Source organism: Cnephaeus nilssonii, assembly GCF_951640355.1.
Source record: "Cnephaeus nilssonii genome assembly, chromosome: 3".
Classification (NCBI taxonomy): Eukaryota; Metazoa; Chordata; class Mammalia; order Chiroptera; family Vespertilionidae; genus Cnephaeus; species Cnephaeus nilssonii.
Window position 1 is genome coordinate 46399975 of NC_137074.1, and position 288358 is coordinate 46688332.

General features: G+C 39.9%; 1 protein-coding gene across 1 annotated transcript; it reads left to right on the plus strand.

Moving 5' to 3' along the window:
- Positions 1 to 1303: 1303 nt before the first annotated feature.
- On the plus strand, positions 1304 to 221663 carry TPRG1 (tumor protein p63 regulated 1). The gene is made up of 6 exons (XM_079766616.1): positions 1304 to 1410; positions 134415 to 134638; positions 139236 to 139327; positions 158004 to 158180; positions 207214 to 207367; positions 220801 to 221663. The coding sequence occupies exons 2-6, from the start codon at positions 134417 to 134419 to the stop codon at positions 220993 to 220995; spliced, it is 840 nt and encodes a 279-aa protein (XP_079622742.1). The 5' UTR covers positions 1304 to 1410; positions 134415 to 134416; the 3' UTR covers positions 220996 to 221663.
- Positions 221664 to 288358: the final 66695 nt, after the last annotated feature.

Below are 288358 nucleotides of genomic sequence, written 5' to 3' on the forward strand. Positions count from 1 at the left end.
GTGGGTAGACCTCTGCCCTTCTTAGGTGTTGAGTTATGCACAGTCTGTGTGGACACAGAGAACACCATCATTCAGTAAGGTCAGGTCTGCTGCTCAGGGCTGTTGCACAGATCCAATGATTGAGTATGTGAGGCAGAGCTAGCTATTTCCCTGGGAAGTATCTAGGAAAGTTTTCCTGGCTTGAGTTGTAGGGGATAGTTTTGCAGGGAATTCTTTATGTCAAAAACCCAGCAGGGAAATAGAGTGAAAGGGGAATGACTCATCTGACCAACCAGGGAAAATTGAAAGATTGTGTAACAGAAACATCACAACAGGGTTGTTAAGGCTTCTCCATAAGATTTATTGGCTTCCTTTCCAAAAAGTTTTAAGATTAAAGATACTTTCCATTATATGTTTCCTGTAGTGGAAGCAACCCAGAGAAGGTAATTTTTGTTTTATGACTATTAGCCAAGTATTTCAATGGCCTCCCTCATTACCACCTCAGACTATCATCAAGAAAAAGCATGAATCTTTACTGAACCCAGAAGGGAAGAGGAACAGTATTGGAACCAGTAAGACCCCTGTTTGAGGCAGAGGAAGATATTGGAATTCAAGCAGCTTTATTTAATTTTTTTTTCTGAAAATACAGATATGGTTCCTTCTGTTAAGGCCAATTAGATGGAGAAAGATGCTATAAAAATTAATAGGGAAGTAAGAGATTTACCAAGAAGTGTGTGTGTGTGTGTGTGTGTGTGTGTGTGTGTGTGTGTTTGTGTGTGTACGTAAAAATATATATCTATTTGCCTTACCAAAACTGTCATTTAAAATGAAATCATACTTGCCCTGGTAGGGTGGCTCAGTTGGTTGGAGCATCCTCCCATACACCAAAAAGTTTGCAGGTTTGATTCATGGTCAGGGCACATACCTAGGTTGTGGGTTCCAACCCTGGTCAGGATGTATAGTTGGGGGGCGGAGGGGAGGAAAATGATCAATGTTTCTCTCTCTCTCTCTCTCTCTCTCTCTCTCTCTCTCTCTCTCTCTCTCCCTTTCTCTCTGAAAAATAAATAAAAATGAAATCATATTTGGAAAATAGTTATATAGTTCCTTTGAACTAAGTTAAACGTTTTGTGTATGGACACTTAAACCAGAAATAGGAGATACTTTTCCAAGATTACCATGTAGCTCCAGGATAACATCTCCTTACTCCCAGTCTAAAGGCATCGCTGCCACAGAAGACTGCTTTAGTTCAAATGTCATCTTGCATTCCATCTTCTTCTTTATAAAGACTCTGTTATGTTTCCTACATAGGTTGGAGTCCTTGAAGCAGACCTGAGGCAAGAATTCATATGTAAGCCAGTTTTAAGGAAGTATTCCCAGGAACAACTACAAGGGAGCAGGAAAGAGGAATCTGAAAGAGGAGACCAAGCCAGGGTATTGCATGCCTACTTCCATTATTGTTTCATCAGACAGATTCTTGCTGTTTTTTTCTCTTTTACCCTTATTTGGGTGCAACTCCTCAGTGAAAAGTTGGGCCCAATAAATAGGCTTCAGTAAATGTTGAGCATATGAATGAATACAGCTTTAAGCCTCCTTCCAGTTGCAGTAATCATTCTCTCCTTTGAGCCCTCTGTGATTATGTCATTTTCCTTTGAATCATAAATATTTATATGTACTAGAGACCTGATGCATAAAAATTCATGCACTGGAGCAGGGGTCCCTCAGCCTGGCCTGCCCCCTCTCACAGTCCAGGAGCCCTCAGGGTCAGGAGGCAACCCAGCGATCGGGGGAAGGCGACGCCCCATCACACCTCTGCTGCTGCCACTGCCGGCAGTGCAAGCCTTGGCTGGCCTTGGTTACCTATGCCTCGGGCCAGCCCTGGGTGGTTGGGCAGCTGCCATCTGAGGCTGGCCTGCACTTCAGGCCGGCTCTGGAGGGCTTGGAGGCTGAGGGGACTAGGGGACTCTGGAGGCAGGCACACAGAGTGGCCTTGCTCATGTGAGGGCGGGCCTGGCCTTGCCACATGCCTGCTGCCCAGCAGGGCTGAGGGTTCTGGGCACCACCATCTTATGGCTGTGGGCGCCACCATCTTTGAGGGGGGCAGTCAATTAGCATATTTCCTCCTTATTAGATAAGATGTGCTAAATCCCCTGATGGTTTATAAGCAACTTGTGGTCAAGAATCATGTTGGATTGCCATGACACAACCTAGTGTGTGTGTTTGAACATGGTAGGGGATCACAGAATGTTAATTGGAATGGTTGAAACATTCTACCAGTGTTGACAGATGAACAGATTGAATACATAGTCCCAGACCAGAGTGGGATTTTTAGTTTTTATTCTTGTTCACACTTACTCTTTCAGGGCTACACTGTCTTGGGCTACTAATCAAAGTGATGGCAGAACCTTTGGAAAGCATCAGTGCCATGTGAATATCAAAGATGTGTAATCCCAAGCGCCTGATATGTTTAAACCCACTCATTCTTTTTTCTTCCAATGGCATCTTGAGTTTTTCCCCTCCCCAGGGGGATAATTTCTGATGTGTAAGAATTAATCACTCTTGCTTCCTCCTTGAAGCGTTGCTAAATTAACAGTTTGACATCACATCTATCATGCTTTCTCTAAGCTCTCTAAGGCCCATTAAGATTGGGTAGTTGCTGGGAACATAGTACAGGCTAAGTAAGGAAATATTCCTTGGGAATCAGTGAGTGAATCAAAAACTGTTCCATCCACAGTGGCATTTGAGGCCCTGGGCTTATTACTGTGTATGTTGCCAGCACATGATGTATGTGCCAGCCATGAGGTGCTTACTTGTGTTTGCAATGGTACCATATCTCTCCAGGTCTAATTCATTAAAGTGGAAAACATCCCCTCTGGGCTATAACATGAAAAAGATTTTTGGATTGGAAATCATTTTGTAAACCTCCAGCAGTTTTATTTTGTCTAGACTGAAGGTAATAAAAAGAGGGAAAGTCATCAGACATGATAATACAATGGCACGTGCAAGAGGGTGCCTTGATTCTTTTTCTTTTTTTATAACACATTCTGTGGCCTTATTCCTACAATCTCATCATCTTCTGATACTTCTTCAAACACTCTTCTTTGTCGTTCAAGGGAATACATCTTAATGACTATGAGCAAAACTTTCACTGAAAAAAATTAAATAAAACACACACACAAAAAAATGACCCACTGATAGAAGGTAAGGGGGGTGCATTCTTATTTCTGAGGCACAGTTCATATTGCTATATGTATATTAACAAGAGAATATATGTATGTCAGGAATTTCTTCTCAACCTCCAAAGTATTTCTTTGCATTGTGAGTTAATTGAAACCAATTTAGTTTGGGTGACCCATTACCTGGATAGTGAGTTCTGTACCCATGGACTTTTGGCCAGAAAGGGGCTTTAGAGATTATCTAAGATCCCCCACCTATGTGGCCCTTACAAGAAGAATAATGGCCCAGAGATGACATTGATTTAAATATTTGCTGGGGTCTAGGTTTTAACCTAGTACCTTGGGATCTTTCTACCACCTGGTGTTTTGCTCCTGTTGAGGCCTTCTCTGACCATTTTAAAAATAGATCTCTTCTGTGTGACCAAGGACTGTAATCCTGGGACAGAAAGCCTCCACAATGTAGTCCTTGATGGATGTGTAATAATGAGGTAGAAAGTGAAAAATTTAGATGGTTATTACTACATGGCACCAAACACCCAACCTAACGGAATTATCTTTTATTCTGTATATTTATAAATGTCTATGTATTCCCTTGAGGGGCCATAAAGCATCCCATTAGATGCATGGATTTGGAAGAGTCACAGCACTGTTAGGATTAATACAGTGTCCACAGGTAAGGAGCCCCAACAAAGAGGCATGCATCATAGAACTAAGAAAACAATCTTTAATGCTTGCTTCTTTAAGCTGATGCTTTCTTGGGAAAGCAGTAGGTTGTCTGTAAAGGTGATTTACCCAGGATGTGGCTAACTTACAACAGCTGTATTTAAAACACACACTTGGCCTTTATCCCTGAGGCTGGGGATGATTTATGTTTTTGCTGCTAAGGCTGAATTGGTGAAATGGACCTCAAAATATATTAACTAGAAGGCACACTCAGAGGCATTGAGAAAGGTCCATATGCTCAGAGATCAGTTCAGAAGCAAGTTGGAGCAAGCCCAGACTGAGGAAGTCTCATTTAGACAATGCTCCTTCTGTGAGCACATCTAGTTTTGTTCCTCTGAGTCACACTGAGATTCCAAGGGTCATGAGGGTGTCCCAGGGCAGACAGGTACCAGTTTTGGCTTTATTACCTACTAGCTTTGTGATCTTGGGCAGGTTAATTAATCTCTTGGAGTCTCATTTTCCTAATACCTAAAATGTGGATACTGATATTATCTAATTCATATGATTGTTGTGAGGATTGTATAAGATAGTCCCAGGCATCCAGCTCTCAACTATGTCAATAAGAATAATTAAGTTTTACCAAACACTTTCTATGTGTTAGGCATAGTTCTAAGTACTTCACATGGATTAACTCCACTAAATACTAAGCGTGTCATCTCACATTCCATCTTATTTTTTCTAAAAAAGAAAGAGAGTGGAGTACCTCAGCTAGGGGCACAGTTTCTGGGAATTGCACTAGCAAGAGTCTTCACACACACACACACACACACACACACACACACACCACACCACACAAATAATCACAAGTAAAACTGGGAGAATATGAATAAGATCGATAGATTGTACCAATGTCAATATCCTGATTGTGATATTATACTATAATTTTGCAAAATGTTACCACTGAGGTAAATGGGAAAAGTATCTGAGGGATAGCTCAGTATTATTCTTAGAATTGAATGTGATTCAACAATCATCTCAATAAAAATTTAAATTATAAAAAATGTAGTTTAAAGAGAGAGAGAAAGAGAGAATGACAATATAGTTTTGCTAACACAATCTTTTCTTGCTTTAGCCTGAAATCTAAGATATTTGAACACAAAGTTATTCCACTCTTACAGTGCTAAAAAAGCAGATTTCCCACCAGTCTTCAGTTAAATGTGAATAAAGGCAGTGACCCGAGAAACATGGCAGGAGATTGAATTAGGGCTTGGAGGTTTGATTCCCTGGGTGGCCATTGTTTCAAATTGGCCTTTGATACAGACCACAAAGCTGAGTGTGAAGTGGGTGAACAGAAGCCTGTTGCTAGGAAACAGAAATTCTCAGACCAGCTTCTGGGTTCAAACTCATATGGTGACTTGATAAGATTTCTGGATTTATTATTTGCTCCTGGAATTGCTTGGAAGCAAAGAGACTCAAACTCAAAAATGAAGAGTGCCTTGGAGAGAGCTCAGTGGAGGCACCCAGATCTGCTGACTAAAGCAGGTATCCCAGGCCATTAAATCCTGGGCATTCCTGCTCAGCAGGGTTGATATGTGCTGAAGAGCAGTTACGACCAGGTGTGATTCCCCTCTTCCCACTTCCGTTTCCCAATTGGAAATTTTCTTTTTACTTCAACTTTTTTAATAAATGAAATTCTTGAGGGAGTAACTTTGGTTAATAACATTATATGAGGAGGAACAGAAGATAGCTGCTGACAGGAAGGCAGAGTGCAAGATAGTGTGTGAGTGAGAAAACAAAGGGAGAGTGTGTGGTCACATGGGGAGTGTTTGTTGGTGAGTTGAGGGACAGCTATACTCCAGGAGACTGTGGGGGGCTGTTGGATGGGCTCCCCTGACCGGGCAGCCCCCACTGCTGCTGGGTTCCTTCCCAGAGCGACTGGCTCGGACATGGAAATTGCGCCATCTTGAAGGGGAAAGTGGATGTTATCGGACGCCTGAAAAGCCCGGGGAATCTACAAATATGGCACCCACTGAACAGCTGCGAACACCGGTCCCCAATTAGTGCAAGCATGTGGATTCAGAGGAGCTCTACACTCCACCACGGAAAGGAGAGAGAGAACTACATAACCAGACACCTGGAGAAGAGAGACCATGGGGAGACAAAGAAACAGCCCGCATATGAAAGAAAAGCAGGCATCACCAGAAAAGGAAGTAAACGAAATGGAGGCAAGAAACCTGTCAGAGAAAGAATTCAGAGAAATGGTCATTAGGTGGCTAAAAAGAATGGAAGACAAATTTGACAATATGAGTAAGAACCAAGAGGAAATGAAGAAGAACCAAGAAGAAATGAAAAATGACATTGCTGCTGTAAAGAACTCAATAGAAAGCATCAACAGTAGACTAGAAGAAGCAGAGGACCGCATCAGTGAGCTAAAAGACAAGTTAGAAAAAAATACCCAAGTAGAGCAGCTTCTAGAAAAAAAAATTAAAAAGTAGGAGGAGAGCCTAAGGGAACTTTGGGATAACATGAAACAAAACAACATCCACATAATAGGGGTTCCAGAAGGAGAGGAAACTGAGCAAGGAATAGAAAACCTGTTTGAAGAAATAATGACAGAAAACTTCCCTGATATAGGGAAGAAAAAACCCACACAAATCCAAGAAACTCACAGAGTCCCAAGAAAAATGAACCCCAAAAGACTGACACCAAGGCACATTATAATTAAATTGGCAAACACCAATGACAAAGTAAGAATCTTAAAAGCAGCCAGAGAGAGACAGAATGTTACCTACAAAGGAACTCCCATCAGACTAGCAACGGATTCTCAACAGAAACTCAACAGGCCAGAAGGGAATGGAATGAAATATACAAAGTCATGCAAAAGAAGGGTCTGAATCCAAGAATACTGTACCCAGCAAGGCTATCAATCAAAATTGAAGGTGAAATCAGGAGCTTCACAGACAAAAAAGGACTAAGGGAGTTTATTACCACCAAACCAGCAATTCAACAAATGCTAAAGGGTCTGCTGTAAAAAAAAAAAGAAATAGGAAGAGAAGAAGGAACACAGGGGTAAAAGAATAAAAATGGCGACAAATAAGTACCTATCAATAATAACTTTAAATATAAATGGATTAAATGTCCCAATCAAAAGACATAGGATAACGGATTGGAAAAGAAAACATGACCCATATATCTGCTGTTATAAGAAACCCAAGTCAGAAAAAAAGATGCACACAGACTGAGGGTGAAGGAATGGAAAAAGGTTTTTCAGGTGCATGGAAATGAAAAAAAAGCTGGGGTAGTAATACTTATATCTGACAAATTGGATCTCAAAGTGAAGGACATAAAAATAGATAAGGAAGGCCACTTCATAATACTAAAGGGAGAAATCCAACAAGAAGAAATAACTCTGGTAAACATATACACACCTGATACAGGAGCACCCAAATACCTAAAAAAACTCCTGGAGGATATCAAGGGAGAGATTAATAGCAACACAATCATAGTAGGAGACTTTAATACCCCACTATCACCATTGGACAAATCCTCTAAACAAAAAATCAGCAAAGAAACATCAATCCTAAATGACTCACTAGACCAGATGGAATTGACATCTTCAGAACATTTCACCCCCAAACCACAGAATATACATTCTTCTCAAGTGCACATGGGTCATTTTCAAAGATAGACCATATATTGGGTCACAGGCAAAGTCTCTTCAAATTCAAGAAGATAGAAATCATATCAAGCATCTTCTCAGATCACAGTGGCATAAAACTGGAAATCAACTATAATAAAAACAATCCAAAAAAATCAAACACATGGAGACTAAACAGCATGCTATTAAACAATGACTGGGTTACCAGAGAGATCAAAGAAGAAATAAAAAACATCATGGCAACAAATGACAATGAAAATACAACAACCCAAAATCTATGGGACACAGTGAAAGCAGTCTTGAGAGGGAAGTTCATAGTTCCTCAAAAAACTAAAAATGGAACTCCCATTTGACTCAGTAATCCCTCTTCTTGGAATATATCCTAAGAAACTAGAAACACCAATCAGAAAGGATATATGCACCCCTATGTTCATAGCAGCACAATTCACCATAGTTAAGATTTGGAAACAGCCCAAATGCCCATCAGCAGATGAGTGGATTAGAAGACTATGGTACATCTACACAATGGAATACTACACTGCTATTAAAAAAAGGAATTTTTACCATTTGCAGCAGCATGTTAAGTGAAATAAGCCAGGCAATGAAAGAAAAATACCACATGATCTCACTCATTTATGGAAAATAAAGAACATTATAATCTGATGAACAAAAAGATAGATACAGGGGCAGTAAATCACCAAACAGACTGTCAATTTACAGCAAGAAAGCAGGGGAGTGTTGGGGAGGAGGGAAAGAGATGAACCAAAGGACTTGTATGCATGCATATAAGCACAACAAATGGACACAAGACACTGGAGGGATGATATGAGGGCATGCGACAGGGGGTAGGGGAGGCTGGGGGAAGGTCAATGGGGAAAAAATGGATATATATGTACTACTACATGTAATACTTTAAACAATTAAAAAAATAGAAAAAATAACATTATACGAATTTCAGGTGTACAATTTTATGACATTTGTATATTCTATTGTGTGCTGACCACTTGAAGTCTAGTATCCTGTCACCATATATTTGACTCCCTTTACTCTCTTCACTCCCATACCCAATCCCTCTGGTAACCTCCATTCTACTGTCTGTATCTATGAATTTGTTTGTTTTCTGCTTTTTATTTTATATCTCATATATGAGTGGCATAATACAGTTTTTATAATTTTCTGTATGACATTTTTCACTTAGCATAATACTCTCAAGATTCATCCAGGTTGTAGCAAATGGCAGTATTTCATCTTTTCTTATGGCTGAGTAGTATTCCATGGTGTATACGTACCACATCTTCTTTATTTTTATTGTATACTAGGGGCCCAGTGCACGAATTCGTGTGCCTTGAAAGGAACTGTGGGCCGCGAGGCTGCTGTGGGCACGGGGGTGGGTCTCAGCCCATCCTTCATGCCCCCACTTGGCCCCTCCCGCCACGGCCTCTGGTCCACTGTCTGCCTGCAGCCCTGTTCCCACAGAAGCTGCTCCCATGCACTGATGGTGCAGAGCGATTGGGGCCAGCACCAGCAGCAGGTGCGAGCAGCGGCTCCGGCACTGGCTGTGAGTGTGAGTGGGGCCATCCCCGGCAGCGGGTGCGAGAGGTGGCTGCCAGCCCTGATTGCCCCTCAAGAGCAGGGGGAGGTAAAGAAGCCCTCAGAGGTGATCCAGACCGGCAGCCGCCCCTCACAACTACTTGATCGGGACCAGCGCCAGGTGCTGGCAGTGGGTGACAGCAGGTCTGGTGCAAGCAGTGGGTGTTAGTGGTGGATCGGGCACCAGTAACAGGTGCAAGTGCCAGGCAGGACTGAGGCACTCGGGAGCAAAGAATTTTCAGTAACCAACAGAGGCTCGCCCTGATGATAGCGACTAGCACCCTGCCTTGGTCTGGCACCTCCACTCACCTGCTCCACCATCCTGCCATGGCCGACACCTGCCATATTCTGTGCACATCCCCCAGTGGTCAGCACAAGTCGTAACAACTGGTTGTTCAGTTGTTCGGTTGTTCCGCCATTCAGTCTATTTGCATATTAGCCTTTTATTATATAGGACTAGAGGCCTGGTGCATGGAGGGATCCCCTCAGTCCAGCCTGCACCCTTGCCAATCTGGGACCCCTCGGGAGATGTCTGACTGCTGGTTTAGGCCCGATCCTGGGGATCAGGCCTAAACCGAAAGTCGGACATCCCTCTCACAATCCGGGACCACTGGCTCCTAACTGTTCACCTTCCTACTGGCTTGATCACCCCTAACTGCCCCCCCCTGCCAGCCTGGTTGCCTCCAACTGCCCCCTCCCACTGGCCTGGTAGCCCCCAACTGCCTCCCTCTGCCAGCCTGGTTGCCCCTAACTGCCCCCCTGCCAGCCTGGTCATCCCAACTGCTCCCGCCAGCCTGGTCGCCCCTCACTGCACCCCTCTGACAGCCCGGTTGCCCCTTACTGTCCCCCCCACCAGCCTGGTCACCCCACACAGCCTGCTGTTCAGTCATTTGGTCATCCCTCACTAACCCCCCTGCCAGCCTGGTTGCCCCACACAGCCTGCTGTTCAGTTGTTTGGTCATCCCTCACTAACCCTCTTGCCGGCCTGGTCACCCCACGCAGCCTGCTGTTTGGTTGTTACTGTGAGGGTGTCCCAGCCAATTTGCATATTACCCTTTTATTAGTATAGATATGTCAAAGGGCAGTTAAGGTTTTTCCATGTCTTGGCTATTGTACATAATGCTGCAATCAACATAGAGGTCCCTATATTTTTATGAATAAGTGTTTTCAAAATTTTCAGGTCAATAATCAGAAAAAGGATTGCTGGTAGCAATATTCTTAAATTTTTGAGGAACCTCATACCAATTTTCATAATGGCTATACCAATTTACATTCCACCAACAGTGCATAAGGGTTCCCTTTTCTACACATTCTCTCCAACTCTCATTATTTCTTGTGTTATTGATGATAGCCATTCTAACAGGTGTGATGTGGTATCTCATTGTGTTTTAAATTTGCATTTCCCTTATAGCTAGTAATGTTGAGAATTTTATCAAATAAGAATTTAAATCTAACCCTGGACAATTCAGTTAAATGAATCAATAAATTTCATTTTTGCTTAACAACTTTTAGTTCATTTTCATGTCACTTGTAATTAAGAGGTCCTTAATAGATACACTGAGTGTCCAGATTATTATGATCTCTGAACGCATAATAATCTGGCTACTCAGTGTATATCCTATATAATAAAAGGCTAATATGCAAATTGTTCCCTTGACCAGGAGTTCAACCAGCAGGCCGGCCGGCCAACCGCCCATGTCCCCTCCCCCTGGCCAGGCTGGCCGGACCCCACCCATGCACGAATTCATGCACCAGGCCTCTAATATCCTATCTAATAAAAGAGTAATGTGCGAATTGACCATCACTCCAACACACAAGATGGCTGCCCCCATGTGGACACAAGATGGCTGCCACAAGATGGCCAGCAGGGGAGGACAGTTGGGAGGGACCACGTCTGCAAGGGAGGGCAGTTGTGGGCGATCAGGCCAGCAGGGGAGGGCAGTTAGGGGTGACCAGGACTTCAGGGGAGGGCAGTTAGGAGTGACCAGGACTTCAGGGGAGGGCAGTTAGGGGCAAACAGGCTGGCAGGGGAGCAGTTAGGCATCAATCAGGCTGTCAGGGGAGTGGTTAGGGGGTGATCAGGCTGGCGGGCAGAAGTGGTTAGGGGCAATCAGGAAGGCAAGCAGGCAAGCAGTTGGGAGCCAGCAGTCCTGGATTGTGAGAGAGATGTCCAACTGCCCAGTAGGATCGGGCCTATACCGACAGTCAGACATCCCTTGAGGGGTCCCAGATTGGAGAGTGTGCAGGCTGGGCTGAGGGGCACCCGCCCCCCCCCCCCCCCCCGCGTGCATGAATTTCATGCACCGGGCCTCTAGTATACACACACACACACACACACACACACACACACACACACACACACACACATACGGAGTGGCCAGATTGTTATGCATTCAGAGATCATAATAATCTGGCCACTCAGTGTATATTGTTCATCTACCTTATACTCAACAGTGTGTAGGTAATATACCTGCACACGTAGAAGTATAGCAATGCAGAGGCATTATCAATAGAGGGATGTCCATTTACCTCCATAGAGCCATGAACCTATACCTACAAACACCAGTGTGCATCTGTACACACACACATGAACACTCACACAAGCAACCACACTACTGAAAGAGGCAATCACACAGGTACAAAAAAAAAGTCATTCACAGTGGCATATATGTGTGCATGCACAGTAATCTCCCTAGAAGAAAAACTATTAAGAGTCATCCTCTGCATCATACCTTTGGCATATCATTAGCCTCAGATTATTCAAAAGCAGAGATGATGAAGTTATTGTGATAAATTAATGAAGAGAGAGAGCTACTTTCTTTGAGCATTGGAAGATGATGTGGGATTATAACATAATGAAGGTTTCTAAAGTTCAAAATCTGCTAATTAGGTTGTGTTCTCAATTCAATACAGCTTCGGTTTCCAAAAATACAATTAGGACTTGGATGTCCATGAAGGGGTCTCCCTGGAGCTGGGTTCAGGCAGGTTGCAGAGCGTTTTTACAGCCTGGTATCATTTCTCTCCTCCTTCGAATATGAATGAAGAATGAAGCTAAGCCTCAATTAGTTGAAGGGTAGTGATTAGGGAATGTGAAATGTGGGCCATACTGGGCCCAGGCACCAGGCAGACTAGATGGTGATGCAGAGGGAGAAACGCATATTTAATGTTGTCACTTAACTTGGATTCTAAAATATATGGAGGAAGAGGCATAACAAATGGGTCTGTCACTCAAGGATTCTCATTCTTTCATCAATGTCTTGAGGAAATGTAATATTGATACAATACTTTTATCAGCAAATTATATTCCAAAATTATCAATTGCCCTATAATGTTATCACTGCTATTCCCCGCCCCACCCCAGTTCAGAAGCCATGTCTCTTTATTTTCCTTTAATCAGGAACAGATCTTCAGCTGTTCTTTGCTTTTTATGTCACTGATAATTTAGAAAAATACAAACCTGCTGTGTGAAATATTGACCCTCAATGTGGATTTGTCTGATGTTTCCTTGGGATAAAATGCAGATATTATTTTTTGGCTTGTTTACTCCATAAATAATATTGTGTCTTCCTTGGGGCATTACATACAGAGGCACATGCTCTGTGTTTTCTCTTCATTGGTAATGTTAATTTTGATCATTTGGTTAAAGTGTTCAGTTTTTTTCTTTTAAAATTTATAAGTAATTTGTAGTTATATACCTCTAGACTTTGTAAATATCTTGTTTTCTCCTAAAAACTACCTTCCTCTAGCTGAGATCCATTGGGCTTTTTTGTTTATTTGTTTGATTTGTTTTGTTTGTTTGTTTTGCCTAAATTTATTTTTTAGTACAATGGTTGTTAATCATTATTTTTTAAATTTCATCATCCCTTGTATATTTATTAGTTAGCCTTCATCCATAAGGAAGCATTTTTTCTCTTTACTCCCTCCCCAGATCTTCTATCTACCTATTTATTATTAGTACAGACTCATGGACTTTTATTGTATTTAACTGGTTATAATCCACAATGGTCCTTATTAAGTTTTACATTGAAATTACCCTAGATTCTAAAGTGGGATCCTTTTCAAGCAAGATTCTGTGTTTATGGTATATGATTCCATATTTTTAAGAGACTTTTTAACTTTCTGGCACAAGATGTCCCATACTTATCTTAAGAACCTTCCTAGCCAGTTCTTGAATTAACCATTTTCCCAAGGAGCACTCGCTTCTTTAATGGGAATGGTTTTTAGAAACCAAGACCTGGGTACTAGGTATGTTCATTTCTCTGGGAGTGTCATTATTTTAAGATATTTTAGTGGATAGATTTAGGAAATTGATACTATGAAAGCATGAGTTAAAACTGGTTGCTTCAATTCCTCTCCACCCCACAGAGCTCTTTGTCTACCTCTTCCCCCATTCCACATTTGTATTTCCTTCCCTCAAGTAAGAATGCTAGCTCCCAAAAGTATTAACGTGTTTACTCTTTAGTTCAATCCTGTAACCCACAAAAATTATTTCAATATTGCTATACTCATAACACTCTGAAAACAAACAATTTCAAAAGAATTACAGATTTTCTTATGGTTCTCTCTTTTTTTTTTTTTTTTTGTCTTTAGATGAAAGTTACATAGACAAAGAACAGTATTAAAAATTACTTTAATAGTTCCTTTTTCTTCCCCATTTAGTGTGGTTATGTTATTTATTTGACTAGAGGCCTGGTGCATGAAATTCATGCACGGGGGGGGGGCGGGGGGCGGGCTCCTCAGCCTGGCCTGCACTCTCTCCAATCTGGGAACCCTTAGGGGATGTCCAACTGCCTCTCGCAATCAGGGACCCTAGCTCCTAACCCCTCACCTGCCTGTCTGCCTGATTGCCCCTAACTGCTCCCCTGCTGGCCTGATCGCTCCTAACTGCCTCTGCCTTGCCTGGGACCCAGGATTCCCTCCTCCAGTCAGTTGTAGGCACCCAGGACCCGGGCCAGCTCCACCCAGGCTGGCTGCAGCCACAGGGGACCATGGGCAGGCGGCTTCACCCAGGCCACAGCCACAGGTGCCTGGGACCATGGGGCAGGAAACTCGTCCTGTTCCTGGGCCACAGCCCCAGCTGCTGGTGCCTGGGACCACAGGGCAGGCGGCTTGTCCCTCTCCCAGGCCGCAGGTACAGGCGCAGACGCAGCCACTGGTGCCCGGGACCATGGGGTGGGCAGCTTGTCCCTCTCCTGGGCCGCAGCCTGGCTGGTCCCCATTCCTTTCCCGTGGGCTCATTTGTGCCTGGCTGGTCCCCATTCCTCTCTGCCCAGTGTTGAGTGTCTGATCCATTATGGCATGATGGCATGAGAGCGTGATGACCATTTGCATATTAGCTCTTTATTATATAGGTTATACACTTATGCTCATTTGTTTCTTTTTGTACTTAATTTTACTGTTCTTTTTCCCATTCTTATTGATTAATGGTTGTTTTTTATCTCTATATATAAAAAGGCAGCTACCGTAATGGCCATAATGACCTATCAACCAGTCTCTATGATGCCCACTGTGGCCAGCGAACCGACCTGATCAGGGGGTGGGGCCGGTGGCCAACCTTGCAGCCCCTCTCCTCTGCCAGCCTGCTCCTGATCAAACTCTCCCACCCTGATCAAGAGCAGGGCCTGCCGGCCAAATGTCCCCTCCCTTACCATCCCCCCCCCCCCCAACGGCCAACCTTGCCCCTATCAGCCTGGCCCACCACAATAGGCCCACAGCACCTTCCCCCAGATGGCCTGCCCCTGATTGCACCCCCCCACCCCAATAGGGGGTGGGGCTGGGCGGCCAACCTCCTGCAGCTCCTCCCCCTGGCCAGCACCACCCCTGATCGCCACCTCACCTCAATAGGGAGCAGGGCTGGACGCCAACCTCCTGCAGCCCCTCCCTCCGGCCAGCCATGCCCCCAATGGGCTCTCACCACCCTGATTGGCCTGCAGCCCCTCCTCCTGGCCAGCCCTGCCTCGTATTGCCACCACACCTCAATAGGGGGCAGGGCTGGCCAGCCAACCTCCTGCAGCTGCTCTCCCCAGGTATACACCCCATTGGTCCTCCACTATCCTGATCTGCCCACAGCCCTTCCCCAAGGCCAGCCCCACCCCCAATTGGCCCCCCAACCCCAATTGGGGGTGGGGCCAGCCAGCAAATCACCTGGGTCCTTTCCCCCCACCTGGTCCGGCCCTGATCAGGGGCCCTGATTTGGCCCCTGATCCGGGCGGGCCAGCTGGCCAACCTCCCACCATCTCTTCCTCTGACAGACCCAGCCCCGATCCGCCCTGATTGGGGCTGGGCCAGCTGGACCCCACCTGTGCACGAATTTGTGCACTGGGCCTCTAGTTTAAATATAATTATCATGATCCCATATGTTAAAAACATTACATAATAGTATCCTCATAGAAGTATCACATTCTCCCCTAAGCTTTAATACCCCATGTAGGTAAGCCATTTCATTACTTTCTGGTTTATCCTTTCAATGTTTCTTTTAGTAAAAATAAGCACAACAGTGTGTTATTTCTCCTTCATTTTCATGCAAAATGCACACAAAATTAATATGTATGTTGTTATGTACACTAAAGATAGGATATATGCTACCATTATTCTCGTTGGTATTTGAGGTTTCACGTTGGTATTTGAGGTTTTTTTTGTTTTGTTTTTTTTTCATTCTAAGGACTTATATTTTAAGTCCGGAAACTTCTCTGGTCTTTTACTTGATTTTCTTCCATTCTCCTCTTCTGTAACTCCTATTAATTATGTTGAAATGTCTCAATTTATTCTCAATGGCTCTTATTTGTTCTTTCTTATTTCTATTTTGTTATTTATGTGCTGTTCTATCTTCAACCATGTTCATTTATTGATCCTATTGTCATATCTACCTATTCTTGCATTATTTATGCTTTTTTTATATCTTTGAATCATTTCAATTATGTTATTTTATCATTTATCTCTGACTATGCTAACATTCTTATTTTAAAGTCTTTGTCATACTGTCTCTTAAAATTAATTTCACAAGAAATAAATTAGTATTCTAACTGTTGATTTTATCGGTTGTCTTTCTAAGCTCTATGATTTTATAATTTGGGCCCATTTTGAGTCAGAGGGATTCTCTCTCTTCCACCTAGTCAGTAGTTTTGTAATTTTGCAGGCATTTTAAACTATCTCCCTATAACTCCAGTCCTGGGCTAATTTTATAATGGCATTTTGAGGTTTCAACTCTATAGTTATTTTAGAGACATTGAGATCCAATTTTTGAGTCAGTGGGTTGTCTAACTTAGATCCACATCAGACTCTATTTGTGCAATCTTACTTCCTTGAGACAATAGTTTTCTATAAACCATAGCCTTGGGATAACATTGGCAATCTTTTTTTCTATCCCCTTTTATGCATGAGGATGCCTTCACCATAACAGACCCCTAGCTTCAAGCAGTGAACCTAGTTTTTGTCACCCACCTGCATGGAGCACTTATACCTCATTATTCTATGACTGGCACTTCTAGCTGCTAGTTCTGGAGGACAGCAGATGCTCTCTCTCAAACCCCCTTCCCAGTTTACACTTATGCTCTGTTTCTGTATATAATAATGTAATTATTATCTTCAACCACAATTTTCAGTTGAGTAGATTAAAATAGTCAGTTGAAATGACTTGTCTAAAGCCACATGGTTAATGAGTGAAAGTGCTGGGACTCAAATTCAGTTTTCCTGGCTTCAAATTCCATATTTTTTTAGTGACTCCAAGTAACCTTTCTGTTAGCTTTTATTTTTCCATTTAGTATTTTTCTAAAGTTCTATTGATTTTGGACTTTCTTTTCTAATTTAGACTGTAAATGAATGAGAGCACTTTTCCTCTCTAAAGGCATCATGACTTGGTGGAAGGGATGCAATTAAAATTACCTGGGTTCTATTCTTAGCTGAAAAATTAGTTAAGTCTCTGGGCCTCAGTTTTCTCTTCTAGAACATTATGTGGTTTAGTTGAAATGAACTTTAGGTTCCTGCTCAGCTGTAATAGTCTTTCAGTGCACATTGTATATGCCCCATTCTCAACAAACTATAGGTTGCTCATTGAACATCACTTATATTTTAAGATATTATTATGTATTTAAGTATTAAGTATTATTTTGTTATAGAGACTGTTCTTTACCAAAAGCAACAACAACAAATAACCAACTTCATAATAAAACAGAATGGGTTCACAACCATGAACAGCTGGTTATTAAGTGGTTTAATGATTCCATATAGAAATTTGCTATTAAGCCCTGGGCTTAATGGTCTCTCCTTTCCATTTTTTAAGTGCATAGTTTATTCCCGGGAGTGATAAAGTCATGTAACTAAGTAAAACATGCCCGATAGTTTTCAAGAAGACACTAATCGGTCTCCTAGGCAAATCTATCACTAATTATTCTGAAAATGATTGTTGAATACCTGAAGTATAAAATTAATAGTCAAATATTATGACATTGAATCAGGTTGGAAAATAAGTTAAATTATTCTATGCAGACAAATGGGAAAACACTTCACAAAATTATATATATATATATATATATATATATATATACAGCTATTAAGGACATGAGATGGTGTTTATTGAAAAGTAAAACCACAATAAAATACACTATAAATGGCAAAAAGCAAGAAGACTGACACTAAATGTCAGTGATAATGTGGAGTAACTGACATTGCTGATGGAAGTGTAAAATGATATATGGCTATGAAGATGTGTCTGAAATTTCTTATAAAATTAAACCTGCATGCAGCTCATGACTGAGCAGTTCTACTTCTAAGTATTTACTCAAGACATTTTAGAACATAAGTGCACAGAAGACTTAAACAACAATGTTTCCAGCAGTTATTAATAAAAACTATAATCTGGGAACAGTGCAAATGTCCATCACAGGATAATAAATATATTGTGGTAATTAGCTCAATAGAATACCACTTAGCAATAAAAAATATAAACTATTGTTATATACAACAACATGGACAAATATTAAAATATTATATTAACTGAAAAATCTAGATATAAAAATACATGCTATATAATTTGATTTATTCAAATTTTAAGAACCAATAAAACTAATCTCTGGTGATAGAAGTCAGAAAGTCGTTGCCTCTGTGAAAAGCATTTACTAACAAGGAATACAAAAACTTCCCTGGGTGATGAAGACATTCAATATTTTGTTTGGGAGAGTGATTATACAGGTGCATAAAATTGTAAAACCTTATTGAATGGAACATTTAAGATTTGTGCATCTTGTGTGTTAATTACACCTCAATTAAAAAGTGACTACAGAGAAACTGCTATTTTCTAGGCTTTGAATCTAGTCATGCTTATCTATTGCTAGGAAACTTCCACACCTCACACTTTTAAAGCACTCAATATTGGGTTAGATAGTTATCAATCTGCATAGAAAAGCAAAGTATATCTTACTAGATGTTGGACTTTTAGTTGAAGAACTGAGAAATGGCACTGTTGGCTTTGTACCTGAAGTTAACCAAAAGTACAGTGGCTCAAATTCAATGTAGTGAGCCTCAAGGCATATTCATGACAGTGTAGGGAGGCCAGACTGGGTAGATTAGGAAGTGCATGTTGAATAGTCCTGGGATTAAACTAGTCAAATAGGGTTAGATCATAATATGGTGTGCTTTGATAACCAGGTAGAGAGCATGAGAATTGTTAAGTAACATTCTATACTCTTTATGCCCCACTATTACCACATACACTTTCTGGTTTTTGTAAAAATGAACCAAATATTTATGGACCTGTAGTACATGTACTCAGTGCTTCAAGAACATATTTAGGACCTAATCTCTGAGGCCAAAAAGTTTAAATACAGAATAGTGGCATTTTCTGTGGCATTCACTTGACCCTTAACCAAGTACTATCTTATCCTGATGCTGAGTTGTTTGTGGATAACTTTTCCTACTACCAAGATTATAAATGCTTTGTATCCGACACCTTCTTGTGCCCTTTTTCAGACTTCAAGACCTGATGTGGTTGAATGTACATTGGATAGCTAATAGATATCTGTTGAATGAATGATAAATGAGAAAAAATATTGCTCGATTCTAGACTGTATGCAATAAAGGGTTACATTATGTGGTAATGAACAAAGCCTGGCAGAGCTAGAAAGGATATTTAAAGTCATCTACTTCAACCCTCTTTAAATCTAGACAGGGAAACAGAAACAATGCTAGATCTCTAAATAGAGATAATTTTAATGTGAGAAATTGGTCATACCTGTGATAAAAGAGCTGACAAAACAAAAAGAGATGGTTAAGGCAATCCATTGAATGAAAACCACCCCTAGACTGAAGGACCAAAGAAAGGAGGAACTGTTTCCAGAGCTCAAAAGTTGGGAATGTTCATGGGTGCTGGCGTCATAGGGGAGACATAGCCATTGTTGGAGACTCCACAGAAAGCATAGAGAAAAAAAAAAAGAAAAGAATAAAAGAAAAATGCTAGCTTTTCTTCTTTCCCTTGAATAATTTCCCATACATCCTGTGGGTCAAATCTACCTAAAAGCTAGAGGGCCTAGGAGCCTTGTTCCATTATAGTGATATATAGAGAGCAAAGGAAGAGAGGGGAGGGGACTGAAAGCAAACTTGCAATTTGCAAGCAGGCATTCCTAAAGAAAGAAGACCATGGGCCAGGTCTTGAAGGATAAGTTGAATTTAAAACTTGAAGGGGCAAAAATGAAGCCTTTGTGAAAAACAAGACCCATATGAGCAAAAACAAAGAGGGATCAGGCATATTCATGGCAGTGTAGGGAGGCCAGTCTGGGTAGATCAGAAAGTGTATGTTGAGTAGTCCTTGGATTAAACTAGTCTAATAGGGTTAGAGCATATGGTGTGCTTTGAAAACCAGATAGAGAGCTTCAGAATTGTTAAGCAAAAAGAGAATCAATAAAGACATTTGATAAAAACGGTGTTGAAGGAAGACTTTCTGGCAGGATCATGCAGGGTGGATTGGAGTGAGAAGAAACTAGGGACAGGAAAGCAACAAAGGAAGCCACTGCAATAATTCACTTGTGGACCAGGAAATCTTGTTAATGTCATGGCAGCAGGTATAGAGAAGAATAAACATATTAATTATTCAGCAAAATTTTAAAATTATAGGAGGGGAAGATGAGCAACAAGTTAAAAATGATGCCAATGTTTCAGCCTGGATAACTGGAATAATAATTATTATTGAGATGAGCTGGTAAGAGATATTTAGTTCCTCTTTAAATGAGTTGTATTTGAGATAAAGGCAAGATATGAAAAGATAAATCTGGGAGAACAATAAAGACATATAACTGGAACGTGGTTGAAAGAACAGAGATGGGGAAGTGGTTTTAGAGGTAATAACCCAGCCATGAGAATGGATGAGGAGGAAGAACCCACAGGACAAGGATTGTGAGGGCAAAGGCCTAGCCTTGGCAAATGCCACTGAAGAGGTAAGAGACAAAAGGAGGAATAGGAGTCTGTGAAGGGAACAGAGTACAATTAAAAGGTGGAAAGGCAGGTAGAAATATAAATAGCAAAGAGAAAAGACAAGTCAGGCGTGTTGGGGAGTCAATGTCTTACAGGGTCAGGAAATATGGCTCCATTGGCAGAGTCCACTCACATAATGAGCAATCCAAAATTTGCGCTTTAATGAAAGAATAGAAGAAATAAGTATAATCTAAAGTGTTTAATGATATGGAAACATTGATGAAAATGCAGACCAAGAAAACCCCTCCCTAGGTTCACTCTATCATTTAGTAACAAAGATTACTCTCTATTTTCAAGTTTTCTTAAAACAGAATGATGTTATTTCTTTCCATTAAAAATAAATTAATACACATATACACTTACCCAGTATAGCTAGCTTCTACTATTTCTTTCCTCATGAAAACAGTATGTCACAATTTATGCCATGTCCTAGAATATGAATGGTATTATCATTTTTTAGGTTCCCTTGTTTGTAATTCCATAGTGACGAAACTTTTTTTTGTAGTATTATTTATCTGTTGTGGAGGTTGGAATTTGCCTGGAAGTCATCTAGGTTCAACTCATCATTATTTTGAATTCAAAAGAGATTTAGGAGGGTGTTAAACTCATTTACAAAAAGTTGGGTGCCATTTGATAATAGGCTATACACCTGGCCTCAACTCTGTGGCAATAGCAGACCATATATCTGTCTCTCTGGAGAGGAGCATGTCAATGCTGAATGACAAGAGGAGGATACACAAGGTGAAAATATGAGAGGGCATGTCTTCTCATATGTGGAAAGATGGTTGGTCCAAACGGTGGACCAAGAAAGTATGTGCACAGGAAAGGCAAGATGTATAAAATGAGAAGACTAGGGTCCTTGCCTGGCTTTGCCATCCCTGGTGGCATGATTTTGGACAGATCATTAATTAATCTGGGCCTTACATGGATTTGGGGACAATTAACCACGATAACATAAATGTATGGAGCATGTAGCAGGTACAGTTTTTTTTTCTTTAATGTACTTCATCCAGGGAGACCAAAACCCAGAAGCATATTAAGCTTCTTAACAGAAGTCCAGACTGTTACCCACTGCTGAATTCTGTTGCTCAACTCCTCAAGGCTACAGGCAGTCTTCTGGGCTTTATCTGCACACACCTCTGTTAATGAAGTTCCTACAACTGACTCCAACTCCAGTTCAAGACCATGACATTTTATACTTGAGCACAGAGACAGGTACTCTCAGGCACCCTGCCACTCACAGCGATTTGGTTGGACTGATTTTGTTTCAAGCGTGACAATTTACCTTGACTATTTTTGAACTCAGAGAGATGAATTCCAGTGGTTAGAACTTTTATAAATGCAGTTGTAGCAGCCATTAAATGTGACTGACACTTAAAAATGGCAGCAAATTAATTCTAAACACAGCAGAATTTTTGACTGCTTACAATACCCCTGCTGTATTCACACACACACACACACACACACACACACACACACACGCACACGCACACGCAGCAGATGTTTACCTGTATTTATGTTCAGTCATATGCATACATGGGGGAAGAGTGATGAAGTTTGTGTAGACACAGAGCCTAGGACAAAGAAAGAAGAGAAACAGACAGAAGATGGCTCATTTCTTATATTTTTCCATTTGACTGGGTTTGAGTGCCTATAATTAGTGTGGGTTGCGGTGGGGTGGGGTACAGGCGGAGGCTGACAGATCTGTTTTAAAAATATTTTGTGAGATTCTTGGCATAAGCAGAGCCACTGGAGGCCAGTGACTAAGGGTGGCACTGAGCTGGGGAGGTGGCACTTCTAACTGGTGCTGCTTAGATGCCCGCACAGCCATGGGGACAGAGGCCTGGAAAGTTGTACATATCTGCCTCGGACGCCAGGTTCTGACAAGGGCAGGAGCAGCAGCGCGGAGGCTTCTGCTTGGCGATTTGTAAGCAGCAAACCTAGCAGAACCCAGAGAAGGAGAGAGAAGACCAGGGTAGATGTCTCATGGCCACTCTAGCTGGTCGACTAGTTCCTGGGCCTGGTGACTGGTTGTCCAAGGCCCTTCAGGAGCAGCTGGAGTGGAAGTAAGGAGACTTAGATTTTCAGATCAGCTTTGCTGTAGACTTACTCTGTTAACTTGAACAAGTCATCTTCCCCACTCCAGACCTATATTTTGCAGTCTATGAAATGAGGTTTTGATCTGAAACATCCATCTGGGTCTAACATTATACATCTCCTAAATTTATGATTCTATTGTCAGTTAATTAAACAAATATTTTCCAAGTGTCTGTGTCAAGTTTCTATTGATAAATCTAGACATGCAAATATAATGATGTTGTTACTTGTGATGTTTGGCAGATCCAGTTTCAAAATCTACTTTTATCATTCACTGACGATGAGACTTTGAACAAGTTATAATGAAAATAGTAACATCTCCTGTCAGGGTCATTAAAGAACAATGTACAATGCACTGGGCATAGAGTAGGCGCTCAGAAAGTGGTGCCCACTATTATTCTATTATTGATTAGGTATTCTAATAACAGGTCGTGTCAATCCATAAATAAAACATACATTAAAATTTATATACTCATTTAGTCATCACCACAATTGAGATATAAAACATGTTTATCACCCCCAAAATGCTTTGGCACTTCCCATACAGTATATCTCACTCTTTCCACTCCCTAACCCTCTCCAGCTCCAGGTTGCCATTGATATGCTTTCTGTCAATGTAGATTAGATTTATTTTTCTAGAGTTAAACATAAATGGAATCATGTAGCATGCAGTCTTTTATGACATACCAATATATACATTTATACATATTTTGCTATTATTATCTAGAGTTATTCAATACTTTTATTCTCTCCTAGATGACATAAGAACATGAGTAGTTTTTCTCTCTCCCCCTCTTTCCCTCCCATCTGTTACCTGCCACTTGGAGATTAGATGGGATTTTAGATATAAATATTTAGTCATAAATATTTTAATATTACACATCAAGAGTTATTTAAACCTACTTTAGGTTTTCTACTTCATTTAATCACCACTATTTCTTGCATCTTATGTATTATTTATTCTTTGATTTGTTACCTTTGTGCTTCATGCAATTCTTTCAGTCAGATACCTCCATCCCCCACTCCCCATTCCATCCCAACCCAGGCATGAGACTAGTAACTTTTCCTAAGTATATATTTATTTTGCTCTCTTATTTCAGTGGTAGTTTATATAATACATATAGGATTCTAATAAAGTTATGTTTTCCTTCATTTTCTCTTAAAGTCCAGTTTTGCCAATGAGAGCTCAGATACAGTACCAAAAGTAACCATCTCAACCAGGGCTTTTGACAAATTTTCAATTGTATTACAACTTATTACAAATCTATTACTGCTTTTCTATCCACCAATTTTCTTTTTAATATTCAAATTTCAAGTGCCAAGCCCTATAGCACAGTGTTCCACTCACATTGTGGGCACACAAATCACCTATGGATCTTGTAACAATACGAGATACTGGGGTGAGGCCTGCGATTTTTGCATTTCTGGTGACATGGACCACACTTTGAAAAGCAAAGCTCTGGCTGCCACCACTCCATGGACATGATGGCCTTTTTCAACTTTATGAAGATACTAATCATTAATCTTAAATGTCTGCCGCTGTAGCCTCCATTCACTCTGCTTCTTGAGTGTTAATGTTTATATTTCTTAAGTTTGTGTCTTGTCTCTTTTGGTATTGGTTTTCTCAAATATTTTTCTTTTTTGTCCCTTTCTTTTTTTTTCTCCCCCCACCCTCCCATCTTTTGAAATTTTTGGTTGTCAGTTACCTGTTGCTTATCTGCTGTTGTGACTGTGGGGGAGGAGTAGGCATGCCGCTCAGAGGGCACAGTACTTGAATAGCTGCTGTGGAGGTTCTACATCTAGCCCCCCTACTTCAGAGTTGACCTTCACTGCTTTTAGCCTCCGGGGAAAACCACTGCTACCAACCATTTAGCACTAGTGGGGCGAGGGGGGGGTGAAGGGAGGGAGTGGGGAAGTTGACTAGCATAGCTAATAATTATCATGATGATAGAAATGAAAGAACCTTTTTTTTTTTTTACAGTGAGGATATTTTTCCCATTGAATTTTAGAGAGTGGAAGGGATGGGGAGAGACAGAGAGAGAGAAACATAGATGTGAGAAAGACACATCTATTGGTTGCCACCGGCACATGCCCTGACCGGGGCCTAGGATCAAGCCTGCAACCAAGGTACATGCCCTTGACTGGAATCAAACCTGCAAACCTTCAATCTGAGGGTTGACGCTAGCCATTGAGAAAAACTGGCTAGGGCATGAAATAACATTTTGAGTGCTTAGGGCATGAAAGGCACTTTTCTAAGTATGGTGTGTATTAACTCATTTAATGGCTAGAATGTGTCAAACTTTGAAAATCTAAACCACATCAACCCTTTTTCTCTGTGTTTTTAGTGACATCTAACTTACTTAGATTGAGGAGCACAATTTATTTCAATCATATCCTCTTTTCTTTCTTCACTTCTGTGAGTAAATGGAAGGATGCTAAAGATACAGACATTTATCTGGATGAAATAGCCCAAATATTCCAGGTAAATTGGATAATACCCCAAAGCAAAACCTGTGTAATGAGAAGGGAACAGAGTAAGAATAATAAGAGAGGGAGAAAGGAAGAAAAGAAATAACAAATGAAAAAGTGAAGTTGGGAGGGGGATGTGCATAAAGAAGAAACAGGGAAAAATGGAAGGAGAATATGAGTGAAGGTAAAACTTTCACAACAGTGGAAAATTTAGCTGCATTTTGTTTGGTGTTAGTTTTGACCCTTCCTTAAATGCTTTCAAATTTCTGCAAACAAGAAGATTAATTGAGTAGCCTTCAACATTCAGAGAGGGAGAGAGAAACCTGGCTGTAGAGACCTTACAGACATCACTGAGGAGAACAGGCAGAATATTAATTTTGGCTCACAAAAAGGCAGACTTTCACAAGTTTATTGAAGAGACATTTTGTTCTGTGTTGTATGCATTGTTTCTATGAGCTGAACAAAATGCTCTATTATTTTATGGGCTTACAAGGATTGTTTTTTGTTTTGTTTACAAGAATTTTATTGGCAACATTTACTTAGACACCAAAGAGGAAGCCATTTAAATCTTGAACCCTGACTGATTTGAATATGCAACTTAATGTAATCTTCATCTCAAGGGTTTTTTCATAATTTTCAGAAAGTGGATGGACAATGGAAAGACAGGTAAAGCCATCAATTTTTTGGGTTCGGGCAACTACTTTTCCAGAGGTTGGTATCTAGGACATTTGAAGCTGATACTCTTCAAATCATTTCCCCTCTTTTTAAAGGTTTTGCAAAGCAAAGACAACATTCCCAATTTTCTATATTTATCTGGGTGTTTTTTTTTTAGAGTTTTATATTTAGTGTGCTTCCAGGAGCCACTCTAATTGTCTTTAATTAAGATCAGACCGTATTATTCTTGGTAAAGAAAGCAGCTTAACAGAAAGGACAAGGTCAGAACAGCCCTTGGGACATTAGCTTTGTTCAGGTCTACCTTGCCTTTTATCTTCTTTACTAGAGGCCCAGTGCATGAATTCATGCATAGGTGGGGTCCCTTGGCCAGGCCTGCAATTGAGGCTGGCCGGCCGGGGGGAGGGACCATGGAAGGTTGGCTGTGGGAGCACACTGACCACCAGGGGGAAGCTGCTGTATTGAGTGTCTGCCCCCTAGTGGTCAGTGCACATCATAGCGACCTGTCGACTGGTTGTTCCGTCAAACGGTCATAATGGTCGCTTAGGCTTTTATATATATATAGATTGTTGAAAGTATTACAGATGCCCCATTCCAACCGCCCCCTTGCCCCACCTGCAGGACTACTGGGACTATTTATTGTCTGAGTTCATGGTTCATGCCTATATGCATATAAGTTCTTTTGTAAATCTCTCCCTGCTCTCCCTCATCCATTCCCTCTGAGATTTGTCAGTATGTTCCATGCTTCCAGGTATCTGGATCTATTTTGTTTGACAGTTTATTTTGTTTATTATATTCCAAATATAAGTGAGATCATGTGATACTTGTCTTTCTCTGACTGGCTTATTTTGCTTAGCATAATACTCTCCAGGTCCCTCCATGCTTTCTCAAAGGGTAGGAGATTCTTCTGTTTTACAGTTGCATAGTATTCCATTGTGTAAATGTGGCATCTTTTTTATCCACTAATCAATTGTTCATGTTGCAGTTTGTCACTTGAGTCTCACACAAGTTTTAGCCTCTGAAAAAACTGAGCTCATATCATGTCCTAGGCTCTAACCCTGGGACACAAAGATAATTCCATCAAGTTCCCAGGTTTAGGAGCCATCAGAGCTCTGTAGGGAGGTAGATTGGGAAATAGAATGCACATTACATGTGCTGCAACAGGGCTATGTATATGTTATCATATGAGATAAGTGGATAGGAGCCTCGCGCCATCTGAGTAAGTGTAAGTCCATGATAGGCAACCTCCACCTATATCTCACAAGATGAACAGATGTTTCCCAGTATAATTACTCCTTTCTTTTTTAAAAAATATATTTTATTGATTTTTTTTTTACAGAGAGGAAGGGAGAGGGATAGAGAGCTAGAAACATCGATGAGAGAGAAACATCGATCAGCTGCCTCCTGCACACCTCCTACTGGGGATGTGCCTGCAACCAAGGTACATGCCCTTGACTGGAATCGAACCAGGGACCTTTCAGTCCACAGGCTGACACTTTATCCACTGAGCCAAACTGGTTAGGGCTAATTTCTCCTTTCTTATAATTTCTGAAACACTCCATAACTTCCCCCTCCTTCTCCTCCTCACTCCACAACCTTTCTAAATCCCCCAGTTGTAAAGCTTTGCCTATAAACAAAATGATCTATTCAAAGTGCTCTGATATTACCCTTTAAATGGCGCTTAGGATGTCTTGAGTTTACTGGACTGCTTCAAGTCCTTCTGTTTGGAGTTTGACTTGCTATTTATGCAGCAGAAATCCCTCTTCCTCCTCCGTGACTCCTGCTTATATCTTAAGTTTACGTCATTTGTTCTGATGAACATAGTTCTGTGAGTTATGACACCAATGTTTATCCAGGCATAGTTAATTTTCTCATGGTGTCACTTGCCTTGGCAGCCAATCCCCAAAAGGGAAGTGCTTTAAATGTGGGCATTTTTAGAAATGATGGGTGGGAATGAATCTCTGCATTCAGTACTGATAGGGGTGGTGAGAGACTACATAACACCCCCGTTTTAGGGGTGATGATCTCCTTGTTGTCATCCATCACTGAAGCCTTGCACTTTGCTCTGGTTGAGGCAGGAGCGGGCCCATCCATCCTGGAGAAGTGTAGTGCCCGACCTTGGGAAATGATTGGCATTAGTTTTGCAGATGTTCCCTCAGATCCAGGGCATCATATCAGTCTTTGTCATGCGTATTGATTGTAGTCTTTCTTTCGGAGATTCTTGTTCACGACCAGGATACCGATGCAATTTTTATGTCCCTGACTGTTGAGAGAGAGAAATGAGAGAGGCTGCATGAAGGTGAAACAGAGATTTGATCTGCAGTGGCTACCGTCTCATTTGTTTTGGATAGCTATAGGCTCTGTCTGCCATGAAGCAGAACACCTTTTACCTTTTGATTAGCAGTCCAGGGGAGGCTATCTGTAAGTAGCAGCTTTGGATGCCAGTGACAGTTAAGATTTCTAAGGGTGGAAAAGGGGAGAATGGGGAGTTACAGACCACAGCATATATAATGTGTGGCTTATTCAAAACTGGGTCTTAAAAATGGCTATCAGGTACATGAAAAGATGTTCAACATCACTAACCATGAGGAAAATGCAAAACAAAACCACAATGAGATGTTACCTCCCACCTGTTACCATAGCTATTATCAAAAGATTAGAGGCCCGGTGCACAAAATTCATGCACTCAGGGGTGGGGAGCAGTCCCTCAGCCCAGCCTCCACCCTCTTGCAGTCCGGAAGCCCTCTAGGGACGTCCAACTGATGGCTTAGGCCCGCTCCCCGCAGGATGTCAGTTGGACATCCTTAGTGCTGCCGCTGAGGCAGAAGAGGCTCCAGCCACCATCACTGCACTGGCCAGCTATGAGCCTGGCTTCTGGCTGAGCAGCACCTCTCCTGTGGGAGCCCACTGGCCACCAGGGGGCAGCTCCTACATTGAGCGCCTAGGATAAGAAACTAGTATCATTGAGCCTGTGGAGAAAAGGGAACCCTTGTGCAGTGTTAATGGGAGTGAAAATTGGAGCAGCCACTATAGAAAAAGAGTTCCTGGTCAGGGCACATACACAAGTTGCAAGCTTGATCCCTAGTAGAGAGCATACAGGAGGCAGCCAATCAATGTTTCCTTCCCACATCAATGTTCTCTCTCTAAAAAATCAATAACGATATTTTAAAAAAATAAAATCCTGCCATTTGCAACAACATGGATGGACATTGAGGGCATTGTGCTCAATAAAGTAATACAGAGAAAGACAAATTATGTATATTCTCCATTATATGTGACATCTAAAAAAGTCTAACTCAAAGAAATAGAGAATACAATTGTGGTTGCTCAGAGGCAGGGAAGTGGGGAGATGTTGGTTAAAGGGTACAAACTTGAACTATGAGAAAATTAGTACAGCATGGAGACTATAGTTAACAATACTCTAATCCCATCTAATAAAAGAGCAATATGCAAATTGACTGTACCTCCGCTACACCCACAAGCCACACCCACCAGCCAATCAGGAGCGAGTATGCAAATTAACCCAACCAAGATGGCTGTGGCCATGGAGAGAGCAGAAGGCTTGGGTTGCCCCTGGAGATGGATGAAGACAAGTTTCCCACCCGCCCTGGCCGTGTATCTTGCACTTAAAGTGGTTATTTTTCCCATGTATGATTTTGTTACACCATGCATTGGCCATTTGGAACTTATTGGTCCATTGACTTATACAAATATTTCAAATGTTATCACATTTCTTTCCAAAATTCAAATAATCACATCTTTCAATATCACCTCTAATCTAATCAGGAAAGAGTTATGTATTGAGAAGCTGTTAAGCTTATGGTGGTGGACATTTTCCAACATTCTAATTTTTTATCAAAAGCTTGAATTTATAACGGGTAAAAGGTATCAATTGTTCCCATGAAGTGACAGCCTCACTTCGTTCATTATTAAGAAGGTATCTGCCAAACACACAGGTTAACATAACAGTAGTGTAAGCCCTTCTTCCAGTAAAACTAGAAAAAGTAGCTAGTATAGCTTACAACTCAGTTGCATAACTACTTTTCCTTGAGATAACAATTATATTTAAGTATATAGCAGAGACACTTTATGCACATTACCCATTCGGTCATGGAATAGAAAAAAAATGTGTACTCAGGGTTTTAAACTTAATAAAGTAAAAAAAAAAAGTACCAGCTTCTTTAAGGGTATTCTTAACTGAAGTTAACTTTTATTAAAACTTTGTTCATGGCAATAAAGATTACAATGACTACCAGTCCAATTTGGTTTCAATGGCTTGATATGTGAGGAGGCACCCAGAATTTTACCCACAGTTTTAGCATCATCAAAAAATGTTAATATAGTGAAAATGGCAAATAATATCTTAGCATTATGACAAAAACAATTTTTATCTTGTGGACCCTCTCAAATGGTCTTAGAGATCCCCAGGGGTCCTTGGATACTTTGAGAACCACTGATCTACAGGGTTGGTTTCTGTATTTCTTTACCTTTATGTATTCATCTTCACTAAGGATAGAAAGATATGTTTTACTATTTCTATACTGAAGATTTGGTGAGAGAGACCAAGATATTTTTCTTGATTTCACTACTTACTGCAATATCATTTTTTAAAAAATTAACTTTTAATTCAATAGAAGCCAGGTACCTATGGAGAGGACCAAAAAGCTGACTGATTGATTGGGTGCCTGAGGCACAGAGAAGAAAGAGATAAGAAACAAGAGTGGGGTGAGGACAAGCATTCTTTCAAAACAAAAGAATATGAGAATGAAAGAGAGAACTAGGGAGATAAATCAGGAAGGGGAAAAATGAAAAAAAAAAAAACAGAGAGAGAGAGAGACAATAAGAGTAAATAAAATAAGACAAAGAGGAGAGGGGCTTCTGGGGTGAGAGAGGATGATGCATTCTGTTAGAAAGGCTCTGAGTCAGGAGATCTGGGTTCAGCAGAACCACATCTAGCCTTGATCTCTGCAATGGTCAACATCCTCTCTGGGTCTCATCTTTTCCCTTCTGCAAAAATGAGAGGGCTGATGGGGAAGGAACGATACTGGAAGCAGACAAGAATACCCACAGATGGGCTCCAGGAGTCCCTGCACTTTAAAAATTTTGAGCAAAATCTTGTGTGCCCCTGGGTTTAATTTTTTTTTAGGTCAGGGAGTGGGTTGTTTTTGTCAGTTACTCAAATGTCTCCTTACCACACTGGATGAAGAACCACTGACTTGGGTGGTTTACGATCTTTTCTAACCCTAAAACTTTATGATTCTTGCATGGAAGGAACCCTGTAAGCTGATACTAAAATCATTTTCTGGCATCAGAGGTTCACTCTCATTGTCTTTGACTGAGCAAATTCAATATGAAGTTATGACCTCTATAATATTGGTTTTTACCCCCCTATTTAGGAAAAAAATAAAAGGAGCAGCAATCCTTGGGAGTCCTCCTGAACCCTGACCCACTGCAGTGCCCAGGTGAGAAATCAGTCCCTGGGACCCCTGAGCAGAGTGGCATGGTGTGCATGCAAACAGAAAGGGCTTCCTATGTGTGCCAGAGCCCTCAGCTCCTCTGCTCTCAGCTTGTTGACTTGGTCCCAGGGAAGGAGCAAAGCAGGCCAAGTCCGATGAATGGCCGGCAGTGGAAAACCAGTGCTGCTGTCTGCTGGCAGACAGGGCGGCGGACGCCACACTTGGTCAGCTCCCCCCAAGCGGCGTTCCTTCCCCTGCCATGGCTGGCTTTGGCAGGCGCTACCAGGCCTGAGAATGCAGGAAGTTTTGGGTCACGGTGACATCTAGTGCTGATGCCAGATGAAATATGCTCTGGAGACTCTCCAGGGTCACATGGGGTGTGGAGCAAGAGAAAGCAGGGCTGCTGTTGCATGCAGACAAAGTGGATTTTGGCTCCACAATGGCCCCCAGGGAAGAGGAGGGGTGGAGAATGGAAAGGGGCAGGGAGGAGGCAAGGCAGTGGCATGAGAGTGGACAATAAGGAGAATCAGTCTTGCTTTATTTTAATCCCCTTTAGACTTTCAGGAAGCCACTTGCTCCTGGAGGTGGAGGCAAACACCAAAATCATTGGCACAGAAATGCAAGGGAAGGTTTTTGTGTTTTTGTTGTTTATATGGCAGGATGCGTATGTTTCTCGCTTGGTGCATGCTGGGCCTGATAGTTGGATAAAAGCTCTATAATATGTGTGGCTTCACTTGATGTTCCCTCAGTAGCTCAGCAGCTCAAAATCGAAAAAAAAAAAAAAAAAAGTAGATAATGGATGCTCAGGGTTCTGCTACTTTTTGCCCCTTCAGCCACTCACTGGGAAAATAAGGTCTTTGCTCTTTCCTTTCTGCTGAAATCTCACTTCACCTTATTCTTATAAGTTGGGTTATATAGTCATGTTCTTCTGATCCCCAAACTCCTAGAGGAGGCTCAGCTGTACCCAAATGAAACCTCTACCAGAAGACCAATGATGGACACCTATCTTTTGTCCCACATAGATCCATGGTGCCCTAAAACAATCCCTTTGCCTTGGTCTGGGCAGAGAGAATGGGCTTGGCTGCTTTTGCTTTCAAGAGTCAGGAACAGAGGCCTAAAATGGAAACAGCTGAGAAGAAAGAAGCCAAGTGAAAAACAAGATCCAGCTGGTGGAGGTCAGGCCTGATAAGCAGGCTGACCACAGGCTTGAAAAAGAGGTCAGGCCCCAAGAGCTGAGCTTGAGCAGTGAGGAGTGTTTTTGCCAAGGGAAGATGATGGCCTGTGAGGTAAATTGGCTATGTTCCCTTATCCCACACCCGGCTTAAGTTAGCTTCATGAGGCCTTGCCGGTTTCCCCTCTATTCTCTACTGAAGACCGAATTACCCAGGCTTAGCAGAAAGAGCGAAGGGAAGGATATGTCTGAGCGTCACGAGGAGAGGTATTATAGCGGAAGATGAAAGATAATTGGAAGGTCAGCTCCAATTTCACCTCCTCCAAGAACCCTTGCCGAATCGCTCCTCTTGGGTCTTGGCTCCACCTCTGCACCCCACTATTGACTTCATATTTTATTTCTAGTAGATATCTCTAACTGTCATGTAATAAATTGCTTGGTAATGGTAGTGACTATTATTTGTATGGTGTCTCTCCGTGAGAAAAGTTTCTTGCTTTTTCAGATATTAACTCAAAACTAGAGGCCCAGTGCATGATTAAATCATGCATGTGTAGGGTCCCCTAGGCCTAACCTGCCATCCAGGCCATATCCACTGCCCCACAAAGCCTAGCATGCTCCGCAGACACTGCTAGCAGCCTGCTCCCCGCTTTTGATGGCAGGGGGGTCCACTGGTGCCGGAGCAAACACACAGCTCCCTGCTTTCGATCGCAGGGGAGCTGGGTGCCTGTCTGCTGGTGCACCAGGCCTTTCAGAAGCCTCCGGAGTGGCGGAGGCTTCTGAAAGGCCTGGTGCACCAGTGGACAGGCACCCAGCTCCCACGCTTTCACTTTCCATCACGGGGGAGCTGGGTGCCTGTCCGCTCCGGCACCAGGCCTTTCAGAAGCCTCCGCTGCGCCGAAGGAGCAGAGGCTTCTGAAAGGCCTGGTGCCGGAGCAGACAGGCACCCAGCTCCCCCGCTTTTGATGGTCCACGGCAGGACATGGGCTCGCTGCCTCAGAGGCCCCTTCTGTGCCACAGCACAGCCATGGCACAGATGCTGAGCTCACATCCCTCAGCGTTCTGCCGGCCCAATTGGCCACCCCGGCCACCCCGACCACCCCGAGTCCCACCCCTCCGCGCCTCCTGGCCAATCGTGGGCATAGCGAAGGTACGGTCAATTTGCATATTTGTCTATTATTAGGTAGAATTTCTTTCTCTATAACGACCCTGAGAAATAGCCAGAAGAGTTACTGATAGTCTGCTTAGATAGAGCCAAGTGGTACAGAGAGCACAGACCTGGATTCCATCAGATAAGACTTTGAATACACCGTAGCTCTGTCATTGGCTGAGTGTGTGAGCTGGGACAGCTTGCCTGACCAGTTCAAGCAGCAGTTGGTGCCACCAAGAGAGCTCTGTGCCCTCTTATTTGTCAGTGGAGTCACTGTAGTTTCCACCAAGAGCTATGTTTTTCGTAAAAGAAAATTCAGCCCGACATACCCAGAAAAAAAGATTATTTTGGTGGTACCATATTTTGACCAACATACTATTTGGAACTCTGAGCAAATGCCATGGATTTCTAGCATGAAAACAACTTTATTACAAAGTTTCTTTTGGACATTTGAAGGAAGTGAACTCTGCCAGGCTTCCCATCACAGCTCTCCTTGGCAACCATGCCTTTGGGTCATTACTGCTTCTTCTAAGCACATCCCTGTCCTGCTTTGAATCCTCTCCCTTTTCCCTTCTGAGTACCACCTCTTCCAGCCCTTTGTGGTGCCCCCTTGGAGCTTCCCTGTCCATGCCCACAAAGTCTCTCCCATTTTCAGTCTCTTTAGAGTTCTTTCCCTATCTTCTGCCCTAACTGAAACCTGGTTTCCCCAGGGGATATAACTTCTCCAAAGGTTCCTTTACATGGGTTTCCAGAATATCTTTTAGCTTTTTTTAAAAAACCATCTTAACTATTTTTATTTATTTACTTTTCCTTCTTTTTTTTTTAAGTTTTATTAAGAAATATTCACAATACAACACTGTATAAGTTTAGGGTGTGTAGCATGATGGTTTGATTTACATATATTGTGAAATGATTACCACAATAAGTTTAGTTAAGATCCATCATCCATATAGATAAAGTAAAAACAAAAGAATAAAAATATTCTCCTTATGAAGATAAGTCTTGGAATCTACTCACTTAACTTTCCTATATGTCATATAGCAGTGTTAGCTATAGTTACTATGTTGTATATTATATCCCTTGTACTTATTTATCTTACTAGAGGCCCGGTGCACAAAATTTGTGCACGGGGGTGGGGGGTGTCCCTCAGCCCAGCCTGCACCCTCTCCAATCTGGGACCCTTCAAGGGATGTCCGCCTGCCCATTTAGGCCCGAGGGATCGGGCCTAATTGGGCAGGCGGACATCCCTCTCACAATCCAGGACTGCTGGCTCCCAACTGCTTGCCTGCCTGCCTTCCTGATTTCCCCTAACCGCTTCTGCCTGCCAGCCTGATCACGCCCCTAACTACTCCCATGCCAGCCTGATTGATGTCTAACTACTCCCCTGCCAGCCTGTTTGCCCCCAACTTCCCTCCTCTGCCAGCCTGGTCACCCATAACTGCCCTCCCCTGCAGGGTTGATTGCCTCCAACTGCCCTCCCTTGCAGGCCTGGTGCCTCCCAACTGCCCTCCCCTGCTGGCCATCTTGTGGTGGCCATCTTGTGTCCACATGGGGGCAGGATCTTTGACCACATGGGGGCAGCTATATTGTGTGTTGGAGTGATGGTCAATCTGCATATTACTCTTTTATTAGATAGGATAGAGGCCGGGTACATGGGTGAGGGCCGGCTGGTTTGCCCTGAACGGTGTCCCGGATCAGGGTGAGGGTTCCCTTGGGGTGTGGGGTGGCCTGAGAGAGGGGCCTGTTGTGGTTTGCAGGCCAGCCATGCCCCCTGGCGACCCAAGCAGAGGCCCTGGTATCTGGAATTTATTTACCTTCTACAATTGAAACTTTGTAGCCTGGAGCAGAGCCAAGCCTCCTGCTCACTCCGTGACCAGCAGCCATTTCTGTTGGGGTTAATTCACCTTCTATAATTGAAACTTTGTAGTCTTGAGTAGTGGAGGCCTAGGCTGGCAAGGGCAGGCGGAAAGCTGGCTTCCTCAATTGCCTGGGAAACCCAAGCCTCTCTCCTGCTCTCTGTGGCTGTAGCCATCTTGGTTGGGTTTATTTGCATATTCGCTCCTGATTGGCTGGTGGGTGTGGCTTGTGGGCATGGCTGGTGGGTGTCGCGGAGTTAGGGTCAATTTGCATATTACTCTTTTATTAGGTAGGATAACTGGAAGTTTGTACCTTTTGACCACCTTCTTCCAATTATCCTTCCTCCAACCCATCCACCTCTAATAACCACAAATCTGATCTTTTGTTTGTATGGGTTTGGTGGTTATTATTTTTTTAAAAATATATTTTATTGATTTTTTACAGAGAGGAAGAGAGAGGGATAGAGAGTTAGAAACATCGATGTGAGAGAAACATCGATCAGCTGCCTCTTGCACACCCCCTACTGGGGATGTGCCCACAACCAAGGTACATGCCCTTAACCGGAATCGAACCTGGGACCCTTGAGTCCGCAGGCTGACGCTCTATCCACTGAGCCAAACCGGTTTCGGCTATTTTTTATTATTATTATATTCCAGAGATAAGTGAGATTATACAGTATGTCTTTCTCTGACTTGTTTCACTTAGCATAAAGCTTTCAAGGTCCATTTATGTTTTCATGAATGGTAGAATTTCCTTGTTTTTTTAGTGACTAAATAACATTCCATTGTATATACCATAACATTTTTATCTATTCAGTCACTGATAGACACTTAAGTAGTTTTAATGTCTTGGCTATGGTAAATAATGCTGTTCTGAACATGGGGTTCAAAAACATTTTTGAATTAGTGTTTTAATTTCCTTTGGTTATATTTCAGAAGTGAAATTGTTGGAGCATATGGCACCTCTATATTTAAATATTTTTAAAAAAATATTTTCATTGATTTCAGAGAGGAAGGGAGAGGGAGAGAGAGAGTTAGAAACGTCAGTGATGAGAGAGAATCATTGATCGGCTGTCTCCTGCACATCCCCTCGAGGGTTCAAACCTGCAACCAGCCATATGCCCTGACCAGGAATCAAACCATGACCTCCTGGTTCATGCTCAACCACTGAGCCACATCAGCAGACCTATTTTTAAATTTTGAGGAATATCTATACCAACACATTTTTCTTGTCTTACCCTGAAGTTAGAGTAATGTGACCTTTTCCATATCTATACAATGTTGCTTCCAACTCATTACTATCTCTCTAATTTCCTGTTTCTCTTAAAGAAGCATGCTATTTGACTATACCATTTAATCCTCCACATTCTACTCCCACAACCCCCCTATCAACCATGACCCTCTTAGTCTCTCTACACATTCACTGAACACTTAGGCACATGACTTGCAGTTCTCTCTCCTTCCCTAAATCCCTAAATTCTGTGTGATCAATATCCAGAGTACCACTATCCAATCCCTTGACTTTCACAAATTTCAGCATTTCATTTTCTGATTATAACTCTCTATCATCTCATCTTTCATTACCTTCATGTGTTGTCTTATGTTTTTGAGATAGCTTGTGTTGTCTATGTCTTCCTTCCCTTACCTAATAATCCTCTGTTTTCCTGTTCAGCCTAGATGGCTATAATGTTGGCATCATAAATCCCTCCCAGGTCATTCCACATTCTGAATAAACTCCAGCCTCTATTTTCTCTACTCCTGCACTTAGACCACTGAGTCCATTGGGGAAAATTATGCCACCACATGTATTGGAGCCACTATAAATTCATGATTCCAATCTCAGTGTGGTCCTCAATGAACCCTGTATGTTATACCTTTTATGTCTCCAAACTTTGATCCCTACAACAAACGTTTAAGAATTTTCTAGCCCAACTGGTGTTTCTCAGTGGGCATTGACCCATGTTTGGGTGTTTCTAGCCCAACTGGTGTTTCTCAGTGGGCATTGACCCTGTTTCTCAGGTTGAGCATTGACCCATGCACCAAGAGGTCACAAGTTTGATTCCTGGTGAGGTTACATGCCTGGGTTGCAAGCTCAATCCCCAGTAGGGGTATGCAGGAGGCAGCCAATAGATGATTCTCTCTCATCATTGATGTTTTTATTTCTCTCTCCCTCTCCTTGCCTCTTTCCGAAATCAATAAAAGCATATTTAAAAAATTATAAATTCCCTCAAACATAACTTCTTTATCATTTACTTAATCAAATTTATTGGGGTGACATTGGTTAATAGGATCATATAGGTTTCAAGTGTACATTTCTATGATACATGATCTGTATATTGCAATGTATGCCCACCACCCAAAGTCAAATCATCTTCTGCACCATATTTTTGGCCTCCTTTTGCTTTCTAATATGTCTATTACAAATATTGCTTTATTTCTGTTGACTTACTTTATTTAGTCACTACCTTTGCAATAACATGTAGACTTGAAAGCAAATCAACATCCTTTTTTATAGAAATTCCATGCATTATAGCCTTTTCTTTCCTCTGCTAACTCATACTGCCCTTCTTTCATTATTTCAAATTAGTAAGGTCATTGTTCATTTTCCCACATTCAAAAAATCATAAAAATACCAGTATGGTCATATAACACTAACTTACTTTAAAGGAAAAATTGAGCATATCACTACAAAGATTTTACTGAATAGATAATATAATTTTAAAGTATTCTCTAATTTGTCGACTATCTGATTTATAACCCAAGTTATATAATTTCTGAATATGGAACAAAATTTATTTTTATTTTTCTAAGGAATCAGCCAACCTTTGATTAATTGAGGAAGACGACTTTTTCATAATGTAGTATTCTCTTCTAACTTCCTTGCAAAAAAGGGGAATTTCATAGAATCATAAGGTCTTATGGTAGCAGGAGATTTTATAGGCCATTTATAGCAACTGCCCTGGAATCCCCTCTGCTATATGCTCTCCAAAGTCATCTATCCCCTGCTTGAATACTTTGTGTGATGGGATGTCACCATCTCACTTCTATTGTATTCACCCAGGGGTAAACCTGGTTGTTGCCCATTCATCTAAATGTGATCCTCTAAGAAAGTCACCAGCAGGATGCTGGCTTGTGAAATATGGGGCTTCATTTATGTCTGAATAGTAGTTTCCATGAAAACTGAACCTCTGGAGAGTGTTCTCAGCAATCGGAGCTAGTGTGTGATAGACTGTCTGGTAGCAAGGCGGCTGACTTCATTTGAGGCTGGAGAAAGGGGCAAGTTGACAGCAGCTTTCAGAATATGAAGATTCCTGGCCAGCTGCTTGCTAGAAAGAGAATGTTTTAAGTAGGCTTAGGTTTCCAGATGTCCACCTCAAAAGTATATGATTGCCATTGGGGAGGATTAAAAAAGGAGAATCTATAATATGTAAATCAATTATTCTTTTTCACTGATGACTTTTTACTTAACATTTGGCAGCACAGTTTTTATAAATTTTATTTCTTAGTGTCTGTCTTTCTTTTTTTGTTTTAGAACAGCTGTCCGAAATGCTGATAGACTCACAACTCTTCTTAGTATAATTTTATGCACTTTCTTTTTCACTGGTTGATTCACACATTATTCCTTATATTCAAAAATCTTTCTGTTTCTGCATTCTGTAGAATAACATAATTCCATACCATTATGTTAACAGTCAAATACTAAAAACCCAACATTTATGGTACCTTGTGAATGGCATAGTTTGCTCAGGTATTTTCATATTATTATAAAAAAAACTGCCTTAAAAATAGCACCTTTAAAAGTTTGAGTCCCAGAGAGGTGGATTAATATTTTAAGATATCAATATGTTTTTTTCTTTCTCCCAGTGTTTCAATCTCCCCTCCCTCTCTCTGTACCCGCATAGTGTAGTTAACCCTTATGATGAGAAAAACAACTTTGTTTATATGAGTTGGTGCCTAGGCATTTTACAGGATGATAAACCTATTCACACCTAGAGTCTTGACATTTAGATAACTTTTACTATTTATTTATTTATTTATTTATTTATTTATTTATTTATTTATTATTGAAATGACACTGGTTTTCAAAATCATACAGGTTTTAAGTGTACAACTCAATAAAACATCATCTGTATACTGCACTGTGCACTCATCGCCCCAAGCAAAGTCTCTTTCTGTCTGTCTCCATTTCCCCCCTTTGCCCACTTCCACCTAACCTCCACCCCCTTTCCCTCTGGCAATTACCAAACTGTTGTCTATGTCTATGTATTTATATATATACTAGAGGCCTGATGCATGAAATTTGTGCAAGAGTAGGCCTTCATTCCCCCAACTGCCAGCACTGGCTTCCCTTTGGCACCCGGGACTTGGGCTTCCCTGGAAGGACGTCAAATCTATTAGCATATTATGCTTTTATTATTATAGATGTGTGTGTGTATATGTGTGTGTGTATAGATATATACATACGTTCACATGTTTTTTTGCTTAATCCCTTCACCTTCTTTCACCCAGTCCCCAAACCCCGCTCCCCTCTGACAGTTTTCAGTCTATTCCATGTATCTATGCCTCAATTTAGAGTTAAGCCCCTGAAAAGTTAGTGACCTTCACCCCAACCACCTTGTCTTATATGCTCTCTCTTTCCTGCTTACTTGTGACCGGGTATGGAGGATGGCTCTCCATAGCACCCCCTCCCCACTTTCTTGTTTCTGGGATCTATAAGTAATAAATCTTGTGACTCTACTTTGTGTGTGTGTGTGTGTGTGTGTGTGTGTGTGTGTGTGTGTGTGTGTGTGTGTGTTGAAACTGTACCTTCAATAGAAATGACCCTATAGGGTTCCCTTTCCCAAAGTGGGAGCCAGAATGCTGAGGAAACTACCTGCAGACCTCGCCCGAATGGGTGGCTTGTGCCCCTCATCCAGCATAATCTGCATATTCTTACTTCAGTACACTAGCTCCATCTTCTCAACAGAGCTCTGTATTTGATTGCCTCAGGGGAGGCAGTGAAGGGCTGAGTTCAGAAATAGCCTGCTTGTCTCTCTGACATATGTCATGGAAAAGCCTGAGCCCTCAGGGGAATTTTGAGAATTTTGTGGAGAAAGTAAAAGGTTGGTATTTAAAGGTATAGACAAAGTGTGTTTGGCCAGAAGCAAGCAAAGAAAAGAGCAGAGTATTCCTCTGGGAACTGTGTGTGAGTGAGGGTGAGGGTTGGGGGCAGGAGGGAGAGAGAGTTAGAGAGAAAGAGAGAGAATGAATGTGACTCAGAGAGCTCTGTAGTCCAGAGAGAAGGATCCTAATCCCTGCTTCCCTGCAATGCTGATGTAGCAGTAACTAGATCACACAGAGGAAATGGCTGCCTCATGCATGGAATAGAATGTGAAATTGATATGTAGCAGCCTTGGAGGAAAATTCCCTTTCCCCAAGAGTGACAAGGAAACCATGGGAGTTACCAGATATCTTGGGCCATGCAACATGGGAGAATGGACAGCAACTTGTGTGGAGCTATGACTATGAATCATTGCAAATATGCTCCCACCTTGCTGCTGCATGTGGAATCCTACCTACAGCATAGCTTTGGAGGAACGGGGATAGGGGATGAGTCTTAGGAAGAGCTCAGGATGTTTGTCCACCAATCCAGCAGAATAGAAACTTAGGATAGAAATATTACACTGCATTATAGAAAATAAATGTTTATAGTACATCTAAGTGTGTGATATAAGGGGCATAATTGCTATACAGTCAAGAACTATTTTCATCACTAAAAAAATTAAGGAAACATTTACATAAAATAAAATACATCATTTTAATACACAGTTCTGTGAATCTGGGCAAACATTTTGTCTGTAACAATATAGAACAACTCTCTCCTACAAATTCCCCAGTGCTCCTTGTGCTTAATTCCTCTCCCCTGGCAACTATTGATCTGTTTTTTGTCCCTATAGTTTTGACTTTGCAAGAATATCACATAAATGGAATCATAAACTATTGAAGCCTTTTGAGTCTAGCTTCTTCCACTTAGAATAATGCATTTATATTCATCCAAATTGTTGTATCAGTAGTTCAGAAATTTGTTCCTTTTTATTACTGAGTAATATTTGACTGTAAGTATGTACCATGTTTGTTCCCGTAGGGTGATTAGAAATAAAGCTCATATAAAAGTAACATACAAATTTCTGTGTGAACATAGGTTTTCATTTTACTTGGGTAAATACTTAGTTGTAGGATTGCTGCATTATGTTTAACTTTATAAGATACTACTAAATCCATTTCTAAAGTGGTTGTAACAATATGTGCACTTATCTGCACTGTTTGAGTTCTATTTGCTTTGCTTTAAATTGTCAGTTTTTATTTTATTTGTTATTCTAATAGGTATGCAATAGTATTACATCATGGTTTTAATTTACATGGCTTATTTGCCATTTTGTATTTTTGATAAATTATCTGTTTAAATAGTTTTCTCACTTTTAATTTTTCATTCAGTTGTTGAATTTTGAGAATTCTTTATATATTCTGGCTACAAGTTCATAATCAAACATATTACTTGGAAACACCTTTTCCTAGTCTGTGCCTTAAATTATTTTCTTACTGGGTGGCTTAAAGACCAAAAGTTTTTGCATTTGATAAAGTCCAATAGATCAAATTGTCTTTTATGACTTATGCCTTTATGTAATATCTCAGAACTCTGCCTGTTCCATGGTTACAATCCCCCCTTTTCTTTTAGAAGTTTTATAATTTTTACAATTATGTCTATGGTCCATTTAGAGTTAAGTTTTGCATGGGGTACAAGGAATCTAGATTCTTTTCTGTTGTTTTTGCAGATAGATATATAACTTTCCAGTAATAGTTGTTAAAAAGGTTTCCCTTTCTCTGTTGAATGGACTTTGTACCTTTATTGAAATTCAGTTGAGCACATATATGACTGTTTTTTGATTTTCTATTATGTTCCATTGATCTGTATGTATATTCTTTCTCTAATACCAAACTCTTTTGACTATTATAGCTTTACAGTAAGTCTAGAAATTAAGAAGTATAAATCCTCCAGATTTTTTCCTCTTTTAACATTTCAGCTTTTCTTGTTTTATTGCCTTTCTCTGTAAATTTTAGAATGAGCTTGTCAATTCAAAAAAAGTCCTAATGGGATTTTGACTGGAATTGCAATAAATTTGCAGGTCAGTTTAGGGAAAATTGACATTTTAACAATGTTGAGTCATCTGGTGCATGAACATAATATATAACTCTATTTATTTAAGCCTCCTTTGATTTTTTAATTAGTATTGTGTAGTTTTGCATAAAGGTCTTGCAGATAATTTGAAAGATTTATATACATAAGTATTTCATAATTTTTGCTGTGATTGTAAATAATACTTTAAATCTCTAATTATTCATTGCTAGTATACAGAAATATGATTGAACATATATCTTGTTCTCTTGCCTAAACTCATATATTGGCTCATTTTTGTTACATTTTTTAGATCGTCTCTTTAGACAATTATGTTACCTGTAAATAGACTCTTTTATTTCTTCATTTCCATCTTGTTTGACTTTTTTTTTCTTTGCCTGTTGCCTTGATTTGTGCTTTCAGTACAATGTTGAATAGAAGTTATGAGGACGAACATTGACATTTTGCTCCCAGTCTTAGAGGAAAGCATTCAGTGTTTTACCATTAAGTATGATGTTAGCTTAGCTCTTTTGTGGGTACGCTTCATCAGCTTGTAGAAGTTCCCTTTTGTTCCTAGTTTTTCACAATAAGAAAATTTGTCTGTTTAAAATGTTCACTTACCTGGCAGTTAAAGTACCCAAACCTCTTATTACATGAGGGAGCTTCTGTCAAGATAATTTTAGTGTCCTGTACTTTGAGAGATGACTAGCGAATGCAGTTCCTGTGGTGCCAGCTCTAAGGCAAGCTTTGATGATTCTGAAGGGGGGAAACAAATGGACCAGATCTTTAGAGAAGAGAGGAGTGCTATTTATTGCCTGTACTGCAAACTCCACACATTGATATGTGGGCTGGGAGCCTTGAGAAATAATCCCAAGTATTGATATTTGGAAGCTGACTTTTAAGAGAAATTGAACCTTACACAATAGATGGGCAAAAGGTGTAGGTATTTGATCTAGGTGCTTGGTAGTGGCTTATGTTTTATCCATAAAGCTGTGTTTGTATTAGGATGGATCTCAACAACTCGCCTTGGACCAAAGAAGGCATACACATGTCCAATGCGGTTGTGCTTCATTATACAAGCCTCTGACGTGTTAGTGGTTGAGCATTGGTTCCCTGCTCTATGTAGTCTGCCAGGATGGCTTTAAAACTACAGAAATGAAAACTAAGTTCCACAAAGTTATAGTGGATGAGACATAGTTTCTAAATTGTATTCAAGGTTAGCTGGTAGTATTAGGTAAACCTGCCTAAATTCTGTTCTTCTTTGAATGATCAGTTCTAAGGCCACAGAGAGAACAACAGAGTTCAAGTTCTTATCATCCTCTTTCTCTTTCTCTCTGAGACTTCCTTGGGCTCATTACCTATTTAATCTACTAACAACAAAATACTCTCTTTTAAAAATCCCTGTCAGGAAAATGCAAATTAAAACCACACGGAGATTCTTTCTCTCACCCAATAGAATGAATATTATAATAAAACAACCAAGAATAAAACATAAAATAACAAGTTTAGGCAAGAATATGGAGAAATTGGGATGCTTGTGCACAGTGGTAGGAACTTAAATGAGGGCAACCACTACAAAAATTGGTATGACAGTTCCTCAAAAAATTAAAAATAGAATTAACACATGATCCAGCAATTTCACTCCCGGGTATATACCCAAAGAATTGAAAGTAAGGTCTCAAATAGATATTTTTATACTCATGTCTATAATAGCATTATTCACAACAGCCAAATGGTGGAAGCAGCTTAAGTGTCCATAGACAGGTAAGTGAATAAACAACATGTGGTGTATAAATACAATGGAATATCATTCAGCCTTAAAAATAAGGAAATTCTGGCACATGCTACAACATACATGAACCTTGGGGATATCCTATATAATAAAGAGGTATAGGCAAATTGACTGTCATGCCCTCGCACAATATGGCCGCCCCCATGTGGTCAAAGATGGCTGCCCGCATGTGGTAACAAGATGGGCACCACAAGATGCTGGCAGGGGAGGGCAGTTAGGGGCAACCAGGCCTGCAGGGGAGGGCAGTTGGGGGTGGCCAGGCCTGCAGAAGAGGGCAGTTGGGAATGACCAGGCTGGCAAAGGAGGGCAGTTGGGGGTGATTGGGCCAGCAGGGGAGGGCAGTTGGGGGCAATTGGGCCAGTAGGGGGGCAGTTAGGCATTGATCAGGCTGGCAGGGGAGTGGTTAGGGGGTGATCAGGCTGGAAGGCAGAAGTGGTTAGGGGCAATCAGGCAGGCAGGCAGGTGAGCAGTTGGGAGCCAGCAGTCCTGGATTGTGAGAGGGATATCCGACTGCTGGTTTAGGTCCCATCCCTGTAGGGTCCCAGATTGGAGAGGGTGCAGGCTGGGCTGAGGGACAATGCCCCTCCCCCAGTGCACAAATTTCATGCACCGGGCCTCAAGTCTATATATATATATATATATATATATATATATATATATATATATATATGCCTAAGTGACCATTATAGCCTCTAGTCATATATATATATATGCCTAAGTGACCATTGACCAAATGACCAGTTGACCAGTCGCTATGACACACACTAACCACCAGATGGCAGATGCTCAACACAGAAGTTGTTCCCACAGCCAACCTCTTGCGGCTGGCCAACCTCCTGCAGTTCCTCCCCACAGTGGCCGGTCAGCCCGGATCAGCCCCGATCAGGACTGGGTAAGATGGCCCCGATTGGCCCTGATTGCTGGCCAGGCCAAGGGACCCCACCCATCCACAAATTTGTGCACTGGGCCTCTAGTTATGTAATAAGCCAGTCACAAAAAGAAAAATAGCCCTAGCTGGTTTGGCTCAGTGGATAGAGCATCAGCCTGCGGACTGAAGGGTCCTGGGTTTGATTCCCACCAAGGACACATGTTCAGGTTGAGGGCTCGATCCCCAGTAGGGGGCATGCAGGAGGCAGCCAATCAATGATTCCCTCCCATCATTGATGTTTATATCTCTCTCTTTCTCTCCCTTCCTCTCTGAAATCAATAAAAATATCTTTAAAAAAAGACAAATACTGTATAATTCCATTTATATAAGCTCTCTAGTATAGTGAAATTAATAGAGGACAGAAAATACATGGTGGCTGCCAGAGGCTGGGGGGAGTGAGAAATGGAGAGTCGTTTAATGAGTTTAGAGTTTCAGTTTTACAAGATGAAAAGAGTTCTGAAGATTGGTTGCACAACAACATGAATGTACTTAACACTACTGAGCTGTGCACTTAAAAATGGTAAATTTTATGCTATACATATTTTAACATAATTTAAAATAAAAATAATTTTTAAACCACTAAAATATTCCTTTCAAAAAGAAGTTAGACTTGGCTGTCTCTCTCTCTCTCTCTCTCTCTCTCTCTCTCTCTCTCTCTCTCTCTCTGTCTTTTTTCATATCAGTTAATCTGTCCCCCAAGATCTCAAACTTTCCCTTAAGGAAATCTCTTTCTCCAGTTCAAACAGTCTTGCATCCTTTACTTAAGGTAAAGTTTAATACAAATACTTGATTGGGAGATACAATCCCAGGCAGGGAGACAGGGAAAAGAGGATAAAGAGTAAAAGAGGGGTAAGCAAATACAAGATGATAGTTACTGAACTGGCCACATCTTTATAAAAATCACCAATGGTTGTTCAGTCATGCTTGTGTTTTTATCTTATTTTTTTTTTTATTTTTATATTTTAAGAGTGTAGAGTAAGCATTGTGATAATATTTGTATCTACTAACGTCCTGATATTTTTAACTAGTAGGACATAAAAAACTCTTGGTTGGATTAGTTTAATCTGTAAAATGTTTAAGGATTTACCCCTATTCTATTAGTTGAGAGCTCATGGTGGGGGTGATTCAGGAACCCAAGCTCTGTCAGAGTTCTGAGCCAACTAACCTCCTGTTTGAAATGAAAGATAAAAATAAATAGGAAAGATTATGTTTCTTGTCATAGAACTTACAATGAAAAAGGGCATTACTTTTTTGAATTCAACTTCTCTTTGAGAATTTGATAATGGAATGAAGTTTTTGTTCAAATCTCAAACATTTTAATATTGTACTTTTTATTAAAATCTTTACTTTGATGTTTAAACTCAACATATATATATATATATATATATATATATATATATACATATACATATTATATATATATATTATATATATGGGACTAATTTAGAAAAAATAGCATGTTTGGTTTAGAATATTGTATGAATGACTTTTCTTACCCATTTGAGTATTTTCTAAACAAAAGATAAACTGTACACCTTGGCCCTAGAAGGATACACAAAGGAACAGGTTGGTCATTTGGGGGAAACTACCTTTTGAATGAAGTTGTATTAACCCAAGAGTCTGCTGGTCTCTTCCCCCAAGGAAAATAGCTAGTCTGGCTTTAGGTGGCATGTAATGAAGATCATGAAATAGTTCAAAGTCTTTCACACACTGTAAGTGTGATAATAATAAACAATATCCAATTTGTATTACATACCACCTTATGACTTAGCTAAGACAAGGTTTGTTATCCTCTACTTCCAAAAGAGAAAAATAAGACATAGAGAGTAAGGATTTGCCCAAAGTGGTATATTGATTTTATGCTCTGTAGACTATTTATTAATATTCCTAAACAAGAATATGAAATGGTAGACAGACCAGAGCATACCTGAAGATAATATTTGAACCAATATGAACAAAAAAGGCAGATTTGAAGATGTAAAATTCTGTTGTATGTTCAATTATAAATCTATACGTTGTGTCTACATCTAATTAAAATACATTTATATGGTACAATATCTACAATACATATCCAGGAGTCCTACTATACATACAGCAGTGAACTAAGTATTGAGAAATATATTGAGACCAACCAGTCCTTGTCTTCAAGAGTTCACTATATAGTTAGAGCCATAGACAAAAATGCTATGAAACAGTCACATATATTCAGTGCTATGAAAAAGGCCCAAAACATTACAGGTATTATGATTATGGAATATGAGTATATAATAATAATAATACCTACAATACCTTGGGCCATTTTTATTATTTGAGATTTTTATTAATTTTTTACTTACAGTTGACATTCAATATTATTTTATATTAGTTTCTGGTATACAGTATAGTAGTTAGACAACATATAATTTACACAGTGATTTTTTGGCCCCATCCCATTATTTTAAGTATCCACCTGGCACCATATATAGTTATTAAAATATTAACTATATTTCCTTTGCTATATTTTACACTCCCATGACTATTTTGCAACTACCAGTTTGTACTTCTTGATTCCTTCACTTTTTTCACTCAGGTCCCCAAACCCCCTTCCATATAGCAACCATCAGTTTGTTCTCTACCTCTAGGAGTTTGTTTCTGTTTTATTTGTTTATTTTGTTGTTTTTTAGATTCCACATATAAGTGAAATCGTATGGTATTTGTCCTTGACTGACTTATTTCACTTAGTATAATCCCTCTAACTCCACCCATACTATTGCAAATGATAAGATTTCATTAGTTTTTATGGCCTAGTAATATTTCACTATATATACACACCACTACATTTTTATCCACTCATTTATTGATGGGCACTTGGGTTGCTTCTAGTATATTCTTTATTTTAGTTATTGTATACTTCATTTCTGACTGGTTCTTTGGTATGGTTTCTATGTCATTTTTTATGCTTGCTATCTATTTCTTCGTTGAAGTTCTCACTAAATTCCTTTATGATTCTTATAACCATTGTTTTGAACTCTGTATCTGGTAGGTTGCTTTCCTCTATTTCATTTAGTTTTTTGTCCCCCCCGCCCCCGGAGATTTCTCCTATTCTTTCATTTGGGGAATGTTTTTTGATCTCCCCATTTTGGGTGCCTCTCTATGTTTGTTTCTCTATGTTAGATAGATATGCTATGTGTCACAGTCTTAGTAGTGTGGCCTTATATAGTAGGTGTCCTGTTGGGCCCAGTGGTGCAGTCTCTCTGATCCCCTTAGCTGAGTGCTCCCAGAGTATCACATGTGTTGATTCTGTGTGCTCTCCCATTGTAGATGAGCCTTGATTGCTGTTGGCATGTCCATGGGTGTGGTTGACCCTCAGGTTGGCTAGCTGTGAGGATTGACTATGACTTCGTTATACAAGCTGCTGTGTGTGGGCTGACCCCAGAAAGCTAAATTTGCCCCAGCAGGGTCTGGTTCTTGCTGAAACTTCTGTTTTGGTGTGTACTTGTGAAGCTAATTAGGTGGTGCTCTGTTATGGTCTGAGACCAGCCACTGGGTGTGTTGGTTCTGGGGACTTTTTGGAGGGACTCTGGTGCAGGTCAGTGTCAGACACTGCCTATCACCAAACATACACTAACTGTTAAGATACAAAATCATCCATGTTTGATATCTGTCTGTGCTGGGCCTGCATACTTCTGGGATGGGCTAGCTACAAACCAAGGCCAGCTTCTACAAGTGGTACCTTATGACTGTCACCACCTGCTAGCTGCCTGTTAGTCTCAACTACTAAATATACTCAGGTGGTACATGAGTTTCGTGAGGCAGGTTCTCAGGGAGTCATCCAGTAAAGGCAAACAGTATTTTCCATGTTAATACAGATTCAAACTCATTACCAGTGCTGGGTCTGAAGCCACTCAGCAAAAGTAACAGAGTACACCAAGATCAGCAGTCACCCACCTAGGGCCTGTGAACCTTTTCAGTGAGGATGGAGTTAGTAGAATTCATTAGGTAAAGCAAATTAAGATTTGGCTGTGTGAAGGGAGGAATGGTAATGCCTGTCACTTAACCCAGGTCTTGTTGAGATCTCTGTAGTTTCAAGGGAATGTGGAGTGAATGGAAAAACTTAGAAAATAGTAAAGCATTTTATTCTGTAATGGGAAAGGAGAATACTTGTGCAAAAGCTAAAGGCAAATTATTAGATTTATAGTATTTTATGAGCAAAAGTATTTACTCCCAGAATAAGTTAGGTGACAATAAAGAGACAGATATATACATTTTTGTTTTCTTAGAGGATGAAACCACATGAATTATAGGAAAAGTTTAATTATGAATTACTTTTGTCAGTTAAGCAGAGAACTCTGAGAGTTTGTGGATCTTATGGCCAAAAACTGTCTTTAAATATGGTAGATAATCTAATTTAGGTATCTGTCCTAGGGTCATAGACAATGATCTAAGTTCACCACACAATTTTCTCTTCCTGGATGCACGAGAAGACTATATCTCTCCTCTTTCAGGTTAGATTAGGACTGAGTTTCTTGTGACTGAGTTTTGGCCAATGGGATGTGTGCAGAAGAGATGTAAACCACTTTTAAGATTGGCCTTTAAAAATGTCTCATATATTCTGTTTCCCTTTCTCTTTTTATAATGAATCTAGAAGATAATAATATACTGAATCTGGAAGACAATATACCTTTTGTAGCTAAAAAGCAGAAGCAACTTGAATTATTGAATTATGGCTTAGCAGAACTACTGAGTAAAACCAACTTACATCAGACTATTACATGAGCAAAAAGCAAATGTTTGTTATGTTAAGCCGCTGATGGTTCAGGGGTTATTTGTTATTGAAGTATAGCCTGATTTATTCTCACAAATGTACTTCTCCTCCTAAAGGCCTTTGCATGCCACCTTTGTATTTTGTGGGAGTTGTTTATGAGAGTAGGTCTTTATAACTTATTTGTCATAGAAAGTGAGAGAGCAGAAATTAAGAAAAGCTTTTGTGTTCTTTGATTTGTGTACATAAACTGGTGAATTAAGATGGAATTTAGATAAGCCAATGGAGAAAAGTAGGCTTCAGGATTACAAGTTTGAAATTAATGTTGGACATGTTATGTGATAAGGATTTAGCCTTGTATCATGGGTGATTTTATAAATATACTTGAGGGCAAATCTTGTTGTCTTATAAGTTTAATTCCCTGTAATATCTAGTATCTATATACCATTTCCTAGGATACAGGGTGGAAAAAAGTAGGTATATAGGTGTGAGTATGCAAAACACAGAGTTTATTCCTATATTAGTATTTACTAATTATTGTTTTATTTTCCATATGAACAAATAAAAATTTAGATCGATTGGCTAATTCTCTTTTACTAGAAGAAGTAACTGCTTTAAAGAATTTCTCCTGTAAAGAATGTAAAACCCACTTTTACTCCGCCCTGTATTTGTTGATGGGTTGGTTCCTTGACTGGATCAGCTGAATTCTGGAGAAAATTTTCTCACTCCTTCAGTCAATAAATTCCTCTGAGAATTGTGAAGATGCTTATTCTTTTTTGTGTTTGGAATTGCCTTGAGTTGTCCACACACTCAAAGGAAGTAGCTTGTTTATATTACAATAGCATATTTATGCGGCTTCTTTTCTTGGCTTCCCCTCCCCTCCCAGATCTGCATTTTTCTGAACCCTTTTGTGCAGCATGCACTCACTCTTTGTAGAGATATTTCTCATTAGGTTGATTGTAAAAGCCAACACCGAATGTCAAGTCCAAGTTTGTTGCACAAGCAGTTTGGAAGGTCAGAATGATCTCCACAAGATGCATACCAGCAACTAACTCAATTTTTTATTTCCCCAAATGATTTTTCTTGTGAAATCTGGTTTTCACATCTTCCCATGCTTTTCCCTAATGATAGCCAGCTCATATACTGTTTTTCTTTTTCTTTTAAATCTCTGATTATTCCTTGGTGTGCTTTTTCCTAGAAGAGCATTTAGCCTGCAATGGGCACTAAATCAGTTTTTGTTGACTAGTTTAAAGATCTTGGTCTGAGCTGAAAAGGAATCTATGGGTCCAATCCTTTGCAATTTTAGGTGAGGAAACAAAATAATAGAGAATGGAAATGTTGTGGCCAAGGTCACACAGCTGATTAGGTGCAGACCTGCTGCTATTTCTAATGGTGCTACTCCTTTAATTATGTGCATAACTCAACAATTTCACAAAGCCATCATTAATCTCATCTGAACCTTATAAGAACTATGTGAGGGAGGAAACACAGACACTAGCAACCCTTTTGGTTTTTTAATAAACAAGGAAATTGAGGCCCAGAAAAAACACACACACACAAAAAGTCAAATCCTTGAATTATCTTATTCATTTATTCCACAAATTTCGATTGAGCCTCTATTGTGAGCTAAGCACTGTCCTCATTTTTTAAAAATATGAACAAAACAGACAAGAATCTGCCCTCCTTTATCAGGAACAAAAGAGAGAGTAAACAATATATAATAAACAATAATTTAAATGAGCAAGCTTGTCTTCTGTCTCCAATCCAGTGGTGTTTATCTTTACACTTTTGTTTATTGATTAAAACAAATAAAATTCTAGATTGTAATTCTCTTTTACTAGAGAAGTAACTGCTTTAAAGAATTTCTCCTATAAAGAATGCAAAACATTTCAGATGTAGCAATAAAAAGAGGGCTTCAGAGAGTTATATAATTTTATGTGCTCAAGAGAATATGGGGAAACATCAGTACATGTTCCCTTTCTCTCCTGCTTTGAGATTTATGATTGGTCTGTTACAATAATAATAACCGAATATTGGCGCAAGAGATATATTTGATTCAGTGGGTAACATTTGACAGCCGTAACTTGTGAAATGTAGAAAAGTTCTTACAGGAAGCTCCAGCAGAATATGTAATATGCAAGAAGGTATTCAGAAAAATAAAATCAAAGGAACCTGCTGCCCAATCTGTTTCATTAAATATGAAAATTAAAATGCCTTAACAAAATGCTTTTTCTTCCTCTCTCCTCCCAACAAACAATAGCTTTGGTAGGCAGCCTGAAATTGCTCATCAAGGAAAAAGACCAGAGTCAGACGCTAAATGGCTTCTTTTGAACGAAGCAATTAATACTAAAGGAACATGTTGACTCCACAGCATTTGTAAGGTAAAACATTCATTGTACTTCCTGGCACTCTATCAAGCCTCTCCTTGGCCTAAGTTAGTAGAGAAATGGTTTGCTGCATGATCTCTTGACCTCTGATAATCAGAAGGATTTGGCTGATAACTTGACAGCACCAGTTCTCTTTAGGACTGGAAATGTGCCTGGGAACTATACTCCTGGGTCCTTCTCACTCAGACCCTAACTTTCTGGCTTTGGCAGGCCCATAAGGCTGGCCTTTCCTCCATTACAACATAGAGATGTTACCCTATGCTTGTTTAGGTTTTGAAATGCATTAGAGTGATGCAACCAAGTATTATCTTAATTGTATTTGTTATGATCAGATTTTTCAAGAATATTACCTTCTTAGAGATCCTTATTGTTCATATGCTCATCCACTAATTTATGCATTTATTCAGAACACATTAATTAATGAGTTCCAATGTGTTGGAAACAGTATTGGGAGGGCTCTGGAGTAAAGACACAAAATAAAACCTGGTGCTTGTCCTCAAGGAGAGCTTAGTCCAGTATGGGGGGCTGTTAGGTGTGACAAAGAAGAAATTTTCTGCTACCGTTTTAGGTTCTTTCCGTTGGTCTAATAGTTAAATCTTTATTTTAAAAATATGTTTTTATTAATTTTAGAGAGAGAAGAAGGAAGAGGGAGAGAGAGATAAGAACATCAATGATGAGAGACAATCATTTATTAGCTGCCTCCTATACACCATCTCCTGCAATGGAGTCCACTACCCCGGCATGTGCCCTGACCAGGAATTGAACCAGGGACCTCCTGGTGCATGTGTCAATACAACAACTGAGCTATACAGGCCCAGATAATAATTAAATATTGGTGGGACAGATTAACAAGAAAACAAATTTAATTACATATGGGAACCCCACATTCATGAGAGACTCAGAGACAAAAAGGTAAAATGAGGTATATATGGCATCCTGAACCAAGGAGTGAGGTAAGATGCCTTGGGGCTTCAGATGGGAGGAAAGCAACTTGTAGGGCGATACCACAAGCAGATGTTTAGTAATTAGTAGTTTGCCCTGCCCTATATATAGGTCATAAAAAGTTATTTCTAGTGATAATTCTTAATATGAGCAAGGCCCCAGTTGGGATTCTTTATGGGAGAAGTAAAAGTATCTCTTAAGCCTGCAGGGTCTCCATAGCCTTTAGATCAAAATAATCCACATGCCAAAGTGATACCTTTTGGGGAGGCCTATTCTAAACCCCTTCACAGAGAAGTTGCTATGTCAATAAATCATGGCAGCTTAGGAAAGAGGCATATGCTCAGAGCGGGTGGGGGTGAGAGCTCTCTCTGGTAAGTGAATAGAGTAGTGGCTCTCTAACTGGGGAAGGCTGGATGGCTAGGATTACCCTTGTGCAACCCTATTACCCTCTCCTCTCAAGTGGAGACTTCTTTTTTTACTTGTTTTATGTATGCATATCCTATCTAATAAAAAGGGAATATGCTAATTGACTGTCATACCCTCAGAAAGATGGCAGCACCCACAGCCACAAGATGGCGGCGCCCAGTACCCTCAGCCCTGCTGGGGCAGCAGGCACGCTTGGCATGGCCAGGTCTGCCCCCAAGCGGGTCTGGCCGCTCTGCACGCCTGCCTCCAGAGTCCCCCAGTCCCCTCAGCCCCCCAGCCACCCAGGGCTGGCCTGAGGCACAGGCAAGCCTCCGATATCAGCTTCCCAGCTGCCCAGAGCCAGCCCGAGGCACAAGCAAGCCTCAATGTCAGCTACCCAGCTGCCTAGGGCTGGCCTGAGGTGCAGGTAAGCCTTCGATGGCAACATGCTCAGACACCCAGGGCCACCCGAGGCTCAGGTAACCAGGGCCGGCAGAGGTTTGCGTTGCCAGCAGTGGCAGCAGCAGAAGTGTGGTGGGGGTATCGCCTTCCCCTGCTCACTGGGTCGCCTCCCACTCCTGAGGGCTCCTGGACTGTGAGGGGGCAGGCCGGGCTGAGGGACGCCCCCCTCTCCAGTGCATGAATTTTCATGCACCGGGCCTCTAGTTTCTTTTTTTATTTTTATTTTTTTATTTTCTAGTTTCTTAAAAGAGTTTTTTTTTAAACAAAGGGTTTTACTAAAAAATACAAATGAACCATATAAATGATCTTTATGAACTCCTTTAATGTTCCAATAAATAATCCTGGTAGCAAGAGGCAGTGCCCTCCCTTTTTACATATAAGGAAAATATTTATCTTAAACATTTGGTAGTGCTGAAAACAGTCATCCTTATTTCTTCCTTCATGAGACCAACCTACTGAATTGAAGTATTTTCACATTCAATTTGGGAAGGTGATCAAATGGCACACAGCGAGTTAATATTTGTTGAAGGGGTAAATGATGACAGAGACTATACCTATCTTTGTATCAAATATCCATGTGAAATAAATCATAACATTTAGTTTGTTATCCTGAAAGTTAAATGAATTTTTTTTATCTAAGCAATAATAGATTCTACATGAGATTCTAAAGGGTTAGGGTTAGCGTTAGGGTTAGGGTTAGTAAGTGACCTTTTAGGTACCTGCCCACACTAGTGTGCTTATATTTGTGTTTTCCAATCTTGGATGGTAAAGGTAGATTTTATTCACTTAATTAATTTCTATACAACCACACGAAGAAGTCTTCTTAGTGGAAAAATATCACAGAAATTATGCTGATCTGAACACAAAGGAATACATATTTCATGATTTCCTTTAAATTAAGTTCTATAACATGAAAAACTAATGTATGGTGAAAAAAGTCAGTTATGTGGTGGGGGTGGATTGGTTATGAAGGAACATGGAGGATCTGGGTTGGTAGAAATGTCTTATATCTGAATCAGTTGGGTGTATCCATTAATAAATGTATACAGTTAGGAAAAAAGAAGTCTGCTTATATTCAAACAATAGATGTTATTGTTTAAACATTTTATCATATTAATGTGACATAATGAAGGGAAACTGTATTCTAGTCAGAAGCAGCAGTTCGAATTCTTGTTCTGTTATACACTATGTGCAATCTTGGACAAGTTTCTTTCCTTCCTTGGCTTCGGTTTGCTCAAGGATACTAATCCCAGATGATCTCCCTTTACTGTTTTGAGGATCAAAAGAAATGATCTAATTGATATTGTACTGTGAACTATAAAGTGCCACATAAATGAAGGTGCTTATTATTCCTTGAGCCCTGGGCCTGTCAGACCATATGATCTTTTTCCAGGGTTGTTTGTTTATAGTTGATTAATTCCTGCCCCCAATCCCTACCTCAGCCTGCTTTTTGAGGCCCACAGAGGTGGGAGACTGGCAAAGATATAAAAAGCCACAGCTTTCATGTCAACAATTCCTCTCCCACCCAGTCCTTCTTCCATCCCCCTATTCCTATGGCTTCTTAATCACAAGCCATGAATGAAGCAACACGTTCCAGCCCCACATTGGAATTCTGCCAGCTTGACGGCCTCAGATCTCAGAGAAGACCATCTTCCTTGGAAGAATTCTTCAAGGCTGACTTACTTTTCTCAGGGAGAGATTCCATTGCCTGCTCAAAAAAATGGAGTTTCTTTTTTGTTCTGTTTATATTGTGTTTTATTTTGAAAATGTCTTTAATGATCAGCAAAGTGCTCCTGCAAGAGCATCACCCTTTTCATCTTTTTCATCTCATGTCACATTAACTGTCCTGACAAAGTGCAAGGTGGATTTCTCACCACCAGCACGATGAGCACTGCTGATGCTTAGAACAGAGCTTGGCACTTTCCCTTAGTTCACAGCATCATTATAGACAATAAAAATTCTGGGAGCAGGACTTTCCTGGCAATTTTCTTTTGGGGGATGATGTATGAGACAGAGAAAAGTCCATTTTGGACTATGAGCTGCTGACATGGGGAAAACTACTTGTTCCAGATAAAATAAGTCAATTTAACTCAGAAGATACATGGAGGGTAGAGCTATACTCTTGTAAGGTGGCATGACCTTCTTCTAGTGTTAAAAATAAACAAACATTCTGCGCTCAGACAGAACTGGAAGGTTATGCTTCTTTTTTAAGTTGAGGGGATCTGGTCATGGAAGCAGAAAATGTGCTTGAATTTTAGTTTTGCCATTTACTATCTGGGCAATAATAGGTCTGATGTATGTTTATTTATACGGTGGGAATAAAAATACCTGCTGTATCACCTCCTGATGTGTTTTGAGGGTTAAGGGGCAATTTATTTATTTATTTATTATTGATTTCAGAGAGAAAGGAAGAGGGAAAGAAAGATAGAAGCATCGGTGATGAGAGAGAATCATTGACTGGCTGCTTCCTGCACACTCCCTACTGGGAATCAAGCTCACAATAGAGCATGTGCCCTGACCAGGAATCGAACCAAGACCTCCTGGTTAATAGGTTGACACTCAACCACTGAGCCACACTACCCAGGCAAGGGTAATTTATTTTTGTGCAGGATACTTTCTGATTTTAAAGTATTTTCACATGAGAAGTTGAAAGTATGCACTTAGAAACATGGGTTTGGGGGCAGCAATATGTGTCTGAATCCCATTCTGATTATTTTCTAGCTCTGTGACCTTGTACAAGTTTCTTAAACTTGCTGAGCGTAGGTTTCCGCATTGTTCAAAAGTGAATTATAATATCAAAATTATAGGGCTGTTAGAAGTATTAAATAATACATGTGGTATGCACTCGATAAGTGGTTGCTGGTTATATCTTATTTGCTTCCTACCAACCTGTGAGGAAAGAAGAGCAGCTATTAATCACATGGTTTCCACTGAGAAACAGTTGGTAACTGGGGGCCCAGAAAGATAAAGTGTGTTAACTCTTCCTAAATCTAGCAGGAATATCCTGTAAAGCCACATCAGTACTTGTGACTGCTCTTGGTTAGAATAAAACTGCATCTTTCCTTTGAAGTAGAAAACATTCTTTGTGAACGTTACCTGGGGAATAAAATGCCCCAAGATTATATGCTGTTGATTCATAGAAATCCTGATAATTCTGGCTCAGTGGAGTCCTTGGAGTCTGGGACATCCTCTACAGAAGATCTTTGCTTTTAATATTTCTGATACACCTCCCACATGGGGAGAAGGAAACAAGGATGTGTCAACCAAAAAGGAAAGTGTGATACTCATGGTAAATTGCTTTCAGAAGCCAGGAAGGTGTCGGTAGCACAAGACCATTATACAGATGTCTTCTCCCTCAGATAGTGGGTCTTGGAGGGTAGAATGTTAGAATTGGGAGATTCTTAGAAATAGTCTAAGCAATTATGTATGTGAATAAGCATAAGCTATTTACCAATGTTAAAATATGTACTGTTACCAAGGTGCCAAGTTAGTGATTAATTAGAACCAAGATTTGGGTCTCTCAACTCCCAATGTAGAAAGTTTCACCTTTGCTTTGGAGGTACTGTAGGAAATCTTGACATAAATATGACACTATCTTTGCCCTCAAAGCTGAAAATTGAGATAAAATGTGGACACATGTTTTTATCCACAGGTAAAGATCATAGTTCTTTTCAAAGTAATGTGGAGAGTCAGAGAAAACAAACTATACCTGGTTTGGAGAATCAGGTGTGGAAACCAAAAGCTTGGCCTTTGAGTACAACCTCGATGACCAGATGCATGGAAAAGAAAAAACAAGTAGATGCAATGAGTGACTATAGTAAAGAGATTATCATTTCTTTATGAGGTAGAGAGAGTGTAAGTTCTTCATCTACCCTAAGCCTCAGTTTCTCAGGAAAGTGAAAACAGGCATACTTTCCATGTATGGTTAGCTGATGTATGTGAAAGTGGTGTGCTCAAATACTCTTTTTCTCTCTCATTCTCTTTGGTCTATCTTCTGGGCTGTTGATGGTTCTGAATTTTCCTTGTGTCTTAAAAATCTGCATTAGACTTACATCACTGAGCTGTTATCAGAAGTGGGTAATAAAAATACCCTAACAATTAAAAATAAGTTTTCCACAATTGAAAGTCAGAAAGAGGGCATTTTTCCGAGTACAAATTCCCCATGAACACACTTTCACAGAGTAGGAGTGCTGTTCTTGACTAACCTTCATGTGTCTCTTCTGAAGCATGGGAAGCCATTGTGTTTAGGTAGAATCCTGATGACAGAGGGTTCTCAGAGCTGAGAGCATCAACTTGTAGAAAAAGAGACTGAAAAGGGAAGGAAGGGGTGTCAAATAAAGGAACAGAGTATTGGAAGTTAGAAGGAGGTAGGACTGCCAGAATTAATTAATAAAAATACAGAATGCTTAGTTAAATTTGAATTTCAGATAAACAAAAATATGACTTTTAATATAAGTATGTCCCACATATTATAGGGGACATACTTATCCTAAAATTTATTGTTTATCAGAAATTCAAATTTAACTGAGCATCCTGTATTTTATCTGGCTATCATACGTGGATGGAGCAGGAAGGCCAGGTGGTTAAGTAGTAATAAAAATGATTGTTTAAAGAAAGAGATTATAGTTCTAAAAGTGCCTAAGGTTTCACATCTTATTTTGACCCTGCATATATTAACAAAATATAAGTACTGTTCCTCTAACTATAGAGATGATAAAAGTTGATGTTCAGAGAGGTTGGGTGACTTACCTATGGACATGCCATAGGTTTGTGTTAAGCACTGAAGCTCAGTTATTTTTTAAATTTCTTATTTTGAGATATTTTTAGGCTTACAAAAAATTACAAAAATCATGCAGAGCATTCTTATAAACTCTTCACCCATCTCCCTCTAACATTAGCATCTTATACCAGTATAATTATAGAACAATATCAAAACTAAGATGTTAACCTTGGTACAGAACTAGCCATTAAAGTACAGACTTTATTAAGATTTCTCCAATTTTCCCACTGGTGTCCCTTTTCTCTCTCAGGATTCAATTCTTATTCCCACATTGCTGTCAGTTGTCATGTCTCCTTAGTCTCCTAAAATTTCACCATCTGGAACAGTTCCTCACAGTTTTTCCTTGTCTTTCATGATCCTAACACTTTTGAAGAATACTGATGAGTTATTTTGTAGAATTTTCTTTAGTCCAAGTTTGTCTGATGTTTTTTTAAAATTATATTGAAGTCATTGGGAAGACTACCAAAGAGACGATGTGTTCTTCTTAGAGCATATCAGATTATGTTGATACTCACTATTGGTGAAATTAATCTTGATCACTTAGTAAAGATGGCATCTGCTAGGCTTCTCCACTGTAAATGTACTACTTTGCCCTTTGTGATTACTAATATTATGAGAGGAGATACTTTGAGACTATACAAATATTCAGTTTCTACTTAAACTTTCACCTACTCATTTTGGCATCTATTGGTGAATCTTGCTTACTGCCATGTGGCGTTCTACTTATTTTATATTTTCTCATTTCTTCCACATTTATTAATTGGAATTCTTCTGTAGTAAAGAATTGTAGCTCCACTTCCATTTGAAATCAGTTATTGTAATTCAAAGTTTATCATTCTTTTTCCTAAGCATAAGTGAAAAAAAGTTAAGAGTTTGAGTTACTGTGAATGTATGATTGTGCAGAGGAAATGGATGGGGATAATTTATTCATTTCCCAAGTAATGATCAAACACATATTTCTATACAAAGCATGGCATGGGGCACTGTGAAAAAAATGCACAAAAACTTCCAAGGAGATTGATAAATCAAAGATTGATGCTTAAGTTCCTCTGTATAAAAGAGATAATGAAACTTCTCAACTAAATATTGAAATGATAAATGATTACATTGCTCATTATGGCAAGGATAAATGCATCATAATTCAGTTATCAAGTTCTCACTGCAAGGTCAGTTCTGTGTAGTGTAGAATAGCCCTCACCAGATGATCATGTATATGTGAGATCCTGATGTCTCCTTTCACGAGGCTATAAGCATTATAGCCTCTTTCTCCCAATTCATACAGAGAAGAACTCAATTAGAAGATAACAATTTGACTGCACTCGGGACTCATGATTTCTTTCCTGCCTGGAAGAGATTATGAGGCATCAGAGAATTCAAGCACTGCTTATCATGAGGAAATTGGGAATCAACTTACACATAGTACCTAGAAAAGTTAAACTTCTATTCTTGGTGCTTTCTTTCTTAACAGTTGACTGCAATAGACCATATGGGTATAATCTCAGTGACCAAATATCATGAGAGGATAAAGTACTGGCATGGTCAAAAGATTTTCAGTTCCACCAGCATGGCTCAGTGGTTGAGAATCTACCTATTAATTAGGAGGTTATGGTTCGATTCCCAGTCAGGGCACTTGCCCAGGTTGCGGGCTTAATCCCCAGTGTGGGCACACAGGAGGCAGCCGATCAATAATTTTCTCTCATGATTGATGTTTCTATCTCTCTCTCCTTCTCCCTTCCTCTCTGAAATCAATATATATATATATATATATATATATATATATATATATATATATATATATATAAATTAAAAAGATTTTCAAACTGTAGTCTATTATTTTAAGCAGTACGGTAGTCAATAAAGTTAAAAGACAGCTTTAAGGAGAACCCTAATTGTTTCTTTGTGTGGAGTGTAAAGTGATCAAAGAGGGGCAAATGTAGATTTTCCTTGTGTGGGTCAGTGGTTTCCTAGGGTCTCTCCTATGGAGGAATCATTTGAAAATTCAGGTAGCATGTGGATTGTGTAGGACACCCCCATGAGGAAGGCTGCTGTGAAGAGAAGTTAGCTCCATTATACTAATACCACTAAAAAAATATTTTCCTAACAGTAGAGATTTCATTCACATTCTTACTCAAATGCAGGACAGTTTGAGAAGAGGCAATAGCCTGCATTTTAGAGATGAGCAAAATGAGGTTCATTTCCATTAATCCATTATTGCTAACAATGCTGAATCTTCATCTTGGACCCAAGTGCTCTGATTCTAGAGTGTGATTTTCACCTTATGCTATGTGGACTCTGGTCAGCAATATTCCTGAAGTTTTTTATGAGTGTAAGTAGCATGGTCATATGTCCCATTTTGACCAGGACAGTTAAGATTTATGCTTTTTGTCACAACCTAATTATCAAAAATATGAATCTCTACTCTAAAAAATATGCCATTTTGAACCAGAAAATATGTGATCACCCTATTTATAGGAAGGTTCAGAGAAATTCCAACTTGAGCTGCATGCAATCTTTAAACTTATATTAAGGAAATCACTAATAACCCCCCTAAATGTTAAGAAATGATTATGTCATTTAATAATTATGTGAATTCTGATGTTGGAGTAGTATATAGATATATAATGACACACATTAACACACACATGTATATATAAAATATTTAATGACCTGGTAAAAAGGCTCTCAAAAAAGGCAAAATTATTATTGGATGTGTGTGTGTGTGTGTGTGTGTGTGTGTGTGTGTGTGTGTGATTATACTTGGGAAATGAGATTAATGGTTATTTTTAAAAAAATATGTTTCTGGATTTCCAAGTAGTCTACAATGATCATGTGAAAAAATTATAACCAAAAAAATCTTTTAAAAATATATTTTATTGATTTTTTTTACAGAGAGGAAGGGAGAGGGATAGAGAGTTAGAAATATCGATGAGAGAGAAACATTGATGAGCTGCCTCCTGCACACCCTCTACTGGGGATGTGTCAACCAAGGTACATGCTCTGGACCAGAATCAAACCTGGGACCCTTCAGTCCACAGGCCAACACTCACTCTATCAACTGAGCCAAACCAGTTAGGGCACACAAAAAAAATCTTTCAAATATCTCAGAATTACAGGGTCTCTATTAACATGAGAATATGAAATTGTTATCTTTGAGAAAAGGAGACCCCATAGATAAGTCTAACAACATTATAATTCTCACAAGTAGATCAGAGCTTTATATTATCAAGAACTTTCTGACCATATTTTCTCATTTAAACTTTAGATGAATGCTCACAGTTGTAAACTTAGCCCCCATTTTGCAGGTGAAGCTAAAATGCAGATATACAGTAAATGAGGCAGACCTGGGACTTCAGGTTGTCCAAACTAAGACCCTTTACCACTGACTCTTATCCTACATTGGCTTTTAAAGTGGACAGTGAGACACTGAGCTTATAATGAGAGGCTAATTCCTTTGTTTGTGCTGCTAGTTTTTCATCTTGTTTGTTTTATTATAGTTGCCATCCTAATGAACGTGAGTAGAATCTCAGTGTGGTTTTGATTTTCATTTTCCTGGTAGGGTTTTTAAAAGAGATTATTTTTTGTTAGTAGATTAAACAGGTAATAAGCCACAGTATGATGCAGGCCACTAAGAGAAGCTTTTCCTTTATTTAAGCAGCCTTTTAGTCAGTTGTTGCTGTTAAATTTTGTCTCAAACCATACAGAACACTGACTACAACTTAGAAACCTAGTTTCCAAGCATGCATTTGTTGTGATGTGCCTGCTGTATGATTTATGGTGACTTGCTTTCTCCTCTGGCTCTGGGTTTCTCCAGCTGCAGAATGAAAACGTGTAGCCAGATCACCTCTTTGATTCTCTCCAGCTCTGACAGTATGTGATTCCAGTCTTCTGAGCTCCTAGAGGAAGGAGTAAATTCCAAAGCTTAGTTCCAGAAGCACCCTGTCTAATTTGGGCTCTACTTTTCTTTGCATTTGGAAAAAGCCCAATGAAAAGGTCATTTTTGCAGACATCTTGAGGTTGCGCTCCAATGTCCTCATTAAATAACAGGAGCCCAGACTGGCAGGCTCAGGGGAATATTCGATCAAGGAGAAAAAGGCCAAGTCATTACTGGAACCCTATCATCAGAGCTGTAAACACAAGCATTCATTCCTGGGCTTTAGCTGAAAGCATGCACTATTGTGCCCTCTCTCCCTCTCCATATACAGGTTCCGTTTGTCAAATGTGTCTCACTATTCCGATAAGTCACTAGAGGCAGCAAGGGAGAAAGAGAAAGAAAGAAAATTACAACCGTAAATAGACTCTGAACATAGAAAGATCAAAATAGACAGCCTCTGGCTTTACTGGATGAGTCACCATTGCAGCCCAGACCACAAAAACAAGCGTGCATCTCTACTTAGTAGCAGTCTTCCTGTCTGGAAAGGAAACGTTGCTCTGATTTGGAGATATTGGCCATTTTACAGACTTCAAAGCAACTGAACAGACAAGATGGGGAATCGGTAAAATGTTTCCAAGTATTGTCTGGAGAACAGCTACTCAACTCTGATTTGAAGCTGCCTGGAAATGCTTTCATCTTTAACCAATGCTGGCTTTGTTTGTTTGTTTGTTTTGTATATTGGTCTTCAGTTCTGGTATATTATATGCATTTATTTTTCCTCAAGTAATGCAAGTTGTTTTTCTGGTTGAGACTTGGTTTCTTAGCACTGGGTTGAGCACTGTGGGGGATAGAGTGATGAATTGACTTAAAGACCGTTTAATGAAGAAGTAAGACAAGTACACACATCACAATATTATGAAAGAAAAAAAAATGGCCCTTGCCAGGTAGCTTAATTGGTTAGAGCATCGTCCTGATATGCCAAAGCTGAGGGTTTGGTCCCCAGTCAGGGCACACATAAGAATCAACAATGAATGTATAAATAAGTGAAACAACAAACTGACCTCTCTCTCTCTATCTCTCTCTCTCTCTCTCTCTCTCTCTCTCTCCACCTCCTTTCTTCTCTCTCTAGGGTGCTTGGACAGCAGAGGTGGACCTTGACAAATGTTCTACCAGATTGAGAGACTAGTGTGAAGAAAGCTCATGTGTATTCAGAATTTAGCAATGAGTCTAGGTTTAGTTTGGTGTGTAGTGAACAAGTAAGGGAGTAGAAGAGATAAAGTTTAGAAGAGAGATTGGGAAAAAATATGGAAGGGATTTGAATGCAAATATGAAGATTATAGGATTTGTTCGGTGAAGATGGGGAGGGAAGAAGCAGTTACTCTATGGGAAGATGATGCCAGCTGTGGGGAGAGAAAGATGAGGGAGAAGCAAGATTCAGAAAGATCAATTAGGAGACTATTGTTAAGAAATAAATACTTAATCATAACCCCTGGCTGTTGGCACAGAGCAGAGTTTCCTAAGTGATATGGGTGAGAAGAGTGAGTGTCTTTTGATCTTCCAACAGAGCTCTTAAATCCCTTGGAATTCCCTGGGTAATAGGAATGTCTTTTTTTTTTTCTAATGAGATAACTGGGGGCCCCTCGATGCCTTCAGGATGAGGGCAAGTCACCAAAAAGATCAAGGTATGATTAGAGGGTTGGAACTTTCAGCTCCATCTCCTAACTTCTGGAGAGGGGAGAGAAGAAAGTGGCAGGAGCTTAAGCCAATCACCAATGGCCAATGATTTAATCAACCATGTCAAAGGAGTAAAACTTTCATAATAACCCTTAAACAATGGGGTTCAGTGAGCTTCTGGGTTGATGAACACATTGAGGTACGGAGAGGAGGTGTGTTCAGAGGGCATGGAAGCTCCATGCACCTTCCCCTGTATGTTGCCCTCTGAATCTCTTCCATCTGGCTGTTTAAGCCTTGTATTCTTCAAAATAAACCAGTAATAGTAAGAAAAGTGTTTTCCTGAGACCTGCAAGCTGTTTTAGACAATTAATAAACCTGAGGAGAGAGTTGTGGGAACCTCCTGAAGTTATAACCACTTGGTCAGAAGTAAATGTGGCAGGTCTGGCCTCTGAAGTAGGGGTGGTCTTGTGGAAACCAGTTCTAAACCTGTGGGGTCTACACTAACTCTGATTCATTAGTGTTAAAGTGTTGGAGACTTCTTCAGTGTGGAAAACACTCCCACACACATTTGGTGTTAGAATTGTTGTGAATAAAAATAACCCACTGTCCCCCACCTAGAACATTCCTTCTGGGGTTGGAGAGAAGAAGATCTACAGAAAAGGTGAAGTTATTATGTCTGGACTTCTAATCGAGTCAGAGAGGATATCAATATAAACACATTCACAATCACAAAATGGTCCTGTGTCTGTTAAAGTTATTGAGCTAAGGGGTCAAAGAGATTCAGCTGTGGCCAACTCAGTAGGACACAAATAAAAGCAGATTGCCCACTTTATAGAGGAATTTGGGGCAAATAGTTTTAGCTGGCTTATTTGCACTGCAGGCTGTGATTGCTACTTGGGGTTCTGAATTCAATAGGTTGGCTACTCAACCACATTTTCTTTGCATTCTATGATTTCTTTCCAGCCATACTCCCAGCTTGTGGGCTTTAGAATGAAGTGCTGCTTGGAATGAAGAGCACCCACTTGTCTATATGTTGGTTCCTCTCTGCTGCCTGTTTGACCTTGGGGAAATTACTTTCTCTCTCTGGGCCTTGGTTTCCTATCTGCAAAATGATCATGTTACATTTTTCACTATCCAGGGTCCCATGCAGCTCCAACAGTTTAGGATGTATATTTAGAATAAGCAATTTCCATTACTAATGTTATCTTTCACAAAACAAACCCATCTCATAGAATCCTCCTGACAGCCCTAGGAACAAGCAGTGCAGGTATCATTATTTAAACACTAGAGACCTGGGGCATGAAATTCGTGCCTGTGGGGGAAGGGGGTGTCCCTCAGCCCAGCCTGCATCCTCTCCAATCTGGGACCCCTCAAGGGATGTCCGACTACCCATTTAGGCCCAATCCACAATCTAGGACTGCTGGTTCCCAACCACTCACCTACCTACCTGCCTGATTGCCCCTAAACTCTTCAGCCTGCCAACCAGATCACCCCCAACCACTCCCCCACAGGCCTGGTCGCCCCCAACTGCCCTCCCCTGCTGGCCTGGTCACCCCTAACTTCCCTCCCTTGCCAGCCTGGACGCTCCTAACTGCCCTCCCTGCTGGCCTGGTCACCCCTAACTTCCCTCCCTTGCCAGCCTGGACACCCCTAACTGCCCTCCCCTGTAGGCCTGATTGCCCCCAACTGCCCTCCCCTGCAGGCCTGATCTCCCCCAACTGCATTTCCTTGCAGGCCTGGTCCCTCCCAACTGCCCTCCCCTGCTAGCCTGATTGCCCACAACTGCCCTCCCCTGCAGGCCATTGTGTGTCCACATGGGGGCAGCCATCTTTGACCACAGGGGGGCAGTCATCCTGTGTGTTGGAGCGATGGTCAATTTGCATATTACCTCTTTATTATATAGGCTATTTTACAGAAGTGTAAATAGAGGCATAGAAACACATAGGAGGAAAGTAATCTTCACAAGGACCTGCAATGACTTAATGATATAGTCAGGACTAGATCAGGACATACAGTGATTTACTGACATAGTTAGGACTAGATCCTCAGCCACCTGACATCCAGCCCAAGTGCTCTCTGCACTCTCCCAGGCTACACCAACACCTAGGAAGGATCAGTGAAGTACATTTAAGGAACATGCTCAGTTTCCATGATTGTTCTTAAATAATCTATTTCCATTTTGTTCTCCTCAATGTGGCCAAGGCAAAGAAAGGGAACCATATACCAGGATCACTGAAGTTTTACTTGTGAAAGACATTTCTTTAAAAACCACCTCCTTTCATTGGGATGGGCAGATGTCAAGCTCCCATTTGCAGCCATTACTTTCAGGACCAGCTGCAGGAGGTTATGCACTTGGATTGTGGTCAGCAGGCAGAGGCTGGACCATCTACAATTCTTAGTGTGCATTATGGAGATTGTTATGGAGATCACACAAGGTCCAAATGGGATATTGGAGCTTATCTAATATTTATCTAGTGCTTGATCATTTCTATGCATTTATAATAGTTGTTTGCCATCTTCTTGAACTGCAATATCACTTCTGGAACCTGAACCTGATTGTCAGCCATCTGTTGACATGTTCACATAATTGTCCCATGGTCATCTCACATTCAATTCACGAAAGCAAGACTTGTGTTATCTTCCCCATATACTTCTCTTTTCTTTTCACATTGCATTGCCATCAATTCAGTCCAACAAGCTGAAACCTGATCTTTTAAAACCTATTCTTCTGCATTTAGTAAGTCCTGATTAAGTTTCCTCTGACTCTTTCACATGCAACCCTTTGTGTACTCATGTCCACTTTCCCCCTTCATGCCCTTTACCATACTTCCCTGGACTATCCAGGTAGCCTGCTGATTCCTCAGAGCCTTTGATAGGCATATATGCATTTAAATTTCTAAATGAAAATATAAGATGCATTTTCTCACACTTATTGACCATGAACTTTTTCCCCCCAGATCATTTTCTGGGAAATACTAGTCTAGCCATTCTAGATGAATTATAGTCCCTAATCATTGTCACATCTGTCCACCCCTCTTTGTCACTGCACTTGTTATTTCCTCTGCTTAGAATGCTCTTCTTCCTGACTCTTGCCATCTGGGGAAATCTAACACTTGTTTCACAACCCAATTCAAATGTCTCCTACCCTCTGAAGCTTTCTTTGATCCTAAGTCACAGCATAATCCCTAAGCTCTTAAAGAACTGAGTACTTGTCACTATTATAACAATTAAATTATATCCTACTTGTGTGCATTTGTGTCTATCTCCCAACACATTCTAAACCAGGAACTGTATTCTAACTCTTCTTTCTGTTACAATCGTAGAATTGTGATTCTGTTCTCTTTCACATTAATAGAGTAACTTATGGTTGATGCTTGATGAATCTGATGCACTAAACAAGCTTCAGTTCTAGTACAATGGTCTCCAGCCTCTTCACCTCCCCCACTACCTAGATCTAGAAGGGAACCACTGGGGGTTATACTGGAAACATTAGTTTAGAGAGAGAGAGAGAGATAGGACACGTATATTTGCAATTATAGTATAAGATCCTTATGGGAGGGGATATCAGGAAAAGGAAAGTCACTTGTGGAGACCAGATATTAGGGAAGATTCCTGAAGCTTCAGTATCAACATCTTACATTTACTGAGTACCCATTTTATGAAGGGAATTGAGCTGGGTGCTGTGGAAGCATATAAACCCTCAAGGAGCTTCTAATTTATAATGGGATTGCTTATAACTCCTGGTTCCCATAAAGTGAAACCAACTTTGCTAGCTAAATTTAGATAAATTAATTTTGATGATATGGGGTGTCAGAATCCAAGGGCAAATAGCTAGATCTTGAACTGAACTAGAACCATGAGATGGAGAGCTACAAGAAATCCAAGTAGTTCTACTTTTGCCATTACTCTCTCTATGCATCTGTTTTATATTTCTTTCTTGCTATAGGTGGGTATTCTTAGTGATTCAAGTTATTTATGATTCATAAAGCTCTGTTAGGTATGTGGCTAGCACTGAATATCACCTTTAGCATACATAGTTACCTTAGACACATCATTTCTCTAATTCTCCCATCTGTGAGATGAAAGATTCGACCCACGCAAATGTCAGCTGGGATGGCCTATTTTGACAAGTTCTGTCTTAAGTCATTTTTCAGACTTGATGGAATTATAAATAAATATAAAACACATGAGGAAATAATGACTCCCTGGGAAAATTCACATCCAACTCTGGATTCCAATGACCTTGGCCAGACAATAAAAGCTGTTTTGTTATAACAAGTGAGCAAAAGATTCCTCTCTGACGTGTAACTCTTCTGCCTAGGAATATTCCAGGCCTCTCTAACACCACTGCCTTCTGTTCTTGTCTCTGTTAGGGCAGCATTTACCTCTGCCCTATCTCCCATTTGAATTTCAACCCTGAGCTATACCAAGGATATATGCATATTTGAAATGTATTTGCCAAAGTATCTTCCAATACATTTACTTAGCTAAGTAACTCTTCAGTTTTGGGACATACATTTCCCATCTGTTCAATAATAATATTATAGGATTTACAAAGTGTTTTTATATCTATTACCTTATTTGGTTTCCACAATAATTAGTCAGTCAATAATCTTTCATTCAATAAGTCAGTCAACTATTTTTATTGAGGGTCTACAACATACCAGGCACCAGGTTAGGTGTAGGGATATAATATTGAACAAAATGGATATGATCCCTGCTCTGGTGGAGCTTATAGTCTAGAGGGGCAGAGTTAATATTTTTCTTCCTATTTTAAGACAAAGAGACTAAGGTGAGATGATTTGCCCCAGATGGATGGTAGAGCTAGGACTCATGTGGTCTTTCCATTCACAATCCAGGTCTCTATTTTTGCCACTGTTCTGCTCACTGCCATTGGATAATCCCTGAACACTCTCTAGGAGTTAACTGAAAAGAATAGCTAATACCAATGAGGATGTCAGAGTGGCAAATAGAGAAGCTCAAAGTGAAAAAGTAAGCAAATAAACCAGCTTCTGAAAACCCCAGACCTGGGGGGAGGGGAACAGATCTCAAATCAAAACAGGAACAACAGAACAGCAGCAGCCACTGGAAAACAAAAACAAAACTGTGTGTTTCCTAAAAGCTAGACCCCAGCAGGATGCCCTTACATTATACAAAGTGGCGTGTGATGTGAGCATGGCAGTCCCGCTGAGAACAGAACTAACTCTACATTTGTATCTTTCAAGCAGCAGTCCTGATTGACTGGCTGAGTTGGACTCGGAAGTGCATGGGCCACAGCTTTGCCTCTTGCCTGTTGAAGGATGCTCAGTAGGGGTTGCAGTGGGATGGCAAGGAGGAATGGGGTGATCAGGGAGAGGAAAGATGCCTCCCTTCATGGGGTATCTGCCACACTAACAACACATTATGCCTGCATTTCCAAGGCCAGCATCCTCCCCTTCTCACATCTCTGTATGTATCAAGTGCAGGCCTTGGTTGGTAGATGTGTAGAAAAAAAGATGTGATTTCCCCCTCTCCCTGAGCAGTAATAAGAAATCTTCTAAACTTCAATGGGCATTTATATGTGCTTCTGTGTCCCTCCATATTTAAGCTGGAAAATATTTCTCACACACTTCATAGCCCAGGGCACCTAATCCCACAAACAGTGGATGAAAACAGAGGCAAAAGAAGAGAGAATACTTTCTCAGACTTTCATTAAGGATTAAATAAGACAGGGAACTTGCCTCAAGAGGAGGGAGACATATGTAAACCATAATTCCATTATTATCAAATTAAGAGGCACGCGCATGTTTTGTGAAAGCCCAAAGGAGAAAATAATGGGTGGAGGCTTCAGAGTTGGACCCTGGAGGTAAAAGCTTGCTTAGTAAGAAAGTGTAGTGGGAGTTGAGAAAAGTGGGGAGGCAGGGAGAAAAATCACCATGTATGCCAAGGCTAGGAGGAATGAAAATGCATGACGTGTCAGGGAGTGTTTGATAAGATACTGATTGTGTTTCTGGTAACAACATACTTTGTGTAGTGAGATAAAATAGGTGATTGTTTTTTAAGGAAGGCTAGCTACTTTTACAACCAACCAACTAACCTCAGTGGCTTAAGAGAGTAAACTTTGATTTCTCACTCACTTCGTAGCCCAATGAAGGTTGGCAGGGGTTAATGATCCAGACAGTCATTCAGGGTCCCGCATCCCTTACATTCTGTCTTCCCATAGGTCCTTGAGTCTTTGCACTCAGCTGGTAGATGAAAAAAGAGAATGAGGATGGATCATGTACACATAGATTAAAGGAAGGCCAGGAATTGTGTACTGCACTCCTACTAACATTTCTTTGGCCAGAATCTAGCCACATAGCCACACTTAACTGCAAAGCATCCTGGGATATAGAGGGTAAGGGGAGACCATGTATTGTTGAGCAGAACATTCTCTACTCTAGTTTGGAGTCTGGAGAACAGGAGGATGGAAAGAATAAGGGATCTATGCGTACCTGCTGTGATGAAAGCCTTCTAGCTTCCTGACGGGGGGAAAGAATCATGGGGGCCTTTAGGTGAGAGGTGCCTATTGCCAGACTCCTGAGAAGAAAGGAGAAAGAAGATGAAAGATACTTATATCTAGACAGAAAACTTCTGCTCTAGCCATGAGTAAATGGACAAGAAACCATTTCAGCTGCGCTCTAAAAACCCTATCAAGTAGACAGTTCCAATATTTATAGAGTCCTCAGGGGTTACTGTTCTTAGCTGCGATCTTCACAATGATCTTGGGAGGAGGACCTGGTTGAGAATTATCACCCTCATTTTAGAAGTGGAGAAACCTATGCTAAGAGAGATTATATGACTAACCCAGGGTTGCACAGCAAGTAAGAGACAGACTTGCAACTCAAACCCATATTGTGTTCTTTCCACAATTCTAGGGAACCTTCTCTGCATAAAGGAGCTGCTGACCACTCTCTGGTAAGCTGACCTAGGTCAGACCCTAGACATGAGGCCAGGATCCTGGGAGAAATTTTCCTCAATCACCCTCCCTTCTGTCTGCCTGTCTTTTGGAATCAGTGAACCAACTCCTCGTTCAGAGAGCATGTACATGTTAGCTGTCAAACAGCTCATGCAACATCTGACAGCCCTAATATCACTGTTTGTATTATCAGACAATTACCAGCCGAGCTCATATTCATAATTTGACTAACAACTCGCAACCATGATTATTTTTCCTTTCCTGGCAAAACAAATATAGCAGCATTTTCTTTTCAGCATCAGCGCTGATGCTCCTTGGCATTCTATCAGTTGAAGGAATTAAAAAAAAATGTTAGTCGTACTCCCCCACATCTCACTAACTTTACAGTTCCCCATGGCATCTGTGTGCAGTGAACTGAGCTGTTGAGACTAAATGTAATTTGCAATCAAGCTTCTGTTAACATGGAAATGTACCGGCTGGTCTGCTGCAATATGGGTTCTCATTCTGTCTAGCATATGGTTGCATTAAATCCAGTCTCCAGAATGTCTCTTGTTACCACATTGTCAATCCGTGCAGAGCGGAGAACCCTAAAAAACCACTAAAGAAACATATTTTTGGAATTGGCTCTTCTATTGGATCTTGACAAGAGCTGTCCAAAGTCATACTTGGTTACTTGAAATTAACTAGCCCTGTCAGATCTATGCTCACCTACACACAGAGACACACAGTAAACTTGAAACCCAGTTAGATGCTCTGTACTCTAAAACATAGAAATTACACTGGAGGACAAAGGAAAAGGATAAAGTGAAGGACTTAGTTCTTTTGGTACATTTCAGATAGATTTATTGTTTTCTTTTCCTTGATATCTCAATATTTAAAGAGTGCCAGAATATTAGATTTGCATGGAACTTTAGTAGTCTTTGCAGCTAAAAGTACAGGTTCTGGAGTCAAATTGACTTGGGCTTGAATCCTGATGCTATCCTTAGCTTGGTAACCTTGGGCACATTCTGAAGCTTTGTCTGCCTCCATTTCTTCATCAATGAAATGGAGGGTAATAAAAGTACCCTCACCTTAACCGGTTTGGCTCAGTGGATAGAGTGTCGGCCTGCGGACTCAAGGGTCCTAGGTTCGATTCCTGTCAAGGGCATGTACCTTGGTTGTGGGCACATCCCCAGTAGGGGGTGTTCAGGAGGCAGTTGATCGATGCTTCTCTCTCATCGATGTTTCTAACTCTCTATCCCTCTCCCTTCCTCTCTGTAAAAAATCAATAAAATATATTTTAAAAAAGTACCCTCACAAATTAGGGTGTTGTGGGGGATTAAATGCCTAAACACAACACCTGACTCAATCAACAGTGGTCATTATTATTCAGTACCTCTTCTCCACCATCCCTACTCCCCTATCAGATGCTTAAATATCCCCACAACATCGCCCACCATTGTTCTCTTGCTCTGGTCTTGTGCCCCTTGGTGTCTGGAATGTCAGTTCCTTCTAGCACAGCCCACTCTCTCCTGTACAACCCTGTTAAGCAGTTTTTCCTAATCTTAAACACAAATCTCACCCCACCTCGAACCTTTCTTCTGGGACTCACAGAGAAAGTCTAATTGGGTGGTGGCCCTTTAGATATTTGGAGAGGCTACATGCACCCTGTAAGCACTCTCTATTCTCATTCAGGACCTCTTGTTCCTTCAACTTCCACAGTTTATGTAGCAGTGAGTCCCTTTACTAGCCTGGACTGCCACCCCCACCCCCTGCCTCCCCATCTCAGCCCATGCTGCATGGTGCACAGTATTCAGAGGAGCATGCTACCAGCCAGATCCTTCCTGATAAGAGACAATTTGCTGGATTACATACATCAATCCTTAAAAAAATAGACTTCTCCTTGGGAAATGTACAAATAACAGTTTTCAATAAATCATGTAGTACTTCAAATTCAATGGGGGGAGGACCTTTATGCCTATATGTCTCTGCATGATTTTTGTAGAGAGAAAAAATATTTTCCCCCAAATAAGCTAATGCCCTCTGCAAATCTGAAGTTGTACAGATTTTATTGGATGTGCTGCAAGCAGGAAATGTGGCCACCGAAGGTGTATGAGACACCAGAGTCCTGGGACATAATATTCTTTCAACATTTGAAGAGTACTTTGGAGGATCAGGAAAAAATGGGAAAATAAATTTCATTCATTTATTCTCTTAAAATCTATTTGTGTGCCAGATGCAGTGCTCAGTATCTAGGGTGGAGTGGTAAACAATCTGTTCCTGCCACAAAGATACCGGCAGATAGATTGAAGCCAATGAAGATCCAGGGCGGTGAGATCTATAGTACTTCCAAATGTGGGAGGCTCTGGGAACTACCTCCCCCAGTCTTGAGTAGCTCAAAGTCCAGAGACAATAAATATGCAAGCAAGTAATTGTCTTACTTATATTTAAAGATTACACAAAATGCTCTGAGCACTTTGAGGAAAAAAATTGTTCCACAAATATTTATTTAGCACCAGTATGAGCTAGAATCTTAAGTGAAGAACAAAAGGGACAGCCCTTGAAATTTATCAAAGTTACATTCTTGAGTATTTGTGGGCATGGATGTTAGACAAGTACACACAGAATTTATTGTTTATTTGTTTATTACTTTGCTTAACAACCATGATAAGTGACATGAAGGGAAAAAAAACAGAATTTTATTAAGAAATTAGATAAGGTCCTGATTAAATGCGGATGGGGTATCAAGATATGCTTCTCTAAGTTGTAAGTAAGTGGAGACCTGAGAGATGAGTAGAAATAAGAATGAGTGAGATGGCGGAAAGTGAGTGTGCAAAGATCCCTAAGAGGGACTGAGCTTAGAGAGTTTGAAGAACCGAAAAAAACACAGAGTGACAGGAGGGAAGAGGCCAGGAAGTGCTTCACAGATCAGGGGGTCTCACAATGGGAGATTGGCCACATCTAGAGGGAAAGACAGGACACTATAGGAAGAAGGGATAGCATAGTCAGAGGGGTGGATGCCCAACAGGACACACTGGGTCTGAGAGAAGTTCTACCTGTGCTCCTTGTGTATGTGGATGAAAAGTTCAGGGTATGGCCAGAAATGAAGAGGGGGCCTAGGTCATGTCATAAATGGATTCACAAACTATGTCAAGGGATTTATAATATCTGGATATACCATGTCTGTGGAAGCTTTAAATGGCCTTTTAATTTTTAAACATTTTATCTATCACCTCAACTTGTTCGTAATTTTTGTGAGGAGGGCAAGAACATAATTTTGTGTCTCTGTATCCCACTCCTACCTCCATTCTCAATTATTGTTGGTTACATTAAATCCCATCTTCTCTTTGCCACTTTGTTCCCAGCTCTGACTTGTGATCTGTGGTGGCTTTCTCTTTGCAATTCTCTGTATCTCCTAGGGTCTTTTGACATGGGAAACCGGCAGCTTCTGAAGATCCCAGGAGGCTCTCGCTACAACCCTGCATGAGCTTGTGACCCCCTTCTGCGTTCCAACAGAAAGGCTTCACTTAAAGGTGTAAAGGATGAATCATACCATGACGCAGAGCCTTGCAGCTGCCAGTTGGCCATCCCTTATTGAGATCACAGAAATCCCAGGCTTGTTAGACTATTTAGCCCAGCACCCAGGCTCGTTGGAGAAACTCATTAGCTCCATTTAATTAGGGAACCCAAACACTTCCAAACTGACTTTACTGTCAGCTCACTTCCCACAACCTCATTAATATATTTCTTAAAATTTTCGCACCTTTAATGTGGTAATGATTTTCTTAATTCTTTCAGCATCAGACTCCATAGATCCAAGCAATTTGCTAGAGAACAATTATACACATGGTAGTCACAATTCTTTGAACCAATATCTTTGGTATTATAAATATAAGATTTCCCCCCCCTCAATTTTCTTTCTACAGGCTAGACAAAGGTGGTCCTCAGGTTTAGTTCTATAATATTGCAGTTATTAAAACCACTTTTTCATAACATTTTACAGTTTTCAAAAAGTTTTTATATCAGCCAATTGAATCTCCTAAATGCTGAAATGAAGTATTATCTCCATTCAACAGATGAGAATATTGGACTCTGAGCATTTAAAGATTTCTCTGGGTGACAGGTACGTGCATGAAGTCCCTTCCTTCCCCTGCCTTAGAAGTGATAGAAGGGTTGACAATGAAGACACAGATTTCAGGTCCAAGTGGCTTGAGATACTGCTCTGTCAATACCAGAAACAGGGGTGATTGGCTCTCTACAAAAGATGCTGAATTCTGTTTAGGATGTGCCAAGTTTTAGCTCACTAGAGAACCTGAAGCTTAATAAATATTTGTATGTCTCTCAGCTGCACCCATATTGCATAAACACTTCTTCTCGACCTAGTAGAGGTCAATGTTTTTCCTAAGTCAGAAATATTTTAACTTTGCTGGAAAGTCCACAGTTAGAAGACAGTCTCTTACTACATCCTAAATATAGTCTTGTCATGCACTGTTCTTCTCTTCTGTCTTCTATTCAAGCTGACCCTGACACAGATTGGGGTATAGGTGATACTGACTTGATAACGTGTTCTCACATTCTTTACTTCACAGCACTTCTGTGAGATGTGACTTCTTGTCTCCGTCATGTCACTTAGGAAACGGGGCCCTGTTAAGGCATGAGAGTTATTCAATGGCAAATAACAAATGCTGGCGGCTTGAACTTGGACTTCTGTCTCAAACATCATGGCTGTTACACTGCATTCAGCTCAGCTCTTTGACCCTTCAATGTTTCTCTTCCCTTTTTCCTCTCTCTGGCTTTTCTATCTTTATTTAGGAATCTTCTGGGACTCTTCCTGCAGTCTTTTGATTGGACCTGCTTTTACAAAGGTTTGTCATATCAATCATACATGGCTTAATATGAATTTAAAACTTTGAGTTCCCTCTCTTAAATGTATACATATTTTCATGAACATCTTCTCCTTCTTCACTATGACAAATACTTCCTGAGCACTTACTATTCTTCTGGCACTGGGAATACAATGATAGATAATCATGCATCACCCATGTCCTCCTGGAGTTAACATGTCTATAATGTGGGAGCTGATATCTGCAAGTAGACTTCTGAGATCCACGTATCTAATGTGCAGTCAATTGTTTATACAATTCTGAAGAGATTTTAACCTTTAAATTTGGGGTTAGGGATATTTAGCCAAACACTCTTCCAGGTAACATATAGACAATGAACAGGAAAAGGTACATAAAATACTGATGTGTTTCACACTCCAAAACAAAGAAGTGGAGGTCCTTCTGTCAGATTGAGCACTATAATGTAACTGGGGGTGTGGGTGGGGATGCCTCCAAATAGCCGTAGGAACAGATCATATTTTGGTAGTTTCTTAAAGGTTTCTCCTTTTAATAAAGGGATATACATTGACTTTGCACCTTATCACAGTACTAAACTCAGAGGCCAGGAAATACTGAGTTTTATCTTGGTTCCTGCTAAAATTTTGGAATGGATCATTACACAATTGATCTGTGGGCCTTTGGAAGAAAAGGCACTGATCACTAGTAGTTAATGCAAGTTTACCACAAACTGGTATTTTCTTATCTTGCCACTAATTTGGTAAATCATCAACAGGATGAGGAAGTTTCATCAATGGACTTAACACAGCCTCCTGTGATGTGATTGGCACAAGATGGTGATATGTGAGCAGGATCACGTCCCAGTTGGGTAACAAAAATGCCTCTTAAGGTCTGCCAACAGATCCATTCACACTAAAAGAGATCTCTGGAGAGGATCAAAGCCTTTTTTTCTGGTGAATATCTTTTTTTTTCTGGTCAATATTTTTTATTAATGACTTGAAAGGTTATCTAGAAGAAAGAACATACAAATTTGCAGATAATGAAAAATTAAATGAAGAGCAAACACCACAGACTGGCCCAAAGAGATGGCCTTGTGTAGTGAACCAGCCCTGCAGGAACACTGGCCTGCCCTTTCTCTTGTCTCTGCTGCCTGTCTGCAGGGTAACATTGAAAAGGGGTAATATCTCTGACAATTGGGTCTCAGCACCTTTGAAAGGAAGCAGTATGGTTGTTTTTGCTTTTAGTTCAGTATGAGAATTTTTACAAAAGAGCTAGTATCATGCTTGGCATAGGTTTTCAATAAATTAATGCAATATTAATAACAATAATGAAGGATTGATATCTATAATGTTCTAGAGCTTCCAGAACACAGAACTAAAATGAACATGATAAGACAAATCAAAACTTAAGGTATGTCTATCTGAGTGATGCTGGAGGTATCAGGACTAAATTTATAACACTTGAAGCTTCTACGAAGTGTTCAGCACATATCAGGCACTTAAAATATGTGTTAATGATGGCTTAATGAGATGTTTTTGTTTGAAAAGAAGCAACACAAAGGAGGATCTTGTATTTGTATTATACTGCCTGATGCATTTATATATACAAAGGACTGCTCTGTTAAAAAGAATATGGATATATTTATTCTGCATTGTTCTAAAGAGAAAAACCAGCCCAAATTGGTGGGAGATAAAAAGAAAGATATTTTGGAGGACATTAGAAAACTTCTGCAGCAGTTGAGCTGTCTTATAATTGATCTGTGTGACCTGAGGGATGAGGTCCCTGCTGTCCACTCAGCTGGTTTTCTGACTGACACCTGGGCATCTCTGGTGGCCAAGGAGTGCATGGAAGCAGCCTTCATTAGCATGTCACCATTACTGAATGTCAGTTTTGTTTTGGGCACTGAGTCAATTGTCAGGGCCAAAGTAAAAGTATGTGGTTCCCACTTTGAATGAGATCACAGTCACTGGTAAGAAGGAGCCCCTAAGTGTCCTTGAAGGAACTGAGAAAGATTTCTCTTAGCTGTCACTTTCAGGCAGAGACCTGGGGGATTGGTAAGGAGTTTTCCCACAGCAAGCAAGTATTCCATTTATATATACACTAGAGAGAGGCCCGGTGCACGAAATTCGTGCACGGGGGGGTGTCCCTCAGCCCAGCCTGCACACTCTCACAATCCAGGACTACTGACTCCTAACTGCTTGCCTGCCTGCCTGCCTGATTGCCCCTAACCACTTCTGTCTACCAGCCTGATCGCCCCCTAACCACTCCCCTGCTGGCCCGATCGCCCCCAACTGCCCTCCCCTGCTTGCCCAATTGCCCCCAACTGCCCTCTCCTGCTGGCCTGATCTTGCTCCCAACTTCCCTCACCTGCTGGCCTGATGACCCCCAACTGCTTTCCCCTGCCGGCCTGGTTGCCCTTAACTGCCCTCCCCTGCAGGCCTGGTCCCACCCAATTGCCCTCTCCTGCTGGCCTGTTCACCCCCAACTGCCCTTCCCTGCCAACCTGATCTTGCCCCCAACTGCCCTCCCTTGACGGCCTGATGGCCCCCAACTGCCCTCCCCGTCGGCCTGATCACCCACAACTGCCCTCCCCTGCCGGCCATCTTGTGGTGACCATCTTGTGATGACATGGGGGTGGCCATCTTGTGGTGAAGTGAGGATGTCGTGCGAGGACCACCTAGGTTTTTATTAGTAGAGATATATTCCCTATATTATGGACAAAGAAGCTAAGATTTAGAAAGGCTAAGTAACTCACCCAAGGTCACATAGATAGGATGTGACAGAACCAGAATTTGACCAAGTTGTGTTGACTTCAGAGCCTGTGTCTTAACCACTCTGCTATTCACCGAGTGAGGCATTTTGCCCAGGATGGGCAGAGTTAGCCAGTGAGTCTCATCTCCAGGGTAGATTGCCTATAGAACTGAGAGCCCTGTTTGATTAAAAGAAGTTAAATTCTCCAGCATCTTCTTCCCTCTTATCCCATTATAGCTTCTTCTCTAGCAGTGAAGAAAGGAGAATTTTATGGGAACAGGACAATCTCAGAGCAGCTAGTGCATGGTGGATGGCAGAGAAAGCAATGCAGGAGATTACCAAGTAGCAAGAGAAGACAGCTCCTGCCTGCCAGACTGCAGGGAGGAGAGAGACACACAGAAATGGAAAGAAGTAAAAAGGTCAGGCCCTTTTGCCTTTTTTTTTTTTTAATCTGGGAGGTCCTTTGGGGGAGGTTTCTCTTTGTTTTTCATTTGGACCTGGGATGTCTACCATTTGGGAGCCCTTTGCTCCTGTGGAGCTCCAGAGCTGTGCACAGGGTCCCAGGTAAAGCCGAGAGGGGCTCTATGCTTGATGCACCTGTAGGTCTACTGGCCTGACCAGCCCAGAGCTCTCAAGAGGGAAAGGAGAAACGAACCCAGGAAAGATGCTCTTCTTAAAAGGCATAATTGGCTGACTTTTCTTGCTTCCTAGCTCTGACAGATGGAGGTGGGCAGGAGGTTAAGAAACCTCAACAGATGGCAGCAATCAGTGGGTGTTGGTGTCCATTTTTCATAAGTGCTGAAAAGATGGTCACCTTGTGCCTGATGATCAAACTCAACTCTGAGTCCCTCTGTCCTAGAACATAGAACAGTATGATCCTTTCTCAGCTTCCATGAGGAATGTTTCCAGAAAATGAGCATTACCTAGGGAATGAAATGGCTTCCCGGTGTTCTGTTTCAGTGGTGGAAATCTACTACCCGGTCCAATGTCCTGGTGTCTACAGAGATTTGTTTGTCTGTCTGCAAGGACAGACCTGAAAGTCAACTTGCTATAAACCCTTCCCTTGCCTTCTGATTGGTAAGAGAAAAATGTCCACATACTGCCATCTGCTGGTTACTACTGGTCACTGAAGTTTGAATGAAAAAGTTCACTAGACACTTAGGTCCAGGCTTTCTGCCAGGTTAACAAAGTAGCAATGAACAAAACACGGCTTCTGCCCTTAAGGGGATCCCCGTCTAATGGAAGAAATGGCCATGTTACCAAGTAATTAAAACTTAAAAAACACCATTTTAAGAAAATGTTGCCAAGTGTTACCAAAGTGAAGGAACTCTCTCTGGGGGCCTTGAAGCACGCATGAAAATAAGTAAAGGAAACCTCATTTTAAATGGAATGGGAAGCCCTAAAGTGGGACCATCTCCCACAAAGGCCACTGGTTGCAGTCTGCATAATCAGCAGGAAGAAGGAAGATAGAAATTATTTTAACAAGGGACGGCATTAATCACATGGGAATTCTATCTCCTGCTTTTAAGAAAAAGGAGTTAGATCTCTCCCTGCCCCAGTAACAACACACTGACCACCATTTGCAGCCAATGAGAAATGGCCACGACCTTGAACTCTGTGCTTCTCCAATGAACTTTTGTCCAAAACATCCCTCCCTTATTTCCCCCTAAAACCTAATAAAAATAAGTCCCTCTCCTTTGTTCTTCAGACTTGCTTGCTCATCCTGAAATGTAATCCTCTGTTATTTTCAAATAAACACACTTGCTGGTAAAAGAACTGGCAATTTGATTTTTAAAGTTGAAGTATGCTTTGTAGTTAACCAAGCAGGCAGGAGCCGGAGCACAGGGAACAGCATGGGCAAGTATAGGTTATAAGTTGTTAGTCTGGTTGGTAAATTAGAAACATGGGAAAGAAGCTGTAGACAAAAGCTGGAAGGAGGTGAAGGCCAGACTGTCAAGGGCCATGAATGTCTGACCAAGGCTGCAACACTATTCAAGATGGGCAGGAAAAAGATGGGGTCAGATTTTGATGGTAAAGGAATATTGACAACAAGTGGTTGTACATAAGTGGTAAAGGAATATGGACAATAAGTGGCTGCACATAAGCTTTCCAGCATTCTGAACCCTCTCATTATTTGAAATCTCTTATGCAAAGAAACCCATTATGTGAAGTAGGTGAAACCATACTATTCTGATTGAAGCAGAACTACTAGAGGTCCTGTGCCTGATGAATTGTTTCCCATCCCACTTCTCCCATCCTTGGTACCTGGGGACTCTTTGGGGCAATATTGATGACTCAGTAGAACCTACCACTGTGGAGGACTCCTTACCTAACTTGACCATCCCTGCTTGGTTTTAGAGGCAACCACAGCCTGTCCCTCCTATGACATGGGTGTTCATAAATTAGGTACTAGATCTTTTCCTATTTTTAAAATTAATTAATTGATTTTGAAGCATTTTTATGGTTTTCTATTTTATTTTTTTAAGACTTTAAGAATACTTTTAGATTCACAACAAAATTAAGAGGTAGGTACAGACATTTCTCATATGTTCCCTGCCACCACACATGCATAGCTTCCCCCATAATCAGCATCCCTTCACTAGAGTGGTACATTTGTTACAAGCAATGAACCTGTATTGACACAATATCACACAAAGTCCATAGTTGCTGTTAGGTTCACTCTTGGTATTGCTATACATTCTATACAAATGTTATACATGTTATACAAATGTATAACAGCATGAATCCATCATTATATGATACACTAGCGGCCCATTGCGGGAATATTCCTGTAAGAATAGGGCTTCCTGCAGCCTGAGCTAAGCTCCCACCCGTTTCCGCTGTCTCGCTCCCTCCTGTCTCCACTGCCTCGCTCCCACCCATCTCCACTGCCTCCCTCCCTCCCTTCTCTGCTGCCTCGCTCCTTCCTGTCTCCGCTGCCTTGCACCCTCCCTTCTCTGCTGCCTCGCTCACTCCCTTCTCCCCCGCCCCGCCTACTTCCCTCTTTTCTCCGCCACCCCACTTGCTTACTTCTCTGCAGCTTTGCTCCCTTCTGCAGTGCTTGGCTTCCTTCTCCACTGGCTTCAGTCTTCACTCTGTGCCTGGATATGCAAGTTAACTGCCATCTTGGTTGGGTTAATTTGCATATCACTCTTGATTGGCTGGTGGGTGTGGCTGGTGGGTGTAGTGGAGTGATGGTTAATTTGCATGTTACTATTTTATTAGATAGGATAGTATTTTCACTACCCTAAATAATCTTCTGTGCTTTATCTATTCATACCCCCTCCCATACCCTACTTCCTGGCAACCACTGAGCTTTTTATTGTCTCCATAATTTTGCCTTTTCCAAAATGTCATATAGTTGGAATCATACAGAATATAGCCTATTCATATTGACATTTTTTTTATCCCTTTTGCTAGAGTGGCTTACAGTTCTGGTGACCCCCATTTTATGGATAAATTAACTTTCTTAAATACACAAGCTATATCCCCTGGGCCCTGGCCCCCAGATTTATATTGCTGAAGGCAAATACTAGTATAGAGAGGTGGATAGAGACCATTTATCTCTGCAGTGTTTATGAAGCATCACTTGTCTGTCTCTAACACACTGTGTCCCAGTATGTTAACTCACATTCAGTATCTACAGCACACGTGCCATTCTCAATCCACAGATTATCAATGATGGAGTTCCGAGAAAGAATGCTTTCACTCTTACTAATAACATGAAAATTATTGCTTTCATTCAAGAACTGCACTCTGGGAAAGTATTCAAGAGCCTTCTGATGAGTGGCCGAATTATCAAGATCTGCTGGTCTTTCTGTTCTGTGAAGATTGTAGCCTCGGGGTGGCAAACTGTTTAGGAGTAACTGGTCCCTTGGAGGCAAAGTCTGTCTGTTTCACCAACAGGGTTATCTTCCTGCCTTTTTAGATCCACACTTTCAGATTCCACCCACCCATGGCATTTCCTCTATTTCCTTTCATGCTTCTTGTCTTTCCTCATGCCTTGCCCACTCTCCGCATGAGAGGGTCAGAACTGCCTCCTTCTTGCCATCTGACAGCTAACATCTGCATATCTTTTCAACTCGGCCCCCACCTTCTCTTGGAGGCCTTCACAAAAGACAGTTAACTTTCACTCAAAGACTTTCCCCAGTACTTGATTATATACAGAGTGTTTTCCACATGGTTGAACAGCTACTTCAATATCTATGATGACTCTCGTCTGCATTACTTAGGTTAATTGCTCTTTTCCTGAGGGCACACCAGTCAGTGTCCTTTTATGTTCCTGGTGACAAGTTCAATAAACATTAACTGAGTGAATATCACACGTTAGAGTGAATGGGTTGGGCCATTGTGTGTTTTATTACAGAAATTGAAAATGTAACTTAGCCTACTGACTGTGAGGAAGAACAGTGAGGCAGGAGTGTCTTTGCACAGTTTGTATGGATATCTCAGGCTCTCTTACCCCATTTATTTGTAACTATTGGTTTCCATGGTTTCTAAAATGTCATATATTTGACACGTCATTGTCTCTCTTCGTTAAATTGTAAACTTTTGAAGGAAAAAAATCATTTCATGCTTAGCTTGGGACCTGGCTAATAACTACTTTTTCAATTGATTTTCAATGTAAAAAAACAAAACAACCCTTACCCATCAGGCCTCACAGCTCCTGGCATGGGAAGGTAGTATAAATCCAACATATCTACCTGGATCTGCTCTAGGGACCAAGGAAGCCAGAGCACAGGAGCACAGCTGCCTGTGCTTCACCTTCAGTACAGCTCAGCTACTCTTGTCAGTTTCCATTCCTGGAGGCTATAATTTTCTCTTCATGCTGCCACACTGCACCATTTACTCCATATTATAAAATCTGAGAGACAGATCCTGATTGCTGTGGTTAATTACCATAGCCTCTGATTGGGTGGATTTTCCCTTCAAGTCATGCCATAGTTTCTGATCAGCTTATGTTTTGGTAACCCTTGCATCATGGTCCTACCTGGTCCAGTAAACTTTGACCAGAAGCAAGGTTTAGCCCAATGATTCCCCATGGGAGCGATTTGATTTTAAGGCGGGAGGAGGGGGGGTGATTCGAGAATGAGTTATTAGCAGTGAACTTTTTGCATTTCTTATGGTTCTAGTGGCCTCATATACAGTATATAAATATATATATTATGGCATATTTATGCATTTCAGTTCTCTAGTTCTCTATTATATGTTTTGAAACTTTAATTGCTATTTTTTCATATCACTTCATATTATTATTATTATTATTATTATTTAACAATTTCTTAGTGATTTCTTCCTCAGTACTTAAACTCTCTTTTCATTCTTTTATTTTTCTCTTTCATGGATGCCATGTTTTTTGGAAGCTTGTTTAGACCAAGTTAATGGCCTTTTAGGCTTCCTCTACATGAATAGGGTTCACTTTTTGAATAATAAGAATTATATGTCACAGGGGGGACATCAGGATTTTAGAGATACTTAGGTGGGGCATGGCCAAAAAAAGTTGGGAACCACTGGTCGAGGCTGAGATTAGAGCAGTAGCTGTGTAGGTCCTGAAAAAATAGTCATGTTTTGGCTGTGAGGTAGGCTGAATAATGACCCCCAAACAAATGTTCATGTTCTAATATCTGGAACCTTATGGCAAATGGGACTGTGTGGATGTGATTAAACCAAAGATGTTGAGATGGGAGGTTATTCTAGTCCTTATAAGAGGGAGGCAGTAGACTTAGAAAAAGGGGCAAAGATGTGCCAATGGAAGACGAAGAAAGAGAGGATGCTAGGCTCTGGCCTTGATGACAGAGAAAGGGCCATGAGCCTAGGAATGTAGCTGGCTTCTAGAAGCTGGAAAAGTCAAGGAAAAGGTTTCCCCTCAAGCTTCCAGAAGGAATGCGGCCTATAGACATCTGACATCCCAAACTATATGACAAATAATATGTGTTGCTTTAAGCCACCACATCTGTGGTGATTCTTTACAGCAGTATTAACAAATACAGGCTCTTTTAGGTTGTTAGGGCCACTGGTGTTTACTGATGAATGGATACAAAGTGTGAAAAAAGAGTGTCAGGGATAACTTGAAGAGTGTGTAATGGAGCCACTGGAAGAAAGGTATGTGCTTCATTATAATGGGGAAGACCTTCTCTGGGTGACACTGAGTCCTTATCTACCAGGCTATGTCCTTTCCGCTCTTACTATGCCTAGGAGCTGAGCCAGAATGACATTCACAGGAGATGCACCCAGCTCAGCTGGTCATATGCTTTCTTCGCTGCCATCGCCTCCTCCTGTTTCCCCAGCAGAGTTTCACACTCTCTGAAGCCTTTTCTATCAGCACTTCCTCACTGTTCTGTGACGGCAGCAGGCAGCACCGAGCTGGATGAGATTAGACACATCGATTTTATTTTAAGGCACAGCTGAGAAAACACTCAGGAAATAAAAGTTGTTTTGACATAAACTGTATTATCTGGAGGCCTGTTGATGGTCTGCTGATGGGATTCTTTGGCTGTGGAATGGATTCCTTACTCTGAGCTATGGGATGAATATCTTACTCTGAGAATGGCTGAGCATCACATAAGCCACTGCACTTCTCTCCTGTCTTCAGCCAAGGAAGAGTCACCAGTGTAGTGAAAAGAGCTGTAAGACAGGGGCATGGAATGCCTGATTCTGCGTCTGGCTTTGCTACTCATCTGCTGTCACTTTCTCGTTTTGAGCCTCAGTTTCCTCATCTGTAAATTGAGGGTGCTTGAAGCAGTGTTTGCCATGAGCCCCCTTGAGCCTGCTTCTCTGGTTCTCACTGAAGAAGCTGGAATGAGTGTTGAGCTAGCCAGGGTCTTAGCGCCCACCTTCTGTTCTGGGTTCTGAGGAGTAGGCACTGTACTATCTCTCTCATCTTCCCTTCCCTGTCATCCCACTGGGCTGTATTCTGACCCTAGAGCTGTCATAGCTCAAGCTGCATTAGACGGCTTGTTTCTATTTCAATTGGTTCATGATTCACACATCCACAGGATGGAGTGGTGAGGACAGACTCCATTTGCTAGAGTCCAAGGCAGATGGCCACACTTCCTTTCCAGAGTGAACATCAAATGCCAGGCACTCAGTGAGGGGCACCCTCCTTCTGGCTCAGAGCTCTGCGAGGCGGACACACAGGCCAGGTTCCGGCCACCTTCTGTTCTGGTTTGCCTAATGATGCTTTTGGCCAAAAACTAGGAAGAACAGAAAAAGAAAAGAAGGAACTGATTAGGCTATTAGGGAGTTTGGTTGGCATTCTTTATCCTTGGGGAGGAAGTTTCCATGAAAAAGGAAACACACAGACACAAATAAAGCACCATATAAATCTGATTTGTGACTATGCTCCATCTTCCTCCCTGGGTCAGGTTAACAAGTGGATACCTGCTGAGTCTATGTGAAAGGAGTTCTTATAAGTTCTGCCGTTCTCTCTCCTTTCTGATTGTGGGGAACCTGACCTGTCTCATAGCACCAAAGACTGAGTTACTGGTACCATGTATTGTGCAATGCATGGTATATAGACTAATAAAGGCTTGAATGAATAAGCAAATGGATTAAAATAATATCATCTATTTACTGGGGGACTTTATAATTGTTACATCACTCCTGGTTCTTAGGGGTCACATTTATAAAACAAAGACTCTGGCCAAACCTAATATAATAAAAAATATGTTGAATGTCAACATCATAGACATTCACCATCCACATTAGAGCATCCTTCTCACCATCTCAGATGGGACATAAATAATAACTATCACTACGGTTTTCAAACTGGTCTTACACCCATTTTTATCACCCAGTCCCCCAAACAGACCTGTGAACTAAGTTTCATTATCACTCTCTGTTTAGTTGGAGAAACTGAGGTTCTGAGACCTTTTAAGACCTTTAAATGGGAAGAGCAGGCATCACCTTTTTAAACATATTTTTGGCTTTCTCACCAACATCTAGTTTCACGGATATCACCGCATTTAATTCTGTTTGTCTTCATCTCGTTGGATGTCTTTTTCATTTCCCTTCACAGCTCAGTTGTCTTCCTTTCACACTCCCTCTTCTAAGGAATGAAACAAAATTACTCTCATTTTCACCAGAGATGTTTGCCCACTTCTCTGAAGCTGTCCTCAAAAGCACATTTTCTATCCCAAGAGCTTATCAAGGTATTTTTTTCTTTTTGCCCTAGACAAAGTCAATTTTCTTCTTAAAAAGAATCATTGTGAAAGCTGTTAAGATAGTAATGTTTATTGCCTTCAGAATTTTCTTCTAAGTAGCTGGCAGTTATTCCTATAGTGACAAAAATGTGCTCCTCTCACACTCCATTCACACCCTGCTGCCCTGGGTTTGTGTCATGCTGTACTCACAAATTTTTATTTCAATGCTAAATCATAGCATATTCTGTAAAAAAATATTTAAAATGATAGTTAATCTGAGAAATGCACTTGAAAAAAAGATAGTTTCTTTCTGGAATTATTTTTTTAAATAAAGAGATGAGCAAGGGCAGACTCAATTCTGGGAATTACAAAAAGTTTCCCAAAGAATGGGTCTCAGAAGGATGGCATAGTCTACTAGGTGAAGGAAGAGATGAAGGTAGTGTTTCAGGTAGAGAGAACAGGACAGACAAAGTGGAGGAGCATATAAAAGCATGGTTTGTGAAGGTAATGGAGACAGGTAAGCTGAGGGAAAGTAATAGAAAATTCTTAAAGAGTAGTTTGGGAAGAGGGAAGGGCAGAGTGATAGCTCCTGTTCTGGTGATTTCTTAAAACTGACTGGGGCCCAATGGCTATGAGAGGCAGGGAGCATTCATAAATTGGAGAACACTGCTCTAATGTGAGGCAGCAGTGTTTGTTAATGTTGATGTTGTTATGTATGTGTTCTTGCCATTATCACCAACAACCTGATGTCAGCTGTGAGTCCCAAACAAGAATGATATGATTCAGTGGCTGGTGTGGTTGAATTGTCTTGTATGTTGTTCCTGATCTTCAGAGTGCAGTGTGGGATGAGAAATGAGAAATAGGACATCTATTTTACTCTGGTCCTACCCACTCATACCCACATACTCGCTTAAGGGCAGGTGAAGTTTGACAGAGTGTTTTACTCTTGGTTTCATGAGCTGTGAAGGTCTCCTCTCCTCAGCCTTGGCTTGTAGAAGAATATAGAATGTGGCCTTCTCATGGATTGCCACTCTATGTTTAGTGTCAAAATTAATATTAAAATTCAAACTCCAAAGGAATACCTTTTGCTGGATGATGGGTGGATGGTTGTGGGGGTCAACTGAATGCTCAGGAGGAAGTGGGCAGAGTTGTGAACCTGAGCTGAGATGGGCTGCAGACCTCACTGGGACTTATGGATGTCAGTTAGCAACTCTTGGCAAATGACCTATGAGTTGAATTTTCTGAAAGTAAAGTGTAATTGAGTGGAAGGAACCCAGGCAGTCTGCAAGTTGACTGGGTGATTTCTTTTTCATGGTGGAAAGATAATCCCACACTGGAGTCAAGATGACCCCCTGCAAGGTGCTTGTAAATTGTCCTTCAAGAAGACCTTCTGGACGAAGCCGGGGCTGTGAGGGAAGCCCAGGTTCCTGGTGCCTGCTGGTGGCTGGAGGGAAGCCTGGGTCCCAGGTGCCAGAGGGAAGCTGGTGCAGGCAGCCGGGGGAAGGAAGGCCTACTCTTGCATGAATTTCATGCATCGGGCCTCTAGTTACATATAACTGCTGAGGTGATTTAGTGTAAAATCATCATGGGTTAGGGATAGAGGAAATGGGTTTGACCTCTCTCACTTCTCTCATAGCAATATGTTTGCCAATATATCTCAGACATCTCACTTTTCTTTTGTTATAGAAGCAGTGCACATAGCCTTTAGAATCAGACTACCTATGCAACTTTGGCAAAGTTATTCACTCTTGTTTCTTCTCAACTGCTTTGGCCATTAAGTGGAGAGATATTGTGAGAGCCAAATGATACAAATATATTAAGTGCCTAACAGAATGTTTTCCCTGCCCCCCAGCTTAGTAAATAGTACATTCTTCCTATTGTTTTTCTTATCCACATCTGCCTACTGCCTTCACCAAATGCTTTTTTTTTCAGATGCCATGACTATACACAATATTCCATGCTCTAGATCCAAAAGCATGGCACCAAGTCTAAATGCAATGATTGTGCCTAGCTGCTTTGTCCATTTTGTCACCTTTTATAGACTTATTTTATACCATTTTTATTGCATGAAGTAAATATTAATTGAGTACCTGTTAAATGTCAGGAACAATAGTATGTGCAATGATTAATGTGACAATTCTTGCTCTCAAAGACTTAACAATTAGTCAGGGAATGTCACAGTCTAGAAAGATTGATATTATAAGACAAATACTGTATGTACTGTAAAATAGGCTAAAGGATGTAAAGAGACAAAACCAAGACAGGTGTCATTTGAACAGTGGAAGGATGGTAACAACTGGAGGAAGCTCCATAGGGAAGGTAAGTTTGGAATAGAGTCTCAGGACTGTGAAGACTTTTGAGTTGGACTTGATGGGGAGGGACTCAAGGCAGAGGAAACATCCTGAGAAAAGTCATGGATGTAGAAGTGTGTGAGACAGGTCAGGGAATGGAGACATTTAGTTTAACTGTGAAGGAAATAGTGAGGAATATGGGTGAGGCATTATTGTTCAGAGTCTTTAATGATGGGATGATTTTATACTTAGTTTGATTTGCAATGAAGAAACATTGTGAGCTTTTTTTGAGCATGAGGGTAAGTAATATGACAAGGAAGATACTACAAGTTGTATCAGAAGTGGTGTTTACATCTGGCTCTTCAATGGACAGATGACGGCATGGGCTGGGTCTTTGGTGGCTGATATGGGAGAGGAGGGCAGCGTTCCAAGTTCTAAGTCGAGAGAAATATAAGGAAACAGAGGTAGAAAAGTCTCAAAAATAATTTGAAAACATAATATTGTAGGCTGCTATGAGCATTAGATACAAGTAGGAAATTTGGGGGAGATTATTTTAAAGGAAACATCATGGCAGGATCCCAAAGTTTATATCAGGAATGCTGGTTTCCATTTGTAAAGAGATCAGAGTACTTGTAAAGCTGTCAAACAGTTTAAATGAGTTTCCTCTGATTACTGTTTCTCTGAAGTCTAGTTTCTTAGAAGGTTTGTGTGCTATTAAAGTACTTTTTTATTGTGGTAAATACATGTAACATAAAAATACCATTTTAACTACTAAGTACATTCACATGTTGGGCAATCATCACCACTCTGTAGTTCCAGAACCTTTTCATCACCTCCAAAGGAAACCTGTAACTGGTAAGCAGTCACTCCCAACTCTTCCCTTCCCCAGCCCATGGCAACCACAGATGAATGGATAAACAATTTGTAATGTAGCCATACAATGGAATATTATTTGGCCATAAAAAGAAGTGATGTACTGATACATGCTACAACTGGATGAGCCTTGAAAGCATCATGCTATTTAAGTTTTTAATTTTGTTTTTATCTCAATGTCAACAAAAAATTACCAGTTGATATCTCATTTTTTGTATAAGCAATGATAACTTGTAGTTAAAAATATTCATAGGTCACAACAATTACATTTTAATTTAATGATTCTTGAATAGGGCTCTGCAAAATCTCAGAGGTTTTTGACCTATTTCAGAGGTTCGTTAAACTATTTTTGTCATGTAAAAGGTATCCACAAATTTCTCATGTTTGAAAAACTCTCAGCCTACTGCCAGGATCATTTGCTGTTGCAAGATACTCATGGAATATCCTGCTCAACACCTCAAGTGCTTTAAGGAGCCAGCTTAGTAACATAAACCCATGATGTGGCTGAGTGTGAAATAATGGGGAGAGGTAGGAACTCTGGCACCTTGGAAAAGTGCATGCCTCATGTAAAGAAGGAAAAAAACCAAACTCTAGATTTTTCATTGAAATCTCTCAATTATTAGTTTTTAGCATCTTGTTAAAAAATGGTAAAACATTGTGGACAAAACAAACAAATCTGCAGGAGTGATTAAAGACTTCCATCAATTAAAGAATATGCATGGTGTTTGTTTGACTGCCAACTCCACCCTTTGCACAAGATTCTTTTTTAAAAATCCTCACCCAAGGATATGTTTTTATTGATTTTAGAGGAAGTGAAAGGAAAAGGGGAGAGAGAGAGAGAGAGAGAGAGAGAGAGAGAGAGAGAGAGAGAGAGAGAGATTTATGTGAGAGAGAAACCTCAGTCAGTTGCCTCCTGTATGTGTCCTGACAGGGATCAAACCTGAAACCTGGGTATGTGCTCTAACCAAAAATTGAACCTGCAACCCTTTGGTGCATGGGACAACACTCCAAAGAACTGAGGTACACTGGCCAGGGCTCAACTCCACCCTTTAGATTCCATGATTTTCAGCATGTTCTGTCACCTCTCGGAATCTCTTCTCTCATCTACAAAATGTGTCTCTTGACAGTCTCTCCCTAATAGAATTGTCATGTATGTAAAGTGTTAATACAGTGTTGAAAGAGTACAGGCAATAATCCTATATAATAAAAACCTAATATGCAAATCGACGGAATGGTGGAATGACTAGTCACTATGACCACACTGACCACCAGAGGGCAGACACTCAATGCAGGAGCTGCCCCCAGCCAGCAGGCCCCAGGCCAGACAAGGCGGTTGCCAGAGGAGGCCCCCCAATTGCCCTGCTGGTCTCCCCGCAGATTGACCCTGATTGCCAGCCAGGCCTACTGACCCTACCCATGCACAAATTTTGTGCACCCAGACTCTAGTCTATATATATAAAAGCCTCAGTGACCATTATGATGGAATGATAGAACAAGTGGTCATTATGACATGCATTGACCACCAGGGGGCAGATGCTCAATGCAGAAGCTGCCCCCTGGTGGTCAGTGTGCTCCCACAGTGGGAGCGCCACTCAGCCAGAAGCCGGGCTCATGGCTGGCGGGCACAGCAGTGGTGTCAGGAGCCTCTCCTGCCTCCGAGGCAGTGCTAAGGAGTGGTGAGCCAAATGGTAAGGAACGAACAGGTGGGCAGTTAAGAGTGAGCAGATGGGTGGTAAGGAGTGAGCAAGTGGGCAGTTAGGAGTGAGCAGATGGGCAGTTAGGAGCGAAGGGTCCTGGATTGCGAGAGGGTGCAGGCCAGGCTGAGGGACCCCTGCCATCCCCCCACCCCCCATGCACAAATTTTGTGTATCAGATCTCTAGTCCTATTTAATAAAAGGCTAATGTGCAAATTTTCCCCTCAGGAGTTCGACTGACCAGGAGTTTGACTGCTCACTATGACATGCATTAACCACCAGGGGACAGTGTGGAACAAAGGAAGGCCCTGGCCAGCAGCCAGCAGCCAGGGGAAGGAAGGCCCAGATTGGCCCTGATCGCTGGCCAGGCCTAGGGACCCTTCCTGTGCACGAATTTTGTGCACTGGGCCTCTAGTACTAGATAACATTAGGTAATGTTATCAGATTGTTAATAATGAAATTAATAGCACAGTTTCTAAGTGGTTTTCCTTTCTGGAGATCTTGGAGTAATTTCAGAGGAGTTTGGTGAAATAATCCTGATAGTGATTCAACACCCTTTATGCTGAATATGATCTAGGGTAGTGTCTTTGAAATTTATTACACAAAATAGCTTTGTGATAGTCATCAAGTTATTTAATCTCCTTGTGCTGTTTTCCTACCTATAAAATGGTAGTACTATATAGTACCTTCCCCACATGGTTGTTTGGGTATTAAATAATTAATATTTGTATGGCACTTTACAACACCTCCTGGCACACAGTAAGGATTACATAGATAATTAGAAAAAAAATAAATATTAAAACACAAGTTGATCCAGCATAGACTTCTTATGGATCCTTTTTCCTCCAAGTGACTACTTCTCACTGAAACATTGATTCAGCTTGATGACACCTTGCTTTAGTTGGTATTTTAAATACAATTTTAGAATGTGCTAGCACAACTTAACTGTGTAATGATTCAAGATGGACCTGTGATCAACAATGACATTTTTTTCAGTGAATCTGGAGACCTTTGAGAATGTCAGACCTGTTGATGAAGCACCAAGGTTGGCATCTTACCTTTAGTTTATGAGTATTTCATAGACAGTTGTCCTGGTTATTTTCATGATTTACCAGTTCTAGGCTCAAGCCATAACATTTCTAGTAGATAAACAAGATTCTTTAATACAATTATGAGAGTTCTGTGAGGCACCAAGGTCAATGAGAAAGTAAATACTGGACTCAAGATAAAACTCATTACATGACTTTGGGAGAGTTACTCTTCCCTGTGTCTTGTTTTTTTTTTTCTCTCTCTAAAATGTATAGTTAAGGAAACAGACTTCTGTGTTTTCTACTGGGGCCTCCCCTTACCAACTTCTTACAAATGAGATATTATGGGAACCTCTAATATGTTCCCAGGTAGCAGGAGAGTTGTTCTGGTTGAATTGGGGTAAGTGCCTGTTCACTATATTCTCTTGGACTCAGCCTGTCTCACATGGTAACCCCTCAGGCATCTCTGTGGGAGCCTCAGGGCTCCCTAAAGCTCATTCTGAAAGCAACTGGGTAAGATTAGGCTATTAACTCTTAGCTAATAGTCCGTGATTCTAAGTATTTCTAAAAATACTTTTTTTTCAAATAAAGTGAATTTCTTCTAGCATAATAAATAAGTAAACCCTATCTACCTACATACACTTACTTGTATTTCACCAGAGTTAGAGACTCTGCTATTCAAATGGACCCTGGTATAAAATGAAAAGTTATTTTGCTGTGTAAACAACATTTAGAATGTTTTCTAAATTCTGTGCTTTACTCTTCTTAACATGAGGGACACTTTGGACTTGAGGCACAATTGTGAAAACTTAGGATGCTAGCTTTTTGTTCAGTTTCTACTTTTTGAGTCACTGGCATTTGTCACTCTTTTACCTCTCTTCAAAATTGGAATAATCAGAAAGAAAAGAAAAAGCTCTTTTTTTTTTTTAAAGGTATTTGAAATTTCACAAAGTATGCTGGCATCACAGCATTCCATGCATGTTTAATCATCATCTTCAAGACAGGAGGTTGGAGAAAAAATCAGGTTGTGATATTTGGCAACAGCAGGTGTGGGAAGGAGGGTGTTGACACCCTCTGAAAACGGATATGGCATGTTGTGTGGCAGGTTCCCTGTGCAGTTCCCACATCACCTGGGGTCCCAAACATGCTTTAAGAAAAACTCTAAGGCAGGGATGGGGAACCTTTTCTCTGCCAAGGGCTATTTGTATATTTATAACATAATTTGCAGGCCATATAAAATTATCAACTTAAAAATCAGCCTGCTATATTTGGTTAAACGTTTAATTAATTCACCCCTAATACATTGGCAGGGCCAGACAAAATGATTTTGAGGGCCTTATTTGTGGCCCACAGGCCAAATGTTCCCCACTCCTGCTCTAGGGAGTGGGGCTTGTCCTTCACATGACACGGGATCTCCTTTGGGAGTGAGGATGGCCTTTGCCAACCCCTTCTCTTCATAAAAACCTTAATGTTTTCTCTTTTGTGAGCCCCTGTCCCTGTGCATATTTCCCCCCTCCCCACCATTGTTGTTAAGTGAGTATCTTGCTTATGCATATGTAAGTCAGTGAGAGTACAGGGATACAGTTCTTGGCATTTGGGATGGAAACTATTAAAACTCAGAGTTAACCTAGGAACTCTCATATCCTACAATCAGGAGCAAGGCAGCAATAAACGGGTCACATATGTGCAAATTATGTCTTCTAACTTTATCACACACTCCAGTCTGTCTGCCACCCAGTGTTCCAGACATACAGGTTTCACCACTGCTTCCCTGTGGCTGGGCTGACTCATCCAACAAGCTCCTGCCCCTGGGTTTTATACAGCCTTCTCCATATTGACAGTAGATTGAAAAAGTGTGACACGCAGTTTTCAAACTTTTATGTTCATAGAAGTCATATGGAAGGACTTCTTAATATGGAGATTCCTGAACTTTCCTCAGAGATTCTAACCTAGTAAATAAAGAATGGGGCCTGGTTCCAGCCTCCATCCCCAGTGTGGGGCGTGCAGGAGGTAGCCGATTAATGATTTCTTTCTCATCATTGATGTTGCTATCTCTCTCTCCTTCTCCCTTCCTCTCTGAATTCAATAAAATTATATTTAAAAAAAATAATGTAGCCTGGGAATATGCATTTAAACAAGAGGTTCTCATGCCAGGTAGTGCCCGCACATGAACACATCCAAATACTGTCTTCAGGTTGTCTTTTCTGGGCATTGTACTAAAGGATGCCCTGACATGAAGGTCAGGCTGAGAGTGGAGTCACAAAGCCCAAACTGTAGGCAGGGCTTTGGTTCAAAGGGTCCCAGAATGCCAGCCATGTGCAAAACTCCTTATGTTGCAACAGCAAAGGCAGGAGTGTGGCTGGGTTAGGAAGTAAGACAGACAAAAAATAAATAAATAAATACTCCCACCCCCTCCCATGTGCTCTGGGCAACTATCTGAGGCTGTCTGTCTGCAATCTGATTACAGCACACAGGAACTCATCGGATGTCAAAACAGAATCACCAAGCACAGTCCCCAGCATATAATAAAGCTGAAAATGAAGTATAAACTTCGTGGCTTAGTTTTTTAGACCCTCAGTGATATGGCCTTCACCTTCAGTCCACCATCCCCTGCTTCACACATCCCAACAGAGCGGAATGACTGTTCAAGTGACTGTGCTTGGGGGTGGGGTTCACTCTAAATTGAGTCCTTAGAAACTCATTGTTCCAGTGCCCCTTCTTGGATACCTAGGACATACCCACCCTGATGTGTTTCTGGCTCCTCAGTGTTATATGTAGCCTTGTCTACCTGGCATGAGAAAAATTCTATAGTAGCTTCCTCTTTGAGTCACCTCCTATTTGGAACTAACAATTAATTGAATTATTTTCTTGCATTCATTATTTTGTCATGCCAGCTTAGGTTCTAAAATATAATTTTACCCTGAAAATTGGTCTTTTAGTCATGACGCTGATCTGAAAACAATAACAATTTGGTACTAGAAGCACAGAATGCCAGCCCCGAAAAGGACCTCACTTTGAACACATCCAAACTACTTTGAGGAAGCCAAAGGCCAAAGAGGAAAGCTTCCCCAAATGTCTACTTGTCCAACTACACCCGGAGAGTTAGTGAATGAAGGCTTAGAAGTAAGTCCCCATACCTACCAGATGGGTAATACCTTTCATCCTAACTAGGGCTCTTCATATTTGCTTGGGGTCTCAATGTTTCAAAAGCATGTCTTGGCACTGGTTATGGCACTGGGTGTGGGACTATGTTACTTGTGGGTCCTTCCCTTGTGGACCCCAAATATATAAAAAGGGAAAGGGAATTCATGCCGAGAGGAGCATGGGAAACTGGATCACCGTGAACTTGGATTAGGCCATTCTCTATCTGGAAAAATGGCTTGACTAATAAGGAAGGTGGACTGTGATGGCTGCCTGAGGTCTGCTTGAAGAACCTGTCCAGCTCTGTGATGGTTTCCACATCCACTCCAGGGCAACCCACATTTTCTCCTCAGCTCTATGAGCAAGGACACGCCCAGTGCTTAGCAGGAATGAGCCACACCCTGGATGTGAGTCAGGCCTCTAATCCAGCCAAGATGGGGGAGGCTGATAGGGGTGGGGCTGTGTCAAATTTCATATTCTCCCACCTTGCCCTTTCTTTGGTTTTATATAAGGAAGGGTGTTGCATGACAAGGCTCTGCCATGGGGCAGCCCTTTATTAGTTGCTTATTAATAATTATTAAGAGTATCAAGACAGTATCAGCAAAGCCAAAGCACGGGGCCTTTCGGTATTCAGGGCCCTGTGTCACTGCACACATTGCACACCCATAAAGCCAGCCTGGTGGGGGTGCATTAGGGAATCTGGTATGGAAAGTGAGGTGGGGCTTCACTTGGCCAATGGATACCAGACCATTGCTTCTAACCAAAGGCAGAAATGATGAAAATTCTTCTCCAGATGCACTGAATGTGAAAAATGGTGCGTGTGTTATTGAAGCTTGGTGCCCAGACAGTTTCAAGATATTGCACTTAGATTTGGTGGTAGTAAAGAGCAGACTGCGTATTTTGCAAAGAAGAAGCAGACAAGGGTAGGAAAAGGTGATCAGCAGACCATCACACAGCTTCTTAGTGTCAGATAAGGATTAAATATCAGGCCTTCTAACTTCCATGCCTCTGCTAGCCCTCAGTGAAGCTAAGTAACAATGAAATTGTTCTCTGTCATTGTAGATTAAATTGGAACTTGGGAATAAGAGTAAAATGCAGGAAGGGAAATGAGATAAATGATAATTGAATGGAGAAAACAAAACAGCTTAGAAAGCCAAAGCAGTTTGTCGGAGTCCAATCTGATATACAACATAAAGCAAAGCAGACAAATGTCTCGACAGCAAAACAAAACTGCATGAAGAAGATATTTTCAAATAAAATACGCATATTTCCAACCAGCCTTGAGCTCATCTGATAAGGGACAGATTGTCCAGAGTAAATAGAGAGAGAAAAGAAAGATGCTCTGGGCTGAATTTAGTCCCCTGTCAAAACCACAGAGAAACTAATTGCTTCTTCTCCTGCTTGTCATCTCTTCAGTAGCCAGGCCTGAGGGTCTGTGAAGGGAGACAGCATAGTTCATATATTTGTGTGTTTGTTCATTCATCCATCCATTCAACATTTCTTGAGCACCTCTATTAGCATTGTTCTGTACTAGATCCTAAAAAGAATGTTTAAAACATGACCCCTGCATTTAAGGAGAGTAGACAGATATGTATCAGGGGAGAAAACAAATCACAATAAATATAATACTAGTGATGCATGCTGTGTTCAAAAGAAGGACTGGATTGGCTACATAGTTTGTGAAGGCTATTCACACTGCTTACATCTCTCAGTTGATAACCTGCCTACAGGTTCCTATTTGCTTCCAAATGGTGGTCAGTATTTATTCATCATCACTGTGCTCCTCTTTCTTAAAGACTCCAGGGGAGGGGGCATAGCTGGTGAGTCAGGATGTGGGGTTCTTATAGACAGTGTCCATTTACCCTTAATTAGGCATGTTTATGAACCAGTTCTTCTTTGCATGATCCTCTAGGGGGAAAACCTGGGTTGAAGATGGTTTGGGTTCAGACCTGGTGAGGATCTGTGCCTACTGGCACTTTCTCATCCCCATCTGCTGCCCTAGGCATATGGGTAAGAAAAGAGTTCTGCTCAGGACAGGGAGAGGGCCAGCTATGTGATCATTGGGGTGTTACTCAGTACCCATCTGAAAAATGTCAGGATAGAAGTAGGTCTCATAAACAGTGCATTCTAATTCAAATAAGTACCACCTCCATTCTCTCTTAGTGACAGCAGGATTGAAGTAGAAGAGGAAGTGAAATATATTGCAAAGGCTGTCACAGAAAAGAGAGGAGGTACAAGACAACAAGAGAAATAATCTTAAGGTACCCATGTAATAATTTTCCAAGATTTTCTGCTCCTTACCTCTTGAGCATGTCACTCACCAGGAGATATATACATAGTCTATGAAATGACTGGAAATAATAGACAGAAGGTGAGTCTCATGTGTTAGCATTGGTCTCATCAGAACAGTGTTGCACATTCATGCTAATACTTAACATTTACAAAGCTCATAGCACATCCAGTATCTTATTTGCTCCCTCAGTAGCCCAGGAAGGTGGGTGGAGTCTTTATTATAATTCTCACTGCACAGAAGAAGCAACTGAGGTTTGGAAAAGACTAAGCTACTAGCTGCAGATCCCAGTGAGTGGCAGACGAGGGCCTAGGGCCAGGTTTTCTGTATGACATTCATTCTACCACTGGTCCTCTCCTGGATGCATTGTTCCTTGCTCCAGTTATTGCTGGGTACAGTATGACAGGAGCACAGCATGAGCGGGGAGAAGCATTCAGCGGCCCCTGGAAATATAGCGATAATGAGATAGCTGCTACGTGGACATGTGATGTCTTTTCACAGAGCCTCTTGCCCTTTAAAATAACACACTTCAAAGAGCAATGCATCCGTCGGTCCCACTCTTAAGAGAATAGGCTGGGATCCAGCATCTCACAGCTCTCCCCCACCTTTTTGCCCCCATCCTGAGCCATCATAAAGACACTTGGAGCTGAGCGGGAACAGTATTTGTCTCGCAATTACTTCTAATTGCACTGTAGTTTTGTGGTGCATAAGTGGAGTGACCTAGATACCAGTTATGTGAAACTCTCTTTTCATGCTTGGGTCTGTATTAAGGAGGAGGTATATCAGGGCACAGTGGCTCAGTGCATCTCCCAGTTAACATTTATACGTAACTCCACATCTTCACTTGTCAAATGGCCAGGTCTCCTTAACAGGCCAGATCTAAGGCTGCCTCTTTCACTGTAAGGCCTCTCTGGATTACTCCAGTCTCTAGATTCCCACAGCAATTTTCTGATCCTATCTTTGGTGCTCATCATTTTCCTTTTTTTTTTAAAAAAAAAATTGACCTTAGAGAGGGAGGAAGGGGGAGAGAGAAAGAAACATAGATGTGAAAGTGATACATCGACTGGTTGCCTCCGTATGTGCCCCAGCTGGTGATGGATCCTGCAACCTAGGTAGGCGCCTTGACTGGAAATCAAACTGGCGACCTTCAGGTACAAGGGTGATGCTCAATGAACTGAACCACTCCGGCCAGGGTTGGCACTCATCATTTTTTACATATTTCATCTTCCTGAACTTCTCATGCCAGCAGCAGTGTCTAATTAATTTTTCTCTTCTTGTCTACTCTGAGAACTGAGAATAGCCAAAGTAGTTGCTCAATTAAGTACTGTGAAATGAAAGCATAAACTGGTTATATTCTAGACATTGTAGAGGCATATAAATAGACCATTTATTCACTGGGACCTCTTCAAGGTGGCCTGAGGTGATTTACCAGTTTAACCTTATTTCCTGTGGAATATCTTCAGGACCTCATTGTGCCTGGAACTGTGCACATCATTTTTTTTTGAGAGGTGAGTGTCATATTTTTTTTTAAAAGGAAAATAACAACCTGAAATCCAACCAGAATAGTTCCCTAGTACACCTCAGTTTCTTCAGTCATCACATAAATACAATCTGACTTGTCCAGAGTCTGCTGAATAGAATAGAGAATTTGGGATGAAACATTTAAAAGCTCAGTCATAAATATCCAACACTTTATATTTTGTCTTCTTTCTTCCAAAAATCAGCCCTCTACCAGAGACTATGTCTCATTCATTTTGTTAAATCCTTATCAATTTTGAAAACTGAGAATGGCCCAGATAGTTGCTCACTTGAATGAAAGCATCAACTCATTATGTTCTAGACATTGTGGAGGTAGTAAAAGACAGGTGGATGCCTTTTCATAGTTTATACTGACTCTCTATGTAGAATCAATCCATTAAGATTCAATTACATTTTATAGCAATTGTTGCTATGCCAAGTGTTATTCTAGGTTCATTCTCAAATGCTTCCTTTCAAATTCAACATACCTAAAAGAGTGATGATACCCCCAATTTACAGATGACCAAAATATCAGCTCAAAATCATCAAAATATGATTCGCCATAGGGTGCAAAGCCATTAAATGGCAGATCGGGATTGATTAAGTAGATATTATTTAATCATCATTAATTCAATATGTACTTATTTAGTACTTACTACATGTTAATCTTTATGGGAGAATATGATGTAGTCATTAACTTCAAGGGGCTCAAAGCATAGTGAGAGAGACATACACTTAAATGGAAAACAATAGCATGTGTCAAGTACTCTAATAGGATCACTGCCCAGAGATTCCAAGTATTTGTGTAGTGTTTCTGTTTGTCTCAGAGATATACTACTCTACATGTCCTCTATACCTGATACAAAAGTGGTGATGCTGCTGAAAATCATAAATATCCCATAAGTCAAATCATCATCAAAGAATTTTAATCCTATATAATAAAACCATAATTTGTAAATTGACTGGATGGTGGAATGACCTGTCTGTATAATGCACACTGACCACCAGAGGACAGACACTCAACACAGGAGCTGCCCCCTGATAGTCAGTGTGCTCCCATAGGGGGAGCACCACTCAGTCAGAAGCCGGGCTCATGGCAGGCCACCACAGCAGCAGTGGCAGGAACCTCTCCCACCACCTTTACTACAGGCAGGCAGTAAGGAGCGAGGGATCCTGGACTGCGAGAGCCACAGACTGTGAGAGGGATGTCTGACTGTCAGCTTAGGCCCAATCCCAGCAGGCAGACATCTCCCAAGGCGTCCTGGACTGCGAGAGGGTGCAGACCAGGCTGAGCCCCGCCCCCCCAAGGTGCACAAATTTTATGCACTGGGCCTATAGTTTTAATAATAGGATTGTAAGCTTCAGATTTAAACTTTCTTACAGTTAACTGGGGGCATACACATTCCATGGAGGAATGGACAGAAGGCTAATCCTGCTCACCCCATCAAAATATTTTAATGAAAGAGGAAGCTGGCAGAAAAAATCCAGGACTTCTTGAAGGAGAGGACAGGAGAGAGAGGTGTGTCACTGTAGAACGAGAAAGGCCCCACCCACAAACCCAGTTCCTCATCTCTGACAGGTTGAGTTCCACCCTGTAAACATCCTCAGTCCTTTCATTGACCCTTTGTGACTGAGCACTTCACACTCAGCCCACTCGGTGAGGTGAGATTCACTCTGAGTGGGTGACAGCACCAGGGCACCCTCCTGTTTGGCTTCATCTCTGCCAACCACACCTCTACCAGCCACTGCCTGTTGTCAGAGCCCCTTTGTCCAAGAAGAGAAAGAAGAGTCTTGAGCACCAGCTACAACCTAGTCAGGTAAGGCCAGATGGCTTGTCACCAGTTCTGCAAAGAGATCAGGTTTCTCTCTATAAACTGACTGCTCCTGTCTCTTAGCCTGCATTTCTTATCACCTCTGCCATTTCCTTGCAGTTCCAAGTAGGCCTATAGTTTTCCATGACCATAGGACCATCCACTCTTTCTCACTGCCCACAGCTGATGAGATTTGTAGACCAGCATTTCTAAGCTTATTCAATCACTTGGCACACTTATCTATAAGTTGATTTATAATCTTAAAAGCAGTGTAATCAGTATAATTTTCTCTATTCAGTGGCTTACTGAACTGAGGCTTGGTGACTTAGAGTGATTTTTTTCAAGTTTGATTAGCAGGCTAAGGCCAAAATTAGGTTGGATTCTTCCTTCTATCTCTACTATACCTCCCAACAGTGGTATCTTTATTTCAAAAAGGCAAAAGAAGGGAAAAGGGCTTCCTGAACTGTCAAATGACAAACATAAGGTAATATTTCCTTGCAGGCACGTTGGGATGGATATTTTTGAATTCATCTGAGAGTTTATGATGATATATAGGCTCCATCAAATAGGGCTATTTTTAGAGAACAAATGAGAATATGTATGTAAAGGGGCCCTGTAAACTAAAAAGTGATATGCAAATGCAGGAAGATGACTCCATGGAGCCTGAAACATGCTCTGGCTCTCTGTGTAAGATGGCTTTCATTTGGACTGAATGACACTCTCCTAATGTCAGCAGCTGCATTATGAGGCATAGATCACAAAGGCCCTGAGGAAATATTTAGCTTTTCAGTCTTACTGTGATATGTGGAAAAGCAAATCTCAACAGGAGGGAACAAAACACTTCCTAAATCTCTTCAAATTGACTCCGGCAATTTCCCCTCTTATGACAGCTATCATTATATAGTATTGTTCTACTATATAACAAGAAAATCTCATCTTCAGTGATTATGTAGTTTATTTTTTAAGTAATAATTTTAGCAATCATTTTTTCCTTCATTCTCAAAAGGTTGTATCATTCTTAGTTGTGGAAGGACATGTTTTGTGTGTGTGTGTTTGTGTGTGTGTGTGTGTGTGTGTGTGTGTGTGTGTGTGTGTGTGTGTTTGAGTTATGACAGTGCTAATATTCATCCCATGGGTTGAAATGCTACACAATCTTTGGCAGACTTCTGGATATTCTTAGTGTCTGTCTAACTCTAATGAACCTACAGGAATCACATACTCAATTACCTTATTCAAAATAGAGAAAATGAAGCCCAGAAAGATGACATAATGTGAACAAGGCCACCAGCCAGTGATCATTAGATCTGTAGGTCAAATGCAAGTCTCTGATTCCTTTACTGCTAATGGCATGGAGAAAATGGTGCAGGCATCCTTGGACAGAAGCATTAACTGTGTCATTTTAAGGATTGTACTGACTATCCTTTAAGAGTCCTTTCAATTAAAAGTTTGGGGGCACTTTGGCCTTTTCTTGGCATCTAGTGGAAATATTATACCCTGTAGAATAGGGGTGTTATCCACAAAAGCATTTTTCCTTACTAACTTGGTTCTTGTGGAATATTTGTTTCAGTCAAATTTTTGAACTTCTCCTTAGATGGAATGTTGGGAGATGAACAAGCAGTGGTGATGTCTTCATTTTATTCAACCAATCTAGATCTTTCCTTGTATCTTCTAGGATCCTTCTAAGGAGGTTTCGCTCATTTTAGAACTTGTAATGCTAGTTGGTCTTTTATTCAGAGTTGTAGAATCTAATGGCATGGTTGAACTTGAGAGTTCCTTTAATCCAGGGGCTGCAGACCAGCAGCCACAGGTTAATACAGCATACAGATGTGTTGTTTTTGTTGTTGTTGTATTGTTCTGCAGTGGTAAATAAAACTGAGATAGTTGCAAATATTTAACATTCAGGAAATTTCTTATAAAAATCAGTTATCTCATTTTTTCAGGAAAATTAGATCTGGTAATAATAGATCCACATTCCCACATGGAAAACAAACACTAGGCTTGGGCAGCATGCGTTTCCTCTAGATGGAGCATGGAGTTTGTCAATACTGATCACTTTTAATCTCATATGTGTTCAAACCATTCTCTTTCAAGGGAAACCTAGGTCTATATAATGCTAGGCCATGCCACATATAAATGGTACGAGGGAGTAGATGAAATTAATTCTTTGGCATTAACCTCTCATTATTTAAGAGTCAGGACAAGAAATGACTTCAGCAGGATATACCATTGGTCTTGATACTTATTCAGGATATTAATCCAGGTACTGAGTCTCAGAGACTTGAAAGTTAAAGTATTAAGCAAGCTGATACAGCTTCAGCATCATCTTCAGGTGCCTACCAAGAAAAAGAAAGGAAAATTGACAAATACAGGGTAACATCTTTTACTAAATATATAAATGACATAAATATAAGAACAGAAATGATGATGTCTGACGCATGAATAACACCACAATGCCCTGAATTCAGGGAAAAAAAGTGGTCAAATCCTGGAAACTAGCCCAATAATGTGTTTTCTATAATCAATTCACTAATAAGATAATTACCTCTTGATCACTTGTGGTGTATACCACCCTAACCTTGAGGATTTAGGGATGAAGAGCAATGACCCTTCTCCAAAGGGGCTTATTAGTATTGAAAATGTGTACACAAATAGTTTCAACACAGGGCAAAATATGATAAATAATGCATGACGTTAAAAGCAAATATTGTTGGTTTTACTGAGTAAGGATATATTCATGGCAACTAGATAGGTTGCCATCAGGGATGGTTGTAAGGAAGAAAGGATGTTTGACCTGGGCTTTGGACAGATAGAGGTGAAATGAGTTTACAGCAAAAGAATAATTTAAGCAAACTCATAAGACAGTACTTGCATGATAGAAAGAATTCTCAGGCTATTTATGGGACCAGTGGGACTGAAGAAGGGATGAGGCTGGCAATTTGGGTCTGCAGCAGATCCTGGGTGTTGAGTGATAGGCTGAGTTTCAGATCAGGCACAGCATTGTGAACTTGAAGAGCATTACAACTATTCACTGAACATTTTGTCCAAGCTCATGACCATCCAAATCTACAATGTGGCAGTGATAGAAAATCTGTGTAGATATCACTTAGCTCTGCTTTAAGTTTTTCAGAAGAATTAAGAGAGAAGAAAACAATTCTAAACACAGAGGACAGTATCAGATGCTTAGTGAGGGAGATAAGGTGGTAATATACAATGGAATTAAAAAGATGGATGAGCCCTGACCGGTTTGGCTCAGTGGATAGAACATCGGCCTATGGACTGAAGGGTCCCAGGTTCGATTCTGGTCAAGGGCATGTACCTTGGTTGCGGGCACATCCTCAGTGGGAGGTATGCAGGAGGCAGCTGATCGACGTTTCTCTCTCATTGATGTTTCTGACTCTCTATCCTTCTCCCTTCCTCTCTGTATTTATTTAAATCAATAAAATATATTTAAAAAAATAAAAATAAATAAAAAGATGGATGAGCCCTAGCTGGTTGTTACAAGCTCCTCCCCAGCCAGGGTCCTGGTTGGGGCTCCTGCAGGAGGCAACCAAATGATGTGAGAAAAACACATCAATATTTCTCCCTGTCTTTTCCTCTCTCTTCTACTCTCTCTAAAAGTCAATGGAAAAATATCATCCAGTGAGGATTAAGAAAGAAAGAAAGAAAGAAAGAAAGAAAGAAAGAAAGAAAGAAAGAAAGAAAGAAAGATTGATGAAAATATTTTTAAAATACATTGAGCAAATGTAAGAAATATTTTGGATACAAATATGGTCAATATTTTTAAAAATAAAGTCTATTCCTTTGGTTACAAAAGTGATGTTATATAAATTCTAACTTGTGGGATGTAGAGAGTTATGTTTAATTGATAAGCTTTGTCCTTTGGTCTGGGAATCAGTCATCCTTGTGAAATAGGTATAGAAGGTCCTTGAATGTCCTGGCCCTAGACTCTTCCATAATAAACACAGCTGGAGAATTCCACAAGTATCTGATAGAATTCCACTGTAGCTTATAGAATTCCTCATGGGTTGAACAGAAGGTTCTGGTCTTGTGAAGGGCTATGTCAGTCACCCCCAAAATGTTTCACACATACTCCAAGATGCTTGTGTAATTAACCAAACTTCTCTCATTTTTATGCACATTGTTGTGTATGAGATTAGTTCTGAATTATACATATATCTCAAAGACCTTTGCTTCAAGGGATATAGGTAGGTGATGTGCCACAGAGTAAAATGAGGTATGTGAACAAGATTCATTCATTTAAAACTATTTTACATCTATTCAATACAAACATCTGTTCAAGAATTATTCATTCAAATTATTAAATATGTGTTCTAAGGTTTGGAAAAACAACATCAGTGAGCACAAAGAAATAATTTCTGCCATCAAGCAGTTTACATTTCTAATTAGACAGATGGAAAATAAACAAAACTAGCCCTAGCCGGTTTTGCTCAGTGGATAGAGTGTCGGCCTGTGGACTGAAGGGTCCCAGGTTCGATTCCGGTCAAGGGCATGTATGGTTGTGGGCACATCCCAAGTAGGGAGTGTGCAGGAGGCAGCTGATCGATGTTTCTCTCTCATCGATGTTTCTAACTCTCTATCCCTCTCCCTTCCTCTCTGTAAAAATCAATAAAACTATATTAAAAAAAGAAAATAAACAAAACTAGTCAGTTAAATCCTATACAATTAAAGGGTAATATGCAAATTGACCTAACAGCAGAATGACCAGAATGCCCTCTGTCCCTCGCACTGGCCAGCCCTGCTCCTGATCAGCCCCCTGCCCCACCTGGCCTGCTCCTGATGGCCCCCATCAGGGGCGGGCCAGCTGGACACCACCAGAGCACGAATTGGTGCACTGGGCCTCTAGTATATAATATATGAGATATAGAAATAAATAGAACAGAAAAGGGGATAGGAAGTCTTAGAGAGTTGAGATTTTAGAGAGGGTGCTTAGGGAGGAATGAATTGTTATCTGAGTAAAGATCCTAATGATAAGAGGAAGTGAGCCAGGTAAATATCTAGAAAAAAAGCATCCCAGACAGTTGCAACAGCTAGTGCAGAGGTCCTGAGGCTAGGAGCATGGCTTATTGGCACCTTTAAGGAATAAGGCATAGATTGAATTGAGTGGAAAACTCTTTGGAAATAAAGTTAGAATAAATGATGGTGGAGAGGGATGGGGAAACAATAATGAAGGACTCTGAAAGACATAGTAAGAATTTTGACTTTCTCTTTTTATTGTTTAAAGTATTACAAATAGTAGTACATATGTCACTCTGAATAAAATAAGAACCATTTTAAAATGACATAGTCTGACTTACATTTCAAAGGGATCCCTCAATTTGTGTGTTAAGAATAGATAAGTGTGGGGTGGGGAGAAAGCAGGCAGAAGCAGGAAGTTCATTAGGGAGTTATTGCTACAGAACAGATGAGTGATGTGGAAGCTTGGACAAGCAGGTAGTGGTGGAAGTGATGACAAGTGATTGGATCTTGTGATTGACTAATTGAATGGGGAAGACAGCTAAGGATGACTCCAATATATTTGCTGAGCAACAAGTATAAAAGAGTGGCATTTATCTGAGATAGAGAAGACTATGAGAGAAAAGGTTTTATGGGAACAGCAGGAGCTTACTTTTGCACAGGTTAAATTGGAGATGTCAAGTAGTGAGCTAATACATGAATCCGGGATCCAGTGAAGGTTTCTGAGCTGAAGATAAAAAATGGGAGTCATCAATATACATGATATTTACATCAATGACATTAAATTAGATCACCAAAGAAGTTATTGTAGACAGAAAATATAAGAGGCAATGACCGACATGAGGTTCTCTAAGATTTTGGGTTAGGAAGGCGAGGAGAATTTAGTTAATAGTGTACCAAAGAGGAAGAGGCATGGTGAGTGGAAGTGGTCCATGGAGCAGAGAGGAGGATTTTATCACTAAAATTGTTTAGAATTCCCAACACATGGTATAATGAAAAGCATTTTTCATTTGCATTTTCTATAAACAATGTGCCCCTTAATCATTAACTGCATCCTGGATCAGGACACAACTACTACTCCCAACACCCTCTCTGTCTCTTTCTGGTTCCACAGGAACCACAAAAGGAGATGGAGAAGGAGCAGCTGGAGTGGTGGGCGAACTCCAGGTGAGAATGGTGTGTTCTGGTATCCGAGTGAATAAATCTTTAAGGAGGAGAGAGTGGTCAGGCAGCACAGATGCACTGAGTGGTAGAATGAGATGTTGTCAGAGATCTGAATGCAGCAAAGATGGTGTGGGTTCAACAGAGAAAAGGAGAAAAGGAATTGGAGCTGGTGATTGTACATGTTCCTTTTAATGAGATTATTTGTATCTAGAGGCCCGGTGCATGAAATTCGTGCATGGGGGTGTGTGTCCCTCAGCCCAGCCTGCACCCTCTCCAATCTGGGACCCCTCAAGGGATGTCCGACTGCCCGTTTAGGCCAGATCCAGATAGGATCAGGCCTAAATGGTCAGTCAGACATCCCTCTCACAATCTAGGACTGCTGGCTCCTAACTGCTCACCTGCCTGCCTTCCTGATTGCCCCTAAACACTTCTGCCTGCCAGCCTGATCACCCCTAAACACTCCTCTGCCAGCCTGATTGATGTCTAACTGCTCCCCTGCCAGCCTGATTGCCCCTAACTGCCCTCTCCTGCAGGTCTGGTCATCCCTAACTGCCCCCCCCCTGCAGGCCTGGTCCCCCCCAACTGCTCTCCCCTGCATGCCTGGGTCCACCCCAACTGCCCTTCCCTGCAGGCCTGGTCCCTCCCAACTGCCCTCCCTTGCCGGCCATCTTATGGCAGCCATCTTGTGTCCACATGTGGGCAGCCATCTTTGACCACATTGGGGCAGCCATCTTGTGTGTTGGAGTGATGGTCAATTTGCATATTACTCTTTCATTAGATAGGATTAAATAGGACAGAGGCCTGGTGCACAGGTGGGGGCCAGCTGGTTTGCCCTGAAGGGTGTCCTGGATCAGGGTGGGGGCTCCCTTGAGGCGTGGGGTGACCTGGGCAAGGGGACTGTGGTGGTTAGCAGGCCGGCCACGCCTCCCGGCGACCCAAGCAGAGGCCCTGGTATCTGGGATTTATTTATATTCTATAATTGAAACTTTGTAGCCTTGAGCAGAGGCCAAGGCAGGCCAGAGCTGCGGAAGCTTGGCTTCCTCCATCGCCAGGGTCAACTCAAGCCTCTTGCTCTCTCCAGCTCCGTGGCTGCTGCCATTTTTGTTTGGATTTATTTATCTTCTATAATTGAAACTTTGTAGCCTTGAGTGGAGTCCAGGGCCGGCCAGGGTGTGCAGAAAGCTTGGCTTCCTCCATTGCCAGGGAAACCCAAGCCTCCTGCTCTCTCCGTGGCCGCAGCCATCTTGGTTGGGTTAATTTGCATACTTGCTCCTGATTGGCTGATGGGCATGGCTTGTGGGTGTACCAGAGGTATGGTTAATTTGCATATTACTCTTTTATTAGATAGGATGGGATCCAGAGAAATGGGTGCAAGCTGGCTTTTTTTTTCTTAAGATAGGAGAAAGAGAATAGAACAAACTTTTGTAGAAATTGTAACTTGCTTGATACACATAGATATTTTATCTGTTCTACCCCTGTGAAGTTGTCCTGCTAAGAGTTACACTCTTACTTTTTTTTCCCTCCAGGGAAGGAAAATAAGTCTCAAGAGGTTGGAGATATCTGCCCCAAATCACATAACATATTAATAATAGATGGGATTCAAACCTGGGTTCTAGAGGTCAAGTTCATTTTCTCTTCACTACCACTGTCTTAGACTAGTCACTTTTAGAGATCATTTACAGCTTTAGAACTCTCTATAAAGCTCTCTGAAACATTCATTTTGTCATTAAGGATTTTTAATACACCCACGGGCATTCACAGTTATCAGCAATGTCTCCTGAATCAAATACTATTTACTAGATGAAGATGTTTGGGGTCTTAGGAGGAAAATAGAACTCAGCATCTGCATCAATGGAAACTTACAAGTATGGCCAATACAGGCCTCAGGTGGAACCTCTGTAGGCCAGAGGATAGGAATGCAATTTCTTAGGTCTATAATCACGGACTGAGTTTCATATTAATCTCTTCCTCTAGTGGTGGATTTGTATCTATTACTGACATTATGCTACACCTTCAATACTGTCTGCTGCTTTCTGTCCAAGTTCTTTCTATTTACATGGAGCTCCAAAACTACATTTCTGGGTCTTCAACCCTACCTTGTTCTGAATTGAGACATTGCTACTTTTTAAGCAAGGGTACATTGAAATAAATATTATTTAATCCAGTCCTAGACAATATGTGCAGGATAAAAAGCTTTGAACACCATTTGTCAACCCTCCCCACACCCTATCCCTATGGCAGCTGTTCTCTTCCATCATGGTCACCATAGAAAGGCAACTCCTGGAGTAAAATATTACCATTATTTTTCAACAGCAGATCACACTGTGACTGTGTAGTGTTTGGTTTTGTGCAAGAGCTCTTAGATGCATATGTATCCAGACAGCTCCGCCTGTCCCTATGGTGTCCTTATAATGCTCCTATTTCTCTTTGTACAGATTCCTATCTAGGGCTTTATCCAGCCTTCTGTAATTACCTATTTGCAGAATGGATTCTTTCACAGACAATGTACTTCTTAAGGGCAGAAATTGTATTGCTGGTTTTCTCCTACTCTCTACCTCTTCATTTTCCCTAGCATAGCACTTGGCACAGAGAGGGTTCCCCCAAAAATGTGTCTGAATCATTAAATCAAATTGATCGTTTTGCACCATGTAGAGTTAATCTGTCACAGGAGCAAAAGTGGAGTACTCAAGTTCAAGATATTCTTAGATGTAGAATTAACAAATTAGGCAAATCAAATTAATAACCACAGAAGACACCTGGTGTGGCTCATTTTGCTCTATAATCAGAGATATACAAGCCCATGTAGTGGATATGTCCATTTTGAAAATTTCACACCAGCATTACTCATGCCTATAATCCCTCAGTGGTGTTGGTATAATTAACAGCTGTTGATATAGTAAACATTGGTTTAATTGTTGATGTTTTAATAAATGAAGAACTCTTGTGAATCAGTAAGACAAAGAAGATGCAAGTAATAAAATTACCCAAACAGACACGCACACCCCAACCTTTCAATTTTACAACTAAAAAATATTACAAATTAAAACATATATTGGACTCATTTAAACAATTAACTATGATTTTTTAAAATTATAAAATCCTTTTCTGACCTAAAGAAAAATGAGCTATATATACATATATTTTAATTTTTTATTGAATTATAATTGGCATATAGTATTCCCCCTTGATCCAGGGGGAATATGTTTTAAGAACTCTAGGCCCTCAGTGGATGTCTGAAGTCACAGATAGTACTGAACCACACAGGTATGTATGTTTTTCCTAAACATACATGCCTATAAATTTTAATTTTTAAATTAGGCATAATAAGAGATTAAGGATAATATAAACAATAATAACCAATAATAAAATAAAACAATTATAATAATATACTGTAATAAAAGTTTTGTGAATGGCTTTGCAGCTTTTATTAAGTAATCCCTGGACAAAGGAATGACTCATGTCCTGGGCAGGACAGAGCAGGAATACACAATATTTCATCATGCTACTCAGAATAGCACACAATTTAAACTTTATATTTACTTATGGAATTTTCTATTTAATATTTTTGGACTGTGGTTTACTGCATAACTAAAACTGCAGAAAGTAAAACCATGGATATATTTTTGGGAGCACATGATGCAATGATTTGTTATATGTATATATTGCAAAATGATCACTACAATACACCACAGTAAGTCTAGTTGATACCCATCATTACCATAGTTACATCATTTTATTTTTGAGTGTGATGAGAACTTTTAGGATCTACTCTATTAGCAACTTTAAAATATGCAAAAAAGTATTATTAACTATGATTGTCATGCTGTACATTCCATTCCATGACTTACTTATTTTATAACTGAAAATTTATACCTTTTGACTCCCTTCACCTATTTCCCCTCCCCTTATTCCCTGCCTCTGGCAACCACCAATCTGTTCTCTGTACCTATGAGCTTGGTGTTTTGTGTTTGTTTGTTTTAGATTTTACATATAAATGAGCTTCATATTTTACTGAGACTTAAATTGCTACATTTCTGGGAGGACCATATGTACAAATTTGGCCATATGTACCAAGAACCTTAAATTTGCAAACTCTTTGACCCAACATTTCCATTTTAGGAGTTTGTACTAAGAAAAGAAATAAGGATTATGAAAAATTTTTCCTACGTGTATCTTCAGGGCATAGTCGATATAAAAGCAAAGTAAAAAGGAAACATGAATAGGGGCTGAGTTAAATAAATATGACTTATTGTATAATGGATCCCTACTCAGCCACTAATATGCTGTTGTAGGAAATTATGTACTGTACAGTATAGCACAGTGGTGGAAACAGGCTTGAGATCTGAGAGACCTTTGATCAATGTAGAGCTCTCATCACTTACTAACTATGTGATCTTGAGCAAATTTCTTAACCTTTCCAAGCTTCAGTGTCCTAATCTGTAAAATGAGGCAAATTATAACACATAGACCATAGGCCTGTGGTAGGTTTGAAATTAGCCAAAGCAGTTAAAGCCAAGTATTTGTCAAACAGTAAGTTATTAATAAGCATTGGCCACCATTGTCAGTATCAGTATCCTTTGAATATGTTAATTGTAAAGAGGAGCTTTTGAAATAATATTTACAGCATAACTCCATTTTTGAAGTAGAAAAATTATATTATTTTATATAATAAAAACCCAGCGACAAAAATGGTGGAACGACCAGAAAGACCAGAGACAAGGGCAATTAGGCAGGCAGACGACTGGTTAGGGGCAATGAGGCAGGCAGGTGAGTGATTAGGAGTAATCATGCAGGCAGGCAGAGGCAGTTAGGGGTGATCAGGCAGGCAGGCAAGTGGTTGGGGCAATCAGGCAGGCAGACAAGCACTTAAGATCCAGCAGTCCCGGATTGCAAGAGGGATGTCCGACTGCCAGTTTAGGCCTGATCCCATAGCAGATCAGGCCTAAACTGGCAGTCGGACATTTCCCAAAAGGTCTCGGATTGGAGAGGGTGCAGGCCGAGCTGAGGGACTCCCACACCCCCTGCATGAATTTTGTGCACCGGGCCTTTAGTCAATAGATAAATGTAGAAGTCTGAAAGGATATACATCAAAATTTTTTACTTTCTTTTCCTTCTTTTGCTTTTAATGTGTGGTCTACAACATAGTTGGGAAAGTTAAATGTGTCCAAATAATCATTAACCTCAATCCCAATAAATGAACATCTGTCGATACAGTAGTTCTTTGCCTGTTATCACTGTTTTCCTCATTGTCAAGTCACGAAAATCTCACTGTACCATTGTCTCTCAAGACTGTACATCCAGTGGCTGGCAGTGCTAGGCTAATTATCTCCAGGAAGAGAAAGGGAGAGAGAGATAGAAATATCAATGATGAGAGAGACTCATTGATTGGCTGCCTCCTGCACGCCTCACACTATGGACTGAGGTGCAACCCAGGCATGTGCCCTGACTTGGAATCAAACCCAGGCCCCTTCATTCCATAGGCCAACACTCTATCCACTGAGCCAAACCAGCTAGGGCACAATAAGTACCTTTAAGTTTAAATATCTCTAATTTAAGATTGATGCTTAAATTATTATCCCCTCTACTTGTTTATAACCTTCATGCAAGAAGGTCTATTTTTTATTCATCTTTGAGTTGTAGTTGCATAGTCAATTAACAAAATCATTAATTCTAGGTGAGATGAACTCTAAGAGGTTGCTTTCACGAGTGAAGGAATATGGAAAGCTATGGCTGGGTTGTTTCAGAGGCTGGAGAAGAAGCCTTGGTCCACAATGTTATGGTTGGTCCAGGTGGAAGAGAGAATTTCACTTTGCATGGACCAGGTCTAGCTGGATGGAGCCTCATGTTAGGTAGGTCAGTGCTCTCTGAAGTGCAGCTCTCATTGTTTGATGGGAACAGCTAATAACAGAGGAGAAGTTCCTACCATTCAGTGCTTTCTTGCTTGTTGAATTAAAAAACAAAAACAAGCTAATGACTTATTCTTGCTGATTTTTGTTATCCCTGATGCTCTTAAAGATATAATTTTAAAAAGTTTAAAATTATTTTTTAATCCTCACCTAAGGACATGTTTTTATCAATTTTAGAGTGATAGAAAGGGAGAAAGACATCCATGTGAGAGAGAAACATCGATTGGTTGCCTCTTGTACACACCCCAACCAGGGATCAAACCCCAACCTTTTTTTTCCCCCTATCATTTTAGAGAACATTTATTAAAACTGGGGACAGTAAAACTCTCCACTTTGATATAGAATGGGAGCTCCACACCAGGCTCAGGAGGAGTCCTAGACTAGTAGAGCTGAAAGGAAATTTGGGGACCAAGTGGCCCAATACCCTCCTAGACCAGTGAAAAATAAAAATACCCAAAGAGAAAAAATTACTTACATCTGAACCCAGATTTCCTGACTCCAACTACCTCAAGGCTTTCTCCACCTTCTCTAGTTGTCATACACTGAGTGGCCAGATTATTTGGACCACCTGACTTTTGTAGACAAATTAGCCATACACTGCATCTTATGGAATATGATGGAAGCCGAAGGCCTGTTCGAACACCTTTGCTGTCTGCAGTTACCAAGATAAAACGTCTCCAATTTGCACAGGAACACAAGGATTGGACAGTCAAGCATTGGAAAAAAGTCATGTGGTCCGATGAATCACGTTTCCAGTTGCATCATGCAGATGGCAGAGTGAGAATTTCGCAGAAACAGCATGAAAGCATGCACCCCACATGCCTGAGTACAACTCTTCAAGCTGGTGGGGGCAGTGTTATGGTTTGGGGCATGTTTTCCTGGCATGATTTGGGCCCTTTAATTCGTGTGGAACAACATCTGAATAGCACAACATACCTAAGTATTGTTGCTGATCAAGTACATCTTATCATGTTGATGGCATATCCCAATGGAGATGGCTTCTTCCAACAAGACAATACACCATGCCACAGTGCTCGTATTGTGCAGGAGTGGTTTCAAGAACATGAGGGAGACTTTACCTTGCTGAGGTGGCCCCCACAATCACCAGATCTCAATCCAATTGAGCATTTGTGGGATCAAGTTAAAAGAGCCATCAGGCAGCCGGTTCCACAGCCATCAAATCTCACAGAACTGGACAGTGCTATTCATCAGGCATGGTGTCAGATTCCTCGCATCACCTTTCAACATCTCATGGAGTCAATGCCAAGAAGAATCGCCGCAGTATTGAAGGCAAAAGGTGGCCCAATGAAGTACTGATGGGGTGGTCATAATAATCTGGCCACTCAGTGTATATTCTATTCCTAATTATGTAAGTTCATCTTAAAAAGATTCAGTAGAGTATTAGCCTTCTCTAGCCTTCCTTTTGCTCCAACCTTTAAAATTATGTTTTGAAATTCTACTATATCTTAGGTACTTTGCTAGGCCCTTAGATTCATTGGCTCCTCTTATTCTTATATTGTCCTGAAGGTAAATATTGCATCCACTACACATTGGAGGAAACTGAGGCTAAGGATTTTTAAATTGCTACCCAACCTCAGGCAGCTGGTGACTTGTGGAATCTGGATCAAAGCCCAGGCCTCTCTGACTCCAATGTTCCTCTACTGTGTCAGTCTTATTCCTGATACAGGAATTGATTACATGAAATGAATCAATCTATGTCTTTACCGTTCCTGTCCATCATCTTGTGGAAGGCTTGGCTTAATTCTTCAAACATGTGTGCCTCTTGAGTTGTAGTGAGTGATCGTGATACATCACCCACAAAGTTGTGTTTAAATCAAAAGGACATATTTCTGACTCTAATGGAGGAAACGAAATTGTATGGCTTAGCTAGTTCTACTATTTGGCTAAGGTCCCAAATAGGGTTGAATTTTCACAACTGAAAACAAACAAAAATTAAAGTTTTGCGAAAATTGAAAAATGCATGAAAGGAAAATACATTTCAGACTGAAGCACTGAGGTCAGAAAAATTATTCAAGAGTTTACAGGCATGAAGGATATTTAGGACCATAGGATATGAATTTGCTTGGCCAGGCCTTTCCTCTTTATTACTTCTCAAAAAGAGATGGGCTATATTATGACTTTGGACTTGGCATAATACAAGAAGGAAGAAGGAAAGTATTTTACTCTAGTTAGACCAATGTTTTTTAATCTGGCCTATGCCAAGGTCAGGCTGGTATGGAGTGGCTCCTGTTGACAGTCCCCCCTCACTACCCTTCCCCCTTTAAAACAGGGTCATTGCCACCTCTTCCTTCTCCAATTTCACATCACTTGATGTGAACATTTGTGGAGGAAAGTAGAACTTCTGTCAAATGACTCTTTTCAGTCCATCTGTAACTAAGGGCTTTGTCTTCAGAAGATCTAAACATTGGAAGTACATTGGATGCATCTCTCTAAGACAAATATTTCATCCATCTTTATTCCTTATGTAATTTACATAGCAAGTTTGTAACTTCTTGGCCAATATAGCAGTTTCATAACTTCTTGTGATAAAACTTGCTCAAGTGACACTATCTTTCTCCATCTCTCAAAGCTTCATTTGATTTTGTTTCCTGCATGCAGTCTTTGCACATCAGTGGGGAGATAAAAGTCATTGCCCAATAGCCTAACTATCTGTGTGTAGGAATAGTCTCCATTTGGTACACATTTTAGTTTTCTTCTGACTCTAATTATTGGAGAATTTCTGAAGGCCAAATTTTGGTATGTTTTTTGTGTGAAACAGAATCTTTTTTTCCCCTTTGATAATGGGAGCTGGAAAATGAGGAATCAGTGGTGAAAATGCAAGTGCTAAAATAAAAATCTTTACATTTTAAATAGGAGTGGGGGAGTGTGTCCCTCAGCCCAGCCTGCACCCTGTCCAATCTGGGACCCCTCAAGGGATGTCCCACTGCCCGTTTAGGCCTGATCTCAGGCAGTCGTACATCCCTCTCACAATCCAGGACTGCTGGCTCCCAACCACTTGCCTGCCTGCCTGCCTGATTGCCCCTAATTGCTTCGGCCTGCCAGCCTGATCACCCCCTAACCACTCCCCTGCCAGCCTGATTGATGTCTAACTGCTCCTCTGCCGGCCTGGTCACCCCTAACTGCCCTCCCATGCAAGCCTGGTCACCTCTAACTGTCCTCCCCTGCAGGCCTGGTTGCCCCCAACTGCCCTCCCCTGCTGGCCTGGTCACCCCTAACTGCCCTACCTTGCCAGCCTGATCACCCCCTAACCACTCCCCTGCCAGCCTGATTGATGCCTAACTACTCCCCTGCTGGCCCTATTGCCCCTAACTGCCCTCCCCTACAGGCCTGATTCCCCCAACTTCCCTCCCCTGCAGGCCTGGTTCCCTCCAACTGCCCTCCCCTGCCAGCCCAGTCACCCCTAACTGCCCTGCCCTGCAGGCCTGAATGCCCCCAACTGCCCTCCCTTGCAGGACTGATCCCTCCCAACTGCCTTCCCCTGCTGGCCTGATTGCCTACAACTGCCCTCCCCTACTGGCCATCTTGTGGCGGCCATCTTTGACCACATGGGGACGGCCATCTTGTGTGTTGGAGTGATGGTCAATTTGCATATTACTTTTTTATTAGATAGGATATCTATATTTTATTTGTAGGAAAACTAAGGTCATGCTATGTCTTATTTTGTATGTATATACACACATACCATGGATGTATTTCTATTATATTTGTACAATATTAATTGCAATGTCTACATAATATTCTATCTAAACTATACTTAGGTAGTTTAGTTAAAAAACAGTTTTGCTATTTTTAAAGGGGCATTGGCATAAGAGATGCACTTGGATTTTCTACTAGAAGATGAGTTAAAATAATAGCTAGCAATATCACTTATTTTAAATGATCTCTTTATTTCTTATGTTAAAATATACCAATGCATTTCTAGTGACGTACTGGTTAATCCCACTTTCTTTATCATTAGACCTAAATCTATAGATAGGTAACATTACCAGTGAGCTAAAGTAGCAATCTTAGAGATACCTATACTGGATATGATGTTGAACTAGCATAAGTAAGTTCTCCTCTAAATTGAAGATTCTGTGTTCAGTCACTCCCAACAGATCTCCCAAAGACAGTCACTGGTCTTTGGTGGAAGAATTACAGATGCTCCATGATCAAACATTACTGGCATTTAGAGCCTGACATTGCCTATTTAGGTGGGATAATATTAACTAGAAATAGCATTGGGTAGTATAGACTGGTGCCAGCACATTAAGAAGGAAAGATAGTTAGCAGGGAATGTATTTTGGGGACATATCAAAGATTTCAGTGATTTCTTTAAATACAACAAAGTGTCACAGCTGAAGTTCTTAGATGCAGAGATACTGCCAAACAGTATTACTCTGGGCTAACCTACTTTTGGTGACACTTATCTCAAAAGAGAAGCTCTATGGAGTGATCAGATTTACCCATTCACCTGAATTTCTCCATTCATAGGACATATTATATAAGCCACAGATGTTCTTTCACTGCCTTTATATTGTGAAAGGATGCTTGAGAGGCAGGAATGACATAGGAAGTATGTATACAGGTGACTAGGGGAGCATCAAATTCTGGCCCTGTGGGCTTCAGTTTCCTCTATCTGTTCCCCTGAGCTAGGCAGAACAATTGCCTCCAGGAAGATTTGACACACTCCTGGCCCAGACACATTTCCTCTCCTCACTGCCACTCCCACATCTTCCCAGTAGTTGTGACTTCATCGAGATAGGAATCAGCCTTCCTAAAGCTTTGGGCAGTGGCACTTTCCCTTTGGCATCCTTCAAGGACTGCTAAGAACCTCTGCTCCAATATTATTTTATTGCCTGCTCCTTCTTCTATGATAATATACGAATAGTTCTTCTAAAGATGCAAGATCAAAGCACTCCATCATTTACAAAGTACTTTCACAACATTTTCATTTGATCTTCACAAAATATCTAATAGAATAAGCAGAGCAGGCATCAACATGTACATTTTCACAGATAAAGAAGTTGAGAGGTATTATTACACATATGTATGTACACTTAATATATGAAGATGAAATTACTGACCATACTTAATGATGCCTGTTTTGATTGCTCTTTCTCTGTTCTACACCCGCACTTCCTCTGGATTGCTTTATGAGTGAAACTGTACATTTATTGATCAAGACCAACATTATACCTCCCCCAGGAAGCCAGCCTTGAGATACACATTCATAGAACAAGAAAAGATTAATATCACAGGCAGCATTTTTATTTCCTCAGTGTACTTACTATCTATTTTTGTACCGTTATTTAATGCTTTAACAGTAGCTGTAGTGAGTCACACATAAATATATATATACATTTATTCTTATTTTTATACTAGAGGACCGGTGCACGGAATTCATGCACTTAGGGGAGTCCCTCAGCCTGGCCTGTGCCCTCTCCCAGTTCAGGAGCCCTTGGGTGATGTCTGACTGCAGGCTTAGGCCCGCTCCCCTCTAAAGGAGCAGGCCTAAGCCAGCAGTCAGACATCCTTAGTGCTGCTGCGGAGGCGGGAGAAGCTCCTGCCACTGCCGCTTCACTCACCAGCCATGAGCCTGGCTTCTGGATCAGGGCTGGAGAGAGACGCTGGAGGTTGGCCAGCTGAGGAGGGACCACGGGAGGGCTCCAGGGCATGTCTGGCTCATCTCACTCAGTTCCCATCAGCCAGACCCCAGCAGCAAGCTAACCTACTGGTCAGAGCATTTGCCCCCTGGTGGTCAGTGCATGTCATAGTGAGTGGTTAAAAGGCCTTAGCATATTATGCTTTGATAGTTGAATGGCCAACCAGTCGACTGGACACTTAGCATATTAGGCTTTTATTATGTAGGATTCTGGACTGATTTATGTACCTATGTGCATATAAAATTACATTTTCTTAAACACATAATTTTTTTGTTTTGTTCTCTTACTGAAATACGGAAAAAGAAAGGGCCTTTTGTTACAGATGTTATTGTTTCTTATCTGTGTCTCTTATCTAACAACCTTCACAAGCTAATATAAACATTTTTTTTAAAGTTTTCATTCTTAGGCAATCTGAACTCTCCATTTTTCTTATATCATCTCAGATGAATTTGAATATCATTCTTAAAACAAAACTGCTTTTATTTCTCCATACTTCTACTCTGGTCTCCATTATTTCATGTGAAACATCCTTTGCCTTGGCTCTCTGTCTGAGTGGAGCTCTCTGGACCTATTTAAATCCTCTAAGCATCTTGTAGAACAGGCTGAATTCCAGGTGTTAACATTCTAACCTATGTGGAGTGGAAATGAATCAAAGTTATGTTAGAATGATATTAGTCCAACACTGTCTCATATTTAATTGTTTTGTCCAATTCAGTATCTTATTTAGCAATCATTATTTTAGGAGCTCAATGTATAATTCATTGTTAAAACACAAATTGCCCTTTAGTTATGGTGACCTGATGAGAAGTTGGCCTGCTTTTAAGATTCTTGTTTCCCTTTCTGATCTTGTTTCATCCTTTTCAAGTGCCTGCTACTGAATACTGCCCTTTGGTTTCAGGATAAGCCTCTCCACTCTCCCCTTGATTCCTAGACCTGGTATCAGGAAAGGGTCTCATATTTGTTACTTACTCCTCAGGGAAGTGTTAGGCAGAAGTGAGTTTTTCCTTCTTCTGCCCGTCTCCAGTGGTGCAGACACCTTCTGTGACATTGGCTGTGACTGAGCTCATTGTGCTGCACAAAGGTTTCAGTATTCTATGGGCATCTGAGAGGACAAATGAGGGCACAGTTCCTTCCCTCACAAAGCTCACAATCTACTCATGGAGATCAATCACAGGCAATGACTAAAGAACTGGTTGAATAAATATCATGGTGCTTGAGAACATAGAAAAATTGCATTTTTAAGTTGCCATCCATATTAGTTTGTGGAAACTGGTGAGTGTGGAGCCTGATTTATAAGAAAGTGTTTCAAATCTCTTGTCAGGTCTGATTCCATCACACCCTAGGAGAGAGATTCACTCAGCTATATCTCCTTTGCACTTCTGTCATGAGTACTCCATGGAGTGAGTATATTTTTTACCAATCCATTTGTCTAGCTAATATATATAATTAATGCTTTCTATGTGCTATCCTTGGTACTGAGGATACCACAGTAAACATTACACAGTCTCTGTCACCAGATCTTATGTACTAGTGGGGAGAATGTGAAAGGTAAGGCAAGCTAATAAGTAGCTACAATATAGTATGATAAATACCGTCATAAGGATAAGCAAAGTCTACAGGGACAAAGAGTAGGAGCCATTTAATTCACGAGATAAAGTTAGTCAGGGAAGCCTGCAGCTTTTTTCTAAATTGTGAGCAGTGTGAGTTACCAGGTAAAGGAAATAAGAAGGGGCTTGGTGAATTTTGGGGACTACAGGTAGAGTAGTATTGCTGAAGCATAGATGAGAGAAGAAGAGGGAGGGAAGAGAAGGTGAGACATGAACCTTTATAGGTCAGTAGGACTTCAAACCATGAAGGTCTTGCCTGCCATGCTCAGGAGTTCAGATTTTATTTACAGTGCAATGAGGATTTATTGAAATTTAAGTGATCAGTGACACAATTCAATTTGTATTTTAGGAAGATTAGTGTTTCTGCGATGTGCTGAATATATTAAAGAGAGACCAGTTAGAAGGTCCTTATAATAATCCTCAAGACATCTATTAAGGCTGTGGCAATAAGAGTGGAGCAAAGTAGAGACTCTAGTAGATATTAAGGACTTAAGAGTTATAGGATTAGGTGCCTGATTTGATAGTATTGGGCAAGAAGAGGGAATCAGGCCTGGGAACCAAATAGCTGTGGTCTCATTTACTGAGATTGGAATAAACAAGAGGAGCAAGTTTAGGTGTTGGGGGGGCGGTGGGTGGTGGTAGTAAGAAGATGGTAAGTTCATCATTGGATATGATGAGCTGGAAATAAATTATGTTAAACTAAGATGGCATGTCTAGCAGACAGTTGAGTAGGTGAATCTGTGGCTTGGGAGAGGGATCTGGGGGTGGCTGGGTTAGGTCAATGGAGGATAAAGTAGACTTATGTAATACTTTAAACAATAAAGAATTTAAATTAAAAAAAAAAACAACATCAGTATATGAGAAATTGAGAGCCTCTGTGAGGAAACTATAAGCCATGAACATGGAAGTAGAAACAGAATCTGTAACTCCAAGGAAAATAAGGAAATGAGAATTTCAAGAAGGATAATGTCAGCAATCAGCAGTGCCAAAAAGATCAAGGAAGATGAAGAGTGAAAAGCGTCTATTAGATTCAGTCACGAGAGCTTTTTTGATATTTCAAAGATATGTTGACACTAAAAATAATATTTCTTTGGATTAAGGTGTGAGAGTTAAAATTAAATTGAGACAGCAAGGGTGGACCCTTTTTTGAGAAGCTTGGTCATGAAAAACAAGATATCCAATCATCCATCCCCTTGTGCTTTCTAAAATCAAATGGAATAAATGTGCCCTTTTCCTTATGGAAACTTTAAATATCTGAAAAGAGTGATCAGTGTTCTCCACATTTTCTCTCTCTTCAACTGAATTTCTCCAGTTTTCTGTACTGTTCCTCTTGTGACACAGTTGGCAGTCACTCACCATCCAAGTGATGACCTCTTTAGAAGAGCACAGTCATCTCACAGGCCCCAAGTCAAAAAGACCAGTCAGATAATGGAAAGAAAAGAGGGGGATGGGATTTGAAAAGCATCTGTTGATACCATGATACAGAGGGAAGGTGATTGTTTGTGTGAGCTTCAGAGCTGTGTCTTTGGGACAGCTTCTGAGAGTCTGGCTTTATGGAGACAAGAGAGAGGTAACCTCAGACTCCAGTAGAAAGAAGTCCCCATGAAGAGCTGGTTTCTTTTGGTTCATAGGCCAGCTAAGCTTTCCTAGGACTTTGGGGCAACAAGAAACAGAAGAAAGAGAAGCCTAAAACACTGGCACTTCCTTTGACTTGCTTTGTGACCTGAGGTAAGTCTAAGTCATTTCCCTGCTCCCATCTGAACATCTGGTTTCTTATTTGTAAAGTGAGGGTGTTGAGTTAGATGATATCCAAAATGCCTGGCAGAACTTGCAGATCCTATCATGTGAAACCAACTGAACATTCACTTTGAGAAAAATAATCCTGTCAGGGTGCCAGTAACATGATATTTCTGGACCTATGTGATCATTACATGGGCGTGCTTATTTTATACTTCATTGGTCTACACATTTATAATTTTTGAGTGTATGTCATACTTCAATAAAAATGTTTATAATAAAAATTCCATTAAAATAATAAAGGATATAGTTTTATTTTAATTTTCTGAGGGGGGATGGGGAATGCTGTTGTCAGCATTTGGAAGTCTTCCCCTGAATGTCATGAAATCTGTACGTGAGAGTCACAGTTGGTGCAGCAGGAAACCCAGGCTCTGGTGTGACTTCCTTAAACAAAGCTCCCAGCAGGAACTTCTGGTTGTGGAGTGTATGAAAGTGTTCCTGCCCAGCACCAGGAGTAATGCTCAGTAGGTAGGCAGTAATCCCTGCTGGACAGAATCCACACACTCCCCTGGTCTGTCCCAATACCCGGGAAAGGGGCTTGTTCTAATGTCTCAGCATTGTCACCATCTGGTTTAGCAGATTCAAACTCAAGGATCCGTTTATCTCAGAGAGAGAAGAAAGGTGAGAGCTGCAGTAAGGATTGTTGGCCTGAGTTGATTCTTTGATTTCTCTGTTCTTTTTTTTTTTTCACTTGTACATGGAAAAAATATTTGAGGGCTTATAGCCCCCCCCCCCCCCACTCCAAAGTACTTCTTCAGGACTAACCTCTTTATCCTGGGCAGTTCCTTGCATGTTGCCCCTTCCTTCCTTCCTTCCTTCCTTCCTTCCTTCCTTCCTTCCTTCCTTCCTTCCTTCCTTCCTTCCTTCCTTCTTTCCTTCCTTCCTTCCTTCTATCTTTCCTTCCTTCCCTCTTTCCTTTCATTCTGTCTTTTGGAAGGTAGTGGAGAGGCTGGTGATTTAACCTCATTATTGTCTTCCCTCAAATGCCACCACTTTTCTGTTTCCTCCCTGCCAATTTGCTACTGCCTGAGATAAGTCACTGCATGGATGCAGCCTTACAGGTTGGCTTCTTTCTACTATTAAATACATCTCCAGCCAGAGCTCCCCTGACTCACACATCCTGGTACAAGTTCACATTAATAGCTACCTCCAGGATTTATCTTTGAGGGGGAACTCCATTAATTTGGGAAGTTTAAGGAGAGAACCTGTGAGACCTGGATATATGAGTAAAATTATATATTATTTAAAATAATAACCACAGACACAAGGAAAAAAGAAATTATTACCTTGGAAAGAGAGAAGCAGATGGATGGTGCCAAGCTGGACTACACACAGTGTTACTCACCTCTCCATGACATTTCTAAATCATTAATGAAGTTGTTGATCTCAGGACATTCTTGAGGCAAGTGGAACCCGTACAGTGTGAGCCCATACTCTGCATCGGAGAGAACTGTCCCAGCAGGGAAGGAGGTGTGACTGAAGGGAATACAGTGGAGGTGAGAGTAAGATTTCAGACTTTCACTGTGTTGGATAGTGATAGTTTTGAGCAAGTGTTACCAAGTCTTCAAGGGATGGAGGCTGGAGTTGGGCAGGGGGCATCTCAGTTATGCACACCATATTACCTGCTATCTTTTGAACACACCCTCCTCTTCACATTTCACACCTTTGTCTGGAATGTCCTTGCCCATCCTCTAATATGCAGTCAGATCTGAGGTGCCTTTATTCACACCTCTACCTCTCCACACTCTCAGTGCCCTCTCTCCAGCCTGTTATTCCCATCTCCTGTTTCCACCGTGTTTTGTGCACGTTCTCCTGCTATGTCTCCATCACGTAAGCCTGTAATTATCTGCTCATGTTTCCATCACCTCCACTAGACTTTGCACTTGAATAGATGAAAGATTGTGGCATGTGTTTCTGTGTGTGTCTGTGTGAGGGTATGTGTGGGTGTGTACAGAAGATGTTTCCCTTCTTTTCTCACACAGAGCTTCATTACTCAGTCCACAAACTTTTACTGAGCACTCATGTCTGAGGGATGAGGTAATGTGCAAATAAGAGTGGGTCAGCCATAAGCCTTGGCCTTCAGATCTCAGACTTAACAGAGACAGCAGGACATCCATTCATCTGTTTGAGAACTTGTACTGAGTGCCTACTCTGTACCAGGCCCATGCCAAGTACTGGCTAAAGATAAATACAGCACAGTTTCTGCTCTGGAGTTTCTCATGGCCTGGGAGTAAAGATAGGGAAGTAAACACAGAACAATGTGACAGAACTACAGGAGTCATGGACTCAAGTGCTACCATAGTCCCTACAGGGTGAGCAGTGGAATTGTTCTTGGAAATGTGTAAGAGAATTAATCTCAGGAGTCACAAGATTTCTGTAGTCTCACAAGGTACTCTAGTTAATATTCTTATTTTTATTAACTAGAGGCCCGGTGCATGAAATGTGTGCACTCGGGGGGATTCCCTCAGCTTGACCTGTACCCTCTTGCAGTCTGGGAGCCCTTGAGAGATGCCTGGGGAGAAGCGGGCCTAAGCCGTCAGTCAGACATCCTTAGTGCTGACACGGAGACAGGAGAGGCTCCCACCACTGCTGCTGCACTCACCAGCTGTAAGCCTAGTTCAGGGCTACTGGCTGAGCGGTGCTCCCCCTATGGGAGCACACTGACCACCAGGGGGCAGCTTCTGCATTCTGCTGTTCGGTCAATTTGCATATTAGCCTTTTATTATATAGGATTATTTTTTGTATACATTTTCATGAAACTACTCTAAAAATTAACATCTTGTGTGAGGAGCTCAGCTAACCTCTAATTTTTTCCCTTCTTCAATGCCAGAATAGTTACTGAGGCTCTAGCATGTCTCTGGCCCTGGCCTCACCTGGGTGAGGTGCTCACTGCTCTGCTATTGATGTCCCTAGCAGTTCTCATCAAGGTGGATAAGCATTTATGTTAGCAAAAGTCAGAAGCCAAATGTCCCAGAATCTTAGCAATAGGTGCTCAAATTTGTGACTACCATTATAAATCTCCTCCTCTGACCCCACAGAATTTTAATCACAAGGGAGCTACTTTTTGTCAATTGGAGCCACTTAATGAAGATAAGATGAGGGAAACCATATATGAGAAACCTCTATAGGCTTAGATCTAGAATATTCTGGGCACTGAAGAAAAAATAAACATTTTTGGAATGCTCTGGCTGGTGTGGTTTAGTTGGTTGGGTGCCTTCTCCTACACCTTTTGGTAAGGGTATGGGGCATGGAGAAGGTAGCCAATCAATGTTGTGCCTTCACATGGATGTTTCTCTTTCTCTGTCCCTCTCTCTTCCTCTTTCTCTAAAAATCAATAAAACTATTTTTTTTTAAATCTTATGGAGTGAGGATTGAGTTGGAAGGAAACTTAGGAATAATTTAGTCCAACAGTTTTCAAACGTTAATACATTTCACCCTCACCCCCCATGAAAGCTTCAGAAGATGTCCAGAAACAGATAAATGGATCTCTATTGATTAAAAAGGGTTAGTCATTCCTAGGAGTATAATTTGCTAACTGTAAAGTCTGGCTTCTCATTTTGTAGATTCGGAACCTGAGGTGCAGAGAGGGGAGGCCATTGCCCAGGGTGACCCAGTGAGTGAGGGAGAGAGTGGAGATCCACATTTATTTATCCTGGTCCTGTATTCTCCCCCACTAAAGCACTTATAGCAGACCCGAGGGTCCTGCATGGCAGGGGAGAAGCTGGAAGCATAGAGACTATCCATCAATTCCACTTTCCCCTGGACACAGAGCAGCCCTGCCAGCTTGTTATCACTAATGTACAAAATGTGAAATGGTGATGAATTGTTTGCCAATTTTCTTATCTGAGCTGGCACAGAGGAGGGCTTGTTGGAGAGTTTCAAGGCGTTAGAGTATTGTTGTTTATCCACTGCACATCCCGTAACTGTTCGCACAGAGACTCGGGAAAGGCTGCACACATAAATTCACATAAATTACCTTTACAAAATGTCAAAATTAAAAGTGGATTTTTATTTTGGGGATATGCCTGGAGAATGTTAACCCCTTCAGGTGGATGGAGATGTCATCATCTGAAAAACACAGTTGCCAGCTTTGAATATAACACAAACCATGGGAATTAACTCCCACACTCCCTCCCCCCCGCCCAGCACTGCCCCACCTGCAAGAAGGTAGCAGTTCTTGTTAACAAACCATAGACTTTCCTAAGCTCCTAGTCTGCCCACAAGTGTTTCTCTGGAGACAATATTTTAAATCCTGCAGTAACCATAACTTCCTTCTTATTATCTTTAACTAAATTTTAAGTGGCTAAACTGAGAGTTCAAGGGAGACACATAACCCATCTGGGCCTCAATTTCTTCATTTATACAATGTGGAAGTTAGAAATATATGAGTGTTTTCTAACTAGAAATTTTGTCTTCCTAAGGAGCCAGATAGGTAGTAATGAGGACCCTGAAGGAGTTTTTAATACTCTAAAAGCTCTGTGCAAGTCACAGACCCCACAAGAGGATTGCAGAGGTTTAAAACAATTTCATGGAGACTTATGGAGACATCAGGAGACAAACTTGGCAAGTGAAGAAAGCAAAGAAGAGCCTAGCTGTGCAAGGTTGCCAGGTAGGCAGACAGAGCAAGAATCCAAGAAGGACTTCTTAAAGCTAGATGGGAAAGGAGGAAGCAGTGCTGAAGAAATGAAGAATGGCGTGGCCCTTGAGAAGAGGTTCATCATGAAATAGCCCTGAGTTTCACCAGTGTCTCTGCTTAATGTCAATCCTGTTTTCTTGTTCAAAACTATGAAACTTTTTGTTATGTCCAAACTGTTCTTTATTTTTTACTCCTGGGAGAGGGAAAAAAACATCCCCTACCTCCCCCTTTCTTTGCCCCTGGCTGGAATTGTGGCCACTTAGTGAAGCCAGCTACTCCTTTTAAGCTCATTAGATCTCAAGGTTGTTATTTATCCACCTGGGGATCAATTATGCTGGATCTCTTTTTTATTTTTAAGAAAGCAAAGTTTCTATTGAGAAATCAGCTGACAGTCTCATGTAAGCTACCTTGTAGGTAATAGTTTTTCTCTTGCAACTTTTAAGATTCTCTCTTTGTCTTTAACCTTTGCCATTTTAATTATGATGTGTATTAGTGGGGCCTCTTGTTTGGGACTCTACATTTCCTGGACTTATGCGTCTTTATCCTCCAGTAAGTATTTATTCATACAGGTTTGCAATCCCTTCATATAGGTTCTCAATCCCTTGCATTATTTCTTCTCTTTCTGGTATCCCTATGATGCAGATGTTGTTATGCTTCAAGTTGTCCTGAAGGTCCTTTAAACTGTCCTCCTCATTTTTAAAGTTATATTTTCTTTCTGCTGCTCTGGTTGTTTGTTTATTTTTTTCTACTTTGTCTTCCAAATAGCTGATTTGATCCTCTGCTTCATCCAATCTTCCAGTCTATTCTTCATTTCAGATATTGTATTCTTATTTATGACTCTTTTTAATGCTTTCTATGTCCTTTTTCATGCTATTGAGCATCCTTATAACCATTACTTTGAACTCTATATCTGATAAATTGCTTGCCTCCATTTCACTTAGCACTTTTGGGGGGATATTTCTTTCCTGTTCTTTCATTTGGGGTATGTTCCTTTGTCTCTCAATTTTGTTCACCTCTTTGTGTTTGTTTCTATGTGTTAGATAGATCTGCTATGACTATCAGTCTTTGTAGGGTGGCCTATGTAGAAGGTCACCTGTGATGCAGTGGTGCAATCTCCTTGGTCACCTTATCTGGATGCTCCTGGAATGTCCCTTGTGTGGGTTATGTGGACCCTCCTATGGTATTTGAGTCTTGATTGCTATTGGCTTATTGGTATCTGGGATTGACCAGTTTGGCGCACTCTGAGGTTCAACCCTAATCATGGCATGTGAGCTGTTGTGCAGGTGCTGACTACACAAAACAAAATTTGCCTTATGAGGGGTTGGTGCCTTCTGAGATCTTCCTTTGGCTATGCTTGCTTGTGAAGCTTGTTGGATCCTGCTCTGATGTTGTCTGAAGTTGGCCACTAGTTGTGTTGGTTCTGGGTCTCTTGGGAGGGACTATGGTGCAGGCCAATGTCAGACACTGCCTGTGACTGGTCTTGGGAAACTTATTTGAAGCTACAAGTGATCCACAGTTTGTGGTTGCCTCGGCTAGGCCTGGGTGTGTAAGGGAAATACCAAGCTCTGCACCAAGGCCCATTTTTACCAGTACCAGAACCAGGGCAGGTTGGCAAAAGTTCCAAAACACCCAAGATCCACCTGTCTTCCTCCATCTGCTGGCTGCCTATTAGGCTCAGTCACTGGAAGAGCCAATGGGACTTGAGTTTCATGAGGTAGGTTCACAGTGAGTCACCAAATAGAAGTGAGTGGCTGACCCATCAGTGGGGGGTTTTGGTCTGGTTTCAGAGAAGGTGGGGTTTGTGGTCTCTACCCCAGAGCTACACCACTCAGTCTGTCCTGTATTTTGCACAGCCCTTGGGAGGATGGAGCCAGTAGGAGTCAGGTGGGTGGGGCCTCTGGAGACTGGAGGGTGGGTCTGCCAGGAAGCCTGGAGGATGTTTCTATTGGATCTCCCATAAGAAGGAAGCACTAGTCAGGTTCTTGGGAAAGGAGGGGAATGGTCCCCACCTGAAAACCACTAAACTCAGTCAGACACCTCCTCAGTCTGCCCTAATCTCTACACTCTGGCCAAGGCAACTGACTCCTCAGCAGGGTGTAAGCTCCAAAAGGTAGGGTGAGAGGTAGTCCAGATAGTGGGTCTATTGTATTCTCATAGGCTAATGCCACACAGAGGGGAGTGCTCCACTCAGGAAAAATGGCATCTGTTGTATGGAAGAATGATTCAGCACAGGGATCCTAGCAGCTGTCCCTCAAGCTCCCTCCCCAGAGCCACAAGCACCAGACTCTTCACAGGACTCTAGTCCTCTCCACCTTCCCTCTGCCAGAGTCCAGGGTGGGTGACTGCAAACAAAATCTTGTGCATTGACTTTTTAAGAGGGGTCTCTAGCAGACATCTATCTCTCCCTGATGGACCAAAACCCTGCTGCTTTTCACAACCAGATGTTATGTGGGCAAATTTTCCTGGTTCTGGTGCTCTGGGCTGGGGAGCCCAGCTTGGGGTTTAAGCCCCCCACTTCTCAGGGGGAACCCCCTGCAGCTGAGATATACCCTGAGAACCTCAGCCACAATGAGAGTGAGCCCAGCCCTTTTTGTGTTTCTGCCCTTCCTACAATCTCAATTTGGCTTCTTCTGTAAATCCTTGCTTATAAGACTTCTCTTCAGCTGGTCTTCAGTTGGTGATTCAGGATGATTGCACTATAATCTAGTTGTAATTTCAGTTTGGTCCTGAAAGGAGGTGAGTGTAGCTTCTACCTAATCTGCTGCCATCTTGGATTATCCCACTCACATTATTTTAAGTATTTGCACAATATCGATTGGATAGAATTAGAAATGTCTTGGCCATTAGGTATTAACTGGTCTTCAATTTTTTATTAACACATATAATAAGCAATATTGTAGTCTTTTCCTTTTTTAGGATAATTTTCATTACATTAATTCCCTGGAATGAGAAAATAAGGTAAAAAAGTATGAACATAATTATCTTTCTAAGCTTTGACCCTTTGCTTCTGTTAGAAATTGTACTCTCTTTAGCACTAACTGCTAAGGTAAATTTACTGGGCAATCTTAGAGAACAATGATTTTCAATTGTAAATGGCTCTAGATAGGTCTGTTGTGAGGCATACTAGTAATTATTCACATAAAGCAATAGAAACATTTGGATTTGGCTGGATTTGTTACCAGTATTAATATGCTTTTAGTACTTGAATGTATATGATCTATTTACATAGCAGTAGAAGGGCACATATTATTGAATTGGGAATAAACATTATCTGGGCAGGTGGCAATGAAGAATGGAGTGGGCTGCTTAGATGCATGTTGCTCCTCTGCTATGGGGGAAGTTGTTGAAGAAGTTACATGTCCTTACAAAGATGTCCCCATGGCTGGAAGAGAGCTGGAATCATTTTGAATTGAGGTGATTGGGTTCAACTTTCCCATTAGTCATGGCTATTCGAATTTAACTAAAGCTCAGTTTCCTTCTTTCCTGGATCTCAAACTTCTCAGTCTCCAAAGTGCTCTGCTTCTCTTCAAGTGTTTCCAGAGGAGACAGCCTGAGGGAGAGGAAGTGGTGCTAATTAAATCCTCCCTCTGTTTTCCAGGCACAGGAGTCTTGAGCAGATGTCTGTTGTTAGGAGCTTGTTCACAGAGTGCAGCAAATACAGAAGCAGGCTTTCCTTCCCCAAAGGCACAAACTTTCCTTCACAGGGAACTCTAGAAATGCACTTCCTTCCAACACCTACTCTGGCAGAGGTGGCAGACCCGCATGATAGAGCCTGTGACTGCCAGGGAGGCCAATGTCTCACTGATTCTCTCTCTCTCTCTCTCTCTCTCTCTCTCTCTCTCTCTCACACACATACACACATGCACACTAATTTTTTTCTGCTTCTTCCTGTTTGTTTTGTATTTCCCAAAAGCCAATCTCTCTTTGCCTTTTGTATACCCCACTTTTAAAAAAATTACCTGAAAATCCAGCAAATCCCCTCCTGATGTAAAATAGTGTGTATCATGGTGGGTATGCTGAAATCAAAGCATGTTTGGGAGTCCTGGGTGGGAGTGTAAGCGCTGCCACAATTTTACAAGTGTTTCTGAAATAATCCAACTCTGTGCTTTTCACATGGAGATGAAATCATCCTCCAATGCTTGCTGGGTGGATCAGGTGAAATAACCTGTAATGTGATCTGCAGAGGGCTTTTCATTCATGAGTTCTGTGTTTTCTCCTACATTCAAACCCTCTCAGGATGACACTATGTCCACATTTGCCTGAGACAATCCCAGTTACTCCCACCATCCTGGCATAATTATTTATAGCACACTTTCACCTTCAAAAGTGTCCAGGTTTAGGCAACAAATGATATGTTCATAGTATTTTTACCTCTATTGAATACTCTAATTAATCCCTCTTTCAAGAATGTAAAGTTGCTGGGAATAGGGGCTGTTTCTCACTTACTGGCATTTCACAAGAACTGAGGAAATAAGTTTGTCTGACTAAGAACACTGTGGCAGCCCTGAGAATAAGATGGCACTTCTGGTTATATGGTGAAGCAGAGTGTGAGACCCTCCTTCCATATGGCACTGGTAGTATGCTTACTATAGGGATGACTATGTGGCCTCAGACTGAAAATGGAGACCTTATTTAGGGGCACTTATTACTAGGTTAGCATGTGCCTTTTGTTTTGTGTTGTGTTGTTTTTTTATTACAAAATATAAATAAATTTATTTTGTTTTTATTTATATAAGACCATATACAAGGGTGGGCAAAAGTAGCTTTACAGTTTATTTTTGTATTTTTATCTATTAACTAGAGGCCTGGTGCACAAAATTTGTGCACTGGGCTGGGCAGGGTGTCCCTCAGCTCAGCCCAGCCTGCGCCCTCTCCAATCTGGGACCCCTCGGGGGATGTCCGACTGTCCCAAAGGGATCGGGCCTAAATTGGCAGTCAGACATCCCTCTCACAATCCAGGACTGCTGGCTCCCAAACACTTGCCTGTCAGCCTGCCTGATTACCCTAACAACTTCTGCCTGCCAGCCTGATCACCCCTTAACTACTCCCCTGCCAGCCTGATTGATGCCTAACTGCTCCCCTCTGCCAGCCCAATAGCTCCCAACTGCCCTCCCCTGCTGGACTGGTGGCCCCTAACTGCCCTCCCCTGCTGGCCTGGTTGCCCCCAACTGCACTCCCCTGCAGGCCAGGTCACCCCTAACTGCCCTCCCCTGCCAGCCTGGTCGCCCCTAACTGCCCTCCCCTGCCAACCTGGCTCTCCCCGACTGCCCTCCCCTGCCAACCTGGTCCCCCCAAACTGCCCTCCCCTGCCAACCTGGTTGCTCCTAACTGCCATCCCCTGCAGGCCTAGTCCCCCCCACAACTGCCCACCCCGGCTGTCCTTGTCACTGCTAACTGCCCTCCCCTGCTGGCCTGGTAACCCACAACTGCCCTCCCCTGCCAGCCATCTTGTGGTGGCCATCTTGGACCACATGGGGGTGGTCATCTTGTGTGAGGGCATGGCAGTCAATTTGCATATTACCTCTTTATTATCTGAGATTGTTATATTATTTATCTGTATTATTTGCCTTTTTCATATGAACAACTATAAACCTGTTTTTGCCCATTCCTGTAAAATCATTTTAAGCACCTAGAGACTTCTCAAAACAAAAAATAAAAATTATTTAAAGCCTTATCATCCAGAGATAATCATTATTAATGTTAAATTTTTACATCTTTTTAAACTTTTTCCAGCCCCTCTCATACAATACATGCATATACATAAGCCCAAGTATTCTTTTATTCTTATTCATAATATTTTATAACCTACTTTTTGCATTTACAATATATTTTGAACATCTTTCCACAATAAAAATATACACTTACACTTTCAGTGACTACATTATATTTCACTGCATGTTATAACCCTCCAGGATATCTTATTTAGCAAATTTCCAACAGATAGTACTTAGTTTCTTTTTGGTATTAGATAAAATGTTGTGTGAGTATATGATGTTGCTATTATATCCAATGTTTTGCTGCTAGACCTAAAGTTGTATATTTGTCTACTATTAGACATAATAGGTATTGTGATGAACAACCTTCTATATTTATGACTTTGAACATTTATCTAAATTATTTTCTTAGGACTCATTTTTAGAATTGCAATGTTTCAGCTAAAAAATGTGCTCAGTTTTAAGTGCTTGTGTGCCTTATTGCTACCCAAAAGTTACAAAAGAAGTTGCATTATCCTTGCTTTTAACTCTTAAATAAGCTTGCAGGCTGGTGGATTGTTTGGTAGAAATGCTATGAAATCTTGAACAAAAATGTTTGATAATTATTTCACACAGCTCTTCCCTTATTCAGCTGCCTGTATGGGGGGGGGGGGGATTAAAGATAAAAAACAAAAGTACTTGCAACCTCCATTTCCTTCTTTAAAAAAATTTTTTTTATTGATATCAGAGAGGAAGGGAGAGGGAGAGAGAGATGGGAACATCAATGATGAGCGCAAATAATTGATTGGCTGCCTCCTGTACATCCCACACTGGGGATTGAGCCCACAACCCAGGCATGTGCCCTGATTGGGAATCGAGCTGAAACCTTCTGGTTCATAGGTTGAAACTCAACTGCTGAGCCACACTACCTGGGAACAACATCCATTTCTCTGTCCAAAGAATAGCCCTCCAGGATTGTGGAGTCTTAGTCTTTGAATTTTATTGATCAATGCCTCTGTTTAGTTAATGTGTGTGTGGGTGGAGGTAGGGAAGTGGGAATTGTCAGTTTCAGGAACATCATATGCTCATGTACCTAGGTGACTTGTTTTTTTATTGACAAGATTGTTTTTTCCTTTATTTTAAACTAAAGAAATGTCAACGATTGGGAGTTTTGAAGGATTTCAACCCGTGTCTCTGAAACAAGAGGGAGATGACCAACCCTCAGAGACTGATCGACTGTCCATGGAGGAGGGAGATCCAGGCAAGGACCCAGTACCAAAGCAGATTTCAAAGCAGCCAAGTGTCACCGAATCAACACTCTACCCCAATCCTTATCACGGGGCTAATGTCTCCCGGAAGTACTTCGTTACACGGGTAAAGTCATTGGTACTCTTAAATGCTACATAAGACTTCTTTAAAAAATCCTAATGTCTTTCTGTATACCACATATTTTACCAAGTGTTTTCACATTTGTTATCTCATCTAAAAAATGTAAAAGAGCCCAGCTGGCATGGCTCAGTGGTTGAGCATCAATCTATGAACCAGGAGGTCATGGGGTTTGATTCCCAGTCAGGGCACATGCTCAGGTTGCAGGCTTGATCCCCAGTAAGGTGTGTGCAGGAGGCAGCCAATCAATTGATGTTTCTATCATTCTCTCCCTCTCACTCCCTCTCTAAAATCAATAAAAATATATTAAAAATAAATAAATAAAATAAAAATTGTGAAGGAAATATCTTTTGTTTTTTAGACTTTGCCAAGTAACTTTATTGTAATAGTTATTACAACACCTCAATAGCATTCATTCTTTTCCTTTTAATTCACAGATGGCTCGTTGTTCACTCTGTTACCATCCTCAAATCACTGGTACCTACTTTATGATGTTTGAGAAGGAGATCTCTTAATCCCCATTTTTCAGATGAAGGATCTGAATTTCAGATAAATTAAGAAAGTTTATTTTTGATCAACAGGTAGGACTAAGGAGAAGCAGGTCCTCCATTCTCCATGGATCTTTGCCTCCTCAGTCTTGTGTTTAGGACTGCATGTTATAACATATCATAACATGAATTCAAGGAATTAATGACCTCAAGGAATTAATTAACCTGACCTCAAGGAATTAATGTCCTATGGAGAGAGAACCAGAGCAGCTAGAATTTAAAGCTGTGAGCCCAGAGTGGATATTTGTTATATTCTGTAAACATGGGTGGCAGAGTGGAAAGGCATGGTGAGAATATTCTGAAATTCAAGGGTCTACACAGAGGTGCTGGTATTATAGTGTGGGAGTAGGAACTTTTAAATCTTAACCCTATCGCTGCAGTCTGGAGCTGAGCTCTCATTCCTATGCATTGGAGTTGGGAAAGTAAATGGATGGGTGGGTAATGAGGATGGAGTTTGTATACACAGGTGATAAAAATGATATTTTAAACTTCTAGCATTTGAATCAATAGAGACTATGTCATTGGTTTCTAGCACTCATCTCTGTCTTGAACTCTCCTTCCTACTTAGAGATCTTTTCCATTTTTTTTAACATGCTTGTCAACACTGTCCTGGATAGCTCATAGGCTACAACAACTGGTGGCAAAAGAGACCATCTCATTTTTTAAGTGTACATTGAGACTCTCATCAGCTTGGATAACCTTTTCCTCCTATGGTAGTTCATCTGCTATTATTGCTCAGCCATGTCTAAAAAAAAGGCCTCAAGGCTAACAAAAGTACTCCTCAAGACTAATAACTGGAGGTATATTATGATAATCACTTTATTGTGGAGATATATTCAAAGGCAACTTCTTATGAAAGAAACAATACTTGACCCACTTGAGGAAAGATATTTTTAAGCTCCCTGTAGGACTCTATATTTGCAGATATCTTATCAGAAAGTTGAAGCGATTAGGGATGGGAAATTATCTCTAAATTTATACTTGAGAATGTAAATTAAATATAAACTACTGGGACTAAAACTATTTGATCTTTTAATATTTAATTAATGGTTCCTCATGGCCTTTTTATAGCCTGTGTTCTATTGTAAGCAAGGAGACTTTAATAAGCAGGTTTGGGACTTCCCATTGTGTAGCAAGATGTCGTTGCTTTCATGATACTAATTTGGCTTTCATACTCTCTCTCTTTCCTTCTCTTCTTACTATAGGGTTCCCTGTGTCTTGCTCTTGCATCGGGAAAAGCTAAATATATTAGTTGTATTGTTATTGTCTGTGTTAGCTTTTTTTCTGATCTGGAAATTATATATCTCACTGAAAAAAAGGTTTCTCAACTCCCCTCCTTACAATAAAATCCCTTGAAGATTATAATAAAGATGATGTTTCTAAGGGCAGATACTTCACAGTAATAAAATAAGATGCATTTCCTTCATTTTCAGGGAAAGACACATTTTCTCAGAATTTACAAATCATATTACAATTTAGAGATTGCTTTCTTGTCTTACATATTGACCACAAAGCAATCCTATCTGGACATTATGACAGCCACAGGACAAATATTCTTGTATCTAAGTCTCTAGGAGCATTCCCTTCTATTCCTTCCTCTCACTATCTAGTTAAGGAGTTGAGTACACAGGGAAAATTTAACAGCAGACATGAGTATTGTTTGTGTGACAACTGACCCCAGGCTAGTCCAGATCAAGAAAAAGCAAGGACACAAAATACATAGGTCTTTGAAATTCTCTTAGTAGATTTGTTTTGACTGGAGATATTAGTGCTAGACTGTTAGAGAAGATATTGTCCATTATGCTATTTGTGACTTAAAAATAAGGATCCCCTCCAGTGAGTTGTTCTTTAAAATTTATAATTATAATTATATGTGGATTGCCTTGATAAGATTTCTTTCACCAGATGATGAGGACATATTATTTTGTCACTATTTTCTATTAGGCTATAAGGAATCTCAGAGTGACTTGTTCTGTTGCAGTAACCATTTAATCCCCATATCCTGACATAAGTATTTACATTCTACTTATATTATCAATAAGTATGGTAATAAAGTCTTTCATTATTCAGTGTTACCAAATTACCAAATGTTCTTGGCCTCTCCCAACAGCTCTGTTATAACTAATATTATCCACCCAACAAATGAGTAAACTGATATATATAATGACAAAATGACTTGACACAGGTCTCACAGCAAGTGGAAAGGCTGAGATTTATACCATGTCCTCAACCCAAGTCACAGTGTGGACACATTTTTATTTCATTTCCAACACTAAGTGACTGAAGTTTATTATAGTACCAACTAGAGGCTTGGTGCACAAAATCTGTGCATTGGGGGTATCCCTCAGCCTGGCCTGTGCCCTCTCAAAATCCGGGACCCCTCAGGGGATGTTCAACTGCCAGTTTAAGCCCCCGAGGGGTTCTGAATTGTGAGAGGGATATAGCAGTGCACAAAGCTGTAGGCAGCCAGGGAAGAGCCAGAACTGGGGCCGGTTGCCATGCTGCTCACGCTCATCCTGGCCCACTGCGCCTGCTGCCGTCTCTCAGTAGTGCTGCTATGGAGCCAAGTATATGAAGCTCTATACCTTTACTCCCACTTATCTGAGGCAGCTCCATTCTGTTCCCATTTGTCATATATGGATTCTTATATAAAATTTTTTCTTGACCAATGGATTCTGTGGCAAAAATGTTGGAAAGCCTTTGATCATAGACGGAGAAGACACGCAAACCAAAATCCTACTACCACCCCGTCTCTAGGAGGAAAAGATATTCGATAGCCAGGCCAGTGTCCCTGTTTTCTTTTGTGAGAGAAGGGTCTCAGGCTGGAAATTTTAGGAATGTTAATGCATAGACAAAATAAGGCATTAAAGCCATATTATATAGAGAATATATGAAATTTGCAAGCTACTTGTCAGTAGCCCAGAATTGGGAATGAGGTCAGCACTACCTTGTAGGCCCAGAAATTGAAGGTCTGGGTTTCTTATATCTGCCACTTCCTAGCTGAGTGAACTTGACAAGTTACTTGCCCACACTGGACTCTATTTCTACACCTATAAAATGAAATGTTTTAGACTAAATAAGCCCTAGGCTATAGTCATTCTCAACCTTGGCTACACATTGGAGTCATCTGGGATGCTTTAAAAAATACTGATATACTGATATGTGAGTCCCATTCACTGAGTGTCTGATATAATTGGCTTGATGCACAACATGGGCATTAGGATTTTTTCAAAGCTTCCTTGGTTTTTCTGATGTGCAGCCTATGTTTAGAATAACTGTCTAGAGACCAATGGCTCTCATAGTAGTGTCCCACATCAACCGTATCACCTGGGAACTTGACAAAAATGCCAGATATCAAGCCCACTTCAGACCCAATGAATCAGAAACCCTGGGGACAGTGCCCAGGCATCTGTGTTTTAAAACACATTTCAGGTAGTTCTGATGTGCACTGCTGTTTAAAAAATCACTGAGCTGGAGGGTCTACACATTTCCAATTAGGACAGGGATTCATCAATTTCCAAGTTAGAGGTAGGCGCATAAGTAGGAACGCCGCTTGGAGAAGGGTGAAGAATGTGATGTAAGGAGACAAAAGAGTTTATTTCCTAGAGACGTAAAATTATGGTCAGAATTTTGGAAGGCTTCTCTCTGGTGTTTTATTGCCATGTGCTCTTTGAAGAGAGAAAGGTTTGATTTAAAAAATACATACATTACTAAATGCTTTGAACTTCCTGATAAATATATTTGTTCAGAAAAACTGGTCCTCTGAAAATGGCTGTCTTTATTTCTATGAGAAAGTGTGAGTAAGGTTATGGAAGATAGGAATTGGATCACTTTGATCTCACCCAAGGAAAGCAGCTTAGTAAGTATAGAGTTCAAGGCTAAGCTCTCCAGCAGGAAGTGCCTAGAGCAAATAGGCAAATATAAAAACTATCTTTCCTGCTCAGCTTTTTGGAGAAGCTGCAGAAACATAGTAACTAATCACAAGCACAAAGCCTTTCAGTCTTCTCTAAACTAGGTATTTTCTTTTTCCCACTCAGCCGGGGACCATTGAGACTGCCATGGAAGACTTGAAAGGCCACATAGCCAAGACTTCTGGAGAGAAAATTCAAGGCTTCTGGCTCTTGACAGAGTGAGTAGTTATGACTCAGTGAAGGAAAGTGGAAATCTAGCATTTTCCTTGACACCTCTATAACAGAATAGGAGATGGATCTGTGGAAGAATTTCTTCTGGTTGTCATGCAAGATAATTGACATATCCAGTTAGAAAGTAAAGTTTCATAGTGCCCCATGGATGATGGTATGACAACTGTTTCCCAGGCTCATCACTTCACTCAGCCATCACTATGGCTACCTTAGGTCAGGCTCTCATAATTGATCTCAAGGACTATTGCATTTGCTTCCTAACTGAACTCTCTGGTTCCAATCTCTGGCTCTTACAGGCAATCTCTCTTCAACCACATAAGGCTGCTAACCATCCCACTCTGGGTAGAACATAAAGGAAGATTAGGAAAGAGGATAAATGAAGTCAACATATACAGTTTGAATTTTATCTTGTGTACAATAATATCAGCAGAAAAACAGGAAAAGGATGCAGAATAGAAAAGACAGGCTGCCTGTCCAATTAGGATTTAAAAAAAAACAAACACCTAAGTTTACCCTAGTTGGTTTAGCTCAGTGGATAGAGCATCAGCCTGAGGACCAAAGGGTCCAGGTTTGATTCTGATCAAGGGCACATGCCTGGGTTGTGGGCTTGATCACCAGTAGGGGCCATGCAGGAGGCAGTTAATCAATGATTCTCTCTCATCATTGATGTTTCTCTCTCTCTCCCTCTCCCTTCCTCTCTTAAATCAATCCTATATAAGAAAGAGGTAATATTCAAATTGACCATCACTCCAACATACAAGATGGCCACCCCCATGTAGACAAAGATGGCTGCCCCCATGTGGACACAAGATGGCCACCACAAGATGGCAAGCAGGGGAGGGCAGTTGTGGGCAATCAGGCCAGCAGGGTAGGGTAGTTGGGAGGGAACAGGCCTGCAAGGGAGAGAAGTTGGGGGCGATCAGGCCTGCAGGGAGGGCAGTTATGGATGACCAGGCCAGCAGGGGAGGGCAGTTGAGGGCAACCAGGCCTGCAGGGGATGACAGTTGGGAGGGACCCAGGCCTGCAGGGGAGGGCAGTTGAGGGAGGGGGGGAACAGACCTGCAGGGGAGGGCAGTTGGGAGGGACAAGGCCTGCAGGGGAGGGCAATTGGGAGGGACCAGGCCTGCAGGAGAGGGCAGTTGGGGGCGACCAGGCCAGCAGGAGAGGGCAGTTGGGGGCGACCAGGCCAGCAGGGAGGGCATTTAGGGGCAATCGGGCCAGCAGCATGCAGTTAGCCATTGATCAGGTTGGCAGGGGAGTGGTTAGGGGGTGATCAGGCTGGCAGGCAGAAGCAGTTAGGGGCAATCAGGCAGGCAGGCAGGCGAGCGGTTGGGAGCCAGCAGTCCTGGATTGTGAGAGGGATATCTGACAGGCCTAAACATGCAGTCAGACATCCCTCAAGGGGTCTCAGATTGGAGAGGGTACAGGCTGGGCTGGAGGACACCCCTCCCATGCACAAATTTTGTGCACTGGGCCTCTAGTAAAAAATATATTAAAACAAACAAAAAAACAACTATGGTTAAAACTTAAGTCCCTATGACTTTAATAACTGTTCCATTTGCTCCCAAATCTTAAAGTATCTGTAAGGACATTCATTGCAGATGACACCATGAAGGTGGTTACCTCGCTGTGCTGCCCTGGAACTCTAGTGTCTGAGTGACTTTTTCTTCACCCACCAGGAAAATATTAGGAACACCATTGTCTTAACAATGATATGTAAAATATTCATATAATAAGGGGAAGAGGCACCTCTTTTCTACTGCAGAATCCATAATATTAAACGGAGAATGAAATCAAACTCCATTTCAGATGCTTAATTGGTTCAATGAGTTTCCTGTCTTGGTATCATGATCACTGGCAATTCCAGCAGAATAGCTCAGTAATCCTTGTACCTGGAGTGAAGAGGGTCTGATCCAGTGGCATTCCGTGGCTGGTTCACAGCAGTTCACGAGAGGTGAATGGTACAATTTCAGAAATTTTGAGAGTCAGTTGTTAATTATTAATAATAAATTATATAAAGTTTCTAACCAAATAAATTAAATTTAAAACAATGGTAATATACTCAAAATTCCTCACTTTCTGATTACTTTACTTCATTTTACTATTACATACACTTTTTGTGTTATTTCTGCCTGTAACATTTGTGTGATGGAAATACTATATGATGGTGTACAACTGCACATCTCTTCCCAACTGCAAATATAGTGATGTCACGTTGGCAGCTTGGAATTAAACCTGGTGGCAGTGATTACACAATGGGAATCAGCAAATTCCATAAATCAGAGCTTGATTTATTTTTTTGATTGTCTAAACTTAAGAGAGTAATGAGAATATGTTAAGAATGCAGATTAAATTTACAAGTGTGTCATGTCTGTGGCTATGATATTATAGCAGCACAAAATATATTAAGGAAATATTCCCCCACCATTCAAAAATAATTATCAACTATTATCCAATTCAGAAAAAAAAATCACCTTTTTCATTGATGCATGGACGAAGACTGGGCAGGTGGCCGAGAAAAGCAGAGTCCAAGCAGAGGTGGCAAGGTTGTAGAGGGGCAGTAGTCTGAGCCCTTGGCTGGGGCAGAAGCTATTGACTGTGGACACCCAACCCAAGCTGGAAATGACAAAAGTCTCTTCTTCCTTCTCCATCTGTCTAGCACTCTTTACTAAAAAAGCATGACATGGTTCACTTTTTAAAGGAAACATGCTTAAAATAATTATGTGGTTTATCACAGAGCATGTACTAATGGATGCATTTAGAACTGAGAGGCAATAAGCTGATAACTGACATAGTTGGGCTTGGTGGATCTTTGAATTTAATCATAGAGGAGGAAGGAATTCAGGGCAACTCTGGGCTTTGTCCTAGGGAATTTATGGGTTGACTGGGCCACCATTCCCAGGTGTAGAATAAAATAATTCTACTTTGTTGAGAAACCACCATATGCCAAACATTATAAAAGGAACTTGGTGTACACAATTTCACTTTATCCTGCCAATAATCTTGTCATTCACTTTTTACAGAACTTGTTAAGTACAATTTTCAGAAAAATGTGTCTGTGGTATCCATTAGAACATCCACAGAGATGTTGAATAGATTGTTTTAGATATGGGTCCAGATACTATCTTCATAAGTAACTTTTCAAAAAGGAGAGTAATCCTGACATGCTTGTTTCCTATAGTCTTGCCTTTTATAGAAGCTTAAATACCATTAAGCCAGCAAAGACATTTTTTTTTTCACGGAATGGCATGTGAATTAGTTCAGGTGAGCTGCTTTGTGATGGTCTAAATTGATCAGATATATTATTCAATAAAGTTAGAAAAATTAGTTTGAAGGCACTTGGTCAGAGGACCTGGAGAATATGAATAGAGAGGCCAAAAAGAGAAAGATTCAACCATTAACGGCAGCTGAGTCCCAGATAGCTGAAAACATTAAGAATACCCTAAAGAGACCCAGTTAAGACCCAGGCCTCCATTCCAGCTTATCCAGGAGCTTTATTTGTCTCAACAGCTATAAACACAGGATTATGTTTATCTTAATTTTGTCTCTTCTCACTGTCTTTCTTTCCTGACCCTTCTGGGAAAGGACTTTTTAAAGCAATTGTATGTACCCTTTTAGAAGCAATCCATTAAGCCAGAACCAAGGAGAACATCTTGACACTCTGTGGAGTCTCAAAAAAAGTATGCTATGATGACAATGAAGTGTCTCCTTAGTGGAATGTACTCAAAATGTCTTTGTTAATAGTGGTTAAGAGGGTAGGTGGAGATGGGATCTTCCCTCCATACATGTTAATGGGGGTTGTTGTATTTATTCCTCTTATTCATAAACAGGAAGACTTGCCTCTAGTGTCTGGGGTCAGGTAACTCCAGCTCTTCATCTTTGTGGAAAATACTTACAACATGCTTCATTGCCTACTTTCCTCTAAATCCACCGATGTTTCTATCTGAGGACTTTGGTATAATAAATACATGAAATTGAATTAAGTTATCTACATTAAGCATATAGACAGTAAATAAAAGTGAAGTCAATGAAGCAGCCTGATGTCATACAAATAATACTGAATTTGGAATCAGGAAACTTGGATTTGAAACCTTGCTCCCCTACTTACCAGCAGTGCAGCTGGGTGAACTTGAGTGGGCTTTGTCTTTTTTTAAAAAAATTAGTGAATTTGTTTAGAAATTAACTATTCTTTAAAAAAGTAAACCCACTGATAATTTTTGCTACATCTTTTTGCAGGTTTTCTTTATGCACTTTGTCAGAGATTGTTATAATATAATAGATAACATTTATTGAGCACTTAAATTGTACCAAGTATTGGGATAAGTGCCTTCTGTGCATTTGCCATTATATTAGTTTAATACATATAATTGTGATTATCTCTAAATGGCACTTCTCTCAGGTTTTTCCTTGTATTGTTCCTGGTTATCATGTAGTTTTTGTAAAGTGAGTCAATCATTCACATATTATTGGACAATTACTTCCCCAATTGTCAATGGCTACACCCATTTAAGGGTTTATGTTATTCTTTTAAACTTGAAGCACTAAGTGAGGGATATTTACAAGTGGGGTAGAATAAATCTTTATGATTAGAAAGAGAAATAAAAATATATAAGGCATTGGCCATTTATTTTTGAGAAACATAATAAATCATGTTTCTATTGCACTTTATAGTTTAAAAAGTGCTCTTCATTCAAGTCGATCTTCATAGCAATCATCTGAGGTAGGAAATGTTACTTACAGTTTACACATGAGGAAATCAAGACTCAGAAGAGTGACACAGCTTTTAAGTAGCACAGGTAGGGCTCCAATACATATGCTGGCCCAACTTTTGCTAAAATAGTCCTTTAGCGATTGTGCAAAGATTCCATATGTGCCTCCTATTAAATTGTAGTGTGTGATTCCTCTGACAGAAACATGTTGGATAAGCTCAGAATTCTATTTCTTGGGCTTGTTGTGGTAAGGAGCAGTATGCTGAGCATCTCTGCTTAATTTATAAGGATCCCACAAAAGAAAGTTCCATCTTAGATGTTTAAATAAAAAGAAAGGCATCCTGGGAGACAAAGGGACATTGAGGAACAGATGACTGTGAACTATTTTCCAGGTATGGGGAGAGGCCTCTTTGGAGTACAGTGATCTCTAAAGCAGCACTGCATGTGATTGCTTTCACACCTGCTCTCACATGTGATCCTTAGACAGACCCCCAGGAGAAGGCAAGGAGAAATTATTTGCTTCATTTTATGGATGAAGAAACCCAGAGACGAAATGACTTGTGTAAGGGCAACCACTTATTAAGGGTCGCAGGAGGGCTTGACTCCTGTGACCTCCCACCCAGTCTGGTTGTCATCTCATAGCACTGTTCTTGCTGCCTTTTGTGATGATTTCATCCCCCGACATAGTAATCAGGGTAGTTTGAATTGGTTAAATGATCTTTGTGCCAGTGTCTGGTTTCTTTGTTGATTGTCTATTGTTTGCAGGAAGGAGGGTCAGAGATTCATTGGACAGGTTCAGACACCTTTTCCTCTCCAGAGCATGCTCTGCCTTTGGCTGTTTATTTGACTTTATTCGTTTTTTTCTAGAATTAACTAAAAAGTCAGATACCTGTAAGGGATGGTGGATGTCACTAATGGGTAAGGCCAATCACACTTATCTTGTCATAGTCCAATTCTGTTATAAGGAACACTGACCTATATTTGTAATGGAAAATATTACTACTTATAATTAAAAAATTAAAAAATATTAAAAAAACAGAAATCAGGGATTTTTATCTTTTTAGTCATGACTAATAAACATCTATGAAAATTAAGTTAACACGCTAACTTGTTTTTCCATACTTTTTACATACTTTTGTTTACGTATTGTAGATGCTTGTAATTCAACTTGTGGTCTTGGGATCAGCAGCACTAGCAGCACCTAGAAACCTGTTAGCAATGCTGACCCTCAGGACCCACCCAGACATACTGAGCCTGAAGCTGAATTTTCACAAAATCTCCAGTTGATTCCTATGTGCATTAAAATGTGAGAAGCACTTTCCAGATCACTCTCATGTGTCGAGGACTTCAGTAGGTTCTCATTGCCTGCATACTCTTTTGCTTCATCCTTAAGACCCTGTATGTCATGGACTGACAATTGAACTGCCTGCTGTTCCCCAGAAGTTCCTGACACAATTTTTTGGTCCCATCACTGCACTTGCTCCGTTTGCTCTATTTTATATGCCTTTCTCTCCTTTCTGTTCATCCAGACTGTCCTTCAGGAATGTTATATCCAGAAAGCCTTTCAATAATAATTCAACCAAAATAATTGTATCTCCCTTCTTTGTGCTCCTGTTTTACTTTATAGTATAGTTCATATGCACATTGTGAGGAAGGTATTTCTTGAGACAGGGCCTGATTCTGACTCACCTTTGTCCAGGCCCATCTGTGCCCACCTCCCAGTGCGTATACAGTGGTAGTTCTCAGAACCTATCACAGACTTGACTTGAATTTAATTCTGATAGAGTCATCTACTGTTTGAAGCCCTTCACTGACATGAGCAGGGTCCATCCATCGAGTTCTTCCTCCATTTCCCTGAACCTCCAAGCAGCGCAAAGCCCAAAGAGACTTCCTCTGTCCTTGGGTGAAAGCACTCAGGCTGAGAAGTGCCTCAGATCTATCAAGATGTTAATGACCTGTGGCAGGACTCTGGCAGCAAGAAAAGCACCTTCCTTGCCAGAATCCATTTATACTGGGTGGGTGTTTTCAACAACCACTTAATTAAACACATTGCTTTTCTCTATAAATTCCCCATGGCAGCAGCTTCATCCAGATAGCTAATGGTCCCTGAGTGACCTGAGTTATAGGACAGTGAGGGCATTTAGTTACTGCAGTCACAAATGTACTTGGAAGTGTTTGTTTTCTCAAGACTGCTACCAATTAGGGAGGAGTTAGAAAGATCCAAGACATGAAAAAAGTCTAATGCAGCTAAATGCCCAGTTCCATCAATTATTAGCTATGTAACCTTGATTGTGTAAATATCTTATATCCTCTGGGCCTCCATTTTGTCATTTATTAAATGGGGATATAAAGAGGGTTATTAATTTAAAAATTAAATTTAATATATATGTAAAATACTTACCGGTAAAACAGCTTTTGCCACATTATACATGCCACATAAGAGTTGGCTTTTATTACTATTATTTATTCACATTTACTCATCATACATTCATTTAAATATTTGCCAAGCTCCTTGCATAAGCCAGACTCTACCCTCACTGATGAAAATACAGATGCAAATATGATAAGATTTCTGTCTTCATAGAGTGCTCAGTCTTGTGGGAAGGAGGACATGTAAATGAAATCACAACATAATATAATACATGCTGATAAACAGTCCTGCGAATGACTCTATGGGAACACAGAAATCACTGGGTCTGTACTGCTGAGTTAGACAAAGGGTATAGACAGATTTACAGGTAGAAGAGAAATTTCTAAAAAAATATGAGAAAGAACATTCCATGCAGAGGGAAGAATATATTGTGCAGAGTAATGGACATAGGCTGAGGGAACCACAAGTAGTTCAGTGTGGCTAGATTATGGTAATCAAGAGTGAGAAACCTAGCCCTGCCCTGTGTGGCTCAGTTGATTGTCTTTCCATGCACCAAAATGTTTCTGGTTCCATTATCTGTCAGGGCACATGTCTGGGTTGTAGGCTTGATCCTTTAGGGGGCGTGCAGGAGGCAGTTGATCCAGGTTTCTCTCTCTCTTCCTCTCTCTAAAATCAATAAAAACATCTTGTTTTTAAATGAGAGGCCTAGCAACAAGCTAGAAAGGTAGAAAGGAGCCAGAAAGATAAGAATTTTGAATTCCAGGCTCAATAATTTAGATCTTTTTATTTTTCCGGAATCACAAATTGGAGATCTATAGGCCATTGGAATACTTTTAGATAGGGTGTGTTTTCCTGTTTTGCCAATATCTTGCAAGTTCTTGTTGCCTTGTATGGGCCCCTCTTCACTCCCATGATGCAGTGCTATATGGTGAGCTCACCTGCACATAAGAGCCAACTATATACATCTCTTCCAACCACATGTCCAATGACCTCACACTGGTATATTGAATTCAGTTATGGTAGGGAACTTTATGCCAAAGAAATGAAATCAGGGCATTGTCATCTTATCATTATTTTAGAATGTGTTCACCATTTATAGCACATCACTGCCTTTATGTTATCTTTATGACCATTATAGGCATTTTTTTCTTGAGTTATTGAAAGGTATCAAATAGGATATTGATATTTTTAGAAAATCAGTCAATTCTGGAAATAATTTGCAATAGTTTAAACTTAATCTTGATTATTTAGGGATCTGCCAATGTATGTTGTATTAAAGAAAACAAATAAGACCCCAATCTTAATATTGAGGCTATCAACACATTTTAGCCACTACAGCTAATATACAAATGGCTATTATAAACTCTTATCAATAAACACGTTGCCTGATTCACAATCAGTAATCTGTCTCAACTCCATGGGCTTCTCATGTTGTCTCAAAGTAACCTGTGTGGGGAAGGTAGGGTGGGTCTAGAAGGAGTAATGGATGTGAAAAGGAGGGTGCCTCTGGCCTGTTTAGTAGAAAGAATTACAAAGTCTAGGAATTGCTGCAGCTTCTGAAATGATATGCTATGTGAATTAATAAAAATGTAGACTCCCAAGTCAAGAAAATTACCAGACAAAGAGGGGGAATTGTATACTAACAAAGCGATCAATCCACCATAAAGATGAGCCATTCTGAAAGTGTAGGCACCAAATAACAGAGCTATAAAATTGTAAAATAAAAACTGAACTGAAAGGAGAAATAGACAAATCCATGATTATAGTTGGAAACTTCAACACCATTCTGTAGATACGACAAATAGGCAGAAAGTGAGCAAGGATTTAAAAGAACTCAACAGGACACAATTAACATTCACAGGGAACTTCATCTTATATCAGCAGAATATATGTTCTTTTCAAGCACCCACAGAACATAAACCAAGATCCAACACATCTGAGCCACAAAACAAACCTCATCAAATTGGAACAAACTGAAATCATACAGAATGTGTTCTCTGACTATACTGGGAGCAAACAGGAAATTAATAACAGAAAGATAAAGGGACAATCTCCAAACACTTAGAAACAAAGTGGCATACTCTTAAATAACCCAGGGGTCAAAGAAGGAGTTTTAAAGAAAATAAAAAGTACACTGAGCTAAATAAACCAAATAAAAGTGCAAAATATTATAATTTGTGGGATATAGCTAAAGCAGTACTGAGTGATAAATTTATAGCACTAAAGGAAAAGTGCTCAAATCAATCAAGGAAAAGTCATAAAACAACAATCTAAGCTCTTGCTTCAATAAATTAGGAAAAGAATAACAAACCCAAAGTGATAAGAAGAAAGGAAATAATAAAAATAAGAGTAGTGCCAAAACTGGTTTGGCTCAGTGGATAGAGCGTCGGCCTGCGGACTCAAGGGTCCCAGGTTCGATTCCGGTCAAGGGCATGTACCTTGGTTGCGGGCACATCCCCGGTGGGGGGTGTGCAAGAGGCAGCTGATCGATGTTTCTCTCTCATCGATGTTTCTAACTCTCTATCCCTCTCTCTTCCTCTCTGTGAAAAATCAATAAAATATATTAAAAAAAAATAAGAGTAGAAATCAATGAAAAAACAATACAGAAAACTAATGAAGCAAAAAGCTGTTTCTCTAAAAAGTTTAATAAAATTGACAAGCTTTTATCAAGGTTGCCAAAAAAGACAAGGGAACATACAAATTCCCAATATTAAAAATGAACAGGAGTATCACCACAGTCCTCGCAAACAACAAAGAGATAATAAGTGATTATAGCTAACAACTCTACACACATAAAGTGGACAACTTAGATGTAATGGACCAATTTCTCAAAACACAAAACTACCACAACACACCTAACATGATATAGATAATTTGAATAGCCCTATAACTATTCTGAACTTGAACTTGTAATTAAAACCTATGCCCAGAAGAATTCTCCAGGCCCAGATGGTTTCACTGGAAAATGCTGTGAACATAAATGAAGTAATCCATATGAAGCACTTAGAGAAAAAACTCATACAAAGTAAGCATTAAATGTTAGCCATTAATTGTGACTTCCATAGCACTGTGTATAAATTTCTACTTATTATTTATCATGCTATACCATAATCTTCAATCCTATATAATAAAAGGCTAATATGCAAATTGTCCCTTCGACCCGGAGTTCAACTTGGAGTTCAACCAGCAGATGGTGCCAGCCGGCCAACCTCCCATGTTCCCTCCCCCTGGCCTGCCTGGCCTGATTGGTCCCGATGTGGGTGAGCTGGCCAGACCCCACCTGTGCATGAATTCGTGTACTGGGCCTGTAGTTTACTTATATTCTCCTATATTAGACTATAAGTTTCTAAAAGACAGGGACAATTGTAGATAATTTCATAGTATGAGAACCTAAATAATATCTTTAATAGGTACTCAGCAATATTTATTGATGACTTGAAGAGAATTCATTTCCTTACTAATAGATGGCAGTTTAGTAACGTGAAATTTACCTTGGATGACTTTTGGCTAAGTTATTTAGAATAATTTATGTCTGATATCAGTCAGATGATGTTGCTATAACAAAATACCATAGACTTGGTGGCTTAAGCAAGATATAGTTATTTCTCACAGTTCTTGAGGCTGGGAAGTCCAAGATCAAGATGCCTATAGATTGGATCTTAATGAGGGCTCTCTTCCTAGTTTGTCTTCTTATTGTGTCCTCACATCCTGAAGAGAGGAAGCTCTGATGTCTCTTTTTCTTCTTATAAGGGTACTAATCCCATCATTTAAACCTAATCACCTCCAAAAGGCCCCACCTCTTAGTACCATCACATGGATAGCTTTTAAGAGGATATAGATGTCTGGTACCCCATCTTAGCAATCCTGAATCAGAATCTTCCTGGGTGCTATCCTCCCTTTAAAGGGTAACTTTAAATACATATATATCTATATATATAAAAGCCAAAGCGAATGAATGACCAAACGATGGGTCGACTGGTTGCTTTGATGCACACTGACCACCAGGTGACAGATGCTCAATGCAGAAGATGCCCCCTGGTGGTCATTGCGCTCCCACAGCAGGAGCGCTGCTCAGCGAGCTTACTGAACAGCAGCGGTGGCAGCAGCAGGTGCATCGGGGCCGGGATGAGTGGAGTGATGTGCAGGCTCCTCCAGGCCACCTGCAACTTCACACAGTACTACATCCCTCAGGGGATGTCAGACTGCCAGTTTTAGCCCGATTCCCACAGGCCAAATCTACATCCCTTCCCTTTCTGGAAGCCTGTGGGAATCGGACCAAAACTGGCAGTCTGAAATTCCCCGAGGGGTCCAGGATTGCGAGAGGGCTCAGGCCAAGCTGAGGGATCCCACTGGTGCACCAATCTGTGCACTGGGCCTCTAGTACACACACACACACACACACACACACACACACACACACACACACACACATATAAATTCATAAACCCCTTTGAGAGAAAACTGACCATTTTTTAAAAATTTGCAATCAACTGCAACAATATGAAATTCCATGATAGCATTTCTTTTACCTGAAAAAATAGTTTTTATGGATATATAAATGGATGTTTCCAGGTTCACCCTATCTATGTTTATGGGAACATTCTGTCTGTTCTATAGAGGTACACGTTAAAGAAGTGTTGAAGAAATGAATAAATAATTTTGAAACTTATTTTTGGTGTACATTCTAAAGAATCATTTGTACTTTGTAATTTGTGTTTTTCCAACACTGACATGTTTACCAAACAGCAGGAAATGAAGTGTTGATGAGCACTTTCTTCAAGGGCATCAACTAGATAGTTGCCTGGGGTTCCTTTGCTTCAGCTCTGTGAACAATGGACTGGAAACCTGGAGACCTGAGTCTGTGGACTTGTGTTACCATTATCAAGTCTCATCTCACCTTTGGGTGCCACATTAGCTCTTCCCTATGGGATTTCACTTCTTGTCTTAGAGAACTGTGTATCCCTTAAGTGCAGAATGTTCTTCTCAGTATCCTCAGTACCTAGCATAGAATCTGGCAAATGACTGGCTGCTTGGGGGAGCAGGGAGCAAAAATAAACCATAGGAAGTCAAGTCAGGGGACCTGGGAAAAGGGAAGGTTTATGAACATCAGGTTCTTATTAGAATACTGTTTACTTGGAGGTCCTCTATTTTAAATAAATCAGAGAGGCCTAGGGAAAGAGTAACCAAATGACTGAAAGAATTGCATGTGGATTATTTAGCCAAAGGTTTTATAAGTCTTTGCTTAACACAGACAGGGGGAGGGCAATTGCTTTGCTTTAATACCATGCATTTTTCATTAGTTAGTGTTTGAAGAGCAAACCCAAATTGGATTCTCTTCAGGGCCTGGAACCCAATGGGTAGTCAGGGAATATGTGTGGAATGAATGATTCAGTGTTTTTCTCCTGGGTTGCCGATTCCTAGCTAGCCAAGATACTGTCTTCCTCTATCAAGAGCTAGGCTATGCTAAGAGGCTGGAGGGGCACACAAATGGAGGTTGATTTGCCAGTTGGGTAGTCCCTCCAGTCAATATCAGGGAAGATGTCTCTATTGAGTGGTGTGTGTATGTTTGTGTACACCCATGTGTATGTGTGTGCATGAGTGTATGTGTGCAGGAGAATAATACTAGAAAAAATATTTTTTGGAAGAAAATAATTTCCAAACCACAAATTGATTTGACACAGCCTTAAAAGAGCAACTGAAAGTATTGGTAAGTGTAAGGCTGGAACCTCTGGGAAGGCATCTGGGATGGTTAGAGTAACTGGGTGGAGGTTCTGGAAACTTGCTCACAAGTCCTTCCTGTCATTGTTAGTTCGCTGTTGCCCTCTGCTGGCGAAACTGGTGTCATCCCAGGAAGCTACAAATTTCACAGAAATCCTAGGTTCCTTGTATATAAAGGAAACAGGGGCCCTTTCTTGTCAAGAAGGGAAATGACACTAGTGCTGAGGAACACCTGTGGGGAGAGGAGATGTAGCAAGCTCTGTGCCAGTAGAGACTGGTTCTCACAACAGAGGGACTGAATCTTATAGTTCTAGTTTTTTAATTCCATGCTCTGTTCACTTGCTAAGACTCTGCTCTCATTTTTGCTCTATACTGAGCACAGTGAGAGGACCCAAATAAGACTAAGGCACCATATGAATATCAAGTGTGGGTTGAATGATAGGACAAGCACAGAAATCACTATAATATAGACAAGATTGTGATTAGAATCACAACTGAGACACTGATGAAAGTATGTGTATTTAAAGGAAAAGATAGGTTACATCTAGTTGGTGGGGGTATGGGGAGGAGGTGAGGGTGAGGTTCCATGAAAGAGCCATTATTTAAGCTGAGAACTTGAAAGTTAGGTGAAATTTATTATTTTTAAAAATATTTTTATCATAAAAGTAGTATGTTTATTGTAAAAACTAAACTGGATCATAAAAGCATGAAAATAAATAAATAATTTGAAATCTCATCACACAGAAATTTTGATCTATGTATTTCGTGGTTGTTGTTGTTACAAAATTGAAAATATGCTGAAGGTAACATTTTGTATCCTGTTTCTCATTATTAGGGACTGAGCATTTCCCCAATGTTACTGATTTTTTAAATGTGCTATTTTATGGGGGAGTATTTTAGTGTGTAATCCTCAGGATAGGATTCCATTATGAGCCAAGGCTTATAGGTTGCATAGCACAGGGATTGTTCATTCTTTTTTGGTTCATTTCAGAAATATTTTTGAACACCTACTACTTTGGATACACAATGCTAAGAGATGATTCTGTCTTTGTGGAGTTTACAGTATAGAAGAGGAGGACATAGACATTACTTATGTAATCATATAAATAACTATAAAACTGAATCTGGGATAAGTACTATGAAGAAGAACTGTGAGGTGGCATGAAGGTGTACATTAGAAAGAAGAGAGGTAGTCACAGAGGTCTGGGAACACTTGCCTGAGTAAGTGATAATTGAGCTCACCACTACAGGAGTTAGCTATGTAAAGACCAGAAGTAAAATTATTGCTAGCAGAGGGAACATCTTGTTCCAAAGCCCTTTAGCAGGAGTGGGCATGTGAAATAAAAGACTGAAACAAAATCAAGAAGAATGGAGTGAAGAGACTTGGCCTCTAATGAGGTTGTAGAAGTAGGTAGGGCCTGACCCTGCAGAGCCTCTTAGACCAGGAGAAGAATTTTTTTTTTTTCCCCCTAAGAATCCTGGGGATGAGTTGAAGTGTGTTTGCATAGCTGTTGAAGTGTTGAAGCCAGAATGGGGAGGTAAAGACAAGATGTGGCTTTTCAAAAGGTCCTCCTCATTGCAGTATGCTGAAGAGGTTGGAAGGGAACAAGAGCAGAGGCAGGTAAACCAGGTCTAGGAGCTTGGTGGCCCAAGCCTAGAGAGAGGGTGATTGCAATAGTCCAGACAGGGGCTGAGGGAAGACTAGATCAGGATGGTAAAGGCAGAGGAGATAAGTATGTGGTTTTGAGAGATATTTTAGGAGTAAAATGTTTATGACTTGGCATGTGAGGTGAGGAAATGGGATCAATCCAGAATGACTCCTACATCTCCAACTTGCATAACTGAATGGAAGGAGGGTTCTTCCCCAAGACAGAAAACATTGGATGAGGACAAGGTTTGGGAAGGACAGTCATGAGTGTAGTCCTGGGGAGAAGTTTCCCAGAGAGAACAATTCTAGGAGTGAAACATATCACACCAGCTCTTTTCAGAGGTGGATTTTCCTGCATTTTCACATTATAATAAAGGGTCATCTAGTTCAGTGGTTCTCAACCTTTCTAATGCTGCAACCCTTTAATACAGTTCCTCATGTTGTGGTGACCCCCAACCATAAAATTATTTTCGTTGCTACTTCATAACTGTAATTTTGCTACAGTTAATGAATCGTAATGCAATTATCTGTGTTTTCCGATGGTCTTCTTAGGCTCTATAGCAGCGGTTCTCAACCTGTGGGTTTCAACAGGTTGAGAACCGCTAGCAGGGTCGCCTAAGACCATCGGAAAACACAGATATTTACATTACGATTCATAACAGTAGCAAAATTACAGTTATGAAGTAGCAACGAAAATAATTTTATGGTTGGGGGTCACCACAACATGAGGAATTGTATTAAAGGGTTGCAGCATTAGAAAGGTTGAGAACTACTGGTCTAGTTGGAGGTGAATGATACTGGGGAGAAAGCCAACACTATGGCTAAATTTGGTATCTCAATACCTATTTAAGGTCCCTGCACTACTGGTTGCTAGGTGTAAAACATTGGGCAAGTCACTTTGGACATTAGTTTCATTGTGTTTAAAATGAGGGTTATAACATCTAGTCCAAAGGGGTGTTGTGGGAATTAAATGAGAGCACTGATATTCAAGGACTTTGTAAATCCCCAGACGCTATACAAACACAATATATTATTACTAGTAGCCCATTTGCAGGAAGAATCCTGCAAGCGGCCACTGGGGCCGCATGCTCTGCCGCTGCCGCTGCTGTTGTGGCAGCCACGCCTGCACCTGAGGGCTGCTGCCACCCGCCCCCCTCCGCCCCGCTCCGCCCCACTCTGCCCTGCTTCACCCCACCCTGCCCCGCCCCGCCTGGGCTTTCCCTCTGGCAGCCACCTTTCGTTCCGCTTTTCCTCCCTCTTCCTTCTAAGTTGTCTTCAGTCTTCACTCCTCCCTCCCTCAGCATATGCAAATTAACCACCATCTTTGTTGGGTAATTTGCATACTTGCCCTGATTGGCTGGTGGGTGTGGCTTTGGCTGGTGGGCGTGGCTTGGGCATAGCAAAGGTGCGGTCAATTTGATATTACTATTTAATTAGGTAGGATTTTTACTCTATTTGTGCTGGATATTATCACCAGCAAAACTTCAATTATGTTAATATTAGGAATATGAAATTCAATGTTTTCCTCATGAGTTCTTTGGAAAAAACTGGTGTGTTGAAGTATAAATAAATAAGTACACCACCTAGGAGCAAGAGATGGTGGCCCCAAACTATTTATAAGACTGCGTGTTTACTTGAATTCAGACTTTCCCGACATGTAAATTATGCAGAGTCTGTGTCAAAGCAGAACACTCTGTGTTCCTAAAAAGAATTCTCTTTTTACCCTAAATCCTTTACCTTTTAAAATAAATCTCATTATGGAGTGCTGACATTTTCAATAAAACCATTCAACCAAAAGCTGTGGTTTTTTAGACTAAAAACAAGTCTGGTTTATTAGGTAGCAGCTTATAACTTACTGCTAAATAGATGCAATTTATTTAGAGAACTTTATGTAGATATCTGATAAGACATTTCAGAGTCCCCTTCTCCTTCTGACTAAGATGAAAGTGTTAAAAAGATCATTAAGAATTCTCTTCTTCACTCAGTGAATAGGGGTTGAATATTGTAGTGTTGTTGGAGTGGATGGAAACTTTTGAACCAAGATTTTAACCAGATCTCTCAGACTGCACCACTAAGTCTACTAGCCTGTTCTAGCTATGTGACTTTAGATAATAATTTTTTCAAAGGGTTATAGGGAGGTGTAGAGGTAATACTTATCTATCTATCTATCTATCTATCTATCTATCTATCTATCTATCTATCTATATCTATGTATATATAAAAAATAGAGAAATATGCTAATTAATGGGTTGACAGGACAGGAGGAGGTTGCATGTGCAGTGTCGGGGGCGGGGTGGCAGGGGCCTCCACGTGCCTGTGTTGGGGGAGGGCCTGATCAGCAGTGGCCCCGGCTGCTTCAAGGGTCAGAGAGGGAGGCAGGGCCAGACCAGTGACTCAAGGGTGGGCAGTGCTGCATGATTTTGAATCGCGTGCTGGGCTCCTAGTACGTACATAACAGCCAACATATGATAGGACCTCTATCAATGATCTTATCCTTCTTACCTTTCTTCTTATGCTTCTTCTTTTCCTTTTTCTTTATCCTTCTCCCTTTTTCTCTCTTTCATATCTCCTCCTATTACTCCCCCCATTGACTTAACTCCTCAATTTTTTCCTGCTCATCTTTCTTTAGAATATACCAAGGAATGACATATATTTTGGTTACCCAAAATTATTTAGTGACTTAGTTCCCTGCCAGTGATAACAGTTAACTTATAGGACACTAATTGAGAATCAGGTCCCTTAATTATCTCCCCAAATTAATGAGATTAATACTAGTCATGTCTCCATTTGCCCTCATTGAAAGTACACACACACACACACACACACACACACACACACACATAGGTGATACTCAGTCCTTCTCACAGCCATTGCTCTACCTTCTGTACTATGGTGTCCATTCTGATTTGTCAGTGTCCATGTGGTACCTGTTACTAAAAATTTTACACAGAATTCCTTCTTACAAATGGTGATAAGAACTATAAAGGAGAAAAGATCAGGATGCTTTAAGAGAGTGTAATAGGGGGCCAAGTTTATATAGTAGTTTGTGAAATCATCTTTGGATGAGGCATGTGAACCATGACTTGGACAAATAATTTTCTCATCCTGCTGTGAGATGATGCTGGGCAGGGGCCAGACCATTCAGGGATCTGCAGTCCAGTGAGATAATTTGGATTTGATCCTAGGATAGAAAAGAGGCTATTTAATAAGGTGAACAGAGAGTGATATTTTTCCTTTTGTATTTTAAGCATAGCACTGTGGTTACTGTGGATAGGAGTGGGGTGCCCATACTTATCTTTACATTAGATTGATTCTGTGTAGTGGGGATTTAGATAGAAATCAATCACAAATCACTTTTTTTTTAGTATCTTAAGAAGACATGTGCTAAAACAATTCTAATAAAAGTCATAAAGTGCTATATACTAAAGGCTATAGTAAACAGACAGCAAAGGGGCTGTGTGTGAGAGAAATTTTTGACCATGTTCATTTTCTTTTAACCAGATGCCATTTCTTTGATTACTTCTTGTTCTCTTTTGGACAGATTTTTAACACTCAGAATTTTCCATGCATGCCATGAAAGGCTTTTAAGTTTGAAGCAAATCAACTCAATACATAGTTATCTAGTGTCTAGTTTGTCCTTGGCTCATAAGTATCCCACTTCACTCATTTCACTCTGTTTCTACTATAAGATATGATAGGATGGATGAGCTTAAAATAGTGATGGGGATCAGTGGACCTATGTTCAAGTTCCCATTTTATCTCCAGTCAGCAATATGATCTTTGGAGATTAGCATAAACTAGTGCCTGGTGAGTAATATTTGTAATGAAGATTGTGTTAGAACAAAGAGATGTGTTTGGTGTCCTTGAAGGAAGATGTGCTTTAATGAAGGTTTCCTACAGAACTGGGAAGATAAGGAGGAGCATGAATCAGTTGACTGCCAACATGATACAAACTTATTATTCTTCTAATGTATCCCATCATTGGTAACCAACTCTAAGCTCCCTGGCCATAAAGAAATTTCCCTGAGGTCTTCCACCCTTCCTCCTACCTTGGCCATGGAGCCAGACTGAGGGAGAGAGGAGATGGCATTCTTTTTTTTACTGAATGATTAAACCTTACCATCTTCTGTGTTACTAAAGATGTTTCAGTTAATGCCAGTATATTTAACTTGGAAAATTAATGCGATCAACTATACTCTCTGTGATGACACTTACAGGATAGATCACTGGAACAATGAGAAGGAGAGGATTTTGGTGATCACAGATAAGACTCTCTTGATTTGCAAGTATGACTTCATCATGCTCAGCTGTGTGCAGTTGCAGCGAATTCCCCTGAGTGCTGTCTACCGCATCTGCTTGGGCAAGTTTACCTTCCCTGGGATGTCCCTGGACAAGTGAGTATGATGTCTTAAAATGTGGGAAACTGGTGCAGTGGGGGTGGGACATTTAGGGAAAACAATTACAAAGTTCAATTCAGCTTTGTAAGCTGGAAGAATCCAGGGGAGAACGGTGAAGCTCTACAGTTGAATTCATCAAACAATCATTGAATTCCTAATCTATGTCAGTCAGGGATACATTTTTGAGTAAATTTTTACTTATTTATGAAAAACTGACAAGTAAATAGTTAAATATGAGGTGGAAAGAGCCACGGGAGCATGATAGGAGAGCTTCTCAACCAATTTGTTTGGCTGAGAATCAGCATGTGCCCTCTAAGAGGAACTGCCTGGGACTCTAATAACCCTCCATCTTACTCAGACTCAATTTCTACTGGTTTTTACAGCCAGAGCTATAGGAACTTCTCTTCCCAGCACTGAGACCCTAGGCTTGGGGGCCTAGTGTGGGGCTGGGACCCTTTACTCCTCAAGAGGGACCTCTGCAGCCAGAGATATCCCTCTTGATTTTTATCCACCACACATCAGTGTGGGGCCAGTCTGTTCCTGTCTTTCTTCTACCAGTCTCCATGTGGCTTCTTTTTTAAATCCCTAGTTGTAGGACTTCCATTCAGCCAGATTTCAGGCAGTTCTGAATGATGATTGTTCTGTAGTTTAGTTGTAATTTTGATATGGTTGTGGGAAGATGCAAGTTTTGTGTCTAAACTATACAGCCATCTTGACTGGAAGTCTTAACATAGCATTCTTATTCCTATCTTTTTTGAATATTATCTACTGACTCCCTAATATAAACCCATTTACATTGATGACAACACACTTCTTCCATCTTCTTGAAAAAAAGATGAAAACTTCTACATCACTCATTTTTTAAAGTTGTTTATAATTATCATTATAATTACTTCAATGGTTACTTATTTAAATAATATGCTTCCTCTGATGTTTTTCTTAAATAGTGTATATTAAGCCTCCACTCTAAAAAGTAAGAAATGTGCCTCTTCACATTATTCCCACATTCTCAAATCCTTCACTTCCCTTTCTTCATTAGTTTTGCCAGACAAATTTCATTTTTATGGTATATTTTATTTTATTTCCCATGAGGCACCCAATTATTACCACAGAGAGTTGATGTAATTCCAGCCCTCCTAATTAACTTGTGCAGCTTTATCCAGATTTGCATTCTGGGGTTAGAATGAGAAAGTCTGTGCCAGCAGCTGGCATGCTGTTAAATGTTAAAGGCTGTCTCTGAGCCCCTGGAGGTAGGAACATAGTGTGGTGAAGGGGTGTTTTTTTACGTTCTGCTCAGTTTTTTAGCAAACTTTCATAGTAGAGTTTTGGACTAGGAGTCCTGGATTTCAGTCACAATTTTACAACTGTTAACTTTGCTTCTTCATCTATCAAAGAGTCATTCATATTAGATGTCATTCTGCTTCATTAACAGTCTTATTGTAAGGCTCTAATGAGATAGCTTGAAAGCACTTTGTAATATGCCTCAAAGATATCAGGTGTTAACAAGTTCTGATTTTCTCCCAGATAAAAGCTTTTGTTAACATGAAACTAAGTAGATTAATTTGATTGTTATCTTTATTTCCAAGTCAGTTGGCCCTTCTTGGTTGCATATTAAGTCACTGTTATAAGGTCAAAGGTCAGAAAAAGGAGGAAGAGGCAAGGGAAAATCAGCTGCTAAATAATCGTAAACTGACTTCAGAGGAAAGCCTGGACGCAGTCTGAGCAAATCCCCTTGTTATGAGAAAATGCAATGATTTAACATTAGCACCCACTAGCTGTAGGTGGTGATATTGGCAGTGTTTGCCAAGAGCTTTTTACTTCCCCTGTGCCATTGATCTTCAACATGCAAGAATTAGTAGGGCTGATTGACTACATGTTAGAAATGAGACATGTGAGACCAAAAGGGGTTCAGGGATTCAGAACCATCAGCTAATTAGTATTGAAGCTGGGTTTTAAAATCAGTTTTTCCAGTTCTTTGTTCAGTATTCTTTCTTTTGAATAAATAATATGTTATCTCTCTCTCTCCCCTTCCCTTATCTTCCCTTCCTCTCTTTTCCTTTCCCTTCTCTCCTTTGCTCTATGATCCTGCCTGTTTTGTCATCCTCTTTCCTATTCTTTCCTCTTCTCTGTCTCTCTGGGTGAAGATAACTTCTGTTAATGTAGCTTCTGCTTCTCTTAAGAATTCACAAAGAGGACTATTGGAACTTAGCAGAACATGTGCCAGCACATCCCACATACTGGTGCTTACAAAACAGAGTTGTTTTATTTTATTCACTGTTTGCCTTTGGCTCAGTGTAAAGGGAGAGAGACAATGAAGAGAGACAACTAAAGGCTGTGGATCATTTATTTGTGCGATGAAGGCAGATTCTCCTAGGATTAGAACATTCCCTAGAGACAAAACCAGGAAATGGTAAAAGGCCTGTTTTATCCACCAGTGTAACTAGTTGCTGGTACCTATCTTTTGTTATCTTTCCTTTTCTGAGATGCAAACCCTAAATCTTATTTCTATTATAATTAAACTCATCCCCAGATTTTAATTAAAAATTAATTTCATAATCCAAACTGTGGGACAGAGAAGAAGATGAGGCTTCTATGAGAATTAAGCATAAGGGTAGAGCTATTACTAATTGTAACCACGTAAACTTCTTGTTGTTTAAATTTGGACAAGTCACTTTACTTGAGCTCTCAATATTCAATCTATAAAATGTCAATAATAGAACATCTCTGCCAGGGCTATCATTCAGTTCATTGTAGATTTAAATGATGGATGTGAAAGTGTTTTGTAAATTGCAAAGTGTAAAAATAAAGTAAGTTTAAGTTTCACTTAAAGAGTTCTAAAAATTTCTATTTACTTGTCAAATCACCCCTGTCCCCTATTTTTGAATATGCCCACACTAGATAATGATGAGAAAACTGTGACTCTGAGTCATCAGATGATTTGTCAGTAATCTTGTAAATAGGGGGTGGTGGGGTCTGAAACAGGAGATTATCTGATTTCAAATCCTCCCTTTGTCATGCACCTGATTCCCAAATCCTCAAATGCATTGTAGTTTTTCAGAGTAAATGGGCCCCCTCTCTTTAGCTCTGTTCCCATCTGAACTCTGTGATGAAGAGGTCCAGTCTTGTTAGAGAGCAGGTTTGAAGGCAGCCTGGGAGCCAGTCCTACATTTGCTTCTAGTGACCTAGAATAGTCAGACCACAGTCCTGGCCTCAGTCCCCTCTGTAAACTGGAGAGGGTAATGGTATCTATCTCAGTCTGTGTTGAGAATTAAAGGAGATAATACATATAAAATGCTTAGAAAAGTGTCTGGTATATAGTAAGTATTTAGAGGAGGCAAGGTTTTATAGTAGGTTTGATAGAAAGACACTGGTTTACTGGTGTAAGCATCAGGGACCTAGAGCCTCATCCACTTTCTTAATATAATTCTCCTCTCCTTGCTGAATCTCTCAGCTTCCTCATTTTAAAAATCTCTAAGGGTTTTTTTTGTTGTTGTTTGTTTGTTTGTTTGTTTGTTTTTTGTTTTGGTCTTCAAACTCTGTGCTTTTGTGCTACTCCTCTATTGGTGTAGCAATTTTCCAAAAGTCATTCATCTTAGAGGGCTAAATGATTTACCTAATCAATTACTCCTATGGAAAAAAATGTTTCTAAAGAGGTTTTCTGCTGGAAAATATTGCTATTTGCACATTGATTTGCTAACAAAAGCTGAGAGCGAAGGTCAGGCCGAGAAATGTCTTCCTGTGAGAGTAGGCGTCACACACTTATCTTTCCATTTTAAATTTGCTGTTAAAGTTTGCATTCTGCAAATTTAAGGGACAGGCAATGCTGCAAAAGTGAGGCCTCAGAAACTGCTTGTGGTGGTCACCACCAGCCTCTCTGTAGAGATGCTGGAGAAAACAGCATCTAGGAGCTCCCCCGCCTCCTTGCCTGTTGACACCTGGAGGTGTGAAGGAGGGCATTCCAGACATTACTCCATAGTCTCAGCCTTGCTCCCTGGGGTCCAAAGGCCAGGAAGCTGCTTTGTGCCCCCAGCATTCTAATTTGGCCTCTGATCCTCAAACAAGAGCTTCAAAGGGCCTCTGCTTTGCTCTGGTGAAATCGGCTCGTGGCCCAGGCTGATTCTGCTGGCTTCGCGTCTGTCAGTGTGTTCTAATCACTGTTATAAGAGTGATTCTGCGGAACACCTTGTAAAATATTTTCTATCGCTCCAGCAACATCTCCTGTCTAGACAATCTAATTATGAGCGCAGAGCAAACAGCTGAAATGTATGCCGCCCCCAAGGGTTGCCTAACTCCATGAGTGGGGATGGGCAGACAGGGGAGGGGGGTGGATGGCATTGGTTCCTTGTTGTTGACTTGACCAGAAAATTGAGCCCTATAAAAGAATTCGGCTAACTTTCAATTAAAAAGAAATGATCTGGTGGAAGCTGGCATTTTGTTGTTTTTCAAACTCAGTGGAGGATTAAAGGTACTGATTTATTTGCCTCCAATCACATCTTTTTCTTGGCTTCAAAAGTGGTTTGTGGTCTTTGCTTAAAAAAGAAAAGCCACTGATTTAATAATCCACCCTCCCAGCACCATTCTGAAAATGAAAACTGGCTCCCTAAAGGTATGTTCTTTCCAAGTAGTGATCTGATTAATTCACGACAAGGTCAGGAGACATGGATTCTATTCCTGAGATGTTCACAAGCTCAAGGGATCACACACACACATATACACACACTCATGCTTTGACCAGGATTTGGTTAGTGCTTCAGTGGAAAGCCAACAGTGTCATGGGCAAAGGAGAGGAAGAAATAATTTCTACTGGGAGGTGTTGGAAGATATAATGAAGGAGGGGTGATCTGAGCAGGTTTTCAAAGGATGAGCAGAATTTGGGCAGAGAGATAGGAAGGAGCAGTGAGGTCCATACATAAGTAGACAAATGCCCAGCCAGTGTGATCATGCCAGGTTTCCAAGAGGCTGGGTCCTAGTTGCTGGGAAAGTATGATGGATGTTTCTGAATGGGTTTGAACAATAATAATATGAGGATTTTGGGTTTTAGTTATATACTAGCGCATGAGATATTGAAGGTTTGGGGGGAGTTGCCTAAAAGGATTAGCATTTTGCTTCAGGAAGATAAGGGTAGCAACACTATAAGAAATGGGTTGGAGAAAACAGAAACTAGGAAGGAGCTGACCATGGGAGAGATTCTCTAATAGTAGAGTTGGGAAATCATAAGGACCTGAATGGGGCCAATGGGTGAAATAAGGAAGGCATGGGTGTGAGAGGACTTGGCTGAAGTAGAATTTCTGGCATGTGATGACTGGATTGGGTTTTCTAGTATGGGAGAGGGAAGGATGGTTAGGGAGCCTCCAAGTGGAAGGTGAACTTTGTTTTATTGTGTAGTGTGCTTGATAGGCTATGGGAAAAGATGATGGTTGGGAGAAACTACTCATACAACCAACATTTATTCAGCACTTGAGTCACTAGTTGCTGTGCTGAATATTGTGATACAATTGTGCTAAAGAGAGTTTATTCCATCATCGAGCTCAGAGTCAGGAGGGCAAAACAGTAATCAAATAATCATACTAATAAGTATAAAATTACAACAATGGTGGTGTTTTGAAGAAGAGATATAGGAAGTGTGTGAATTATCTATTGCCATGTAACAAGATATTTATTGTTTCTGTTTTGGAGTCAGGAATATGGATGGGTATGACTTAGCTGCATCCTTTGGTTCAGGATCTCTCCAAAACTTCAATGAAGGTGTCACTGGGGCCGTGGCATCTCAAAACTCAACCAAGGGAGGACCACTTTTAAGCTCACTGGTGTAGTTGTGGGCAGGCTCAGGTCCTCAATGGAGTTTGGCCAAACATATCCATTCCCACCATGTGAACCCTTCCCTAAGCCTACTGACAACATGGCTACTGGCTTCTCTAAGAGAGAGCAAGGGAGAAATCAAGAGATAGCAAGAGAAGTTGAGAAAGGTAGAAGCCACAGTCTTCAGGTAACGTAATTGTGGAAGTGACAGCTCATCACCTCTGCCACCTCTTTTCACTAGATGTGGCTTACACTAAGGTAGGCTATCACAAAAGGGCATGGCTGTCAGAAAGTAGACATCATTGGAGGTCATCTGAGAGGTAGCCTACCACATGAAAGATATCAGAATATTTATTACAGGATTTAGACCCAAATTGGAGGGTAAAGATCAAGGCCATTTTCTGTGAAGAAGGGAATCTGGAGCTGGAATTGAATAAGCGCCTACAAGGTGAAGGAGGTTATGGAGAGAATATTTTGGGTAGAGGAGGAATATGCACAAAGGAAGGAACCTGGTACCTCTGAGGAACTATAAACAAGCTAACACAGCCTGAGCCACTGACATGGAGATTAATTCTGTATTTAGATGTGGATGAGTTATAGCATTTTGGAGAAGTTAGAGTTACCTGTCACTGCACTGGCATTCACTAGAGAATGAAGGAGTTCACAGTTAAAATTAGTTTGAAAGCTTTTACTCTAAACTATAAGACTGTCTCTGGAATTGCTGGGAAATGAGTCTGATTCAGTGTATAAAGCAAATAAAATTGCCCACTTATCTCTTAGGATAATTACTTATTGTGTAATGAGATAATGTTCATAAATCACCCTTTGCTTATTGGGGAAAGGTATTATATAAACACAAGGCTTTATCAGTGATGATGGAAATAGCTCTAGGGGATTAAAATCAGATGTGCATCTTGATGCTAAAGCATTTTACTCCAAGCTAAGAGACCTGCTAAGTTCACCTGAGTTCTTGAGAAATACTTTAGGTTAAGAAGTGGAGGCAGCAGGGTTCTGGGAGGTGATTGGAATGGGTGTGGGCATGGAGAGGCAGGGTGGGATGGGAAAACTCTTTTTTTAGTTCATTCACTCTAATAAAGAAGAGCACTGGCCCTTGGTAATCCTAGGTAAGTGAATATGACTCCTTAAAAATGCAACATGAAGACTACTTCTGAGCTAGTAATGGAAAAATCTGAATTCTACCCTTTATCCTGGCTTCTGTTTTCTGTGCATCCTTAAAAGAAAGTTGTTTCCCCTCTCAAAGCCTCAGTTGACCCCATGTAACATGAAAGGGGTTAAAATAAGTGACCTTCAAGGTCTCTAGGCCAATGATTCATGACAATTTTATAATGTTCTTTCCAGTTTTGCTCCCATGAAATAAGAACCACAGAACTCCTTGTCAGCAGTCAAAGGACACTATAAGCAATGACAGTTTTTGTTTTGGAAATGTTTAACATTGGCAGCAGACCTAGAACTGTTGTGCATTTATTTTGCAGACTAATAGAAAGATAGACCAAGAGAAGAGAAAATAGGCCAGTTAGTGTTCGATTCACTTTTTTCCAACTTCAACTGACATATTCTTCTCCTTTCTCACACCCCCTTGCTCTTCTATTATTCCAAACTCTCTTGACTTAGCCATATATTTCATATTTTATATCATATACTTCTTCATTTCCCTGTTAAAAATATCCAATCAGTTATGAAGTGGGTTAAATTATTCTTCATTTAGGTGTGCCAGATTACTAGATTATCCATCCAACAGAATGTTTACCTCATCAAATAAAGTATAGTTTTAAACACACAAGGAAAACATTTTCATTAGGTGGAAGTGAGGTGGGAGGTTATTAAGAGTCCAGTGTGTTGTCTTTCTTGAGGAGTAACTTCCTAGCTTCTCATCCTTCCTTCCCCAAATGCTCTCTCAGTAAATAAGATAATATGGCACAGTACCTGTCTCCCTAAATTAAACATTATTGCACTGCATAGGATTTTGTGCTGTAAGTTTAACAGGGAAGGAGTGTTAATCATTCACTTAACTCAAGGGCTGTTATTCAGAGACAACCTAACAGAGAGCTAGAGCCTGTTTTCTGATGGGAATAGGGATTTGATGAATTGCTTTGGGAGATCCTAAACCCTAATTAATTGGAGATAGAGGATCTGTTCTGTGAGCAGAGAATGCACATGGTAAAATGCTTCTAGAAACAAGATGGTATCCATCAATTCAGACCAAGCACAAAGTGTGTAGCGTCAAAAGGGATGACTCTACAGGTATGCATAGAGAAGTGACCTTAAACCCAATACATAGCCATCTAAAACACCTAGGGTTATATTTTGTACCATTTTAGATGGGCCAGCAAGCAGAGGAAGCTAGTTCTAATGCAAAACCTAATGTATAATTAAGAACATCAGGTAATTAATATTTATTGACTTTTTAAATTAAAAAGTTGTTTTAGCTATTTTATGTAGTTACAGTCATTGTGTTTTTTTGTTGCATTTTTTTTCTCCTTTGGGGTAAATTTGATATTGCTGCATCCAGTTCTGGAAACAAGTTTTAATTCTAATAGTTTTAGTGAGGTGATTCAACAAATGGAGGACAATGGTCTCATAACCTCTGTAGGGAAAGAGAAGTGAATTATATATTGGTCTTGCCCTCAAGTAGCCTGAGATCATATAACACATAGCATGACAAACCCTAAATGAAGTATATAAACAACATAATAGAAGAGTACAGATGAGCCAATTATTTTTTAAGGGTGGGAATTGTTGCTAAAGAGACAATAGACTGATAAACTTTGGTAGAAAATGGTAAGATAACGTATAGGTTCGGGGAAGAGTATTTTCAAAATAGGTGTTAATACCAAAGTATAAAAAGTTTTTGTTTTTTTTTTCTCTTCTTCTTCTTCTTTTTTTTTTTTTCAGAAACTATGAGGACTCTCCTGCTTGACTGGGAAATAAGGAGAATGCAGGGAGGGAGACGGGAGGGAGGGTAACCTGTTCACAGGCAGTGTTAAATGGCAGTTTTATATATTTTCATTGGCTAATGAGAATCATAAAGGTTTTAGAGCATTGCGGCTTTGTGCATCTTTGTGTCCTTACAGCCGGTAGCACAACACTTATGTGTGACCGGCACACTGCTGCTGTGTACACAATAAATGGTGAGTAAATGATTAAAGCAGGTAGTGGTGTGTGAGATGGATTGGAGCACAGAATAGTTTGATCAGATCTTTGAGTCAGTGCTGGCGAGAGGTATTGGATGCTTGACCTGAGTGTGGAAAGGAGAGGTAATATATGAGATTCTGAGAATCAACCTCTTGTGTGCAATACTGACTAATGCCCCCAAACTCCATTAGTGCAAAGTCACTTCAGATTTGCTTGGATGGAGATAAAGTCTGAAAACAGAATTGCCTTGGGGTTTATGGCCCTACCATCCTTAGCAAGGATCAAGTTATATCATAGACTCTGATGAACTGGGCAGCAGGCAAGGATTTTGTCATGTATGCTCTTGACTTTGCCTTTGGGGATCTGTGCCAAGAATGCCCTGGATTTGATCTAGGGTGTGGTGCTGTCCACTCATTCATAATGCCCAGGGAGGCGTGTTGACAGGGATAGGTCGATGGTGGGGAATTACTGAGCTATTTCTTGGCAAATCTCTGGGAGGAGGCGTTCCCCAAATGCCTCAATCCTGTTATTTTTGAGTAATGGACTGAACCCAGGTGTCTGATTGGACAGGGCCACTCCCAATTTCTTCTGGATAAATATTTGGTTGCCAGGAGGTTACATTTAAATGAGAAATACCTCCTTAGGAAGTTATTGCCTAAGAATTCCTGCAGAGGGCACTATCCCATCCCAGCTGGGAAATGCTTGAGAATCACCCCAAACTGACACTGCTCACTATGTACTTACTGTGAGGGCATCCAGTTTGAGGTTCTACAAAAATCTATTGCTCTGAATAACAAGAAAACCCGCCAGTGTTAGATATACTGCATCTCTTAAGGGAAGTACCAGAGTCTTTAGTGTCTTATGGCAGATTCTGAAGCACAAATGGAATCCAAGTCAGGGATTTGGCTTTAAAGAGAGAAATTGGTTCTCTAAAAAAGAGCTAATCCTTTCTGGAATCTAAAGCACAGTGTCTGGGAAGCTAAGGAATTTGGATATTTTAGACGTAGGACATCTTAACTTTGCCCTTTCTACTTGTAATTAATATTTAGATGTTGGCTTTTGGGGCCCAACCAATTTAACTTTTCTGTTCTCTCTATGGGGAGAATCCTCTTACATATTTTCTTTCTATATTTTCACTGAATAAGATTATTAGGATTTAGCAATTTAATCTTATAACTGATTTTTGAGTCCTCGGTCTTTAGAAATAACCCAACACCCTCAGTTTGTTTCTTAAGAAAAGAATAGAGGACAAAAACAAAACAAAACAAAAACACACAGCAAAAAAAGACAACAAACAAACACAAAAAGATAGGGCATAAGACAAGTAAAAAGACTAACCTAACTTTCTGGGTCAAAGTTCAGTGTTTTTGATCCTCTTATTAAGATCCATTCTAATAATTTTCCATAACAACATGTGGCATTGAAGTCCCATGCTGTGACTATCCCCATGGTTTTCTGAATCATCTCTTAATCACCAGCTATACATTATTTTGGTTTTGTTTTTAACTCTTTGGACCCATTTTCCTTAGGGATTGTATTATTATCCACTGACATAGGTTGTCTCAGAAAGGGGAGACCTTACCCATGTGTAGCATCTTAAATTCAAGTGATAAGAGGCTTGTTCAACAGATTGGGTTGAGCCCAGGGGCTGTGTAGGACATGTTTCAGTGAGAAGCCATCTGGAGGAATGTCATGGGGACTGGGGGACACTTGACAGAGAGTCAAAGTTCAGGAATTTTTTCTGCTAATTTATTGCAGGAAAAAACCCTGTTAGTTATGATGTGTTTGAATTCTTCCAAGGTGCTGTTATTATACTTTAACAAATGAGAGTATATTATAAGAAACAGAAGCTGGAAGGGATCTTAGTGTCTGATCAAATCTCCCTGGTTTTGTAGATATAAAAGGTGGTCTTGCCCTAACTGGTTTGGCTCAGTGGATAGAGCATCAGCTTATGGACTGAAGGGTCCCAGGTTCGATTCCGGTCAAGGGCATGTACTTTGGTTGCAGGCACATCCCCAGTATGTGCAGGAGGCAGCTGATCGATGTTTCTAACTCTCTATCCCTCTTCTTTCCTCTCTGTAAAAAATCAATAATATATATATATTTAAAAATGTGGTCTTGAAGGACTCTGTTCAAAACACTCAAGGACAAAGCTGAGAGTAGAACTTAAAGATGGGTAAATAACTAAGGAGGTTGTTCATTGACTAAGGTTGTTAGTCAACAACTAAGGTTGTTCAAATAACTAAGGAGGTTGTTCATTGACCTAAATATTTATTTAGCATGTTTGGGCTTTCTTCTCATGTCATCAGAGTAGTGGGAATCTGCTCTTTAGACTCATCTAGGGAATGGAGCATTGGTTAGGAAGATAGCAGATGGGGAATTAGGGTTTTGATTTTCCATAAATGAGCTCCCTCCAAATGGGCTATTGACTGTCTTCTTTCTTCTCTGTACATTTTTAAAACATTTGCAGAGCAATGAAAACAAAGTTTATGATCTTCTGGTGTCCTTCAAAATAATATGAACTTTTTATCTGGGTACTCTTAAAAATAATAATAAATGATATCATGAGGAGAAAAGAAGAGTATATGTGGTTTTTACAGAAATTGTATCATATGAAAGAAAACATGCCTGAATATCAGTGTCAGGAGTTTTGAACTGGACCCAGTCCAAGCATTTAACCCCTCATATGTTTGTATATTGTCATTTTTGGGGAAGAGATTTTCAAGAAAGGTTTCTCTCATTGCTTCTTAGAATTTTTAAACAACTATCCTTTAAAATTCTGCCCTGACCTGTTTGGATCAGTGGATAGAGTGTCGGCCTGTGGACTGAAGGGTCCCAGGTTTGATTCCGGTCAAGGGCATATACCTTGGTTGCGGGCACATCCCCAGTAGGAGGTGTGCAGGAGACAGCTGATCGATGTTTCTCTCTCATTGATGTTTCTAACTCTCTATCCCTTTCCCTTCCTCTCTGTAAAAAATCAATAAAAATATATATATTTAAAAAAATAAAATTCTACTCATCTGAAATCCATGCAGTTCCCCTGGGAATTTGCTGGGTGGCAGCAGATGTGTTAAAGTGGTGGCCCATGTTCAATCAGCACTGAAAGTGTGTCCTAGTCCCCACAAGTGACACAACTGGGATTGGGTTTGGATTGGCGGTAGTGGGTAGTGTGGGAAATCTTACTTTTCCCGTTGTTTGTCACTGTTCATTTTAAAAGGGTGGTAAATAATTATGGTAGCTATTCCAATGTATGAAACAGACACTCTTTAAATATGTTACTGTGAATTCAAATATCACCACTAGTGAGGTGTTATTATCCCTATTTCACAGATGAGGACACTGATGAAGAGAAAGATCAACAGACTCCAGAGCACAAAGCCAGCCAGTGCTTTACCTGGGAAGAAACATAGATCCTTATAACACCAAACCCGTTCTTTTCCTACTATAGAACTGCTAAATAAGTAAAGATAAAGCCAATGACAAAAATCTCATCTCTGTTTTTAAAGGGGAATAAATCAATGCGAGTGAAAGTGTCAGGCACATTTAGGCTAGAGAGAGAATAATATTGTCGTCAGCTCTTAGTTCTTAGTGTCCTGGAATCTACAAAGCTGTTGCACACTCCATATTTTGATTAAATTCACACACACACACACACACACACACACACACACACACTTCCCTAGTAAATACAGGAGGTTGATTAATTTTGAATTTTACAAATGAAGAAACCAAAGCTCGCTTGAAGGTGAAGTCATTTTAAAGTCCTTGGTAAATAGTGTAAAATTGGGTTTCCAGATTACCCCCGCTAAGACATTCCCACTATATCATGCAGCCTTAAAGATATGGGTTGTTTTCTCTACATAGGCAGTTCCCTTAGGTCTTAGTGCACAGAGTTGAGACAGTCCTCATTGACTTGATGGCCCTCATCTTTCAGCACTGGCTAATTCCTGCTTACACTTAGGATAATGCCTGTTTAAGCTGCAGCTGTTTACAGAGTCCTGCATACGGGAGATACCTCCTGAAGCTGGCCCATCATGTACACAACGAAACTGTGAATCTGCTGCTTCTTCACTAAAGGCCCTCCATGGGTGCCAATGTTCAGACAAACCTTGCTAAATGATCCCTAGTAGGAAATAGAAAAGAAAGTAATCTAGAAATCTCAGGTATTGTGCATGCTTATGTTTTACACTATTTATTTTTTGGATAGAATATAGTTAAGAAATTCTTTTCAAATCTTGAATATCTGAAGTTGTGTGATAGAACATCTGGAACTAGAATAGACCTTAGAAATTATCTAAGACCCAAAGAGGAAGAGTTACTTATGTAAAGTCAAACTTATTTACAGAGGCATGGATGACTGGAATGTCCTGATCTCCCAGGAAGAAGCTTGGCCTTGGGAACCAAATATATGTGGATTTGAATCCGGACTGTCATTTACTAGTAGATAACAGCAGGTTAAACACTTGATGTCTCTGAGCTCTACTCTCATCTTCAAAATTGACATAATAATACCTACTTTGATGGGCAATGGGTCAGTCTAAAAGAGCTAGTATACTCAAAAGCCTAATGTACTGCTTGTGTACTTTGGCTTTCTTATACACCGATGCCCTGATGTCTCTCATTTGGTTTGAATTTTAATGAGATCATGTGTTACAGAGTTTACAGCACAGCTTACTCACATGATATAGAAGTACAACTCAGTCCTCAATGGGAAAATACTGTGCAATCAATCCCTTTATAATTTATTCACGTCATAAGTTAACCACATTATAGCATGCTTTTGCCGTATGTAGTTTTAGCATCTATTATTACATTTGGGATCTGCTTTGACTTGTATTCCTGAACCTGTATAATTAAGTGTTATATTATAGTGGGCTTCACAGCATTGAGTAATGAAAAGAATTCTGGCCTTGTAATCAGGGGAATTTTGTGCCAACTCTGCCTGGCACCAGCTGTGTGATTATAGATGCATCCTTTTGAGGCCTAAATGTGAACATTTTAGTTCATATAATCTATAAGTCCTGATTAGTTTTAAGATTTGATTTTTTTTCTTTTAGTATATATTGAGATCCCAGTTTATTATGTCTGTATCATGCTTCTAGTGTAGGGTAAACCGTTATTCTTCTAAGTCAAGTCAATTCAATAGTGGAAGATGAAGCTGAATTCCTAACCATAGACCTCTCCTGCTAAGTTGGGTGTTGTTTGTTTGTTTGTTTTTATACTGCAAGGGCTCAATACTAAATAGGATCAGCAAGTTGATTAGTCAACTCTGGCAAGGATAGACCTTTATAAATTACCCCATGTTACAGGAAGGTGGCACTAGAGACTCTTCTCTCAGATAAATGAGGCCTGGGGTCTGGAATGGAATAGTCATAGATCTTTAATTGGAGACCACCAAGAAGCTTCTTCTCTCCAGTAACCCTGATGGTGACTATCCAGCCTCTGTTAAAAGGCTTCTGGTAAAAGAGAATTCACTACTTCTCACCTTGCCTGTCCCACTCAGGGAGTTTGTGGTTAGAATGGTTTTTCCTGTATTGAGTTAAATAAGCTCCTCTTGAATCTGTCACGTCTTGGTTCTAATATTTTTCTCTGTTGCTACACAGAATCAAGAGTCAGTTCAATAATTCAACAACTATTTTAGTTCCTCTTATATGCCAAATGCTGTGCTGAGCTCTGGAGAGAATACATATGACATCTTTCTCTCTAAGGGCTTACAGTGTTGTTGGAGACACAGAAAAGTGAAATGTCAGTTGCAGAATGATGTGGCCAGTTCTGCTGGAAGTAGACTTGGGGTACTCAGGAGAGGAGAAGAGCAGGAAGGATATCCTACAGTGTTTGAAAATCCAAGTATTCATGCCCTCCTTCATCTGTAATTCTGGAAGCCATAGCAAGCCTCAGGAGACTTGAGCTCTAATCCCAGTTTTGTTCCCATTGTCCCTAATGAACAATTCAATCCATTTCCCATAGCAGAGGCTTCGGGTAGCATCCTCTTATGTTATTTCTCCTTCACATTTTAAAATAAATAGTTGATACACTCATCTGATGAATCTGGCCCACTATTTCCCCCCTCCCCTCTTTATCTCTGCTCCTCACTGATCAGCCTACAGAAGAAAATCAGTACTTAATTCTCTCTGCACCTGAGCCTTGTCAAGTCCCACTGAGCCCCAGCTTCCATACTATGGGCCTACATTGTGGTCACCTTTAGCTTTTGCCTGCAATGTTTTTAACAATCATTGAATTAAAAGCACGCATAGAGAAAACCCACAGAAATGTTGAGCATGCCTGGGCAAATTGAAAGTTGCCCCTGGGATCTTTGCATTGACCAGCACAAAAAAGATGACTAAGATAGTGTCTGCCCACTCCTATGAGGAAATAATGCATTTGTCTGGAAGCCAGTAAAAAAAAAATGTGTGTTGAAAAAATGGCCTTATGACAGGTTATGTTTTACCCCAAATGCCTTGATACTTCACATCATTTGTTTATAAAATTTTTGCACTCCGATATTTTTCACTGATCCCTTAGGGATTTTCAGTAAAAGGGTGAATGAGCCAGACTCAGGAGTCTGTTAGAATTGAGATGGGCATTATTCCCACCTACTTCTGTCACACTCTCATCATTTATTTTTCCCCCAGCTAAAGTGAAATGAAAATATTGAAGGAATGGGGCATCTCAGAATCACTGGAGGGGAATTCCTTAATGATGGGATATGAAATCCAGTCTCTAAGTCCCATTACATAAAATATTTTCTCTGGAATAGGAAAAAATCTCATTGCCATTTGTACAGCCTGTCTAGAAAAATTTCAATGTTAATGTCAATCTTTCTTGGGAGTATTTTATATTATGTAGAACTTAAATCAGAACATGTATTCAAAGGGACAGTAAACTCACTGATTCTCTTGTGTGTAATGAGGAGAGTGGAAATTGAAGCATGTGGCCTAGGGAGTAGCACTGAGAATTCTCTAAGACCATGATATCAGAGTATCAATTTCCTAATGTAAACGTAATTTCAGTAAACTTTAAGCAATGATTTAATTTTTTTGCAAAAGAATCTCCACTTTCTGATGTTTTGCATGTTGTTGTTCTTTTCTGAACTAAAGGGAATTAGGCTTGTTCTTCAACTTGACAATAGGTATTTCTCATCAGTTTAAAAATATTTAGAGAGAGTTGACTGATTTTTGCCATATTTGAAAGCATGCAAATAGTTATCAATTTTTTACCTTAAATTTAATTTTGATCTATTCTTTTTCTAAAACAAATAAGAACCTCTTAAGTTTTTCCAAGAGCATACCTTGGGAGTTCAGTGAATTTTGATACATGTATAAAAATAAAAGTTCATTATTGACTGCAATAATTATAATACACAAACCCTCTTATCAAATATTTATTGAAGTTAAGGTACTGCATGCATTTATGCTTTTTGATTGCCCTCAGAAGAACAGAATAAAAAATATATCCCCTCTAGGGAGGTCTGAGGCTTTTTCCATTTTGACTGAATGCCTCTAAATCAAGCTTCTGCTTGACAACTTGGTTCAGACACCAAGCAGTACACATAAAAGTAACATTTCAAGTCAGGTTCAAACAATCTGTTCAAATAGAATAAGCAAGCATTGGGTGTGAATACATGTACATCACTATGTTAGGTGTTATGATATAGAACTAAGCATCATAGTCAGCGCTAGAAATAGTGCATATTTCATTAGCAGAGATTATGAACAGCTATGCTTTAAAGTGCAATAAGCTTATGTCATTGCAGAGAAGTTGACACTATAGCGAATTCATATAGCTGTGGCTGTATCTGGGAAATATAAGGAAGTGGTATATGACACGACCTTTAAAGAAGGGATACCAGGATATGGTAAGGAGTAGGTATCTAAAGAGAGGGCCAGGGGAAAAAACCTGGTCTAGGTAGAAGGTGTAGCAAGAATAGAGTCATGTGGTCAAGAAATACCAAGGAAATGCAGAGGATAGTGAGTGGGTGCAGTTTTGCTTGAGTGTAATGAATGCATAGTTAATGATAAGGCTAGAAATAGGGCCAGATGAAGGATGGAGAAATGTTTGTACATTCTTGATAGCATGGAAGCTACAGTTGAATTTTAAATGAGGAAGTGAATCCATTATACACACACACACACACACACACACACACACACACACACACACACACATACTAGAGGCCTGGTGCACGAAATTCGTGCATGGGGGGGTGTCCCTCAGCCCAGCCTGCACCCTCTTCAATCTGGGAGCCCTCGAGGGATGTCTGACTGCCCGTTTAGGCCCGATCTCACTGGGATCGGGCCTAAACGGGCAGTCGGACATCCCTCTCACAATCCAGGACTGCTGGCTCCCAACTGCTCGCCTGCCTGCCTTCCTGATTGCCCCTAATTGCTTCTGCCTGCCATTCTGATCACCCCCTAACCACTCCCCTGCCAGCCTGATTGATGCCTAACTGCTCCCCTGCCAGCCTGTTTGCCCCTAACTGCCCTCCCCTGCAGGCCTGGGTCCCTCCCAACTGCCCTTCCCTGCAGGCCTGGTTGCCCCCAACTTCCCTCCTCTGCTGGCCTGGTCACCCCTAACTGCCCTCCCCTGCAAGCTTGATCACCCCCAACTTCCCTCCCTTGCAGGTCTGGTCCCTCCTAACTGCCCTCCCCTGCTGGCCTGATCACCCACAACTGCCCTCCCTTGCAGGCCTGGTCCCTCCCAAGTGCCCTCCCCTGCTGGCTATCTTATGGCGGCCATCTTGTGTCCACATGGGGGCTGGATCTTTGACTACATGGGTGCAGCCATCTTGTGTGTTGGAGTGATGGTCAATCTGCATATTACTCTTTTATTAGATAGGATAGGGGGCTGGTGCACGGGTGGGGGCTGGCTGGTTTGCCCTGAAAGATGTCCCAGATCAGGGTGGGGTTTCCATTGGGGTGTGGGGCAGCCTGGGCGAGGGGCCTGTGGTGGTTTGCAGGCCGGCCACGCCCCCTGGTGACCCAAGCGGAGGCACTGGTATCTGGGGTTTATTTATCTTCTACAATTGAAACTTTGTAGCCTGGAGCAGAGCCAAGCCCTCTGCTTGCTCTGTGGCGGCAGCCATTTCTGTTGGGATTTATGTATCTTCTATAATTGAAACTTTGTAGCCTTAAGTGGAGGCCTGGGCCAGCCAGGATGTGTGGAAAGCTTGGCTTCCTCCATCGCCGGGGGCAACCCAAGCCTCCCTCCTGCTCTTCCAGCTCCGTGGCTGCTGCCATTTCTGTTGGAATTTATTTATCTTCTATCATTGAAACTTTGTAGCCTTGAGTGGAGTCCTAGGCTGGCAAGGGCAGGCGGAAAGCTTGGCTTCCTCCATTGCCGGGGAAACCCAAGCCTCCCTCCTGCTCTCTGTGGCCATAGCCATCTTGGTTGGGTTTATTTGCATATTCACTCCTGATTGGCTGGTGGGCGTGGCTGGTGGGCGTGGCGGGTGGGTGTAGCAGAGTGATGGTTAATTTGCATATTACTCTTATTAGATAGGACACACACACACACACACACACACACACACACACACACACACTTGACATGATTTCCCTAGATCAGGTATTATGTAAACTATTGAGAATTCAAAGAAAAACAGAAAACCTCATACTTTAAAATCTTCTGTGGGACAAAGAGTCAAATATGATTATTTTAATATAGTTATGTGTCCTGAAAGATGCATCTTGTTCCAAAAGCTACGGGAATCATGGAAAGTTCTTTAAAGGAATTGAGCCTTAAGAATTGAATGAGGACTTTCGAGGTGGAAGAAATGAGAGATGCTGTTCCAATAAGACCCTGAAAATAGTTTGTGTGATTACTAATACAAGGTACCCTGGGAGGAGAGATTCCTGCTGAAGGATGGGAGCAGGACAATGAGGGAGGAAGGGAGACCCGATAGGAAGCTGCTGCAATAGAACAGGGAAGACAGTGAGAACATGAACTATTCAGATGTCTATGAGGATGAAGAGATAGTTAATCTTACAGAAGAGGCAGTAGCAGCAGATGTTGATTTGATGCTATAACTGGGGAGAATTGCAGAGGGGGAGGAGCATGAGAAAAGGAGTTAAAAATGGCTATAATTGGAAGTCTGGGAGGCAAGGAGAATGGTGCTGCTATTAGGAGGAATACAGCAGTCAGGAGAAAAATGTTTCAGGGGAAATGTGTGGAATTCAGTGTTGGTTCACTACTAGAAAGCCAAATTTCCATAAAACCAGCCCAGGAGCAACATTTCTTGATGTAATAGTTTCTACCTTTTATCTTTTGGAAAATTTCAGGCCATATGACAAGTGCTGAAATATTGCCTCAAACTCATGTTAAATAAAGTATTGATATCTAAGGCAAAAATGACCATGTGCATTAACTACAAACTGTGCAAACCAGTTATCAGTTCCTATATAGATGCTCCTGGAATTATGGTGGGGTTATGTCCTGATAAAACCATCTCAAGTTGAAAAATATCATCAGTCAAAAGTACATTTAATACATCTAATCTGCTGAGCATCAGAGCTTAGCCTAGCTGACCTTAAGTGTGCTCAGAACACATATATTGCCTTCAGTTGGGCAATTTTCTTGAGTTTTATCTAAGAGAATAATCACCTTCCTCTTCTCACCAGGGGCAGGAGACATACTCAGATGGACATTTTGTAGATGAGATGGGATACACAAACACAGAAGAATATATTAAAAAAACACACACACACAACACAAAAATGCTGGCAGCACAGTACACTGCGGAGTATGGTTATTTACCCTCATGGTTGCAAGGCTGACTGGGAGCTGCTACTACCCGTGACTCCCTGCTGCTACACACCTCATGTTACTAGCCCAGAAAAAGGTCAAAATTCAAAATCTGAACTATGGTTTCTACTGAATGAGTATTGCCTTTGCACCATTGTACAGTTGAACTATGCTAAGTAGGGAACATTGTACTCTTTCTGGTCTTGGCTTATGGATAGTCTAAATAATAACATGGGATTATTTATGATGTTATTTATGATGATAGGTTGGCACTTTTCAGCAAGCTGCTTTCTCAGAAAGGGACCAACAGATACAGGGTTTTCTCAAAACACCTAATTTTCATTTCTTCCTTCTTTCAGTTAGTGGGTAAAATTAGGGACTAGTGGACCACATGTATAGATTTAATGACCCCACATGCTTTTGGGATGAATCATGGGGGCCTCCTCTATGTGCTTCCTCATTACTTCATTTCCAACTCCATTTCTGTCTCCACTATAATTGCAGCACTGGGTGAGACGCTGCTCGAGGAGGAATTAACTGTGGTGGTTTGGCAGCAGAAGGATAGAGAGGAAATAACATGGAGCAAGAGGTTTGTGTGAAACATGTAGCCTTGTGGCTTTCTGCCCAACCAAGGCAGCTTCCACTACAGTTTCCCGCCCTCCTAGGGCTTTCAAGGCATTGAGTGCAAGGCAGAGGTAAGTCTACATGAGGCTTTTACCCCAAACATGATTATCTGGTTATGCAGAGGCACTTTAAGCACACACACATTCGCAGAGCTATTACCCTAAGATCTCAGGGGAAACTTAAAACTACACATATGTTTCAGAAAACAGTAAATACAAAGTAAGAAGAGGACTTGATTTGAGTGGTCTGATGGTTTGGTGGAGAAAAGAATGCAAATAGTAGGGTAAAGGTAACAATAGGAAAAGAACAGAGCTCAATTCTATTAGAAGCAAGAGCTTTTTTAAAAATGTCTTTTTTTATTTGTGACTGATACCTCCCAAAATCAAAATGTGTCCCTCATTAGGACTTTGCAGTGGGTAAACTAGTATACAGAACATAGGAGACTAAATAAATGAAAGTGTATGGGCTTAAAGTGCTAAAAGCCAATTACTTAAGATCAATTGTTAGAAAACAATTGAATGTATAGGCAAGTTTAAAAAAACACACACATATTGAGGAGCATGGATAGCATTGATCTATGAACTAGAATGTATTTCACAGCTTTACTAGTTCAATCCCACATTCTACATTGGAATCACTAATATATTAGCTTGGAACTGGGTGGCTGGTATGTGCCCCAACATGCTCAGAAATGGGGAGCTCACTATAGCCACATAGAGCCTAATTCTTCATATCCATAAATATGTTTCAGACTTATGAACTTTAAATCATGTGCTTTCTCAGATGTGTGTCTCCAGGCTGATTGACCCTCTTCACAGAGGGCATTCACTTATATCCAAGATCTCTATCACCATGCCCTTCCTTGTACCCTTGGTTGCTTGATTTAGAGTCGGAGACTCTTCTTTTCATGACACCTTGTCTTTGTGGAGTTGAAATAGTGCTATGACCCCAAGGCTCAGGCGCAGTGAAGGGCCTGGATAACCTGCTGCCTGGACCATTAGGTCTAGTTCCTAGGGTGAACATTTGGGTAGTGGCTGCTGCTCCCTTGTATTAGGAGAGAGCCTCAGGGGTCCAGAAGTTGGTAGAAGTTTGCACTGTCATAGCCCTTGGTCTTCTAGCCCAGTATGAGGTGTGGAAGCTGGTGCTGAAAAGCAGATCACTCATCCAGATCCATAATGTCATACTTTAGTAACATGGTAAATGATGCTATGAACAATGCTGTTTCTATCCATCCGTTACAGTCCATGTGCTCACTAAATAAGGCTGGATGTGGTATCATGGAAAGAGACAAGTGCCAAGCACCTATGCTCTCTGTGTTCTTAGGAAGTATGTACAGAGTATAAAATAATAAAATTTCACAAGTCACACTTTTCAAAATGTATTTGAAGTTAGATATATTTTAGGCTGTAAGTCAGCAAACTTTTTCTCTGAAGGAATAGATAGTAAACATATTAGACTCTTGGGACCACCCAGTATCTATTACAACTATTCAACTCGGGCTATTATAGAGTGAAAGCAACAATAGACAATACATAAATGAATGGATGGGGTTGTGTTCCAATATAGCTTTTTAAAAAAACAACAGGCAGTGGGCCAGATTTGGCCACAGGCCCTAGTTTGCCAATCACTGCCCCAGAGGGTGGACAGTTAGCATAGTGGAGAACAGTCCATGACCACCTATGATGAGGCCCTGTTCTGACCTGTTCAACATTCCTATGCATGATTCAGTTGATGGCAGAGGACACACCTGGTAAATCTGCAAGTTTCAGGAAATCGATGTTCTGTAATACATTTTGCAATGTGATTACGGTGCAGAAAGTGGCAGCTATAGCCTATTGGCAAAGAGCATTGCCTTCTGAGTTAGATGAACCTACTTAAAATTCTAGGTTTGCCACTTTCTACTTGGGGGAATTCTTCCTAACTTGCGTAAGTTATTTAGCCTCTGTACCTCTCTAAGTTTTATATTTTCCACCTATAAAATGGGCATAATTTTACTTGTGTCAAGAATTGTTGCAAGGATTAAATTATATGATGTATATAAAGTATTTAATGCAATCTCTGACACATAGTAAGCTCTCAGTGAAAGGTAATATAAAAAACCTGACTGGAGTGCTGTGACCCTAGCCAGCCAGCTATTGAAGCTTGCAGGATGAATATGGGGGTGGCACACAGTGAAGTAAACCCCAACCCTGGAATGATGAATAGCCTGGGCCTCTGGCTGGCCATGTCATCTTGGTAGGACTGCTGCCTGTTGTTCTACTTTCATCCCCTTCATCAGCATTCCTGTTGTCCGGAAACAAGGATTATTTTAATGGTACTACACTGAAAAAAAAAGTATTATAGTGTGTTATTTAGCAGAATACAAGTTTCTGTTGACCTTGTTGATTGAGCATGAATGCTAAATATTACATAATAATAAAAAGCATTTATCAAAACAGTCTTGCAAAGTAATTATTTGAATACAGGAAGTTGCATAATTTAACCCATCAGCATTCATGTTGAACGACATCATCCATAATTTGGCTATGTATGTCTTTCAACATATGGTGAAAAGAACACCCTTAGAGACCACTGATCAAGAAAAGGCTCAGCTACTGACACACTGGGAATAGATGGACTACGGGCTCCAATTTACTTCTTTCTGCAAATTCCTCAGCATCTCTTCTATTGCACTCTACCTCCTAGCCAGCTTATACGCCAAGGATGCTGCTCACTTCCTCATCAACATAGCCTCATTGCTCAGCATATTGCTGCCCAAGTTGATCCAATTTCAAGGGGTTCGTCTCTTTGGCATCAATACATACTGAGGGATGGGGCTGGGGATGGTGTTGAAACAAAATGTCTTTCCCTTTTCCATACTGTCTTCTATATCTTGAAAGCCTGAGAACTATATAATTGCTCCCAAATTTCAAGAAGAAAACTGGTTAGAAATGTGGCTCCCTGGGCCTAGCCCTGTCAGGAGCAGGCTTCTATGAATCAGAAAAGGCAGGTGAGGTAAGGGATAAACCACAGCAAGAGGCCATGTTTGGTGATTTTTTCTATATCTTCCATCCCCATTAGCTTCCAGTTCTGTTTTGCTGTGTATTTTCCTTATAACAAAGGTAATTTTTTTTTCCCAAAGAAAAAGTAAAAGAAAAAGAAAAACTTCACTGAATCAAGAACAAAAACAAAGGAAGCCATCTGGTTTGGAAGAGAAATACATAAGCTGATTCATCACACAGGGCAGACTTCCCAGATTACTACTGCAGGTTGTTAGAGACTTGTTATCAAGTGTAGATTATGACTTTGGATAGAACAGTGCAGAGAGGTGATTCCCTCTTTAATGAGGCATTTATGGAAAGTTACAAAGGAGGACATCTGAATGAGAAATTAAACAGTATTTAGCCCTTCAGATAGGCAGATGAATTAGAGGACGAGGTCTCAAACAAAGAGTAAGAATACTCTGGTAGATCACAGATCTTTATCCAGAAGATATTTGAGCTGGATCTATAACCACTTCCTCTTACTAGTATCTCTTTGGTTGAATTTGATTCCTATTGTAGAGAAGGGGAGAGAGTAGTGATATTATTACACCTTGTCTCTTGCTACGTAGGGATTTTGCTGTTAATGTAAATCCCACATTTATGTACAAGATTGTCTCCATGCTAGACTAGAAGATATTTCATATGATGAACTAGGTCTTACTTAGTTTTTTGCCCTAGCCTAGTAATAAAAGGTTTTTAAAAGTATGAGTGTCATACTTGAAATAATAGATTAGCTAAGAAAAGGTATATAATAGCCCATGGGATAGAGTAAATATTAAAAGGACTGTGGTCTAGTCAGCAGAGGTTTTTATATGTTCATTACAAAAGAGAAACTATTTTAAAACTACCTAGTACTCATATTTATAAAATAGAGAAAGAATATTAAAATAAAATGAAAAATGAGGAAATAGAAATGAGTAAAAATAATAAAGGTAAAGATTAGGGCAATAAACAAATCATCTAAAACCTGATTCATTTTAAGACAAAACAAGGAAGATAAAGCTATTTTTACTACAAATAGCAGAATATTATTAGTCACTTATATCACTAATATTACACAGAAGTAGGTAAAATTAGGAATGAGGAAAAGGTAAAACCACAGTTTGAGAAGAATTTAAAATAATAACAAAAGAATACCACATTTAATTTTGTGTGAAAATATTTGACATCTGAGAGGAAACAGATGATTTCTTGGTAAAATACAAAATTTAAATACTAATACAGAAAGAAGAAAAGTTGATAAGACATATTTTCATAGAATGTATTAGAAAAATGAGTAAAGATGTACCAAAAGTGCATCCAAATCCATATCATTACTTTCTTATTTGTAAGCAACTAGGATTTTTTAATGTCCTTTAAACTATTAGAAAAACGAGCATGAGCGTCATGAGTAAGAAGAGACTCAGACACTTCCTTTAATACATGTATTACTAGTAAGAACTGAAGAACTTGTAGCTCCTCTTGTCTTTCTCACCCACTTCTTCTATTTTTCCACTCCCCTGAGCTGTGGTATAGAGACAAGCTCCTAAATCTCTCCCACCTGCAACTCTATAAGGCTAAAGGAAAGCTGTGCAGTTGGAGACATGGAGAAGCCTTGGCTCTTCCATTAAATGAAGCTGATTGCCCTAATAGGAAGAACACAGGACCTGCAAACAGCCTGGTTTAAAGCACTCACCATTGCTGTTTCCATTACATGTTAACTCTTTTGAATCTTAGATTTTCTCTGTAATATGGGGATGATAGGGTTGTAATAAAGACTAATGGACAATGTAATAAAGACTAGCAGACAATGCTGATTACCTACCTAACAACAACTTACCCCCTTCTTCCATTCTAGTTAGAACTAGTTTTATTTATGTATCAACTCTCTTCTGAAAAGTCATGTGATTCAGGGAAGGTGATCTTCAGATTCAATAGATGTGAGCGATTGGTAACCCCACTCCTCCCTCCCCCCCCCCCCCTCCCCGCCCCCCCCCCCCCCCCCCCCGCCGTGAGCTAAAGCTTTAGGCACAAGTTAACCCAATTCAGGCCCCATAGCTAACATGTAGTGGGATTTACTATGATCCAGATGCTGTTATAATTCATCATCCTATGATGTAAATATTATTATTAACTTCAGTTTATAAACGAGGAAACTAATGAACAGAGAGGTTAAGTAACTGGTCCAAAGAAGCACAGCTAATAAGTGATAAAGCTGGATTCAAACTCAGGAGTCTGGCCCCATAGTCTGTGCTCCTAACCATTAAAGTAATGGTGCCTCTTTTATAAGTGAAGATCCTCTAGGCCCAGGGAAACTTTTCTTTCTTACTTTTTTTTTAATGGAAAGAAAAAGCTCTATGTTGTTGAGTCTACATCTAAAACCTGGTGCAGCTTTAGTTATCTTGTTACCATGAAAGGAACTAAGGTGAAATGTGGAAGACAGCAAAACAGAGAGATTGAAAGAACTTGGTTTTTAAAAATGACACTTAGCTCCTGAGCCAAACAACCCTAGAGTTGTGTTATTGTGGATTTGTGTGTGCATGCTTGTGTGTGTGTCTGCATGTGTGTTATTGGGACACTGCATAATTATCTAAATTATGCAACACATATAATTTTATAAATATAAAATCAAAATGGAATTGGCATTTTTTCATCTTCCGTAATTTCTAATAAAAATTAAATTATGCTTGGGTTTCACATGGACTGAGGGCTAGCTGAATAGGTAAATTTTTTCTCAGTGACTTTAGCTTTCTGGTTTGACTCTTGTTTCTGCTCAGGAAACTACTACTGTCTTTGTATTTTTTCCTCTTACCCCAGGATACAAACCAGTACCTAGGAGAGACCTTAAAAATCACACACAGATTATAAATGGTTGCAAAGAGGCTGAAAGAGTTCCCTAACTCAGGGCAAAGTCAGTAGGTATCATAACCCTTTCCAAAATAAATGAAGCACAAACAGTGGAATTTTCGGCATCAGCCAGTGGGTGAAGTTGGTGTTATTTTGGGCAGTGGGTGATCCAGGCGCTCCTGAAATCATATCTTGTAGGAGGTTGTATGTTTTTTCAGCATGCCAGGCCAGCTCTGCTTGCTGCTTCTACACACTCTCCTCACACCTTTATCTGCCTGGACATGCAGCTCAAAAGGCAGAGAGAGTGGAGGAGAGGGCATTCAACATGTGGTTTTGTGCCTCATTTTGTTTTTGTCTTGCTTTTCCTATATCTCTCCTCTCTCTCATTAGTTATCTCTCTCCCTCTCTTTCTTATCTATCCTATCTGTCTGTCCGTCTGTCTCAGTCTCTGTCTTCCTCTTTCCTTTTCTCCTCTTTCTCTTTGCCTTTCTTTTGTAGGTGTTTTAATGAAATCATGTTCTGGATTTTCTACAAAACTGTCTGGGGGGCACTTCAAAGAATACATCTCCCATCTCCTTGTTTTGATTACTTCGAGTAGGCATACACAGCTGCCTGCCCCCCTGCTTTTTTTTTTTTTTTTTTTTTTTTTTTTAGTAAACCACAATCTACTTGGCAAATCACTGCTTTTCATTTTGCTGGCTGGAGGGAGAAAGGATGAGATAGGCGGGATGAGAATGTGGAGGGGGGATGGGGAGATAATGACAGATTTGATGATAATTAATATTTTCTGTCTTTGAATAGTGAAAGTCTCATCCAAGTCCCCCAGCCAAGCTCAAGTTAAACTCTTGGTGTGTGGGTTTAAGTGCTCTGCAACCTGGCATGCTGGGGCTGGTTTAGAGGGAGTGATCCTATATATGTGGAATTCTGTGGTTCTCTTTTATTATTATTACTGAGTAAACCATGCATATCTAAAAAGGAAACTTTAAGTCAACCCACTCTCAAGGTGAATTAATGTATTCGGTCTGAGTTACCTTGCTCATAATTTAAATTATCAGAAGGTTTATGTATTAATTATTAAAGGTTTTGGAGTTCCTCGACCATTCATTTTCATTTCTCTATCATACCTCACTTATTTGTGCCTCATGTTTGTGCTTATCTTTTAATGTAATGGGACAAATTAATCTAATGGACTGGTAATAATCTTTCAGATCCATTAAATAGGTATTCAGCTTCCTTCAGAATTTAGGACTGGGAACGTCTCCAAGGTAATTTCCTGGTTTTATTCTGTTGTTTTTCTTCAAAATAGCCAATTAATAATTTACTTTATAGCAATAATGGAAATAAATAAACAAAATAAGAATTTTTAATAATATGATTTGTTGGAAATTTTGATGCTATAAAATTAGAGTACTTTATATTTTTTAACGAATGTGTTTTAATAGAGTAACTGAATGCAGTTAGAGGAGACTGACCATGAAACTGGTATCTTTAACCATTTTCTTAACAATAATTTTGGATAGAGTCATGGAAGCCTAGAGAGAAGGTGTTTTCATGACAGGGAATGGTCAGCGGCTACCAGTCAAGCACTCATTTCACAAATGTTTGTTAAACTGAGTGAGACATGGGAACTTCACACTCATTGTTTCATTTAATCCTTATGAGAATCCTGGGAAGTAAAAATTATTTTTTTCTTTTAAAGAAACAAAAAGTAAGGCATGAGGAGATGAAATTATTTGTCCAGATCACATAGTAAATTTAGTAAGTTGCAGAGCCAAGATCCAAAGCTAAACCTTGAGTTACATAAAGCAAAGATATGGACCAAGGGATTAACACTTTAAATTTACTTTGCTATTTTCATGTTTGCAACAAACAGGAGATTGAACACTTCCCTACTTCTATAATCAGAATTGTATTAAAAGCCAGGGCAGACCAATGATATTTAACAAAATATGGATGCACAGATATTATAAGGACAGGCATCTGTGTAGTCCCACTCATGTTCCCTAACTCTTGGTCAATGTTTCTCCATTAACTTCTGGAGGACAGCTTCCGGCCTGTTACCCAACCCCAAATTTTCTTTCTCTTTTAAGTTCCTCACTTTTTCTTAAGATGATCTTGGTTATTTTTCTACAATACTGATTGCCACACTGTTGGAAGAAGACAGGTGCTGCAAGCAGCTTGGAAAGTTTTGTGCACTTTGTCTTATGAATTTTTCTTTTCAAGATCTGCCAGACCTGTGAAAGGTGGACCCGCAGTGCTGAGTGCTGCAGGGTTCCATTTAATGATAGTGTGAAAGCCTTTCTGTGTCATAGAGGGAAGGACCCTTTGACAACATCAGCCCAAAGTGTTCTTGGAATATCATACACATCAGAAGGACATTCAGTGCTCCAAGTACATGAAGAAATATTCGATTGCATAGAGTCAAATAGATTTATTACTCATGCACTTCCAGAATGCTTTAGACTAATGTGCATTGAGAACGTCTAAAAGAAAGTGTTTCCCAAAGTTCTAGATTACAATATGCATATACAAATGTGATTACGGATCTTAATTTGGTCTAAAAATCTTATTTCTTATAAAGGGAAACTCAACTCTAACTCATTTTTTTCATTTCTGGACGAATTTAACTTTTTAAAAAATTTAATGTTTTTATTGTTGACAGTATAACAGATATAAATTACCCCTCTGCCCAGCCTTTATATCCCCCAGGCCTAGCCCATGGACACACTATTGTCTGTGTCCATGGGCTATGCATGTAAGCATGTAAGTTCTTTGGTTTATCTCTTCTCATTCCCCACCCCTGAGATATGTCAGTCTGTTCCATGCCTCCATGCCTAGGGATTTATTTTTTATAAATTAATTTTATTCATTAGATACCACAAATAACTGAGATTATATGATATTTGTCTTTCTATGATTGGCTTATTTCGCTTAGCATAATAATCTCTAGTTCCATCCATGTTGTCTCAAAGGGTAAGAGATCCTTCTTTTCTACAACTGCACAGTATTCCATTTTGTAAATGTACCACTGTTTTTTATCCACTCATCTACTGATGGGCTCTTGGGCTATTTCCAAATCTTAGCTATTGTAAATAATGCTGCTATGAACATAGGGGTACATTATTAATTGCTATCTTCTTTGACTCTAATAGCATTTGTTGTCTAACTTTGTGTACTAATACCATTGTAAACACTTTGCTCCTAACACAAGGCTATCTACACAGTCAGGGCACAATGAATCTATGGTGAATAGATATGTCACTGAATACTAGATCTCAGAACTCTCTGTGTCAGAGGATAGGGTTTTTCTAACTTAACGAAAAAAAAATCAATTTGTTTGCATATTTTTCTAGATTTCAAATAAAATTACTATTTATTATTTTTCTATACATGTCCCAACTACTTAAGATTCTCTGAAAAGAACAAGACAATACTTTGCTGAAAGTTGTTAAAATGCTTGTTTTAGTAGTAATCTGAAAATGTTGTTGTGATAATAGACCACCATGAACAGGAATGAGAGGGAAAGTGGAAGCCAGTAGATGGGATGAGAAAGGAAACAAGAAATACCTTAGAGTCCCTGCCAGTTCAAAGGGCAATGATTTTTCTGGAGAAGTGTTTCTAATAGCTGAGTACTTTACTCTGGTTGCTGTTGATTTTTGAAGAGGAATTAGTCAGAGCTGCTGCTGGTACTGCTTGACTGTTCTAAGTGCTGAAAGCATCACAATATCTATCATTACAAATGTTATTTTGATTGAAGATGCTCAGTTGATGTTGCCCAGGAAAACCATTGGGCTTTTGTAATGACTGCTTAAATATCAGCATTTTCAATAAGGATTCAATTCTTGAAGCATAAATATAACTCAAATGTGTTTATCTTTGATATTTCCCCCCACCCTCAATTTATGGTATAATTTTTAAAGGGGAAAGTTTTTCAGGTGGGAGTGTGGGAGAAAATTTAGAGAAATGGAGTCCACAATGATGAAATATGACTTTATCACCCAACTATGGAATCATGTAAATTCGCATTTTTATTTTTTAACAAAAAGTTTATATCAGAAACAGTGTCAAAGGGGTGGGAAGAAAGAGAGAGAGAGAGAGAGAGAGAGAGAGAGAGAGAGAGAGAAAGAGAGAGAGAGAGAGAGGAGACAGAGAGATATCTCTGGGTGTGTGTGCATATGTGTGTACTCACTAAAAGTTCAGCTAAATAAAATTAAGTTTCAAAATTTTTAAATTTGGACCAATAATGTATCCGCTTCCCTTTTAAAACGAGTAAAATATTATATGTAAGGAGCAGACCCTGCTATTTGTGATAAACTGAGTCAGCAAAGCCTATATATTCTGGTTAATTCTTTCAGGAATCTGTAGTGACATTGCAGCTGGAAGTCAGAGCAAAACTCCAAAGGTCAACATGTAGTGCAAAAGAAAAGAAATGACTAGTATACCATACAGGACTAACATAAAAAGTTATATATATTCACCATATCATTTTGGGATGATTTCCTTATTTTTTAGAAGGGGGAAACCCACTCAATGTCACGATCATAAATCCCAAGTAACAGACACAGCATCAGCTGTATAAAGGAACTTGGGACTCTGTACTCCACCTCTTTTTTCCTCCACCAACCTTGAACTTTTCTTCATTGTCCCCTTCTGTCTTTCTTGTCTCTTACCACCTCAGCCAAGTTGAGGATCCTTGTAGGCCTAACTTGGGCAGAGGAAAACATTTCAAGCCAACCTTCACTTTCATAAATCCTGAGTAGAGACTTCATTATCATACAGAAGCAAATTCACCTTCACAAGGGCAGTGTGCTGTGGAAAGGAAAGAATTACTCAGCTGTTACTGCGTCTATCCTCTAGCCTCTGATTTGTGTGCCTAATACCTTAAGTTGGGAAAATAAGCAGCTTAAGATGGTTTTGCACTAGAATCCAACATGTTAAGAGGTGGCTGAGTTTATGAGTGCTTAGGCCTGTGGGTGAGCATTTATTTTCCAAATCCAAGCATTTATGGAAAATTCTATCCTGTGTCACTCAGCAATGTGCAGGGAAAGTCTAAGACTGAAAATCTAGGCTGAAGATAGCTGATTGGACCCGTAGCAAGTCTGGGGGCTCATGACGGGAAACACTCCACACCTGCATTTCTTCCCTTTGGCTGTCGCCACCTGTATACCCCACAGGCATCTCAAACTCAACCTGTCATCTTCCTCCTATCTCCTGTTCCCCAACAAACCTGCTTCTCTTCTGCATGCCTTTATTTATGAGGATGGCCTTTTTGTCCTCATAATTATTCAGGCTTGAAGATTCTGTCATTTTTGTCTCCTTCTTCTTATTCAAACCACCCTACCCCCCCCCCCCCCGAATCTAATCAGGTTGTTAAATTCTGTCAAGTTTTTTTAAAAATATGTTCTTATTGATTTCAGAGAGAGGAAGGGAAAGGGAGCGATAGAAACATCAATGATGAGAGAGAGAATCATCTATCGGCTTCCCCCTGCATACCCCCATACTGGGGATGGAGCCCACAATGCTTGACCAGGAATTGAAACCATCAACTCCTGGTTCATGGGTTGATGCTCAACCACTGAGCATACTGGCCAGGTCTATCAAGTCTATTTTTGCCACATTTCTCACTAACCCTTTCCATTTCTACTGTTGTGTTTACTTTGTTTTTTTTTAATACCTCTCACTTCAATGATTATGATGGTTTCCTGAAATTTGCATAAATGTAGTGGTTAAGAGTATGGACTATCCAGACCTTCTATGTTGGTTTAAGGTCACGTTCAGCCACTTAGTGACTGTATAATCTTTGGAATGTCTCTTATATTCTCTTTCCTTTGTTTGTTTGTTTTTTAAATGTATAAAATGAAGATGATGATCATCTCAGCAGGTCCTCAAATACTGCCATTTTGTGTAATGTCATTTCATTATAACATTGATGAGGTGCCTTAGGAACTTAACTCTTGTTTATGTCAATTAGCCTATGGTAAAATTAGGTTCATTACACCTTGTCTTACTTAAAGTTGCAGAACCTATTGACAATGTTAAGTGAATACTTACTGTACTTTCATAGGATTGTGAGGATTGAGACTATTTAGTATCTAATAAAACCCTAAATAAATATTAAGTACTATGAGATTACTAGATCTTACTGCCTCCAGTGTTCACCAGTCCTCAGATCTATTCAATGTAACACTGTAAGATTATCTTAAAATACCATTCTGATCAATTCATCTCTCTGTTCAAAATTTCATTAGTGATGCCCCATTATCACCTTGTCTTTCATGAATTGGATTATAGAAGAGGTTTGAGATGAAGCCACTTTGGAGAACCTTTGCAGATGTCTTTTGAGTTCCAGAGGATGAAACTAAGTCAGATAAACGCCCTCTTAAAATAGAGAGCACATGTGCCAATCTTGGGCTATCTGAGGAGTTAACTGGATGAATCTGAGGAATTTTTCTCCGATTGTGTGACTGGACACCAAGACAGTTGTATTTTAGTTGGAAAACCCCTAAGTAGTCCCAGTTTTAGACCAAGATCTAAAAATTTTGTGAACTTAGGCAAATTGATTTTCTAGGTCATAGTTCCTTCATCCAACAAAATAGAAATCATAATGGGAATATACTAGTATGAGTCAAATGAGATGATTGGTTTATATGTAAAAACACTTTGTAAATTTTTGTGGAGTTTCCTTATCTGTGAAATTGAGGTAATATACCCTGCATAAGGTTATTCTGGGGATTATATAAAAAATATATGCCAATAATTTACAAAGTGTTTGAAAATATGATGCCAAAGGAAATAAGTATTTGGCATCATCATCATCATTATTACTATTCATATTCTACACCTATAAAAGGTATGACTTTATTATGGTAGCATTTTCATTATGATTTTGCAACCCTAACTTATTGTTAGGGTTGCAAAGGGAGAGAAGGATTGAGAGAAGGATTTACTAATCCCTATTCATGATTCCTTTAACCCCTTGGAAAAATCTTCATCTCAGAAATTGAGTCCTTAATTATAAGAAATTTTGAAAATTATATTTTGTTGGCATAGTGCTTTGTTTATTTTAAAGGGGGTTGATAAATATGTATATCATTAGTCCTGGATAAAACCCTGATAATTAAGCAGAATCAGAATGATAAACATGAATTGGGAGGTAGACACATTGAAGCCATGGTTTTAGGCTGTGGTCACAAAATAAGCTTACAATGGATACGGTGGATCCATCTGGCTGCTACTGTAGAGACCTCCCAGACCTCTGGTTATGCCTCTGCTATTCCATGGCTGCCATTCCAGGTGAGCTTCTGGAAGGCAGATATTAAAAGAACACAGATGGCTTCTAATTCTCCAGACACCAAACAGTGTTCAAACACATAGTAGACCTTGATGACTACTTCTCAAGTTCATGTTTTAAAATATCTTTCCTGCTTTTTTTTCTTCATAATTCTGAATATAACAAGGAGATGTAATTTGTCCGAAAGTTTTCTGCAGCATCAGTGTAGGAGCTTCAAAAAGGGAGTTAAACTTCTGTAATTGCAGGATTTGCAACAGAATATTAAGGGTGATTATCTCTGGGTGGTGGTATTAGATGTAATTTTCCTTATTTGGGGCTTTTTCTGCTTCTCTATACTTGCCACCAGTTTTCCTCTCATTACATTTTATGTAAAAACTAGAGACCCGATGAACAAAAATTCGTGCAAGAGTAGGCCTTCCTTCCCCCGGCTGCTGGCACAGGCTTCCCTCTGGCACCTGGGACCTGGGCTTCCCTCCTCTGGCCACCCGCAGGCACCTGGGACCCAGACTGGCTTCCCTCGGGCCCCGGCTTTGTCAGGAAGGACATCCGGAATGATGTCCAGAAGACATCTGGTCTAATTAGCATATTACCCTTTTATTATTATAGATAGCGATTATATTAGACTGACAACAGTGCCGCAGTTTGGAGCTGGTATATTTCTCCTCCATTTGCTTCTTGAAAATGTCCTTCACCTACCTGATTCTCTATAAAATAGGGATAATAAATAATAATAATAATAATAATAACACATCTTATAGGATTGTAGAGGGATTAAAAGAAAATACATAATATCAATATCCTGGCATATGTTAGGTGATCAATTACTCTATGTCTGCCACCACCCTTATTCTTCTTCCCTATTCTTCAAACATATAATGGTTTCAGGGCTAGAAAAATTTTTTGTCATAACTCTACATTTTATGTAGAACTAAACATACATATTGAAAAAACAACTAAGCAAAAGCTTTATGGTGACAAGTTATTCCAAATCTCAGTTCTTTCTTACATGTATTTGGTGATAGGTTCTTATAAGATAATATCAATGTGCAGGGAAGCAGGGGCCAGATTCTCAGAGAAAGAAGGTTGGAAAGCACTATTTGCAAAGACATCCTTAGATGTGAAGAGGTGGATGAGAGTGGCCTCTGCAGGGTGGAGGACTGCCTGTCTTCTGGGACAGGCCAGGATTTAGGCATTCCAGGTCATACATCTGCTTGTTTTGGCCCTTATGCAGATCACTCCATCTAATAGGAACCTGTAACCTCTATTTTAGAGCTTGGGCTCAGTTTAGGGAGCTCTCTAATTGGTTTATGGCATTCATTAAGGATTTATTTTCTTTAAAGTTGGGGACTTAAAGCCAGATTTTGAGGAGAGAGTCAATGCCACCCAGTCAGAACAACAAGACCACTGTTGCTCTGAGTCTGTATATCCTTCTGAATTCTGCTCGACTATGCCAAGGGTCATTGTAGGTTCCTTCTTGAACCTTGCTTGCTATACTAACTGTTGGGTCTGAGCCTCTCTGCCAGGGGCTGGACCTTCTTGGATGCCCAGTCTTAGATGGAGAAGCCATGAACATGGGTGTATAAGAATGAGTCTGTATTATAGAAACCAGTAGCCATATAGCCATCAGACAAAACAGTTCTTCACAGCAAAGTTCTATACAGGCAGCCACACACCGACTGGTGAACAAATACATCTTTCCCACAAAAGCAGCATTAGTCTCTGTACCCACAGCTATTATCTGTGCAGCCACACGCTGCCCCTAGACTCACCACCTCACATAGTAGCGGCACCTGAACTCTCTGCCTCGGCAGCTTCCCCAATCTCTCCAGCCTTTCCTGGACACATAGTAGCTACATCCTCTGAGCCTGCCTTTTCTCCCCAGCCTCTCTCCTGTCTCCAGTATACTGGCTGGTTAACAACATATATTATACCACTTAGACAAAAGAGGACTCTAGCCAACAGTGACATCATATTTGGGTTATAGAAGGGCACAGTGTAAGGTGAGATTTCTGTGGCCTTGCAGCTGTGCATAGTGCTTGGGCACCCTGATTAAAATTCCCATGTTCAGAGTGGCCTTGGCTATCTGGTGTACTATCAACAAGGCCTCCACACTCTAGCCTTGGCTATCTGGCAACTCTGGCATGGTTCCCACACACCCCTATCTGTTTTGTTATTCCCCAGGTTATAAATGAGGGGACATTGGCCTCCTCTGGCAATGTCCTTTGCTTGGCTCTCAGTGTCTACAGAGTTGGAGGCCTTGTCTGTTTGGATGGTATGCCCTCCACTTCCACCTCCACCTTCACATACTTCTAAGGGCACTGGAGGCAATGACCCTGTGGGAGCCAGCCACTTTCTTCTTTCCTCCTGCTCTGGGGTGTGGACAATTAAAGAGTTCATTCACTCCTGGAGAGGGTTTGCTAGAGGGGAGGTGGGGAAAAATGTGGCAGGAAGAGGAACAAAGAAACATCCAGGATGGTTTGCTATGCCTCAGACTCCTCAAACTCAGCAAGTCCAGGAATAAGCTCATCTCCCTCCCAGACCTACATAGACTGCTCTGGTTAAGGGAATTCCGGTCTTCTCACTCACTGAGGATACAAACCTCAGGATACAAACCTCAGGACTAGAATAGTTGAGAGAAGGATTTACTAAACAAGAATTTACTAAACAGTTTTTCAAGGATGTTTACAACTTGAGGTCAAGGTACTATTGTCTTTGATTCTGAAGTCTACCTCATTCTCCATATAGAGGCTCTTCACTAGTCTCCCTTATTTTATACTTTCCCAAATCCATCCTGCCCTTCAAGTTCTGATCACTTAAGCTTCTTAATTCAAAGCTGTAGTCAAGTCCATATTTCTCCTCTTATTAAAAGTTTTCCTCAGCCCCCAATTGTTTATAGGATAATCCCTTATAGGATAAGGATAAACTCTTTAGCCTAGTTTTCAATATCTTCTATTACTTGACCCCAATCTACTTATTGAGGAAGTCAACCTTTTTGCTGACTTCTTCCTTGTGTAGTAGGCTTAAGTCACACAGAAACATTCAGCATTTTCTGTACAATTCTTTATAATTTTTTATGGAACTACTATATGAAGTTATAAGAATAAAAAGGTGGCTGGATATCTAATACATGTCTCTTTACCAGTTTAACCTTCCTACCAGATGATTCTGTGCCTGGGGGACTGACTGCTGGTTTTGAAGACTGGAGTTTAAGTTTTTAGACAATGAGCAAAGTAAAGCAGACTTAAAATCCAGTATTTAGATACTGTGCTACCTCTGCAGTGATATTTAAGATATTATAGGTGAGGGAAAAAAGAAAAAGAAAAACCAAGTTCTTTCTTAGAACCAGTTCTAAATTATGTAATAATCATATTGATCGCATAATATCACCATATATGATAGTAAAATTTGTTCTTGGAGCCCACTTTGCTTCTTTGGGGTAAGAGAATGAACAAAGGCATAATTAGAATGATAAGCTACCATGATTGAAATACTCGTACCCTACAAAACTTTTGTAAGGAGTTTGGCTGGGAAAAACATACTACTAGCCTCTAAATCCTTTGGAGACATGAGAGTGGACTGTGTATCACAGAAAGGAATATATAGGCCTTGAGGTCAACCAAACCAAAGAGAATACTTCACTACTGTTAAATAGGCTCTTTGAATAGTTTGGTTTCCATTTCCTCATAAATATAGAAAATGATATCTGCTTTGGAAGCTTGCTATATGATATAGATATTTAGATAATGCATACAAAGTATCTATTAATACATAGCAGCTACATTTTTTATCATACTGGGCCATAAATTATCAGAGAGAGTTTGCTATATGCAAACTGTGTGCTTCCATGCATATATGAATGCTCCCTTTTCTAGGCCACCTCCAATCACTCAACACACACACACACACACACACACACACACACACACACACGGAGAGGTGGGGAAAAATGTGTTCCTCATTCTAGAGTGGAAAGGAACTAGTTAAAGACTTTAAGCTCAAGGATAATATTCAGTATCTACCTCATTTAGGATGAGATATAGAGGCACTCCAATACTTTCCCACACTCAGATGCATGCCTTTGTATTATGTCCTTCTATTTGGAATAACCTTACTTTTAATCTTTGAATGTGCACTTCTTATTATACTTTTATGTTCCAATTGCCACTTCTTTCAGGATTCACTGATCCTTGAGTCAGAAATGGAGTCTCCCTCTCTGTAATTATAGCTTCTCTTTTTGTGGTTTTCTCCTACTACTTTTTTTGAACACTTATTATTTCCTGGTAGAATTTGAAATACAGAGGAATTTCTTCTCACTCTCTATAGAAATGTATGGTGATATGGTAGAAGGAGACTGAAGTTGTACCCAAAGCATCTTCAGAGGATTGTATATAAGTACAAATTTTAATTATAATGATCAAAAGTTCCCAAGGGTGAACACTGCTGTACTAAGCATGGTACAGGATTAATTAAAGACCATGTTCAAAATCTAGCTCTTACAGCCTTTTGGATAATCTTATAACGCAAATAGAATTAATTTTGCCAGACACAGAAGTGTTCTGCCACCTCTTAATTATGTTGTGGAAAGATAATTTATTTGGTTTTATTTTTAGACTAGAGGCCTGGTGCACGAAATTTGTGCATGGAGTGGGGAGTCCCTCAGCTCGGCCTGCACCCTTTCCAATCAGGGACATCCCTCTCGAAATCTGGGACTTCTGGTTCCTAACTGCTCACCTGCCTGCCTGCCTGATCACCCCTAACTGCTCTCCCCTAACCACCTCTGCCTTGGCCCCCGCCACTTTGGCTTTGTCCAGAAGGATGTCCAGAAGACATTCAGTCTAATTAGCATATTACCCTTTTATTAGTATAGATTATATATATGCATATATATATATGCATATATATATATATATATATATATATATTTTTAAAAATTTTTTTTGCATAAGCAATTTCTTAAGCTTTGGTCAGGATAGGAGATTATCTATCTATCTATCTATCTATCTATTATCTATTTATCCATTCATTTATTTATTATATGCTTGGGCTCTCTCTCCCTTGACTCAGAAACTATTTCTAAAATGGACACATTTTAAGATGAGCTGGTAATTTAATGCCTGTCTTACCAGGATATAACACATTTAATTGTTTTTGCCTTGAGCATTTAGCCTAAAAAAGGCATCAGGAGGGTGTGGTTGTTTTATTTATTTTTTATTCTCCTGCCTTATAGTTTCTGATCAAACACTTCTTTATGAAAGATCAGGTGCCAAAGGTGGAATTTAACACTTAGCTACATTTTTCATATCTTTTCTCTTCAAAAATCAATTGGAAAATCAACTCCTCACAATGTATTCAAGCAGTGAGAGGAGTGAAAAAGACTTAGAAATTAGAAACTGTATATGCAAGTAAACTCCAGGTGACTCAGCAGTGTGGTAAGTCATCAATACAACTAGTGTTTTGGGGTAAATTAGCAGATATGCATCCTCTGGAAGGAAGAAGGGTGTTTACACGGCATATTCCACAGTGATTGGGACTGCTGGAGTGTTGTTTTCTTTTCCAATGAGGACATTGGAAAACTGGAACATATTCAGAAGATGATAACCTGGCTTTTCAGGGGCTTTAACCTAGTCCATTGAGGAATGGTTGGAGAAACTAGGTGTTTGTTGTTGTTGTTTGAATAAAGAGAGAGAAAGAGATAGAAAGAGATATTCTATGATAAAAAATTATCACTGCAAACATTTGAATAATTTTAATCAAACTTAACAGTCTATATTTTCTTAATAAAAAATAAATTTTCTTGGTAACTGCTTTTTGGTAATTCAACCATATAGTAGAAAAACTGTTTGAATTGAATCCTTTGGATTTTTCCTTTAATTGTCCTGATAGAACCCTCTTTTCCTAGCTTCCTACCTCGAAGCAGGTACAAACCATTGTGCCTTCCACTCAGCAACCAAGACCCCTGTCTTAGGCTCACAATGTAGACAAGCCTGCTTTGATCCTTATCTAACTATGTCCATCCCCACAGGTGAGGATCCCTCAGGGCCAAGGCATGTGCACAACCACAGTCCATGCCCTTTTCCAGGCTACTTGTTAATAGGACCAGTGGCAGACTCATCTGATTTCTTGTTAGAAGTACAGAGTCCAGAACCTCAGGACCCACTCCACCAACTGAATCAGAATCTGATTTTAAATAATTATCCCAGGTAATTCAAATACACATAAAGTTTTGCACTGTTCTAGTCCACCCTCTGGTTACCTGAGACCCTAGACTTCTCTGTCCAAGTGGCCTTGTTTTTGCTTTCAGTCCCTGTCCTTCCAAGAGCATGCCATGATGCCAATGGACATACACTTAGGCCTGAAGGGTGACCAAGAAGTTACCATTTGGAGAGTAGACCTATAGATGGAACTTGCAGATGTGGGCTGCTTGTTCTCACTTATGTATACAAAGCTGTCCCACTAAGGAACTGAGCACTAGAACTGTGAAATAAGAGGGAGGATCCTAGGTCTCTATCTTTACTATTGCTCTGGACCTAGGTAGAAATAGAAAGCTCTGCAGTTGAAGCAAATCTTAAAAATGTAATCATAAAAGTCCAAGCTCATATGTATGCAAAACAGTACTATTGCAACATGAAGATAAATCAAAATATCCCCAAGTAAACTCTAGCTCACTTACCCCAAAGTAAATATACGGTGGAATGCAGGTAAATTAGTAGCATTTCAGGAAATGTTTGGAATATCTTAACTTTGTACATAGTTTAGTATTTCACACCAACTTCTTTCTTTGTGTCCCCCACCTCCTCACCATTCCACCAAATTTATGATTTGGCAGTTTTGGGTGAATGCAAAAGAAACTAGCAGGAATGCAAGATAATTCAGAAATTTCTTCTCTTATGATTTATTTTCAGAGCTCTGCTTTAAACCTCTGATGAGAGGCACCAGGCACTCTGCATACAGTCCTACAATAGTTCCTCTAATTAGGCATCCTTACCTCCATTTTGCAAATGAGGAAACAGACTATGAGGGTTAAAGTGCCTTCCTCAAGATCATGTAGTAAATAAAGGCACTGAGGTTTGAACCCAGGTCTGCATCCTCTAAACTCTATTGCTTCTTTCATTATATCCAAGTGCCCGAAAAATAATATGGTTTTTTGTTGTCTGAATTTTGCTTGTGATAGGTAGAATATAACCACTTTGGGCAGAGATGGAGAGGATCACTGAACATGCAATCTTGCTGAACACTGAATGCCCACACAGATTATGGCCAAGAGCGAAAATGATGTTAGTTTGTAGACTACATCTGTGTGTGGAAGTTAGATGGAAATTTTTGCTTGTCCACATAATGTATTATATGAAATACATAAATAAATTTCCCCAGAAAATGCTTTCATAAAACATAAAGAGAAAAATGTGCATCATGTTTTATCTTTTGAATTTTTTTCATTTAAAATTTTTCCAAAGTAGAGAAAGCAAAATGATCACAGTCTTAGGAGTATGACCCAAGGGGAATATTAGGAGAAAATAGCTGGGTTCTTGCTCTGTCAATCAGAGAGCCCTCTATGCCCTTTGCCTTTCTGGGCAGCTCAGGCTGTTTACCAACGAACCATAGAGAGTTGGGCTAAATGTTTGTGGTAACTGGTCTCTCTAATTGTCCATGTATGTATTTCAGACCTTCTACTCTCAGTCTCCCTTGAGAAGAAATAGAAAGAGCTGAGATTCAGAAAAATGTTTTTCTCAGAAGCTTTTTTTCTTTCTTTCTCTTTTTTAAAACTCAGTTACTCTCTGCCTGTTGAGACTTGGTTATTTGGAACGCTTAAAAATAACTTCCTTTTAAGAGAGGACATTAAAACTTGCACAAATTCTAGGCCAATATGGTTTGCCAAATATCCTAATTGATAATAGAGGGAGTTGCCTCAAAATTGTTTCCTTTGTAGTGTGACATTTTCCCTGGTAGCTTTGCAAGAGCTGCCCTCTTCTCTCTACACGTAGCTGCTTCTTGGCACTGAAGGGCCCTGATGTAGACCTGTTAGGCGAACATCTTCAGCACAATGCTTTCAGAGCAGAACTACAGACATCCTGCAGGCAAAAGTACAGCTCCACTGTCCTGGGTGTTTCTCTAAAAATCTCGTGCACACCTCAAAGTTGATCAAGGATTCCCCATCTCCCTCAAACAAACATTTTAAGAGCTCAGTTGTAAACAGTGCAATTCAGAAATGTAGACTAATGAAAATACAAATGCAGTAGCCAGATAAATCTGGTCTGAGGACTGAGTTATTTTGTTTTGTTTGACTTTATTTTTTATAGTAAAGAACCTGGGAAAATTGTTTGACCATGTACTACAAAATAGATATTGTGGGGGAAATTAATATGATTTAGACGTGAACCCTATTCTTGATCAACTCACTGTTCATTTGGTGATATATAACAAGTATACAGAATTATTTCTTGTTGGGGAAATTATCACTAATGCTGTCAGACAGGCTCAGCAAATTGAGTTGTTTGTTTGGAGCCCTGAGGAGTCATGGTTTTGAATATTGGAAGTGAATGCTAGAACTGCACATGAAAAGCCTGGAATGTCAGGCCAGGAAAGCTTCTGAGTTTTATAAGCAACTGGAAGCCACAAAGGTTTCTGAGCTCTTGGATCAGCACTATGGAGAAAGGCAGAGGGTAAATTAGTTCAGGTGAAGAGAGAGACTACAAATACAAATGTGAACTTTGGAATTGTTGTCTCTACATAGGCTCACTGGGAAACAGACAAGTGGTTGGTATAAATGTTCCTTTTCTTCCTTGTCCTGTCCATCCACAGGGTATGAGAGAATTAGGAGGGGCTATGGAACCGGAGAGACCTAAATCTTAATCCCAGCTCCACCACTTACTACTTCTTCGCTTCAGACCTTGGTTTCCTCATCTATAAAACAGAGACTATAAATCTAAGACATGTGTTTATGGTAAAGACAGGAGATAACAAATGTGGAGGTCTTAGCACACTGCTAAGATTATGATGGATTATAATACCTTAAATATATGGTTTATCGTTTCCATGTCAAAATAATACATGCTTATTACAGAAAGCAAGAATGTTTAAAACAAAAGTAATCTTATTGTATCAATATTGTATCCTAGTGTATTTCTCTCAATCCGTTTGTATGATTTCCACACAGGTTTAGTGCTAGTGTAAGTGAACTGGCAAAGAGCAATAGGCTTACTGTTACTTTTCTTCAGACAACTTTTTTCCTATTGCCAGATTTTCTTTGATATTTGTAACTGGTGCTCGATCTCTCCTTTCTCTCCCATCATTGCAGACACAGTCCTGCTCCAGACCTCTACTCTGAGCAACATCCACCAGCAATGCCGCTAAATGCCCCCTTTGTTAACCAGCCCTCAGGTCTCCTATACATTCATATTGTTTTCTATAATCCTTTTCATAATTTTCCACCCCCACTTTTTCTGCATTTTGCTTTTGGCTTAACCCTCGGTCTTTTATTCTTTAAGTTATTTATTCTTCTAGGAGAAAATAATAAAGTCAGCCACCCTCTGAGAATTTCCCATATTCATTAAGTTATCCTAAGGCTTTAGGTATAACCAGTATAATAAAACATTATTTTGGTCTTTCACCACAGACATTAATTTATTGGGATAGAAAAGGACCTTAGAGGTGATCTAATTTAACTACCTGGTTTTACTGATGAACTGCAAGAACCCAGAGATAAGTAAATGGTTCAAATTATGCATCAAGCTAGTAGCAAATGTAGCCATTGAACTCACACCTTCTCACTGTTACTCAAGAGTCTTACCATGGCACCAAATGCCCCTGGATTCTCTCTTTATGATCACTGATGATCAAGGTTTACTTAATCACTTACCTTTCCCTCAAGTAATATACCCATAGAATTTCTTGGTTACTCATGTCAGTAAACGGTTAATCTCACTGAGCCCAAGGCCCTGGAAACTTCTGGGAGGGAGCCAGGTGAGCAAAGAGAACAGATAAAGGCAGCACCTGCTGATGGGCTTGGAACAGCCTGGGGACATGGAGAGAATGTAAACACATTCTGCAAATCTTATTGTCTGACTCTGTGCCAGCGTCTTTTGGGTTCCTGTCATGGAAAATATTTTGTCTGAGGTCATTCAATGAGCAAAGGAGCATTGAATCCCTTCCAGGGTGCCAACTCAGTCCCCGCTTTTGTACAGATTAAATAAGCAAGGGACTAACATTTCATGGGCCTAGAAGGCCCACCTTTCAACAATACAGCCTGAAAGGAGACATTAAGAAAATATATTGTGCTGTTCTGAACTGCTGTCTCCCCTTCCCTGCCCGCCCTCCTCCTGCACCGCCTCCCCTCTGTTTGCTCACCCATACTTACAAGCACACGCCCTGCATTTAGAGCAAGAGTTAATGTCTGTGCTTCCTCATAAATCTTGCTTTGGGGCCTTGAGCTATGTTTTTAATTCTGTGGTGGAGCTTTGAGATTTGAGATGTGTAGAAAGGAGGGGGCCGCTGACGGAGGCAATAATGGAAGCTGCCATTTTTCCTCCAGAGAAGCCTGGGCTCTTCATTCAGTTCTTCTAATGGGTAGTTTAGTACCTCAGCCCAGTATCTGTGAAGGCCAAGAGTAGAAAGTCAAAGGGAAGGAAGTTGGCTATATTGTGCTATGAAAAAGGATGTGTGGCTTCTCTCCAAAGAAAGAAGAATGTGTGGAATGAGCAAATTAACCCAGACTGGTGACTAGCTGTCATATTTTTCTAGTTCAGCTAAAAAATACTTCAAGGAGAGGAGTCTTTCCTGATAGAAATAATTTCTTGTATTACAAAGCTTGTTATTGAAGAAAGTCTCACCTCTGTTCAACTTACAGCTCCTCTCTCTGTTAACTGCATTTATTTTTCATGATTGGTTCTTCAGCACTTCTGTGATAGTTTCTTCTGTGTAAACCTTATCTTTTCAACATGCCTTCCTATTTATTTATTTATTTATTTATTTATTTATTTATTTATTTTTGGTGAAAAAGGCAAATCGTCTTTGGGATGTTATGATGATTTAAGTAGTAATTGCTTAGGCCTTCCACCCTGCCAACAATTGTATTTGAGTAGAATTCTAAGTCGTAGTCACTAAGTAGAATATATAATTAATGTGACTAAAAGAAGAACTCTGATCTGTGAAAATTCTGGTCTTCAGTTTATATATCTATAAAATGAAAGAATTGGAAACACACCTCTAAGGGGCCTTCCAACTTGTCCATGACAAGAATCCAAAAGAGGCTGGCAGAGAGTCATACATTAAGATTTGCAGAATGTGTTTATATTCTCTCCATGTCCCTAGGCTGTTCCAAACCCATCAGAAGCCTAGGATACTAAAAATATCTATTATAAACCCCCTTCTTCCATCAAGTTCTGATTTGTCTTTATAGACCCCTTCCTCTACTTCTATAACATTCTGTGAGATTTGGATGTTTACTGAAAGTGAAGAGTAAGAAGTGGGAATGGAGGCCAAATACAGTTGGTTTCCTTGCGTTTAGAAAGTGGGAACAAATAGGTTATAATTGGAAGAGAGTGAAATGTTCAACCTCTCTGACTCCATCTTGTTCAAACCTGCTTTACTCCCATGGCCTTCAGGTAAATAACTTCTTGCATGAAGAACTGCTAATCATTGGGGGGACTGTGCTTGCTGCTTGAGTTTTACAAAAATAACCCCTTACCAGAAAGTGTCTCTCCCAAGGAGATAAAGGAAATATGTATTGTTTATCAAAGATTTGCAGGTACCTCTTGACCATACCTCTACACCAACCAGGGTCAACAAACTAAACGCAATCTTTCTTGAACCCCTGCTGGCACCCAGATATCTACAGTCATCAATCAACTCTTTCCCCTTCCATTTGCTTTCCCCTTGACATAAAAGAAGCCTGAACTCTGTACTTTCTTAAGATGGATTTGAGGCACCACTAAATCTCCCATTTTCTCAATTGATGCTGTCTCAATAAATAAGCCTTTTCTTACTCCAAACTCTGACATTTTGAGGTTAGCCTTTAAAGCATGGGGTACATGAACTTTGGACCAGTAATGTAGGGATAATGCTGTTTCTCTTCCCCCTTTTTATTTTATTCCACTAGTAGTTCTTGACTCGATGATCTGATGACACTTGGTTAAAGTCTTTATCTTATTTCCTATTAACTTCACCTATTTCTACAAAAGAAGCTTTAAAAAATTGTTATGATGGTTAAATACCATTTAAAAAATATAAAGTCTCTAACAGTACACAATATGCTTTATAATACATACTACCACTCAATATTTGCTAGTTGGACAGTGCCTTACATAATACTAACCATTTTTATTAGTTATCCTCTTGCTTCTTATGAAATTACTGCTATCTAAAGATCAGAAAGTTGGTGTGAAATGCTCAAAGACAAAGAGCTAGTGAAATCCATGGTTTATACTCAGAGTGTGATTTTGAGAAGAAAGCTACCAAATCTTTCTTTGCTTAAATTTTGACACATTCTATACCTGGGATTGTACCCCCACTTTGAAAATTTAACCATAATAGCTCAGTGAGAGATATACAGTCTTCTTACCCTGATGACATAAAGTTTTTGTAATTCCCCTCTTATTTCTAGTAATACCTTGTTTTCCTACAATCTCAGAATTGGTAATATTGAATATATATAAAAATCTACGGTTCCATTTGAGATAGAGATTTTCTTCCTGACCTTTAACTAGAATTCCTGAGCAGGCTTTTTGCCCACAAAAGATGGCAGGCTCCTTAGGGCAATTCTTCTAACTCTGTGTCTAATTGGAAACAAAGCTATGTTGTGTAATGGCAGAACCTTAACTTGGAATGTATTTAGTAACTACAGCCCAGAATGGTGAAAATACACCTAAACAAGGTTTTAGGAAACTATGGCTCTCACCAACTAGGCCTGTATATAGTGATGCTTTGGGAAAAGCCCTGGTCCTTTCAGAGTCTCAGTTTTCCCATCTCCAGAAAAAAGAGACTGCGTTATCGCTTCCAAGAGCCTTTCTAGTTCTGACATTCTATAGTTTATAAGCCTTAAACTACTATTCCTCTATACTGGCTGATTGTTGTTTTTACATGTTTGTGAAATAACGTGGTAGATGCTAAAGTTGCCTAGGAGTCATGAGACAACACTTGATGTAGTCTTTGCAGTAGAGGATATGTTCTGCTGGGGAAGGGAGGGCTAATTTGATGCCTCTAAATTGAAGAAGCCATAACTCAGCGGCTTCTTATGGATCCAATATCCTTGACTTTGTGAATGCTAGTAGCATCATGTCCATAGCTATCTACATTGTTCACCCAGAGTTAGTGAAGCCTTAGAATGTCACCATATGGAGACACTCTAAAGAACATATGGGGAAACAGATTCAGAAAAAGAAATAAGCTTTCCCATGGTTACACAGCATTAAGTGTCAAGAACAAGACTCTAACACTGGACTACCTGCCATCCTGTTCACTGAACTTTTTACTCTATCTTACATGACTTCCCTCATGGTAAGCACAAGTAATTCTTTAATAAAGCATTCCTGGTCATAAAGATATCATATTCACCACAATTGCCCTACTGACATTTGTCAGAAGAGGAGATGATAGATTTTCATAGTACGGTGGCTTTTCTAAGAAGTAACACCTTAGTTTTACCTTTGAAAAGACTATTTAGTTCTAGATTTATCTTTCCATCTCTCACCTCTGGAGCTCAGGTGAGAAGGTTGGCTGAACTTACATGTTTGTAAGTATGCTACATCTCTAAAAAAGGTCATTGCCATACTCAAATTGATTGTCTTTTTAGAAATAGGGTCTCTCATGAGTTTCATGCTTAAGGGGTTTCCCTAAGGTGAAGGAATACAAAGTGTACTTATTAGATAAGCTATCTTGGCAGATTTTCATCCCTTTTGGATAAAAGCAAAATTGCACCCAGTACATAAATTAACATATGAAGCAGTAAATAATTACATTGTGCAAGTTGTTTTAATGGACTCAAGCCAGAATATTCCATTAACCAGCATGTATAGGATATTCACTGAGCTTTGGGTTTATTACCAGGCAAGAGGAAACAAATGAAGGGAAATACAAGGGGGATGATAAAAGTCAGTATGGCACCTGAGAAGGTGAGGGGTTAGGAAGGGAACTTTAGAGGTACGTACAATATTTTTCTTTTTTTTTCCTTCTTCATCTTCCTTTTTCTTTTCCTTTGCTTTGCTTTCTGGGCAAAGAAGTAAGTATAAGAAAAGGTTGGTGTCAGCTTTCAAATCACCAAAAATCTGAAAACTAGACAGCAGAATGTGCCAGGCTCTCTTCTAACTTCCCTTTTGTAAGAAGCAGCTGAAGAACCAGGCAATTGAACGAAGAATGCTATATGTTTATGTGTGAGATGGTGTTTATACACATCTCTACATGAATAAATATTCAGAAACCACAATAGCATTCCCAAAGGAATTCTTTCTTAATACAGGAAGTCACAGATTTGTGAAGGGGCCACAATTAAGATCCAGTTTTTCATTCTAGATCCCAGGATTTAATTTCTAGAAGAAACAAGACCTCTGAGATATTCCATGGGGCTGTTTAGAATTACAGATAACTTAGCTTGTTCAATGCCAAGCTCCTGAGCTTGGCTTAACCTCTAGGAATCTCTTTGCAATCAGAGATGCCTAAAACCACAAACCATATTCAAACAAGTTTATATGTATATCAAAAACAAATATTTTAAATCGATGTCCCCTATCCTAAAAAGGATGTGAGGCAAAATGTATGTGATTAGAGACTGGATGGGGTCTTTAGCATCCTTTAAGTAGATTGAATGAAGAAACCATGAACTCTGATGGGCATATGGAAAGGTAGAGGCCACAGAAATTACAAATTTGTCAATCATTTTGGCCATACACCCCTGCCACAACTTTCTTCCCACCACTCCCAAGATGGCTTTTTATTGCTCTGCACTTGGGATTACTAGATGACTAGGCCTGGGCTATATCAGAGACTGGCTGCCTCCTGTATACTGTGAGCTAGAATTGTGAATTTGGTGGAAAAGGAGAGGGACAATGTCCCTGCGAGCTTTGACATGTTTATTACTGATATTTTGCTTCTTATAGCTCATATATATCTTTATATTTGGGAAGTCCCCATTTTTTCCCTCTCAGTTCTTGTTTATATTTATGGCTCTGTGGAAATCTTTGCCATTACTTTTTTTCTTTGAAATCATCTCCCACCTTCACTGTTTCAGTTTCTGTCCCACTACCTTAACTCTTCCTTCTTCCTTTCTCTTTTAAGTCTTAACATGTTGGTATGAGGTCAGTGTTCAAATGTCCATCCCTGACATCTGTCCAACCAGGCATTTCCACATAGAATTCTCAACCATACTTTGAACTCATCATGTATGAAAGCAAATTCATCCTTTTATTCTTCTATATTTTTGGAACAATTCAACTGTTTGATAGTTAAGTCACTTATCTCAGCAACAATATAAAGGCTGACTGAGATAGTACAACCTTTTTCCACCCTTTATTTTTTGTTTTAATCTAATGGAATGGCTAATTTAAAGGGAAACTCCTTTTTTTTTCCTTTTTTTTTTTTTTTGTAGGAGACAAGGAGAAGGCCTTAGGATCTACTGGGGGAGTCTGGAGCAGCAGTCTCTATTGTCCCGTTGGAACCCATGGTCCACTGAGGTGCCTTATGCTACCTTCACTGAGCATCCTATGAGATATACCAGTGAACAGTTCCTTGAAATTTGCAAGGTAGGAATTCACTCTTGGGTTAGCTTTGTTGCTACAGTTTTGTGTTTCTAAAGTATGTACAGTAAAAAAATAAATAAGATAAGATACTAGTAGCCCGATGCATGAAGATTCATGCTAGAATGGGCTTTCCTTTCCCTGGCTGCCGGCACCGCCTTTCCACTCTGGCCCAGCCCCTTTCCACTCAGGCCCGGGAGCCACCTCTTTCTGCTCTGGGAGCTGCCTCTTTCCGCTCCAGCCCCGCCTTCCCACGCTGCCCAGAGGCCCTGAGAGACAGGGGTGGAGCAGAACGCCCTCTTCACTTGGTGCCTGTGTATACACATTAACTGCCATCTTTGTTGGGTTAATTTTCATATCACTCCTGATTGGCTGGTGGTGTATCGGAGGTACAGTCAATTTACATGTTTGTCTATTATTAGGTAAGATTACCTGAGGTTTATATAGGTAAAAACTCAAAGAGGTTTATATAAGTTTTTTAGTAAATGGAGCTGTTTTATATATTTTAAAAATATATAACATTTATATTATCTATACCATGCTATTTCTGTCTTGCTAATTTCTTAGCAGAAAATCATAGTGTAATATTGTTTAAAAATTGCAATAGTTGTGTTTGTCTAACTATGCTTATTACCCATAGGGTGCATATAATATTCTATACATAATTCTAATTATTTTATTCAGAGGAGTGTGGATAGTGTGCAGTATGAAGTATGCTTCTGTAGTCATATTTAAATCAGTTTTTTCTCTGCACTTTGGTTGTCTTATCTCTAAGTGGCAATAATGAACACTGACCTTCTTCCCAAAATCATTGGATCATTGTAAGGTTAAATGAGATAATGTGTAAAAAAATGTTCTACAAGCTGTAAAGCAATTCACAGTATTTTATGTCTGTAAATCTCATCTCACCAAGTAGATTATAAATTTATTGGTGGCAGGTAGAATCACTGTTACTATTCTTTCTTTCTTCCCAGGGAAACATAAGCTAAAATACTATAAATAAAACAATTGGAACTATGCATGCAGTGAAGATTAAGCTTTACATTTTCAACAAAACCAGATAGACACATACAAGTTTATTATTTGCCTAGACATTCTTGCCTTCCCTGTCCTTTCTATGTTTACCTTCATGTGCTGGCATTCACTTTAAATATCACAACTCATTTTATATAAATTCAGAACATGACAACCTGCATGTAAAGTCTTCTGTGGATGGATGGTACCCATTGCATTTCTTGCATTATTTTAAACCCACTTATTCAAACAAGTTTATATGTATATCAAAAACAAATATTTTAAATTGATGTCCCCTATCCTAAAAAGGATGTGAGGCAAAATGTATGTGATTAGAGACTGGATGGGGTCTTTAGCATCCTTTAAGTAGATTGAATTTCATTCTGCTCTCAGGAAAAGTCAATGGTCCTCTCCAGATTTAGACAATCATCCTCAGGGATTTATGGTTTTAGGTTTATTCTGGCTCCAAGCTATTGCAGGCACTAAATTAGTTCATTGTATGGATAATGTTTCTACTCTTTCTGCTATAATACTATTTCAATACCTCAACCCAAGCATCAACAGAATTCTCTAGCCTGACTCTATACCACCCAACATCAACAAAACAAAACAAAATGAAAACCAATAAGAACAACATAGCACTTATGCAAAGACATTTATATGAAAGTAGACTCACTGAGGGCATCAGGGAGAGAGTGTGGGAGTTTACATCATTATAATGCTCCAAACTTCAAATGGAATATCAGATATCCATATTTTTAAAAGACTTTATGAATAATAACACCCTAATGAATTGCTCCATAATCCTCTTTCCTCTTCTCTCTATCTTGCTCTTGCCACACCCCCAAATCTTGTTTTATTTTTTCTTATTAACAGCATAGAGTAGTTTAACTGTTTCTTTTTGTAAACCCTCACCCAAGGATATTTTCCCATTGATTTTTAAAGAGAGTGGAATGCAGAGGGAGGGACAAAGAGAGAGAAAGACATCGATGTGAGAGAGACACATTGCTCCTCATGCATGCCCCTGCCAGGGCCTGATCTAACCTGCAAATGAGGGACGTGTCCTTGACTAGAATTGAACCCTGGACTCTTCAGTGTGTGGTCTGATGCTCTAGCCACTGAGCCAAACCAGCTAGGGCTAACTGTTTCTTTTTTAACACTAGCTATTCCAACTCAAGAACTTAATAATGTAACTTTCCAAAGCCATTCCCTACCTTTAAAGGGAATCTAGGTCTAGCCATTAAAATAATATATATTTTTGAATGAATAGTAATTGTAATTTTATTGTATGTCAAAATAAATACCAACTTAATAAATAAATAACAGCAATAGCCTTTGTTATTATATTCATCACTTCCTGGACCAAGTCTTCTTTTATTCCTCATACTTTGTGCATCAAGTACTTATTCTTTGAGTGTCCTTTGGTAGAAGAAATTTTGGGTGAGGAATTAAAAAACAAGCTCTATTAACTATAGAGAAATGCCACTGCATTACTCTAATTCCTGTTAGTGCTTTGTTTTATTCTGTTAATGTATAATCACAATCAAATAATATAAGAAGTAAGTTTAAAACTAAAATATTGAGAGGAGCATAGAATAATTATTTCCCAAATACCCATGAATGTAATTAGTAAACTGGAACATTAAATTTTCCTCAGGCCTTTCTATTCGCCAAAGCTAAAAGGGAAATTTGATGTTGATATAGCTCTTGTTGGATAGAAGTAAGAACAGTAGTGTGTGTGTGTGTGTGTGTGTGTGTGTGTGTGTGTGTGTGTGTGTATGTATGCATGCATGCACAGTCCCCTACATGCGTGGGCTTGAGCATAAGGAATGATTGGCTAGTTGGTTTGTTGGTTTTCAGTCGACCTAACTACTTTGTGGATCTGTTAGGTGCGTTGCTTTTAAGGCTTTTCTTCATTATTCTTCCAAAACTCTTTTTTTTTTAATTCTTGGCAACAGTCTGGTTCTCTCTTTTGCCAAGCCATTTCTTAATTTAAAGACCACCCAACTCCCAACTCTGTAGTAAAACAAGTGATCTCCATCTGGGATGTGTGATGATGAGTATTCTGATCCAGTTCTTAGAATTTTAGTTTTTCTTTTGTTGTTGGTTTTTATGTCACAATATTAATGTTTAGGACATTTTCCAAGACTGGCTTTGATTAAGACCCAATTATCTTAACATAAAAGAATAAATAAGATAAAGATAATTCTGGGGATATAGAATACCTTTTATATGAATATTTTGGCATAACATAAGATATTAAAAGGATAATATAAACTAATTTTTCCATTTTCCTTATGAATGAAACAGTAAAAAGTAGAAGAATATGAGGGAAATTGCCTTACTAAATCAAATAGCTAAAATAATGAAGAAGAAAAAAACTACTATGGCACAGGAAAGGGAATCATAAAGAGCTGAGTTACATGCAGTAATTTTTTTAAGGTATTTACATTCTAATGGAATAACTTATTATTCTTAAAAATCCAAATTTACTTTTACTCAGAATCTTTTCTTCTAGGTTCTCTTTATTCAACGATTATTTTCTCACACCTACAAAGCACAGGCATTGTGATTATTGTTAAGAATACAAAAATCAATGAGATAAGATTCTTCCCTTTGTGGAATTCATTGCTTAATAGAGGAGGCATATAAAAATGCAAAGACTTTTAAATGAATACTAATTGACTTAAACAGAAGTTTGTATCAAATGAAGAGGAGTGGAGGCACATAAAGGTACAAGGAGTGTTCTTAGACACAGGATAATTCAATTGAGCTGTAGTTTAATCTTATATATTTGCCACCATAATTTATATAGCTTAAAAAATACAGGGTAGGGTCAAAGCAAGTTTATAATTGTTAATATGGAAAATAATACAATATTTAATAAATAATAAATACAGGAATAAACTATTTTGAGTACTCACAACTATAAACCTACTTTTTCCTCATCCTATAGGTATGTGTGTTTAAACTAAGGTAGAAGTAGTAGGAATGAAGAGAAGATGAAGACATTTTTAAAATATATATATTTCTTTATTGATTTCAGAGAGGAAGGGAGAAGGAGAGATAGAAACATCAATGATGAGAGAGAATCATTGATCGGCTGCCTCCTGCACAACCCCCACTGAGGATTGAGCCCACAACCCAGGCATGTGCCCTTGGCAGGAATCGAACCTGGGACTCTTGAGTCTGCAGGCTGATGCTCTATCCACTGAGCCAAGCCAGCTAACGCAGATGAAGACATTTTGAGTAGTTCAGAATATAAAATCAATGGAAGAAGATAACTGGCAGGATATAATAGGTGAAAAAGAAGATTTCAAAGATTTCTGGCTGGGTAGATGATGATTCCATTAATTTAAATGGGGAAATCTAAAAGAAGAGTAGGTTTGGAGGTTCACTTTAGGACATGAATTTGAAATGTCCATGGAAAATGGGGTAGAATTAGTTGTCAATCAGTTAGAAATTTAGGTCTGAAGCTCAGGAGAAAAAGCTGAGCTGGTAACAGAAGTTTCATATCATACAGCATTGGGTCAAAGCTGAGTCTTGGGGATGTTTGGTTAGGAAGTTACCCTAGCAAAGAACATTAATAGACACAATTTAAATTACCTCTTAGATCAAAAAATCACAATCACATTTATGCAATACTATGTCAAAATACATTTTCTAAATTCCATCTCACTACAGCACTCTACATCTGGCAAATATGATGGTCAAATGGTCTCTTTGCAGACATTCTTGCTTCACCAACATTTTCCAATCTGTGCAGATACTTTGTATTATTCATATAAAACAGTTGTGAAAATAGGGAATAATAGTTTTAGGCATTGATTACATCATTATAAGATATAAACATAATATCATGCAATCTATATATATATAAGGCTAATATGCACATTGTCCCTGCGGGATTTCGACTGGGAGACTGGGAGTTCAATCGCTCGCTAGCTGATTACCAGGGGTGGCATGGAATGAAGAAAGGCCCCAGCCAGCAGCCAGAAGGCCCCGATCAGCCCTGATCACCAGCCAGGCCTAGGGAACCTACCCATGTATGAATTTTGTGCACTGGACCTCTAGTATTATATAATTATATCTTTTATATTTATTGATTACAGTTTGCATGTTTTCATGTAATTCATTAACAAAAACCCTGAGTGGTCAGGATAGGGATCTCGGTTTTAAAAACAAGGGTACTTAGAGTGATTGAGTTGACCAAGGTATTACAATAAAATAGTTATATTTCTACACCAAAACAATTTTCTAATACGCAGGGAAATGTGTTTAAATTTGAAGGAACTCTGTGTATGTGCATTCATATTTATTGATATGATATAATCTACACTAATAAAAGAGAAACATGCAAATTGACCGTACCTCTGCTACGCCCACAAGCCACTCCCACCAGCCAATCAGGAGCAAGTATGCAAATTAACTCAACCAAGATGGCTGTGGCCATGGAGCGAGCAGGAGGCTTGGGTTGCCCCTGGAGATGGATGAAGACAAGCTTCCCACCCGCCCTCGCTGGCCCTGGCCTCCACTCAATTATAGAAGATAAATTTCAATTATAGAAGATAAATAAATCCCAGATACCAGGGCCTCCACTTGGGTCGTCGGGGGGCGTGGCTGGCCTGCAAACCACCACAGGGCCTTCGCCCAGTCTGCCCCACACTGCTAGGGAACCCCCACCATGATCCCGGACACCCTTCAGGGCAAACCAGCTGGACCCCACCCATGCATCAGGCCTCTATTCTATTTAATAAAAGAGTAATATGCAAATTGTCCATCACTCCAACACACAAGATGGCTGCCCCCATGTGGACACAAGATGGTGGCCACAAGATGGCCAGCAGGGGAGGGCAGTTGGAAGGGACCAGGCCTGCAAGGGAGGACAGTTGGGTGTGATCAAGCCTGCAGGGGAGGGCAGTTAGGGGTGACCAGGCCTGCAGGGGAGGGTAGTTAGGGGCAATCAGGCTGGCAGAGGAGCAATTAGGCATCAATCAGGCTGGTAGGGGAGTGGTTAGGTGGTGATCAGGCTGGCAGGCAGAAGTGGTTAGGGGCAATCAGGAAGGCAGACAGGTGAGCAATTGGGAGCCAGCAGTCCTGGATTGTGAGAGGAATGTCCAATTCCCCTTTTAGGCCTGATCCTACCGGGATCGGGTCTAAATGGGCAGTCGGACATCCCTCGAGGGGTCCCAGATTGGAGAGGGTGCAGGCTGGGCTGAGGGACACACACCCCCATGCACAAATTTCATGCACCGGGCCTCTAGTATAATATAATACAATATGACATTATACATTATAACCAGGCTAAACTATCCTCCGTTGTTTTATTAACTTATCATTTGTAACTTGTAGTGTTATCTCCCCTCTTTTAACTATTCCTTGCTGGGTTTTTGTAGTGTGTGAAGAGTCTTGCTCTGAGTGACTAGTGAGAGCCCAGTGCTGGTGAATAATAGTGAATTGATCAGGGAAGCTCTACAGCCAAATTAAAGTGATTGCATTCTCTTTTTATTCTTTTCTGAAATCTTTACCTTTCATTGTAAGGAAATTATGAAAGTGAATTAATATGTTAGCAATTAAATGTGACTTTATATCCTTAGCCCCAATAAGAACAAAACAGATTTTGCCCTCCCGATACTTATAGTAGAAAGGGAGAAGGTAAAAAAAAAAAAAAAGGGAATTAACAAATTATAACTGAATGTGCTAAGACTGTTCATAGAGGGATTCCCAAGGTTTTATAGGAGCCCAGAAGAGGGAACAGGCAAATCCAAAAGTTAACAGGTAACATAACATTTGATATACATCTCAAGGTGAGTGATTTAAGCATCAAAGAAGGTGGGATAAGACATTTTAAGTGAAAGAAACATGGTTAGAAGCTGAAAATTAGAAAGGTATTATGAAATGTTCTTGGGTAAAGAGTACTTTGTTTTAGCTAGAGTTTAAAGTGTGTGTGTTGATGGGAAGGTTGAAGGAATGGAATAGGATGAGTATGCAAATTAGAATGTGTACAGACCTCACTTTTTTAGGAAAGGAACTTCTACCTCATCCTCCTTTTCTCTCTACATACTTGGACATACTCATAGCCACAGTGTCTCCATAAAGATAGCTCCAAGTAAAATGTGCAAGGAAGATATAGACATTTTGTCCAGCTGTGTAACTTCCCAAGTGGTTTCCAGTGTTGGGTATTGGATGGACTTACTCTGTTTCCCAGCATGCTTTACTTTCTACATAGGGAGACTGAAACTTATAGCCTGCAGGCTTGGAAAACCTGCTCAGCTGAGGAATGTGGCAGTGCAGGCATGAAACCAGGTCTCTTTACCCAGTGTAAACAGGAAGCAAGGGATGGTTGTAATAAGGAAAACTGAGACTCTGGGCAGTGGACTGCTGGCAGACAGCACCTGAAGCAAACCAGGTGCCCAGTCACTCAGCTGGTAAATAATAGTTGTAAAGTCAAAAACATTCAACAATCCCCACCCAACACACACACACACAACACACACACACACACACACACACACACACACACACACACACACACACGCACTGCTATACCTTATTCTACCAACACACAGTTCCTATGTAATCGGAGTTGTTAAAATTTGACCCCATGTTTTTGAGACTGGAATAAAAGAAGGAGGCAGGGGTGGGTGTATAAAAGCTTTTAGAGAAAAGTATGTGGCTGGTGGCACTCATATCAGATGACACTGTGTTTTTGTCACACAGATTGAGTTCGGGTGCTTGAAACACTCAAAAGCCAGCTTGGGGACTTGGCCTTTTATCTGCCTCTCCTTCAGTGTACTGCTTGTTCTGTCTTCCAGGCCCCTCCTTCTTTTAGAGGGTTCATAGAAATGACTACAAATAAAGTGCATCTGGCTCTTTGTCAAGTTCACTGAGTATAAAATAGTGTCATCTTTTTCTTTACAGCACTTAGATTCTGAGGCCACAAAGGATTCTCATGCAATGAAGCTTATGATGAGGACTGGGGAGGCACTTAGTAATCTCATTTGAAAAACATTTCTTAATGTATAAAAAGGCATCTTGACTATCCAGAGGGTGCTGGTAATGGAAATGTTGAGGTGAATTGTACTGTGGTATTTAGGAAATCATAATTTGATGATGGTGATGATGATGATGATGATGACGACAATGGTTTATTGACAATGTTTATTGGTTATTAGCTGTAGGCTTCCTTTATGGCCGCCCTTTGCAATATGATTCCAAATTCCAGCCTCATCGCATTTTACTTCTCCAACCCTTCTTGAAATGCATGAGCATGTGTGTACACACACAAAGAGCTTATATACAAACCCTTTATTTAAGTTAGTTTAATCCTTACAAATTATAAGTTTGATCCTATTAGTAGCCTTATTTTATAGAAAAGATACTATAAAATTCAGAGAAGGGCTATAAAAATTAACACAGCTAGTTATTGTTATATTTGCAACTTAAGACCAGATCTATTTAATTTCAATACTCACATTACATCATGCTATACTTTCTTTAGTTTAGTGGTTCTCAACAGGGGATGATTTTGCCCCCAGGGGACATTGGACAATGTGTGTAGACAATTTTGGTTGTCATACCTGGGGTGGGGTGCTATTGGGATCTAGTGAGTGGAGAGTAAGGATGCTTCTTAACTTTCTAAAATATAGTATCCTCTCCTTAAGCAAAGAGTTATCTGGCCCTAAATAGCAATGGTCTCAAAGTAGAGAAACCTTGGTTTAGTTGTATAGACAGACAGACATCCTTGTTATCCTAGTTCTTAGAAAACTGAATTAAATATTTGAGTGGAGGTATAAGTGTAATATAATAGAATAAAATATAACTTTTGTCTTGACTATGTGGGAAGGCATTGTGGGCGAGATAGCATTTAAGCTTGGTTTTTATGATGAATAGAAATGTGGGCACTATAGATGTTGTGGATGGAATAGTCAGAGCTAGAGGTTCCTAGGCAAGCTTAGTACTCTATTTTCTTAAGAGACAAAAGCCATTTTAAAATAAAATCTTATTTAGACCCCAAATATATAAAACTAATAAAAATAGAGCAGGTCTAATTGATTTTATTGTAGGAACTTAAGCAGGTTACCTGCTTGGCTTCTTTTCTTCCACACCCTCTCCCCAAACCCTCAGGAATTTCTGTCCCAACGTTATTAATAAGATAACTTCCTTTCTTCTAAAAATAATCCTGGTTTTATGATAAACTATATTGTCATCCACTATATGAGTTTCTAAGGAATGTGGTTTGAAAATTATTGAGTCTGATTTTTTTTCTCTCTACCTTTAGAAAATAAGGAACATAAATTCTTACCTAAACATTAGAATTTTATTACTATTAATAACAGTGTTTTATAGCAAAGAGGACTTTAAGATTTAAGTTAGGTTACCTGAGTCCAAGACCTTGCTCAGCTGCTTTCTAACTATTTGGCATTAGATGAATTTCTAGAACTCTTGGGCCCTCAGTTTACCTATTAAATTCTTTTGCACTGTCCCCAGTGCTGAGCATATTTTCCAACAAAAGTTCATTGAATTTGTTTATTTCTAACCCCTACCCTTTATCCTATCTTGTTTAGGCTATTAACTTCACTTATGAATATATTGTTATTGACTTCTGGATCTATAATTATTACTATGGAATTTTTAACTATAGACATGGATGTTTCATCTGCATATGTCTTCATGCTCTAGGCTCAAGTATCCAGCTGGCTATTGTAAATCTCTAAAAGGCTTACTTGTTAAACACTTCAAAAACACATCTAAAACAGAACCCTTGAGCACTCACCACCTCCAACCCCTACTCCCACAGGCTTCTCCAACTCAGTAATGATAATACCACCTACACAATAGATCAGACCAAAATGCTAGATGTCATCTTTGATTCCTCTGTTCTCTCTTCACCTCCTGTATTCAATGATATCAGCAAGTACTATGGCTCTACCTTGAAGAATATTCCCAATTCAACCAGTTCTCATGTTCTCAACTGTTATCTGGTCTAACCCACTATCATCTCTTGCCTGGACTACCGAAGTGACCTCCAAACTCATATTTCTGCTTCCATTCTTTACCCTACTAGCAATTTCTTCAAACAGCAGCCAGAATTATTTTTAAAGAACACACATACATGCAACATTAAACTTGTCCTTAAAATCACTTCAATCCGAAGTCCTTAATATGGCCCACAAGATTGTTCATGCCCAGTGCTCTTACCCCTTCTTTTGGTTACTGTAACCTAGTCTTACAGGACATTTCTGTGTTCCTTAAGTGAACTAAACTCATTGCTACCTCACAGCCTTTGCAGTGCTGTTATTTTCTTCCTAGAACACCTTCTCTAAATAATCACCTCTTTTTTTTTTATATCATTTGGACCTCAGTTTAAGTTTTGCTGCCTCAGAAAGACTTGCCCTGAACATAATATGTAAAGTTTTCCTCAATCACATTGCTACTTATCTCTTTATCACATTTTATTTTCTTCCTAAAATTTATGAAAATCACTTGTATCTACTTTTATTTTTTTGTCTCATACCACAAGAATATAAGTCCCATGAGAGCAGGACTCTTGGTTGTCTACTCACAGCACAGAGAACATGCCTGGAGAATAGTGTAGGTGCTTCATCAATATTTTTTGAATAATTTTAGATACCCTTTCAACTTGTAGTGACACACAGAGTTAGTTTACAGCACAGATGGAAATAATTAATGTACACACAAAATTAAAGCAACTAAAACAAAATGACACTGGCTAAACTTACATAGCTGGTAAGTAAACTGAAAAATTACATATTATTTTTGACATTAAGAAGCAAAGTTTTGCCTGTGGAAAGTTAGTTCTAATAGAGTTGAACGCAAAAGTAAGATAGCTAAAATCAAACTCAGGAAAGTAATATTAAAAATAATATCAGAAGAAAACTTATAGTGACTAAATTTGAAATGGACAAAAATAAAGATCTTGTAAAAGTTACAAAGAAAATAATTCATTCAGAGGAAATTTTTAGATGAAAAGTAGAAATTAAAATGGAAAAAAAATCTAGAAAGTGTTTCACTGATCTGGATGGAAAATTATTCAGTGAACTCATTTCAATTGTCTGGGTTTACTCTGAAAATCCACAGATATTGGTTTACTCTAGCAAACTCTATATTGTCTTACCATCAGTGACTAACTTTTTTTCTGATATTATCTTATAAAAACGGAACTTAATTCAAACTGAGGCTCTAAAAAGGGAAGTGAAATTACAATCTGTCACACAGCTAGCAAATTACAAGTTTCATTTGCATAGCTTTTTTCCTCACTCAGGTGTGAGGTCAACTAGTAATAATAGGTACATCCTAAATGTTGGTGTTTTTTGTTTGTTTGTTTGTTTGATTGTTTTTTGTAAGGAAACTAAATCTAATATGGAGAAATGGTTTGTCCAAGAGCAATTTGTTATAAAATTAAGAAATTTGGATAAAACCATATAGAAAATTAGGTTATGGTGGGACTATAGGCATATCCTTTTTTATTTCATCATCACTCCTATTTTAGTTCTTTAAAGCAAAGATTGACCTCCTGATGGAGAAATGGGAAGAACAATTTATATAGTATGCTTAATAATTTGAATTGATATTAGAATATACTCTAAGACTTTTAATATAGATTAGTGATCCAGTTACCTAGGAAATAGATTTGGGTTTCATTGTGAGTAGGCCCTATTCCAAATATATATTTATTTAACTATGATCCAGAAAGTGAGTGACTTTGGCTAAGCCATTTTCCTATATAAGAATTGGTTTCTAACATGGAAATGATGATACCTTCTGTTATGTATCTGACAGCTTTATATTGGAATCACATGCTGGATATAAAAAAGCTTATCGGAAATACAAAGATAAAAGCTTTCTCAATCCATTTTCTTTATATTTCTGTTTAGAATGCTTCCTGAATAACCCTCCTATTCACTCAACTGGACTTGGCTTGATCAAAGAAATAATTTCTTTTCACACTCACTTTACTAAAAGTTAATAGTAGGCTGATCTAGTAATTCAAATGTCTTTGTTAAGAATTCATCTTGCTTGATGTCTTAGTTCTTTCACCTCTGTTTGCTTCATTCTTAGTTAGGTTCTCACTATGTCTGGCAAAAACGGCCATCAATACCAACAGATTAGTATTCTATCAGTTTCTCAGTCACATTGCTCATGTGGCCATACCTGAACTAATCTTTGTAACTAGAGGAATGGATTTCTCTGAGAGATTAGGCCTGTCATTGCTAAAGTCAGCCCCACCTAAACTACTTGCACTAAAGAGAAGAGAGTGGTTCACCAAAGGAAAATTGAAATATTCTTACTAGTATTAGAAGAAGAATCTCAAATGGTGGAAAGAATGCTGGGTTGGAAAAACTACAGCTGTCAAGTAGGCCCTCCCTAACCTTATTTCACTAATTGAAATCCTATTAACACTTAAAGGATTGTCTTAAGCATCACTTTTTTCAGTCTTTCCTGACTCTAACCATGTATGAATTCTCCCTCTTTTGTGTTTCTTTAGCATATTCTGCTTCTCTTTTGTTATTTGTTTTTGTGAAACTTGTATAATAATTGCAAGTTTATTTTTTAGATTATTATTGTATCACTTGTTTAAGGGCAGAGACTATATCTTCTTTGTTTTTACATCTTGAGAAGCACCCAACAGGTATCTGATTCATAATAGACTATCAGCAAATATGGGTTAAACTGACTTCTTTTTTTAAAAAATATATTTTATTGATTTTTAACAGAGAGGAAGGGAGAAGGGATAGAGAGCTAGAAACATCTATGAGAGAGAAACATCGACCAGCTGCCTCTTGCACACCCCCCACCGGGGATGTGCCCGCAACCAATGTACATGCCCTTGACTGGAATTGAACCTGGGATCCTTCAGTCCACATACCAATGCTCTATCCACTGAGCCAAACCGGTTTCGGCTTAAACTGACTTCTTAATGTTGCACAAATTATCCTATATAATAAAAGGCTAATATGCAAATTGTCCTCTCAACTTGGAGTTCAACCAGGAGTTCAACCGGAAGTTAGAACAGGGGGCAGGGCCAGCCTGCCAACCTCCCACAGTCCCTCCCCCCAGCTGGCCCTGCCCAATCGGCCCTGATTGGGCCAGGCCTGCTGGACCCCACTGTATAAGAATTTGTGCACCGGGCCTCTAGTGAATAATAAAAATAAACAAGATAAGGTAGATGATTTTATGTACATAATTTATTAAGTGATTAATTACTTAGTGATAAATTAATGATTAATTTACTAAAAGACTAACAGAAGCAACATTAACAATTCTGAGAAATGATTCTTGTTTAAGAAGTAAGAATCACTGTAGCTCCCAAGAGTGGTCAACTTTGATAAGAACTGTTTGGGCGGGGATTTGTCTGGACCTAATCTGCATTCACTAACTTTGTGCCTTCTTTTCCTCTTCAGCTGTCTGGGTTCATGTCTAAGCTTGTTCCAGCTATCCAGAATGCCCTGAAGAGTTCAAGTGGATCTGGAGGAGGAAAAGGACTGATGGTGTTAACTGAACCCATTTTGATTGAGACCTACATGGGACTGATGTCATTCATTGGAAACCGCAACAAACTTGGCTATTCCCTTGCCCGTGGGAGTATTGGTTTTTGAAACTCTTTTTGATGTATAAGTATATCATTCATAGATATACCATTATTGAAGATTCTGGTTCAGCCCACCATATTTTTGGACTGAAATAATTAACTACTTTTAAATAGTATTACATGATTTTAAATATTTAGAATCTTAGAAAATCTAAAATCTTGATTAGACTGATGGAGGTGCCCTTCAGATCTTATGTAAGGATAATCAAGTTTCCTAAAACCAGAAAATAAATTTTCCTAAACCCATTAAATAATGTTATCAAATGAATATCTGATCATAAACTCAGGGCAGACTCTCTGGGTCCTTGTTCCTCTATCCTCTAAATGAAGGCATTTTCTAGGCCTTGATCTTTAGCCCTCTGATCCTGATCTTCTCTCTCATTGGGGTACTCTGTATTATATTAACTACCCTTCTTATGAGAGTGACTTCTGAATCCACATTTGCATCCCTGATATTTCTTCAAGATTCAGTTTTGCATTTGTGTCTGCTGATCATCTGTATCACTGTTCCAATGGCCTCTCACATTCAACATCTTTAAATGCCTGGATTTCTCTGTGGCATTTTCATGGACCCAGTCATTATTCTTGAAATCCATGAGTTTTGATTTCTTTAAACGCCTTGCCAAATACATTCCGTATAGTATCTGTCTTAGTCAGTTTGGGCCGCTATAACAAAATACCACAAATTGGGTGGCTTATAAACAACTGAAATTTATTTGTCACAGTTCTAGAGGCTGGAATTCTGAGATCAAGATGCCAGCATGGTCAGTTGAGTGACTCTCCTGAGGTTGCAGACTTCATTATATATCCTCACATGGTAAATGGGCAAAGGTGTCCTCTTGTGCTTCTTTTATGAGAGCATTAATATCATTCACAAGGGCTCTGCCCTCATGACCTAATCACTGCCTACTGGCCCCACATCGGGCTTTAAGACTTCAACATATGAAATTTGGGGTGGGGGATGGGACACAAACATTCAGGCCATAAAAGTACCACATCTGTATGTGGCTTAGCATTATACCCCAATTCCCAGATGTCAGACTGTTTATTCTTCTTTAAAAATTGTACATACACTTCTCCTTTCCATTCCCACAGGTATATTATTAGATAAACATTTTTACAATTTTAAATTCTGCTCACTTGGAGAATGGCCACAGTCTGTTGTTTTTTTAATAGGTCATAGCCTTTTAATTGGGGTCCTCACTCGGAGGCTTCTTCTGATCCAATCTGCTCTTCGTTGCCAGATTCCTAAAGCACAATTTGATCATAGCAGTCCCTGCTCAAGAATTTTCAATGGCTCATTTCTGTTTGCAGTTTTTTGTTCAAACTTTTTTTTTTTAATAGCAGGACCTTTTGTTCTAATGGGTGTCCATATGTAAAACAGAAGTAGGGCCACAATGATTAAAGTTAGAAGTGGTAATGCCACTGGTCTCCTTCTTTTGGGGCCTCAGAGGGGGGTCCCTGTGGAATGTTTATGGATCCCAAAGGGTTTTGAGGTGCATCCTAACTCATTCTGTTTCCATTGTTGCTCTTCCTTTTATTTCCTCTTTGTATTTTCTTGACTTATGTCTCATTTTGAACAATCTGAGAGATTATCTCATCTTTTCTCAATTCTTCAAGTTTCTTGTATTTTTCAAAATTCCAATTTTACCTTATTTTTAATTTATTTTGAATGTTGAACACCATATACATTATTATAATCAGCTTTTTGCCTGTCCCAAGACTCAAAGTTGAGAAAACTTGGTAGGTATTCAAATAAAAAAATTCAGGCATATTTTGTGTGTGTGTTTTGCTTATGTGATATCTATTTTTTAAGTCTTTGAAAAACTTACTTCCTCAATTCCTAAGATTTGTCCTCTGATGCATTCACAAACATCAATTTGATGGAGGCATTCAGAACCCAAACCTTGAATAAACCTCATTTCATTTTATCTTTGTTTACTTCCATTAGTATTTCCCTTCCCCTCTCCCCCTTCCCAGCATCCACTTTTCCCCCATGATAGCAAATATTGTTACAATCCCCAAGGCAGGGAACTTCTATTCAGACTGTAAAAGGAAATGTTGAAATTTTTAGCTGTCCTGTCAACAGTAGTGGAAAGAAAAGTCGTTGGATTGTTTTGGCAGTGGTTCTGAAGTCCTCATAATTGGCAAATTATTATAACACTGTTGCCTGAAAATCCCCATTTGCCTCAAGATAGTGGCATTTGTTGGCAGAAGCATCTGAAATGTCCAGCCCTTTCTCTTCAGTTACCATTTAAGGATCAGCTTGACAATTGACTTCTCTCTGCATAGTTGTCCTCTTTGTAACCTAAGCTGGACTGTTCCCAAATGACCTTCTAAAGGATGCATTGTAACATCGTAAATGGAATTAAATCAGAAAACATGAGAGGAGGTAGATGTCTCTGAGCCCTAAGGTCCAGTCTGTAACAATAGAATATGCATTTAATCTCACTGAAGCTGTTCAGTATGGAGAACTCAGAGATGATAACAGGATAACTGTCTTTACATTTCACAAAGACTCTCCTGAGATATATGCTATAAAATAATAAATGTGACCTAGAAAGCAGGATTATGTTCAGAGGATAAGAGAATACAAGAACTTGGATAGTAATGTAAAATAAGAATAAACTATTAAAGTTAGAAATGTCCAAAAATAGAATGGGTTGCTCCTAGAATGAGTGAGACCCCTATCGCTTGATGTGTTCAAGTAGAGACAGATCAAGTGGATATTGTGAAAGGGATTGCTGAAGAGACGATTGATGTAATCCTTTAACCTATGATTTTTATGATCCTGCAAGTCATTGTTGCTATTGATTAGATAATTAAACTCCTTTTTGTTTAAAAAGAGTTAAATCAGTCAGGTGAGATCTTGGAAAATTACTTTAACTTTCCTAAGGTTTAATTTTCTCATTTGCAAAGTGGAGGCAATAATACCTCTCTGCCTTTTTCATAAAGGTCTTGTGAGGACTTAATGGAATGAGGTAAGTTATTTTATTAAAGAAAAGGCATTGAGTACTTGCCTGCAGAATGATGTGACTTTTGCAGCAGAAAGTAGGGTAACATCCAAAAACACTAAATTCAGTTCTCCCTTAGAATGGTTTCTTGTTCACGGTAGACCCACTGGCCATCTTTTTCTCTGGTGACAGTTGATGTTCTCACTTGGCTCCTCAGCAAACATCCCCAAATCATAGGACCTAATGTACATCTGGGCTTTTCCTTCAGACTATCATCTGGACTATACCAATGAAGTTTCCAAAAGGGACATCATAGGTTTGATTGGGAATAGGTTTAGACAAAAGTAATTTAATATGCAGCATATGATCATTCAAATGTCATAGTTGGCCATCTTCTTTATCTGATCTTTATCTGGGGATAAAGATCAGATAAAGAAGATGGCCAACTAGAAAAATCCCAGAAAGTCTCATTTAAAAAACCACTTGAGCATCTCTATTGACAACTTACAGTCTTCAAGTACATTTTGGCCAGTTTTGATGGTTAGAAATTTCTCTTTCTGTTTACTTAGATCCTGTAATGTCCATCTGCCATCTGTTTTATTTAAAAACTAAAGGCCTGGTGCATGAATTTGTGCATGGGTGGGATCCAGCCACCTTTCCCGATGGGGGCTGATCAGAGCTGGGCATGTGGGCAGGAGGGGATGTGGGAGGTTGGCCGGTTGGCCCCGCTCCCAATCAGGGGGGGGCAATTGGGGGCTGGGCCAGCCAGGGGGAGGGGCCATGAGAGGTTGGAAGGGGTCGATTGGGCTGGCCATCACAGTGCGCATCATAACGACTAGTCATTCTGATAGCTTGGCTTTTATATATATAGATATTCTTATGCTGGAGTAGGCTCAGCTTGGATTTCCATATCAGGATGCAGGTCATTGGGCAGAGTCAGGGCTGACGGATACTCTGCTATTTATAACAAAGTGGATAGTCAAGAATCACTATCCCTTACCTCCCAGTAGACAATAGGGCCTCTTTGGAGGCTTGACATTTGGCTAGCCTCAAAAGTAGAAAAAAAGGGACAATTTATGAGTTTGGGATCTTTTACCTTGAGGCCCATTCTCATTGCCTTTACTGAAGCATTACTAAGGAATCCAATGCTCAGGGCTGTGGAGCTGAAGGAGCATAGGAACCACCTAATCCAAAGCTTTCATTTCACAGAGCAAAGGCCTAGAAATTGGGAAGAAATTGCTCAAAAAGCAGATGGTGAATTTTGGGCAATACTGGGATTAGAGTGTAACGTTTCCAGTTTCCTATTCCTGATCTACTGCTCTTTCCATATATCTCCATTCCCAGAGAAAGGCATGTCATCTAAATCAGTATATCGTAGTTGCTGGGTTAATTCAGAGGTGAGAGGAAAAGTGGATCACTGTTGTATAGAGGGAACTTCCAGAAATTGCCTGACTTTTCTTGAAGGCTAAGGTCACTCATAGAGCTCTCTGATTTCCTCTCTGATCAAAAAGCCCAAACAAAACTGCGGAAGCTAACACAGCCAGCAGATATTTTTTAAGTAGGGTTTACCTCTGCCTGGTATGTTGTGGGGCAGGAGAGGGGAGGGCAAAAGTATTAAATTTAGCCTTAAAAGCTCCTCAGAAATTCTTTGCACATAAGAGACCAAGTTGAAGAAAAGAAGATGACTGTGCCAAGGGAAAGAAAGAGAGAGGCTAATGCCTGTGGTTTTCAAAGGTTAACAGCAACAACAACAACAAAAAAAGCCCCAGTATTTGCACAGGGATGAATACTTATTGGCTTTTGGCCAACAATTATACAAGGGCTTGTGCCCACATCCTGTAGCTGTGGTTTAGGGACGCTGCTCTTGAGTGACTTCTTATGCTTGGTGGCAGGAAATTTTAGTCACTCATGTGTAAATTCAACTTTGGTCTGCACCTCCCACAAAGTGCTCCTAAGGCAGGTAGGGGGCCCGGTCTTCTGATTTCCTTGGAGATACCAGTTCTTCAGAGGTTCAGGAAGAACTCCATTTGTGGCCTGAGGAGTGTCGCAGACTTAATCAATACTTATCTTATTCCACTCGATTGTAGAAGCAGTCCCTTAGTACAATTCTGTCACCACAAAGAGGAATTATGATATCCTTCGCTAAACCCTTGCTTTAGCATCAAAACCCAAGACAAAAAAAAAAAGTCAATTATATTCCATTTTAGGGCTGCAACCATTGTGAAATCTGAGAGGCAAATACATGAGGTTGTTCCTGAGTCTAGATCTTTTACCTGATGAACTATTTTATACTCAATTATAAAATGTTCTTAGTAAACATCTCGCAAGTCTCCTTTTTAGTGAAGCCAACTAGAATTTGCAATAAACTGTTCAAAGAGCAGATGGTGAATACCTGGCAATACTGGGATTATATTCTAAAACCCCCAATTTCCTATTTCTGGTCCACAGATCTTTCCAAATATCTTCATTCCCAGGGAAAGGCACATCATCAGAATCAGTGTATCATAGCTGTTGAGTTAATTTGAGGTGGGAACATAATAGGTCCAGTTTAATTAACTCTTGTGTGTTTAGATATATATGAGAGATCCTGATGCTATGCTATGTATGGAACATATATTGGGATCAAGTTCTCTAAGACACCACCTTCTTGTTGACATCTAATGCTTACTGCATGCATCACAGAAATTCCTTTTCTTTCCTTTAAGATTCTCTGCTCACTCTTCATGGTTTCATTTAAATTGAGATTAGAAGGGACCTTAAAGGACATCTAGGTCAGCCTCCTACCTATTGTAGGAATCTGCTCCACCAAAACACAGCCAAGGCAGACTCAGCTTATACAAAAACATTCCAAGATCAGAGAATCCCTTACTTTCTACAGCAACTAATTCTACTGCTTTTATCTATTGGTACCAGTAGTATACTCACAGTTATATCAACCTTCCAAAACTATGTCATATTCTAGTCTACAGGGATTGGACCAACTCTCTGATCCACAGTTCTATTTCACTGATGATGTCATTTTGATTTAACCACGTGAACAGGAAATAGGAGGTATTCTAACAATTGTGTGACACCAACATGGAAATATATCCCCCAAAATTCTGGAGCTTGTTTCACCAAAAATCACACTGGAGACTTTTCTAGAGTATCAGTGGCCTGGAATATGTCAAGATATACCTTCTAAGGCAGCTGGAAAGTTTCTGCTCTTCTGTTACTAAGAAAGAGCCACAATGCCTAACGAGGTTCTTTAGATTTTGGAAGCAACATATTCCTTACTTGAGTTTGCTATTTCAACCCATTGATCAAATAATTCAAAATATTGCTAATTTTGAGTGAGACACATAACAAGAGAAGGATCTGGAGCAGTTTTGTGTTGCTGTTCAAGTTGCTTTATCACTTGGGCTACATATACCCAGCAGACCCAATGGTGCTTGGAATATCTGTGGCAAATGGAGGTCCTGCATGGAACCTTTGGCCACTATAGGTGAATCACTGAGTAGACATTATGATTTTAAGCAAATACATTTTATTCTCTTAGATAACACTTTTTTTTTCTTTTTGATTGCTAATGGGCTCTAGTAGAGACTGAGCACTTGATTTTCAGCCACCACATAGTAATAGAGTCTATGCTGCCCATACCTAGGGTTTTATGGAGAGTTCCCTACACTCAATGGATTGAGGAAACAATTCTGAACTTCATTTTCAAATGTTTCTGTGTGATATGCTGCATCACCTGAATGTGGAGAGTGAGGGCACCTATTCCATGGTTATCCTGAAAGACACTGGTTACGGAAATTCCTGCTAGTAGGCAGAATAAATGGAATGCCATTCCTACATCCTGCCTCAAGACTACTTTTCATTTTATAAGAAAGCAGATCTGGGTGGTAATATGACCCAGTTACTGTCACACATACCTCATGAAGACACCACAGCTTGCTAGTGGCAGAGACATGATGCCACTTCTTCCATTCTGTCTCTGTCAAGTTGGGTTCAGTTTCACATAATATAAACCACTCCACTATTTTAAACAGAAAGTGTTTAACATTTGGAATGAAGTACTTACAATGTTGTTAGAAAGGCTGGAGCACAAGCTTGAGGCTGTGACTCCAGAAGTAATTCCCTGGACAGCACTGCAAAATTGGCCCACCAAAAGTTTAGTTATCTCTTCCACACATTGGAAGCTAGGCAATCAGAAAGTTGCTATACCCATAGCAGGTACCAGGATCACACCACACCTAAGCTACAATCTAAGTATCAGGAGCTACTGGCTCTGGAGCCACATTGCATCAGCTAGGTCTACAAGAGCAAACTGAATGTGACACATTCTGCCCCCTTCTTTGTTATTTATTCTGAAGTGGAAAGAACATTCCATTTCTCCCTCTTAATAGTAACTGCAAATTTTTTTGATGTTTATAGGTACCAGTCAGTGTGCTATGGTCTTTGCATTCACTATATCAATGAATTAATCCTCAGATACCTCTGAAGAATACATTAATGTCACTGTCACAAACTCTATTGAAACAAAGGAAAGCTAAGTGCAAAGAGGCTATGAAACTTGGCTAAGATTGTGCACTCATGGGTGGAAGACATGGATTAAGTTAGAATTTAATCACATCCAGACCCTAGCTAAAAAGAAATCTGAGAATTATAATAGTTTTCTGATTTGTGCAGTATCAAAGACTTACTAGAACAAGATGAGAATAGATGTTAAGTCAATCATTCTACTGGATCCACAATTTGACTTATATTAAAGATAGTTGTTAAGCTCTTTTCTCCCCTGATTGACTATAAACTTTTTTAAGGTATTCCAATTTCTCCTCTAACATAGACCTTTACACATTTTAGGCAATTGATCCATAATGTATTTTATGAACCTGATGTCATAGTCATTTTTATTTCAACCCATTTTGTAGCATATGTTTAAGCTTCAGTGAAACCACTGCCTTTTTGTGGTCTGGTTTTACAAAGTGGCAAACCAAGTTAAGCCTTCTCCCTAACTTTAGAGAGAAATAGTATTTTGATTTTACCAAAGGCCTTTTTATTCCCCAGACTTTGTTGTGGTTACATCAAAACACATAGCAACACTCAGAATATACCATAGTTACACAAAGTGAGGAATGACATTTTATTGGGGTTAAAGAAAATAATAAAAAAGACTAGTTGAGTGATGCCCAGAGCATCAGTCAGAAGCTTGACAGTTTTATAATGGAGTTCAGTTAGCAGAAGTGTAGGCCACACCTAGAATAATCAAACATGATGATCTGGTAGGTGCTCTGGCCAGAAGTGGTGTGTCAGAAAGAAGTGATGAGCTGAAGCAACCATTATTGATATAAAGATAGGATGTTTGTCTAGAGATAAAGGTCAGGTAGTCACCTAATAATGAGTGATTGGCAAAACCTCAACTGTGTATAGATTCCAGAGGGTACATGACTTTTTGCAATAACGGAAAATTCCATAATTTTATGCTGTCCAACACAGTAGCCATTAACTATGAAATATGGCAGATGAGACTTAGGAACTGAAATTTGTATATAATTTTGTTTTAATTAATGTAATTTCATAGAGCCACGTGTCTAGTGGCTATCTTACTAGACAGTAGAGTTATAGAATAAAAAATATATGACTAAAAATAAAATCCTTAGTAACAAAAATACTATCTGAGGTTATCTTGATGCCACCAAAGATAAACAAGATCACACCTTATTTAGTAGTTTATTTTTGCTTCCATATTTTATCAAATAGTATAGAAAATCAAATGATACAGAAGAACTTGTGATGGACACCAACAGCTTCCCAACTCCTTTCTATTTCCAACTTAGTGGTATCTTATTTTGAGTCTTTGTTTCTGGTTCTGTTGGTAGTTACCTTCATAACTCCGAAAAATATATTTTCATTTGTATGTATTGATTTACCATCATCAAATATCATCTACCGACATACTAGTATGTTTATGAAAGAACCAGACTTAGTTCACATACACTATACTTCCCACTTCCCTTTCCTCCTTAAGTGTTCATTATTTTCACAAGTTTATTGATTATATTTGTTTCTTAAATAATATGTTACACTTCTATTTTTAATATATTTTATTGATTTTAGATAGGAAGGGAGAAGAGAGATAGAAACATCTATGATGAGAGGGAATTATTGATTTGCTGCCTCCTGCACGCCCCCCACTGGGGATCAAGCCCACAACCAGAGCATGTGCCCTTGACCAGAATCAAACCTGGGACCCTTCAGTCCACAAGCCAACGCTCTATCCACTGAGCAAAACCAGCTAGAGTTATACTTCTGTTTTTTTTTAAAATATATTTTATTGATTTTTTTTACAGAGAGGAAGAGAGAGGGATAGAGAGTTAGAAACATTGATGAGAGAGAAACATCAATCAGCTGCCTCCTGCACACCCCCTACTGGGTATGTGCCCGCAACCAAGGTACATGCCCTTGACCGGAATCGAACCTGGGACCTTTCAGTCCGCAGGCCGACGCTCTATCCACTGAGCCAAACCGGTTTCGGCAGTATACTTCTGTTTTTTAATCATCTTTGATTATTAGCTCATCTCCTCTCTACAACAATAAAGATATTGATGAGATAAACCTTGCTTTTCTCCATCAACTCTTATTTTTTGTCTTTTGTCAAATATGTATTTACTTCTATATTATTCAGATTGTAAACATTTACAAATTAAGTGTGTCCCACTTGTTTTCACTTAATAATTCTGAGGAGAGTAGTGATGGGATTGTAGAAGAAGGAATGTGAGACAAATTACCAGCTGGTTTGTTTTAGTTCTCCCTCTTAACTTCCTGGTGCAAAATAATAACTCATTGTCTACACATCTTCATACTTATCATATGTTTTATTACTTTTATTTTATTATAAGCCCATAAGTTATTACTATTATTGTTTTGCAGATAAATCAAAATAGAAATATATACTTGAGCAATGTCGTGTAACTGGAAAGTAGGTAAGCTAAGAGTCAGGTTTTCTGATGACAGATCACCTCACAAATCTGTTCTCAATAAGTGTCCTTACCACTGAAGTTTGCAAAAATGTTATAAGTTGGTCTTATTGCTTCAGGTCTACAATCCATGGTTCATGTTGGAGCAGAGAAATTTGAAGCTTGCGTACTGAGACCACATTTCTTTCAAGGAACTGTAGAAATGCCTCCAGGCATCTGGATGTTTCATGAACCAAATTGGCAAATGTTTAACACGGGTAAAGAATCATCTAACATTAAACTAACAATTGCCAAATACTCATATGCTAGTGTGTAGGTTAGGATATTTAATATATATTATCTTATTTAATCCTCATAGCAATTCTCTAAGTAGAGAATATATTAGAGATGAAATTGAATAGTTCAAATTTTATAATTCATCAATATGATTGAGTTCTCTCCTTCTGTAAATAGGTTAGAATAACCAGTCCTCCAGACATATTTCACAAATATGCATATTTTCAAGAAAAACTGAATTTGGAAAAATCAAATGAGATTAAAGGTGTGGTTGCTTTGGGGATAGGCACTATACAAACATAACACTGATGAGTAATAGCAAAGCATTATATAAGACTTTGCTCCTGTTACCAGCAATGGAGATGACCCAAATGGATTGGCATTGGGGAACTGTTCCTGTGTACCAAACAAAAGACTCTGAACACTCTTTCAAATTGCTAAATTTCAATAAAGATAGTGCTGGAGTGATTATACAGTAAGGATGGATTCTTGATTCACCAAACACACCCAGAACATATCTTATCATTCTCAGTAATCATATGATTAATATAAACTCATTAAAGAGGTATCTCAGGCAGGGGACAGATCCAGTTTTTATGTGGCTTATATGACATGGGGGATCTCTTTATGAAAAATTAATATTACATTATAAAAACAAAATTAGACACACAAACCAATATTTTTGAATGACAAAATACATCTCCATCAACTACAAAAAATTACAGGTTTTACAAATCAGACTAATACTACAAAATTTTTTAAAATCCAGAAAAACGCACACCATAATACCTTTGTTAAGATTCATATACAATACTTTATACCCATTATTGACTGTACTGTATATTGGCTGATCACCACTGCTTATGATAATATATTTTTAAAATTATTTTCTGTAGAAATAATAGATAATTCAATTTTTCTTCAGTTGCTTGAAATGTGTTTTTATAAAATTATTATTGATAGTTTAGTAAAGTTTTATTCAGTTTCACAATTCATTATCCATAATGGAAAATGTTGATCAAGTTTCTGCTACACATGAGATATGAGATTTGGAAGAATTTTGACAGATTACCTCCAGGCTCTGCATATTTTAAACCTTGTTCTTCTCTGCTACCCTCATGTTTCCTGTGCAGGTGCCTCAGGGTCCTTTTGTATCTCCATAGGACATAAACTTTGGCCCTGCCATTTCTTTGAATCTTGGTGCTGGTTGTAGAAGTGTTCTTGGAACTCAGTCTAACAACAAGATAATCAATAATTTAACTTTTCCAAAGAGTGCCTGGGAACCAAATAAGTATATCTTACTAAATCCCAACTAAATTAATAGTTAAATTACCTCAAATTCCCCTTAGCCAGATCTCACAAATGCCCAAGGCCATTCTAACTCCCAACCTGAGGGGAAGAATGAAGGCGAGGGGACAGGATGGAAAGAAACATAATTCTTAACAAATTGCCATTAAGATATTTTACTTTTGAATGTTAAAAAGAAAAAAAAAAAAAGATCATGAGGATGCATTACTAAGGCTCCTCAAAGCCTTGAAAGGAACCATTAAAGGAGGTATTTTAAAATGTAATCTTCTTTAGTTCACTGTAAAATCCACCCTGATCCCCGGATTGTGGAAGGAGTAACAAATTTGGAGTGAGAGACCTTCATTCTAGCCCTGGTTCTCTCACTGATCCAGGACGTGGAACTTGACAAATTACAAGGTTGTTTCTCCCTCTGACATTGAGTTGTATCAAATAGAACTGTTTGCAAAAACAAAATCCACAGATGGTGGCCTTCACAGGCTCAGAGCACCATCACATCTGGGCCTAAATTCAGGAGACAGAATCAACCCTCGCCATTTTCACTCCGTTTTTGGAAGTGGCTGCCTTGTTTTTCAAGAATGCAGTCAGTCAGCTTAAAAAAAAAAAAAAAAAAGGTGTAGTTTTTCCAGGGACTCTAGTCCCCTTTGCATCCCAGTCATTTTCTTGTGAGTCACTACATGATTGATGAGGGGCTTGTTTCTATGGTGACCACTTCTGCCCTTCCCAGCAGCTGGGGAGCTTAACCGGACCCTGACACAGCTTCTTCAGTTGGGCTGGGCATCCACTTAAATGAAGCATTTGGGGCAGGACTTGACAGCTCTGCACTTTGGGCCCTGGAAGGGATTCCAGAAGGGAGAAGGGTGGGAGCATGGTGAAACCACTCATCTGTGCTCTCATTTTTTCCATGGGTGAAGGTCTCAAGAGGTTATGACCTAGCTAGAAAGGAAGGTTAATGGCAAAGTAGTTTTGAGGGGCTCTCAAATGCTGAAAGAAACATGTCTTGCTGGGTGGGACTGTCCAGTAAAACTTCCCATAACATTTGCTTGTAACCTTCATAGAGAAATCTTCTATTTTCTCTGGTCCATTGGGCTAAGTTTGCTACATCTCAATTTCAATGAAGTCCACTTCTTTTGCCACCGATAAACTTTATGACGGTTTCTAGGTCTGTCCTCCTCTAGTTACCATTCCCCTAGGTCTGTAAATATAAGACCAATAGTCATTTGTTTGAATGGAGAGCCATTATAAAAGTTAACAGACAGTCACAGCTGTGTTAGAGGATCCAGGCCCAAGTACATTCTAAAATAGCTCTCTGCCACAGAGGGCATGGAAGCATGCCGGGCTCCATGCTGCCAGGGAATGCTGCCCTGAAGCTTGAATTTTTCACGCCTCAAACTCATTAAACCCCCAGCCTTTATTTCACACATCATGTCCCTCCAGAATCTCTGGCTTCCTTCCTTCAAACATAACACCCTCTTCTTCCTCAGGTGGCTTCAACTGGTCCTTTACCAATTTGTTATTAATAATACTATTCATCCAAAATTTTCCGAACGCCAAGGCTATAACAGTAGGGAACAGAATGTCCCTGTGCAGAAAAAAAAATTGCTCTAATCATTAGAAGTATTGGACTATAGGCATGTAGAGTTGGAGGAGGTCCTAGAAATCATGTAATTCTACCATCATCATGCTACAGTTTGAGCAAAACGAGGACCAAAGGTCACACAGTGAGTTGGGTCATAACTAAGAAAGTGGAAACTAACTCCCTGTCCTGTATTTATTTCTATTAAACCATTTTAAATTATTATTCTTAGCACCAAATAATTTTGTGAAAATACTTAAGGTAAGTTTTATAGAAGTAGATACCTAAAACAAACTTCTAGCCAATTGCCTTAATCTTTTGCTTTAGTTTTAGAGTAGAGCCTGGCCTAAAAGTGCCAAAGAAATTATCCCCTGACATACACAAACATTCTGGATATCTGTTTCATCATCCAAATCTCCATGTACAAACAGCATAGTTCATAATGAAATACATTGATACATACCCATATTCATTCAACAAGCCACCTGAATTACTGATTGCATATACAGTGCCCCCTCTGGTAAAGCCAGAGAGGAAATAGGTAAAGCCTAATTGGGTTCACAGAATAGCAAGATATTGAGCAATCATCCCCCTCCCACTCCTGCACCTGTGACTCTAGAATAAGGCAGATTAGAATACCTATTTTAAAAAGGTAAATTATTTTTAGGGAAAGAAGATGAGTATGAGTAAGTTAAACTAGGATGTCCATGGAAGGCTTTTAGGGAAGTAATATTTCAACTGGTCTTAAAGGATGGATAGGAGTTTTACATGCACAAAACTGTTGGGGAGGAATGATCTAAGTCAGTGATTTCCAACCTTTTTTATATCATGGCTCATATATACTAATTACTAAAATTATGTGGCACACCAAAAAATATATTTTTGCTATCTGACAAAAATAGGTATAATTTTGATTCATTCACAATGGATGGCTATTATCGTGTCAGCTGTTGTCATTTTTTTTTAATTTGGCAACCTAAGGGAAAAGAGGTCAGTGCCCCTGACTAAATAGTCAGGTATTGCATGTTTTAAAAATTCTTGCTGCACACTTATTGAAAAATCGCTGAGCTAAGTGGGAGAAACAGTGTGGACATAGCATGGAGATAGGGAGAGCATTGAAGAGGGAATTCTCAAATAGTTATACTTAAGTTTATTTAGGTGTGCGTTCCCATATCTGAAAACAAAAACAACACAAAACAAAACACTAAACAGGTAGGCTTTTATATTTTGATACTTCCTCATTTTAGCTATTTCCCTACAAAGAAGTTTCAAATCCTGGCTTTACACTTTCTGACTCTGCGATGTTAAGCAACTGACCCATTCTTCTCTGAGCCTCTGTTTTATTATCTGTATACCTCAGCCAGGGTGTGTGTGAGAATTAAAAAAACACAAACCATAAAGCCTTATGATTTCTTGGTATAGTACTTGGAACATATTGATATTTAAGTTCTTCCTGTGTGTTCAGTCTCCCGAGGGGGACAAAGACAGATATGGCATCCCAAATGACCAGACCTCTTCGGGCCTGGGTTTAATTGTTGACAAACAAAAGAGTCAGTAATAAGGTGATCAACTATCCAGTATGTACAGGACTGATGAATTACACAGGTCAGGAAATTTTTGCTAAAACTGGAACAGTCCCAGGCAAATCAAGATGGTTGGTCCCCCTACTCTTGTTGGTTAAGAGTGAGGTTTCTAGAGCCAAATAATCTAGGTTCAAATCTTAGTTTGCATACCATGTGCATAACCTTGAGCAAGTTACGCAATACTCTGTGCTTTCGTTTCAGTAAAATAAAGACTAAATAATAATGCTAACCTCATAAAGTTGTCATCTGTAAAATAAAGACTAAATAATAATGCTAACCTCATAAAGTTGTCATGAGGGTTAAATAAGTCAGTATATAATGTTATCTATTATTAGTAGTAGAAGATACCAAACTCTGTCTTTTCCCACCCAACTCTAACTTCCTTACACAATTATTAAAAAACTAGAGGCCCGGTGCACAAAATCTGTGCACGGGGGGTGGGGGGTGTGTCCCTCAGCCCAGCCTGCACCCTCTCCAATCTGGGACCCCTTGAGGGCAGTTAGAAATCCCTCTCACAATCCAGGACTGCTGGCTCCCAACTGCTCACCTGCCTGACTGCCTGATTGCCCCTAACTGCTTCTGCCTGACAGCCTGATCAACCCCTAACCACTCCCCTGCCAACCTGATCGATGCCTAACTGCTCCCCTGCCAGCCCAATTGCCCCTAACTGCCCTCCCCTGCTGGCCTGGTCATCCCTAACTGCCCTCCCCTGCTGGCCTGGTCACCCCTAACTGCCCTCCCCTGCTGGCCTGGTCACCCCCAACTGCCCTCCCCTGCTGGCCTGGTCACCCCTAACTGCCCTCCCCTGCTGGCCTGGTCACCCCTAACTGCCCTCCCCTGCAGGCCTGGTCACCCCAACTGCCCTCCTCTGCCAGCTCGGCCACCCCTAACTGCCTTCCCCTGGAGGCCTGGTCTCTTCCAACTGCCCTCCCCTGCTGGCCATCTTGTGGCAGCCATCTTGTGTCTACATGGACATGGCCATCTTTAACCACATGCGTGTGGCTGGTCAATTTGCATATTACCTCTTTATTATATAGAATAGCTTGTTGAAAGGAATCAAATTAATTTCTACTTGTGTACTTTCATACTCACTATCTTCAGAGGATGTTTGATGTGGAATGAGACCCTTCTCTAGGTACCCCTGTCATCATGTGCTGTCCTCACGCTTATTGCACTATGTGACTTTGTCTTTTGCATCTCTGAGTGCCATGGAAAACTAAGAAGAGAATTTGGAGGGAGGATGTGGTTTATTTCACAGGTGGTCTTTTTCACCTCCCCTGCAGGGGGCAGTGTGGTCAGGTGGGAAGAGCAAAGGGCTAGGAGTCTGAACACTGGGCTCTGTCATAGGTTTGAGTTTGGCCATGGCCTTCCCCTCTCTTGGGATCTCAGTTTCCTAATCCTTTAAATGAGGGTGTTGGATGGCATGATCCCCAAGATTCTTCTAGTCTGAGTAGAAACATTGCACAGACACAGTTTCTTCTTTCCTGTTCCTTTCTCTCCAGCTCAGGAAACAGATGTGAGAAGCAGACAACAGTTTTCTTGAATCTCCCAAAATGTCTCCCAATCCTAAGGAGCAGAATTCTGAAGCCTCACATAAAGGCTATTGTAGTTCTGCCCCCTCTAATTATGTCCTATTAAGGCCCCAGTTCCCTCCTGTCTGTAAAATGTGCTATTTAACATTCTCTCTGGCTGTGCCTCAGCCAAAGACACAAGCCATTGCACTCACTTCTGTTGATGTTTATGCTGAGAAAGTAGATAATCCTCACTGCAGTGACAAGTTGATTGAAGCAAGTAAAACCCGAATAGGGTTTAGAAGTCTAATTGCTGACAGATTCATAATGGTGTGTGAGCCTGGTGTCTGCCTGGCTGCCCTGCTGTTCAGAACAAAGTGTGAAGTTAAAGCACATATTGTTTCTGGTATGAGATTTCCCAACCCCAGAATTGTTTCTTTTCTGAATCGAAGTGTAGGGGAGACATGTGGCTTTCAAAATATTATAAAGAAAAACATCCACAGCACTTAAAATAGGAGAAGAAAGACAATCAGGTGGGATTTTTTAGTGAAAAGACAATGTCGAGATGGGTGTTGGAGAGAGGACTTTGGGCTCTTGTTGAATGTTGATGCCACACCCACTGAGGCAAGTTACTTAACCTCTCTGACCTGTCTGTTAAGCTGATGTGTTAGATCAATTGTTTATAATTTTGTTTTCTTATAGTAATTGTCTACTAAATATTTCTAGAAAGAATAATATACAATCAGATAAAAATCTAAATAGTTTTGATTGAAGGGTCCCTAACCCCCAGCACTAATAGAAGTTATGTATTATAGATTGATATCTGTATTTGTATATGAAATTATACAAAGTGCATTTCAAGGATTCACAAACAAATTTCTAATACTAGCTGTCCCTGTGTTGATAAGGAGGAAAGTGATACTAAGTGTTGGCAAAAAGGTTAATTCATCTGCATCTGCATAGTTTTATTTCTTATGTAAATATGTTTGAAGTAAACATGACAAAATATGAGCAGTTGTCAATAGGTGGTGGGAAACACAGGTATTATAACAGTTAAATAATTTTTTGTACTTCTACTTCTCTAAATTAAAAATAAATTTGACTATCTGTTGCCCCTTCAAATTCTAATATTTTGTGAGTTTCGAAAGACATCTCTTTGAACATCAGCTTTTTAATTTATAGATAATAAAGTAGGTCTCAGTGATCTCTAAAATCATTTGAATCCCCAAGTTCTATTTCTGGTAATAAAATAATTACATGATTATTAATTGACAGAGCAGACAGAACCAATTATTTTAAGCCAATATTCTGGAAGATTGTATTGAGACCCCTTTGAAAAGAAATGTGATTATATTTTCTTCCTCCCAATTTCCAATAATTATTTATAAATATATATAGTTCCCAAATGCTAATTGTAAAATCTAACATGCGAATCACCTCCAGAATTTCTCTATCTTTGCAGAAATTATCATTATGATTAAGTGGAAAGTGTTGATTATTTGAGAGGAAGAATGGACTCTTGAAATGAAGTATGATTTGGGAATGAGGAGATACAGGATTTTAGTCCTGCCTCGGGTGTTCTCTACCTGGATGGCTTTGGGCAATTTACTTTAACCTCTAAGAGCTATGATTTCTTCATTTGTACAGTGAGTGAGTTGGACCAGGTAATCTTTAAAATATATTCTCTCAGGAAAAAAAAAAAAGTAAATGTTTACTTGCTATTAAAACAACTCAGAAGCAAATAGCAAGAGATTAAGAACGTCATAGGTAGATCTCAGAGTGATTATAGTGATTATACTAGCTGTGGCCAATCTTCAGGTAATCTATAAGCCAAGGATACTATAGTTTTATTTTAAGTGGAGTCATTCTTTTAGTCCTTCCTCTCTGGACTCTGATGCCACTTTCTATTTAGCATGTGTCCTATATACTATTTTGGTCTCCTGCTATCATGGGTTCCCATATCTCTGTATCCTGAACATTATTTTTTCTTAATGCTCTGATTGTTCTCCAGGAGTTGTTTTTTTTTTTTTTTTTTTCATTTTATTTATTTACTTACTTATTTGCTTACTTGCTTTTTTTGTATTTCATGATTTTTGTCTGGTTTCTTAATCACTTCGTTTTCAGAAGTATCTCTCAAATGTGCACTCTAAGTAACTTCCCAGAATTTTGGTGCTGAAAACCCTTTGGAATGGATAACTTCAAGTTTATCAGAAATAATTCTTTTACTCAACTCATCAATTGTTATTGTTGGCTGGAGTTAACATAGTGTTACTCCACTTAAAGCAAAATATGGAATGTCTCTTTTCAGAAATAAACTTCAAGTCTGTTCTATAGTTGTTATATTACTTTGTCTTTTCATATCTTAATCTCACATCAATCTGACTTTGTTAGAATTCTCTTTTGAATTTATACTACTCTCTCTCCAGTAAGATGGTGAAAAGCTTCAGGCACATTATGAGCTAATAAATTGACAGTTTCTAGATTAAAGCAAATGCAGAGACAGTGATTAAAGAGCTTCTACACCAGTAAAGTAAATAATAAGCACTCAGAGATTGTCCTTGGATAAAGGAACCCTGTGGGCATATTTCAAAGTCCATTCAGTGGCCAGGGGTTGGAGGGCTCTTCCAGAAGAAGAACATACCATAAATCACTTGCTCTTCAGATTTTTTTGTAAGGAGACAGAGACTTACAGCCATGACTCAAGCTTGCCAACACTTTAAACTTTTGGTTCCAGGAAGTCTAAGAATTCTGAAGCTGAGACCACTGAGTTATGTTTCCACTATCAAAAGCCAACTGGACATTGATACTCCCCTGGCAACCTGAGGGCACTAAAATGGATGGTTCTCTACCATTCTCTCTCAAGCATGTCAAACTTGTGGCTGGCGGGCCACATGCCTTGTTTATTACATGATTTTGGCCAGCCACAACTCCCATTCTATATTATGGATACCATTGTATACTCAAAGGCCTGTCTTGGTCACTCCAAATCCAGTAAATACAATTTAGTCATTTTCAACATTGACTCCTTTTGTTAGCTTTTAACACTTGCCTTTTCAGAGCTGTTTATTTTTCTTTAATGAAAAGTCTCACCTTGATTAGCTTAAAGTGTAAAGCCTGAATTATTGTCACTGTCGATGGACCATAAAGAAGACAAAACCTGCTGACAGTGACATGTGCTGGCGGAAGTTCCGGTGATATTGTATTTTCTGATCTACTGAAAGTCAACACGTGTTTATGGATCAAACCTCAGGAAAGAAGACTGTGTTGGTGAGGGCAAGGAGGAGAGATTTGGTATTATCTTTGAGAGAGTCCACAAGTCCTTTACAGGGCCAACTTCTTGTAACTCTGCTCTACCTGGCTGCACACTTGTCCCTTTAGCCTGACAAATGCCTCCTCTAGGCTCTTTTCCTTGTTAATTCCATTTTTTTCTTCAAATTGCTTAGCACCTAGATAGCCCTGAACAATCTGTACTTATTTTTGTCCTATACCAAATGACACACATTTGATTTTTTTTTTCTGTCTACCTGGTTTGACTAGACATAGGTCATTAGATCAGAGACTATATGTGTGTTTTTCACTGTTTAATCCCCAGATTCTAGAATAATGTCTGCCATGTGATAGCTGCTCAATACTGGGTTCCTTTCTCCCTACACAAAGAGTACTGAAGGCTGAACATAATGAAACTTTTGTTCTACTCATAGATGCCGATAAGTGGGAGCTGACAGGTCAGCATCAAAATCACTGAGGTAGCAGTTTCCCAAGAAGGACCCATCCAAACCTCTGACTTCACATGAACAGGGTTTAAGAGAGAACATTGCTTTGTCCTGAGAGAGGCCTGGAATATCAACAATTAGGCCATGGGAAAGAGAGGAGAATGGTGATTAGTGAGGGACTTGAAGAAGTATGATTTCCATTGTTTCTCTGGGTAATCCTTCCTTACATTTTCTCATGATTGCCTGCAATAAGATTTCTTAATCGTTTAAGGGGTTTAAAGTGTGATCCCTTTAATGTATAATTATCTCCATTATCCAAAACAAAGAAGACACGTGTTAGTCAGAAAAAAAATAAAAATAAAATGTAGCCTCCAGCAGAAAACTCAATTCAACTCTATCCCTTACTCTGAGATTATTTCCCCCACCTCAGCTTCCACCCTCATATGAAGAGTTCCACATCCCTGTTTCTGTGGGCTCTTAAATTGCAGCAGGAATAAAAATTAAAAAAAACACAAAACTACAAATAGCCTATGGGTACGCTGGCCAAAAAGCAGGCAGCATTCAGTTTAGACCGGAAGGTGACATGGTCCCATCACACACAGTAGGGCACATGCTGAGCCAAAATGAGTTTGCCACACATGCCTTCATAATCAATTTGCATGTTAGTTTTGATTTTTCTTTTTCTCTCCCTAGGAAACATTATTTGTTTATGTTCCTAAGATCCTCACACAGTGGGTCTGGTTCTGATGGCCTGTTCAGTCATTGGCTTGCACCATACAGTCCCTGCAATTCCTGGGCCATGTGTATAATGAGAAAAGATGCCAGGTGGGGTTCAGATGACTGGGTTTCAGTGTTGCCTCTGCCACATACCAGCTGTGTGGCATTGAGATGTTACTTCCTCTTGGGTTTTAATTTCCTCATCTTAAAAAGAAGGAATTGGTTTATACCAGGAATAAACTATTTATTTTTTGCCAAAGGTCAAATAATACATATGTCAGGCCTTGTAGGCCATCTGATCTGTGTTGTATACACTCTACTGCTTAGTGCAAAAGCAAGACACAGACAATATGGATGAGTGTGGTGGGGCTCCAATAAAACTTCATTTGAAGACACTGAAATTGGAGTTTTATATAATTTTAACATATCATGAAGTGTTATTCTTCTTTTGATTTTTTTCAACCTTTTAAGAATCACAAACCATTCTTAGCTAACCTGCTATACAAAGGCTTTTGCCAATTTCTGACCAACACATTAGCTCTCAAAGGAGGGTCTATAAAAGTCAAAGGGAGACCTATGGTATAAATACACAGCAGCACACTTGTTCCATTGATCTGATTTGCTTTTTCATACTAGTATTAATTTACTTTTAATTTCAAATTAAATCAATGTGTGTATTTTTTTTTTTAATCAAAGGGAGTTTGAAAAGACTAGAAAGTCTTTTGATTTTGATTATCTCCAAAACCTTCACTTTCACACTCTGTGAGACTCTGGAATGAGTAGCAGCTAATCTTCAGCTTCTAGGATGATTCTGGGCCACTGTGAACATACAACACTTGTTAAATTTCATTTATTCATGGCCATGACAGGGAGCTGAGGCATGAATAATACAAAAGAGTGGATAAAAATCATTTATACTGCATTCAGCTTTAAAATACATCATGGATATTTTTTTCCTCTGAAGATTTACCATTCTAATCCCTTTTGCTGATATGAAAATGAGTTTGTATTACCTAAGATCACAGTGGATTATGATAAAATTGGGATGGATTCAGAGGAGAGATGTGCTAGAAATGCAATAAAAGCAATACCCCAGGTTAAATCTTCCTCCTTGATGTTCTCTTAACTTTCTCAGTTACTGAGATTTTTCTTTTTCACCAGTTCCTCCATTGCACCCTCTCATCAGAGCCGTAATGCAGTCTTTTCCACTCTGACCATGTACCCTTTGCCTGACCCCAGTCCTGGGATTTCCCTGGCATTTACCAGTGGCAACATACTCTCTTGCTCACCTCGGTTTGAGACAAGAACCTAAAAAACATAATCTAATTTGCATAGTTTATCAATCCATATTGAAATGATTAATAATTATGTATCAATGTTAATATTTTTTATTATTATTTAAGCCACTTTTATAATGGAGATCTTCCTTGGCTTACACATGATAGAGATGGAATAGCCTTCTATTCTGGTATACATTTTTTCATAGCATCCCATTTTTCACCCAGGAGGACATCAACACTCTCTAATTTGGCAGAGCACTATGACAGATGAATGCATTCTGAATTTGTCTAGCTGCCCCCTTCCTCGCCTTTCTGGGCCTGCCAGTATTCTTTCCCAGTGTGCATCTCTGGGAAGGCTTGATGTCCTTTATGGTGAGATGATTCTGCACAGGGCACTCTAATCACTACCTGAAAACCTAGGGGCCAAAAAGAGTTCTTGTGACTTGCACATGACTGGGCAGGAGATACATCAGATAGAAACAGGTCCTATTATTTCACCTGGATGGGAAATTAATAATATAGGAATAAAGTATCCTGCAGGGTCTTCTGACCATGTTTCTTAGAAACCTACAGCAAAAGAACCTGGAAGATTTCAAGGTTATGGAAATTCTGGATTATACTAGTAAATGCTTTTAACCCCTCCTTTCTAATAAGGAATTCATTCCATTTTATTTTATGAACTAGAAGCCCGGTGCACGAAATTCGTGCACGGCGGGGGGTTGTCCCTCAGCCCAGCCTGTACCCTCTCCAATCTGGGACTCCTGGAGGGATGTCTGACTGCCCGTTTAGGCCCGATCCTGGTGGGATCGGGCCTAAACGGGCAGTCGGACATCCCTCTCACAATCCAGGACTGCTGGCTCCCAACTGCTTGCCTGCCTGCCTTCCTGATTGCCCCTAACCGCTTCTGCCTGCCAGCCTGATCACCCCCTAACCACTCTGCTGCCAGCCTGGTTGATGCTTAACTGCTCCCCTGCCAGCCTGTTTGCCCCCAACTTCCCTCCTCTGCCAGCCTGGTCACCCCTAACTGCCCTCTCCTGCAGGGTTGATCACCTCCAACTGCCCTCCCTTGCAAGCCTGGTCCCTCACAACTGCCCTCCCTTGCAGGCTTGGTCCCTCTAAACTGCCCTCCCTTGCAGGCCAGGTGCCTCCCAACTGCCCTCTCCTGCTGGCCATCTTGTAGTGGCCATCTTGTGTCCTCATGGGGGAAGGATCTTTGACCACATGGGGGCAGCTATATTGTGTGTTGCAGTGATGATCAATCTGTATATTACTCTTTTATTAGATAGGATAGAGGCCTGGTGCACGGGGGAGGGGGAGGGGACCAGCTGGTTTGCCCTGAAGGGTGTCACAGATAAGGGGGGGTTCCCTTGGGGTGTGGGGCAGCCTGAGCGAGGGGCCTGTGGTGGTGCAGGCCGGCCACGCCTCCTGGCAACCCAAGGGGAGGCCCTGGTATCTGGAATTTATTTTCCTTCTACAATTGAAACTTTGTAGCCTGGGGCGGCAGCCATTTCTGTGGCGGCAGCCATTTCTGTGGCAGTTAATTCACCTTCTACAATTGAAACTTTGTAGCCTTAAGCGGGTGAGCCCGGCCAGGGTGTGCGGAAAGCTTTGCTTCCTCTGTTGCCACCGGCAACCCTGGCCTGCTCTCTCAAGCTCCATTCTGCCGCCATTTGTTTGAATTTGTTTACCTTCTATAATTGAAACTTTGTAGCTTGAGTGGAGGCTTAGGCTTGCAACGGCTATGGAAAGCTTGGCTTGCTCTGTTACCTGGGAAACCTTGCTCTCTGTGGCTGTAGACATCTTGGATTGGGGTTAATTTGCATACTCGCCCTGATTGGCTGGTGGGTGTGGCTTGGCTGGTGGGTGTGGCTTATGTAGCGGAGTGATGGTTAATTTGCATATTACCATTTTATTAGAGAGGATAGCTGAATAACATTTTAAAAATTAATTGATGTATGTACCTCCTTCTAATTTCTTGGACCCTGGGGCTATTTTCTTTAGCCTCATGCCCTCAGGATGAATTATTACCACAGAGACTCCGGTGCAAGAAAGGAGGGAAGGCTCAACTTTTTAGTTTCAAAATAGGTTTTCAAAGACCATGGCAGAGATGAAAAGCTTGAGAGAAAATGCTGTGGGACTTGTAAGAGCCTGAGTTTTTTAGAAATGTATAATGAAGGTTCTGGCATGAACTAGTATTGGCATAGCCACAATAAGCCTAGAATGGTTTTCATATTGAGCATGATAAGATTAAACTCTGGAGATGGAAATGACAGGTAAACAAACTTGTGAGAAGCTGAAGAATGTTTCTGAGGAAGTGACTCACCCCACTCAGTAGTTAACTTGAAAGAGTTGAGAAGTGAGTGGTTAAGTTTTACAATTCCCTGAAAAGAAGTGATCTGAGATTATGATGACCAAGAGGATGGATTCTGTCAAGTTCTAGGTACTTTATTCAGCACAGGAGAGCAGCACTGAACAAAGAATGGTACTGCATCATGTCTGGGCAGGAAAGACCAAAGACATGCCTCAGAAGTGTTTGCAGCTTCAGAATGGCATGGACAGTATCACAAAATGCTCGTGTATCTATTTGGAGAGCTCAGAGACAAGAGCTTATGGACTGGAAAAGCCTCATTGTCAGAAAAAGGCAATGTCAAAGCAGAATATGACGTGGAACATTTGATAAGAGACTTGTGGGATTTCAATGACAGACTATTGAGTTCTAATTGTGTGCCAGATAGTGTTCTAGCAATTTGGAATACACTAATTAAAAAAAAAAAAGATAAAAATCCCTGTCTTCATGAAGCATTTTGGTGATGAAAAGCAGAAAAGAGAAGAAGGAAAAATAAGAAAAAACACTGAGGAAGTTGAAAAAAAATCCTGGGGGGAAAATAAAATTGAGTGGAGAGTGTTGGAGGGAGGTGATCAAGTTTGAATATGGAAATCAGGGAAGGTGTCACTTATCAAAGACCAGAAGATGGTGAGAAAAAGAACCATGGAAATACCTGGAAACATCCAGTGCAAAGCCTTTAAGGCAGGAGTATATTTAAAGTGTTTGAGGAACCAAGAAGGCCAGCATCCTGCAGTGTGGTGAGTTAGCAGTGGGCAGGGGAAGTCAAGGTCAGGCAGATCATGTGGAGCCATTCTCTTTGATGTAAGTTTTAGCTCTTACTTTTAGTGAGATGGGAAGCCTTTCACTATTTTGTGCAGAGGGTTTACATGGTCTGACTTAATTTTTAACAGGATCACCTTAGCTGTTCTGAGTAAAATAGTTTGTAGGTTTCCAGAGGGAAGCAGAGACAGCAATAAGGAGACTCTTAAAATAATTCAGGTGAGCTATGATGGTGGCTTGAATCAGGGAGTGACAGTGTATATTAATATAAGTAGTTGGATTCTTGACTTATTGGGAAGATAGAAGCACAACATTTTGTAATAGAATAAATGTTGCTATGAGAAAAAGAGAGAAAAAGTCAAAGATAAGTTCCTGGTTTTTGTCTTGTGTAACTAAAAAGGATAGAGTTGCCATTTCCTGAGTTTCAGAAGGCTGAAAGAAGAGAAGGTTTGAGGTTATGGATATCAGTAATTGATCTGGGATAGGTTAAGGGTGGATGTCTTTTCACTTTTAGGAGGAAGTGGAATATAGTGTACAAGTGGAGGGGTTGGTGAGGAGAGAAGGCAATGAAACACAAGGAATTGACATTGTTAGATAGAAATACAAACATCTTGCAATGATATAGATTAAGCCTGATGTTTTCTCATGACATAGCCTTCTCAGAGCTTAGATGCATTCTTGCAAAGAAGACAGAAAGGTGAATTGGCAAAGTTAAAATGCAAAATGACCAAGGTTCCTAGGATGACAAAAATTAAGTATTCTTTTAGCCACCATGCTGAATGGGGGCATCAATAAATATTATATACAAATGTATTACACTTTTATTTATCTGTTATCTGTGTTTTCTGTGTTGGAGATATTCTGTGTGCTACACACTTTAATAGCATGGGGAAAGGAAAGGTAATGTAATGAGTGTATGAGCTTAATATAAGAATACACTTAAAGTTAAATTTAGAAACAGAATGGAAATTACAAGACCAAGGAAAGAGATGTGGAGCTCAAGTCAATTGATGAAGGAGACACACAGTGGTCTTGATCTTGCTGTTTCTTCAGAAAACATCTAGATGGCAGCTCTTGAATCTAGGGACCAGACTCTTGAGTGTCATTGATAATGGAGAGGACACTCCAGGGGACATGACTGAAACTTGTTCCTATGAGGGAGTTACTTGCAGAAAACAATAAAATTACCTTATCATCTTCACATATCTGAAAAGATGGCATGCAGAATGGATTACGCTTGTGTCTGTGGCCCTACAAAATAGATTAGGACTAATGTTATGGGAACTCTAGGCAAAATGATTTCAGAAGGTGAAAGCCAGTGTTGTTCAAAGACAGGATGAGCTGCTTTTAGGAGTTAGTGAGTTCTCTGTTAAAGGTGTTTTCAAACAGAAATTCCACAGCCATTTGGCAGAGAACTTTATAGCAAGGATACAACATCAAGGTCCCACCCAAACCTGAAATTCTATTAACCAGTAATGGCACTGTGAAAATATCAACTGAAACAAATTCTGTCCATAAAGGCTCAGCAAGATATGGGAAGACCAAAAATAAGAACAAAATACATGAAGTCATTTTCTGTTTATATGCATTTGGCAAAGAAGAATAGTGGCTGGCCACACAGTCTACCATACACTTTCATTGGTTGATTTGATAGAAGGAATTTATGTTTATTTTAAACACAGAGACTTGACTATTGCCTGAATAAATACTGTATAATTTGGCTGTTAAAGCTAATTTCAAAAGAGAATTCTTATTCTCACTTTTTTGTAAACATACGTAAGAAAAGAAAAAGAAAGTTTCTAAAGGAGGTTTTAAAGGATCAGAAGCTGGAATTGAAGAAGGGGCCACAAAGCTCCATTTTACTGTGGGGTGTCACTTTTCAAATGGTTCCTAATCACATTCCCAAGCCGTCTGGAGGGCTAAATTGTTAGTGTTCTTAGGAGCAAGGCAGCTAAGTGATGACTGTCTCATGCAAACACACCTTGGTTTCAGCTGAGATCGACACAGCAAAATTATAGTCTCTTTGTCCTTAAGTTGGCCTCATGTTTTTTGAAAAACAAAAAGACTACAGTGATGCCACTAGGGCATGTGTAGAACTTAGAATCAGGCTATAATCTCAGCAGCATGGCATCCTCCTTTGTGTCTGCAACTCAGAGTTTAGAAGTGGGCATCATCTTTTTGGTCCAGAAATTTCACATTTATTACATTTATTCATTCAGCAAGTTCTATTTTAGTACTTACTATGTTTCAGCTGCTATGTTAGTTGTTGTGGGATTAGAAATTAATATGGGCAATGTTCAGGCCTCAAGGAGCTTCATGGGAGTGGAAATCCAGAAAAACAATGAGAAGAGTGCCATGCTATGTGCTACAATAGAGGTGGAAATGGTAGTAGTGGTGGACTTCAGAAAGTTGATACAGGCCAACATTTAGAGGTAATTAGAAAGACTGTGTCTGGCAGAAAGAGTAACATGTATTAAGTTCTAGGAGCATGGCAGAGTACCTTATGCTGGTTGGTATCTTATACTGGCTGGAGGACAGTTTGGGTAGATGTAGGGAATCTGTGGTTAGAGATGAGGCCATAGTCCCTGCGGGTAGAATGGAGCCAGAACCTAAAGGACTTAGTGTGCTAACCAAAAAAGATAGAATTTCATCCTAAAAGTAATGGGAGACATTCCAGTTTTACAGGGTTATTGAAGATTAAATAAGATAATACATGTGCACATGTTTCAAATTCATAAGTGTTATAGAGGGCAATGTGAAAGTGGGAGTTCTTTGGAGGCACTGGGAAGGTCAGCAACCCATTATGGTCTCATTAACTGCTCTTACTTTTCCACATGCATCACACATATTTTCAAACTTTAAAAATGTTTATTATTTTTAGAGAGAGGAATGGAGAGAGAGACAGAGAGAGACAGAGAGAGGAAGAGAGAGAGAAGTGTGAGAGAAACATCAATCGGTTGCTTCCCGTATACACCCCAACTGCATACCAAACCCACAACCTAGGTACATGCACTGACTGGGAATCAAACCCATGACCTTTGGCTGTAGGAAGATGCCCCAACCAACTGAGCCACGCCAGCTAGGGCTCACACTCTTTTTTTAATTTAAATATTTTATTGTTGACATTATTGCAAATGTCCCCCACTTCCTTCCCTGCCTTTGCCCATCTCCAGCCAGCCCCCATCCCCTCTCCCTTGGTCCTCACCACATTATTGTCTGTATTCATGGGCTATGCTTATATGTTCTTTAGCTAATCCCTCCAACTTTATTTATCCAATCCCCACCCCACCCCACCCCATCCCAGCCTCATATCCATGTATCAATGTCTCTGGATCTATCATTAGATTCCACTTATAAGTGAGATTGTGTGATATTTGTCTTTCTCTGACTGACTTATTTCACTCAGCATAATACTCGCCAGGTCCATCCATGCTGTCACAAAGGGTAAGAGTTCCTTCTTTTTTTTTTTTTTTCTAGTTGCATAGTATTCCATTGTGTTTTCGTTCATCGTTACTTTGACCAGCTTGAAATGACTTCACCCCATATTCACCTTATCAAAACCTGCCTGTCCTTTAAGGTTTAAGTGTAATGGCACTGAATTCATGAAGGTCTTTCTGAAACCTACAGCCAGAATTAATTGTTTGAGTATTCTCTGCATTTATCATCTGCCCCTTGTAATCTGTATTTTGTTTTGCCTAATATCAGAGTTCACTTGTTAACCTATTTATTCTGTGTGTATGTGTTTTATTTTTAGTACAAAATGTATGGTTCATCTCTTATGCTTAAGACAGGGCATGGTAGTTGCTCACTGAATAAATTAATGAATTCATTCATCATTTTGCTCAGAAGTTGCTATGCAATGGCCTTCCAAAGTACTAAAAGCAAAAGGTTTCCAGGAAGGAGCTGGGCATGAAGTAGTTATATTTTTCTGCAACAATTACTATTTACTCATCTGTTTTCAGGTCAAGTGCTTCTCCAACCTGGCATGTCCAGAAGAACATTTTTCTTGGATCCAGCTTTCGTCCTTTACTCCATCACAGAAAAGAAGAGCCAAGTTGAAGCAGGTTGTGCAAAAACAGTTGAGGTGACCAGACCCGCTCATAAACATCACAAAACAACCTTTCCTGATTGTAACTTCCAAAACTCAGGAACTTCCTCATGGTCTGGTGTAAAAAGATTCCTTTCTCAACAACAACCTGCTCTCATTACATTAAATAATAAAACCACCCAGAATCTTCTCAGTTCTGGGTTCTCGGTCAGGAAGACTCAGAAATCCCTTGAGTTGAAACATGCAAGGCTTATACAATCTCCCCACTTCATGAGCCTGGATGAGGCTCTTGTCATCTCTTTTCTGATGTTTGCACACCATCTCAGAGAGGTTAATATATTCCTTCAAGATTTCAGAGTTACTTATTAGGACATTTAAAACTAACTCCCTCAAATCACATGGAGCTAAAGTAAAGTTATCAGGCATTGACTATTATTTTAGAATTTCAATCATAATCAGTTTCTCCTTTCTGCTCACTCAAGAGATCTGAGAGAATGCATCCGAACTTTTAAAAATGAATAAAGGGAATTTTTTATGAATCAAGGGGTTAAGACAACAAAAGAAGGCATCGTTTCTGGTTTCCCTATCACCTAAAGTCCTGTTGGGTCAGGCTGTGTCCCATCCCAGCTAGAGTATTAAGTTAACTGCAAGGTGCTCAGAAACCTGTATCTATTTCAAGGTCACAGCCTTGGTTGTGGCTTTATTTTTTTCATTTTCTTTTCTTTTTTTTTTTTTAATCTGAATTGTTGGATGGGAGCGGGGTCCAGGAGGTAGAAGAGAGCGGGGGTTATTTCAGGATTTGCTTCTCTAAGCTTCCAGTGTCTGAACTACAGGATAGACCTTCTTGTTGTGAAACACTGGACCAGTTGTTGCGGTCTGAAGATAAACAACATTCCAGTAGTTCCCCTAGAGGCTGCCTGAGGGCTTGTGCTTTTTAACATTTCCTTGGCTCTTCGAGGATGCAGGAACTGAGGGTTATTGAAGTACCTGCCGCAACACAAGCAGCCATAGTGCTGTGGTCTCTTGTGCTCTTAAACTGGGTTGTGGTAATGAGCCCAGGGTGAGATCTCTATGCCTCTGCCTGGTCATTAAACTGATGAAACACTAGCTTCTTTTGTGTAGCTTTGGATACCCCAGCTGTGCTGATTGGAGATTGGTGAGCACAAGGGCACTTTGCCCTGATGTGCAAGCTTTCTGTCATTAAAGTTTGAGGCTGAATTAGGACTCCCTTGGGTCATATGAGGGCAAGTTTGAAAATCAGATGCCAGTTGTTGACAAAATTAACCTGAGCTTATCATGAAAGAGTTGGACCTAAAGTTGCTATAGCTGATAGAACAAGCATTTCAAATGAATTTCTCAAAAGTTCTTGGTTCTTATATAGGTAAGTATGGCTTAAAAGGGCATAAAACCACAACAAATGAAAGAATAGCTCAGACTAGCCTTTAATTTTATGGCAGAGAATTTGAGAGATGATTCATGGACTGTGAACGCCAGCCCTGGTCCCTGGCTTAGGTCTACCTGCATACACCGTCAGGGCCAATGGATTCATGACACCACATTCTCTTCATTCTGGATCACTTTTTACAGTTCAACAATTGCACTTGTATCCATTGTTATCATTGTTCTCTACAGTCACCTACAAGACATATGAAGTGGGTATTAACCTCATTTTAATGATAAGAAATGGAGACTCAGGGAGCTAAAATAACTTTCCTGAAATCTTACAGCTGCTATCATTGTATAAATAACACAATTTTAATTTTTGTTGTCATTAAGTGTTATTGTACCTTGTGTATATGTATATATGAATTGTTAATTCAGTATGTTTAGAATGGCTATGACAGGCAGAAATCTAAAGTGGACCCTAGTGATTCCTGCCCCCTATATTCTTTACAGAAGATATATATTTTTTGTTGCTCTTGTTGTGGCAACAACATTACTACCAGGTTCTGGAGAGTGCAGTATGAAATAGATTGAACAAATATTCTGATTAAAAGTTTGAATGTGATATTTTCAATAAAAGTCAAAAATCATAAAATAGAAAGATAAATAAAAAATATTTTTCAATAATTAAAAAAATAAATGCAATAATAATGATAAATAGATTTATGCATCATCAGGTCGGTCATGTATTCCAATTAAAGAGAGCAACATCTTTAAAGTTAAAAAGAGAAGTAAGTGTAATCATGGTAAAAATGCCTCCCCTGTATCAAATAGTTTACAGAGCTGTTAAACATAAATGGTTCCTTTTGATCTTTATAAAAATTCTGTGGTATGATGAGGGAGGCAGGATGGAGACTATTATTTTCATTTTACAGGCATAAAAACTGAGGATCAGAGATGTTAAAAGTCTTACTCAAGGTTATATAAATGAAAAAGAGAAGAGGTTGATAATCAACTCTTGCATTTGTATCTTTTGATTAGTGCTTATGCATAAATAGTTTAGCTTAGCATTTTATGACAGTTTGCATGTCAAATTGTTTGCTGATAAATGTATAAGTACACTTTTGGTGGTCAATAAATATGGACAGATGGGAAAAAAATAAAAGATGGACTCCAGATATTTTAAAGCAGTAGTGGAATAATTGCAGAATAATTTTACTTGCCATTAAAAATCAATGAAATAATTCAAGGACTGTGTTCATAAAAACCTTTCTTTTCTCTTTTGGTTTGTGTTTGTTTGTTTTATTCTTGTTTTATTTTCAGAAAATAGAAGTTCAGCATCTGTAAAATTTTCTTACAAAAAAAGGGACTTTTTATTGATTTAAAAGTCAATGTCATTTAAGGATAAATTTAACATAATTATTTATATTCTGTTTTTAAAACTTACTTTAATGTGTGACATGGACTTACTGTACTTTTTGCTTTACTTTGCCTTCAGCAAAAAAAGCTAGAAGAGTGTGGCATTCAGGGAACCAACAGTGAATGCAGTCATGACCCTATAACTGAGGAAGCTGTGATAAAGGAGAAACAGGCATCCTCACTCACCCTTTAAACTGGCTAACCAGGGCCAGTGGAATTAGCAGATGTCAGAGTTAAAGATCCCTCTGGGCCATATATAGACAGAAAAACAAAAAGCCCAAGAAAAAGAGATACTTGTAGCTTATTAGGAAGAACAGTCACTCTGTGATTTCCACTCTTGCCCTCCCCCCATATTTACAGGAATAACTAGTGCCTCACTGGCTGTTACAATACATATGGGATGCAGTGGTGAGAAGAGAGAGCATTGGGTATTACTCTATGGCCCTGAGCATAGGGAATTACCCCTATCCCTTTCCCCAAGGGGCAGGAGATTCTTCTATGACTCTCTATGTAATGACTTTGTCTGAGGCTTGATCGTGACACATCTCCATGACCCTTAGGGAAACTGCAGTGCATTAGGGCTCAGAAGTTCTGTTTCTATACTTTTCACCTATAAGGCCAGTTCCTCACCCTTACATGGTCTCAGTTTTTTCCTCCCTTACCCTTACATGGAGTTTAACAGTTTCTACCATGACACCTTCCCACATTTATGAGGTTTAAATAAGGTGGGGGTATTAAGATTTATAAACCCTGAAGGACAGCATAGGTATTAATGATCACCATCTGTTCAGAAGGGGAGTATAGAATAGTGATTAGAAGCTCAGGATCTGAAACTATACCAAACTTGTTCAAATGTTGCTTTTGACACTTAGAAGCTGTTTGAATTCAGGCCTGTTATGTGACCTTGCTAAGCTTCAGTTTCCTCATTCTAAAATGGCATTAATACTATTTCCTACCTTCCTAATGGATTGTTTTGAGAGTTAAAATGGGCAGTGCCACAGTACTTGACACATTTTTCTATTACTGTTATTTTACTAACTGTGTCTACTGTTCTCAAAGTCTGAAATAACTGGGGTTTTTTTGGAAGTCCACCCTAGAATTCCTGACACTGAAACAATTGCCTGGATGTTCTTTTGAGTCAATCCTTAACTATTCTTGAAAATTTCATTATTCCCAAGGTTTAAAATGCAGTTATTTTTATAATGGGCAGTAGGAGTAAAAATAGTCAAAAGGTTAGTTTTTTTTTTAAATATTTTCTTCTGTGTTACCTCTAAAATTATCTGGGAGAATAATGAGCTTTTGGAGGGATCAGAACAGATTGGACATGTCACTGCATTTGGGGGTCTGTCTAGTCCTGGGTCTACTCCTAAGTCATTGTATCACCTGTCACCTTACATGTCTTTACTGAGGATTCCAGTTCCCCATTTGGCAAAATGAGAAGGTAGGAATAGATTTCCTCTATGAGTAAAATAGAATTGTAGTCATGTTAAAGCATCTAATGTAGTTTCTGGCACAGGATTAGTACTAAATAAATAATTATTATCTCCCAATTTCCCTTTTAAGGACTTTCTAGTTCTGACATTCTGTAATTTTAGAATTGTGTCTTTTGGCAAAGTGAGACTTAACCTAGAGGTGTTTAATTCAAAGACAGAAACTAGTAGAAAAGTTCCCAGGAAATACAGAGAAAGTTTCTTGAACTTACAAACTCTTTTCTAGGCTACCTCTAAGATAGCTTCTTTGATAATAATTTTGTGACTTCCGTCCAGTGGAAGCCAAAACACTATTGCGTACAAAGGAGTATGTACTTTGAGTCATTTTCCCCACAGTAGTGATCAATATCTTGGTGTCATGTAATGCAGAGTGAGCTATCAGAGTCCTTTGGAAATCAATGTGTATTAAAGATGAATTGATCTTCTTACTGATCCAGCCTTTCAAACCACATAGAGAACTGAACTTACAACCATCACCTAATTAATTTCTGTAATTGGCTCTACAACCAGACAGCTCCACTACACAGGTATCTTTTAGAGTTGAAAAAGGACCTTCAGTATCCTGTCTAATCAAGACCCTCATTATATAGGAGGGTAAACTCGGAATGAAAGAGTAAGAGTGATTACCAAGGGTCAGAAATCTTAAAAGAGGTAGCACTGGAAGCTAGCTCTCTCTGCTCCCAGATACTATATCACCAACACCTAAAAACAATGTCAAAGGATAGAGAATAAGCTTTTCTTCATGATAAACTAAACTTTCTCCCACCAAATTTTCAAAATCTCCTCTATTTATTGATGTGCTGAAGTTCAGGAATTTAATGAAAAATGTCTTGCATTTCTTAAATGAAAGGCACTGCAGAAAGCTAATGAAAATGACCTTGAGACTGAGGCTAATGTCCTTGCACTGGGTCAATCTCTGGTTGGGAGTTGGGAGGTGTTGGACACCATTTACTAACTGGAATCTCAATGCATAGATTTCAGGATTTTTGTCCTGTGTGTTTAGTTGGTCTGTAGCCCCAGGTGTTGGCAGTGCATGCTGTACAGTTCCTTGCCTTTGTTGTCCCTGTGAGGAAACTAGTTCTTGGTAATATCATGGAATGTGTCCTTAAGAACCCATAGGGACCAAGGTGCAAGGTTGAGAGGAGGCATGTTGACTGAATGAAAGTAATTGGATTATGGAGAATCCTAAGGAAGCTGAGCAGTGTCATGCACATAGAACCCAGGTTCTCAGTCTTGAGCATATATCAAAGTTACCTGGAAGATTTGTTAAAATACAGTTGTCAGTCCCTATCCCTAGAATTTCTGATTTAGTAGGTCTGATTGGGTCCAGAAAATTTGCCTTTCTATCAGTTTCGTTAGTGGTGCTGATGCTACTAGTCTGGGGACCACACTTTGAGAGCCACTGGTGTACTGCATAGTGTGTGGATGCACACAGTTGATACCCAGCAACACACAGCTGATATCCAGTAATTTCAATGGAATATAAAGAATCCTGGATGCTCTCTCTGTAATGGGCTCTTTGGGCAAGGACTTCAGCTTTTTTCCTTTGGGTCAACTTGGGTCTTCCATGAGCTGGCTAGCATTTAGCAAAGCATTTGATATTCTGGTTTTAATGTAAACACTTCCCACCTGTCCCAAGTATGTGTATCCTTTTCCAAGAGCCTCAACATTTCTGACATTGATAGAACCCTAATCTCTCCTCCCCTTCTCCCTCTCTCCTATCCAGCATCTGTTCTTTTCACAGCTGTGGCTGTTTCATTCTGTCTGCCTCTTTCTCTTCTTGTCCTCAACCTCTCACTACCCCTCCCCCCATTAGGATCAAAATACTCTGTTTTTATTTATTTACACCACAGCTGTCAGTGTTGTGTCTGGGTCACTGCAGTGCAACTTGCAAGGAAATGCGATCCATTGAGAGTCCTTAAAACTGCAGATACTTGTAGTAACCAATGTACACACACTCAATAACAGACACCTTCCTCAGGCCCTGGGCTGATCTGAAAATGGCTGGCTTAGGGTTGTGTGTTGGGGTGACCCCAGGAGAAATGAAGCCTCATGATGCTTGGAATCTACACCAGGCCATTTATTTTATTTTTTTACATTTTATTGCGTTTTTTAACACAGTGGAAGAGAGAGGGATAGAGAGTTAGAAACATCAATGAGAGAGAAACATTGATCAGCTGCCTCTTGCACACCCCCTACTGGGAATGTGCCCGCAACCAAGGTACATGCCCTTGACCGGAATCGAACCTGGGACCCTTCAGTCCGCAGGTCAACGCTCTATCCACTGAGCCAAACCGGTTAGGGCTTACACCAAGCCATTTAAAGGTATTGAACAAACCTTAGCTCTAGAAGAGGAGATATAATTGTTCAGTGGAAAGAGCTCTAAATTAAGAGTCCAAAAACTAAAGTTCTAATTCTAGTTCTTCCACTAATAAGTTGAGTGAAAAAACTCCCTCCATCCTTAAATTGAAAATAGTGGACTTGATAATTTCCAAAGTCTCATCCCAAGGGGGTATAAGTTATAGACATATGACAACTCCATTGAATAATTCCTAAATGGTGGTTCCACATACTAAGAGATCCCAGGTTGGTTTCTATAGAGTTTCCAATCTTTCACTGAGTTAACTCTAAAACTAGAAAGTATAAGGATTTAAGGCACAGTTACTGGGACACTAGAAGCAATGTAAATCAATAAATTTACCAATGAGAATTTATTCAGCAAGTAATATGTTTAAAGGCAACTTGAGAGAAGCAACCTGACAGCCACTACTTTCACCAGTTAAGGGAAAAGAATAAAGATAATGATATGAGAGAAGAATTTATGTGATGCAGAATGAAAGTGAGCAGACTCTGTGAGTCTGTGCTGTCATCTATCCTTCATGTCCATGTTCCAAACTACACCAGACTGAAGAATAAGTAGTACAGAGTCAATGTCAATAGCAGTGGGGAAATGACCTAAAGTGTGAAATGAATTAACTGCCTGGTAAAAGTTTTACTTTAATTGCACTGATTTCTCAGATTTACTAGGTAATTATTCTGGCAAGTGGTGAGTGTCATATTGGTTAAAGAAAAAAAAATTAATCCTTACCTGAGGATATGTTTTTTTAATTGATTTTGAGAGAGAGAGAGAGAGAGAGAGAGAGAGAGAGAGAGAGAGAGAGAGAGAGACGAGAGAGACATCAATTGGTTTCCTCCCATATGCACCCCAACAGGAGATTAAACCTACAACTTATGCCCTGACCAGTAATTGAATCCACAACCTTTTGGTGCATGGGACTTTGCTCCAACCAACTAAGCCGCCTGGCCAGAACAAAATAATTTTCTTATGTCCAACATACAACCCTGTGTAAACCTAATTTATTTTTGTTCTTAGTGCCTTAGTATTTTTTTGTTAATAAACAATAACACTAAAAAGATAAAAATCGTGTTGTATCATAATTCGTTTTTAGAGTCAATTAAAATTATAATACACAATCACACCCTCTTTTTCATTTGATTAATACAATAAACCTAGATGGTGGGGAAGTAATCACTGTCATTTTCATTCTTACCATTAGACTTAAGGAATCAGATTGGATAATGGATTTTGCTAAGTTTATACATATGTGTGTCACCCAACTGTAATGAGAGATGTCACCAAAATACAGACCTTAATTTTCATTAATTAATTTAAAAACACTTAATATGTCTAGGAAACAGACTTACCTGGGTATGTGAGATACATGAGATATGATTTCAGTCCTAAAAGAAAAATTCAATGGGGGAGGTCAAGTGTGTAAACAAGTGGGTGCAATAATGAGTTACAGGTGCTGCGATAAAGGTACTTAATATAGGTGCACAAAGTTGAAAACTTCAGGAGGGGAAGTCAGATTTTATTATGTTAACCTCTAAATAGGAAAGGTTTCTGACAGATATATAGAATACATTTTATTATAATTCTATTTCTTAATATCAAACAATTCAATATTTATGGTACATACTCACAAGAATTTATGTGAATAAATGCCTACCAGAAATATTGACTGTGCTGCCCATTTTTGTGAAACAAATGCTACTTATCACTTCACATGAGTTATAAATCAAAGGTATTTCCATAGTGATAAACACCTTAAAATATGATTTTGAAAACATTATGCTGACGAAATAGTAAGGGTGTTGCCTGTTCAGGCATCTGTGTAATATTAAGATTATTGGTCTACAGCAAGCAGGTCACCTTTCCTTCACAGGACCTTCACTATATTACAAAAACTTTTCAACTTAAGGGTTTCTCAGAACATTTTAGTCATTATCTCCCTTTTATTGCTTACCCTTCATTTTGTGATTTCCATGATGGTAAAATCCTAGCCTAAGAATCCTGCTGTGAATAGAGACCATTTCAATAGGGGTTACTTACTTTTAATATTACTTTTTTAAGTTTTTTACTTCTTTCAGAACTAAATGTGTGTAATTGTTATTCTAGAGCATTAGGGAATTACCTCACAAAGGTTATATAGAGTCTAGTTATTTGTAAAATAAATCAATAAGCCTGGCTAACATTTCCTCATTAATTTCTTACAATGAAAGATTTGTTCTAAACCTTATATGATGAAAGAATCTTTCACCGAGCATATATGCAAAATTCCGTTAATAAATACTGATTGAGCAAAAACAGCTATGCTGGGTAAACTACTGGAGCTCTCATAGAGGACTCAGGAATGATTAATTAAATCCCTTCATTTTAGAGAAGTTCAGTAGTTACCATAACTCACCCTATAATTCCTAGGCAGAGATGGCACTAATATACTGATGATTTCCCTACTTAGAGACTAGTTTTCTATAACTGACATAAGGTCAATGGCATTTTCAAGCAGGTGATTTTCCTAAATACAAACATTTTACCACAGATGTAGTTTAATCATTGGTGTGTTTTTTTTAAAATATGTTTTTATTGATTTTTTAGAAGAGAAGAAAGGAGAGGGAGAAATACATAGAAACATCGTTGAGAGAGAAACATCGATCCACTGCCTTCTGCATGCTTCCTATAGGAGATTGAGCCCACAGCCTGGGCATGTGCTCTAATTGGGAATTGAACCAGCAACCTCTTGGTGCATCAGATGAAGCTCAACCAACTGAGCTACACCAGCCAGGTGTCATAGGTCTTTTAGAGACTTCTAATTCACCTGATGTTGTACCAAGTCCTGCTGAAGCTACTAGGTAACAATGATACTTATAAACTTCAATCAGCTATTTGCAGAGTTCCTAAGCAGTACATTTTTCTATAATTGTAAGTCATTCCCCATTAGTTTGATGCTGATACTGAAGATCAAGCTTCTATACATATATATCTATAGCACAAAAATCCCTGATTTATAGATCAGTGAAAAATCCTACAAAAATTTTTCTAGGAACCCTTAAGCAAGTCCCTGAGTTTCTCTAGATCCTCCTTTTATCGTTAGTAAAATTATGAAACTAGTTTAAGAATCAATTATTCCTGATATTTAGATTCTATAGCTCAAATTTGGCTATTGTATAGATATTCAGGATAATGATGATAAGATGAATCACATTTCTGTTAAAGGGTATTTCCTGTCATACGTATTTTAAATGGTTGTTTCTCATTGTTTATCGATTTAAGAGCTTTATATTGAATTATTGTCTTGTTTTAACATCTATAATAGTAAAAGTGTAATATACTAATTAGACCAGACGTCCTTCTGGACGTCCTTCCGGGGCTGCTGCTGCGAGGGCTGGGATGGCACCCGGGGCTGCTGCTTCGGTCCTTGGAACCCCTTGCATGAATATTGTGCATCGGACCTCTAGTGTTTATATATTCTCATGTATATATGGTGACTTAGGATTTTTGTTTACCAAAAGATAACTGTCCTGTGAAAGAAAATGACAATAGAAAGTAGTCTTTTTAATGAGAAACCAATCTATTTAAATCTAACTGTGAATAAACTGTTAACACCTCTATGTTTTTGCTTATGAAACTGACAGAAATTTAGCCTTGACAGAAAATCAGCTCAACACAAAGGGAGAGGAATGTGGTGGCCTACACCAACCTTGGAGAACAAACTAAAAATTCTTAAGTGGCCTGAAGCTGGAATGGATTGCTTTGTGAATTCTTTCCATATCCAATTCTCATGATTGTACAATAACTCTACTTCCTGAACATAAAAATAGGCTGCTACCAGAACCATGGAATGGTGACTCCCTTTCACCACAAGAAGGATGATTCTCTTTGAGGTGAACAGCCCACAAAGCTGGACAGGTCCATTTCCCAACCGGATTTACTTTTTTTCAACCCAAGTGAAACACCACCATCTAACTTTAAAAAAAATCATAAAATAGTTGAGGGACTGATATGCGAATACTGAGATATAATGGACACATTCTTGGAAGTGAAAGGTACTCTAAAAATACAAATATCACTGACCTGGCATCAAGAGGCTCTTGCTCCATCCCTTCCTTCCCCTCCCCCTGCAGTCTATCTTCAGTAAAAGTAGCATCCAAATATAAAGTAGATGGGTCGTGTCCCATTCCATGGGATCTTGAAATGTCTGTACTTAAAACAGGATAAAGCTAAAGCTGTGTTTTAAGTGTCCTAAACTAGGGCACCAAAAGCAGCTGCTCTTATTTCCAGCTGGATCTCTCAGCCTGGCAGTGAGGAAGAGCAAAACAAGAGTTACCATGACAAATTCTCATTTCCAGGCGTTTAAAGATTCATCTTGTACATTGCTGAAGGCAAAAAGCGGACAAGTTCAAAGCAAAACAAAACAGGAACAAGAATAAGAACAGTAATAACAAAAATCATCCCAACGTGATTCATTTTGTAAAGGAAATAATCCATTTAAAAGTGTGAGTAATAACATAGTACTATCTTTATTATTCAAAAATGACAATTTGTTAATAGCTCATTCAACTCTGCTGCTCCTGATTTTTATAGTGTTTTATATTCAGAATGAGGAGACATGCAGGCAAACTTTGCAGGTAGATTTTGTTGACTATATTCAGGAACTAGGTACATATATCGCTATAGAGGATTGGTCCAAAATATCAGCCTTTATGTAATGAGGAATGGCTTATGTTAGGGAAAAGTTCATCATTTTCTTTATTATCAGTACCTACCATTTATTAAGATTATACTTTATATCAAACATTGTACTAAAATCTTTGCTTATGTTATTTCCTTTTTACCACAAGCATGGAAATAAGGCAGGATTAGTGTCATTTTATAAATGTGGGAAGCAAAACTCAGAAACTTTAAATTAATTAAGTTTACACAACTAAATAGTGGTAGATCAAGGATCCAAACTAAATCCAACTATACTATAAGTCTGTCTTAAAAAATTGCATGCAGAAAAATAAATTGAAATTATAGCTGATTTTTTTCTTCCTCAACCTCAGTACTTCCTCTAATACTATGATGCTACCCAGCCAAAGTAGGCACATCTTAATTTATTGACTAAAGAAAGAGATAACAGAACAACATGAGCAAAAAAATACTATTATTTTGATTTTTGAACTTCAAAATTATAGTCCTTGAAGAGTGGCAGACACTAGCTGATTGTACTAATCCCATTCCCTCTTCTTCCTAGTACATAGCCCAATGCTACTTCCCAGACTTCTTTGCAGTTAGGTGTTGCCTATAAGTGGAAGTGATGTGCACCATATTCAGGCTGGGGCATTGAAGAAATAAACACCTCACATGAAATAATCCATGCTCCATTTCCCTCCCAGCTGGCTGGCTGACTGGAATGAGTATACTTGCTTGACAAATTCAAAGGTACAGGATATGTTAGACACCATAAAGCCACAAAGATAAATATCCTTATACCTGTATCACTGTATGAAACAGAGCAGGTCTCTGAATCATTATATAGAGGAAAGCCACTATTCAAAGGACCAGAAACACCAATTTAAAACTTTACTTGAAGAATTATATTTCTACTAGAGGCCCGGTACATGAAATTCGTGCATGGGAGTGGGGGGGTCCCCTCAGCCCAGCCTGCACCTCTCTAATCTGGGACCCCTCGGGGGATGTCCAACTGCCGGTTTAAGTCCGATCCCTGGGATCAGACCTAAACCAGCAGTCAGACATCCTTCTCACAATCCGGGACTGCTGGCTCCTAACTGCTCACCTGCCTGCTTGCCTGATCATCCCTAACTGCCCCCCCACCAGCCTGGTCATCCCCAACTACCCCCCTGCCAGCCTGGTCACCCCTTACTGCCCCCCTTCTGGCCTGGTCACCCCCAACTGTCCCACCGCCAACCTGGTTGCACCTTACTGCCCCCCTTCCCAATCTGGTCACCCCACGCAGCCTGCTGTTCAGTCATTTGGTCATCCCTCACTAACCCCTCTATCAGCCTGTTCGCCCCACACAGCCTGCTGTTTGGTTGTCAGTCTGGTCATTTAGGTCTTGACAGCCCCTGGCTTTCTATATATTAGGATTGTGTTAAACTACTCCTGTTTGGGTCTCATGTGTCAGGCATTAATTAATGTAGGGACAATAGAATGAAGTTTGAATAGATTTAGGAGGATATCTGATGTATGTGTATATGTATGGAAAGGAGGAGGGAAGGAAGAAGTTTCCCCACCTGGGGTTTAGATAAAGATTTCCTGAAAATCTGCATGACAAATGACCTGGTTTCTTCAAGATGTTAAGGTGTTTTTATTTTGTTTTTATTTTTGTATTTTGTAGTGGGGACCTATGAAGATTGATGGAGCAATTATCTATAGATAAACATGGCTTTATAATACATATCAATCAATAACAATGAATCCTTCCTGTTTGGATCCCAATTCAAACAAATTATTGAAAAGCAAAATATTTATTAGACATTTCAAGTGTGCTATATATATATACTAAGTAGATCTTTAGGTGTTAGAAAATTTTGGTTTTTATACTCATTACAGTATTATTATATTCTGCTTTTTAAGAGAATTCTTATAATTTAGAGATCACTTAAATGTTCACAAATGAAATGGTATAATTTTTGGGATTTTCTTTAAAATAACATTGGTAGAGAATGGGCAGGAGTATAAACTTAAAAAAAATTGATTTTGGGTAGCTTATTGCTGAAGTTAGGTAGTGGATATATGAATTAGTTAAACTTTCTTTAGTTTTATATACATATGTTTAAATTGTTCTATAATTAAAAAGTTTTATTTTTTATTTTTAAAAATATGTTTTTTATTGATTTCAGAGAGGAAGGGAGAGGCAGAAACATCAGTGATGAGAGAGAATCATTGATCAGCAGCTGTCTCCTGCTTTACCCCTTCCACCCCCACCCTAGGGATCAAGCCCACAACCAGGGCATGTGCCCTGACCTGGAATTGAACTGTGACCTCTAGGTTCATAAGTTGATGCTCAACCACTGAGCACACTGGCTGGGCATAAATTCAAAGTTTTTTTTTGTTGTTTGTTTGTTTGTTTTTAAAGAAACAATTTTCTAGGTTGGGGAGAGAACTGAGTCACAAAACAATATATGTATATGTAGATATTATCAGACCCTGAAAAAATTGTGCTGCCACTTTTTCTACCCCAGACCAGAACCTTGGGGAAGATAATAAAATCCTCATGTAGATTTATAGAATTGGAGAGCTGCGCTGCCTGTGCCTTGCTTCCCAGGAAAGTATGGGGGAAAAAACAAACAAACAAACAAACAAACAAAAACAACAACAAAAAATCACACACCAAAATCCATTGTGGAAATAACTGCATGGTGCATGCAAATAAGGCCTTGTCCTCACAGAGTCCCTGTGTGGCCTGGGGACAAAGGAGACACACACAGAGAACCCAACCTCTTGGTTATGAGAATGAGGGATGACTGAGCAGTGACCTGTGTGGATCTAGGGAAATAAATCAAATTTATGTGGGTATCTCAGTGAATGGTCAAATGACAGAAGAGGACCAGATGCTTCTTGGTACCATAGCATAAATTCAATCTTTAGCACTTAGATAAAAACCAGGAATTAGAAGAGGCACCCTAAAGTGACTAAGATTAAGTTTCCACCAACTAGTAGAACAGGAATTCAACATATACAATAGGTTAAATTATCTATACTAATAATAGACTAGGGCCGTCATGACCAGACAGATGACAGGTCCAGGCGGGAGCTCTGCTCAGGCACACTGGGCCCACCGCGAGGTGCGGGAGAGTGGAGTCCAGGCAGGAGCAGCCGGAGTGTGTGTGGCTGGGTGGCCTCAGGGGCTATGCAGATGGACATTCCATGCTAGATGGACTGTGCTGGATGGTGCCAGAGGGCTGCGTGGAGGGCTGCAGAGGTATGGAGTTGTTAGGGCAATGGCCCGTGGGGTCAGCAAGACTGGGGTTCCAGGTAGGCCCCAGGTCCTCGGGCATCACTGGGGGAGCGTGGCCATCCAGAGTGGGAGAAAAAGCCCTTTATTTAAATGTGCATAGAGAAACTGCAGCAGTACCAACATGGCTATGACAGTTCCCCAAGCAGCCTGTTGGTGCCCGACCACAGGCTTCACTGTGGGGCATAGGCCCGGACGTGGGCCAGGACAGGGCCGTGGCAGCCAGACTCACCCCCAGCATCGTCTCAGCATCACGACTTCACGACGTCACCCGCAAGTGGCCATCGCTGCTGGTCTGTGGGCCCCGGTGAGACCGCACTGTGTTTCTCTTGAAAGGTACCGTATGTGATGGGTGCTGTTGATTCCTTAAGGTTGAAATGGGGCAGCCTGAACTTGCTTATGATGCCATCTTTTCTTCGTATTTTACCGCACAGTCTTCTCGGGTTCAGGGAACTGGCAGCCACTGGAACGCCAGCTTGGCCATCCCACACAGCCAGAAGCCACCAGGAAGCACAGAAATGCCAAAGCCCCAGTGGAACCTGTCACGAAACAGACCCCAGTTCACATACTGGAGCGAAAACAAGAAGACTGTGGCACCTGTTGGACCTCAGCTGGGACTGTGCCTGTGGATCTGTCTGCAGGGTTCCTGCACCCTGGCTGTGGCCCAATGGCTGAGGAAGCTCTGCAAGCCTTGATTCTGGAGTTATGGATCTTAGCAAGTAGGCAGGTGCACAAAGGTGGAATGGAAAATAGCAAGGTTAAACTGTTTGTGAGAGTGTGCATTTGTACACATATATGCCCATTTTCCCCAGTCTTTTTCTGAGCTGTTTGAGAGCATGCTCTACACATGACAGGATGCCCGGATACTCCCCTGTGTATTTCTCAAAAGCAGACATAACAATTTTCTACCCAACCATGTGAGGAATTCTCCATTCAAATAGTATTAAGGCTCAATCCACAGACCCCATTTGAATCCTGACAACTGTTTCAACAATGTTCCCCATTCCCCACCCCCAGGATCCCATCCACGTAGGATGGGTCCTCTGTCATTCCTGTCTCTGACAGTTTTTCACTTTTAATTAAAAATCATAGACTTTTGCCCTAAAAAAATTAAATAAATAAAAATAAAGAAAGACCTGCTGGTGCTCTGAGTTAGGAACCAGCGGTCCCAAACCTGAGGGGTCCCAGATTGGAGAGGGTGCAGGCTTGGCTGAGGGACACCCCACCTCCCCCCATGCACAAATTTCATGCACCAGGCCACTAGTATAAAAATAAAGAAAATTGAAAATTCTGCCCATCTGCATGTTTGAATTACAATTTACATGCACTACAATTATAGTGCCTTCCAAAAACCCAATGATTACTTCCACCACATATAAATACCCCAGATGAAACTCTAAACACACTCCTTGTTTCTTTATTTTTCCTCTTCATTACCTTCAACTCAACCATTTAAGTCACTTAAGTATTGAAATTCGTAATTCCTATGGAAAATGCTCTTCTTGGGAGCTGAGAACTAACTCTGTGTTCTGCTAATGACAATTTGTGTGACAGGCTGAAATAACTTACCTCTCTTAACCTAAGTTACTTTTTCAGTGAAACGAGGCTTTGGCTTTAAATCTACATTCAAATTTTTTTAAGACTGCAGATTTTTTTTGTTTGTTTGTGTTTTATTTTTTTTTTTGGGGGGGGTGTTGTTTGCTTATTTTGTGTGTTTTTTGTTTGTTTGTTTGTTTGTTTGTTTTTGTCCTCCAGGTTGCCCAAAATGGCAGACTGTATAGTATGGATTCACTAGTTGACAACATATAATGAGGTTGAATGGATCATAGTCTCAGAATTTCTCAAGTTGGATTAGGGGTTGGGACAGAAGTTACCAGTATTTTATGTCTATAATTTACTGGGAAAACCATAGAGTGACAAATTTTAAATATTAGAAGGAATCTCATCTAACACATTCTCCTTTGACTCAGAGAGACAAAGTTATTTGTCTGGTCTTACAAGAGATAGTGGTAGATCCAGGCTTTAAACCCAAGATTTTGGGTTTGTGGTTCAGTTATCTTTTCACTAGTCCTTCCCCTCATAGAAGCACTATGAAAGCTTCTGTACAGACTATGAGAGCTACTAAAAGGAAGTGGGATTCCTATTTGGGGGAAGGGAAGGACACCCATGTTAGTTAATTATACCAGATAATGCAATTACAAGTGAGTTTTGATGAGAGCTTTCTTAGAGGCCTTAAAAAAGTGTTTGGACATAAAGTCAAAAAAATAACACAATTCTGGGAGAATAGGGTATTTGAGTTGTGCCTTGCAGTTTGGGTAGAAATTTGTGAAACAGGGTGGGAAGAATTGGGAGAGATATTCATCGGGGGAGAGGGAGGGAAGCATCAAGAAAATCTGAAAGAAAAAAAAAAAAAGTAGAGTATTTGAAGGGAAATCTCCATTCTACCAATAGAGCCAGAACCATGGAAAGGCTAGAGATTAGACCTGGGGTTTGGATTGCCCAGGGAAGAGGCAATCTGAGTAATCAGTAAATGGCTAAAGGGAGCAGGCAATTATGTGAGTGAGCTCTGTGGACACAGTTTCTTACAGTCCATTTTGTAGTTTTAAAGAGACTTGCAGTGGACAAAGTTTACTGGATCCCAGTTTGGAAAAACATTTATGTTGTTTGCATGTTTCCGTGCAGCACACCTAAGCCTGGGAAAGTTACAGGGAGGAGCTTTCTCCTAGTCCCTAAATTTAGCTTAGCTTCATTGGAAACATGAAGTTTAAAATTTGAATTCAACTGGGGACCAATTTAGAAGTGGGAAGATGCTGGCTTCAGGCCAGAACTCAGAAATATGATGGTAAATTAGCGTAAAGTGGTTTAAATAGTTTTAAATAAAAACACTTGCCCATAAGAGCTCCAGGGCTCTGTAAGGCCTGAAATAATTCACAGGTTTGCATTTCTCCAGTGACAGAAGCAGCTGACATTGTCTATTCTGCTTTTTCTCCTGAGGGCTCATTTTAAACCTGTCTTACTTTCACAGCCTGTAAAGTTTAGCTTTTCATAAGGAAAACCAATGCTCAATTCTAAAGAAAAGGAGAATAGGTTCACTAGGCTGTAGGGTTTTTGTCAGTTCCCATCTGGATTGCCTGGCCTTTACATGTGATGGTACTTACAAATAACTATTGTCCTAGGGGAATCATTTAGGTCAAGGAAATATAAAAATAAATGAAGTCTGTACGCTTTCTGGTGATAGCAGCTGATTCTGTAAAAGTTTCCTCCATATGCTGTCACTTGAAATACTAACTTTTTAAGAGATCTCGCTCTGGAGCCTAATACCTAGATGCTAGTTCCTTTTCTACTACTTTCTAGACCTTGGCAAACTTTTACCTTTTCTGGAATTTAGTTCCTTCATCTATGATATGGAGATAATAATAGCTACATCATAAAGTTGCTTTAAGGCTTAAATGATTTGTTATATTAAAGAACTTAGAATGGTACTGACAGCAAGTATCTAGTGTCTTATATATGTATTCGATATAATAATTATTAATTAATGTATTTGCATTAAACACGCTTTTCTCCCTGCCCCTCATATTGCAACTACACTGATTATCACCTCTTTTTTTTTCCCCCAATCTACCCAGGCATGTTCCCATCATATATATCAATAAGAACAGATTTTAAAGTATGTATATATATATACATACTTTAAAATCTGTTCTTATTGATTTTAGACAGAGAGGAAGGGAGAGGAATAGAGAGATAGAAACATCAATGAGAGAGAGAAACATTAATAAGCTGCCTTTTGCATGACCCCTATTGTCGATCAAGCCCAAAACCCTGTGCATGTGCCCTGACCAGGATTAGAACCAGGGCTTCCTGGTTCATGGGTCGATGCTTAACCACTGAGCCACATCAACCAGGCATGCTCCTATCTCTTCTGCTTGAATAGGTTATTCTGATGAAACAAAATTTCCTCATTTAACCTCTTGTTGAACTGTTTTCATTCTTTTTTATTTTTCTGTTAATCCTCACCTGAGGATATTTTCCATTGATTTTTAGAGAGTGTGAAAAGGCAGGGGAGAGACAGAGAGAGAGAGAGAGAAACATTGATGTGAGAGCGACACATCCATTGGTTGCCCCCACACCCATTCTGACTAGGGCTGGGATGGAGCATGAAACTGAGGTACCTGTCCTTGAACGGAATAGAACCTGGGACCCTTCTGTGTATGGGATGACACTCTATCCACTGAGCCAAACTGGCTAGGGCAGAAATGTACTCATTCTTTAAACTTTGGTTCCTGTGACATTTCATTTGTGAAGTTCTCTCACACAAAGCCCTCTCCTAACAAACCCTAGCACAATTAATTACAATTTCCTCACATAACATTTTCCGCATTGTATCATCCTTATTTGTCTTCATTACCTCAGTGTGAACTTCTTAAGTCACAAAATTGTGCCCTTTAGTCTCCTCTTTCTGGAGCCTTAGGGAGGGTTCTGCTTCAAAAACATACTATATATATAGTCATTGAGTTAATTAATTAGATATCATTGTGCATATGGATACCAGAATAAGTAAAATCATCAGGAATCATGAAAATTTCAATAAATGAGTTAACATATGTGCCTTTGACCAGGAATTGAACCTGTAACCCTGTGGTGCTCTGGCCAATGTGATAACCATTGAGAAACACAAGCCAGGGCTCTTTTCATTTCTTAATGTTTTATAGTTTCTAGCAACAAATGCCCTTTACTAAACTTCCAAATGTTGAGGTGCTTGTTTCAGGAGAGAAGGAGAAGATCTATGGGACATTAGATAGGAGAGAAACATGGCCATACACCTGAGGAATATGAAAGGGTTTACTGAAGAAAAGAAAGGATAGATGGCTATGCGGATTGAGGGTTGAGAGGTGTCCCTGAAGAATTAGTTCTAGAAGTGATTCTCTGCTCTGCACTTTCTGGGTCCTCAATGCCTCTTGGCCACATTCTTTGCATTCTTACTCCCTGTCCTCCTGACCCTGTCAGTAGGGTCTTAAAGTCTCCATCTCCCACATCAGGAGGGTAAAGGTGAGATTTTTCCAAGCATTGAAAATTTAAGCACATTTCCCCACACAAACTTGTCTGTACTTGTCTGTCTGTTACTGTAACTATTTTTTAAAAATATGTTTTTATTGATTTTAGAGGGAAGAGAGAGGGATAGAGAAACATCAATGAGAGAGAAACATCAATTGTTTGACTCCTGCACACGCCCCACTGGGGATTGAACCAGCAATCCTGGCATGTGCCCTAATCGGGAACCCAACAGTGACCTCTTGGTTCATGGGTGGATGTTCCACTACTGTTCCACACAGGCTGTGTAGTTACTGGAACTATTTTGATGCAGTTTTATAGTTGCATTACAAATTAGCATTTTGTGGGATAAACCTGGGTCCTTAACCAACATATATGCCATGGTTTCCTTAAGAAAATGATATCTCAGTTGCAAATTACTGCTCAGTCTCTCCATTGAGAAAGACCTGAAAATAATTTTCTTCAAATATGCCCTTTCAAATCTAGGTTAAGAGACAGACAAGTAATGAAGGCCCAACCTAATCTTGGTTTGGTGCTTGATATCTCCTGAGTCTTAATGGCTTAATCTCCCCAGCTTCAGTTTGCTCCAAAGCAATGGGAGATGGAATATTTCTCCAATGAGTTGACAGGGACATGCCAAACATCTTCTAATAATTCTTATGTTTGATTCTGAACTCAGGCCATGTTGAAATATCAATTCTCCAAGAGAGTCATGCTGTCTCACAACTCTGTTATTTTACTCCCTCTGTATCTTTAAAGATTTAGGTCAAACACCATTTTCATGAAAACCTTCCTAAGTAACATGCACAAGAGTCCCCCTGAAGCTTTCACATGCTTTGTCCTTACCACCATTACAGCACATATCTCACTCACTACATAACATGTGCCAATTTACTTGCCATCTCTCACTTTCTGAGAACAGGAGTCTTGTTAATTGCTGTTGTATACTTGAACATTTTTACACCTCCTGGCATATGGTATGTGGTATCAATAAATATATCTTGCATAAATGAATAAATGCAAAAACAATAATAAATTTAGGATTTTTTTCTGCAAAAACAACTCTCTTTTTTCGCCCTGTTCATGGAAAGTGATGCTCAGCTTACCTGGGCCAAGCATACCTTGAGCTGGGTGAGTAATCAAAGCTGCTCCATGTCCCAGAACTCATTAGCAGGAGCCCTGCAGGGTGAGACCATACTCCTCCCTCCGCCTCTCCCTGCAGTCATGTTGACAGAACTTGGGAGCTATGGGGAAGCGCCCAGAGCCCACACCCTTCTTTCAGACTGCTGCTCACCCCTTAGGCGCAAAGTGTTCCGATGTCTGAGTCAGCCACCCCTGCCCATCCACATGCCTGGCTACTGTCCAAGACTCCGATAAGAAACCACCCAGGTGCTCAGCCTCAGAAGGCTAACAGAGACCAAATTAACTAATTGCAGAATAGAGCGGGAAGCAAGCCCTCACTGAGAATCAGGAGACCCTGTAGAGTTTCTCCACCCATAAGCTGTACAGCCTTTGGCAAGTCACCTCTCTCTGGCACTAGTCTCATCATCTGGGGAATAAATAGGTTAGGGCTAAATGATCTCTAGGTTCTCATCCAATTCTCAATTTCTATGATCTGAAATAAAGGGCAAGTTAAGCATTTACAATACCTGAAAAGGTATTGTCTGTAGCAACCCTATCTCCATGGGCAGGTCCAAAAAGGACAACTCGTTGGGCTGGTGTGGCTCAAAGGTTGAACATCGACCTATGAACCATGAATTCACATTTCCATTCCTGGTCAGGGTATATGCCCGGGTTTCAAGCTCCATACCCAAGTAGGATGTGTGAAGGAGGCAGCAGATCAATGATTCTCTATCATCATTGATGTCTCTCTCTCTCTCTCTCTCTCTCTCTGAAATTATAGGACAACTCAGACTCACTGCTGATAAAGGGTCAAATGCACTCAGGAGGATTGCTTTTAAGGAAACTTAGACTCACTGTATCAAGCCCTATTTATTAGCAGTGGATACTTGTAATGCTGTACTAACACCAAGCAAGGGCTATGGACTGGGTTATACCTACTACTTAAACAAGCAATGCAATACACATCCTGCATACCATGTGTGATTGCACCATCCCCTCTGCACAGTCTGCTTGCATAGTCCCCAACAAGCGCTGCATTTGTACCCTGTAAAAAAGACAAGGATCAAATATTGATTTATTTGGAATTAATCAATAAAAGTAGTACTAACAACAACAATACTTCTACCAGGGCTACCACTTTTACTCCGTATTTAGTATTTCCAAGACTTGTGTCATAAAGTCCACATGTTTACTCATTTTTGTTCTTATACCCATTCTGCTAAGGGACTGTTTTTATCCTCATAATACAAAAGAGGAAAATGAAGTTTACTGTTAATGCAATTCAGACAAAATGTATAAACTGGCTGAGAAAATTTAGATGACAATTAAATTCCCTGACAGTCAGTATTTGCATAGCATTTCAAGCTCGCAAATAATATTTTACATCATTCTATTTGATTTTACCTATGATGTAGTGGCTGAGTCATGACTGTTTCCACTTTAAGGAATAGAAACTTGAAGTGAGGTGAGGAAAGGTAGTTCATTAAACCACTAATTTGTGCTAGAATTCCAAATCTATAAAGAGGGGCCAAGGGACAGGGAGTTTCTTAGAAAACTGGCTTGAGTTCAAACATAGGGTATGAAGCTGAATTTCCAGAGCTTAGTTGAGATTGTAGATGAGATCAAGGTATGAACACATGTGGATATGGAAGGAGGAATGATCTCTCTGTTCATAATAGCTTGGGCCATATACAAATAATGTCAACAGGGTATAGTCATATCTGTGCTTAACTCATATTCAACAGCACAAAATAAGATCCCAGAGTGTAGTAAGAAGAGAGATCATTCTGGGTGGAGATGTTTTAGTTTCCGTTGGGGCTTTTGGTGTGTATTCAACTTGAAACTTCTAAAGTAACTCATTATGTGTGGAATAGCAGGTGTTACAGTCAACATATTTTGCTGACCTCACCTTTATCTGTTCTGTGGCAATTTCTTCTCTTCTTTTATTTTACCTACTGTCAGGTTATTAGTCAGACAGGGTGAATCATGCACAATATTTAGAAAGGAATTACTATGTGTCTGAGTCCTTATGACCAGAAAAATTGACTTTCTGTTTCCAGGTAAAAGTAGAATTGCCAGACAAAGTTTTTGGTGGTCATTCTGTCATTTGATGAAAGTCAAAGCTTAGAACATTCAAGGTTATTCTTGTTTTGTCAAAGCTTAATTCACAAAAGATATGTGGGTAAAATTCCCATTTGGAAACTATTGGTTGTATTTATGCTTTGGTCTTTCTTAATTTAGTTCTAGAAGACTATAATTGGAAGGATGATCAAAGTCGTGCTTTAGCAATGTGTATGTTTATCTCCCTATTTGTTCCACATTCTCTGAATCAGTGTCTCTTTTGCAGTCCCTGCTCATTCAGCAGTTTGCTCACTTCTATTAATTCTACCTGCTAATGCTCTCAGATTCACTTTTCAATCCTACTTCTATGTCTTTAGTTTTGGTTCGTGTCATATTTCCTGTGAACTATTACAATAGCCTTTTAATCATCAGACAAACTCCTACGTAAGCCAGATCAGCAATACATTACAAAGACATTACCCAATGTGTGAAATGTCCCATCGCTCTGTAACCTCAGGATAAATTTCCAAATTCTGCAATCCTGCCCCTGAGTCTTATTGCCTATACATCTACTACATATTTATGTAGTCATATGGAATTGCTTGCAGGTCCTTGAATATGCTATGCTCTTTTAAGCCACTATGTCTCTGATTTTGATGATCCTTTATTTAGAATGTGTTTCCTCTCCTTGTCCCACTACCAGTTTATCACACATCCTTCCTAACTTTCTTCTTCTTGCACACTCATTGCCTGCTCTCTTCTCTGGGCCCCCACAATCCATTAGTATGGTGGTAATTTACACAGTATTCTCAATTCTGATATCACTGTACTTTTAGTTATTGTCATAAGCATTTGTTTACTCCACTAAGCTGAATTTTTCAAATGTAATAGCTGTGCTTTTATAAATCTTTTTCTTTTTATAGGAAGACTCAACAAATATCTATAATAATAAAAGGGTAATATGCTAATTAGACCAGACATCCTTCCTGAAGAAGCCGGGGCCAGATGAATGCCAGCCAGGTCCCAGGTGCCTACCAGGGGCCGGAGGAGGGAAGCCCGGGTCCCGGGTTCTGGGGAAGCCAGTGCTGGCAGCCCAGGTTGCAGGTGCCAGAGGGAAGCTGGTGCTGGCAGCTGGGGGAAGGAAGGCCTACTCTTGCATGAATTTTCATGCATCGGGCCTCTAGTTATTAGAATAAATATTTAATAACATATTTTAGGTTTTTTTTACTGCAAACAGGGAAGTCATTTGTATTCTTTTTAAAAATTCTTTTTGAGTAATACAGGGAAAGCCTACCTATTGATTATTTTATTTTCTAAGAATAATCCTTGTATAATAAGAAAGACTTATTCCTTCAAAATATTTTTAACTCAGAGCTCCACACTGCTGGAATGAATGAAAGACTGAGACTATCCATGAACCAGGAGGTCATGGTTTGATTCCCAGTCAAGGCACATGCCCGGGTTGCAGGCTTAATCCCAATGTGGGGCATGCAGGAGGCAGCCAATCAATGAATCTCTCTCATCATTGATGTTGCTGTATCTCTCTTTATGGTGGAATGTTAGCTCATTGATGTTATACCCTTTTCCCCTAATATAGGCATTTAAAATGATAAATAAATTGTTCTCTTTTTCCTTTTTCTCTTCCAGAATGTTTCAGTGCAAGGCAAGTTTGTTGTCCATTTTGGAAAGAGGAGAAAATCATGGTGGTCCAGAGTGAGATTTCACAGCCCAGCTAATGTAAGAGAGGTGTGTGTACAAGTGCATGTTTTGGAGCCCAGAACAGGGTGTTGGAGCCCAAGAGGAGTGTGGAGATTTTCTGTGTTGTGGGATACAGGGGTGTTAATCAAATTAGCAAAACCAGTAAGTTTAATGTTAGTTAAGTGTTTCACTGTTAGAGAAGTATTTCACTGTTAGTGATTTAAACACATATGTTTAAATAGGTGTGTTTGAGTGCATTCTCTATCTCATTGCTTGGGAGCAGTGATACATTCATATCAATAAGCATAATTGTAACTTAGATTTTGGTTTTGAAATAAAATTCTCAACTGAAAGGAGCCAGGGATTCTTGAGGAAATGGCTGTTTTTCAGGGCTTGGGCAGGGAAAGCACAAGAAGAGCCTGGGACATTTTGTAATGCTGGAAAGTAAGGAGCTATTCTTAGAATGATCATGACACATCAAAAAAACAAAGAAACCAGCTTAAAGGGGCCCCTTCTGGACAAATCTGAGATTCTATAAGTGCCCCAATAAATAATGATAAAATAATATGATAGCCATAGAATAAGATAAAAATCTATGACTCCATACATACATAGATAAATCATAAATGGAAAGCTCAATAAGTCACATAAAGTATACATTTTTAAAAAGGTAAAATGTGCTAAGGCACATGTTATAAATGTTATACTTATCAAAGTTGTGGTAAAGAAATATGTATTGGTAAATCATTGAATTCCCTTTAATTATACTTTAAATATCTTTGATCTAAACTCCATTTATTTAGTAAGTACTCTTTATAAGAAATTATAATTAATATTTTAAATGTTTTCTATCAGTCTATCTACATATTTACTGATCTTGATTATCTATCTATCTAGAGAGATCAAAATGATTTTAAATAATGTATAAACAATGGTTATATCTGAGTAATAATAATTATATTTAGCTTTATTTTCCAACTTTTCTGTGTTAAAAAATATTGAGTTTCTTTGTAGTCATCTATGTGATGTCCAATGCAACTTTAACATGTTCAAGATTCCCATATTAGTGAATATCTGTGCTGGAGTTTTGTGTGCTCTGCTGACTCCACTACCCAACCATTCTCCACCCTGCACTGTGACCTGGGAGGCTAGATGTCACTGTCCAGGTCCCATGCCCTGTATCTTCCAAATGGGTTTGACCAATGGTATCAACAGGAGATTAAAGTAGGGGAGGGTATTTGTCCCACTGGATAGCTTTCTGTTGGGTGATGGCTGCACAATGGCTCCCATCTATGGCTACAACTCCTGTCAGCCCCCATTCCTGTGAGTAACCTTTCCATACAGCTATAGGGCATTCCTGGTACTGCTAATTGCTTCTTTCCCCCATCCCCTGATAGAATTTGAGTACTTTATAATCTCATATAGTTTTACATTAACATGGTCCACCGCTTTGTAAATTACTTTTTATTAAACACTCTTCAACAACAGTGTGCCATCTATTTTCTGCTCAGAATCTAACTGACATAGTACCTAATGACTTCCTCTTATAAAAATTATACTTCCTGTCAACACTGTCTCACAGATTTATGAATAATAATTTTTGTTGTTCTGCTAGATACTTTTATAATTCTAAGTAATAGACTGCAATTCCTATTTATTTTATTATACATTTTATATATCCATTTAATTGACTTCCCAATAGGAAAGATGAATAATGTAACCCCCCTATATTTCCTAAGGAAAGGAATTTATCAGCCAGAAAGGGGCTGTGAATTCTTACAATTATTAATAGAAAAATAATTGCTTTAAGAAGATTTTAAAATAATATATCAATAGCTAGGTAGGTTTAGAAGGATTGGAAATTTTAAACATGTTAAAATGTTTTTGACCTTGGTTATTTAATCACTAAATCCTCAATGCTGGATTTTTTTTTCTTCTGATTATGTTTAAAAGTCTATGACATTTAAAAAAAACACACCAGTATTTTAGATATGATTTCCAATACATAATAATCATTTCTCTCCCTACAAGTATAAAATGTATTAAATAATAAAATAGTTAGGAAATGCAAGTATCCCATGAAATAGTCTATCACTTAGATAACTGTGACCCACTTTTCTCCAGGTAATCTTATTTGGAGATAAAGAACTTTCTTATAAATAAGCTCTTATAATATTGATATATCTTTTTTTAAAAAACATACTTTATTGATTTTTTACAGAGAGGAAGGGAGAGGGATAGAGAGCTAGAAACATCAACGAGCGAGAAACATTCATCAGGTGCCTCCTGCACGCCCCCTACTGGGGATGGGCCTGCAACCAAGGTACATGCCCTTGACCGGGAATCGAACCCGGGACCCTTCAGTCCGCAGGCCGATGCTCTATCCACTGAGCAACACCGGTTAGGGCAATATTGATATATCTTGAGCAGCCACATATTCATGTGTGTTAGGCCTGAGCTAAATAATAGATTGCACAGAATTCTAACTCCTTCAAATTTCTAGGCTTTCTCTGTTAAAGGTGGTCAATGAGCTGGGCCAAATGTCTGCTAGTGGAGTGCTTCCTGCTTCCCCCACAGGCTTTCCCAACTCACATGATGAAAATGGCATTCTTCCAGACCCTCAGCCTAAATACCTTGAAGTTATTTCTGACACCTCTTTTTCTCTTACCTTTAAGTATGGTCTTTTAAGAAATTCAGTTGGCCTTTTTTTTTTTTTTAATGTATACCCAATGACAAGAAAGGTTGATATTGTTTCAGTTTTATTTTAAGATTGGGTAGAATGAAGAAGGTTAAGTGATAAAACCAAATTCACAGAGCAAAATGTATTTGGAAAAATTGGAAGATGTAAACACGAAAATAGCCACACAGTTCCTCCTTGCCCTGCAAATTCTCTGCTGTGTTGTCATATCAAAAACATTTATTAAAATGTTTATTCTTCATTCTGATAAAGGCATATTCTTATTCAGAAAACAAAACGTATTCTCTTTTCCTAATCACAACTCTTGTAGTGTCAGGAGCTGAGTTTATGGTGCTTGAACCTGTTTCTGAGTTTCACTGTTGGCATTTCACTTGTTCTGTTACTGTACTTTCACCAGGATACTGATACTCAGAGTTTTGTGTTTTGTCCTTAAGTCTGTTTATATGAATTATAAATGGGTGGGGTTTAATTTTCAAAAAATCTTTATAAAAAAAAAACCACAGTATTTTTTTTAAGCTATTATAAAATTCACGTGACTGGTTTGAGAATATGTTTCAGGTGTGTCTATGATAAAAGCCATTCTTAATGTCCTTCTTCTGTTACGTGTGTTTACCTAGTATTGTGGTGTCTTTGTGATTGAGATTCTTTAGGTGAAAATTCCATTATTACCTCTGAATCACTCCTGCATTTGTTTATTTTTAGCTTTTCAATTTGTGTAAGTAAAGGAAGTGATCAGAAAATGAGTCTTCTTTATTTTAGTAATAGGTAGTAAATTCTGAGAAAGCAACCAGTTTTTTTCCCCCTTTTTCTCCTCTTAATTAGGATATGGACAAATGAAAATGAGCAAATGCCAAATAGGTAGAATTGTGGGAGTACAATAAAGCAAAATCATTGCTTTGAGATTTTAAAATAATGTGTCAATAGCGAGGTAGTTTTAGAAGGCATTGGTGATTTTATAAAAGGGCTTATGGAAATAAGGAATCTATTGACAAGAAGCTTGGGGCAGTCAGATCTGTCTCTTATAATCTGTGTTTTGTTCATGTGGAGTAAGTCTGAAGAGTTATACAAGGCCACTTGCTGGGCATCTGATAGTTGATATAGGATGTAGTATGAAGGCAGAGAAAGAGTCTTGATTACTTTTAAGTTTGAGATTTATGTTTCCTAACTGTTAAATTACAAATGTGATGGAGAGTGTAATGGGACACAGTTTAGACACCTGAGTTTAGGATTCTAAAGCTAACAACTGTAAGGGCCAACTCTGTTACCTTGAGAAAGTAATTTTCCCCATTATAGGATTGTTTTCTTGTGTAAAAAAATACTAGACATTTAAACCATGTTTTATATCCTTCTCCTTTTCAACTGACAACTATTCTGATTAGCTGAATTGTTTGAATTAAATGTCAGAAAATCCTGTATGGGAATGTTTCAATGATTCTAATTTCAGTCATACTCTTTAGAAGTGAATTATAGAGGTTCAAAAGTATTTCAGTTCAATTTTGCCTGATAGGGGATAGTCTAGCCTTCAAAATAGCATATTATTCAATGTTATTTATAATCTAACTATCATCTTTTGCCTACACAATCCTACCTAATAAAAGGGTAATATGCAAATAACCATCACTCTGCTATGCCCATGATTGGGCCGGCGGGAGGCTGGCGGGCGGGACTCGGGGTGGCCTATAGGCTGTTGAGAAGATCAAGATGGTGGCGCCCAGTCCTCTTAGCCCCAGCAGAGTCCGCCCAGTAGCAGCAGTCCAGGGTTTCAGGCTGGGAAGCACCAGCGCCCAGCGTGAGCCGTGGGATCGCTAGCAAGTGGTGGCAGTTTGGGGGCGGGGGTCTCAGCCGCCCCCAAGCTGCAGGATCCCCTGGCAAGCCTGGCTGAGACCTCCGCCCCCAAGCCACAGGATCCCCTGACAAACCAGGGCGGCTTGGGGGCGGGGGTCTCAGCTGCCCCCAAGCAGCAGGATCACCTGGCAAGCCTGGCTGAGACCTCCGCCCCAAGCCGCAGGATCCCCTGGCAAACCAGGGCGGCTTGGGGGCGGGGGTCTCAGCCGCCCCCAAGCTGCAAGATCACTGGCAAGCCGGGGCGGCTTGGGGTCGGGGGTCTCAGCTGTCCCCAAGCCACAGGATCACCGGCAAGCCGGGGCAGCTTGGGGACGGGGGTCTCAGCCGCCCCCAAGCTGCAGGATCCCCTGGCAAGCCCAGCTGAGACCCCCGCCCCAAATCCTCATGATCCCCTGGCAAGCCGGGGCGGCTTGGGGACAGTGGTCTCAGCTGCCCCCAAGCCGCAGGATCCCCTGGCAAGCCCGGCTGAGATCTCCGCCCCAAAGCCTGGTGATCCCCTGGCAAGCCGGGGCAGCTTGGGGACGGGGGTCTCAGCTGTCCCCAAGCTGCAGGATCCCCTGGCTGTAAGGACAGCTTGGGCTGGGGTCTCAGGCCTACAGGGCCCGGCACTCAAGCCGCAGGATCCCCTGGCCGGGCTGGCTGCCTAGGCTGGGGTCTCATGCCTGCAGCGCCGGGCACTCCCACTGCATGATCACCCAGCCAGTGGCAGCAGCCTGGGTTGGGGTCTCAGGCCGGGAGGGCGGTGTACCCCCACCATGCTATCTTCAGGCTAGCGAAGGCAGCCTGGGCTGGAGCCCTGCACCCCCACCGGGCTATCCCCAGCCAGGCTGAGATGGCAGCCTGGGCAGGGATCTCAGCCTGGCTTGGCTGAGGCAGCAGCCTGGGCTGGGGTCTCAGCCTGGCCAGGGCTCGATCCCCTTCCAGTGGTGGCAGCCTGGGGTCTCAATCATTGAGTCACACCAGCCAGGTAGATATGGAGGAATCTTAAATGTTTTCTTTTTTCTATAATATATATTTTATTGATTTTTTACAGAGAGGAAGGGAAAGGGATAGAGAACTAGAAACATCTATGAAAGAGAAACATCGATCAGCTGCCTCCTGCACACTCCCCACTAGGTATGTGCCCCCAACCAAGGTATATGCCCTTGACCAGAATCGAACCTGGGACCCTTGATTCTGCAGGCCAATGCTCCATCCACTGAGCCAAACCAGTTAGGATTGTCCAATATGCTAAAGAAAAAACCCTATCTAATAAAGAGGGAATATGCAAGGGAGGGCATTTGGGGGTGACCAGGGTATCAGTGGAGGGCAGTTAGGCATTGATCGGGCTGGCAGTGGAGTGGTAGGGGGTGATCAGGCTGGCATGCAGAGTGGTTAGGGGCAATCAGGAAGGCAGGCAGGCAAGTAGTTGGGAGACAGCAGTCCTAGATTGTGAAAGACATCCCCCAAGGGGTCCCAGATTGGAGAGGGTGCAGGTTGGGCTGAGAGACACCCCCACCCCCGTGCATGAATTTTGTGCACCGGGCCTCTAGTTATATAATAATATCCTATATAATAAAGAGGTAATATGCAAATTGACCATCACACCCTTGCACAAGATGGCTGCCCCCATGTGGTCACAAGATGGCCAGCAGAGGAGGGCAGTTGTGGGTGATCAGGCCAGCAGGGGAGGGCAGTTAGGGGTGACTGGGCTGGCAGGGAAGGGCAGTTGGGGGGCAATCGGGCCGGCAGGGGAGCAGTTAGGCATCAATCAGGCTGGCAGGGGAGTGGTTAGGGGGTGATCAGGCTGGCAGGCAGAAGCGGTTAGGGGCAATCAGGCAGGCAGGAGAGCAGTTGGGAGCCAGCAGTCCCGGATTTTGAGAAGGATGTCCCAGATTGGAGAGGGTGCAGGCTGGACTGAGGAACACACCCACCCAGTGCACGGATTTCATGCACTGGGCCTCTACTCTAGTATAACTATAAATATAAAATGATAACATTTTGCTACATACTGTAGCTATGAATTGTTAAGCATCTAGTATGTGCCAAGACTTTCAATACTTCACATAGTTTTATTATAACCAATTTACAAAGTTAATGTTATCCTCACTTACAGATTACCCTTACAGATGTTTGATAATTGTCAAAGATCACACATGTTAATACATAACAAAATTTATTAATTTAATATTCTAATTTTTAAATCCCTTTTAGTTATGAATTAAAATATAAATTAGAAGTAAAGTCTGTATTCTTTTCTGTAAACTGAATTGATAAGAGTAAGTGTCCAAAAATCCCATTTCTCCCCAATAACTTACAGCGTCACTTGAGCAAGTCACTTTCTTTCTCTGGATCATAATTATCTCACACAATAAATGCAACAATAAGCAAGGTGATCTCTGTTTGCCTCCATAGTCTTAAAATAACAAGCTACTAATGGGCTTCTCTGAGCTCAATCTCTTTTTCCTCTTTCCGTGCATGTACAAGTTATCATGAGATAATATTTTGGCTTATTACAATGTGATGTTTACTCCTAATGTTTTCTCTTCGACTCCACCATTAATCCAAGTAGACATTCTTTGTTTTGCTTCAAAGAAGGGATGACATTGCAGAATTAAAATAAAAAATAGAGTTATTCTATGACTTTTCAGTTTTGAAAGTCTTAATTTCAGAGGAGTTGGGTAAGATTCGTGTGCTTAAAATCAGATTAGAAAGAACATGGCTAGAAGGAAGACAAATGCTTTCCATTCTGGATACTTGAACAGCTCCCTTGAGTGGTGCAGAAAAAGAGAGACTATGTTGATGTGGTGAGCAGGGAGCTAGTAGGTCCTGGGAAGAGAGGGATTGTTCTTGAGTGGCACAGAAAGTAGCAGCACCAGCAGCCAAAGACCTTCACACACATTCCAGACAAGGCCTCTGCTGGCCTGGGCTCAGAAGCCACATGGGAATAAAATCAGAGCCACAGCCTCTCACTAGATATTTGTTAGAATGAGGAACATACATTGCCCAGATAGAAGAATTTTCTCACCTGTTTTTCTTCTTGGCTTCTAGCTGACAAGACAGCAGCCAGCAAGCTGCCCGACAGGCAGTTCAACATTTTGCTGACATTTTGCTCAGTCACTATCTGACTTGCCCCATGTTTGGACACTTATTTTAACGTGACAGAATATTTATAAGCACTCTTGATTGAGAGTTAGTCAGGACAACTAGAAAGAAAAAATCAATGTGGAAGGCATTATTTGTATGTGGGTAGGATTGAACACATCAGCTCTTGGTTTCCTCAACACACTAGTTCAATAGAAAAAAAAAACACCTTGTAAAAAATAAGTCCTGCATGTTAAACTAGACTATATTAAGAATCTCAAATAGGAAATATCCTTTTTAAGGAATAAGACAAAATATTACAAGTGTATTCTTCCATTAAGAAAAAAAAAATATTTTGGATGGTGAGAAAACATCCAGGGTAATGTTAACTATCCTGATAGGTACATCCAAGTTGAAGTTATTTTTTTATACTTTTAATTAAGCTTCATGGCATCTCAAAACCCTGAAATTTATTTATTCTCAGGATTAATTAACTTCTACCTCTACCCAGGATAGTGTGTGGTTAAAAGATAAGGTTTTTAAATCTTATTTCTATAAGAAGATGTAATCAGATAGAAATATGGGATGAGTTTCATCATTCTGCCATGGATTTAAAAAGAGATGTCTATGTGTAGCTAGGTGTCATAGTTTTACCCAAGCACATTTATTAAACAGCCTTTGATTACTTAAGTGTATGAATGTTGTTGTTTTTCCTGGAAATATCCCATGGTTCATTATTCCTAGGTGCCATTTGTTAATAGATTGACATCCCAGGTAAACATAAATACTAGTATATGTATACTAAACACAACCAGCACCAACAAGTATCAGAGAACTTAGTTATAGTTACAAGTGCTCCTTATATAATGAATAATTCTTGCTGATAATGAGTACTTATTTTATCCTAGAAGGAACAGGAAGAGATGTTTTTACTAGCAAAAACTTAGTGTCTTTATTAATACTCTTGGGTTAGGATGTTGACATTTAAAGATATTTGGATGCCAACTCCTAGTACAATCTATTGTACATACAATGAGTTTTTATCTAAGGTCACTGTTCCAAGTGGCTACTTGAGGGTTTTGACAATAAGCCACACTAACTTTTATTTTCCAATGAAGAAATATTACCATTACATTTTTGCTTCAGTAACCTGTAAACAAATGGTCTCTATCTTCATACAAATTCATACCCATTGGTCCATTATTCATCAATCATTTATTGAATATCTAGAAGAGTTATCTTTTTATACAATAATTAGGACCAGTGCTGTGAGGTTTTGAGGTGAATACATGGTCTCTGTGCTGGAATTACACTATGGGGGAGTCAGGGACTCTGAGTAATATGATACATAATATCCAAATCAACAAGTGACTTTATGTACTTGATGTTTTTTTTATAATACTGGATATTTCTAGTAGTAAAATCTTCTATCAAAAGATAAATATTGACAAGTTGTATTCAAAAAATATTTGTGATGACCTATCATGTGCCAAGTATTATGCTAAGTGCTAGAGAGACAGGCAAAATTAAACAAACTGAGCCCTTAATGAACTAGCAGTCTGGTAGCTAAAGAAATCACTAATAATATGCCCAAACTAGGTATAATGCCCAAAGAGGATTTCTAAATACATTTTGATTAATAGTAGCATATCTGAGACTATTCTGAATAGACAAAAAGTGAATCTACATTTATTTGCATATGTAATCTCTAGTTTAAAATATATAAAAACTGTAGCATGATGCAAAAGACACTGTCCTTGAAATCTTGAGATCTGGTTTCTGTGTGATTTTTGGGAATGCTTTTACCCAGTCTAGGCCTTTGATTTCTGTGCTGTATAATTAAGAAGTTTAACAGATTAGGATCTAATGACCAGGCCAATCCAGTGACTGTAACTGTATAGAAATTACAGACTTGACTTACTCTATTGTCTATCTTCAAGGTCAATGATGAAAAAGCAAAACTGACTATGGTGGTTTAAAATGACAGGGCCAGCTATATTAAGAGCTTCGTAAAATGAACTGAAAAAATGGACTTAGAAACCAGAGGGACTTCCCAGTGAGTGGGTGAAAATCCCTTCTTTCCCAGAGCCCAGTTTCTAGCTTCCATTTCAGATGTAACAGTTTTAATGAATAGTAGGCTCCTGACATGAGCCTGTTTGTGATGACAAATACATTCTTTAAGGTCCAGGACATTCTAATCCCTTGACCTGAAGTTGTACTGAATAGGGGGATTAGGGTATTTGGTGTGAAAGGTGAGATGTCCCAAGGTGATATCACTGGCTTGGCCTCTTACTTATGAGACTTCAAGCAAGTTCTATGCCAATGCAGAGATCTCCTTATTTTGCTTATGATAAGTACTGGGCAATCACAGCAGTACTTATAAAAAACCAAACAAGGAGAAAACAAACAGCTCTTTCTTTGCCTAATATTTTCCCTTAAACCACATTGAACTATTGCAGAAGGAATGGTACAAATACAAATGATGCCATTTCTACCAGGGTTCTTGGGGTGACTTATAGTCCTCAAAGATGAATTGTCTTCTCTATGGCTTATTTTACTTCTCAAACTATTGATTTGGAATTAACCTTGGCTATTATTAATTTCTTCTATAAATGTATGTTATTGGCTTAAAATTTGTATTCCTGATATTTTTATTTCCTTAGTATTAAAAATACTTAAAGCTGCTTCAACCAGAACCCGTTTTGTGGTAAGCATACACAGAATGAATGTATTTTTTTGTATATTTTCACTGGAGATTATCCTATCATATATTTAGGTTGACAGTTAATCTAGTTAATCTAGTGCCTTATATTTACGGGGCAAATTCCTGAATATTTGGTCCTCAGATGCACTCAGAAAAATTCCTCCTGAGTGTTAGTTCTCTCAATGCAAAGTGGAGTACATGATAAACTTTGCTACTCCCATAAAGAGACAGTGAGAGACTGTTCTTTGAATTATCAAAGGACTATTATATTATCATTTTATTTATATCTTGTTGTCAAATATTATTTTTTCACGTGCCACCAAAAGCTTTGCATTATGCAAAGGTTGTAGTCACTAGAGGGAGATGTAATCACAAAGTCTGTGTAATCGGTTGGAATCCATGGGACAGATGGAAAGGCAAAGTAGCCAGGAAATGACATGGTCCTATATTCTGCCAGAAATCTCGATGGTAAGAGAGCACCAATGGGTATCTTATGTTTAGCTCACTCGCTGATATTTTGATACCAGAAAACAGCTCATCCATCCAAACCTGCAAGAACATCTCTACTGAAAATTTGGCAGCCTTAAGAGACCACAATCTCCATCTGTGTTTGAGTAAACACCTGTTAGTGTTAGATGTCATAGGTTGTTAAAAGACTATGCTACATAATATTCTCATGCAATACAAATATTTTAAATAATATTTATGGACCCCGTAATTTTTCTTTCTTCTTCTTTTTTTTTAAGAATCAGAGAGTCTGGAATGTCAGAAAAGGTAGGAAACTTACAGGTCATTTAATCCCCTTTTCACCATTTGCAGAATAAAAGACTGAGTCTTAGAAGAAATTTATTAAAATTTGCTACTTTCTGAATTAGAACCTAGGTCTCCTCACTCCTAATTTAATGTTCACTTCACCACCGTCATTTCAACATTTCTTAAGCATGTACTATTTGCTTGATCCAAATAGGAATACAAAAATGAATGAGATCTGTCCATACCTAAAGGGGTACATATATGGTTCAGTGAAGGAAGTAGACATATGAGTAACAATTGCTAGGAAGATTATATAAGTTTCCACAATGAAGGGGCACATAGAGACCATGAAAAAAACAAAAATTGCTAATTGATTACTTGTTGGGGGTTGCATATTTTACAAATTCATACTGCAAAAGAAAAATTTTCATACAAATTATCTCTAAACTTTGCATCTCTGGATTCCCCAGCCTCAACCCCTATTTGTGAATTACTATAGTTTTTTTTAATATTAAGTGATATTCAATAAAAAATGTGTATAAAATATAGGTCATGTATCATCTCACTTATATAACAAAAAGATATGCATACAGAAATAAAACTAGAATAGAATAAATATTAACAGTACTTGGTTTCTGGGGGCTAAAATGATGCATAATTTTTACTTTTTTGTCACTTTGAAAGTGGTATTCATCATAGAAATAAGAAATAAAAATATTTTATAAAAATTCAAATATGAAACTCAGAACTTTAAAAATTAGAAAAAACAGAATATATTAATGATATGAGAATTCAGAAGGATATCATAACCCCCCAAAAGCATAAACTGTGAAAGAATAATATTGATAACGTTGATTACATAAAACTTTTTTTTTTAATTGAGGTATATTGACATATACTATATTAGTTTCAGGTGTACACATATACACTGTGAAATGATCACCATCCATCATCATAAATAATTACAAAAAGTTTATTTTTCTTGTGATGAAAACTTTCAAGATCTACTCTCCCAGCAACCTTCAAATGTGCTCTACAATACCATTGACTTTAGTCACCATGCCACACACAACATGTACATGCCTTATTCATTTCACAATTGGAAGTCTGTTATCTCCTGATGCTCTTCACCCATTTTCCCCTTCCTTCAACCCCTCTCCACACTTTTCTCCATGCCCATGACTTTAAAAAATTGGTTTGTTTTTAGATTCCATATATGAGTACATCTGTATGAGACTTTCTCTGTCTGACTTATTTCACATGGTATTATGCTCTCTTTATGACAAGACACTGTGAATTTAAGAGCAAGTAAAAACCTGGAAGAAGATTCTTGCAACTCAAATAAATGAAAATTAATAATAAAAATTTGTCCAGAATTTATAAAGAACTAAAATTTATGAGAAAATCTCATATAACTCAATAGAAACCTAAATAGATGTTAAATGCTGGAATTTTGAAGAAAGGGAAATCTGAGAGGCCACTAAATACTATATGAACCCCTCAATCAATCAAACAATAGTAATTAAAATCACAGGCATCAGACTAGCACAGTGGTCAGCAAACGGTGGCTTGCGAGCCACATGCGGCTCTTTGGCCCCTTGAGTGTGGCTCTTCCACAAAATACCACGTTCGGGCACGCACGTACAGTGTGATTGAAACTTCATGGCCCATGCGCAGAAGTCGGTTTTCGGCCTGGGCGAGTCTATTTTGAAGAAGTGGTGTTAGGACACTCAAGGGGCCAAAGAGCCGCATGTGGCTCGTGACCCACGGTTTGCCGACCACTGGATTAGCAAATTAAAAACTATGAAAATATCAAAGCTTGATGAGGATGTAGTAAAAGGCTATAAAGAGTAAACTGGGAAAATCACTTAGGACCACAATTTGACATCAAGTAAATTTAAAAAGGCCATATCTTATGACTGAGAAATCAATTTTTAGGAATATTACTTAGAGTAACTCTCATATCTACATGAATAAATATGCTCAGGAAGGATCATTCTGCTAGAATTCATAAGACGAAAGTTAGGATAACTTAAACATCCACCAATAGGAGAATTGGTATATGAACACAGTGAAGTTCTAGGCAGCAATTAAAATAAATGAATTTAATCTTTATGTATCAAGATAAGTAAGTATCAGAAACATAATGTTGAAGGTAAAAAATATATATATATCTAGAGGGCCCAGTGAACGAAATTTGTGCACGGTATGTGTGTGTGTGTGTGTGTGTGTGTGTGTGTGTGCATGTGTGTGTGTGTGTGTGTGTGTGTGTGTGTGTGTCTCCCTCAGCCCAGCCTGTACCCTCTCCAATCTGGGACCCCTCGAGGGATGTCTAACTGCCTGTTTAGGCCTGATCCCACCGACATCCTTCTCACAATCCAGGACTGCTGGCTCCCAACCGCTTTCCTGCTTTCCTGCCTGATTGCCCCTAACCGCTTCTGCCTGCCAGCCTGATCACCCGTTAACCACTCCCCTGCCAGCCTGATCGACGCTTAACTGCTCCCCTGCCAGCCTGATTGCCCCTAACTGTCCTCCCCTGCAGGCCTGGTTGCCCCCAACTGCCCTCCCCTGCTGGCGCGGTCACCCCTAATTGCCCTCCCCTGCTGGTCTGGTTGCCCCCAACTGCCCTCCCTTTCAGGCCTGGTTCCTCCCAACTGCCCTTTCCTGCTGGCTTGATTGCCCACAACTGCCCTCCCCTGCTGGTCATCTTGTGTCCACATGGGGGCGGCCATCTTGTGTGTTGGAATGAT

Excerpts from the sequence above, each read along its gene's own strand:
- TPRG1 (XM_079766616.1), top strand. The coding sequence starts at position 134,417 with ATGTCAACGATTGGGAGTTTTGAAGGATTTCAACCCGTGTCTCTGAAA. Across the intron at positions 134,639-139,235 it reads GGAAGTACTTCGTTACACGG|CCGGGGACCATTGAGACTGC; the intron begins GTAAAGTCATTG and ends TTTCCCACTCAG. Across the intron at positions 207,368-220,800 it reads AGTTCCTTGAAATTTGCAAG|CTGTCTGGGTTCATGTCTAA; the intron begins GTAGGAATTCAC and ends TTTCCTCTTCAG.